Source organism: Rhyacophila brunnea, unplaced genomic scaffold, assembly GCF_057557595.1.
Source record: "Rhyacophila brunnea isolate RB1 unplaced genomic scaffold, BYU_Rbru_1.0 scaffold_3, whole genome shotgun sequence".
Classification (NCBI taxonomy): Eukaryota; Metazoa; Arthropoda; class Insecta; order Trichoptera; family Rhyacophilidae; genus Rhyacophila; species Rhyacophila brunnea.
In genome coordinates, this window is record NW_028232965.1 from 21,384,263 (window position 1) to 21,628,055 (window position 243,793).

Below are 243,793 nucleotides of genomic sequence, written 5' to 3' on the forward strand. Positions count from 1 at the left end.
TCAATACAATCTTCGGTGTTTAACGAGTTGGAGTAACTATCAGGAGTCATGTTTTCCAAATCGTCCGCCATGCTGGATATTGAGGTCGATTCGGTAAAACAAAATGTAAATTGTTAAAATACAATATAATACTCAAACTTGTTTTTTATTATCTCTCCCCTAAGTACCCATTCTTTCATAAGGTTAATATTGATATGATTATTTATATTGGTATAATTGGTGTTATCCAGTATATCGGGTATTTTCAAAATGTGTTTTCCGCTGTATTCCTTATAACCAAACTGTACCATTAATTTTGATTGATAATTGACGATTTATTGATTGTCTCCGAGGGAACCTAACTCGAGCGATTTTTGATTTCATGATCATTTCTTTTCTTCTTCTTTCGACCATGTCCGATCCTAATATGATCATAATATGGACCTCCACAGAGTGCAGGTTTGTATTGACAGATTTTGTTTTTACGAGAAATGGATGTCAGCCACTTGCTCAACCTATTAGGTCCATACTCTGACTCATACACAAATTGAAATTCAATATGTGTACTTGTCAGATCCAGGATTCGAACCTGGGACCCGACCGCGACTCGATAGGCCGCGCTGATCGTACCTATATATTATTATTTATTACCTACCTCAGCAAAGAATAAGTTATTTTATTGTGATTAGAAATGATTCATAGCTGTATGTTTTAATTGCTTAATAGTAGCTAATCTAATGCGATGTCACTTTCAGAGCTACGACAATGTCATAATCTGCACGTGTATAATAAATAGCTTTAAAGCATTCCCACGTACCTTCCATTTGGTCGTTCAAGAACTCGAAAATTTTATAGTACCACAGTTTGGGTACATATACTGCGTCTATTCCGTCTATGATGACACTGGGCGAGTTTACGAGCAGATTGTAAACTTGCAAACAAGTAGCTTGTAAAGTAGCTCAATGTCATTGAGGCTTTAAAGATCACGATCTCGATTTACGATTCCATACTATGGAAGATACATCCCTCTGCTGCGAAAGGAGCAGATACAGAAGCGCCACCTGAGTGTTGCTAGATGACTAGATAGTAGATACCTAGGTACATATGAATACAATATGCGAGAGTCGCAACAATAAATTTGAGTGAATTGTGAATATCAAAACACCCAGTAGTTCGAAAGGTTTGTAAAATAACGATTGTACATTTATAACCGAAATCAAGAGGAAGCGGAGCAGACTAAACACCACATCACTGTAAATGTATACGTCTTTATGGCGGCGACGTAGCTACCTCATCATAAGAGTGTGCAAAACATAAGAGTTCAATTATTAGACAATAGTTATTAATGAATGCTATATTTTATAAACTTATACGGTTCACAACAAACATACATTATTCATGAATACCATGGAACTACAAAAACTAGGAAAGAAATCTTATCAGAAATCGACACTGATTTTGAACAGAAAAAAATGGACAGAGTGTCGATTAAACCGGAAAAAATTGGAAGGAGGACCCCTGGATACCTAGTATCGACTTTGATTTTCGACATTTTTTTAGAAAGATTGTTCCCCTCAAAGAATGAAGGGGGAGCTTGCATGATTTCTTGACCCAGGGGCGGCTCTACCTTACGGGACCGAGGGGACGATCCCCCCATTATTCTGTAATCAATATTCAATTAAATATTCATGTTACACGTGCCTGCCACAATACATTGATTTTGTTAAGTATAAATTAATTATATACTTTATTTGTACCGTTTGCTCATCCTTGATTCTTGTTTCTTGGCGCAACCATGTTAATGCTACTACACTACAGTCTACCTACATAGCAGGTAGGTACAACGATACTGGCAGGGCACAGAACTTCTGAGTGCATAGTTCCCTGTGGCGGGGACTTGGGAAATGGACCCTTTCAAATCCAAGCAATGTTTATATTATGAGACGCTATATGCGATTGTCAGTTATGATTCTCAAAATTCTGTATCGCGTAACTGTGTAGAACATTAAGCACGTCATATGCACGTTTAGCCCTACATCTATTGGTGCTGGTTCGGGGATGCGATTCAAAATACTCAGTCCTGCATAAATGTGAATACCTAGGTAAGAGTTGCCGTAAGTACATATTATTATTATATTATCTTGTCGGTCGGGGCATGTCCTGTCACACACCGCTTTTGTTTGCCAGTCAGACAACAGTGATCAACGGTAATCTATCTATTAAATTATTATTTATTTATTGAAATATAAGTTTAGTTCATTGACATAGAATGCAACATTGACATGACAACAGCCTCTATAAAAAATAAATGACTTACGTACAAGTAATGTTATAATTCAAATTATTAATAAAAATATAATATACGTTTTGATTGATATTAATTAGGTATACTTATATGTATTAGATATTTCACGCCATCTGACCCCACTTACTAAAATATGCTAGAGCCGCCACTGGGTCCACCATTCTAGCTACGCCATTACTATGGAGCGGATTGATTAGTATTGCAGCTCCAATGCCATTGGGGGGGGGGGGGGGGGTGATAAATCGGACAGAAAGAAACAGATTCGACACAGAAGAGGTCATGATTATGACCACGCAGATATTTATAGGTGCATAATAATTGCATGCAAACAATGACACGTGAGCGCCGGAAAAATGCTCTTAGTGCAGAATTGACTTCTAAACATCAAAATAATAAAAAGTGACCTACCTAGTAGCTAGTGCTACCTATATCTTGAAGAAATATAGTTGGAAACTATTCGTTCGTAGTATTGAATATATTTTAAAGCAAATTTTAAGTATATTTATTTACTTAGTTCGTATTATTTTGTAATTAACATCAACTCAATTCATAATAAAACAGATGAAAAGTTGACTTCAATAATAATTTATTGGTTGATAGGTAATTTTCATGGAAAATGCGACCGTATTTATGGACATGCGTGTTGGTGTTGACATTGTGAAACACAATGGAAATATTCTTTTAACTAAAATATATATTAATAATTCCGTTAAAATTACTTTATATATATATAAATATACCAATACCATCTTGGATAAAATCAATATGTTCAATTAAAACAGCATTTGATTTGAATTTGACGGATAACAAAATAAATACTATTGAATGCAGGTTTACTTGAATTATGTAGAATGGCAACATTATTGTTAGTCTCTGTGAGAGGGCGGGGTTGGTACCGCAGAGCGCAGCACTTTCAAGCCGGGTATCGCGACGAGCTTGTCCGCGTCCTTCGTACGCGTAGTGTTTACGATTTTGTCTGTCGTGTGGAAGATGCTAATAAATACATGAAGTGATATAGTGCGTATTGATTAAATGTGACAATTTTGTGTTGTAAAACAATCCATGAAGTGTATGCAAAGTGTTGTTAAAATGTGTAATTCAATGTTTGGTGCAAAATTGATTTTTGCCACGTAGTGACGCGGAACGAGTAAATAATTCCTAATGTGGAGTTCACAGCAAGATGGTTAGAGAGACTCGGCACCTGTGGGTCGGAAATTTGCCCGATAATATTCGTGAAGAACGAATAAGAGAACATTTCAAACGGTAATGTTTGTAATATATGCGATTCATACGATCACTATCATTCCCGCTCAATTTTACATATTACTTGTTTTGTTCTTTAATATTGTATGTATTAAATGTGTTAACTTTTAATTTGGTGTATTTGTTTATTACTGGGGGTTCAAGCGCATTTATTTAAATTTCATGTAACTATCCTTCCTTTTGGTTGTCCTTATATTCGATATTGGACATTCTGATCCATCCAGTGAGTGGACTATGCACGCGTCTCGTTTCACAATATTATATTATAGTGGTACGTACGTACAGTATACGTCCGCACTCGCCATTTCAAATATACCATGGCTGCTGCATAGTATGTATTCAGTTTTATGTTACATCACGGCGTAGGTACGTTCGTGTCCACACGTACATGTAAAATAATAAATTATCTGTCTAGCTGTCTGCTCTTTACGTACTAAGTAACATTTTGTCCAATGCTATTTTCGGCCCTATAAGTAGAAGAGGATTTTTTTATTTGTGTAACTTTATAGGTACCTATTTAACATTTTTGTATACGTTATTGTGTCATGTAACTATTGTATTCTGAATGGATTATTATCTAGATTTGAGCTGACGTCTAGAAATATTAAAATAAAATTAGTTTATTCCGCACTTGGTACATGGCTTGGCTGCGTATATTGTTGAAATCGCGGCAGCGCTGTAAATTCTACAACGTTGCCGAAAGTGTTTTGCGTTCGTAGTTGTACTGTACAGTGTACACTGTTACAGCTTCAATTTGAAAGATGTTCGTTCGTTGGTTCGGAACAGACAGCCGAAACTAGCTTGCCGCTTGCGTATGATATTTTTCTGTATTAAATCAGACGCTCTGGTAAATTTTCAAATACTATTGCGCTCCTGTACGCACATAACAGAAATAATGTATACTACTTATTATATTGACAATCAGTAAATATTGTGTATAATAATAATTTAATGACAATATCTTGAAATAAACACATATTATTTAAAATATATAGGTAGGTAATATTAGTACAACTGGTGCTTCCAGACCAAGGTTTGCTTTAGGCAGGTTTAATTAAATTTTAAAAACTAATAAACACCATAATATGCAATTTTGTTTTCTTGGTTCAATGGAAACAAATGTGTACATATGTCTGACAAAGCTTAGCCGTGCAAAGTGTGCACTATTAATTATGTGTAAGCAGCCTACCTCCACTTTCGCCACCGGGATTTATTTAGTTTTCAGTTTATGCCACCACGTTTCTGCAAGGAGGCACACTTATTATTTTTCAACAATTTATTGATTTCGTTTGATATTCTGCAAAGTATTGGCGTTTCATATAAATTATATGTTATAATGGATCTAAGTACTATTCTATTTGAGTCGTTTTATGCGACCCGGGTTTCGCCTTTCGGCATCTTCAGGCACTACGTGCACTCACCACAAAAGTATTAAGTAGTAGTAAAAGTAAAAAAGTAGTACAAAACTTAAATCCATTAGAATTTAAATTCAAATTCCATCAAGTAGTACATTGGGTCGATAGTATTAATATTATGAATTATAGGTGTAGTAAAAGTCTCTCCCGCGTCGAGCATATTGTGATCACCACAGGAATGAACGTTAAATTAAGAGACCTTTACCAGGAATCTAGATAGTGGTCATTAACATTTGTAATCGAGAACATACGCAAGTGTACTCTACCAAACAATGACATTAATATGGACGATGCACCTAGAAAATAAAATGACACTCACTTTGTGTCGGGTCTGCCGGATGGCGAAATTCATATTTTAATATCGGTATCCTACGCTCAAATGAACATTCTGCTTGCAAGCGGTCTGGCGACACCGCTGGGTCTGCCCATACAAAATTTCTGACTGTCAGGTTTCGACTCCACCGTTATTATTATGTTACAAAATGCCAATGTGCCTAGTTAAAAATTGTAAAAAAAATCTACGAAACACTCCAAGAAAGATGGGATATCACTTTGCATGTGTTAGTATTATTTATTATTTATAAAATGCCATTTTAAGATATTGATGAATGTTTATTCAATGCAATTGAATGACAGGAACCATTGGACAGTCAGTCGCCTGTGATTCGCTGGGCACGCTTGCGTCTAATCTCCGAGAAGTCGTAAGTAACCGAGAATCTGTTTCTAACGCAATGAGTCATGACACTAATACGCCATTACAATAAAGGTTATATTACTATAAATTCTCGAAGCTTGTATCGCATAATGGAAACGGATACGTCAATGGTCACGTGACATCTACCTATAAATCTGTGAATGACTTTCATGGACAATTTCTCGTGCGCGCCGGGTATGAAGTGAGTCATCCATTTAATATGTCATTGGTACCAAAGGTTCGATAGTGCACGGCCGGATTTGCACAATGCCGTTGGTTTTAGGAGATCATGTCGTATTCGGTAGATCCGGGGCATGAGAACCAAGGGTTTTAACCTTAATGTATAGGTATATATGCTACCGAGTACCGACCAATCATTGTACATTGAGCAATTCATTTCACACGGAGGTGTAGGTCTGGTCAGGTACAAATGCTCCATCGTTTCTCTTTTTGGCCATTCCCTCGTGGCTGGGTATCGTGACCACCCTAAAATTCAATCTTCTGAGCGAAGAACACTCCTCTCTCGTTCCTGTGCGTCTCTCAGGGGAGAGCAAAAGCTGCCCCCGGTAAGCTCCTTCACTTGGTCGCTCCAGCGCGCCGACGTCCCCTCCTCTGCTTCGCCTTTCCTCGAGGCTACCTAAAGCCGTTCCTTTTTCTGATCTGAAGTTTCTGAAATTGACTGGGTCGTGTACTATAGTATATAGTGTAAGCATCTGTTGTACCCTGGTAATATTTTCTTATGAAACTGAAGGTGGTGAGTTATGACCCAAACACATTATTCCATCACGTGGATGTGACTTGTGATTGGGCCAGCGTTACCAACTTAGCATCTTGCCAGATCTAGTATTTTTAAATAGGCATCTAGCATGAAAATTTTCCGTCTTACGTATTGCGTTAAATCTAGCGTTCACTTGGTCGCTCCAGCGCGCCGACGTCCCCTCCTCTGCTTCGCCTTTCCTCGAGGCTACCTAAAGCCGTTCCTTTTTCTGATCTGAAGTTTCTGAATGATTGACTGGGTCGTGTACTATAGTATATAGTGTAAGCATCTGTTGTACCCTGGTAATATTTTCTTATGAAACTTAAGGTGGTGAGTTATGACCCAAACACATTATTCCATCACGTGGATGTGACTTGTGATTGGGCCAGCGTTACCAACTTAGCATCTTGCCAGATCTAGTATTTTTAAATAGGCATCTAGCATGAAAATTTTCCGTCTTACGTATTGCGTTAAATCTAGCGTTTTTCGGCACCGCAAACAGCTTTAAACATCTCACATTAAAGCTAGAAATCAACATACTGGTCTTTCGTACTCTACATCTGACTAAGAAAAAATACCAGGTGGCAGTGCCACCTCGCGACCCGAGAACTACAGGGTTCTAAGTGGACAACTGCAGCAAAAAAGTTATGGGCTGTTGAAGTTTTGAACGCTTGTATTTTGTTAATTGTGAATGTTTTCAATTATTTTTTTGATTGAATATATCAATGATGGTACTGCTATGGTGTACCTGTCAATAAAACTACGTTAAAACTAGTTTTTAATAGCTAATTTTACATGTCATAAATTCAGTTAGAACCATGTCCACCTGAAACTCAAACAAATCGCCTTTACTACAAGGTTCTAACTGAAATTTGTATGGAAATCCTAGTGATTCAGGATACATAGTTTCATTATTCATCTAAAAATAAATAAAATTCTTGAAAGTTATCGAATATAATATTTTTTTCCGGAGAAAATGTATGGAAATTGTTGGGAAAATGGGAAATTCGGAAAAACTTTAATATTTTTTCTATTTTGTGTTTATTACCATTTTAAAATGAAAAATATGTTGAAAATATAATATAAAATACAAAACTATTGTTGATGCAACAAGCCCAGTGTTGATGGTTCAATTTCAACTGGCCTGTTCTCTTAATTTTTATACACGATTGTTGTTACTAATGGCTGAGGGAATGTTGAGTAAAAAATCTTCTATTAAATAATTATTCGCCTCAGTTTTAGAATAAACTTCAAGCCAAGAAGAGGCATATCTTTCAGATCCATCATTACATCATAATATCATAATGATATTGTATAATTAATATACTCAATCTCTAGGGAATTATCAGGAATATGGATTGTATAATACAACATATCCATTTCTTCACCTCATCTACTGAGATTTGAGACATCTCAAACATTTATATCACTGTAAGTGGGTCTATTCTATACTAATCGACTGATAAAGTGATAAAGTGATAAATATTACAAAACTTAGGATAAGTTTATATCAAAGTATGTATAAAGTGTAACAATTGCAATATGTTGGTTATAATTGTTGCAATAAGTGCTACATTTTTACAGCAGCAAGAGAGGTGCTGTTAAACCTACCCTAAGTTTGATAATATTTATCACTTTATCACTTTAGCGGTCGATAAGTATAGAATAGACCCACAGGAAGACTTAAACCTGAAACATAAAGTCAATGAATGCAATACTATTAATATTTAGACATTATTATTAACAAAAGGTCGAAGAATAAAATGTACAATGTTCGTTCGACATTCAAATTATGAAAACAATTAATTATGTAAATTATAATTAACGGTTTGTGAATATGTAACTGTAACGGCGTTTGTAACAAAATTTAAAAAAATTAAGATAATATAATTGAAGCTTACTTACGTTTCATAATATTATAATTCATCTAGAAGTAAGTTCACAATTTACTGTTGATATCAAATATCACGAAACATTTTTTTGAGGTTATGTATCTCGAAGCTATAGTAGTTTATGTAAATACTCGTGGTTTATATAGTTAAAGACACTGCATGAAGTCGTAATAATAAATTTAAAATACAAAACAACAATATTTTACTCTTCATATTGAAATTAAAACCATTTTAACAGCTTTAAATGTTTCCACAACCGCGAAATGTCAAATCACATAGAACTTTGTAGAACGACGGATCTTTTTAGATTATGATAGAACTCTGTAGTATCCCAGATATTGTGTAAAGTGCACATAGAACTCGGTAGTATTGGGGTTTAATGAAAAAATATAAGAAATATCGACTTCATTGCGATGAATGTCATGTTTTAGAGGACATTGTACATATAGCACTGCAATGCCCCAAATATGAAGTTCACAGAGTACAGCTGCGAATTGCAGATATCTATGAGAATGTCGACGAATTGAAGGGTGTCCTGGCGGTGGGTAAGACGGAAGAGCTAGGCAAAATTGTAAAGTTATTTAACAGAATAGGAGTGAGGACCTGATCGACGGATCCCCTTCTAGAAGAGAAGAGGCGATATGACAGCGAGTCGCAGTCAAAGCCTCGGTAAAATCACAAAAAAAAAAAAAAAATCGACTTCATATTAATATATTATGTAGATAATGTGACTTGGAAGACTTCCTCATCATTACTTTAGTTTGGCCAAAAATCGACACTTGGAACCTTGTAGTTCTCGGGTCGCGACCTGTCAACATTATAGTTGATTCGCTCAATGCGTTCAGTGTGGCCAATGCGCAGGCTGATATGGAGTGTGTGTGTGTGTGTCAAGATAAATTATACCTATACATTTTAAAATAATTAAATACACTAAATGTTAAGTACATATAGTTTCTAGACTCTTTCAATTTTGAAAAAATCTAGCATTTTTTTCATCCTTTTCTTATCCTATCTGGCATATTTTTGTTGGCAACTCTGGTTCGGGCCGGGCCATTAGTTTCACTGCTAACCTTTTAATTACCACATTTAAATAACACGTTAATTATATATAATGGCCAACGACTCCAAACGCGCCAGTCGCGGTGTTAGCGTTAAGGTGATACATCAGTGAAACGGCAAATAATTTCAACTATAGGCGCGACAAAATTTTGGACTCGCTCGCATTCTGAGAGAGAATGTCGAGCTGGAAACACGTCACTTTGTTTCGTGATGGTGACGGACGTACTAATTCTTAAATCGTGTAAAAATGATTAAAAACGTTACCCATTTACTTTAAAAAGAAAACATGACAATGATTTTATTGTTATCAATAGAACAATAAACAGTTAGTAACATTAAATGGACGCAAGTTGGATTTATATGACAAATTATATTTCGTTTGGCATGCGTCATTTGCACCCGCGACCCGCAATCCGCGCATCGCCTAGCCACGATCTTTTTAGACTGTGCCTCAACTGAGGTATAGCCTTAAATGAGTTAGGGGTTTGGCAATATAGTAGTATTTGTTAGGTGTCATCCTTCTGATGTGTGAACAATATAAAATTGTCAACAATGACCGGAACTGCTTTTTATATTGTGAATTAATTTAATTTCTTAATAATATATACATTAATGAATACGATTAAAAATATTACCTACATATTAGTTAACGTACCATGAGGAATATTGTATAATGATAATAAGCAGGTACTTAGGTAATAATATACTCATGCCTTAGGAATATCAGAATGATGGCTTTACAACAAATTTCAGGTAGTTGGTGAATTTCTCTATTATCTACCTACGACCTACGTCATATTACTCACTCATAGATTATAAGGAAAAGGTCGTCCATTGCCCACTGAAGAAGGCGGTAAGACTTAAAGATGGCGGTGAGGTCGTCGGTAGGATACTATTGACTACGACTACCTGCACTTATGCAGGAAAACTTGTGTTATTTTTACATCAGGTGTTTGAACAGGTACATTAGTAATTCTAACCATTCTTTCCATTTATTACACCGATCTTTGCCAATTCTCAATGTTTTGCACTGCACGTTTACACAAGATACGTACAAACTCAGATTATTTATATTAGGTTATTTGGTTATCGCTACCTGAAAGCATATGAGGGATAAGTCAAAATAATACTAGTTTCGAGATAATACAAATCAAATCGTTAACTTTACTATATGTTTATTTTGTTGTTTTATTCGGTTTATATATTGATAATTAGTGAATTTTTTTTTGCATGTGGCGTAGAAGCCTCAATTTATCTTCTTGATTTTGATAATCCTATAGAACTATTGCCTCCCGATTACTAAGGGTGCATATGAGGGATAAGTCAAAATAATACTAGTTTCGAGATAATACAAATCAAATCGTTAACTTTACTATATGTTTATTTTGTTGTTTTATTCGGTTTATATATTGATAATTAGTGAATTTTTTTTTGCATGTGGCGTAGAAGCCTCAATTTATCTTCTTGATTTTGATAATCCTATAGAACTATTGCCTCCCGATTACTAAGGGTATCATACTGATATCGGCATATCGGTAATGCCGGATGAACCGAAAGTGATTGGGAAGAAAATAAGAAACGATAAAAAATATGCATACACCAAAGTATCCTAGATCAATATAAAAAACACATACTATGTTATGTAGGTATAATATAATATATGAAGGGTTTTCGATTCCATCTAGTTAGCTGTAATTGTCACAGGTAGCAGTTCACTATATAACGCATTATTCAAATTAATTATAAAACTTGTCACCTCTGGCAGGTTGTCGTATGATTTTCAATCATTTTTACAATGTTGCATGCACGTTTGACCTATTCAGCTGTAACCATTGCAGTCTTTTTTTCTTCCACAATTTTTTTAGCATCCTATGCACATTTTATAGTCTCCAAACACAATAATTATTACACAAACAAGGCTAATAACCACAGAATACAATTAAATACAGAATAGCTCTTGTATTTTTTTTTTTTTTTTAATATTAAATTATAGGTGACACATTTATAGATACTGTAGGTACTTAAAAAAACTAAATGTTCACACATTGATATCTTCTGGTATTAATTGTTTAAATACGTGATTCAGTAATTTATAGGATTCGTTTTAAAATAATAACCACCTACTTACTTACCATTAAGTTATTTACAAGTAGACCAATGTATGAATGTTATCATCAAAATTGAAATGTCTAAACTTCCGTACACTTGATCGTACTACCTGTTATGCAGATCTTACTTTGCGACGATATTATTCGATTGATCAGGGCCGTACATCCTACGCAGTCGAGCGAGTCTTCGAACTTTTTTATTGTGCTTATATTTGAATATTTTTCATTTTGTCAGTTGTATTGTAATGTGTACTTACTTCAAGATTATATGCATATGGTGACCGCATATTTTTGGAAAAAATAAAAGTCATCTACGAAAATGATGATAATAAAAACCCACTTAATTTATATTTATTATGTTCACCAATACAAAATGTTTAAACAAATACTTAGTACTTAAGTACTTGTCATTTTTCGTGTTTCTGTGTCGTGAGACTTAATGCTTGCATACTTAGGTATGTATAAACGACGTATTTAAATAATGCATACGGATCGTCTATTTTCAAAACCATAAGTCGACAATTCAATATCTTAGCCATAAATTAAGTTTTTGTGTGTCGTACGTCGTTGGTTGGTTTCAATGATCGTACATTTAAAATCTGAAACCGAAAAAGATTGTCACCCCATTGATTAGGACAGGGGGGGGGGGGCAAACTGCGGGCCGCATGTGGCCCGCCGGGTATTTTTTTGCGGCCCGATATCATTAATTGTACTTCTGATAACGAATAACTTTTTATATTTTTTTAAAAAAATATTGACGATAGATTAACATTTGTTTAGCAATAGTACGCGATCCATTTTCAATAGATATTGATAGTGTATCGACAGAGCTAGAACTTGAGATTATTGATCTGCAGTTTGACACTGATTTAAGAGAATTGCATCGTCGTGAAGAAATCTTCAAATTTTACAATGCCCTTAATTCAGACGAATTCGACCAACGTAAAGATTATGCAAGAGAAATGTTCATTATTTTTGGATCAACCTATATTAGTGAACAAACATTTTCGATCATGAACCTCAATAAAAATTCTTTACGATTAAATATCTCCGATGCCCATTTACAAGCAGTTTTGAGAATATCAATTACGAAATTAACACCTGAATTTAAAAAAATGTTGAAAAATGTACAACAGTTTCATTCTTCTCATTCATTTTTTTGTAATGTTTACTTTTCGTGATATTAAATAGTGTATATCTAAAAATGGTATTTTACTTGCGGCCCGCCGCTCATGTTGAATTCTTGAATTTGGCCCTCCAGCCAAAAAGTTTGCCCACCCCTGGATTAGGATATCATAATATACCTAAGTATTTGGCATAATATATGAAAATACTAGCGTTTTCCACGCTTTCGTATTTTATCTTGGTGTCCTTCCGTAGTGTGCCAGCTTCTGCTTCCGAATATTTCCTCATCTTTTTAGGGTATCTGACAAGGGCCGTCTTCGAGCAGTGGCGTCACTTTCATTTGGTGGATGCTTCCCTAGCGAGTGAACGGACTCGGGAGAACGGGTTGTTGGAAATAATGAGTGGAGCATATAGGGCAGTCTCGGTCGGCCGGTAGCGTAGGCGGTGGAACGTGTACACGCAGTGACGTCCCTAGACAAAATGCCGCCCCTGGGCACCGCCAAAATGTCGCCCCATTTTTTATACAGAATTTTGTATCATCAGTGCTCGTGTTGTTTCTCGTCAGCATGGACGTCGAAGCGCAACGGAAGTAAACTAGACATCGCGAATACGACAAAAATTACATTCCTGTTAAACCTTTTATGTTAATTAATAAGTTGGTTGGAAACAAATCCAACCAGTGAGCTGATTTTTTTAATGGAAAGATATTTTCGTTATTACTAAGTTTAAGTAACTATTTCTATACTAAATGATTCTCCTCGATTTGCCGCCCTTCGAGTAACTGCCGCCCCCAAGCGACGCTCAATCTGCCTACCCCCACGGGACGTCACTGTAGTACACGACACCAGAAGGTTTCACATAGAAAGTGGCTCAGGTTTTCGGCAGGCATTCGACGCCCTTATCGGATTTCAGACTTTTTCGAAGTTATATTTTTTATCGCACTACGAGTATGCAATTACATAGTCGCATAATATAATTTAAGCCAGGTTATCCAAACTGGTTTTTGATTTTCAGCGCATTTATGATCAAGGAGGGAGTGGCAGGCGCCTATTTACATTTACATAATTTTAAAGCGTCGAACAATTGTCCACATTTCGAATTCGAAGTCATAAGTAGGTAATTAAAATTATGACCAATGAAAAAAAATCGTAACCCAATTTTTTTCCAAAAACCACCCTTTTCATCATATTATGAAATGGATAAAAGAGTAAATAGGATTTTTCCCTTTTCATCATATGAAATGGATAAAGGAGTAAATAGGATTTTTTTATCAGAATTTCCAAGGTATTGAAAGACTGGGGGATGCAATTTTAGGGAGGTTTTAACAAGTATTTTCCATAAAATTAAGTAGATCGATGATGATATTTATTCCACATTTACATTTATGATTAAATTTACTTACGTAAGTACATAATTAATATATTATTCATTAATGCCAATACACAAATATACGGATTTGTTAATTATTTAATACGAAATTAAGATTTGCCTAATATAAAGAATATATTATATTTTTTCGCTATCAACTCACAAACTCTCAAATAAGGTCTGGTAGCACCTGCACTCTAGGCAGTGTTGCCATATTTTGCTATGCTGAGTATACTACAAAGGCGTAAAAATTATAGTATTTCTGAAAAATATATAGTACACGAACATTTTTCGTCTTAAATCCTTTAAAATTATAGTATTTTGGAATATTTGGTGTAAAATTATAGTATTTTACATTTTTCGCGAAATCAAAATTATAGCATTGTACTATAATTATAATACGGTTGACATCACTGACTCTAGGGCACATCTTATTGGGAATCTCTGATCTAACCGTGCACTAATTCATAAATCTCAGCCGTTGCTAGGCGTTTTTTTCGTCTGTAGACTTCTGACCTTTAACTTCCAATTTCGGAACTGTTCTTGTTTTCGTTTTTTATTGCAACAGATTACGTACCTTCGTTAATTGCACATTATATGCAAGATTATAAGTATTTTATTTCACAGTGGCCTTAATGAGCTTTCATGGCGCTCCAAGAATCAATGGCGTACAATATTTCTTACATCTTTAGCGATATGCAGTGGTTTTTATTACAGCTATCGCCGAACGTCAGAAATAAGTTGTCGCAAGTTTTTTAGCTCTCAGCATAATAATATCGAGGGTATACTGACAGAACGCATTATTTCAGTTTTTGCTGTTTTTCTGTTTTAAATGCCAAAATGTAAACAATTTTACGCTGTACGTCCTGGTAAAACGCACAAAGGCATAGGATATAATAGTGAGAAAATAGAAACATTATTAAATCATATTGCTATTTTTTTATTCTGATAGAAAGCATGATAATGACCTAATGCGTTCTGCGTATACAAAATACGGGACTTGTAACATGTCATATATTGTGTTTGTCATAAAGGTTAGTCTTTATAATGTAGAAAAAATGTTTTTAAATCATAAAAAAATCTACGTGGGAGAACGCTTTGAAAAAAAAATTAAAGTCCTTTTTGCGATTATCTCAGAACTTGTTTTAATGAGTTAATGCTTTCTGTCAGTATGCCCTCGATATGCTGTTATCAGAATATTATCATAAAAGATAAACCAATTGCATTCTCGCAAGACAGTAAAGTTGTTAAAACTGACTCAATAACTCCGCTTTGAATAATTACAATGTATGTATATATTCGGTATATCTGGCTATTACAATTTTCGAATATCCTGCGGCGATAGAGGACAGCCTGTCTTGTATTAATACATATAAAAGACCTTGCATTTTGTATTCCACATTAGTGACTTCTTGTCGGGATATTTTTTTTTACTGATCCATATAATGATAATAATTCTAATTTAATTGAGTTCTTTCAATTTGTTTCCAAAAATTGTTACCTTTTTAATACTATAGTTATCTCACTGGATTGAAAATCAATCACTCGAAGTGCAAATGCATCCAACTGAATGTAGTAACCGCGACATTGCTCGTCACTTCACGAACACGAAGATCTGTGTCGCTTTCTTTCCATAGATTATTCGTCATAATATTTATGGACGTCAAAAATATGATATGTACTGTGTTAATTAAAAGCCAGCAGCATAAATTTGTATATCAGCGTTTTTCTCTGGCATAATATGTTCATCTCTCCTGATCTTGTTGTTTTTATGATCGCTTCCGCTTCCCTGTATTTTATGACTGCATTGACGGCAGGGCGGTTTACTAACTGTGTTTTCCCATGAGGATTACGCATTTACTCTTTTTTCATAAATTGTAATGTGCGATTTTTCAACCACTAGACAATTTTACTTCGGCACATCATGTGTCCCGCGGTCCACCATGATGTAGTATAAATTATAATATAAAAGTGCAAACTAATGCCACCACAATAAATATTGTATCATGATACTCTTTAAAGCATCACTGAATAATTGGCTGCATAAATCTAGTGATTATAAATTTTGAATGAATTTGAAAATTTCGATATTCTTCAAATTTTATTGATGTTGATGGGGATACGGTAAACATGAAAACTAAAATAATCGGGCATACATCTTTTAACACAACTGCCTATTAAATTTAAAGTACCAACTAGCAATTACGTGGTAGAACTCTTATTTTATAATGGTTTTTACTGTCGTTCATTGGTCCTATGTCGATATGTCCACTATTTTATTGTAAGCGTGTACTGAATTGCCGCATAGTGTTCTTGTCGCGTCAGTTGTTCATTTTTACTGAAATGAGTCACAGTGCGCGTTGTCCTTGGCTTGTCGTGTTGGTATTGATTTACACCAGTCTCATTTTTTATATTATTTTTGCTATCATTGATTAGTTATCGTTTTTAATAAAACATCGTTGTAACTAGAAATAGGCGTTTTATTTTTTTTGCAGCAATCCGTATATTATGCTGCAAAATCAAACAGAGTTTATTATGAAGTTGAACGTCATACCAATTACATATGAATTTCGATATAAATAAACCTTTCCATTATATTATAATAATACTTGTTTGTCGGAATTTGTCTTTAACGATACCTTCAGCGATTTCAAACCTTTTGGGTGGGTGTAACCCTGGAAACATATTATAAAATCTCGGGGAAACCCAACCTAGCTGAATCATAATATTAAGTTGCAGTGAGGCAAGGTATAGGGACCACACAAAAGTTTATTACCAATTTATTAATACATATTTCTGCGTGGTTATCTTAAAACACATGGATATTTTTAAATTGTGATAGATACTTGTACAGCCATAAATATTGACAGCCGGTAGTACCGTTGGCGATAAATTTCCACTGATGGACATGCTTCATGCCTATCACACTTTGAATGTAGACTACAATAGTTTTCTTCCCAATCAAATAACTATTACGCTGCTGTCGTAATACTTCATTGCTCCAAATAGGTTACGGTTAACCTTTTTTCCTACTATACCACAGAAGTATCAAGTTATATTTTATAACGCATATAATGCATTGTGAATTCTCGCGGGCCCCTGGTTGGGAACGATTGATATATCAGTCAAAGATGGTATAAATTCAGTTTATTTAATTGTGTATAATGAGAATTACGTTTGGTAATCATATTCTAATGGAGTTCAACCACGTAAACTCCAGTTCAATTAATAAGTCATATTATAACCTGTCACATCGTATAACCGTTTTGTTCCCTTATCGCCAGTTTCTCTTGCGGCCTTCTGCGTTATACCCAACATGCACCATTCTACATCACTATTCTTCGTACGCATACCTACGTGATCTCACGACGCCCTATTGGCCTGCTATATCATGATATAATATAAAACCGGAAATAGGTATTCCATAGTATGTGAATCATTATTTTTTTTGTCTGGAGGGGTGTTGTAAGTAAGATGCACATTATAGCTGCTTACTTTTATACTCGTATTGAAATGCAATAATTACCACGATTTCATTATTAATTTATAATAATTAATTACGTCCATGAACAAAAATCAGTATTTTAATTTATTAAATGGTTTGTGAACACTCCCTGGAGTGTAGACAATAATTTTATATTATCACAAGTCAATTTTTATTTTACGATATAGTTTTTGCCCGGCTTGGCAACAGCGCGTTCAGCCTATCCGTCTGTCGGTATATTATTTATATAATGCAAATATACCTGCATAGATTTCTTCCGCGCCAGTGTTCGTGCTTCTGCGTAAGCTATCAATTCTTATAGCATAATAATATAGCTAGCTATTCATCGCTGCGCACCGTTTGCTCGCTCGGCAGGCAGCGGGCTCCCTGAACCGACCCACCAATACCAACTCCTTGCACAACACACAAGTGCATGTATGACCGGTCTCCCAAATATTTGTTATTTTATATTGGTACCTACGTACTATTATTTTATCGTGTAAACTTAATGTGTGGGTAGGTACGGGTACCTATTTTTGTACAAAAACCAACGTGGAACCCGCTTCATACGTGTGTGGGAATAAGTACATACTACTTTCATATTGTATAAAATGGCCTTCGTTATGAGAGTACAGTTCTTGACAAGAATCACGACAATTTATTGTCGTTCTCTTCATTTTATTAGCAAACTAAATAGGTACCTTATGGATCACCTATAATACAATACTAATAATTATTAGTGTTCAACGATTTTTAGGTCTACCAGACAAATTGTTGAATAGGTACCTCCTACTCAAGAACGTTGGCCACGGAGTGGTTTAATCGCTTGTGTCATCATTTTCGTGTTCCTTGATATCTAACTAACATGACTAAAATAAAGAAATACCCTTTCACATATTGGTTACTTTTACAGTTAAAGTTTACACTTATTTATTTTCTAGATACCAAGGGTCGTATGCGTGAGATTCCCAAATATTTTATAGGCTAAATACTGCTCATTTGTATGTATGAGTACAAATGTAATCCGTTGGTTAGCGACGTCACTATGTGACGTCATAATGTGTCATGGCGTCCATATAATGGCAAACTTATAGAATTTCATTCCCCGATCATTAATTTAATAATCATAAATGAATAATTATTATGAACTTTAAATAATTTATCAGTTATTTTATCACATTTATTTTATAATTCTACTGTACGAAAGGATCGATTATTCCCGCTAAACATTTCCATTTGGTGGCAATACATACAGTTATATTATGACTAACTTCACTTCAATCACTTCTATTATGAGATGTCAAAACGGAATAAGAATAAATGAATAAACAACACGACTAGGAACTGTTTTTAAAGTTCGCAAATGTTTTACAGTCTACAAAATGAACGAGGGCCTCAAGCAAACGTTTGTTGTAATGAATGCATTATTAAAATGACATTTGAAAGTGACATATAAAGCGGCCATTTTGAATGACGTGTGACGTCAGATTGCTTACGTCACAAACAGTGCTATACGATATATGGTAGAAAATCGGTTAAATAACTTATAAAGAATTTCTGAATCTCATACATAGGCCCTTATTAACATAAAATTTATAACGTACGTACCTATTTCACTTTCTCAACATAAGTCAAAACCTTGAGCTTTTATTGGATTCGGTACTTAGTTGTTTGAATAATTAATAATACGTTTTCCACGAAGCCCCTTTCAATAAAATTGTAAAAAAATCAAATCCAATTTATTTATGTGTATAAGTAGTGTGTAATATAATATGGTGAAATTCAAGCGCTAACAACATGGCATGAAAAAAATTAAAGGAATATTATTTAGTAAAAAAATGTATACATACAAAGATTATACACTAAGTACATGGAAGTATACCGAATGAACTAGGTAAGTAGAAGTAGACCCTAATTTAAGAATTTATAAATCTGAAGCGATCTGGTTGATCAAAGCTAATTGCCCTCACAGCTGGCATCAAAACAAGATGTTTACATTGTACGAATGTCACCTATGAAATAGGTACCTACCATATACTAAAAATAGATTTTATTATATTAATTAAGTAATACCTACCTATTGCAAAAGCGCTTGTTGCCGTAAGAACGTTTTAATGCTTTTTTTTTAAATTTAAACTTATATGATGGTTTTTGTTAATAATATAGAAACACTTTGGGCCCACGTTGGTCGCCATTTTTTATAGTACGTTAAACAATAGAAATACTTCCGGTTTTAGTATTTATTCAGAGTTCACGGAGGTTTTAATCAACAATCACAGAGAATACTTCAAACGGTACACGAAAACAGATTAGGTAACAAGATAATATGACTTGCTCGACGAAATAACCAGATGAACTTGCAAAAGGATTAGTTTAGTTCAGGTAGGTATCACATTTGACAACTAGAAACCACGCTTACCACTAGAAACGAATCTCGATAGCGTAAGGTGCTTAGTTTCAAAATAGAGGACCTATATGATCACAAGGGTCAGAGCTAATCAGACTACGCTGACTGGCTGTAATACTGTGAGAAATGTAAATTACTGAGTCAACATATATTTAAATCCTAATCCGTCTAAATAGTGCTTGCACCGTCCAGTCAATGGGCGGTGCTATCTATGTGTTTCTTTTCGAAGTCACGTCGCCACACATTTCGTTAAAAATCCAAATCCGTCTACACAGAGTTTGCGGCGTCCAAATAGTCCGTCGTTGTCTAAAATTGAGATCAACGCGAAAAAAAATGGTTTAATTCAACAATAATAACGTTCATATTGAACACCAGGGAACACTAAAAGAATGGGAAGAAGTTTTATTTTTTAAAAGTGTAGAGAAATATGAGATAAACCTAAAGAATAGATTTATGTTATTTTCAATAGTTACGTATGTATCATAAATATGCATTAAAGTTTAACACGTAAACGAAACGCGCATTCAATATTGGTAATATTTAAGGACACTACAGTTTTATAGCTCGACCGTCATAAAGTAATAAATCGTATCCGGCTTCAAAGCGTTTTTTCCATGGCGACCGGCTTTCTTCGGCATGTTTCTATCTTGTTCTGTGGGCATGATGGCAATCTATACCAGTACTTCTCAAATTAAGGGGCGCGGCCCCCCGGGGGGCCTTGGGGCTTCTCCTAGGGATCCGCGAAATATTTCAGTAGATGTGTGGAAAAACAAAAATCATTACGTGATCATTGGACGATACCTGATACAAATCAGTCAAAATCTGGAGGTCGAATTTTTACACGATCACAATACTTTATCCGATATGGATAAGATTTGTAGAACTTAGTAATGATCTTCGCTTCTTTCTTCATGGCAAAAAATCAGATCTTTCTTCCCACTTTAGTGATGAAAAATGGATGTGTTTTGCTTCATATTTGGCGGATTAGTAAATGAATTGAATCTTACTCTACAGCGAAAAGATATCAACATTTTAATTCTGAATATCAAATTTTAAACTTTCTAAAAAAACTCTCTTTGTGGTCAAAAAGTATTCAATATATCGTCGCTTAAGAAACAACACCGCGGAAGTCAATTAATTAAAATTTTCAGGGGAAACAAAAAGCGTCTCAAAAAATTGAAAATTGATACCTTTTAATTTTTTTTTTGTGTTTAGTTAAAAAAATGTTTCTTTTAACTAAACACAAAAAAAATAAGGTAAAAGGTATCAATTTTCAATTTTTTGAGACGTTTTTTGTTTCCCCTGAAAATTTTTATTAATTGACTTCCGCGGTGTTGTTTCTTAAGCGACGATATCAAGGATGCACTGACATGTTTTCATGTGAGTGTCTTACCACCAGTGAAAAAATATCACTCTCGACTTCAATTTAAAGTATTTTACTTGATCACATTGTCGAATCACGATGATTTTTCAACATATATTTCCTAAACTTAAATGAATACCAAAAGTACAATTGCATAAGAAAACCATTAGCTAAATCCTTAAAATATGACCATATTACGTAGGTAGCTCAAGAAGTATTGGTTGATATTAGATCAGATAATTCCCTTGAAGTCGAATTTAACGATAGAAGTCCTGAAGAATTTTTGATAAGGCATCCGTCAATCACAAAAGCATAGTCATAATTATTTTTGGGACAACATACCTGTGCGAAACAGCATTTTCATGATTACTAGTAAGTAATAAAAAATAAACACAGGTCGTATCTTTCAGCTGAGACTATAATAAATTTGAAGTTAATTTTCTTTTTAATTTTTGCTTGACAAGCAAGTAAATAAAATGTTCTATTATTTTTAATAAAAATGTACCTATAATAATAATTAATGTTAAATAAAGTACTGTTGGTCACTAAAGACTAAAAAAATTGGCCGACGAGCTGGAGTGCGTGGTGGGGGTCTCGAATTTCAGATTTAACCCGCTTCTTCTTCATTCTATCTTATTTTATTCGCATGGTTCCTATACCATTCACCCGATTGCGATGAAACTTTGGTGAGTTGTTGTGTGCTTACCTGCGAAGGTTTCTGAATTAAAAAAACCATCTTCTTCTTCATTCTACCGTCTCGTGTGGTTTCTATACCATTTATCCGATTGCGATGAAACTTTCGTCAGTTTTTGTGCGCACACCCGCGAATTTTATATGTCAACATTAAAATTTTAAGTGTGTTTTGTAGCTGTCATCGCGGCAACTCTTTCGGTAACGTTGTTGAAGAGTCGAATGATGTTATTTTGTCGTTTTTCTTCTTCACAGCAGGAGATAAAATGACTTATAAACTTCCTGCTGTCACTTTTCAAAACTTTTGCCATTATTAACACGTCTAAATGACTGATACCGCGCACTTATAAGAAATGTCAAATGCGTTCATGGTGAGGGGAATGAATACTGAAACGCGAGAGGAGGGGATCTAGTTCTCCAAGCCGCCGCCCATCACAGTTTTCGCACTGTATGGCAATAATTATTATGCCATATGGAATGAATATGATGGGATATTGCGCATGTAGCCATGCTCTTTCTAAAATATTGATGTCACCCAAGCGTGCCAAAATTTCACAAATATTAATTTTCGAATGTTTGAAGTGCCGAGAGGTTTTTCATGGGGAAAAAAATGGTTTTTAAGAATACTATTCAAAATGATGATAGATTCCAATCACAGAACATGGCACACAGCTGTATAACTTTTCTGAATTAGGTACGCCGTACATTTCAGTCCACCAATTTTGAAACTGTTTGCCAGAATTACTACTACCTACTAACTCCACCTTTTTGTTACTGTATTGCTTAGTTTGGTTCTTTTTTTTTGTTTGTTTGGCGACTTTTTCTGCAATTTTTTATACAATACGATCTGTCTATTATTATAGGTATTTTTTTCTCTTCAAAATAAAATATTCGCGTGCCATAGGCTCGCTACCACTGCAGTACAGTATATATTTGCGACGACGCTGATAAAATGAAAAATAAATAACATGTCTTTAAAAAACAAACTATGTATTGTATATTTTTTTTATTTTACCTCGCTGTCCTATGATAAACACGCATTTATACATCTATCTAGGAGCGGAATGCAGAAAAATTTGTCATAACTAAAATTTACTTAGCAGAAAACACCATGCAGAAACATTGTCCTTAGTTAAGATCATTTCTATTGAAAATAATATCATATTTAAAAATTCTCTTTCCCATAGTTTAGGTAAATTATTTTATAATTGTTAAACGATGACAAATGCATTTTATAAATGCAATAACTATAAATATGTCTTAATATTTAATTATAATACTCTTATGTTTCCGTTATTAGTCATTATACGTGATTCCACAGGCACCGCAAGATATTTTTTTAACATGGTAACACTAGCGTCACCTATCTATCACCTGGCATCTTGTATTTCTGCGGGCTGGCGTATAAAAGTAAAATAATATTCTGCAAGTACATGCCAAACGAATTAACACTATCAATATCCATATTGAGATACATTGTTAAATGAATTTGAGTGTATGGACTGTTTTATAGACATGCGAATTTATTTTGACTGCAGCTGTCAGTGGTAAATGGTGATACAGAAGGGGCGTGTTCATAACAAAAGTAGTATATGGTTAAGGATCCCTTAACTCTATACTCAGGATTGTCTATATATGGTTAAGTCATGCTTTTCGGCGACTTATCCTTAGGATCGAAATCTTTGATTGTGCATGCCGCCTAGGTATCTACCCTTTTCCTATGTGATGCTGTTTTATATAGCAATCTTACGCGATTTCTATGATCTGTAGCGCACATACCACGCTAAGACCAATTAATGAATACTTTACCTACTTACTACCTAGGTATCGTCAAATGGGGGGGGGGGGGGGGGTTACTTTGTCTATTTTTCAATATTTTTTTAGTTTATTTTAAAAATGTGTCAGTTTTTTTTGCTAGAAAACGTATTGAATTATATTTAATTCGATTGTTTAGATTAAGAATAACAATATTTATGGTTTTTGAATGTAAAATCATGGTAAATGGGTTCTTTTTTTTCAAAATAAAAATCAGGCATAGTAACCTCACGGTTGGGGTTTCTTTGCCTACACTTACTCCTTTAAGATTTAGCTCATATAGAATGGTACTTTGGTACAGTTAAACCTGGCCAAATGTTGATAGTAGTTGAAGTTGTATTTGGATAGTTATTGGATCATAGGAAAATCTTACCACCGGTTCACGTTGATTTTCATACATTTTTACTTTTCAAGGTTGTACATAACAATAAAAATTAAATCAATAAATTCAAATATAACCGAATTTGTATTGCATATAAAAAATAAGTAGCTACACAATGTTGATTAATATAGTTGTTATAACTAAAAGGTTATCGTAAAACATGAAATAATAAAACAAAAAGTAGATTCTTGCTGGTAAACTAAAAACCTTAAAATTTGAAAATAATTTTCAAAAATATTATATTACCCCGGCATACAACATCTCTTCCCATGATGGATGCCACTAGACGAGATAATATGAGATTTCTTGATTAGTAACTCAAACTTTAAAAAAAACGTAGACTAAATAATTAGATAGATAATTCGATAATATCTGACTCATTAATTTTCTGGAACATGAAGTCTATGGATTTCAGGCACATACATATTACACATCAAATGAAATATTTTTGCACAAACTTTGCATTCCATTGGGTACTTTTTGATAATTCTGCCACATTTGAGTTTGAGGATGTCCTCCACTTTGTGAATTTTTGTATCATTTTCGTTATTGGCAAAAGTTTGCTATGTTAAATCTTTATTTTGGACTGATTACACTGCGTCTGAGTCGATAGCTTTTCACATACCTATTTCATATTTTAATCCCCATAATAGGTATATTGCTCTCCACACTTGTAACACATGTTACATGTCTATGATTGAAAAAATTAATATCATGACAGGAAGTTCAACTGGAACATTGACGAATTAATCTATGTTACCTTTATTAGTTTTTCTTTCAATTTTAATAGATTCCTTCATTTGTACTGTTTTATTTTTTCCCCTTTCCTTTAATTTTTAATCTGAAACAACATTCAATAATCTAAATATTAAACATTACAATCGAACAGCTGTATGTAGTTGCTTTCAATGTGTAGTAAAATACCTATTAAAGTTATAAACAGGAAAAAATATTATACTTAATAATTAAATATCAATATACCTACCTAACTACTAATCTTTTTGACAACTATAGTGTACCTAGGCAATGTAACCACAACACATGATTAAATGTCATGATTGTACTACATTTGTCTTATGTACTATCAAAACCAACCAAATTGAACTAAATAAATGCTTAAATTATTCCCAAGATATCAATAAGAGACTCGATAGAATATTAGAAGTTTACCTTATAATAGTTTTTGAGAACAACGTATTAATACGTAAGTATTGAGAAATCACTCTCCACTCTGGAATATCGAAGTTCATTAAAATCATGGTAAAATGGTGTGAAGTGAGGAATGAAACAGTTTGTAATGCCTTATGGGTATTAATTCCTGCGAGCGTTAAAACCCTTTGTAATATCATCGTGAAACATTGATAATGCATTAAAATAAGTAGGTACCTACTCTGTGAGCAGTTTATAAAAATAAAATGGGCTAGGTAGGCAAAGACACCCATGGGAAGGCAGAGTAACCCCTTTACGCTACGTAATTTCCAGTCTGCCATTTCTTATGTGCACACATTTTATAAAGCTCTTAATTTTTAAGATTTTTGTGTCCTGCGCTATTATGCGTCATTTTCTTCGTAATGTACCCAATCCTTCTAAAATGATGTGTTCTGGAAATTAATTATAGAGCTTTTAATTTACAACTCAATGTAGGTAGCTTAGGTACGAATTGGAAATACAATTATTAGGTACTGTTCGGTTATACGGAATACAGCGGAAAACGCATTTTGAAAATACCCGATATACTGGATTATTCGTTAGTTTAGGTTAAGTTTGGTTAGGTTACAAATAATCCAGTTTATCAGCTATTTTCAAAATGTGTTTTCCGCTGTATTCCGTATAACCGAACAGTACCAATTATTATAGTGATTGTAATTTATTACACCTATTTATTTGACACAATAACTTTACACCAACTCAAAAATTATTCATCCACTGACTTGTAAACAGAAGTATATTTTGTTTGTCGATCTCATCATGGCTTATATTTGGCAACATTGTATATCGACACTCGGAGAGATCTCACCGACACGAATTCTACGTATATTTTGTGCAAGCATACGTATATCATAATATCACCCTCTTCATTTGTATTACATTCGCGTATGCACACACACAGGCTTGCATAGCTATTTACAGCTTGTATCAATATACGCGATCGCGGACAAAACGTGTTCCAGCAGTGTGTAGTTTCACCAACACCTATAAGAATCATCTACGTGAGTTGGGTGTAAATGTGTTGAGGTGTATTGGCCCCTACGAATACATGCGCACAGGTCACACGGTACGTTAGCCATTGGCTGTGTATATAGGTAGGTAGATAGGTATGCATGCTGGTATATCAATGCTTTAGCCGGCGTTAAGTTTGGCAACGTTGCGCGGTAGGATCGATGCTGGCAAGTGGTGTACGGCCGTGGCCGTATAGCCCGTATAAAGAGGAAATTGTGGCTTTGCGTTGTCACCGTTCTTCCTTCATTTTTATTTAAAAAGAAATGCTGTAATTATTTATCTTTTATAATAATCAATAATCGAATTGATAGGTACCTACTTATAATTATATCTGTATCGGCTATACCTAGTAACTATGTAAAAAACTAACCCGACAGCTAATCAAATCAAACCCTAAATTATTTGCGCTTATTAATTTATAGAACTGGATACCCATTTTGAAAACTATTTTTCCTCGATAGATTGGTTGTGGAGGCTGGAGTTATTTATTTAGGTATACATATTTTGTAATTCGTCCATAATCCCCGACGCCGTATTGGCTGCTATGTCGTTATGATAATAAATACTAGTGTGACATTATTTTGCTTTAGTATCTCTAACTAAATAATTATTGTACACGGATAATAATATTAAACTGCGGCGGCGAGTAAAAAGTATTAAATGTGTATAGTACCCAGGTACCTATATTGATTAAGCGTATCGTTGAAAACAGATTTTGTAACTCTGTATCTTGGAATACGGGCTGCATTGTTTTTTTGTATTACCTACCCGTCAAACCTGATCTGACTGCCTATCATTTCTCGGCAGTGCGGTCGATCTCCCAAGATTGTTGACTCGTGATCTGAAACTAGTTTGCGATATCTCCCGATCACGACAGGGATCGATCTGTATAAGTAAGTATAAAAAATATTCTGTCGGGTTAAGCCGCAAACCTAACAAATTAAATCACAGGTGAAGAAACAGGGAAGGCAATATTTTTGTTTGAAGTGCTGAGTAGACGTCATATTGAAAAGAACCGCGGTCAATATGGGACCCAATAGACTGGACACGCGGGCCTGAATATGTACGTGTAATTTATATTGTTATAAAACTCTATCAGATGGGCTTACTATCGGCATGGCCATGGGCATACTGGAATTTTTAAGGTTGAACCTTTAAAATTGTCACTTCGCTGGTGAGTAAAAAATAATTTGGGGAATTGCTCAGTCTGACCAGTGATCACACTGCTGCCATTGTTAAGGTAGACATTTCTACAGGCGGTATCGACTTCCAGAAGGTACATGACATTGTTTGTACATTGTACATCGATACTTTCCCTGTTACTATTTGCTACACGGATTGGGCTGAGTGCGCCGCGCCTACTACACTATCGCGCTCGGGTAGGCGAGAGTGTAATGCGGCATTATGATTTCCGATGCGTTTTGACGCCTGAATTTTAAGCAGGGGCCCTGCGTGTAGTAATGTTTATAAAGTCCTATTGTATCAATAAAAACACACAACTTATCGGGTCTCTGGTATAGGTTGTTGACTTATCTATATTAACAAACTGTAAATTTCATAACACCTGTCGTCAGTCACATTGTTGACATGATATCGTATGTCCAATGTAATCAGTTTCGTAGCTCTATATAAGTTCTTTGATCTCTATTTAAAACAAGCCATCGTTAATCTCTTCGGTTGTAAGTATGAAGTTAGTCTTAATTTTAGTTTAATGGTACGGAAAATAAACTTGAAGCTGATATTCCGAATATACCATTATTAGTATGTACTTAGGTACAATTTACATAATGGCGAGTGGATTATTTTAAATGAATACCGTCACCGTCATGTTTCATTGCGAATTTTTGAAACGGCATAATATTTTAAAGTACGCATTTCGTATGGTAGGGCGAAAATGCGATGTCTTCGAAACCCTTCGCCCGGCCAGTGATCGATCGCCACGACTGCCGTCATGCCTGTTTCCCGTTTACTTGCTTGTACTTCACTTGCCGCAATATTGGACACTGCCGTATATTTTGTAACGTAACGTTTTGTTTTACAAAATGTTACTACCTATAAACTGGTCTAGTTGGATTAAATATGCAGGTATGTTTTGCTAAAAAAATGAATATAGTATCGCTGTCCTACACTACCTACCTACCTACCTACACTCAGTGATCTGGCACATATTGACAAAATGTCTCACGTGTCATTTCGGTGTAAAGAACACGTAGGTACCTATATGACTGTAAACATCAAGTTTTATTTGTGATTGGGTGCCCTGTTTGTAAATTGACTCGTGGTAGTTGATATCTATCTAAAATGAAGCAAAGTTACGTAATTTTATAATATGACAGCGATGTGTTAAAATTAAATAAATTAGGTATACATGTAGGTCTTAGAACCACGTTGCATCACGTCTATTAAAAATGGTGGGTAAACGATTAATAGTTTATAATGTTTATATAATTAATAATTATATATTATCAATTATCATCGACGACGATACTGCAATAGGTTATTAGGGATTCCAATCCCGGGATCCCGAGCTATTTTCGATACCTATAAATCCCGGGATTGATTTTTTTTATCAATTTTTGTGGAAAATAAAATAAAAACGAAAATATAACAGAAAAAATACTTTTAATAACAAATAACTACATTAGAAATAAACTTAGTTTGAATGAAGTTTGATTTATACCCATGTGTAAGTTGCCGATTAATTTTATTTTTTCACCTAAATTAATAAAAATGAGAAAGATTGGAAAAAAACAATGCTTCGCACTATTACAAAGTAATTCCACCATGATCTCATACGTTTTACGGAAGTTTCATATTTGGCTGACTAATTAGATTTATGAAGCGGAAAGGGCATAAGTAAACCATGATTTGCTTAACTATTTTAAATCTCGCTAACCCATTCATTAAGTCTTTACTATCAGAAACAGCAATCTCATATTAAATTCACATTAATATTTATATTACAATATTATTTACTCCACTAAACTTATGTATTTCCAAGATTGACCGTATACAATACTCATAGCTTACGGGTCGCACAAAATTGTGTTTTTGCTAATTACTTTTCAAATGAAAATTAACACGTTAATTACAAAATTAATTAAAAGGGCCCGTAAGCATTGTGTTAACAATAAATGTCTTAAATAGTATGAATTATACTAGATTTATTTTTGACCGATTTTATCAATGTTATTTGTACTTAAATATATAAATTTTATATTAATATAAAAATTTTATATTTTCAAATAACATTGATAAAATCGATCAAAAATAAATCTAGTATAATTTATACAATTTAAGACATTTATTGTTAATATTGTATACGTTCAATCTTGGAAATACACAAGTTTAACGGAGTAAATAATATTGTAATTTAAATAATAATGTGAATTTAATGAGAATGCTTAATGAGATTTAATAATCATGGCGTACTTATGGCCTTTCCGCTTCATAAATCTAATTAGTCAGACAAATATGAAACTACCGTAAAACGTATGATATCATGGTAGAATTACTTTGTTAAAAGTGCGAAGCATTGCTTTTTCCAATCTTTCCATTTTTAATAATTTACGTGAAAAAATAAAATGAATCGGCAACCTTACACATGGGTATAAATCAAACTTCATTCAAACTCAGTTCATTTCTAATGTAGTTATTTTTTATTAAAAGTATTTTTTCTGTTATATTTTCGTTTTTATTTTATTTTCCATAAAAATTGATAAAAAAATCAATCCCGAAATCCCGGGATTATGTTTATCAATCCCGGGATTCATAGGTATCGAAAATAGCTCGGGATCCCGGGATTCGGGATCCCGGGATTGGAATCCCTACTCGGGATGGATTCCCTAATAATAGAACAAATGCACAGGTGCAAAGAAAACGTTGTAACTTATATTACATGCAAAGCATTCTCAAGATTTGAATGATTATGTATTGCTCTTTATATTCTAATGACCTACTATTTTATATAAATTGGAACATAATATATTTTTAATTTCTTACTAATTATCGTCATTTTTTAACATTCGTAAGTTAACATTAGCATACTAAATTGATAGACTTGAATGTAATTAAAGACGTATATCGTTTGAATAAATCAAAATATGGTTCTTTTGAAATATAGGTAAGTACTTATGTACATTCCTGTTTATATATTTTGTTTGTTTATCTTATCTCTCTTCTGAGGCTTTTTTCTGAGCCATGGTATTCAGAATATTAAAGTTTGCATCGAAATATCGAAGAAATAAACGCGAGAATCATCTGTTTTTATCGTATAATTAATAATATCCTAAGCCATTTCGTTTCTTGTTTCACATCGAAATATTCTGGAACTTCTTACTCTTGTGAAACAATAATAATTATTGATAGGTTTCTATAGGCTTAAGAACCTCTTGGATTGGTACGAGTGCAGCTCCACCGAACTGTTCCGGGTAGCAGACGACAGAGCTAAGATCGCCTTGATGGTGTCTGATCTCCGCTAGGGGATGGCACAATAATTTATTATTATATTATAGGTCTCATCACTCTTATCCCATATTCGTCAGTCATGCTTGGTAAATATACATTCATGTATTTTGGTTAATTATATGTTATAATGGCAAATTTCTGTTTTTTTAAAGCCTACAACGAGTATTTCACTATCAACGACGATATTATAATATAAATAGTTTCTACTAAAATGCTATACTATTAGTGAAGTATTGGTACTGTTCGGTTATACCGGAGGCAGCGGAAAACGCATTTTGAAAATAGCCGATAAACTGGATTATTTGTTAGATTAACCTAACCAAACCAAACCTAACCTAACCTAACCTAACCCAACCTAACCGAACCTAAACTAACCCAAACTAACAAATAATCCAGTTTATCGGCTATTTTCAAAATGCGTTTTCCGCTGCCTCCGGTATAACCGAACAGTACCGAAGTATTTTGCTGCATATATGAAAATGTATTTCTTGGCGAGGTAGGCACTGCGGCATCTTCCCATGAATATTTGAACTTAGAATAGTATGTACCTATTATGTAATTATGTGATTGCTGACACAGTAGAATTGACATTACGTCCATGAGTAGGTTGAGGTTTAACATTTAACACACTTTTATGATACTTTTAAGATGATTTTGAAACTTTATTACATTAATATGACAATTACTGATGGTATGGTGTTACCCATGTGAGAAAGCTTCGTGTTTTCAGTTCAATTTTGTAAATGTCACAAAGGTTTGGTACTTATAATGTTGAATTCTTTCACAATAATTTCAACATACGAAGCACCACTACTACACTGACTCAACTGAGACTCGTTTCACTGTTCGATGTTCGCCGCCGTGCTTTTTTTTGTTGGAATGTTAACAGGAAATTTCTTTGTTTTTGTAACTCACCATACCTTGACTGCACGGTTCCGTGATTCTTCTTTAGGATAATCGTAGATGAGTAGGTATGCTGAAAGTGTCCGGAAAATATATATTAGACAATCTGTAACTGTTTTTGAATTGTTCGAGAATAAATTTATTTAGTTTTTTGCCATTGATGGCATTACCCCAATTTAATAAATTACAAAAATGATAACCATGGGCTTAAAAACTTCTGATTGATTGTTTATTTGGAATTATTTGTAAGGGCACGCAGTTTAATTGGTTACAAGCACTCACTCCGAGAGTGTACTCGAATCGGAGGTGTTTTGAATCCCATTTTTCAAGGTTCGATTCCAGTCTGAATCGGACCACGTCTCCGAGGCCCCGTTCCGATTATTTAAAAACATCGGTAGGTTTACCTGGTTTGAGGTACATTATGGACATAATTTTAATTAACTCAAAAACTAGTTGCTATTGTATATTTCAAGATATCGTTCCTTGGTCAATACAGTATACCTACCACGTAATGGACACCACGTGTTGTAAAGGATTTTACGTATTTTCTTTCAAGAACGTATCTTAATACTTAAACAGTTCCTTGGAGTATTAATAAATTCGCTAGCGGACAGATTCATGCCACTCGTTATATAATTAAATTTAAATTATGTATTAAGTGGGCATTTTCACCAAAGTTTGTACATGTTTGAAATTTGGGTAATTTTATTTTTTCACTCAAATTAACCATTTTTATATAGCTAGCAGATTCCTTGTTCTATTGCTGAATTGGTGATAGCATTTTTTCAGCAAAATATTGATTAATACAATATTTATATCATTTTTATTATGAAATTGGGCATAATAAGTTTCCGTTCCGTGACTACGAAACTAAGCTTATAAAACATGAATGAGACACTTTTTATCACTTAAAAGAGCTCTATTAGATTAAAAAAACCATTCACTTAAAAATAAAACTACAAATAGTCAAAAAATATTATTGAATTGTAATTCTTGGGCACATTTCGTTCCACTCCGTTACCCTATGTCTATAATGGCAGAGCATTTTTCCTTTAACCAAAACCAATCAATGTTCGTTCTGCTATTTTTTTAAAGACAGTAATCACTTTTACTAAATTTTATTGGAAAAATACATGTGTTTCGTTATTTAATAATCAAATGAAAAATAGTTAACGTTCAACTTTTTTGGGGACATTTTCGGAATGGAACGAAATGGTAACGGAATGTAATTTGTAAAGCTAAAGTTACATGTTACCATAAAAACAAATTTTTGTTTTATGAAATTTATTTGAATTTTTTGATAGTCAAATATATATTCAACGTGCGTCACAATAACAAAACAAATCAAACTTACTAAAATAGACATATTTTATAATAAATTTCATAATACTAGTAAAATAAGGTAGGTAATAATTTTGACACACTATACATTACCATAACTTTTAGATGGCATTTATATTATTTGTAACTCAGATAAAAAATATTTTAAAGCAAATTAACAATATATGAAAAAAATTAAATCAGCAAGGGACTCGGACGCGAGTTCGTAGCGCGGCCCGGAGTATATAACTTTTACGAAAATAATTGCAGTCGAACTCGGTTATTACGATCTCGGGCATAGCGAGATCTCGGATGTAATAAGGAAACATTTGTTGACATTTGGTTTATGATTTTCGCCATACATTTAATTTATTCACTGTTATAACGAGCAACTTATCGGATAAACCGAGCTAAAATACTGTTAATGTGTCGATTCGATCGTTTTAAAACATTTCGACCCTAAGCAATAAAATCCGATTGGACAGGATGCCGCCGGGGTCGGATTACGTTTATGACACTAGTCAAGTGTCTAAGTACCTACCTTATTGGTGTTTCGCCGACAATAATAAAAAAGTATCCACGCATATGGTTGAAAAATCCAAGGTTTGTGAAGTCCGTAGGTACCTTCCAGCGTTCATTACAATAAACAACTTCTTTTGTAGTTTATGAATGCCATGCTCGTTTCGGGGATTTTTACGATGGTTTCCAAATTTTTTATTTTCGACTTTTTGTGTAATGTGACATGCTCATTTAAAATTACCTATTCTCTGATATAACGAGTAACGCTTATAACAAGCAAATTCAGTCGGTCCCATCTTCCTCGTAATAACCAAGTTCGACTGTATGTTGTCTTGAAATTTACTTGTATTCATCAACATAAAATGTAGCTATACAGGTTGATTGTAATCAAGACGTACTTTTCTGACATTTCGCGAATACCTACAGTTCCAGGTATTAAATCTAATAGGGTATACATTTCTGTTAAACGTGACAAAAAAATACTTTTTCATACATTTTTATAAATTTCTATGCCTAAAATGTATGGAGAAGTTTTAAAATTTTGGTGGCGTATAACAGAAAGAGTATGACAGAGCCCAGTGCCTGTCTCGCAATTATTTCATTCTGGTGTTTTTTCTTTTCCTTCTGTTGTTTTTTTTATCTCTCCATACTTTTATCTGCGCTAGTTTTGCGTATTCAGACATATCACATACTTTTTTAATCTTTATTATATAGTCAGGTTATTTTCTATATTTTTTAATGAAAAAATATTGTTTTTCATACGAACAGACAAAATAAAACTTTTTATAATCTATGAAGAACTAAACACACAACGTAAACCCAACTTTATGCATTCTGTTTCGTTACTTTTACATTCCACATATACGTTACCACCAATATAGTTTCGGAACGGAAGTAACGGATTCTGTTTCAGAAGTGGTTGAAGCCAAAATTTAGCTTAGTTTTATTGTTAAACCTGCGATATGTTTTATTATATCTGTAGTATGAAAGATAAGCTCCATATGTATAATATGTGAAATAGAAATATGTGATTTCTTACCTTACAAATCGTGGTAACAGTAGTGGAACTTCTTAAATGACCAACCCAGAAAGCAACCTGTTCCGATAGCGTTAAATTGTAAATGGCGATCAGTGTTATACAAAAGTGTTGCTACATTAAAAAAATACATATTTATAGTGGAAATTTTTCGTCTTCATGCTAAAATCGTGGTAACGGAATGTGGAATTCCACTTTTTTAAATATCCTGGGACACTTTAAACGTGATTTTTTTCAATATTGGTCCAAATTTACGGAAAAACTGTATATTTTCCAAAAATATATAATGTAAGCTGTTGAAGACACTACGAATTTAATTTTACACACTCAAAATTAATGACGAAATCAGACTTTGTTTATTTGAATTTATGAGTGGGACATGGTAAAAACACACTACCTTTCGATCTAAATAATCAATTAAAAATATATACAGGTCAGACAGTTGTATTTAACTGATTGAATAAAGTAAATTAATAAATTTGCATGTTAAAAATACATAACTTTCCAATATTCTATAATATTATAATAACTATGAAAAAATCAATCAAAGTCATGGGACATGCCAAAAACGCAATGTACAAACTTTGGCGAAAATGCCCAAGTACATTTTTATATTGACACCGTTCGAGTGATTTTTCAGAGAAAAATCATTAGTGTGCTTGTATATAATTATTGTTAATTATGAAATATAAATGGAAACAAACTACGAGTCACACGATTAGAGAAGTGAATATAATGCCGGGTCTACACTGGCAACATGTCGCCGGCAACGTCGTTAAATTTTACGATAAGTATGATAATTATCGTAAATTTAACGAGGTTGTCGCGCGACCTGTTGCCGGTGTGGACCCGGCATAATATTAATATTCAAGAAACGTAACCATTGAAAAGTTAGCAGCTTCCATAAAACGCGAGATTTTGTATTAACACATCGTACTATTTTTGATAGGTATACATTGGCATGACTGAGATTAAACTACCTAAGTATATATACCTATATTCTTTGTACCTATATATTTTTGAAAAACATAACTCACTTTATTTTAATATTTATTGGCAATCATTGGAAGTCACGGGCCAAGCTGTACTTATAGTTAAGAATATCGTAGTGACTTTCCTTGGGACTACGTTTTTTTTTCTATTTATATTATGGAATAATCTAAAAGCATTTTTAATCCTTGTCTATTGAGATTTTCCTACAAATTTTTAACGGTTTGTTATCGTTAGTAATAATATATTATATTAAAATTTAATATTATACTGAGCATCCTCCGCTACAAAATTGAGTGTCGCAATTTTTAATTAGTTTGTTTTTGCCTGTAAATAACCCGCAGGCCAGACAGACGTGCCCGCGTGTTGTTGTTCACAGTTATTCAGGTTGTGAACTCCGGGCCGCGGGCCACAGCGCATTGTTCAAGAAGGCTGATGTACCGTTAGGTAGTTGTCACCCAGATTTCCATGCGAGTGCGAACGCCAGCGACAGCGTCCGCAGAATCTTATGCCGATGCTGCATTATGCCTCCACCTCTCCGACACAGATGTAACTATCAGGGATTGCAAACCTAGATCCCATTTGATATCTTGATCCGAAATCTCTGAATTGGAAATGTTCGAATCATGGAAATACTGTTTATATTCGCTTTGTAAAAAAATTGCGGATGTTCGTCAAACAGCAAATTCATTTACTATGTCTTTATATGGGATCCTCGCATGTACATAAGTATAATATTATGTAGGTACCAAAAAGTCCGAGTTTGTCATAAGGTGCTTTTAAACGATCAGTTTAGCTGTTCAATCAGTCTCCATTTTAGTTGAGCTGTTAGTTAAACTGACCTGTAAGCGCAAAACTGAAGCGACCGACTGAAACCAAAACGGATACGAGACAGGATGGATTTTCCATCAGTTATCGTATCCGTTTTTAGAGTTGCCAGTTAAATTGACGTGTAAATTAATTGTCATGTTGCCGTATCTTTCATACTACTTTCTAATTTCGATTGAAACTTCAAAATATAAGTTATTATACCAACAATATATATTAGAAAGTTATTGTAAAAATGATATTCATTTTTAGTTAATAAAAAATATGTACATACTATATCGCTGTTTCCCAACTAAACTCAACTGAGACTCAATGGATAATTAAACTGATCGTCTAAATACACCGCCGTTTCAAAACTGAACGGACCAAAACGTAAACTTCAATTGCACTGACGTTTAGACCTTGTCCAGATAGCGCTTGTTTCGCCGCGCTTTACGCTCGAGTACCAAAAATGTGCTCTGCCCATATAGCGCGTTTCGTTTGGCAGTGTCATTTCTGAATCAGTCATTTTTGAATCGGCATAAAAAAACAAACGCGAGTGCAAGAAGAAAGCCCGGCAACTCGATAATTGTGATACACGGTTCCTTTCAGATTTTGTGATCCGCGATAACTTTACAAGCTAAAACAAGACTTAATTTATTTTGGAGTAGCCATAAAAAATTCTCGCTCTCGAGAGCGAGGAGGTAATTAATTTTGGAATGGCTAAACGTCGCGTTGTCAAGAGTCTCGCGTTCGCTTGCGCTTGTCACGCGAGAAATATCACTCTGCGAGTGCATGTGGACTCAATTAGGTCACTTGTATCTGGACAGTGGATACCAGAAAACCTGGGACTGGAATGAGGCTATAAAGAAAATGTACGAAAGTATGTGGATAGATTTTCACCATAGGGCATCATTAGAAAAGGGAAAATGGAGTAAGTCTAATGAGAATGTCGACAAATTGAAAGGTGCCCTGGCGGTGGGTAAGACGGAAGAGCTTGGCAAAATTGTAAAGTTCTTTAACAGAATAGGGGTGAGGACCTGATCGGCGGATTCCCTTCTGGAAGAGAAGAGGCGATATGACAGCGAGTCGCAGTCAAAGCCTCGGTAAAATCACAAAAAAAAGATTTTTACGAAAATAGTTATGAATTTGCATTATAGGCATTATTAATAAGCATTAGGTACGCGTTTATTTTCTCAGTATTGCAACTTTTTTATACGCTTTGTCCTCTTCCATACATCTCGAGATATAAATGTAGCCGTCTTGCAAACGTGCCTGTCAGAAGGAAAATCAGATATTAGCCCTGATTAATTGATAGTTACGGTGTCATATTATTTGTGTCTCTTCTTTCTGTGGTAAATCGGTTATCGAAAGTCAGCGATGATTTCGGATGTATCTTTCCCCCTCTTATTCTGATAGTGACCGATTTCTATAAGCTGGTGTCACGTCGTCGTGGTAGACAACTTAACTGTTTTGATATAATTTCGTATTTCTTCATTAATTAGGAACTATACTGCTTTAGCAAAATCATAATCAAGCGACCCCGCTCTGCCCTACTCATTGTGGTTTATTTGAATGTACATATTCAATTTGGTTGCGATCATCGCGCCCTACTCACTCACTGTGATTTATTTGAATGTACATATACAATTTGGTTGCGATCATCGCATAAGTAAAATCACACCATTACAATTTTCTTATAACCTCGTTTCATGGAAGTACTTACAGTGAGAAAATGCTTTTAATTTTTCTATGATCGGTCAAAATATCTGTGCCCTTCGCGATTTAACATTTTTGTATTGAGTCGTCAACGGAGAATTATTGCCGACCTCTTCTTTATATTAAACACGTATTGTATTTGGGTAACAACTACTGTAGGAAAATTGGTTTGGTCGTTCAAATATTCAAATATGATTAATTACCCCTGGTTCCATTGTTTTTGGCACCGTAAACGGAAAGGTTTCAGTGACATTCTCCACTGCTATCTGAAAAGTTACGGCGTTCCTCACGTTTTGCCCCTTATAAAGGTTATCGATTCTTCACGATTGTTATGTTGCGAGTCAGCACCAATGTTGTATAATCAAAGTTTATTATTATTATAGCTAGTCCGCTGTAGGTACTGCAATGTTCTGGTTATCCTTCGGTTAATTGAAAAGAGATTTTGTTATATAGGCTTTTAATAATTAATTATTGAATCTCCATAAACGTACGTATTCATCGCGATGGCGGAAATTCTTTTCATGGTACCTTTCATTGTAACACGCTGACGAGGCGACTCATTACACGAACCTTGTACTTTGATAGAAGCAGGCCTCAATAAATACCCTTAATTATTTTCCTTAGAAAATGCATCGATTCAATTTATTAACCCCTTCCCTCCGACAATAATTTGCCCAAGGTGTATTTTACCCATTGTAAAAATCATACCTTTTACTTGTAACAGTTTGTTTGTTACCTTGTCTTATATGTTCAATATTACAGTGTTGCCAAAGATACTCGTATCTATCGTGAATATGGGGCGTAGGCTCCTTTCACATTATACGGTTTTGACCGTACGGCAAAAAACCGAAAGGCGACATTTTTTTAGTGGCGTGAAGAACTTGTTGCCGATTCGGATTTTGACCGTTCGATTTTTTGCCGTACGGTCAAAACCGTATTGAGTGATTCCCGTCATTGTGTATATTTTTCTTTATTACGCGCTTACCTACTCTAATATTAATTGATTAATGTATTATTATTTCAAACATATGTGGTTGTCACTTTGAGCTTTCTTGTGCATAGGTTTAGTTAGACCAGTGAGGTAAACCTATTTATCATTAGGGCCAATTTATACACATTGTACTAAAAGTGTTCGCAGGATTATGGCGCCCCGTGTGATACGGAGTGGGGTATAAACCCATCATTCACGATGTCGTTGTCTCCGAACGTGTTATTTTTGAGGCGGAAAGAAAACAAAAAAATATGTTTATTTTTTGCGCACGTTGTAGCGAGGGCAACGTAGTCTACAATTTACACCGTGTATAGTGTATACTAGGGATTCCAATCCCGGGATCCCGAACTATTTTCGATACCTATGAATCCCGGGATTGGTAAACATAATCCCGAAACTTTCGGGATTGATTTTTTTTTAACAATTTTTTTTGGAAAATAAAATCGAAAATATAATATAAAAATACTTTTAATAACAAATAACTAAGTACTTACATTAGGCATAAACTGAGTATGAATGAAGTTTGATTTATTACCCATGTGTAAGTTACCAATTCATTTAATTTTTCACATAAATTAATAAAAATGAGAAAGATTGGAAATAACAATGCTTCGCACTTTTAACAAAGTAATTCCACCACGATCTCATACGTTTTACGGCAGTTTCATATTTGGCTAATTAGATTTATGAAGCGGAAAAGCCATACACCATGATTTGCTTTACTATTTTAAATCTCGCTAACCCATTCATTAAGTCTTTACTATCAGAAACAGCAATCTCATATAATATATGTAAATACTAAACACAGTATTGATTTTACGAAATTTTATAAATGAAAATCGAGATCGAAGATAGATTTGTAAATAGTTTAACATAAATTAAAAATTACATATAATATGTACGATGCAGGTAACAACATCCGTAAAGTAAATTTGAGAAATATAATAAATAAATCAAGAAACATTTAGTTAGACGTTTCAGCCATTTACACCTAAGCTGTCTTCTTTTATAGAAAATAAACCATTGCGCACTACCAGAAAATGCTATTCTGAAGATTATTTCGGGCATATTATTCAGAATAATGTTTTAATTACTTAAATCTTTAATGTTTTTCAACACAATATGTTATTTTTTATTTTAATTGAAATTGTATTTTATTTGTTATCTTTTCATAAATCAAACTGTTTTACTTTCACATTTTTTCACCTTTTTTTTAGTACAATATTATTTACTCCATTAAACCTATGTATTTCTAAGATTGAACGTACACAATATTAACATTAAAATATGTCTTAAATAGTATAAATTATACTAGATTTATTTTTGACCGATTTTATCAATGTTATTTGTATATTTAAAGATTTTATATTAACTATGGAAAAATGGCAATCCCGGGATCGAAATTTTGGCTCGGGATTGGATTCGCTAGTGCAGGTGTTCGCAAACTTTTTCTGCAATGGAACGCAAACCCGGAAATTTTAACGGAACACTTAGTTTATTTTGTAGGTTATTTATTAGCGCAGCTAACCATTCCGCCAATTTTGGCAACTGTCGTTTAACTGACAAGACTTGTCAGCCGGTCAGTTAAGAACAATATACCTACCCCATATTTTTCATGCGCACGGTGTGAGAAAAGATGGTCCTCCGTCTGTATCTAGATCATGGCCCCCACATCCCGAAGCGGGCCCCCAGGCTAGGATCTTTGGCGGGCCCCCTACTTATCGCTAAGGTTAAAGGCAATGTGATGATCAACAGTTGCATATTCTAAATGGTGTTCGAGGTAAAATTAAGGGTATTTTTAGCGATTTTTTTGTATTTTTAATACACCCATGTTGATATGCACAATTATGGACATGTCAAATATCGACAATAATCAAAAATTGTAAGTATGGCAAAACCACATACCATTAAATGAAGTGAAACAGCGCCGCTGGCGACATTTTTTTTTACTATTAGTGCATGTTTGTGATGTGTGTTTATCTTACTTGGCTGGTCGATCTCTCATGCCGGGCCCCCAGGCCAGAGCCATTACCTATCTAGATACTTGACGTCATAAACATCAGTGGAGATTGATCATCACTCGCCTTTCAATATGAAGTAGATTCTTTAATTATTTTAGTTAATCTTTTTATTTTTCAACGACCTCTCTTTTTCAATTTTGTGTTCCCAAATAAGGCGATTTTCCAACCCTTCAAAATAGGCATAGTTTTCATCGATAAGCTCGTCGTTAATGTCAAATCTTTTCTTTGGATCTGGAAATAGGAAATAGTCGCAGGGGGCTAAATCTGGACAGTATGATGGATGAGGAAACAAGTCATACTTAAATTTATGCGATTTTGCCATGCAAACGACGTATGTGTGCATCAGTTCATTGTCTTCGTGGAAGAGAACCTTTTTCCTCGATCGTTTCCCCTCCATTCCGTCGTTGAAACGGTCCAATAAATTGCAGTAATATTCCCCAGTAATGGTGGATGTGGATTATGTCATGTGCATCCCAAAACCACACACAACCTTTCCAACCGATTTAACGATCTTTCCACATAACTCCACTGTTTCCATTGATCCTTGATCTTTGGTGTGATAGTGATGGATGTATGTTTTGTCTACAGCTTTAAATCGACGCAGAGATTCAGTTGGATTCCTTTAATTTATCTCCAAAACATGCCTTTGAATTTGTGACAACGTGTGCGTTAATTGTCGATTGTGATCAATCGCAGCAGCCATCTTGCGGAGAGCTTTCTCATAATGATTATGAAAAATATTTTGAACCCGTTCAATTGGGACGGGCTCCAAAGTGGAAAATATTCAATTTATTTCCCAAACGACATCCGTAACTTCTTACCAGTAAATATCGAAGAAATTGTGTTTCAGTGACACCCACAGCTGTATGAACGCCGCCTTTCTATAACTGTCACTGCCGTACATACGCCGAATTAATCGAAGATCCATCGGGTTTTAGGGTGAACTTGTGATCGTTTACATAACGTAATATTTATAAAATATACATTATTTATAAAATATACATTATTTATAAAATATACATTATTTATAAAATATACATTTTTTATAATATAAATATAGGTATGCTTGTGTATATTATACACAAACGTACCAATAATGTACTCGCCATTTGTAACGAATCTTGTAATATTACCATTATTGGAAGAGTATTCAGTAATAATTAAATACGGAACTTGGTTTTTCATGATTTTCTGAGTTCTTCAACTGCCTTATTTCTCGTGCAAAACCGACGCTGGTAAATCGCACTAGTACTTGTGAATGCGCGCAGGGATATGGCCCTGCCTTAGCAAGGGCCCCAAATTCAAAAAAATAAAGTATTTTTTTTATCTATGAGGTGCTGCCGAGTTAGCCTGGTTAAATCCGCCTTGGGTGGAATGAGTCGTGTTTGTTTAGATGTAATATTTTTGAAAAACCAAATCCGCGTAATCTATGATTAAATAGGTATATGGCTCGCAATCCGCAATTATCCGGTCCTTAGGCAGGACATAATATTCGGGATTTCAAACAAAACTATTTTGTAACAATATTTTGTAGAATAAACTTCAACTTTAGCCTATAATAGTAGACGAGGCTTTAATAATGAAGTGACGGTATTATGATTATTATAAATATTAATAAATCTGGTTTTACCTCCACTACACCTACCCAGCCAGCGAGTAGAGTGATTGGACTACTTCGCCGTCACGCCGTGCAATGTGACTCGGAACAGTCCGAATTCAGAATTCGAGTTTCTCGAAATCGTCGTAGCCATTTTGCAGCTTGCAATTTTGCTCTTTGTAGAAAGTTCGGCACAACCAACTCCACTGTACGTAAATTTGCTAGGTAGGTAGGAATCTCGCATTGTCGCGATGATGTTGCATAGCACTAGAAGCGTTGATATTATTATAATTGAATACGACTTACGGTTGTTTTCAAAGTCAGTTACCTCCTTTTTTGATATTTTTCTTGATTCTGGTTTTCTATTATTATATTTCAATTCCATGGTATGTATGTTCATAAACTGTCAAATCCAGTTCCATTCGTTAAAATAGTATTAAGTACGCTGGAACAGAACGCACCGGAAAAAGAATCAGTTTGTCTTACCGGAAAACCCGTCATTTTCATATTTCTGTAAACCGAAAGAACTGCAATTTTCATATTTTTCTATCAACATATTTTTGCAAAAAATAATATATTCTATTTGCAATCCTAAATGTGCCTAAATTGTTTTTTTTGTGATTGTCTCAAAATGGCGGAATTTGGATGTGACCAACTTTGAAGCTAATAGCCTCATATATAGGAACCTATTATGTCTTTGTTGGTAGTAAAATGGCAGATTGTGTTCTTAAAAGGGCTAGGTAACAAAAAACTCTTTCAAGATAGGTACATATTGACACCCACGGTGGTCACGCGGCTTGAGCATTGGACTATCACGCCGTGGGTCTCAGGTTCGAATCCTGGGTCTGGCAAGTACGCATATTGTTTTTCAATTTGTGTGTGAGTCAGGGTATGGACCTAATAGGTTGAGCAAGTGGCTGACATCCATTTCTCGTAAAAAACAAAATCTGTTAATACAAACCTCTACTCTGTGGAGGCCCATATGATCCTATTAGGATCGGACATGGTCGAAAAAAAAAAACATATTTAATTATCGACATGGAAAATTAATTAATATTTTGTGCATTGTAGTAAAATAAGATAACATTTAAAACTACGAGCATATTAAATTTATGTAGTTTGGTTATTATGCAATGATTTTTTAGGTGTTAAATTTCAGTCGCAACGTTTTATTCACGATTTCTTCTATGGATGGACCTTGACGAATGCAACATGTATCTGTGTACTATCACATCGGTCCGATGTCTAGCCGAATCAGTATTGCCATCTTTTTATAAGCTGATTATGGTATGAAAGTATATAAAATCTATTTTTGACGAGAAAAACTAATGTACGTAGAACATTTATTTGTCGTTTTAAAACCTAATTATGGTATTTTTGCATATTTGTCATGAAATTATAGTACCGTACCTACCCCGTTACAGGTATTTTACATTTTTCGCAGAATCAAAATTATAGTACGCTTGTCAACACTGCGCCGAATATGCATAATTTTATTAGTGTTGCTAATTTAACGGTTTTCTCGTCAGATCTAACATTTTTGAATAGGAGTTTAGAAAATTCGTTTTTTGTCAAAATGTGCAATGGTACCGTACCTACATTTAAAGCAAACTTGGCATCTGGCGTATGGCGTTTAAATAATCTAACATTTTTATGACACAGCAAAAGCCAAGCAGCTGAAAAATTTTCATAATAAAGCTAAAATATTATATCAGATTTGCTTCACTAACATGCTTGTCTTTTCCATCCTATATATATTATATAAATATATTATTATAAATAAAATAAAACGTTACATACTAACCGATGATTAAATTTCGTTCTTTATATAATTTTACATTTTATGAACTATATTTTTTTCTAATTACCATCGAACACAACCTACGAGGTTTGTCTTGACACTGTGATGTATTGTTTTCCCAGTACACACTTAGGTACACCGTAAGAGTAAAGTTATGGATTTATAATTGGACGTGAATTTTTGAAGCAAGTATTAATAGACAAATTTGAAAAGTTTTTAATATCAATTGTCAGAATTTTAAATGAGTGGTAAGTATTTATTTCAAAGTATCGGTATAAGCCCGCCAGTTTTTGATGAATGTAAAATATTGGTACAGCAAGAAATAATATTCAAAAATCAGTTGTTAAATGACATGGGCCAATAGATAATACCGATATCCATTATTATTTTGATAGTGTAAAAGTAAAAACCATTCATTAGGAAGAATACTATCATACTAAATTTAACATAATACGGAAGTTGCTAAATTTTGTAGAAACGATTTTTTAATATTTCAAATCGATCTTTTTGCAATATTTGATTATCCCTTATGTGCGTAATAGGGTACATACCACATACCTGAATTATATGAGTATTATTCACAGAACAGATAATAAATAGAATACCGATAGGCTATATTCAATACGCCGCATGTTGATGCAGGCTTTTGAATGTGTGAGTGTCCTTCGAAAATGAAGCACGCATTATGCACGTGCAATAGTGTGTGTAATACGCCAACATTAAATGAGCGTAAATGCATAGACCGAGAGCAGTCTTCAGTATTCGACGTAAAACGTATTCTTGACACGTGTGTAAGTTTAACCCGGATTCTTCCTTACTCGAGTCGGTTACCCGCTATCGCCTTACCCGTTATGTATTTCAGTTCCCATTATTTCTGAGTATTATTATTAGATATAGGTTAGGTGCATTGATTACATTATTATAATAAATTATAACTATAACTCAACGATGATCCAAGTGAATTTTAGTCGCATCATTTGTGCATTGTAAAAAGTGAATATAATTATCAAATGTTTTTGCGCTGTTACATAATTTACGTGGTCGTCAAATCCCCATGTATAAAAATTCTAAATAATTATTACGATCAACGATCATAAATTATTCATAATTTGCACAATCAGTGTTACCAATTACACTATAATTAGGTAATTATGGTATTTATTGTTCTACACTTTTGAAGGATTCAACTCGTAAGATATCCTTGTACCGCACCCACTCTCTTGGGTCCGTTTCAGACGGGACACCGGTGTCGCGCTCGTATATAATATAGGAAGCCTTTGTATTCAAATAAAGGGGCCTTTGTATTATGTTTATGAACGCCCCAGAGCTAATTTCGCGTTATAAATTAGAACATAAAACTGGCTGCGGTAATAAAAACAAGTGTATCGGCGGCTTGATAATGTAGCGGCCGATGGTAAAGTTTACCGGACACGCGTTGACTCATTAGCTGTGGGGCGTTCATAAACATAATACAAAGGCCCTGTTATTCGAATACAAAAGCCTCCTAGGAGGCGACACCGGTGTCGCGCTCGATTTAGGAGGCCTTTGTATTCGAATAAAGGGCCCTTTGTATTATGTTTATGAACGCCCCAGCGCTATTGGGTCAACGCATAATTTCGCGTTATAAATTAGAACATAAAACTGGCTGCGGTAATAAAAACAAATGTAGCGGCCGACGGAAAAGTGTACCGAACACGCGTTGACGCATTATCTCTGGGGTGTTCATAAACATAATACAAAGGCCCCTTTATTCCAATACAGTGGCCGCCTCTATTCTATCGAGTGTGTCCCGTCTGAAACAGGCCTTATTTTCGGGAATTCTACATTTAGCTTATCGTATATTTTCCTAGGTGAAAAAAATATGGCAAGACTATTGTAGGTACAATATACTTTTGTATTTATCACATCTTTTAAAATGTTTTACAAGGCATACTATTTCCCTCGCGCTCCTAAAATTATAATGAATACCATAATTATAAACCTATTTAATTATTGCGGTGAGTTACACCAGTGCTCCGCAACCTTTTCTCACCCACGGCACACCAAAGGTCTTTCCAGAATTCCGCGGCACACCACACGTAAAACAATTTATACACAAAACATGGACCCCACATCCTGAAGGGGGACCCAGGCCAGGATCTTTGGCGGTCCCCCCTGCCTATCGCTAAGGTTAAAGACAGTGATATCCTAAAATAGCGTTTTTCAAATGGTGTTTGAGGTAAAATTGATGGTATTTATTGTATGTTTACCTATTTTTTGTATTTATTAATACATCCACTTGAATTTTGGTCATTTGTCGGGTTAAGAATAATTATTTGTCGAGTAAGTATTGACATAATAATAAGAAATTGTATCCTACAATCGCATGTTTTAAAATATTAATACCAGCGTAGTAAAATAGTTCAGCAGGCGACTTTTTTACTATTAGAACGAATTTGTAATTATAACTCACTTATCTGATTGACCTGCCACGCCGCCCTCCCAATGAGTCTGGCCCCCAGATTAGAGCCCTGTCAGCTCCCCCCTTGTGGGGGCCATGCACCAAAATTACAATAATTAATGTTGTTTATTTGATAAATAATTAAATATACAAACAACATAACACAAGACGAAATGTACATATATCCGTGTATTTCTATTATCAATATAATAACTAATTAATGTGATAATGATATCTGAGCTTGTTCCGATGAACGTAAAAGTTTTATATTACTTTGATTTGATGTTTGAAAGAGCAACCCGAAGTTCTCGGTCAAGACCCTTCAAACAAGACTGCTTATTATTTTTAATGGTAACTTGAGTTGAAAAACTTTGGTCATCTAGGTCCTAGATAATTTATGTCGTAGAAAATGGGAGCTGAACTGCGATAGCCTTGTCGTAAATCAGAGAATATTCTTTATTAAACGAAATCCAGAAAATAGCCAATAGAGAACATCGGCGAAGTTCAGTTTTAGCGTCCCGTCGTTTGTCAATTCAACCAATTTCTCTGGAATTTATAGGGAAAGCGCTCCTATAGAATTTTCGGCATTGGTTGTAAAAGGGTTTCGAATCCAGTCGTATTGATTGTATGAAAGTAATGATGATTTTTTTGCAGCAAAGTAAAATGTTTTTGAGACAGATTTGGTACATTTGTAGCAGTGGCGAAGACTCCAGCCTACCTTCTTAAGAAAAATAATTTTTATTTGCATATTGACATATTTATATAATCACAAATAATAATATATTCAATATGCCCAAAGACATCTATCGTATAAATGTCATAATTTTACGATCTTTTCCCATATTTCAATAAGCACCATCTATGGCATTTCTCGAAAGTTTAAACAAATAAAACACACCAATTCACCAATTCAACACCATTCAATATGAAGTTTTTTTCTCATAATTTCAAAATGTCTAGCGTCCCGCATACAAATCTACAAGTTGTTTCGTTAGCGCTTACGTCGCGAGAGCACATTTATTCAAAATAATTAATAAGGTAATTTAAAAAATAATTTCTATGGGATTCAATCACATAAATATGTATTGATTGTTGTTAAAAATATAAAATAATTTATCTCGTGATTTTTATTTATTTATTAGTTTACTCATTAGACAATTTATATATATGATATTGTACCTACCTAAGTCTGTGTTTTAAATATTGAAGTATTTTAAAATGTCCAGTTTTACGGGTTAAATTATAAATTGTTATGGACCACAATATATACACAACAACGGATATTTTCAAAGATGCTAGATAATATATTTTGAGTGTATGTTACGTTTATAAACGTTTAGGAAAATACATAAGTAATTCAAACCAATTGCTTATTTTTATAAACTAATTATAACAAACCAATTAAGCTTTTGAAATTTCATCGATTTAGCGTATCTATTCATCAGTAGTAATATTGGGTTCTTCTTATTTCCCGTAAATATATCTGACACGCATGGTTACTCCCACAGCCTACCTATTTCAAAAAGTCACCCTTCGCCACTGATTTGTAGAGATCCTTGTCTTAACTCCTTCTAATTTATCAGAGCACGTCAATTTTCATTCTGACATTGTGCTCAAATATATTACCAGCCATGTCCGTAAATTTGGCTATTCAGTGAGTGTTATAGGTATAATATACAAAAATATTTCGCACCCCCAGTAAAATACTGTAGTAAGTCAAAAATTGGCATTTTGCAGGAGAGCCATTTGAAGTTTCAAATATTCTTTGTAAATACAGGAAAAGTCTGAATGTAAAAATTATTACTCATTTTTATGGAAAAACATGATCTATTTTCAACTGTATTCATCATTTTTCTCTAAAACATATACAAAGGGAGATATTTGAATATTTCTGAGTTACGACTGTATTTTATTAGGATATTTGACAATTTCATGGTAAAATTTGAATCAACTCAATACTTTCTATGTAAATTTCCCTACCATCACTCTAATAATTTCAACTAATTTGTTGGGCACTGTAAAGGAAGGTTTTCAAAATATTAAGTTATGGTACAATCTTTAAAGATTTATTGAAAAAAAAAGAAAAATACAATTATTAGTTCAAAACAACAAAAAAATACTTAATTATTTAATTTAATGAAAAAATAATTTTTTTACGTACGATTTTTAATTTTTAAACATCACTTGGAAGAGAAGCAAAAAATCATAATAAAATTCACGATGTTTAGCGGTGCAGAGGAAAGCAAATCCTTCTTTTTAATTGTCGTTATTTTTGGCCACTCTTGATATGCTTTGGATATATTGAGACCATCCATTGGTAACGGTTTGCCTATTTGCTGTTGTCGAACATTCAATTTCCTACATTCTTCATGATAACTGGTTTTAAAAAAAATAATGTATGGATAGTCTCTGTCTACTTTTATAACTTTAATCTTCTGCCACAAAACTTTTTCTCCATTTTCATCCGTGTTGTAATTTTTACCGATTTCATCTGCTAGTTTTTTCATGTTGAGAAAATTATTTGTCGTCATGGGTTTAACTATGTATGGTTGTCCTGTTTTCTTACTTGTTTGTACAATGGTAATCATTTGGGTGGGCACAAATATTGGTCCACTTTTTAGAGCCCTGGTTTTCTGCTGCTCAATTGTAGAATGGACGATATCGCCTTCATTTTGTTTATGCCCGGTGACCAAAAACTTATGAGAGATCGTTGTATTTTTTTGTGAATTCCCGGTGGCATATAAATACATTGCAGCAATGTATTTATTTTTATCCTGCCCGGCACAATTGTCACTGTAAAAAATAAAATGCTCATTGTGGTGATATTTTTTACATGCATTGTAATCGAGTACACAGCTACCAATTTTATTGGATCCTCATGCAGGTTGACTCTCGTCCCACATGTATCAGTTTGCAATATTTTCAGTGATATTATAGACTGTACGATTGTACATTGCCAAACTTTCGTTTATAATAGAAAGTTGACACATTTCCGCAAGGAAGCGGTAAAACAGCCTGCAAATCATATACAGCTACATTAATGACGCTATTTTGGCCATTAGTTCGGGACTCTGCTACGTCTTTGATCTTTTCATCCCTTGCCTCTTTTTTCCAGGTTTATGTGTCTCATATTTTTCTTGAAGTTGTTTTTTTTCATCTGGTGGTGAAGAATTATTGTATAGGTCGCATTCAACGCACAAATCTTTTTTTAGGCTTAAAGAAGCCAATATTAAATTCGTCATTAAATATAGATGCGTATAATAGTGTTCTTTTCCAAATGGCATATTGCTGTCAGCTTGTTGTTTTTTGTATAACCGATACATTTCAGCAATTGTTAATTTACCATCTAAATACAATTTGGACGTCTGTGCACGCAAATAATGTTACTCGATCACTGGGAAAGACTTAATGTGAGCTCTTATATAATTTTTTTAAACATCACTAATTTTTTTGTGATTTTTGTGATCTCTTTGTTCTGGAATTGGCGTTCCGGAAAGAAGATCTCTTGTTTTCCATGCAGTGGAGCAGTACCTTTCACTCACCCCAAATGTGTTGATAAAGTATTTTTTGCATACTTCTTGTATTTTACTTCCATTTAATTGTTGATAACAAAAATTGTTGCCTCTGCTGCTTCCAGTTTTTTTTGTTTGAATACTTTGGAACAATAATATCCATGCAATTAGTGAGAAAATTACGCTGTATCTCAAGATTTTCCTGTAGTAACAGAGTTACAACAGTATTTTTTTGAAAAGTATTGTTTTAGTTTTTTAGAAAGCTTCTTGTAAAATACTGTCGTAACTTAGTTACAACACTATTTTATTATCTATTCAACAGTTTTCGGAAAGTAATGTACTGTATTAAGTGCTTTCTCTCCGACACTATTTGAGTTTGAGATACGATAGTATTTTATTAAAATGGCAAAAAAAATACGAATCCAACCACATCCATAACTCGAAAACGCCCATTTCAGACTTACGACAGTATTTTACTGGGGGTGCGATTTGCTTTTTTTTGGGAGCAATGCAACCGCGGCACACCTAGCATCGTCTCATGGCACACCGGTTGCGGAGCGGAGCACTGAGTTATATTATCCGAGATGTTGATATTGTTGTCTGTTGGTGAAACATGAACTTCCTTTTAGGGCAGATAATTTTACGTTATCTCAATCTTAGCTTGTTCTTTATTTATCCCGTTATAAGAATCTACATAAAATGTGGCAAGTACATGGCAGTAGTTAACAAATTGTAAAATATTATTTTACGAAATGAATAATAAATTTCATACCAATTTAAAAATCGTGACACTATTTTGAGGCCCTACTTGCAGATGTGTCTTGTTGTAAATTTGAGATCCCAAAATTTCCAAGTTCATTTCACGTTCTTTTAAGTACCTTACTTACCACTGAGTTATTGTGCGAAATGTCATCTTTTACTAGCTGCTGAGACCAACGAACTGATTGAAGAATAAATTTAATATAATACATATTGCGTCATGTTAATATTTTCATGTTGCCTCGCGCCTTTGGTTTTGAGCGGATACAAAAAAAGTGCCAACCGAGAAAACAACACAAAACCAGTCCTCATTTTTTATAAAGCCGGTTTTTTAAACTCAGCCATGTCGGTAGGTACACGTCAAGTCGCCTACGTTTCTTTGGATGTGTGCGAGTGCGATTAGTTGGATTTATAATTTGAAAAAAAATGAGGCAATATAATGTTGTTCTCTTGAGTACCTACATTCCTACTACCTATAATATTTTTCCTATCGGTGTCACGCTCTCTCTTGAACTTCATGTTCTTTTACTCATCGTCGTCGTGTCTTTTCTTGCTTCACGTTGTGTGCTGCTTTCAAGCGTAAATGAATATAATAATAATATTATATTGTCTCCTGCTTGCTTGCACGCATTTGTCTTTTACCTTCCACACCATTCACTCTTATGTGGGTAACTCGTTTCCTCGGCTGCGGGAATATTTTTTAAGTATTATCAAAGTGGCAATAGGTATCTCAGCATGATACTGTCGGTATCTTGCTTGCGCGCTCAGACCGAGTACAGCGTGTTCTATGCGTCTCTTTCAGTCCCGTTTGTTATTTCTCGCCTTCATTGTGACGCAAAAAGTGTCATCAGCGGATGTTTTGTTTCGTTCTTGCGTTTAAGGTGCGAGTTCTCCCATAATGGACGTACGTCGTTGCGTATTCGGATTCGGCCTGGGCAACTTTCGAGCGCAGTAAAACATGGCCGCTTCTGATTGTTGGTCGAAAGCCAAGTCTGCTGGGTGGTTCGGAGGAATAAGACCGAACGAATGACGGCAACCTCGCAAAACACTCGAAATCAGAAGTTCCTTCAGTCCGTATTCCGTATCTTGCGATAGATAGATGGATAGATATGCGGTGTATGCGATAGCTCAGTACCTCGGTATTTAGATTTCTTCCAAAGTTATAATTTGCGTGACTAAGGTAATTTATTTTGTTAAATTACCTGCGTACCTGATTCGTAATTTACTTAGTCTCCATTATTACATACATACATAAGTAGGTCCATATTATAAGTATGCATGTGCAAAACTTAAACAGACACTTTTCGATAATTTAGGTAGGTATAACTATTACTTTTCAATTTTAATGAATCACGTCAAATATTTTATTGATAGGTATCATACAATTTTAGTGAATTGTGTATTGTTTATATTTATTGTATTATGTGTTCGCAATTGATTTTTATTATCTATCTCGTTTTACTTACGTACTTATATATTTATCATAATGAAGTAATGTTGTCAGGATACTTTTATTTTTAAATGTATTCTTTCTAGGTTTTTCTATCCTATAATAATTACTTAGATTCGATCAAGCCTTTCAAGAAATTTTAATAGCAACCTCTTTGATATAGGTATAAAAAATAGCAGTGTTTCCAGGTAGGTAGGTTTTGTGTTTTTTTTGTAAAAATATATACTTAGGTGTAGGTAGATTAAAAAAATGGCGTGTTCCTTGGCCCGCACACGATCAGTGTTACTAAAGTCGTTCCAATAGTATGCCAGACGGAGGAAGAAACTCAGCTATCCAGCTAAAATTATGAAAATATTTTAAACTCGCATCCCCATTTTAAAACATATTATACCTATTGTGTAATATATAAACTTGATACAGTTTTACCAACTATTTCTAGCCTTTGGGATGAACACTTTTAACGTTACCTAATAATTTTGCCAGCTACGCAAACGGTAAATTGGTACCTAGGTACCTAACAGTAATAATATGATCTGTCGAATAACAACAACAAAACTTTATAGGTATCTACCATTACTTCTGTCGAATTCCGCCAATTTAGTTTTTAGTCATTTACCTTTTTAGGCATAATGTTGTCCTTTTGAGAGAGTTTTAAATTAAGTGAACGATTGGGCCGATTGCAATCATATTTTAGAAAAGCCAAAAGGAATCATGTGCATTAGTAATTTATTAGGCTTCCATATTTATTAAATCGATGTCTTCCATATTCTCCAGTCAGCCTATGAATGCATAAACGGGGTTCGGTTCAATTTGTTGGTCACCAACACTCGACATTAACCCGTACACCCCATGCATGTTTTTTTTTTTTTTTTTTTTAATGTTTAAGCTATCTTTGGATTTATACAGGGAATGGCCCACAAAATGGGGTTTATCGTGAATTCATGATGTATCAACACCTCCAAATTGAAAAGGCATCACTTCAGTTGGACGTTTTGCCTGTGTACCTAGTATTATTATTGTTCTGCGTAGTGAATTTGTTGCGGTGTTGCCAAACTTCGACAAATAAGTTTATCTTCTGTTTGTACTTCACGTGAATATTTTGACTGGAATCGCCTTTATCTGAGAGGTAGCCGTAGTGACAAAATACTGTTTTTTTTCAATGTGTACAGAAGAAATTATGTATTAATATTATGGGATACAATGAAACTCACTTCCACATAGTGTATTAATAATAAATTTAGATGTGTGGTTTGCATTTTTTTTTTAAATTCACCGTATACAATTTAATGAGAAGTGGCCGTCACTCGGCAGTCGACTGTCGGCTAGGGTGGGCAACCTTTTTCGAGGTGAGCGCGAACTCATTGAAAAACATGCATAATTGGCAAATGATTCCATGGCTTGATTTGTAAGGCAAACATTTATTTTATCAAGCACTGCGGTGTGACATCGATTACACGTAATAATAATTTATCTACTTAGCAGGCGCATACCAGTCTTCGGAGAGGAATATTTTTCTTTCGCGAAAATGTTTTTCCGATACACGTATTCAACATTATACCAAGCTGAAAACATTGATAACAAAACAAGTGAAGTTAGTAAAGCATATATTTGAATTTATTTACGGTATCATACAACTATGTATTAATTGTAAATCATTAGAAAGTGAAAGGTGTGAGTTTGAACTTGAACCCCACTTGGTCCAACTTCTCATTCTATGATTTTTTTGGTGATGTATTTCCATTACTTTTATATTATTATCATCAATATCTTAACTACTCTTGGTGCATTGCTGGATGTATTATATATTATGTATTATGTATTATATTACTAGCAGGTTATTTTTCATAATTTGTGTAAGCACGAGAAAGTATAAACAGACGAAGGGATAAATTATTATTTCAACAATTGTATACTTACCTATATATAATTCAATCTCACCGAACCATTCTAGGGACTAATCCCGCACAGGAACGTTCGATTGCGCGATTAGTGTTCTTGATAAAACAATTGCTGAAAACATTATAAATTTTGCCCACATTATATTGAGTATGTATTATTATTACCATACTTACTTCTGAAGGACTTAGGCACGTTTTTTATTATTTGTTAGGGAGAGGTTTACTGTTAAGTACATTATACATGTGTCAAAAGATGGTGATCCCGTAATCCCGAGAAAATTAATATCTGCCACAGAACAGATTAAGTAGTAGATAGAAATGTGAAACCCAGTCGCCATGGACCTACGATTTGAAGCAGAATTCGCTTTATTAATTTAGGTCATACCCACCAAAGGACACAATGCGCGTAGACTCTCCATACATTATTAAGACAAATTTTAATAATTTTATCCCTTATTTTATCACACTCAAGATCCGTATCCTCAATCCTGTCATACCATATCTGGCAGGGTAAGCCAGTTCCTATTAATTTTGTGGTCTTGCCTACCTATCATTCAAGGTTTTTTCCAAAGACCTTGAATCGTTTTCACACTTGTCTTATTATCAAAAGTAGCCATTTATTAAGCGAAGTTATAGTAAATTTTACATATAGACACATAAAAAAAAAACAATATTAAATAGAACAACTCTCATAAAATCTTGGAGTATTATCTTGTCAACGTAATTTTGACACACATTTATGTAATTACATGAACGACTTATATCACAATTTCTAAAGATTTAAACCTGTTTATATTTTGAAACACGAGGACAAATCCCGTAATCGAAAATGCGGGAACCTATGATTTCGGGATCAAAAGAATAGATCGGGGATCCGGCGATTGCAAATTTTCCTTCTTCTTATTTATGTTTATCTGTTTGAACCCTGCACCGATTACATTGATATAATGTCTCGCGACAATGTCAATTCATCTACCATGATATTCAGTAAACATGTACTTTATCTGTGGCTAGATGGTATTATTAGTAAATCATGTTGGCAAATTTCCTTTGTATTACGTGGAATAAGCATACAATTTCAAATTACATTCGTAACATACGTGTCTGAAAAGTGAAAAATGAATAATCCATTGTCTGGAATCTCTGGATAATGGCAATGCACGTCCTTTATTGTTAATGATTTCCATTAGCCCAGTGGCTCCCAAACGGTCCGCGAGGTAAACTTAAACACACACAAAAATAAATAATATTACACATTAAAACTTAAAAGATTGTACTCAGGTACATTTTTATCGCATCGTACTTTCTGCACAGTTTGTAATTGAAGTGTTGTAATCCAATAATTTCACTTTAAATCTGTAGAATACAACCCCATAATATTATACCTCACCTATACTATAAATACTAGGAAACGGCGCGCTATCGATTGTCATTGGTCACACTCAGGTTATGAATCTGTATTTAATGTTGAGAAACCCCTCCCCTATCAGTCCTCGGTGGCAGTCTTTCGTAATATAATAATAATAATTACGGTACAACATTCCATATGATATCTGAACACGAGAGTAGATATTTTTTCCAGAAAAGATTATTGACAATCTCAAGAATCTGTAAGAATCACATTTAGTGCGATGTAGTTCAGGTTCAGTTGTAAGTGAATACGATATACCTACATTATTATGTTTTGAGTCGTATAGTATCAAATAAAGGAAGTACTCTCATATGCCTACATCGGAATTGAACTAATGATGCCACACTATTCTTCTGATCATACTGTACGTCTATAAATACACACAAAAGCGTGAAATTCGTTAGTTTTGACATAAACTATGACGTAATTAGAGCAACGCCGAGCGAGAGAAAACGACGTACCTAATCGGTTTCATGTAACAGCAATCGAAAATAATATCAATAATTCAATTTTGTCCTATTTAATTCGTGCGCAGTAGAAGAAATCGTAATCTGCGCAATTTCAAGGTTAAGTTGTTTCACTATAAATAGCAGTGATGGCATAAACCGTGGTCCAAATTGTTGCGGCCCAAAATAACAAGTATTAACTTATTTAATCACCAATATGTAACTATTAATTTTAAAATAATAAGATGTAGGTATGTCTCGTCTAGTATATTATATTATAATATATTATTTCATTACTTTTCAACACATTTACCCACTGCGGCCCGTGAAAAATTAGAAAATGGATAAATGGCCTTCCAAATAGGTTGTGCACCACTGCATTATAGCAATAAAAATTTCATATCAGTCATAATAGGTTTGTGGTATAAAAACATATAATATGTTTGTGGTATAAAAACATGAAAGAATAATATGGGCCTTGATATCAAAGTTAAAACTGTTGACGTCTTTGGAAGGAAACGTTGAATTGTTATTGACAATCAATCTTTCGACCAATCACAGAACTGCCTTCAACAAATTTCGGCGGCTCTTGTGGTGCAGTGGCTAAGGCGCTGGCCTTCCACCCGAGAGTTCTGGGATCGATTCCCGGTCATGACAAAAACATTTATGTGTTTTTCTCAAAGCCTGGGTGTTTGTGATTGTTCAAAATTACTAACAAACCACCTTGTACGAAAAAGCAAGGACATGGTTATTAATAATTCTAAAAAAAAAAAAAACACTTGAATTTCTGATTTCTAAAAGTAGTAAAATATTTTATAATACATACCTATTATGAAATTCAAAAATTCAGCAAATGTTTTTCGCCATTTCTGGAAATGATGCATAATGGATAGTTCAACATGATTCTAAACGACCCATTTATTAGATCAGTGGGTCTATACTATACTTATCGACCGCTAAAGTGATAAATATTATCAAACTTAGGGTAGATTTGTATCGAAATATTAACACTTATTGTAACAATTACAATAAGTTGGTTGTAATTGTTACAATAAGTGCTAATAGTGTCATACAAACCTACCCTAAGTTTGATAATATCTATCACTTTATCGGTCGATAAGTATAGAATAGACCCACTGGTGTTGGGATGTGTTGAGTAAGAAAAAAAAACAAAGAGTATGTAAACAGATTACAGAACTGAAGTGAATTAAGTAAATTAACGTAAATTCACCCTTATTACTATGCGGGTATAGTTTTATTTATTTGTTTTCCTATCGAATTGTTATATGTTATCGAAAGTACATAAACATTTTTTAGATGATTCTGACACACTTAAGATTATGGTATTATTGTATTTTTCATACACTTTGTCAATCTATATTTATTTCGTGGGACATGGAGGATGACAAAACGTATAGTTGTTTTCCCCTTCGAAATAATAATATGTAACTTTCATTTAAAAACCGTGAGCCAAACGATTTTTGACATGTGTATGTGCAGAAAAACAAAACACTCTTTATTATTATTTCTTTTTAATAGGGTACATACGTAAGTTATCTCATAATAGGTGCTTATTGAATTTATAATATCACTAATGATTTATGTATATGTACATTTAGTAAGTGTATCGTACGTCCATTTAATATGGTTTTGTCCAAATCCCATTTTTATACTTAGCTGCAACCAACCTCACCTCAACAAGGTAACGATGTAACGAACAACAAACACCGCACAGTACGCCTTCTACTAATATACTAATACATCCACATTGTTCAACACCACTCCAATATACGTGTGGCACGTATACCACTAACCGTAGAGCTGGCAACGTCGCCTGACGATCGCTCACTTTTTTACTCTCGCAATGAATAAATGGAAATGATGTCTTTTTATTCTAAAACACTATTTTTATTACTCATTAAATTTTTGGTACTTTTTATAGGAATCTGAGATAATAATGTTTTACTTATAGTACCAACCTAGCAAAATAGCTCTACATCGTCTGAGTTTGGATATACCTACAAAAATATAGAATAGAGACTGATTCGAATTGATTTTTATCAAACCGGTGAGATATAGACAACGGTTACAAGGCGCGCGCACCTCTACCCGCATCCCACCGCACAATTCCACTGTTGTTATGTGACTAATTTACGTAGATTATTACTGCATTATTCGATAACGATCGATCCCTTTACCTGCACCTCACCTCACCAATCCAACTATACTATCCGACCACTTTATCCCTAGTGAGCTCTTATAAGTTTTATCTAGTCTACAATGTATTCCTCCTACCTAATTGATATGTGTGCATTAGTTTTTGGGTTATAACGGAATAAACAGATAAGATTAGAAAAAAACTACGATTTTGTGGTTATTTTGTACCCCAGTGGCGCAAAGTGGGTAACGAGAAAAGTGAAAATATTATATTTCATAAACATAAAATCACCTGTTAATCATATGTTAGGACTAAAAAAGACCAGCCACGGAACCTAATATGGCCCCGCGCCATGGTGCTCCATTGACTTACCGCCTTTATCCACAAAGGCCACAAACGGATTGCAAAACGCGCGAAAAAATAGAATAAGTACATATTATTATGTCGGTACGTAGGTACCTATAAACTAAACCAAACCCAACTAGGCAAAAGGCTTCTTGACAAACGCTTCCCTTTCGCCCATGCAATATGTGTGTGTGTGTGTGATTTCATCTAGATAGGTAGGATTTGTTTTAGATTTTGATTGCGTGATAAGGTGATAATCGAGATTTCAGTCTAAATAAAACCAGGGCCGCGAACCTTTATATTTTTTCGTTTCGTTTTTGGTTCAGCTCCAAGTGATTAATTTTTAAATATTTTTATTTGTAATTATTAAAAATTTATTTTCTACAATAATTTATGACATTATATGGTACTTGTATGTAGACTGGCGTCGCGCTCCTGGACCAATAGTTATGCTGCACCGCACGGCCGTAGCCATAATTTAAAAAAAATACTGTGCGTGTTTGAACATGTATATAGGTTCGGTTCCGGTTTTCGTTCCGACAAAAATAACGGTTTTTCGGTTTTCAGTCATATTCCGGTTCGAAGCTCTGAAATAAACTCACACACATATAAATAGGTTAATAGGTATATCATATTATTTTTTATACCACTCAAGTGTTAATATATTAATATTAAATTATTTCTTTACACGGTTATTTTTAGGTACAATTTTTTCATGGATTTAATAGAATTATATTTAAATAATATACCTACATATGCCAAAAAGAGCGAGAAGTATAGGTGTTTGTGAAGTTGTCAATGAATTAAAAAGACATGACGTCAATTTCAAAATAATTTTTGTGCGACTAATGGTGCAACCCAATATTAACTTACTTAACCGGCAATGGTATTAAATAATAGATTTTGATAATTTATTTTAAAATCATATTGAATATCAGATAAGTAATGTTTGGAGTTATATACCAATTTGAAGATAAATTAAATATTTTAGTTTGAGATATTGAATCTGGTAAATTTGAGTATTTCTCAGAACCAACATTTGTTGGATGAAACACATTAAAAAAAACCAATTGTGATTTCACCTATGAATTTTTAAATCTTCTCAGTTCTACCCTTAAGTAACAGTTTTCACAAAAGTGTAAGTATTTACATGATTTTAAATGCATTGAAAAATTACTGACTTTAGGATTTATCTGGATTTCTGGATAATGCTGAATTTCGACAATGGCCCCCGCGATTGGATGCATTTAGATGTGCAAATTTTCGATCTGAAATTTAATCTAATTTGATTTGGAGGGGAAAAAATGTAAATTGTTTAATAATAGAATGCCGTATTGAAAACACAACATTAGAAGCTTGGAAACGCATGCCAGATTTTGCGACTCTTTTCTGTATAAAATCAAGACTAGGGACAGGTTAACAGCGGAAGATTCGGTAGCATGTACAAGGTAGTCCCAGAAGTACCCGACCTGACGTATAGATGGCAGCTGTTGTTTGACAATAATGACTATGCTAGAAAGTACCAACCTAATAAAGAGTAAGTTCAAAGTTTGACGCAGTGTTGCCAATCGTACTATACTTATAGTATTTGTACTATAATTTTGGTCCGCATACTATGTACGATATAAAACAGGTATAGTACGCCCAAAATACTATAATTTTGAATATCGGAAAAAAATATGTATACAGTACTAAAATTTTGATATTTTCGTTCGATAGATTGGTGCAAAGTACTATGATTTCGCAATATAAGAAGATTTGGAGAACTTGGAAAAAATTGCTCGAAAAACGTAAAAAAATCCCTTGACTTTGGTTTAAAATGAAATTTCTTGAATTCTTCGCCAAGCATTTTTGGTCAGAAGAAGTACATAAATGAAAAAGAGTCTCGGAGTTTCTCAAATTCTCCGTTATTTTCTTTCTGAGAAACAAAAACCCTATACATTTTCAACAGATGACAACGCGTATTATACTTTTTCCCCAAATACTATGATTATGGAGGCTCTGTACTATAATTCCACTTTGAAAAGATGGCAACACTGGTTTGACGACGCTACGTTCTTCAGTATTTGTTTGACAGCCATCAATAGTGAACGCCCTCAGTGAATTTGTATACATGGAAAAATTGGTCATCGTTATGTGGTACATTATGTGATACTTTCATTTGAAAGACTTCAGTCCAACCAATATCAAAGCGGAACTAGATCCTACTCTGGGGGTGTCTGCTCCTTCGTTTACAACAATAAAATATTGGGTGACAGAGTTTAAACGAGGCCGTACGAGCTGCCAAGACGAACATCGCAGTGGTCGACCAAATGAGGCGACCACGCCAGAAATGGTGAAGAAAATCCACAAAATGGTATTGGATGCACGTCAAATGAAAGTGCGCGAGCCAGCAGATATGATAAGCATTTCAAAAAGTGCCGTACATCGCATATTGACTGAAAATTTGGACATGAAAAAGCTGTGCGCAAAGATGGGTGCCGCGATTAATCACAAGGGAACAAAAACAGCGTCGTGAGGATGTTTAAATCACGTGTTTGGCAAAGTTTCACAAGTAATAAAGCAGAGTTTTTGCGTCGATTCATAACCATGGATGAAACATGGGCCATCACTTCACACCTGAGACGAAGGAACAGTCAAAACAATGGACTAAAAGGGGAGAATCGGCTCCAAAGAAGGCGAAGACAGTTTCATTTGCAGGCAAGGTCATGGCGTCAGTTTTTTGGGATGCGCGTGGGGTAATTTTCATTGATTATCTGGCGTGTATTATGAGTGATGAAATCAAGAAAAGATGGCCGCATTTGGCAAAACAGAAAGTTTTCTTTCATCAAGACAATGCACCAGTTCACACATCCGTTATCGCGATGGCCAAAATCAATGGTTAAAGTTCGAATTGCTTCCTCACGCACCCTATTCGCCATATTTAGCCCCCTCGGATTATTTTCTGTTTCCAAACTTGAAAAAATGGCTCGGTGGTAAAATATTTGCCAACAATGAGTCTGCGGTTGATGGCTATTTTGAGTAGCTTGACGATTTCACTATAAACTGGGTATCGAAGCTATTGAACATCGCTGGGAAAAGTGTATCGAACTAAAAGGAGACTTAGTAGAGAAATAAAGATATTTTTTCCCATTTTTTTTGTGTTTTCTTTGTTGGGTCGGGTACTTCTGGGACTACCCTCGTAATTAGTCAATTAGTCAAATTAGTGTATAACTCTGCAATTAACAACATACCAGCCCGACATAAATCTTGCAAGTAATGTGAAGCTAAAGGATTCTAAGAAAAAATAGTTTTTTCTTTCCATATACATACATGTTTGGGCTTTAGATTTTAAAGTGGAGAATAAGAAATTGGAGATTATGCATATAGTCATAGTGCACGATTGCAAAGTATGAGATTAGATGTGAACGGAGAGTGACGTCTGACTGATGAACACTGCGAACTAGGGACGTCAAAAAATATTGATACTTTTTACCGATACTTCGTTTTACATTACATTTTTATCAATATACGTGTTCAGCTGTGGAAATGGGACAAAATTCTTCCTCCCTAACTTTAGAATCCAAAGTTCGAGCTTCATTTTGAAAGCCGTCAATTTTTAGTGACAATGAAGCACTGTGATATCTTTCCGTGCAGCTCCAGGTTGATAGAATTCACAGATTCAAATATATCTACCAAAAATGACAGGGAAATAAGAAAACGGACATCGGAGAATTTTGCGTGCGTGTCTCGTTTGGTATCTTTCAAAAAGTGCTGAATTTCTTTATGTAGTATGAAAACTCTCTTAAAAACTTTCCCTTTGGAAACCACCTCACGTGTGAGTGCAACAAGAGTGTTTGAAATTCGGAATCGCTTTCTTATAATATAAATAGTATAAATAATATGCGTTCGTTTTTCGCGGTTCTCCCGAAACCGCTTCGCGATCCCCTAGGGCCTAGGGGACCGCGGATCTTAGCTTGAGAACCGCTGTTATAGATGCTTAAAATGTACAATATGACTAACTGACAATTGAGAGTAAGGTTGTAAAGAAATATTTTGTCTACCCGAGTGTAAAAATAAGTAGTGGCCATACAAAAATATTTTTTACTGGGCGGAATTATACTAGGTAGGCGGAATAACCCCATTTGACGGTACCGATACTTTTTGACTAGGGGCGGCAGGTTATATGAAAGTATGGTGAAGCAGGCTAGTAGTATGGTGAGGCGGGCTGGTAATCAATTTGTGGCAAAATTTGAACGTTAACATTATATTATATGGGTACGGTATAATGACAAAAGTAAATCCTCTGTGATGCCCTGAATTTTTTTTTATCGCGTCGCTATTTCTTGTAAGTTGTCGGGGATATTGTTAGCCAGCTTCATTCAGCTGTATGAAAAAGCCGATTTCTTGCCCTCTTTAATTTAATACCTCTATGCTTTTTGATCAATACCTTCTTTCAGATTTAAATAAATACTTTCTTTCGATATGACGATGACGCCCCCTACTGCGAACTGAATATACAACGTATTTATATTTTATACGGTCCGGCGACAGATAGTACAGTCGTATTAAGTACTTTTAAATAAAATAAAATTATTTTAAAAATATTTGACACGTTTGTCTCACATTCGAACAGGATGACCAAAGTCCAGCTAGTAAATTCTTGGACATTGCTTACATGTTTACAATATTATCAGAAGTAACTTGATACGTATGTACATATTGTAACATGATCAATTTAGATTATGTACATAATATACTTACCGACTTCTGAGTCCTGTATAGACGTCGGCTCATCATAAATATTACATATGTACATTAAAAACGTAAGGGATATATTATTTTCATCTGATATAGTATGTTATAATTATAAATAAATGTTTCATTATCTATCAGGGCTAGTCAACCTTTTTATACCTACCGACCACTTTTGTACCTCTGGTAGTATAAAATTTTCTAACCGCCCACCAGTTCCACAGTAATGATGATTTATAAAATAAGGAAATAATTTTACTTTACGAAATTTATAAAGCATATAATAATAATTACTTTCCAAATACTTTATGTCAGACTTATAAACTTAATCGTTGAATTAAAATTGTTAAAATGAAGGCTACAGGCTACTAGACAACAATTTGTTTGCAAGAATAATGTTATTGAAACGAACTGATTCCATAATGCATGTTAATTAATCATTTTATTTATTATCGTACCTACTATTTTCTGCATATTTTAATCATTCAACAGTTTTAACTTTTTATTAAATATCTATACGCCTAAGGCCGCTTCATAAACAGGGATCTAGATCAGAGATCTCTAACTATAGGCCAATAGCAGTTCTTTCGGCTTCATGTAAATTATTTGAATCGATATTACATATACACATCAACCGTCAAATAGACTCTCGCCTCTCCGGCGGTCCACAGTAACAAATCTTATAGTGTATAATAATTTTATTTCAAATTCTATGGATAAGTCAATTCAAGTTGATTCTGTGTACACAGATATTTCCAAGGCATTTGATCGTGTTGATCACGATATTTTATTACAACATATAAGTACAATATGTTTTTTTGCTTCTTATTTAAAAAATCGCCGTCAATTTGTTGATTACCATGGGAATGAATCGCGGATTTTTAGAACAAACTCTGGTGTTCCTCAAGGTTCAAATCTTGGCCCAATTTTGTTTTTAATATTTTTTGATGATATTGTCAAAGTTATAACCAATTCTTCTTGTTTGCTATTCGCAGATGATCTTAAACTTTTTCGAACTATTGAAACCTTATTATGCTGTGCGATGATGCAGTCTGACCTAGATGCTATCTCGCAATGGACTATCTTGAATAAACTTTAATTCGCTACCTTCAAATGTAATATTATTTCATTCAGTCGTTCAAGGCACACCTTATTGTTCCCATACACATTGTCTGGTATAATATTGAGTAGGGTAACGGAGATAAAAGATTTGGGTGAATTGTATGATGCAAAGTTCACTTTCAATCAGCATATTCTTAACATCAGTACTAGATCTAGCAAAATGCTTGGTTTTGTTATGAGGGTTTCAAAATCATTCGTTGTGTTGTAACGTTGTGCTCAACATTGTGTTGAGTATTCTTGAATATGCCAGCATTATTTGGAGTCCTAATAGGTCCATCCACACAATTAAGTTGGATCGAGTCCACAATAGATTTCTTAGATTTCTCTACTTAAGAACATACGGATTCTTTCCTTATGATAATGACAATAAAATGAATTTCCCGACTCGTTTTCTTCTGGGTATGCTATCAATGCAATCCCTGTCTACCCGAAGAGTGATAGTTCTTTTAAAGCATTTCTTTTTACTTCTTCGTGGGTTCATTTACAATCCGTATATAGTGGCAAATATTAATTTTCATGTTCCCACCAATATCACTCATAGCTCCACGGTCTTCAAGATACTTCGTCGCAGGACAGATGTTATGTTTCATGATGCTGTGTATCGTGCAATTAGCTTATTTGATGGCACCATAAAGGTTGATTTGTTTTTTATTAACTATATAATGTTTGAGGACGTATTAAATAGGTTAAATTTATAATTGTATATATTATCATATTTCTTTAATATTTACACATGCTGTCTTTTCCACTTTCTTGTTATATTAGTTGTTATTTGTAATTAAGATATTTTTGTATACATATTTGTATTCATTATGCATTATGGCGCATTGGCTAATCGCTGTAATGCCGTAATACTCTTTATAAATAAATAAATAAAGTAATGATTATATACGGGAGGGAAGCAATCACATCTGTTTGCGGAGTTGCTTTACCACTGGTGTGGATTTTTAAATAAATAAATTTTATTATACGCGATAGTAGGGAGCATTTTTTTAACTTTAAAAAAAAAAATATATTGAGCTTTATTTTAGATATTACAAAATTTGTAAGATTTTTCTTACAATATCTTTCATTATAATGAAATGTTTAACGTTCAAACGTATGTACCCCGGATCCACAGACGGAGACATATTATAATAGGTATAATTGGATATTGTTAAAACCAAAGTTGAGTACCTACCGTGTGTACATTTGATTAAATGCATCATTATTCTTCATATTTCAGTTATAATATCATACTATACATACAGGTGTGATTGTTGCATAAGTTTCATACTTGAAAAAATAAGTAAGAGTTTTACCTATGAAATATACGTAAAATAGTACCAACGTAGAATGGTGACAGATTCATCTGGCGTTGCGGCTATCACTTTGGAACGGTGTTGGTGTCATTTTTCAAAGTACTTCTAGGTAAAAGGCTGCACATAAAATATCTAACAAATACATTTATTATTTAACATATATTCTGAAACAAGCTTCAATCGAGTCACGTGTGAGTGGAAACATGGATTTATTACTATGTATGACGTTACGATATAAAATTAATCATATTATTCCGGCGTCATCTATACACGTTGTACTTTCACCATTATTAGTGTCATCGTCCGTGGTAGTATCATTGTGTTGATAATTAGGTTATTAGTATTACTATTAAATTCGTCTGTCTTTAAAACATATTCTATAAATCCTTTTTCTATCCTTCCTACACTATCACAATTATTGCGTCATTGCTCAAGAGATCAATAAAATTGGTCACTGGCTAATTCCACTAATTTTTCTATAGAAACCTTTAAACATGTTGTGTTTCTCCTCGAAACCAATCTCTTCACCATATTGACATATCCATATAAATGGATTCAATTTTATTTTATATTTGCCATATAATCCTTTTTAAAATAAAAATGATTCACGTCGGTCCTGGGTTTAATAATGTATAGTGATCACGATTTTTTTTTCAAATAATAATATACTTGTAAGTAAGTACTATTCTTTTAAATATACTTTTTCCATCAGCAATTTCCGATTATGTTAGGTTTTTTCCCACCTGAATCCAAGATCTTTGATAATCTGTTTTAACGATGTAATACCACATTTGAATTCTGTATTTTTTTTAAACGTGATTTTTTGTTGTAATTTCTTTAAAGTTTTATGGAAATTACGAATGCAAATCATTCTGATTACTCATTTTTCAAAATCATCAATATTTTAATTTTTCATAGGACTAGAAAAAATCTCGGATGCCCGGAAGAATTGGCAAGTCGGTTCAATCAACCGCAAGCGACTCCCAATAGCTTCCCATACACGTACAGTTTGAGTAGCAGGTTGAACATGGCACAGACAATAACTGTTCAATAACTGTACGTTAGTGGGCACACCACAGATCAGTTTAACAACCCCATTTAAATCTGCCGAACTGTCAACAGATGTGCCCATATACGTACAGTTATTGTCTGTGGCAGAGCAAGTGTCAAAAACTATGGAGGTTAAGTTCGCGAGATAATACACAGGGGTAGTGTTAAATTAGTATTAAGTAGGGTATACTTGAACGATGATACACGAACAATTTTACTTTGAATTTATTATGATTATAATTGTTTTTATTAGAAACAAATTGACATAAAATACACACCAATGACGTTGGTAAAATAAATCATGATTTCGCTAGTGGATTGTGTATTTTATCGATTCACCGAAACAATATTATACACATTCGTGTAAATATAAAATATGAACTATAATCTTTTCTTTTGAATAAATTATTCCCTTTAATCGACATATGAGTCAGTATTTATCTATTTGGTCATATTTTTAGAATACGGTAATATTTATGTAGGTATTGATTTTATATACAATAAATTTAAACATGCCACAAAATTATATTTACATCAATCATCAGTACAATAATTAATTACTATGCTATTATTAAATTATATACTTAAATTTTATTTAGATTTACCGACATTGTCATTCACAATTAGGTATATTAATTTATGTTGTGAACGTCTTAAATTAATAATTTGTAATATTCACTACATACAATAAATAAAATTTGAATACTGAGTTATTATATTAGTCTACATTTTCACAATAACTTAATATTTATAATGCTCTCTAAAATTTTAACATTTATATTGTATGAAATAATATGTTTACATAAATAACTATAACTTTGTTTTACCCTCGTAAAAATAAATAAAATATAATATTTGCGATCTCCGCGTACATAATATTATTACATTATTAATAATAAATGAATTTGTATTTTTATAACAAGCAACACCAGCCGCAGTTGTATCGCGCGGTATATTCTACTTAACGTTACCTACATCTAACGTCATCCGAGAACTTTCGGCGAGTTGAAATTCCAACAATTTTACAAAAACACGGGAGTGGGGGTCGCTGGCAGTTTGAATCTGGCACACATCTGGCAGGTCGAAAACTGTCCGTCTATGGGCGCAGAAGATTATCTACCAAAGACTGTATGGCCGCCATTACGTATTAACTGGCATGTTCAACCTGTTACGAAAACTGTACGTCTGTGGCGGCCTAATGCTACCGACACGTTCAAAATACCAATTTTACCAGAGAGAGAGCGTTTTCATTAAAAAAAAACACTGATATTTATTGTATATAACTTCCTTTGCTTGGGCGTGATTTTTTTTGTCGTGTAAAAAAGACACGGTTATCAAAAGAATAGTTTTGTTTGCATTTGTGGGTTTAATTATTATAATATGGAGTTCGCGGATCGCTGTCCGATAAATTATTTCTGTACTTACTCCTGAATATGAACACTAATTATTTATATGTATCTGTTGAAGACTAATTCATATGGATATGCAAGTATGTAGGTACATACTATATTAAAATGCAGGTATAAATATTGAACGCTGTTTATCATGTATAATAAATTCAGATTTCATTGCTTTTTGAGACCTGTAAGATTAAACCATAATATTATGTAATCGCCATTTTGTTATTTAGTTTTAAAACATCAGGATAATTGTAGCAGCAGCACCTTCCATTTAAATTTTCCAGCACAAAAGTTAGGTGATTCTTAACCTTTTTGGTAATAGGAACTTTTGACATATTTTGTGCATTGTCATTGTCTGGGAACCGTCATCAATCAGCACGTATAACTGGGCGTCTTACGTGGGCAAAGTCGATGCGAACGCGATCGCGATGCGGTTTGAAACGATACGATCCAAAACAATGCGAAGCGGCATCGTTGTCCTACGTGTAGCTGAGTCACCAGCTGTCACCATCGCACATTTATATAATTTGTTTATTACCATGGCCTAGAAATATTTAGATGTATGTAAATAATTACCTCTGTTTATTATAAAATTGTTACCATGTCAAATATCAAACCGTTTGATCGCGTCGCTGAAACCCCGCACCGCTTCGCACCGCTCGCCGGGTATTATCTGCACGTAGACCACTACAGATGGCGTTGACTGTTTGATATTTTCGTGCCGCGCCGTGTCGCGTCGCATTCGCATTGACTTCGCCCACGTAAGACGCCGCGTTAGGTGCGAGTTGCGACAGCATGGCAGAAATACAATGACAAGAGTTTTCCCTTTACATCTGGCCAACGGGTTACCCACACTTAAAAATTGTGCTATATTTTGCATATGCGAAGGGTGGATGTAGGCTGTGGAGATCCGACATAGATAGTTCACACTAAACTTTGTCAGTTATACATGTCTCACTTAGTCATGTTTTCATTCAACAAAGAATACGAACTGCAGATGTTGGGTAGTTTTTAAAATACAATTAAACCTTCCCCAAAACAAACCATAATACTTGGATATAATAAAATATATCTAAAATTGTGTATCATTTATTGTCATAATTTGAGATATACCTATTAGTTGGAAGAATATTTTTTTCTGTTATATGTTAGATATTAAGGTTTGGTCGTGGTAGGATTCAATTCAATTAAAAAAAACTAACCAACACCATCTGCAATTTGGATTTGTGGTTCAATGAAAACAAAATGAGTAAAAGCTTAGCACCATGCACAATTTATTTTGGAATTCCACAGCCTACCTACCTGTATATGTATGTTGTCTGTCTTCCAGTTGGTCGATTGGGCATTCAGAACTGGTCTAGACGAGGGATATTTATTTGGCCTTCGATAAAGTTATGGGAAGTTAAAAAGTGAAAATCGCCTGATGCAAATGTATAAATTAAATTAGGAATCTTGCACAATCTATCTAGTGGATGCCATTCATGGGAAGTTCTTATTGGGACACTCCCAGCACAACTTTGAAGAATGTTTCTTGTTTATGATACCACGGTTATACGTCAGCTTCATTGTTTTTTTAATTGTACAATCCTATGTGGATTGGACCACCTCACGAAGAGGTTTCTTAATAACAGTTTTTTTTACGAGAAATGCATGCTAGTTACTTGCTCAACCTATTATATCTATACTCGGGGCTAAACACACATTGAAAACAACATGTGAAATTTTCCAGGCCTGGGATTTGAACTCGGGACCCACGACATTATAAGCCCGGCGCGTAACCGCTCGGCAATCGTGGGCGTCAATTAATTGTTTAAGACGTTTAAGTAATATGTCAGATGAAAACCTTGATTATTTAAATCTTTTAACTGTTTGATGGGAATTCTTGCACACCCGTTTTATTTCTAGCTTATGTTTTGCAATAGGATTCATTGAATTATCCACCCATGGACTTTTCAGTGTAGGTAGGGTACATGCACAAATACTGTTTTACATATGCGTATAAATCGAGTGTGTACATGTGCATTGCATATTACCTACATATATTTTCACAGACAAGCAATCGCCCTCGCACATTTTTGTTTGGGTGTGACGCGACATTGGACGGCGACCACACAATAATAATAATACAGTATTGTTAGGGTATAAAGTCAATTTGGATACCATTAATTATTTTGATTCATACGTGTTATGATTTCTTTCAATTAAGATGTCATAGCGGGAGGGTATTATTTAGTTATATAGGTACTTACTTGTATAATGTATAAGGGCATTTTCGCCAAAGTTTGTACATTGCGTTTTTGGCATGTCCCATGACTTTGATTGATTTTTTCATAGTTATTATATTATAAAATGTTGGAAAGTTATGTACTTTTAACATGCAAATTTATTAATTTACTCTATTCAATCAGTTAAATACAACTATCTGACCTGTATATATTTTTAATTGATTATTTAGATCGAAAGGTAGTGCGTTTTTACCATGTCCCACCCATAAATTCAAATAAACAAAGTCTAATTTCGTCATTAATTTTGAGTGTGTAAAATTAAATTCGTAGTGTTTTCAACAGCTTACATTATATATTTTTGGAAAATATATAGTTTTTTCGTAAATTTGTACCAATATTGAAAAAAAATCACGTTTAAAGTGTGTCCCAGGATATTTGAAAAAGTGGAACTCCACATTCCGTTACCACGATTTTAGCATGAAGGCGAAAAATTTTCACTATAAATATGTTTTTTTTTAATGTAGCAACATTTTTGTATAACACTGATCGCCATGTACACTTTAAATTGTTGGTGTGTGTCGGTATCGCTATCGGAACAGGTTGCTTTCTGGGTTGGTCATTTAAGAAGTTCCACTACTGTTACCACGATTTATAAGGTAAGAAAACACATATTTCTATTTCACATACTACACATATTGAGCTTATCTTTCATACTACAGATATAATAAAACATATCGCAGGTTTAACAATAAAACTAAGCTAAATTTTGGCTTCAAACACTTCTGAAACAGAATCCGTTACTTCCATTCCGAAACTATATTGGTGGTAACGTATATGTGGAATGTAAAAGTAACGAAATGGCATGCATAAAGTTGGGTTTACAGTGTGTGTTTAGTTCTTCATAGATTATAAAAATTTTATTTTGTCTGTTCGTATGAAAAACAAAAATATTTTCATTAAAAAATATAGAAAATAACCTGACTATAATATAATAATATAATAAAGATTAAAAAAGTATGTGATATATCTGAATACGCAAAAATAGCGCACATAAAAGTATGGAGATAAAAAAAAACAACAGAAGGAAAAGAAAAAACACCAGACTGAAATAATTGCGAGACAGGCACTGGCTCTGTCATACTCTTTCTGTTATACGCCACCAAAATTTTAAAACTTCTCCATACATTTTAGGCATAGAAATTTATAAAAATGTATGAAAAAGTATTTTTTTGTCACGTTTAACAGAAATGTGTACTCGATTAGATTTAATACCTAGAACTGTAGGTATTCACGAAATGTCAGAAAAGTACGTCTTGATTACAATCAACCTGTATAGCTACATTTTATGTTGATGAATACAATTAAATTTCAAGACAACATACAGTCGAACTTGGTTATTACGAGGAAGATGGGACCGACTGAATTTGCTTGTTATAAGCGTTACTCGTTATATCAGAGAATAGGTATTTTTAAATGAGCATGTCACATTACACAAAAAGTCGAAAATAAAAAATTTGGAAACCATCGTAAAAATCCCCGAAACGAGCATGGCATTCATAAACTACAAAAGTTGTTTATTGTAATTAACGCTGGTAGGTACCTACGGACTTCACAAACCTTGGATTTTTCAACCATATGCGTGGATACTTTTTTATTATTGTCGGTGAAACACCAATAAGGTAGGTACTTAGACACTTTACTAGTGTCATAAACGTAATCCGACCCCGGCGGCATCCTGTCCAATCGGATTTTATTGCTTAGGGTCGAAATGTTTTAAAACGGTCGACACATTAACAGTATTTTAGCTCGGTATATCCGATAAGTTGCTCGTTATAACAGTGAAAAAATTAAATGTATGGCGAAAATCATAAACCAATTGTCAACAAATGTTTCGTTATTACATCCGAGATCTCGCTATGTCCGAGATCGTAATAACCGAGTTTGACTATAATTATTTTCGTAAAAGTTATATACTCCGTGCCGCGCTAGGAACTCGCGTCTGAATCCCTTGCTGATTTTTTTTTCATATATTGTTAATTTGCTTAAAAATATTTTTTATCTGAGTTACAAATAATATAAATGCCAAATAAAGTTATGGTAATGTATAGTGTGTCAAAATTATTACCTACCTTATTTTACAAGTATTGTGAAATTTATTATAAAATATATCTATTTTAGTGATTAAGTTTGATTTGTTTTGTTATTTTGACGCACGTTGAATATTTATCTGTCTATCAAAAAATTCAAATAAATTTCATAAAACAAAAATTTGTTTTTATGGTAACATGTAACTTAAGCTTTACAAATTACACTCCGTTACCATTTCGTTCCATTCCGAAAATGTCCCCAAAAAAGTTGAACGTTAACTATTTTTCATTTGATTATTAAATAACGAAACTTATTTATTTTTCCAATAAAATTTAGTAAAAGTGATTATTGTCTTTAAAAAAATAGCAGAACGAACATTGATTGGTTTTTTCAAATACTAAAGGAAAAATGCTCTGCCATTATAGACATAGGGTAACGGAGGGGAACGAAATGTGCCCAAGAATTAAAATTCAATAATATTTTTTGACTATTTGTAGTTTTATTTTGAAGTGTATGGTTTTTTTAATCTAATAGAGCTCTTTTAAGTGATAAAAAGTGTTTCATTCATGTTTTAAAAGCTAAGTTTCGTAGTCACGGAACGGAAACTTATTATGCCCAATTTCATAATAAAAATGATATAAATATTGTATTAATCAATATTTTGCTGAAAAATTGCTATCACCAATTCAGTAATAGAACAAGGAATCTGCTAGCTATATAAAAATGGTTAATTTGAGTGAAAAAATAATATTACCCAAATTTCAAACATGTACAAACTTTGGCGAAAATGCCCATAATGTAAAAAAAATATTGTCGATACAAACGGACAAGCAGCGATTTGTTTGTGTTGCTAATACATAATATACATTTTGATCCTGCTGGGAATGTAACCCAGGCCTATACGTTATTTCAATGCTGTGTTTATTTTTTTAGCTTTTATTGTTTGATTTTGAGTGTCTTTAACTTATTTTGTACTTATTACGTGCGGTAATTTAACAAAAAAAAACAAAGTTTTGGCGGTAGGGTGTCACACTCAGAATCTTATGTGTATGTATTTATGTTATTCCTATACAAAATAGACACCATAATAAAAATAACTGCAATATCACATTTTAGAATCTATTTATTATACATAAGGGTTTTATTAATTATCTATTTTCACAATCCGGAATATCACCTCCCACCCCTTGACCACCATTCAGTATTATTTACTTAATTCTTTTTCTTCAACCATATCCGCCCCTTAGTTGGAGCATATGGACACCACGCTGCGTCTCCAATAAGGGCTGTCGCTCGCGAGTCTTGTGTCGTTCCAGACCAAACCAGCATTCCGTAGCTCCGCCGTATACATTCTATAGATAGTATTTAGCGGCCTTCCAGAACGAGTTACTTAATTAGTGCATACAATACTATCGTCAGATGGGTATGCTTTTGTGTAATTGCCAACATGTATTTTGAAAGTGAGTGGTTACAGTCATGATCATAATGCGTTTATGTCCTAAAAATGGCCGTGCGGACTGATTCACAAGCTTAGTCAAAAACTGTTACTGAAAAATGGAAGTCAATTTATAATCACAAAACATTACAAAAATGAGTTTATGTGTCGAGCACTATGCTTTTGTGTAATTGTAAATATGTATTTTGAAAGTGAGTGGTTATAGTCATGATCATAATGCGTTTATGTCCTAAAAATAGCCGTGCGGACTGATTCACAAGCTTAGTTAAAAACTGTTACTGAAAAATGGAAGTCAATTTATAATCACAAAACATTACAAAAATGAGTTTATGTGTCGAGCAACACACGAGCACAGATGAAACTGTTTGTTATGCTCTCCATTTTCACAATTTTCAACATAGTCGTCGTCAATTTATGTTGGTATGTCAACTGTGCACGTAATTCCGGTTATCACACCGAGGCTCGCTGCAAACGCTATAATATTGTCCTTGTCACATACTCATTTGTGTACGGAAAATACAGAATTTCGAGCGATTTACGCGGTTGGCCAGTGAACTCGAAAGTACAGTAATTCACCTCATCCACCTTGTTAGTTGTGCGTATTGAGCGTTCTACAAAAAAGCACTTGCTACGGCCTCTTTGGTATATTTAACAGCCGAAAGCAACGGTTGCCGGTTCGGGGTTAATCAGGTATTTGGCGTTGGCCGTGGGCGTTTTCTCGATTTTCGAATCGGCTATCACTGTTTTTGTTACTCGTCAGTTTTACCACAAAGAATGTTTAATAATACGGTTTGTAGTGATCCTTGAGAATTTTTAATAATAAATTCTAATTTCACCACCGATGATTTTTCTTTTTATTCAATTCACTCCTGAATAATGTGGCGACGATTTTGTATCGTCTTTTATAATATACCTCTTTACTTAGGTATATGTGTTTGGTATGCACTAAGTTGATTATGTTTTTTGGTTTAGCCATTTATTTATACACGTTTAATTATTAGTACCTACGCAATGTGTTTCCGGATTTTTGATTGGAAATATACTGCCTGATATACACTGATTACAGTGTTCATTTTCCTTTTTCTGAAAGTGAGTTTCCTGAGAAATGTATATGTGACTACGTCATATTATATGATAATATAATAAATTCATTATCGCATACAGTCATTTACCCACTACTTAGGAGACGATCGCATCCGAATTTGATGCATCAAATGGCAGTGATTTTACATTTTGTGCAATTATATTACTATGAACTATGATTGCTATATATTTCTAATATGTTATTTTTTATAAGTATATTTACATTTTAGAATACGTTAAGGTGATACATCAGTGAAACGGCAAATAATTTTCAACTATAGGCTAGGCGCCACGAAATTTTGGATTCGCTCCCATTCTGAGAGAGAACGTCGAGCTAGAAACACGTCATTTTGTTTCGTGATGGCGACGGGCGTTTTAATTCTTAAATCGTGTAAAGATGACTAAAAACGTTACCCATTTACTAAAAAGAAAACATGTCAATGAATATATTATTATTGTTACTGATAAAACAATAACAGAACATTAAATGGACACATGTTGGATTTATATGAGAAATTATATTTCGTTTGACATGCGTCATTTGCACCCGCGACCCGCAATCCGCGCATTGCCTAGCCACGATCTTTTTAGACCGTGCCTCAACTGAGGTATGGCCTTAAGTATTTAGATCTTAGAAGATACACATAAAAGGGGGTTATACATTTTTTTTACTTGCGCAAGATTTTATAAAAATAGAAAATGTTTCCATCATCATAAATGGCCTAACAACCCAGGGCAGGACCTACCCTCCTCCAAGAACTTCCTCATTTCCCCCTCAATCATGAGACGGTATCTTTCAGGTGTCTACGCCGGCTGCCCTAGCATCTTTGTTGACACAGTCCTCAAATGCCGTGCGATGACTTTGCGGTGGTTGCGTATGTTTTATTTTGTGATTCTTCAGTAGGATTATACCTAGGTGAATTTTATATTTTGTATGCATTGTGTGTCATGATTGGTTTATAACTAAAAACTGCTGTCAAACATGATGGAGTGAACCTAGACTTGACATTTTGTGATTTTTAGTTCTTTTTTATATCATATATTTTTCACGTGGAACCAGGAAATAAACAATAAACCATTGTATCGCTTGTATTCTATGCTATCACGCTGTGGGGTTCAGATAGATTTGCTGACCAGTGGTACATTATTCATTACGTTACTTGTCTAATTAATAATAATACATTTTGTTTATTCAGGTATGGCCGAGTCCAAAATGTCAAGCTGCTGGCGAAAGGTGCATCAGGTGTTGTCAGCGGGTGCGGTGATGCGGGCGGCGGGGGCGGCGGCGCAGTCGGCAGCGGCCTCTGCGCCGCCGTCGCCTTCATGGACATCAAATCGGCGGCGAAGGCTCACGGCGCCGAGCATACCCTTGACGAACGGCCGCTCACCACGGTTTACTATGAGCCAGCGGCCATTCCCTCCTCGGCTGGCAGCTCACCTGCCGGCTCTGGATATTCCGCCAGTTCGGGATCCGTGAATTCGACGCCGCGCTACCCTCAAGATAATAGACTCGGGTAAGAATGAGTTTCTTTGACTATGATGTGAACACATTTGTAGAAATAACATGTTGCTTGCCATTACCGCCCGTTCAATTTATTAATGTTTTGGGTTATCAAATATATTACATTCGAGTAATTTCTTTTCCTCTGTGCTTATTGATAATATTAAAAAAAAAAAAAAAAAGTCTTCAAAGTTACATCGTCCAAACACGTTAGGTGCATTACTTAGCACGACGTTACTGTATTCTAGTTAGCAAGGCGTGTTACCCTGTTTTACATTTGAAATATAAAATTTAACGTATAACCGTACCTGTAGGTACTTACATGTTTTTAGATGATTATTAGATGCAGTATTAGATTATTAATTATAAAAAAACATTATATTTTTGATCTTCTTTCAATATTGTGTTACTCAAGACCGCCTTGGTAAAAAAAATCACGGAGTGTATTGACATAAAGAGTCAAGCAGTGTCAATAGTGGATTGAGATTTAGGAGATTATTATGTGGAAATAACACACAACGGATAAGACCAAAATGGACATTCAGTAATGAATGCATTGAAGAGTTTACACAATATAAATTGGGGATGTTAGGACTGGTTCAGGAATAGCTTTACAGTTTACACAGATTTATAAATATCCTTAATAGTCATTTTTTACGATTTTTGTATACATCCGCAGATGGAAAAGTTTGAAACTTGATAAAAGCACATACCCAAAACAATATTAGTCTACTGTAGCAATTTTATTACGTGTGTTAAGTAAGGCACAATAATTAATCCTAAAACATTTCTTATTATTTTTCAATTGTATTTTAATTTTCAATATGTCTTAGTGTATTAAATATTAAACATCAAATGATGGGAAAACCAGTGAGTGTAGTGAAATAAACGATTAAAAAGATCAAATCGATAGTCGACCATTATCGATGTCACACAAACAGTGTAATACAAAGAGTTGTAAACTGAAATGTGTAAACAAAGCCTAATGTGCAATAGCACTAATTTAAAGTAAAGTGAAACAACGTTTTGAGCGCGATTCGTCTCGAAGAAAAATGGTGTGTTCGGTGTAATAAGTGATGTGAGTAACAGAAAGGCAAAAAAATGTCAAGTGAAACGCCGGGAAAATTTGATTAATAATAATGTGTCGTTAGTGCAGTTTGGGGAGTGGGGTGCGGGGGGAAAGTGTGGTATGTGCGAGGTGCACTCGGCGCGATGCACTCGCCCGCTTTCCAGTTCGCGTTCGCGTGTGTGCGCCGCGCCGCGATCGATGCAACTGCGGCCGCCACCCCGCGAAACCCCCCCCCCCCGTTCCCCGCATTCTCCGCCGACCTCTTACCTCTGGATGCAGTGTGTCTTGGATTGCAGTGCTCGTCGGATTATACACTGTCAGTGCTAAAAAGTGCAAAGTGGATTCGACGGGTACTATTCCGTTGAGCGTGTGTAAACGTCAAACCATAAAAGGTGATAATAAATGATCGTGCATTCTGTGGGTCAGTCCCAGCCCTGACCTCGCTCCAACATATGGTGCCGGGTTCTAATTGTGTGGGGATGAAATTGGCTGGGTAATCCCAGCGAGTCACCGCTAAACTAGTGCGTTTTCCCATCGTATAAAATTCAAGGTGATCTTGTGTATAGTGATTTACCTATTTTAAGACAAGGTAGGTGGCATGCTACATTTTCAGGTATTTTCTGTTAAATTACTGAAATTTGTCACCATGTTATGTTATATTTTTATGTTATTTTACCGATTTTATATTATAATATTGATTTGTATTTATTCTACATTTGCTTCTTCAACACGATACATGATTTTTACTCGAATAAGTCGTCAATTGGATACGTATCTATATGCCAAGAGCGTCAAGACACACTTTTACAAAAAGACTAGATACCTATTATATAATGACGTATTTCATGATGTCTCGTTGTAAATATGAATAAGTCCGAAGCATGTGCGAAATAATTAAATATAGGTATTCTACACACCTAATAGGAAATAATCTATCTAAAATCACTTATGTTCGCCAATTGCTGTTTGGTTATGGAATATGGTTAAGATGGGAAATTTTCAACTAAATGGCAGATCTAGATATATTGATATTTGAAAACTATTTGTAGTTAATTAGTTCATAGCCTGGGTCGCTAAAATGTTGTCTAAACTTCGTTTCACTTTACTTGCAAATCGTTGCAATTGACGTCATTACAGAAGTGGGGACTATTTTTGTGAAATTTGTTATGCATACGTCGAATGAAATGTAACAATCAACAAACGCTGCTCACCATTGGGGGCGTATTTTCCAAATCGGAATTCGTATACGTATGTGGAAGTAGCTGTATTTTGTAAATCGCAGAAGTTTGAAATTTGAAATAACATTACTGTTGACGCAATTGTAAAATATAACATTATGTACTTGTATGTTGTATGGTGAAGTACCTACTAAGGTAGTCAACGCTGTCTACTTTCTATTGATGAAAACGGCCTAGGAATTAATCTGTAAATATTTACAGATATGTTAGTGCATAGAGTGACTCTGTGTATCATTGCGAGTATCTTAAAACCATTGCGGTACCTATTTTGCTATTATGTAAGTGTGTAGTGTATTTCCACATTGAAATTCATATGGTGTCTGATCACATACAAATACACCTAATAATGTACATACATAATTATATATTATATCTATTATATACGGACGTACAGTGCAGAATGGCATCTTTGACATATTGTTGACAAACATTACTGATAGTAGTTGAATCTTGGTTCGTTCTTTTTTGTGCTCTCTTTAGATTAATTCAACGTATCGATAGTTTTTTTTTTTTAATTAAATTTTACTTAAAACATGGCTCAAAAATAAAAAAAACTTAACATTTTGACAAACAATTTTATTGAAAGATGGAACTTACATAATTTTCGTTATGATAATTGGTAGTCATCGATTCTTTAATAATAGTGTCTGAACTATTTTGTTAACGCCTTTATTCGCTTATGTATCGTAAACGATATACGACTTCTTATTTCATTTTGACATTCGCCATTTTCACTGATTGTTGATCAATGCCAACCCCCCTTATGTTCCTAGATCTCTCAATGTATGCATATGTTATTGTGGTCACCATTAGCGGCCTTAGGCCCGAAAAAGTGGTATGTCAATTTTGAATATGTTATTTTAATTTGCCTTTTCGTTGTATACTTTAAAGAAGTATTGCAAATTGGCTTTTTATATATTATAACCCTTCAAAAAAATGTCAATTTTCACATCGCCAACCCATTGTTAACCGAAATTGCACACAACACGTTATAATTTTTTGTAAATTAAGTCCACTTTTCTTTCTTTGCTTTTTGAAAAATCATCAATCACACTATTATAAAAATTGTCTAATTTCCCACGTATTTTTTTTCAATACTGACTATTGCAAGAGTGGTCAGTCTATCTTAGCCCATCGTATTGCGTAGAAAGGTTTTTATTCTTTTGAGAGTGGAAAAACATCTTTCACTTCCAACTGTTGTCATTGGTATGACGCAAATAAATTGGAGTACTTTGATCGACTCGGAAAATATTTTGTTGAAATTATTGCTGAGTAAAAAATGTAGAAGAGAAACTGCACTATTCGCGCCGTGCAAGTCATCTCGTTGATAAAACACCAATAATTAATTTTTTAACTTGGTTATGTTTATTTCTTCTAACTGTTTTACCAAATTTACTTGACTTGTGGGAAAATTATTTTAGGTAGTCAAGATGTTAGCCTCCGAATCCCTCGACTAGCTCTGATGATGGGAGTGGAGGTCATCTAATAATTGGAGAGCAGTGTGGATGCCTTCAGGAATGAAGTAGCACAAATGTCATATAGATAAATCACAATAGTCACTTGGGAACTCGTATATCGTTGGAATAGTCAAGTTTTGTTTTTGTAAAACATAAATTATTTTATGAATGAAGTTTAGACAATTATGTTATCGTTCAATAAAGTTACAAAAGAAACAAAATAGTTTTTACACAAATTAGAGTTCTGAAATAAAAAAGTAAATGTTAACGAAAGTTCACGAAATTACAATACAAAGCCCACCTGAGTGTTCTTCAAGTATTGCCAATTTTGAATGCTCGCGTCGTTTACGTGAGAAGCTTTGATGCATATTATGGTTCATACTATTTAAAATAAATTCTTCATTGATCAAGTTTATTCTATATTTCTGCCCGCTCGAGAATAAAACCTTGTTACAGTCTCACCCAGAAGGCAACGCGCTTACCATTATTTTTATGTTCCCTGGCATCCACCGGCCGGCGCTGTTTTACGGTGCGGTCGGGCGGGCGGTGGGTTCGGTTTTTATTTTTCTGGGTTGTATAAATCAGTACTTCTCAAACTGGGAGCGCGGCCCTGGAGCCGCTGCTAGGGAGCCGCGATCAGTATTTGAAAATGAATGTGATCACTGGACGATACCTGACCCGATATTTCGTGATTAGAATTTGACGATCCTGAGATTGGCAATTTTTTCGATAGTTAATATAAATTTTTTATATACACAAAAAACAATGATAAAATCGGTCAAAAATAAATCTAGTATAATTTATACTATTTAAGACATTTATTGTTAATATTGCGTACGTTCAATCTTGGAAATACATAGGTTTAATGGGGTAAATAATATTGTACTATAAAAAAAGTGAAGAAATGTGAAAGTAAAACAGTTTGATTTATGAAAAGATAACAAATAAAATACAATTTCAATTAAAATAAAAAATAACATATTGTGTTGAAAAACATTAAAGATTTAAGTATTTAAAACATTATTCTGAATAATATGCCCGAAATAATCTTCGGAATAGCATTTTCTGGTAGTGCGCAATGGTTTATTTTCTATAAAAGAAGACAGCTTAGGTGTAAATGGCTGAAACGTCTAACTAAATGTTTCTTGATTTATTTACTTTATTTCTCAAATTCACTTCACGGATGGTACCTGAATCATACATATTATGTGAAATTTTTAATTTGTGTTAAAACTATTTACAAATCTAAACGATTTTCATTTATAAAATTTCGTAGAATCAATATTGTGTTTAGTGTTCACATTCGTCGGTGTTTTGAAAAAAGGGCGAATTAACCAAAATGCAATTTTACAGGAGGATTTTTAACTTTTGACATTTATTTATTAATTACATATGGATGATTATAAATTTCTAACAAAAACATAATAAAGCTTAGAGGAAACACTGTCTTGATAATATAAAAAAGTGTACAAACTTGTATAAAAAGGTCAGAAAAATCATTTTAAATCATAGACTATAGATACATCTAGACGCCACCCGTTGCATTGCTAAATGAAGCTGCGTGCCATGCGTTTGGTTTGTGAGCGAGCGAACGCATTCGTCTACAAATGTTCGAGACCATAGGGCATAGACCATTTCGGTAGTGCTCGCACTAGACGCTCAGAATTAAAATATAATTTTCTATTTTTTTACGTTATATAGTATTTTTAAGCGGTCAAACTGCAACCATTAGGTAAAGATATCCATAATTTAAGTTATTTTAAAGAAACACTAGGTCACTGATATTAAAATATATAATAATACAAATAAATTATCACGAACATGTATCAACTTACCTATGAAACGTAATACCATCTTCTTGCTTATCAGTACGGCTACCATATTTTAATACAACACACAGAACCATCTTTCCTACTTAATTAACTAAAAATATTTACCACTGACTTTATGTTTAACACAAAAAATAGCAATTTATCAACACGAGCTACGACGCTACGTGAAGCGATTCACCGCGATTTGTCAGCGATACTTTTGGAAACTAACTAAAACATATGTAGACCTTTTATCTTACTCTAGCGCGTGTCGCAGAGATTATAACGGTGCCGAATACTTTCTCACTCGCACTCATGCATCGTTTTTGTTCAGGCCTTGTTTTAAATAGATATTCGCCCTTCATGTGTGATAAAAAATACGGAACAGTTGCACGTTCGCCCTTGAATGTGTGGGTTTATTAGGGAATAATTATAAGGAAAGTAAATTTATTATGTTTATCATATTTTATTTAAACTTTTAGAAGACAAAACAATATAATAGTGAAAGTTAAATTAAATCAAAACCATATTCTAGTGAAAATTAACAGTGTTTTTGTCCTTAAAAGGCATATTATACCTATTCAAAAAAGTTATGGAACACCAGGTTATTTTTTATTAAGTAAGGACAAATTAACTGGACTGGAGATACAAAATGAATAAAATTGTGTGACATATTGTTTACACGCTGCCTTTCGGGGTTTTCAATAGTTGTATATACTGTCTGAAATATATTGTCTCTGTTGATCTTGGTTGCCATCGTTTTCACCGAGTTTCCAAAATTCCCCAAAAATCTTGTCCTTTTCTTCCTCCAAAAATTTATCACTGCATTTATGCTGGGTACACACCGGCAACATGCCGCCGGTAACCTCATTAAATTTTACGATAAATATGATAATTATCGTAAAATTTAATGAAGTTGCCGGCGACATGTTGCCAGTGTGGACCCGGCATTATATGTACATTTTCTGCAGAAAAAATTAAATCGTTTACTATGTTGAACAATTTCTTTTCCAGCGGCCCTCAGCTGTTTTTTCTTTCCATAGCCAGATTTCCGGTATTTTTTCTTAATGTGTTTTTTCATATGCTTGCTTATTAATCAAATGATTTTTTAATTTACTTTTATAACGATATTTCTGCCCGCAATCATTACAAATAAATGCGGACACAAAGCTCCCTGTTTTCTCGTCCAAAATCAAATTGTTTTCATCACTTCGACGAAAGTGATCATTTGAGACAGCAATTGTTTCGTTGGATTGGATTTCTGAAGGTTTCTCAGGCAAAATCGCCAGCGAATTAGTGTGAAAAGCGGTAGCGTCACTCAATCTTTCTGCAGTAATTTACACCTAATTTGAACTGAACTAATTTAACCATCTGTTGTCCTCGAGACAATCTGAAATACGATAAAATAACGAGTAGCTATTACTTTTTTGTAATTTTAAGCGTGTCAGAAAGGTAATATAAATAATATCTACGTATCAAAACATGTCTACGAGCGGTAAAGTACAACACATTTTTGAAGTTATACTTCTTTTAGCGCGTTTGGGAAATCAGATCACAGTGTATTTTTGGCGTGTGACGTGTAACACATAATTTTTTTTTTCACACGAAAAAAACGCACTCGATTGGATTCGAACCACCGATTGTTCGGTTATCAGCCGAACGCACTACCTTTACGCCACAGTATGATACTGCAATACAATATTATAGTTTAGAATTGTTCCGTTACCTAGGCAGCGGATTTATTATTGTCGGCTATTTGCAATTCCTTACGTAAACAAACTATTTAAACGTCATGTGGCAGTTGTTACTTTAAAATAAAAACAACGAAAAATAATTATATAATTTAGTTAATGTAAGGTAAAATTTATAGAAATAAACCAACGGCGCTTCAATAAGCGGCCCGTTTTCTTACGTGTGTAATTTAACAAGATAACTAGTCGAAGAATCTAGGGCCTAGGCAATCGCAAGTTTTGTTTTTGTTTGTTACGCCATAGTATTACTTCTAACGCGCGTACATAAATAAGTACACACACCGATTTTTTTTTTAAAAGAATGAATATAATATTATTAAGTAGGTATGTTATGTATACATAAGCAAACAATATTAATATGTCAATGTAACATTACAATATTACATAACGAAACCATTTAACAACTGTACAACACGAAAAATTAAACAAGAGAACTTACATCTCGCTCATTTTGAGGTAAAGTATGTTGTATCACTCGATGAATACTTATTGAATACAAATGCTGTTAAATTAGTAGAAAAAGCAAACAACTATATTTCAAACTATTGTTTTAACAAATTGTCAACTTAAACATTCTTTTATCACTAATGGTTCGATGACATTGAGCTACTTTACAAGCTGCTTGTTGGCGAATTTACAATCTGCTTGTAAACTTGCCCAGTGTCATCATCGAACAAGCTAACAAGCAAGACAAGAAAAGTTGAAAGCCGGTCAACTTTACACGCTACACGCTGGCGTGTGGGCCTACTGCGTCTGCGCAGTAGAGCGATAGTAGCGACCTCCTGATATAAAAACGAACTACTCAATACGTCCTGTCAAAATAGTACAAAAAATGACGGTTTCAAATCCGTAGCTTGTTGGCTTCTGAGCAAGTGGAAAGTTTTGTATGTCATCATCACAATCGTACTAGCTGACTCGCCCGCATTTCAACTCGCCGACAAGCAGCTTGTAAAGTAGCTCAATGTCATCGAGTCATAAATTACACTGATGAAACTTCTAAAAACAATCCCGCCAATAAGCCTTCTCAATAGTAAAATGACACGAATGATAGTGACGTTGGGCGAACTTGACAATTTTGATTTAACAATGGTCACATTCAGTGGCGGCCGGTGGTTTCAAAAATTGGTTTCATTGGGGGTGCACTAAAAATTTTCTTACCTCATTTAAAAAGAATATCAATTCGGCGTTGTTTCTGTTTAGCAAACACCTCAATCACTTGTCATTAAAGTCTGGAAATGTTTGTAAAAGTTTTTTCTCGATGCTTAACACAGGTAGACAGTTAAGTATGTCCTGATTCATGGTATTTCTTAAAGACGATTTAATTCTTTAAAGGGTTGAAAAACACCTTTCACTTTCCACAGATGTCATCGGACCATCCTTTTTTTATTCTGATTCTTCGAAAGAAATCTTATTATTTTTGATAAAGTCTACGTTTACCGACATCATTTTAAAACACATACACTTCACTGATTAAACAATTATTATATTATGTATTATTATGAATCTTTTATTCAAAATTTATCATTTTAAATCACATACACTTCACTGAGTATACAATAATTATATGTATTATTAGGAATCTTTTATTCAAAATTTATTTTTATGAACAAAATTATCGAAATGACGTGACAAAACATTTAAAACCGACTATATATCGCAACGACAGAAATCATACCGAATTGTATTGGAGGTAAATAATATTTCAAGAAAATAATATTTAAAAAAAAATAAATAACCATCGATTGTTTTGAATAGGTAGGTACGTATTTTTCGACTCGACAACGCGCCAGTCCCTTACTCGCTTCGTCTACAAAATATAATAAAAATATGACATCATGTTACAATAATTCACTCACTTGGTAAAAGAACATGGTCTACTGTTTTTTTTGTATCGAATTTTGTGAACGCTGTGCTGCGTCCGAAGCGGCGATAAAATTTTGAGTAAATATGACTTGTTTATGTGTTTCGCGTGTCGGGTTGAACTGTTATTACACAATGTAATATGAATGGCAAACTAAGGGCATATTAGGGCACTCACACGAGCGCTCGATTTCGATGACTGTTCAGTGGGTACATGCTTTTGCTACAAATTTACTTGGATTAAATTGCGATAAACGAGTGATGACTTATGAATAGCATTGATGCACATTAAGTGATGTTTAGGAAAAAGGAGTGCAGCGCACATGCATGGTATTAGAGAAGCCGCCGCTGGTCACATTGATATATAGAAGGATATACAGGAAGGGCGAATATCGTATATTCGCCCGTTCTTCATAACACTTACCACTACTTTAGGACAGATTTTATTTTAAAAGGCCTAATATGTCACATTCGCCATTTATTCATAACACTAAGTGGATACTCGCCCTTACAATTATCGTTTTTAGGTACTTTCCCGTGGAGATATAAGTTCGCCGTTTTTACATAACAAAGCTAGTGAGGTACATTTTGTGTTTTCATGAAAATCTCAATTTCGCCAAAATGGTTGATTCGCTATTTTTACAAAACACCGACGATATTATCTGAGTTCCCTGGTAGTACAGTACAGTGTTGCCGAGTCAAAATTTAAAATTTCAGTAGGTTTTGTAAGTAAGCTTCACTAAGTGTTTGTTTCTTATTTGGTGCAGCCATTTCTGTGGGTAGATGAAGTTGTGTATTGTTGTATTAATTAGTTTGGGTTCTTTACGCACAAGTTGACACCAACACTGCTCCGATCAGATGAGGCATTCTCTCTCTTCAGTGGTCTCATGCATTGTAAATCGATCAAAATTAGAGGTTCGCGGTGCGGCTTTCCCCGCCGCCTGATGAGATTAATGCGATGATATTATATGTGACACATAAATTCTAAGGACCGACCTATGCAATCGTATATTTAAATTAAACTTAATGCGTATTCTTGAAGAGTATTTTCCTGCTATTTTCTACACAATACGATCTGTCATTTATCATTATTATAGGTAACTAAAGACCTGTGACGATGGCCGAGTGGCTTAATCGTCGGCTTAGAACGCCGTGGGCTCCAGGTTTCAATCCTGGATCTGGCAAATACATGTCATATTGTTTTTCAATTTGGGTTTGAGTCAGAGTATGGACCTAATGGGTTGAGCAAGTGGCTAAGATCTATTTCTCGTAACAAAAATCTGTTAATTCATTTAGTGCTAACCGCGACTGGCGCGTTTGGAGTCATTGGCTATTAGATATAATTAACGTGTTATTTAAATGTGGTAAATAAAAGGTCAGCAGTGATTGTTTTAAGTAATACAAATATCCATGATTTTAGGATCGGACATGGTAAAAAAAGAAGACTTACAATAATTTAGAAGTCATGTTATTCATATGTAAGTAAATACTAGACGACGACTATAACTACCCACACGAGTGAATATAGCCACGTAACGATTTTTTGGCCAATGCTAAAAAAATCAATGTAAGGTCGATTGTTACACGTGAATCAATGAAAATAATTATACTTTTTACTACATGATATGTAGTACATACACATACCTATTTAACATTAATATCGTACCCTATTTTAAATACGGATAAATCGTTAATTTGAAGCGTTTATTTTATTCTGATATGTAAGTATAGTGGCAGGGTTATTTATTAATTATTGCCATTATAAGTACGGCAGATTTCAGATTATTTTATTTGAATCGCGCCGCTATACTATTTTGACAATACTAATACTTGTATTCTTATAAAATTAAGTTTAAATAAATCGATATCTCTCCATGTGCTTTTCATATTTTATTCAAATCTGGAATACATAAAAACGTCGCACCATTCTTGGGTAGTTGTTATTGAACGACTAAAGAAAAACCGATGATGGTTTATTTGAGATGGATTGTACCATGCAAAAAGAGAATCAGGTGTAATTCCATTTTAAACAGGGGCGAATGTAACCACTTAAGGCCCGAGTTGCGACACCAATTAGGCCTCCCCATAGAAAAATAATATTCTGTTAAAACCACCTATCTAAACTAGGGGTGAAAACAGACATTTCATAATTTATTATTAATTTCGTAAATTTTCCTACATCTCTTCAACGCAATATCTTCTGGGTGGTCATACATTTTCGATATCTATTTTTTTTATTCACATCTAAACGTAAAATAGCTCTAACTCTAAAGCCTCAATTGCATTGAGCTTCTTTACGAGCTGTTTGTTGGCGAATTTATAATCTGCCTGTAAAGTCGCCCAGTGTAATCATCGAACATGTTAGCTTGTTCGATGATTACACTGGGCGTCTTTACAGGCAGATTATAAATTCGCCAATACACAGCTCGTAAAGAAGCTCAATGTAATTGAGGCTTAACGCAGATTCAATAGATGCAGATTTTTTCCCCTTATATCCAATTTCATAAATAATGTATCACAGAGCAAGGTACTCCATAGAGCAGGTGTTGCGAATTTTCCACAAGTGTTTCCAATTGTATGCAAAAAACTTGTTAAAATAGTGTCGTTTCAGATAAATTAGAATAAAACACAAATACAGTACACACTAAAATTAATTTGCACAATGTTTTTTTATGAACTTATCACAAAATTTTTATCATTTTATCTTTTATATTTAACACACTTGGGTAATGCTCAAAAATATTTTTGTACATTGTCTTTTCAAAGATAAGTGAATACGCGGTTTCTGATACACGAGAATCTATCATTGTTCAGTCGAACCGATTACAAAGGTATAATCGTTGTAAATAGTTGTTCACAGTAGTTATATTATCATGTTTACCCAAAGATGGTAGAAATAACACTGCCCATTTTTCCATGAAATAAACTTATCGGTAATGAGTTCACATTTTGCAATAGGTACTATAACTTTTTTATTCATTGTAATAATTGCTAATCGCATATCGAAAAAAAAATGTTGAAACGAATGCTGATAAAACGAGTCAATGTTACCAGATGAAGTAAATTTTAAATATTCAGTAGATTTGTTATAAATTACCCAAGTCAAAAGCCGACAAAACTTCTGCATACAAAATTTGAATTTTGCCATCGTTTTACTTAGCGTCATGCGTGTCATGTGTACGCCATCCCTGCTATAGAGCAGTGCTTCCTAAACTTAAATGTCACGGCTCCCAAGACAAAATAACAACTGAATTCTAAAATTTAGTATGTAGGTACAGGTACCTTCTGTTGAAAATATAAGATATCACTATACTAGTTGCCACTATTGTTCGAGTTGGGTTCGAGCGTTAAAGGCCGGCCACACGCTTATGCTTCACCACGGTGTTGCCTGCGCAAACCGGTTTGCGCAGGCAAACCCGTGCGAAATTTTAACTGCGAAGACCGAGTTTTACAAGCCGCGCTCAGTTCGTCGAAGGTTACGGAATTTTTTCATTAATACTTATTTGTTTTCGTTGAATTAAGAATCTCCTATATATTATTATCCTAAGAGATTTTGGAAAACGCACCAACGGCCCATTTAAGCGACATTTTATTGTTATTTTTACATCTTCACTTCAAAATGTGCGCTACCGATTGAATTGACCACATTTCAGAAATTTTCAATGATTTTACAGGTACGTGACGTTTATATCCGATATTTTCTCATATACCGCATACGATTCGCCATATTTCATTTAACGTACAGCAGAATGACGTCATCGTCGCTTAAGACCTTATAATCCTTTAATTGACAAACAGATTCGATTATTTTTATTCAAATATCGTAATGTAGGCATTGGCGCACTTTTTCCCGATGATAAAACAATAATCTTGGTCCAATTCACTACGTAAATTATCTTTCAACAGCAGCGTACGCCACTGTCCGCCATTTCATAGATAACGTGATATTCCAAATTTGATTTTTTAAAATACTTCTTTGTGGCTGTTCACTCAATCTTTTTTTTATTGAACCTAGGCTACTAATTTCCATAGATCAGAATATAGTCATATTAAACTAAGAAAGTTGCCATTGCAAACAATGAGAGAAATTAATACGAATTGTTATAGTCATCAAAATGTGTGATATTGTATAATATCTACCTATTTGTATCGTCCCTATCATCATCAATCTTGACCTATCCACTGCTGGATGAAGGCCTCCTCAGCCTTATTCTACTCCTTACTTACACATGAATTGTTATATTTATCAAAATCAGTGATATTATATTATTATCTACCTATCTATATATAATGCCATTATTATCACGAGCCTCAATAAATCCACTACTGGATGAAGGCCTCTCTACGTTGATTGTATTCTTGACAGTATTGAATTTCTATATTTATTAGAAATGCTAACGTTATTTATCTACATATTTATATCGTCACCATCATCATCAATCCTTTTTTTTTTCCCCGTTTTTCGTTTCCGCAACGTGATCCTACTACTATCGGATGAACGAATTTGTGATATTATACCTATTTCTATCATCCTTATCATTATCGACCTGAACCAATCCGCTGCTGGACAAAGACCTCCCTAGCCTGATTCTATTCCTTTCTGCCATTTGAATTGCTGTATTTATGAAAATCTGTGATATTATATTTATCTACATATTTATATAGTCATCATCATCAACCAGGATCAATCCACTGCTGGATGAAGGGTTTCACAACCTGATTCTACTACTAGCGGTTAAACAAATTTGTGATATTATACCTATTTCTATCATCCTCATCATCATCGACCAGAGCAATTCCACTGCTGGATAAAGGCCTCTCCCTAGCTTGATTATATTCCTTTCTGTCATTTGAATTGCTGTATTTATCAAAATCTGTGATATTATATTTATTTACATATTCATATAGTCATTATCATCAACCAGGATCAATCCACTGCTGGATGAAGGGTTCCACAACCTGATTCTACTACTAGCGGTTAAACAAATTTGTGATATTATACCTATTTCTATCATTCTCATCATCATCGACCTGAACCAATCCACTGCTGGATAAAGGCCTCCCTAGCCTGATTCTACTCCTTTCTGTCATTTGAATTGCTGTACTTATCAAAATCGGTGACATTATATTTACTACATATTCATATCGTCATCATCATCATCATCATCAACCAGGATCAATTCACTGCTGGATGAAGGATTCCGCAATCTGATTCTTGACAGTATTGAGTTTCTATATTCATTAAAAATGCTAATATTATTTATCTACATATTCATATCGTCATCATAATCATCATCATCATCAACCTGTATCAATCCCTAGCGAGACCTAGCGAGACAGACTGGCGAGAGCCAGCTGGCTCAGCTAGTACATATTATTGTTGGTACTTTGGTTGGATTGGTTGATAATAGTGAAAGTTAAATTAAATCAAAACCATATTCTAGTGAAAATTAACAGTGTTTTTGTCCTTAAAAGGCATATTATACCTATTCAAAAAAGTTATGGAACACCAGGTTATTTTTTATTAAGTAAGGACAAATTAACTGGACTGGAGATACAAAATGAATAAAATTGTGTGACATATTGTTTACACGCTGCCTTTCGGGGTTTTCAATAGTTGTATATACTGTCTGAAATATATTGTCTCTGTTGATCTTGGTTGCCATCGTTTTCACCGAGTTTCCAAAATTCCCCAAAAATCTTGTCCTTTTCTTCCTCCAAAAATTTATCACTGCATTTATGCTGGGTACACACCGGCAACATGCCGCCGGTAACCTCATTAAATTTTACGATAAATATGATAATTATCGTAAAATTTAATGAAGTTGCCGGCGACATGTTGCCAGTGTGGACCCGGCATTATATGTACATTTTCTGCAGAAAAAATTAAATCGTTTACTATGTTGAACAATTTCTTTTCCAGCGGCCCTCAGCTGTTTTTTCTTTCCATAGCCAGATTTCCGGTATTTTTTCTTAATGTGTTTTTTCATATGCTTGCTTATTAATCAAATGATTTTTTAATTTACTTTTATAACGATATTTCTGCCCGCAATCATTACAAATAAATGCGGACACAAAGCTCCCTGTTTTCTCGTCCAAAATCAAATTGTTTTCATCACTTCGACGAAAGTGATCATTTGAGACAGCAATTGTTTCGTTGGATTGGATTTCTGAAGGTTTCTCAGGCAAAATCGCCAGCGAATTAGTGTGAAAAGCGGTAGCGTCACTCAATCTTTCTGCAGTAATTTACACCTAATTTGAACTGAACTAATTTAACCATCTGTTGTCCTCGAGACAATCTGAAATACGATAAAATAACGAGTAGCTATTACTTTTTTGTAATTTTAAGCGTGTCAGAAAGGTAATATAAATAATATCTACGTATCAAAACATGTCTACGAGCGGTAAAGTACAACACATTTTTGAAGTTATACTTCTTTTAGCGCGTTTGGGAAATCAGATCACAGTGTATTTTTGGCGTGTGACGTGTAACACATAATTTTTTTTTTCACACGAAAAAAACGCACTCGATTGGATTCGAACCACCGATTGTTCGGTTATCAGCCGAACGCACTACCTTTACGCCACAGTATGATACTGCAATACAATATTATAGTTTAGAATTGTTCCGTTACCTAGGCAGCGGATTTATTATTGTCGGCTATTTGCAATTCCTTACGTAAACAAACTATTTAAACGTCATGTGGCAGTTGTTACTTTAAAATAAAAACAACGAAAAATAATTATATAATTTAGTTAATGTAAGGTAAAATTTATAGAAATAAACCAACGGCGCTTCAATAAGCGGCCCGTTTTCTTACGTGTGTAATTTAACAAGATAACTAGTCGAAGAATCTAGGGCCTAGGCAATCGCAAGTTTTGTTTTTGTTTGTTACGCCATAGTATTACTTCTAACGCGCGTACATAAATAAGTACACACACCGATTTTTTTTTTAAAAGAATGAATATAATATTATTAAGTAGGTATGTTATGTATACATAAGCAAACAATATTAATATGTCAATGTAACATTACAATATTACATAACGAAACCATTTAACAACTGTACAACACGAAAAATTAAACAAGAGAACTTACATCTCGCTCATTTTGAGGTAAAGTATGTTGTATCACTCGATGAATACTTATTGAATACAAATGCTGTTAAATTAGTAGAAAAAGCAAACAACTATATTTCAAACTATTGTTTTAACAAATTGTCAACTTAAACATTCTTTTATCACTAATGGTTCGATGACATTGAGCTACTTTACAAGCTGCTTGTTGGCGAATTTACAATCTGCTTGTAAACTTGCCCAGTGTCATCATCGAACAAGCTAACAAGCAAGACAAGAAAAGTTGAAAGCCGGTCAACTTTACACGCTACACGCTGGCGTGTGGGCCTACTGCGTCTGCGCAGTAGAGCGATAGTAGCGACCTCCTGATATAAAAACGAACTACTCAATACGTCCTGTCAAAATAGTACAAAAAATGACGGTTTCAAATCCGTAGCTTGTTGGCTTCTGAGCAAGTGGAAAGTTTTGTATGTCATCATCACAATCGTACTAGCTGACTCGCCCGCATTTCAACTCGCCGACAAGCAGCTTGTAAAGTAGCTCAATGTCATCGAGTCATAAATTACACTGATGAAACTTCTAAAAACAATCCCGCCAATAAGCCTTCTCAATAGTAAAATGACACGAATGATAGTGACGTTGGGCGAACTTGACAATTTTGATTTAACAATGGTCACATTCAGTGGCGGCCGGTGGTTTCAAAAATTGGTTTCATTGGGGGTGCACTAAAAATTTTCTTACCTCATTTAAAAAGAATATCAATTCGGCGTTGTTTCTGTTTAGCAAACACCTCAATCACTTGTCATTAAAGTCTGGAAATGTTTGTAAAAGTTTTTTCTCGATGCTTAACACAGGTAGACAGTTAAGTATGTCCTGATTCATGGTATTTCTTAAAGACGATTTAATTCTTTAAAGGGTTGAAAAACACCTTTCACTTTCCACAGATGTCATCGGACCATCCTTTTTTTATTCTGATTCTTCGAAAGAAATCTTATTATTTTTGATAAAGTCTACGTTTACCGACATCATTTTAAAACACATACACTTCACTGATTAAACAATTATTATATTATGTATTATTATGAATCTTTTATTCAAAATTTATCATTTTAAATCACATACACTTCACTGAGTATACAATAATTATATGTATTATTAGGAATCTTTTATTCAAAATTTATTTTTATGAACAAAATTATCGAAATGACGTGACAAAACATTTAAAACCGACTATATATCGCAACGACAGAAATCATACCGAATTGTATTGGAGGTAAATAATATTTCAAGAAAATAATATTTAAAAAAAAATAAATAACCATCGATTGTTTTGAATAGGTAGGTACGTATTTTTCGACTCGACAACGCGCCAGTCCCTTACTCGCTTCGTCTACAAAATATAATAAAAATATGACATCATGTTACAATAATTCACTCACTTGGTAAAAGAACATGGTCTACTGTTTTTTTTGTATCGAATTTTGTGAACGCTGTGCTGCGTCCGAAGCGGCGATAAAATTTTGAGTAAATATGACTTGTTTATGTGTTTCGCGTGTCGGGTTGAACTGTTATTACACAATGTAATATGAATGGCAAACTAAGGGCATATTAGGGCACTCACACGAGCGCTCGATTTCGATGACTGTTCAGTGGGTACATGCTTTTGCTACAAATTTACTTGGATTAAATTGCGATAAACGAGTGATGACTTATGAATAGCATTGATGCACATTAAGTGATGTTTAGGAAAAAGGAGTGCAGCGCACATGCATGGTATTAGAGAAGCCGCCGCTGGTCACATTGATATATAGAAGGATATACAGGAAGGGCGAATATCGTATATTCGCCCGTTCTTCATAACACTTACCACTACTTTAGGACAGATTTTATTTTAAAAGGCCTAATATGTCACATTCGCCATTTATTCATAACACTAAGTGGATACTCGCCCTTACAATTATCGTTTTTAGGTACTTTCCCGTGGAGATATAAGTTCGCCGTTTTTACATAACAAAGCTAGTGAGGTACATTTTGTGTTTTCATGAAAATCTCAATTTCGCCAAAATGGTTGATTCGCTATTTTTACAAAACACCGACGATATTATCTGAGTTCCCTGGTAGTACAGTACAGTGTTGCCGAGTCAAAATTTAAAATTTCAGTAGGTTTTGTAAGTAAGCTTCACTAAGTGTTTGTTTCTTATTTGGTGCAGCCATTTCTGTGGGTAGATGAAGTTGTGTATTGTTGTATTAATTAGTTTGGGTTCTTTACGCACAAGTTGACACCAACACTGCTCCGATCAGATGAGGCATTCTCTCTCTTCAGTGGTCTCATGCATTGTAAATCGATCAAAATTAGAGGTTCGCGGTGCGGCTTTCCCCGCCGCCTGATGAGATTAATGCGATGATATTATATGTGACACATAAATTCTAAGGACCGACCTATGCAATCGTATATTTAAATTAAACTTAATGCGTATTCTTGAAGAGTATTTTCCTGCTATTTTCTACACAATACGATCTGTCATTTATCATTATTATAGGTAACTAAAGACCTGTGACGATGGCCGAGTGGCTTAATCGTCGGCTTAGAACGCCGTGGGCTCCAGGTTTCAATCCTGGATCTGGCAAATACATGTCATATTGTTTTTCAATTTGGGTTTGAGTCAGAGTATGGACCTAATGGGTTGAGCAAGTGGCTAAGATCTATTTCTCGTAACAAAAATCTGTTAATTCATTTAGTGCTAACCGCGACTGGCGCGTTTGGAGTCATTGGCTATTAGATATAATTAACGTGTTATTTAAATGTGGTAAATAAAAGGTCAGCAGTGATTGTTTTAAGTAATACAAATATCCATGATTTTAGGATCGGACATGGTAAAAAAAGAAGACTTACAATAATTTAGAAGTCATGTTATTCATATGTAAGTAAATACTAGACGACGACTATAACTACCCACACGAGTGAATATAGCCACGTAACGATTTTTTGGCCAATGCTAAAAAAATCAATGTAAGGTCGATTGTTACACGTGAATCAATGAAAATAATTATACTTTTTACTACATGATATGTAGTACATACACATACCTATTTAACATTAATATCGTACCCTATTTTAAATACGGATAAATCGTTAATTTGAAGCGTTTATTTTATTCTGATATGTAAGTATAGTGGCAGGGTTATTTATTAATTATTGCCATTATAAGTACGGCAGATTTCAGATTATTTTATTTGAATCGCGCCGCTATACTATTTTGACAATACTAATACTTGTATTCTTATAAAATTAAGTTTAAATAAATCGATATCTCTCCATGTGCTTTTCATATTTTATTCAAATCTGGAATACATAAAAACGTCGCACCATTCTTGGGTAGTTGTTATTGAACGACTAAAGAAAAACCGATGATGGTTTATTTGAGATGGATTGTACCATGCAAAAAGAGAATCAGGTGTAATTCCATTTTAAACAGGGGCGAATGTAACCACTTAAGGCCCGAGTTGCGACACCAATTAGGCCTCCCCATAGAAAAATAATATTCTGTTAAAACCACCTATCTAAACTAGGGGTGAAAACAGACATTTCATAATTTATTATTAATTTCGTAAATTTTCCTACATCTCTTCAACGCAATATCTTCTGGGTGGTCATACATTTTCGATATCTATTTTTTTTATTCACATCTAAACGTAAAATAGCTCTAACTCTAAAGCCTCAATTGCATTGAGCTTCTTTACGAGCTGTTTGTTGGCGAATTTATAATCTGCCTGTAAAGTCGCCCAGTGTAATCATCGAACATGTTAGCTTGTTCGATGATTACACTGGGCGTCTTTACAGGCAGATTATAAATTCGCCAATACACAGCTCGTAAAGAAGCTCAATGTAATTGAGGCTTAACGCAGATTCAATAGATGCAGATTTTTTCCCCTTATATCCAATTTCATAAATAATGTATCACAGAGCAAGGTACTCCATAGAGCAGGTGTTGCGAATTTTCCACAAGTGTTTCCAATTGTATGCAAAAAACTTGTTAAAATAGTGTCGTTTCAGATAAATTAGAATAAAACACAAATACAGTACACACTAAAATTAATTTGCACAATGTTTTTTTATGAACTTATCACAAAATTTTTATCATTTTATCTTTTATATTTAACACACTTGGGTAATGCTCAAAAATATTTTTGTACATTGTCTTTTCAAAGATAAGTGAATACGCGGTTTCTGATACACGAGAATCTATCATTGTTCAGTCGAACCGATTACAAAGGTATAATCGTTGTAAATAGTTGTTCACAGTAGTTATATTATCATGTTTACCCAAAGATGGTAGAAATAACACTGCCCATTTTTCCATGAAATAAACTTATCGGTAATGAGTTCACATTTTGCAATAGGTACTATAACTTTTTTATTCATTGTAATAATTGCTAATCGCATATCGAAAAAAAAATGTTGAAACGAATGCTGATAAAACGAGTCAATGTTACCAGATGAAGTAAATTTTAAATATTCAGTAGATTTGTTATAAATTACCCAAGTCAAAAGCCGACAAAACTTCTGCATACAAAATTTGAATTTTGCCATCGTTTTACTTAGCGTCATGCGTGTCATGTGTACGCCATCCCTGCTATAGAGCAGTGCTTCCTAAACTTAAATGTCACGGCTCCCAAGACAAAATAACAACTGAATTCTAAAATTTAGTATGTAGGTACAGGTACCTTCTGTTGAAAATATAAGATATCACTATACTAGTTGCCACTATTGTTCGAGTTGGGTTCGAGCGTTAAAGGCCGGCCACACGCTTATGCTTCACCACGGTGTTGCCTGCGCAAACCGGTTTGCGCAGGCAAACCCGTGCGAAATTTTAACTGCGAAGACCGAGTTTTACAAGCCGCGCTCAGTTCGTCGAAGGTTACGGAATTTTTTCATTAATACTTATTTGTTTTCGTTGAATTAAGAATCTCCTATATATTATTATCCTAAGAGATTTTGGAAAACGCACCAACGGCCCATTTAAGCGACATTTTATTGTTATTTTTACATCTTCACTTCAAAATGTGCGCTACCGATTGAATTGACCACATTTCAGAAATTTTCAATGATTTTACAGGTACGTGACGTTTATATCCGATATTTTCTCATATACCGCATACGATTCGCCATATTTCATTTAACGTACAGCAGAATGACGTCATCGTCGCTTAAGACCTTATAATCCTTTAATTGACAAACAGATTCGATTATTTTTATTCAAATATCGTAATGTAGGCATTGGCGCACTTTTTCCCGATGATAAAACAATAATCTTGGTCCAATTCACTACGTAAATTATCTTTCAACAGCAGCGTACGCCACTGTCCGCCATTTCATAGATAACGTGATATTCCAAATTTGATTTTTTAAAATACTTCTTTGTGGCTGTTCACTCAATCTTTTTTTTATTGAACCTAGGCTACTAATTTCCATAGATCAGAATATAGTCATATTAAACTAAGAAAGTTGCCATTGCAAACAATGAGAGAAATTAATACGAATTGTTATAGTCATCAAAATGTGTGATATTGTATAATATCTACCTATTTGTATCGTCCCTATCATCATCAATCTTGACCTATCCACTGCTGGATGAAGGCCTCCTCAGCCTTATTCTACTCCTTACTTACACATGAATTGTTATATTTATCAAAATCAGTGATATTATATTATTATCTACCTATCTATATATAATGCCATTATTATCACGAGCCTCAATAAATCCACTACTGGATGAAGGCCTCTCTACGTTGATTGTATTCTTGACAGTATTGAATTTCTATATTTATTAGAAATGCTAACGTTATTTATCTACATATTTATATCGTCACCATCATCATCAATCCTTTTTTTTTTCCCCGTTTTTCGTTTCCGCAACGTGATCCTACTACTATCGGATGAACGAATTTGTGATATTATACCTATTTCTATCATCCTTATCATTATCGACCTGAACCAATCCGCTGCTGGACAAAGACCTCCCTAGCCTGATTCTATTCCTTTCTGCCATTTGAATTGCTGTATTTATGAAAATCTGTGATATTATATTTATCTACATATTTATATAGTCATCATCATCAACCAGGATCAATCCACTGCTGGATGAAGGGTTTCACAACCTGATTCTACTACTAGCGGTTAAACAAATTTGTGATATTATACCTATTTCTATCATCCTCATCATCATCGACCAGAGCAATTCCACTGCTGGATAAAGGCCTCTCCCTAGCTTGATTATATTCCTTTCTGTCATTTGAATTGCTGTATTTATCAAAATCTGTGATATTATATTTATTTACATATTCATATAGTCATTATCATCAACCAGGATCAATCCACTGCTGGATGAAGGGTTCCACAACCTGATTCTACTACTAGCGGTTAAACAAATTTGTGATATTATACCTATTTCTATCATTCTCATCATCATCGACCTGAACCAATCCACTGCTGGATAAAGGCCTCCCTAGCCTGATTCTACTCCTTTCTGTCATTTGAATTGCTGTACTTATCAAAATCGGTGACATTATATTTACTACATATTCATATCGTCATCATCATCATCATCATCAACCAGGATCAATTCACTGCTGGATGAAGGATTCCGCAATCTGATTCTTGACAGTATTGAGTTTCTATATTCATTAAAAATGCTAATATTATTTATCTACATATTCATATCGTCATCATAATCATCATCATCATCAACCTGTATCAATCCCTAGCGAGACCTAGCGAGACAGACTGGCGAGAGCCAGCTGGCTCAGCTAGTACATATTATTGTTGGTACGTTTTTTAAATTCATTAAGCTCTGCCTAAACAAATTTACAATGGATAAAAAAAATATTATATCTATAAAATATTCATATTTATGTATGATTTAATTGCATAATTTTAGATATTTTATAGATAGACTAGTATTTTTTGACTATTATCTATTATGGCCTGGTTTTCGCAGGGTTTAATTGAATTTTAAAAACCAACCAACACCATCTATAAATTGTAGTCTTATTTCAATGAAAACAAATACGTATGACTGATAAAGTTAAGTGTGCACCATTTATGTGCGGATCTTAACAGCGTACCTTCACCCTTCGCCACTAGTATATATTATATTTAAGCAAAAAAATGCTGATTTATATGCGAGTGTATGTTTCTTCTCAATAGCCATTGTTTGGTCCACTTGGATCTGGAGGATTTATTTGTCTGTTATTAACCAATAAACAATAGAAAAACGCTTGTGACAAAAACAAATCGTCACTTGACGACATTGCTGCGATTCCGAAAAACAGTGTTTTCACGGCGACGACTTCTGTCGTAACGTAATGAGGTTTGCGCAGTTTTACTTGTGCCGTGTGGCCATGCGAGAGTGTTCCGTTTTTTTGCACAGGCAAAACCGCGCTGGCAAGTCGCTGCCGTGTGGCCGGCGCATAAGACACTGACTTGACGAATATTATGCAGCTTGACCATTAATTTGGAAAATATATGAAAAATACAATTTTAATGTTATGACTGTTTTCTTGGGTGTGTATGGGTCAAAAATAAGTCCAGGAAAAATAGAAAAAAAATCTGCTATTTTCAGAAATACAATGTTTACCACGGTGAACCTACCTTATACCTACCTAATACCTACATGTAAATGTAAAACAAATGTGGGATATCAATATACATATACATGAAAAATCGTAGCGAATAAGTAGTTATCTATATTTATTACTAAGAATTACTTACAAAATAATATGCGAATGTATCATCTGTTATTTTGAATGAAAAGACCAAAAACAATTTATCGGTTTTTTTCCTGTCACAAAACAAAGATACAATACAGTATTAACTGGTATTTTTTTTGCAAAATTTACATCGTCCCATAATATCGTCTTAGGAGCGTACATAAGTGAAACGGCAAATAATATTCAACAGTATGTGGGACGTAATTTCGGCCGCGTTGCCAGTCGGAGAGCTATAGTCGACCTGTGAGCACGTCAATTTGTTTTGTAATTGGGTCGGAGGAATATATTCTTAAATCGTGTAAAGATGACTAAAAACGTTCCGCATAAACTTGAAAAAGAAAACATGTCAATGATTATACTATTATTATTTCGAATATAATAATAAACATAACATTAAAAGGACGCATGTTGAATTTTTATGACAAATTATATTTCGTTCGGCTCGCGTCATTTGCACAATCCGCGCATCGTCTAGTCACGATCTTTTTAGACCATGCCTCAGCTGAGGTATGTTATAGCCGTAAGTGGATGTGAAGTGCCCAAAACTGTCATACTTTATGGGGTTTGTAGACCCAGTTCATCTTGGAATCTGTATCTTACATTTTTCTGTTCTTTTGTCTATCTGTCTATCTACGTGCCTATCTTCGTCAAATTTTTATAAATTTCAAATCGGAAGACTTTCAATGGTCTTATTGATTTTAGTTATTTTTTTGGCACAGTTTTATGTACGTGAGCCATGAATTCATTATTGATGCAAATGTCTATCAACTGAGGAAATATACATATGAAACATTTTGTTTTAAATTGTGTTTTTATATAATATAGATATTAACATATCAGCGAGGTCTACTACCCCCGTATGTTTATTATATTCTTTGACTATCTGAGGGCAGTCAACTTCACTTTTTGCTTCACTTATTTGGAAAGCCTGTTTATTTTTTGTAGACGTTCAGCCCTAATGAAGGTTTGATAGGTTTATTGTCATTCCAACGTACAACCGCGAGTTTGTTCTCACCACAGACAACTTGTGCGTAACTACCTCTATCCATCTTTTCTTCATTACCTTTTCTGCATGGAGAATATTTTCAGCACCCCTTATCCGGTGGTTTGAATGGTACCGAGACTAAACATTCCATAATTTTCCCTTATTAGGTGAAACAAACAAAAAAAATGTAAGCAAAAAGAAACTAAATACCACATAGTTTGGTTAAATTAACATTATTACAAAAAAAACTGATAAAAATACGAAAATGTATCTACTTAAGTACTTTTTAAGATTTTTTTAAATTGAACATCCACCACGGTGAAAAAATTAAAATAGCGTTAATTTAATAGTAAACTGAAAAAAAAAATCACTATAATTTAAAACTCACTTTTAATCGAATTTATTAGAATGTGATGATTGCGGCGAATTCACATGCAAACACAGATGATTATATTTTTAAGAGATTCAGAATTTGTTCATTAAGAATCATTTTATATAAAAAAAATGTTCTATCACTCGGTATACACCATAATAATTAATTCTATAGGGAAACAACTCAAAATAGGTACCTTGTTCGAAGACAGTGGTGCACAAACTTTTTGAAAGAAGGGCCGGCCAATTTATCCATTTTATAATTTTTCACGGGCCGCAATGGGTAAAAGTGTTAATAATATTGATATATTATAGGTACTAGATGAGATAAATGTTTCATAATCGTACTGTATTTTTTCTGTTAAGACAAGCGATTTTACCACGTTTTTATTAGCTCGTATTCTTGTTTGTCCAAGATTTTTATTGGACGATTGAAGATTTTTAACTAACTTCCCGACTAGCTAGACATTTGAAACTTTTAGAATATATCAGAATACGATGAGAATGCATTCTTTTAATACTTTTAGCCATCTTTAAGCAGAATTGAATTCATTTTCGGGTTTTCGGAATTTTTTCGGAAAAAATTCTTAAAAAGTAAAACACTATTGGTAGCTAAGGGGTTCCTAGCAACAAAATTATTAATATATACGTGCGTTACTATGGAAATCAATATGAAATGTCAAATGACATTTCAGTATTCTATATTTATTCAGTATTTCTATCAAGTACAAAAAAGGTATTTATTAATACATAGAATTGTCAAGTTTATTTGATTCAACAGAAAATTAAAAAACGTGGTATATAAAAAGTTCTTTTTATCTTGTAATTATTTTAATATCGATATACAAACGTTGTGTACCGACAAAATTCCAGGAGATCCAACACTTAAATGCGCGTTTTGAAAACAATATTCTAAAAATAGACTGCACCTGCACCACAGACGGCGTGACTCATTGTAAAAAGATGAATTTCGGTCGCCCGTCTAATCTATACCCGTGAAAATATAATCATATTAAATAATAAAAAAAATAGCATTAAGTTTTCTATCAGTAACGATTCAAATCATATACCGTTGCTACTGCATAATTTGTTCACATATCGAACAGTTTTTAATCATATTCAATGAAAAATTTAGTGATGAAGTATTTTTGATTTTGGGCCGCAACAAATGCCATTTCGGGCCCCGTTTGTGCACCACTGTTCTAAGATAATCTAAGATAATGGCGTTTGAAAATTTTGCACAAATTTACATTTAGGTAAATCTGTTTATTTTTTATTTAGTTCAAATGAACTTTAGCAATGCACAATGATATTTTACAGTTAACAAATAATCAACCCAGACATTCCCGTTATTGATTGAATTAATTATTAATTCCAGCAAGGATTATTCGATTTTACGACTGACGAATTTTTTTTATTAATTATAAAGATAAGACCTTAAATAAATTATTTTAGACACATTTAAACACATTTTATAAATGTTAATTAGTAATTCTCATGTAAAATTTTAATATCTCATTTTTAATGGTTATGAACGTTTATATGGAAATGTGGCGGGTGTGGGTCACAGGTTACTTTAGTTATAAAAAGGGTCGCGACTCGAAAAAAGGCTGGGGACCCGTGAATTTTACGTGCATGAGCGTTTAGAGACGTTTTTGATACCTCCCATTTATAGAAGGTACTAAATATATGGAACCCTTCGCCTGACCCGGTTTCCCCTCGCGTCTATCGATTTTGTGCATTGTATCGCCCTCCCGGCTGCCCCCGTTAGCGAACCCCCTCCCGGCCCTTCTACATTCATTCTGTTCAGAGACAGCCACGTAGACTTACCATTCAGACGCGCAAGGGAGCGGCTAGATTCTAGAAGCTTTCATGTTTCATTTAAGTATTGCAAGACTACAGACTTAGCGCAGTAATTCCAGGTACCTAAATAATAATGGTTTAATTTACGATAAATTTTGGGGTCGTTATTTTATGTAAGTGAAAGGTTAATAATATCAGTCACAAGGAACCCACTCCAATTATAAAACTAATAGTTTTTTTTTTATAAAGGCGTTTCCATAATAACCGTGAACATAAGAATCGGGAATATTTAATCTATTATTACACTGGTGGTTACTTGTCAATTGTACGTATTATATTTCGTCGTCGCACAGTTCACCGTGAGCTGTCTTACCGGAAAGAGTTAGCAGTATAGCATAGAGATCAAAAAATGATGCGTTATTTATTTGGGATTGCAGACAGTAATGTTATAATTTTATTAGATTCGATAGGAACATTAATTTGATAGGTACGATTTGATACTTACGAGCAAATACCAGAATTTTATATAAATTACGATGTTTGTATTTTTAATTTACTTACCTACCTTTCGACTCCTTTGATAGATATACGATCATTCCTTTGGCCATGTTTTCTATGATTTTTGTGCATACATTCGGCTCTATTTCGCCGATGGAGCGCCAGATATTACATATATTTATATCAGGAATCGTTTCTGGGTTACTAGCGTAGGTTTTAATTTTAAGACAACACCAACGGTATTTCATCACACGATTTCGGAGGCCAGTTAAAGTGGCATTCTTGACCTTGTAATTCCTGACACTGCGCGGTTACCTCGTGTAATACACCCCTTACTCCAGATTCCAGAAGATGTAAATCTCTCATTATTAGTTTTAGTTTAACCAAAAAGAAAACGTTACTAACGGATGTTCGTGAGACACATTTATTTAAAAATTGCGATTATACCCAGCATAAAACTGATTTCTCCCCAATATCTTAGGAAACCCTTTTATTGCCAAACATGAATATGGAAGATGTCTCGGACGATACCAACGTACCGAAGAAACGTATTACTGCAAGCCATTGTTATCCTCTCTGGTTTTCTAAGCCCTTAATAAAAAATATAAATGAAAAGCTAAAGTATCACTAGAAATGGAAAAGGTACCCGTAACCCCCCAGACTTAGATACATTTGGCATTTTAAGAAAAAGGCATAAACGCATTGCTGAAAAAAAGTTACGATTAAGGTGATGCCTTTACTGAGCCTTTTTTAAAGTCACCTAGCGGAAAAATGCGAAGCTTGCAATTTGAGACATCGATAATTTACAATTTTAATAAAAAGGATTTCAAGTTATACACATTTATATTTTTATAAAAATCGATGTTTTTTAAAACGAATAAAAAAAATATTAAAACTATGAATTAGTCAAAAATTTCAATCACAAAAAATAGAAAACTTAATATCTACACTACATTTAATAATAAATATGAATATAAAATAATATGTAATTAATAACGTGGGGCCCTGCACCAAATTCACATTTTATAACATTTTTCTTAAATTGTAGGTTTATCCTTGACTTAAAATAAAAAATATTTTACTTTTTAATGTTTTCAGATACATATTTATTAATTAAATACAGTTGAAATTGTAAATTATCAAAAAATTTCTCAAATTGCAAGCTTCGTATTTTTCCGCGAGTTGCCTCTTTAAAAAAGGCCCAGTAAAGGCTTCATCTTAAGCCAAACTCAAAAGGTTTTTGGTCATTCACTAAAAAATCAAAACCAACGGATCAATATTCATGGTAAAATGCTCCTCGATGAAAAAATTGCTTCAGATGGCAATTATATGTGTGATTTATTCAATGACTTTTACATCTGTATTTATTCCCCCATCCTTACAAACTCCAGTTTTATATTATTCATTGATTAATTTATACTTATTCAATTTATATTGTCCAATTCGGACATTTTTATACTTAACAATTCCAATTTTTTAAATTAATTATAGTTGAATCAATATTTAAACAAATGTTCATAATACTGACGTCATGACGCGTCACTAACCAAGAAATTCAGCAACTGTCATTGTATTTTTGTGTATGCATGTAAATTGGCGTTTAGATTGAATGTACACAATCATTTTATGTTATATGCGTGTTCGCTCGTCTTATAAATTGTACAACTAGCTAAGTATACAAAATGTCACGTTTCTTTGATAAATTTATTCACAGAAGATAATTAAAGATATCATTGGAAATTTGTTAAAAAAAAGAGGATTTTTATAAATATTTAGCATCGTTTATTATAAAATATAAGCCTTTTAATTCGGTTTGTCATCGTGATGATGGATTTTTGTGTAATGTTTTGTGAGTGCATGTAGTCATCGTTAGGGATTCCAATCCCGGGATCCCGAGCTATTTTCGATACCTATGAATCCCGGGATTGATAAACATAATCCCGAAACTTTCGGGATTGATTTTTTTTATCAATTTTTATGGAAAATAAAATAAAAACGAAAATATAACAGAAAAAAATACTTTTAATAACAAATAACTATATTAGAAATAAACTGAGTTTGAATGAAGTTTGATTTATACCCATGTACAAGTTGCCGATTCATTTTATTTTTTCACATGAATTAATAAAAATGAGAAAGATTGGAAAATAATAAAGTAATTCCACCATGATCTCATACGTTTTACGGCAGTTTCATATTTGGCTGACTAATTAAATTTATGAAGCGGAAAGGCCATATGTACACCATGATTTGCTTTACTATTTTAAATCTCGCTAACCCATTCATTAAGTCTTTACTATCAGAAACAGCAATGTCATATTCAATTCACATTATTATTTATATTACAATATTATTTATTCTGTTAAATTTATGTATTTCCAAGATTGAACGTATACAATATTAACAATAAATGTCTTAAATAGTATAAATTATACTATATTTATTTTTGACCGATTTTATCAATGTTATTTGAAAATATAAAAAAAATTATATGAACAATGGAAAAAAATGCCAATCCCGGGACCAGTCCCAGGATCCCGGGATTGTCAAATTGTAATCCCGAAATCCCGGGATCAGAATTTTGGCTCGGGATTGGATTCCCTAGTCATCGTAATAAATTAAGTCTACCCTGATATATTTTTTGATAGTTTTGCCAGAATTAAAATCCCGTTACATTAATTGCCAACAGCTATTTATACAAATAAGTTTTTTTTAAATCGCGAAACCGTGCGTTTTAATTTTTACCATATTTTGTATGCATACACTATAATCCGCCGCTTTCACTAATTGGACACGTGTCTGGTTTTTGGGGTGGCGGATTACTGAGAGAGTACTGTAGTTTGGTTTCCGTGCAACGTTTTACAAATATTTTAATGCAATAATATGATCGATACGACATGGATTCAGAGGATTAAGTTTTACTCTGTATTATTTAAGTCAGTGCTCCGCTTTCTCATCCACGGCACACTAAAGGTCTTCCCAGAATTCCGCGACACACCACACGTAAAACAATTTATACACCAAAATATGGACCCCAGGCCAGAATCTTCTGCACCCCCCTACCTATCGCTAACGTTAAAGACAGTGTGATGGTGTTCGAGGTAAAATTAATCGTGTTGATTCTATGTTAAAGCGATTTTTTGTATTTATTAATACATCCACTTGAATTATGGTTAGTTGTCAGTTAACAATAATTATTTGTCGAGTGTTGACACAATAATAATAAATTTTATTCCATAAACGTATGTTTTAAAATAGCGCCGCAGGCGATTTTTTTTGCTATTAGAGTAAATTTGTATTTATCTCATTTATCTGCTTGACCTGCCACGCCGCCCCTCCTGAGCCTGGGCTCCCAGGCTACAGCCCCCACCTTGTGGGGTACATGCACCAAAATTACATTACATATTTATTTGAAAAATAATTAAATATAGATAACACACGATGTAGAACCAACCAAATGTACATATTCCCATGTATTTATATTATCATTAAAATAACTAATTAATATGATACCTGAGCTTGTTTCAATGAACGTAAAAGTTTTATATATTTTGACTTGATATTTGAAAGAGCAACTCGATGTTCTTGGTCAAGGCCCTTCAAGCAAGACTGTTTATTGATTCAAGAAAAACTTTGCTCACCTAGATATGTCGTAGAAAATGGGAGCTGAACTGCGATAGCCTTGTCAGAAATACGAGGATATTCTTTATTAACCAAAATCAAGAAAATAGCATAAGCGCTTCTATAGAATTTTCGGCATCGGTTGCAAAAGGGTTTCGAATCCAGTCGTATTTATTGATTGTATGAAATTAATGTTGAAATTGGTTTGAAACAAAGTTAAATGGTTTTGCGGCATTTTTTTCCAAATTTTAAGCCATTTGAAAGATACCAGCTTCCAAATTGCGACGTGTGGTGATGTCAAATATCGCCCCCCTATGATGTCTATAAAACGTTCAGGGGGCGGTATTTAGAACCCATATTCACAAGTCATTCAAAATTGCCCACACTTATTTAATTGTAATACATTATGCATAATTTAAATAAACATCATTATATAATTTATTTAATAATCCAACTTCCATTTACAACTTCCATTTAGCATTCCAAGTTTTTGTTAAAAAATGATATTATTTTTTTTTTGTTCCAAATATCGCCCCCGGAGGCTAACTTTTACAAAAGTAACAAAAATGCCATTTTTTATTATATCGATAAAATTAGATAATTAAATTAGTTAATAGGGGCGCATGCGTGGCGTGTGCACATGCGCGGAATCATACGCAGTGATGAAAAAATGATCCAAAGGTGAACAAGTTCAACTTCATTCACGTTTGATTCCGGATGATCACTTTCGACGATTCGTTGATGAATGTGCGTTTACACGGGTCACTGCGGATGATTCCTCCGCGATGATCGTCAAAAGTGAACCATGTAAACGGGACTTAAGTTCAATGGTTCAAAGATGAAAGAAAATACAGTACTTACATATCACGCGCATAGTTTCTTCATACCTAGACTTACCATAATTATGAAACTTTAAACCGTGACGGTAACGGAAGATAGGCCAAAGAAACAAATTTACCCACTAAAAATTATTTTATTATTAAAAGTATGTACAAAAGAAGAATTCTGCTGCAGCAGAAATTTAAATTTATTTATATAAATTGTACCAGTCATAGGTCTGTCGACTGTGTCTTGTCGCTGGAATGAACTTTTTTTTTTTTAAATTGTGTCATAAATTGAGTTACTCGAACTGTGTAGATATGAACATATTAATTATATATTTTCACAACAAGAGCTTCAATTTCGATTGGCAGACCATCCAAAGCAGATTGAAGTAGAAAAGTAGATTGTTGAAGTTATAGCAGATTGTGCATATTGACACCAAGTTCTTGAATCGGCTGTAAGCGCTATTTTGCCTTCTTCTATGTACGCCTCCAAAATTCGGGTTACAATAATAATTGTCACCACAAAATACAGCTATCGTTTTATCGATCTCATGGCGACGCAATATTGTAATTATGTTATGTCAATATTTCCGATGTCTCTCCGTGAACAGACTCAAAATCCAGTAGTTTTATGTGCACACTATCAAAGTATCTAACAGCAGGCGCAAGTTTTAGTTCTTCTCTATTTGAAATGTCGTTAGTAACACTTACAAAATGCGTCTTCTGTCTGCGGGTCAATTATGACAATTTATTATTGACAATTATTCATACGCGGAATAACAGCCGGGACAAAATGCCAAACCGGCCGGGACGCCGGGACCAATGTGTGAAACCGGGACAATCCCAGTCAAACCGGGACGTATTGTAAGCCTATTCATACCCATATTTTTGTTTAAAGCGTTTAAGGTATTATCCGTAATTCAATTTAGAGACTAGCCATGTCTAACTTTGAGTCTATGATCGCCAAAAATGATTATGGATTGGTCAATCATTTCTTCGATCGTTACCTTATTGTAAGCGGTCCACAAGTTCACCACCACAATTCATTCGATCACGCTTAAATAGAAAACCCTCATATAATTATAACCCAATATAAATGTTGTAATAATAATTAAATTCTGCACAATTGAAATTTAACTTTTTCGATTACACACGTAAAAACATTAAATTCGTATAATTATTCACCTCTTCTGAGCCACCTCAATTCAGTACCTACGTAAAAGAAAATCGTTGAATTTGACGTTTTCATCTTCGTCATCGTCGATAAGACAAGACAAAAAGTCTGTGTTGCTGATCGTAAGGGATGTATATTTTTTGTTATAGTTTACATTCCATTTTGGTACTTTCTAACGTGGGTCCAAAAACCATTACACCGTTTATTTGCCTCGCACTAGTGTGGACCCCGACGAGTGCTTATAATTTAATTTGGTGAGTCAACTGCGATTCGTAGTTTTACTTTTTTGTCGTTTTCCTGTAGGAAGAAAATACATAATCATTTCGTACACTACATACTCTCGACCGCGACTCTTCAAGTTGAAGTTACTGCAACAACTATAGCGGGTTTTTAGTGTAGTAATGTAGTTTATTAAAATAAATTTAATTTTACACGAGTGAAACCCAAAAACTTGCAGTTTTTTGAGACACTTGTTTTCTTAAGAAACATATTATGAATAAAACAATATAGGTATATCACGGTACTGTCAAATAATGTTTGTAAGTCTTAAAATCATATTGTGGAGTTATGGCCATTTCAAAGTTTGACATCTTCTTTAAAATCAGTCTTAGTCAAAAAAAAAATAATTATGGTGTTAACTGTCAATTCATGGCGGAAATGCATTGTATTGATAATTAAAATTAAATTATGTCTTCCAGAGATAGCAAACTGCATTGAAAAATAGCATTTATTACATTAAAACACTTTGTGTTTATAGTAGTTGCAAACTTGTGGCTTTACATTTTTTGAATCAGAATTTTATATTTTGACACTAAGTTTCATATCAGAATACCGTAATCGTAGTGGTTTCCAAACTTTATATTATTACGCTGTTAATATTGAAAAATCTTACTTTTTACCTGAAAACACTTCATTTATCAACTCAAAATACCTAAATTGCCGACTTACCAATTTTTGATAACCCCACAATGGAGTGGCGAAGAGTGCAGGGAGGCTGTTAAGATTCAACATAAATGGTACATATTAAGGTGGTACATGCTCAGCGTAGGTCAAAATGGAGCTATTGTTCTATTTTCAAAGCATGATCCTGGACATACCTTAAACATTGTAGATAATTTATTTATATAATTTTGAAGCCTTATTATCCTTTATATTTTATTTTAAACATTTGATGACTGCATAAAGTATTTTTATTACATAAAATAGTATTCTTTTAAACCTCTCGCTCTAATGTTTTAGAATATAGTCATATTTCAGTACATAAATGTGCAGTGGTGTTAAGATTTTTTACATTTATTAATTTTGAAACGCATTTATAAAACCATCAGTATAATTTATATCGACATTATTATAGTCAAATATTTACGATAAAAAATTATATTGATAATCTCTGTGATTCCAAATTTTACAAGAATTAGGCATTTTATTATTCAAAAAATGGGCAAGATTAACACATTTGAAGATAATTCTAATGATACTAATTATAAGCTATGTCTTTGACCATTCAAGTGTGATATAAATCCTACGAATAATGATTGCTTTATAATAATTATTGACCTAAGAATAAGGTATTTTTTTGAAATACGCCATTTCTATTGGCATTTCCCAGTGGCAAAGCTACAACATACGGCCGTAGCCATAAATTGACGAACTATAAATTAAGTAGGGAGTAAGATCGTAGTAATGCGCGTGTCACGTGCGGTTAGGTATCACAAATAAAATGGGGCCAACTTGAGCTAGTGCCAGGACTGGTGATACCATTTAGCACAGCTCATGCATTCGATCCAAACAGCGCCATTCCTGAGAGCAGCGTCCTGAGAGTAAAATACTCCTCAGTAATTGCAAATGGTGCTCGTTTTCCTATTTGACCTTTTTGTAGGGCCCTCCGTTTAAATTTTGAAACCTTTTGAAAACTCTCCTCTCAATGTACATGGACTAACCACACTTGATGTGCCGGGTGCTACATTTATAAGCCTTATAGAGCATCCAGTTATCATTCATCACTCTAGATACAGCCAGTTTCAACGTTGTAGCATCGTAGTTCCGGCCTTTACATCCTTTCACTTGACATTTTTTCTTCGCTACTCCTTCATTTATGTATGGAGCAACGTCATTTTTATAAGTTTATGGATGACAAATATAATGAAAATAGTATATTTAAAATATTGGCATTCGAGTCCTTATTCTATAACATGAAACAGAAATAAGAAAAGTGGTATAGTTTCAGAATTACAAGAAAAATAATAGAGTCAATGATTTAAAAATGCCTTTACCTATTTTTTACAGTTCCGGCCGGATATTCTATATGTTTGTTTCTTATATATTTTAGAAGTGGGAAAACTGGTCCATTTTGAAGACTAAGTATACTTACTACCAGTATAAAAAAATACTTGGTATCTAAACTTGTTCCAAAATACTTACTAGTATTTGAAATATCAGCTTTAATAGAATCGTTAAAAATACGTCGGCTTTTTGAAATGTCCCATTTTCGAGACAGGTACAGCTGGAACTGTGGCGCTAGTCACTCATGTTTCAGTAGTTATCCATTTATACAATCACGCATATAATTTGAATTCAGTTTATGTTAACAAATTACAATTATAACACTAAAAAATCGAGAAACTTGACGTGACGAAACCAGATAAACGCGTAGTCAGTTAGCGTTATCAGAACTCCGTTATTCCGGCTTGCGACTGACGCCAATTCGATGTAAATGTCTTACTCAACTGAAACTAAAATTAAAACCCGTCGCATACTAAACATACGCGAGTCGCGACGCCGAGGCGATGATTTCATACGTAGCAAGACTACGAACTAGCTACGGACGGCGAGATCTCATACCATGGGCTCTATGTTAGAACTTGCGAGTGCAAGCTTCCCGGTCGAGATGACGTCATATGACATCATTATGACGTACTACCGGAGTGATAATAGCATTCGAGAAAATAGCGAGTGGTCAGACAGCGGCGCTATTCATTGTCACCATACACATATAGGTGTATCATAATAAAATTTTCTATGGTTATTCTGTGCGCGGTCGGCATGCCTCGAGCGTGACGTCACAATTACGTCATCTCGTCTGGTGCCACACGAGACGAGAGTTAGGAAATCGCGGTGCATGCGTCGAACTCCTGGACTCGATAAAGTTTCATACTCAACTGAAACCAAAAACTCTTAAAACTAAAACCCTAAGGCGAACTCAAAAGTATCCTATAAAACGAACACGTGACCATTTCTGTCCTTCACTATACCAACTTTACAACAGAGGAGAAAGGGAGAACAATGACAGTTGAGTATAATATCACGGCTAGACATACGTGTATCATGATATCTCGCTCGCGCGCATTTAATATCAATAGCGCTGAATAGCGAGTCACGGCGCAGATATTATCGAATGCGTTCGAATTCGAACATCTAATACGTTTCAAGTTTCTTGAAACAAGTTTATTGGGCAACAAATACTTAGTATGGGTAGTTTCATCCGAAACTTAAGTACACAAACTTGTGACAGTATTTCCAACTCACCTCTAATATATTTGCTTATATGTTTGCGGTGGCGCCATGATGCGTACTGAATTGCTAGAGAAACAACGAAACGAATGAACCTAAAATCCATCACCAATAGCCACTGGATAATAGAGGGACATATTTTAAACAATCTATCACCGTATTACCAATATCACCGTATTACCTACCTTTACCCTACATATAGATTATAATATTACTTTGAATGTCCAGTAGCGTAGAAAGGAGTGGATGAGCGTAGTAGCTGCCCGGGCGCAGTCCGCACGAGGACGGGGACACAGAAATAGAGTTCCGTTGAATGTTCAAAAATTGACAATTTTCGTATATCAGAAACTTTGTGTTGATTCAGTCACTGGTCAACAAAACGTTTTTCAGGAGAATATTAGTAAATAGTAAAAATAAGGATTAGTCCAATGATACTCAAACTGAAGGGCGCAGATTGTTACGTGTTCGTAAATGTTTTTATGGAGGTGCGGAATCTTTCAGAACTTATCTAATATCGTCTATCTATTCTATAGAATCTACTAATATTTTTCATTGTCGCTCCGCACATTTTAATAACACAGATCAGATTTTTGTGCTTATTAAAATTGATATCAAGTGAAAAGGAGTTTAATGAGCGCGTAGCTAATAATGATGCGCACCGCTCCACTTAGAGGATTCCACCCTCGACGCTGTTATAGATTTCACCAACCATCATTGTAGTGTTTTCAGATCGTGGGAAATTTTAGGAGTAGAAAGCAGAAAAATAGTGGAACGAAATATACTCTTCCAATGACTATATTATGGGGAGAACGATTCTTATGATTACGATAAAAATAATGTATTAAAATCGCCTGCAGTGCAAATGAGCTCTATGTTTATTACACGTATTCGATTATTTATTTAGCAGTTTTGTCTGTTCACTATTTTTCATTTGATAAAGAGTGCTATGTTTTGCCGTAAATGTCCGGTGCCGTAAATGTATTATGAAGATAGAAGAAGAAACGATAATAAATATATTAAGCGTGAGTTATTCATCAGTATAATTTAAATTTCTTAACGGTATCCAAACGCAGGTTAACTTGTTGGTATTGTGATTTTGTTGGTATTGACAAAACACGTGTAATTTATAGCACACAGCTCAAAAGGGACATTTTTAGTTTGGAAAAAAAACAACTGGTGTCGCAAGCAACAAATTTCACCCGACAACGTGGTGCAGTATACCAAAATGTCGCACTTATTCATTCATTTCGGCTAACCGCGTGATGTCACTGTCCCGGCGTGGCATCACCGATGCATACGGTAGAAAGATGCAACATTGTGCCCAGTTTTAATTTATGACTATACCGCAGTCGAAACAATTTTCAATGTGCGACTGGGCTAATATTTATGGGTGGTATCATCATCAGCCTGAATCTATCCACTGCTGGATGAAGGCCTCTTCAAGCTGGTTCCACTTTTCTCGCTCCTGTGCATTGCGTTGCCAAGTACTTCCGCAGAAATTTATCATTTCATCGATCCAGCGTCCTCTAGGTCTACCGTGCGGACGTTTTGTACTTCTTGGATACCACTTGATGATTAGATTTGTCCAACGATTGTCTCTTCTTCGAGCTATGTGTCCAGCTCATCTCCATTTAAGGCTTTTAATAAACTCTATTACATCGCAAACCCTTGTCTGCTTCCTTATCCACTCATTCCTCTTTTTGTCCTTTCGCGTTATGCCCAGCATGCCCCTCTCCATACCATGTTGTGCTGCTATGTTTCTGGACCTCTCCTTTACTTAGGGTGAATGTTTCATACGCATATGTGATTACGGGATGCACACACTGGTTGAACACTTTGCGCTTTAGGCACAGTGGAAGGTCACGTTTGAAGACATTATTCAGGCGACCAAATGCACTCCAGCCTAGCTTTAAGTTGCCTGAATAAGTCTTCAAGGTAGAATGCTAATAGCTGTAAATAGTTTAGGTGAGATTTTATCACCTTGTCGGACTCCTTTGCTGATAGGAAATCTGCGCGATGGTTTATGGAGATTGGCATATGCTGTTGCGCTACTGTATACATTCTCATAGTCTATAAGACCCATGCATAGTGGCAGTTTGTATTCCTGGCAACCGCTCTATGATTTCTCTGACGACTTGGATATGGTCCATAGTGCTGTATCCTTCTATAAATCCGGCTTGTTCTCTCGGTTGGTTCTCGTTTAGTACATTTTGCAGACGGTTTGAGAAATTTTTTGTGAACGTCTTGTAGAGAATAGGGAGTAGACTTATTGGACGATAATTTGGTGGTCTTCTCTGTCACCTTTTTTGTGAAGAATGACAATGCTGGCATTTTTCCATGCCTCTGGGACATCCTCTTTGTGTATGCAGGCATTCATTTGCATCCTTTCCCGCTTTTTTGAGGATATCTGTCGTTAGACCGTCTTCCCCCGGGGCTTTCCCACTTTTCATGTAATTTTAAGCATAGGTTACTTCACAAGATGTGATTTCGGGAATATGGTCTTCGCATTTCCATTTCTCTGAAGATCTAAGTCTATAGTCGTATTGTCAGTGTCATCACTGTAGACGTCGCTGTAGAACTCTTCAACTCGGCTTAACAAGTATTCCCAATTTCTGATGATAGATCTAATCTATAGATAGATAGATAGATCTATCATCAGAAATATGGGTGGTATAGGTGAAAGTTAACTTAAGCGCGAAATATAAATTAATGGTGCATGTCGTCTACTATCACGTGACGTCACAGTTTGCTGCCGCTACAGGAAAAGCGTGTGTAATGTCATTTTTCTTGGTTTTTAAAATGTTATCAGACTGATGTTCCCATCCCGTAGCACATTTTGAACCTTTAAACTTAAACGAACATTGTCAGTTAGCAAAATCTGCCGAAATCACCAGAACTACAATGAGGTCACCTCACGTTGAACTGCACTGCATCGAGACATGCATGACTCAATGAGTTTTTATCATCTTCTACATGCCTACACTTTTCGACTGTTGTGTCAAAATCAGGTTTTTTTTTTGTTTTTACCGGTTGGCACACTGTTTTTTTCTATAAGAATGTTGTCTATTATCTATGGCCTGCAGGTTAGGTTCTGTTCAAAATATTATATATGGATGTCATGTCTCGAGAAATTTTTAGGCGGCTCTCATATCAATACTCGCCTCATTCGACGCGACAGTGTTCCGAGCTGCGCTAAACATTGTTGCACGTGACGAACGCGCACATCTACTAGCGTCACTATCGACACCGACGCCTCGAAACGTCAACATAATAAGTAGGCCGGCCAGCGCCATTACGCAAATATGTCATCGGACGCTGAAACAGCGATTAATATGTATTGGTACCGCAGAATTTTAAACAGAAGGCGAAAATATTGGATTCATCCGTCAATTATTAGGCATAATATCCATGCACAGTGGATCATTTATCGCAGCAAAACTCATCGAGCACCCAGTGACTGGCGTGCGCGCACTGACGACTAGATTTAAAAATGGCTGCATCGAGCGCTTTGCGCAGGCGCGGTCTTGCATGTTCTCGGCTCTCGCGACATCCGAAGAGTCGATAGTCGACCTGTCGCATTTGTTGTTCAGTTGCATTTGACCAATCTGCGAAGCTCCATTTGTCAGCATATGTTATGACGATAACGATGACGTCACATCGACGATTTCGACATGTGGTACATGAAGCGAATTCTGATGTGCGAGCCGACTAACGTACGCTCACGTGGAAACTGTTAAAATTAATTGAAATTAGCATTAATAATTCAAATTACTAATACATTATAGTTGGCTCCTTAGACTATAGATACATCTAGACGCCACGCCACCCGTTGCATTGCTAAATGAAGCCGCGTGCCTTGCGTTTGATTTGTGGGCGAGCGAAGGCATTCGTCTATAAATGATCGAGACCATAGACCATTTCGCTAGTGCTCGCCCAAAGTGCTCGCACTAGACGCTCAGAATTAAAATATAATTTTCTATTTTTTTACGTTATATAGTATTTTAAGCGGTCAAAATACAACCATTAGGTAAAGATATCCATAATTTAAGTTATTTTAAAGAAACACTAGGTCACTGATATTAAAATATATAATAATATACAAATAAATTATCACGAACATGTATCAACTTACCTATGAAACGTAATACCATCTTCTTGCTTATCAGTACGGCTACCACATTTTAAGACAACACACAGAACCATCTTTTCTACTTAATTAAGGGGGGACATGCTCGTCGTAGGTCAAAATTGTGTTTTTTTTTTGTATTTCCAAAACATGATCCTGGACATTCCTTAAACGTTGTAGATAATCTATTTATAGAATTTTATTTATAATTTTTTTAAAACATTAGAGCGAGAGGTTTAAAAGAATACTATTTTATGTAATAAAAATACTTTATGCAGTCATCAAATGTTTAAAATATATATAAAGGATAATAAGGCTTCAAAATTATATAAATAGATTATCTACAACGTTTAAGGAATGTCCAGGATCATGGTTTGAAAATATAAAAAAAACTCAATTTTGACCTACGACGAGCATGTCCCCCCTTAACTAAAAATATTTACCATTGACTTTATGTTTAACACAAAAAATATCAATTTTAGCAACTCGAGCTCGCAAGTTATCGACGCTATGTGAAGCGTTTCGCCCCGATTTGATGGCGATACTTTTGGAAACTAGCTCACAGATATGTAGACCTTTTATCTTACTCTAACGCGTGTCGCAGAGATTGTAAGGGTGCCGAATACTTTCTCACTCCCACTCATGCATCGTTTTTGTTCAGGCCTTGGTTGGCTCCTTAGACTATAGATACATTGGCTCTCTTCATCAGTGTCATTCTTCAGTGAATTTACAAAGACGGTGATCGTTCAAAATATTCTGCAAAATGACGAAACCATAGACAAAATTTGTCGCTGTGACAGTAGGCGACATGTAGGCGACATGCACCTCAATTTGATCACAACTTTAAAGTCTTCAACCAATTTGTGCTACCAGTGCTCACGTATGCGTGTGAAACATGGACTCTAATGTAAGAGTAATCAAAAATTTGCGAGTAGCGTAACGTGGTATGGAAATGTGCATGTTGGGTATATTGCGGAAAGACCACAAAAGAAACCAATGTATTCCGTATACACGTTGCCAGGTAACTATTTTACTAAATCGGGATTTTTTTACAAAAATCGGGATTTGGGAGCAGAAAGCGGGACAAACTAAAAATACGTACCTAAGTAGTTAAATATTTCTAATGTTTATTTCTATAACATCAATCATACATGACACAGCACAAAACAATATTTTTTGCCGACCTATTTGTACTTGTACTGAAAATTTTACTTCCTGAAGACCTTTTTCAATTCATCTGAGAAAATACCCGTTCGATATAGCAATTAGATGACGGTATGCTTAAAATAAATGAAATTAGCTGGAAAATATTTTTAGTCTTGGTTTCCGGGAATAACTTGAATGACTGAACTAAGCCATTTCTGTTCCTCTGGTCTGTGAGTCTTTCGGATTTTTTACAATCACACCAATTGATTTCAGCGAGTTAAATTCTTCATAAATCAGGCCTATTGCTACTTCTCCAGTTAAATTTAATATAGACTGCAGAAATGAAAAATGACATATAGTCCAGTCAATGAATATATTGTAGATGAATATACCACAATTTTTGACTTCAGGACTTTGTTAGGAGTAATATCTTTTAGAACTCACGTGTGTGTTGTGGAGTCCTTCATTCGGGTAGGTACTTCGATGTATTGGTGAGTGAGATACAATATTATAACGGGCACAAGTGTAGAATTGATAACACAGATGTTTATGTTATAATTCCGCGCAAAATTATGTTTTATTACACTAAAGCATAGACAAACATGGGTCTTATTACAATTACATTGAAAGAGGTCATAGATTAGGCACTACACTGACGTTATTTTTTTGGGCCGATTTAATTAGGTACCTTGTGGTATTTACTATGTATTAGGTTTCACGGATCACTTATTATTTATTTGGCTCTAGCGTGGTAGGGGTTATACTATTATTTATTAACACGGGAACACTACAAGGGATATACTGATTTGAAAAATCGAGACAGGTGGAGTTTACTTTTTTCTAGGCGGCCCCCTCCGCGAAGACAAAGGGGGCGCGGAAGACGTATCTCCTGGCTTCGCGGGGGAAATCGTACTACCGAATTCTTTTCAACATGTCTACCCCCTCGTAAGATACGGGGAGATTGGTAGACATTTCAACTTTTTAGAAATCTAACGGTAATATTTTGCTTGGGCCGAAGGGCAATAAATACCCTCGGGTTCAGGTAATTTCATTTGTTACCGTCGGTCTTCGAAATTCGCCCCTCGCAAGATCGTTTGCGAGATGTTATTTATTTTATAATATTTATCGGGGATGTTTGTTGTTTTTAAATTTGTGATGCGGTATTAGAGGCATTTTTATGCGGAAGGGTACATTTGGTGATAGTAGGTAAACGTACTAAAAGGGACAGTAGGAAACGTACTAAAACACATTTTTTTCATTTTTGAATTACTATTAGTCTATGTAAATACTTTCATTATATGATTCGTAATAATATACTTAACCCTTATAATGCTACGCAACGATATATCGTTGTTTTTGATATTGGCTACAACGATCGTCGTTTTGCATTTGATGCCTGAAATGTTAAGTTAATTTTGGAACATACTACTGCTTCAGCGGTATGAAACATTTTTGATATATTTAATTTTATTGTTGTGTAATATAACTTGATTTATATATGTTTTGTGACTGGGTAGGGTTAGAACTTATAACGATTGTATTTTTTTTCATCGCATCAGCATTATTATAATAAAAGCATTAATTACAAATTACAGTTTACAATATAAACAAATTTCGTTTTTTATTTGTTTACAGTTAAATTCTGGGTGGAATGACATTTTTTTATTTAATATTATACATTTGAAACAGCGGGAAAAGTATTTTAGAACAGTGTTTCCCTAAAAATACTAAAGATTATACTAACTTAATTAATACTAACTTACTTATTTCTAATTTACTAAAGTAAAATACACGGATCCTGACTCCCTGAAGGGACCGTGGATTTTCTATTAAATTAAAGTGGATTTATACTATATAAAAACAATTTCATTTATAAAAAAAATAATGAAATAAAAATCATTTGCAATATTTTAAATGTTCCGATAAGCAAACACCATGAAGACATTTTTCACAACTCAAGCATATTGTACGCGATATTTTAACGGGGCCACCATTTTTCCTACTGCAAACAATGCAAACTTTTTCTTTTCGGCCGGGTAATTTCCTAATACCACTATTTTGTATTATCCCTCGTGTGGGATTGTTTCCAATAGCTGTTAAAAATAAATACTCGATAGTTCGTTTCGCTCGCACACGTGGTCGTCAGTATGATAGAGCGAGAAAGAGAATTTCCATTAATTTTAAAGGCAGACGAAGTGGGGGATATCTAATAGCCTCATTATCTATTCAAAACGATAAACTAATTACAAAACGTGTTTTCATAATATTCCGATTTCGGAGAATCAATTAGAGTGGTAATGTGTCTAAAAATAATACAATACTTTAATTTATCCACAATTATTGGTAGCAATCTTCGACCGGATTTTGCACAACATCGTAGCAGCCAAAGGGTTAATAAAAGATATGACCATAAAAAAGTGTTGTGTGTCAATTGCAATTATTTCTATTACTATTAAAGTGTTGTTACTCATGATTATGGCAAGTTACAGGCAACGCAACAGGCTTTCAACTCACCCATTTCTAGAGGAACACCGAAGTTGAGCGTACATGAAAGTAGCAAACGTGTATATCAAATTGAAGGAAATTTAATGTTCTACAACTTTGTATCAGACATTTTTTTCTGAGAAACGATTGTGAGAGACACTAGAAGCAATTAATGTTCGACAAAAAGAGTGAGGTAAAAATGATTTTTTCGAAAATTATCGATTTTCAATAACGTATATCTCGGAAACCTTTGGGAATTCGACAAATATGTATAGAAACAATTTTATAGGAAATTTAAATAGCATTCATTTTTATTTGAAACATTTTTTTTCTACATGCACCGTTTCCGAGATATTAACGAAAAACCAAAAATTGGACCTTTCTCCCAGGGGCGGGGACTTTTAGTGTGTTTACCTACTAATTACTCGTAAGGGCGTTTGTCCATGGTCCGTCACGATATCGGTTCAGGGACGATTTGATCCGAGAACGGAATTACATAACGGAGAACGTTTGTCCACGGCGTCTGATGTCGGACGATCAGTAGCTATTCCGTCGTTGTAGAGAGCGCATCGGACGGATTGCAAATTTTCCCACCCATTGTGAGTTCTCAGGGAGGGCGAATAGCTAATGATATTGTAAATAATTTCGCAGATTGCTTTGAAAGTCCTCTAGGATCTTTATCTTGGGAAATGTCTAAAATTTAATAATACATGTGAGAATGATTTCCATTTTTGTACCAGTATTATATATTAGGTATGTATTATATATTTATATAAATTTATACAATGTCTTTCCTCCAAGAATTGTTACTTAAAACAATTTCAGTGATTTATTATGTAATCAAAAGGAAATAGTTGAAAAAAATCGAAATTAACCCACTCTCGTGATGTACCTAAATTATGCTAAATAATTAACCTACTATTAAAGAAGTCTATACATACGCACTTATTTCTCCTTTCTTTTTATCATCGAATTCCTCAAACTCTGGCACCAACAAAATACCTACAAATTTCCCGCCACGCAAATTTATTAAAATCTTGTCTTTTTACACATATTTTATCCCATAAATATATCTTAGTTTCCACAAGTTCTATATAGATAAAGATATCGTAATTAAACATTTCATAATTTCAACACAGGTATGTAGTAGATATTCGCTGTCGACGCGGGCGGATAAATAATGAATAATCACTATCCTGGATCCGTGGACAAGCACACACTTGTTTTGCATTACCGCTGCATCGGTCCGAGGAAATACGAATGGAGAATCAGATCCGATGTAGCTGTTCATTCGACATAGTACGATTCTCGGACGTCGGAATGACGTAATATGCATTACGAATCTCGGATGTTGTTCCGTGGACAAGCGTAGAACACCGCGATTTCCTAACTCTCGTCTCGTGTGGCACCAGACGAGATGACGTAATTGTGACGTCACGCTCGAGGCATGCCGACCGCGCACAGAATAACCATAGAAAATTTTATTATGATACACCTATATGTGTATGGTGACAATGAATAGCGCCGCTGTCTGACCACTCGCTATTTTCTCGAATGCTATTATCACTCCGGTAGTACGTCATAATGATGTCATATGACGTCATCTCGACCGGGAAGCTTGCACTCGCAAGTGGGGCTCTATGTTAGAACTTGCGAGTGCAAGCTTCCCGGTCGAGATGACGTCATATGACATCATTATGACGTACTACCGGAGTGATAATAGCATTCGAGAAAATAGCGAGTGGTCAGACAGCGGCGCTATTCATTGTCACCATACACATATAGGTGTATCATAATAAAATTTTCTATGGTTATTCTGTGCGCGGTCGGCATGCCTCGAGCGTGACGTCACAAGTACGTCATCTCGTCTGGTGCCACACGAGACGAGAGTTAGGAAATCGCGGTGCAGACCGCCACTTCAGATCATGAGACGGATCACGGTTGGTCGATATCGTAACGGACAGTCGTCAAACGCCGTAACAAAGTCCTGAAGTCAAAAATTGTGTCATGTTCCATGCACTCTACATCCATCTTTTGAAACTCATTGTTTTTCTTAAAGAAATCGGAATCACCCGGCCGTCGTAATATAGTATAGGTGTGGTTGGATCTTTTATCCCCAGAGTACACTTTTCCACACATTTTGAACTATAGGCAACAAAATTTTAGTATTGTGTTTCCACCGTATTATATTCCACGAGTCGCCCAGGGTTGTATTTAATTACTACATTTAAATAACACGTTAATTATATCTAAAGTACTCCAAACGTGCCAGTCGCGGTGTTAGGTTAGGTTTACTAAATGAATGGAATCTCAACCCCGCTTGACGTGTTAGCTCTAAAATTTGACTTTATACTTTGAATGGGTGGATTCCGCATAAACTTCACTTCGCTTTCATGACTCTTATTCTGCTCTTCCTTGATATTATTTTTACCACCGAATGGTGTACTATTTCGAGGAATTTCTTAGTAGGTTTACACGAAGAACCGTTTACCATGGTTTAATTTTGGATGTCAAAATCGCAGTGAGCCGATGCATTGATTTTTGAGACTCCTTTATTTGAAGTTATATGGATACTATCCGTCGCTTTATCCAACTGACTTTCTCTTAGGTATGCTTACATACTCTAGTTGAAGTGCTATAGATCTACCATCATAAATAGGCATTTCAGTGAGGGCGCTAGTATGACATTGAGAATTTTACCATAACTAACAAAAAAATGGTAATTTATAATTTTTTATTGGTAGTAGATTTCTGTACAAATATTATGCAATCCATAATTCGAGAAACATGTTGTAAAATTAAATGGCATTTATAACAAATTCGACCGGCTGCCAACTTACGATGGTAGATCTTTAGAAGATATCAATATTTGACCACGTATTTTTTTCGACTTATACGTGGTGTGAATGAGAACTCTGCCATTCTTGGTAGTATTGACTTGTGTGTCCCTGATAACTATCTTAGAAATCGGGAGCATCAGTTGTTTGTTCTCCCGAGGAGCAGAACTAACCTGCCATTGGTGATGCCAATTGGGAGGGCAATAACTCTGTTCAACCAAATCGCTTCGGATGTTGATATATTCCATCTACGCGAGGATGAGTATAGGTGGACGTTATTTTATAAATTCTTAAAATAGGGTCTGCTTAACTCATCCGGTGTACTTCCTTGTACCTATATATTTTTTTTTGTATTTACACATTTATACTGTAGAATAACTTAATACTGATCTATCTCTTTTGTTATGTACCTAATATTGTTTTAATAATATTTCGTTGTTTCTAAATGTCATGTTGTGAACGTCTTAAACTTATAATTTGTAATGTCCACAATATGTAAAATAAATGAATTGAATTGAATTGAATTATAATGTTTTCATATAAGTATTTGTTTAGTACATTTGACAAAAGTGGGTAAAACCTATAATAATACGTAGTACCTACATATTTCCACAAAATGTAATATGGTACCTACGCGTTATCTGCGGCAATGTTTTGGAATTCTTTCTACCTCGGCGTGCCCGCCCTCTTTGGGTATATTCTGAATATTTAAAAAAATTATATTCCTAATCAGATTCTATACATTTGTCCCACCTTTTTAAATTTGTAGTAATTTATGTATTATATTTTATTGTCATATTAACAGGGCTAAAATGAAAGTATTGTTACATGTTATCATTATGTTCGATCCTAAGACGATTAAATGGGCCTAGACAGAGTGGAGGTTGTATTAACAGGTTTTTGTTTTAACGAGAAAATGGATGATAGCCATTTGCTCAACCTGTTAGACCTTACATACCCCGATTTCAAATACACGCTGAAAAACAACACGTGAATTTTGCCAGCCCAGGAACCGAATCCGGGACACACGACACAAGTTAATACGTTACAGCTCGGCTATCGTGGGCGTGAAAATATATATTATATATAATATAGTACAAATACTATAATACGGTTGGCAACACTTATGTATCATCACCTGACAAAATCCCAATATTCACTGACTTATTTCACTGTATTGTCTTTCATAATGAGGCAGTGTTACCATCTTTTTTCAAATGATGAAAGAACATTTTACGAAAAGTTGGTAAAAATCAAAGATGTTCAAAAAACCCTTCTATGGAGGTAGGGCCAAACTGTATGAATTCAAGCAAAAAAGACTTATAGTCTCCTGATTAAGTTAGCTACAAGCCAATCTCGCAAGTTTTATCACAGGGCTGCTTTCAAACATAAGATAGAGTATCTTCTAGATAACCTTGCCATTGCACACATAACCTTGCCATTGCACCGTATTAGTAAAAGCCAGGCACTAGATTGGTTTACTCGCGTTTTATTTCAAAAAAATCTATTCCAAATGGCATTTCCATGTTCTGCAAGCCCTCAAGCCGTAGGATATTTTTAAAAGTCAGCATAATTTTAATGGAATAATTATTGCTCTTATTAAATTGAAGTTTTTATCCACTTTTAAAAGAAACCCGTATTAAAAGAAAATTATAATAAGTACTAATTAATAACTAAACCATCATTTAATCGAGTCTAATGTCATAAATTTTAATGTGAATGTACGGAAAAGTTTTTTTTTTATTATTTTCGATAGCAGCCTCAAAATTAAAAGTAATTTCAGGCCACTGATAGGTACATATCCCACATTAGAAACTGGCTTCAAAAATAATATCAAGAAGATAATATGGGGTTAGGATATGAGAGAAATAAAATGTAGCTGCAGTGACATCCGGAAAATGAAGGAAGGAATGCGAATCATCCAACCTTTTCGAGTAGATTGCTCAGTCGACCATTGTTTCGCCTGTGGCATTAACGATCTTTGTGTGTATGTTACGCCGAATGTGCGAAATTGACTATTACATGAAATCGGCAAAATTTTGCCTAAATCATGAAAAATGCAAGCCCGTTGCCTTATTCATGAATTAGACAAAATATCCGGCGAGTGCGTGGATTCGGCAGTAATTTTTCTGCCTAGTTCATGCATTGGACAAATTAGATAGTGGCGCTACGGTGGTGTTTTTTGCAACTAATCAAACTAACCAAATGTGTCAAATGTCTTTGATAATAATATAAAAATATACCAATCAATAACTACAATGACGTTCATATCCATTTACTATGCGCAAAAAAATCTAGAACTATAATAAATGATAACGGAAGAATTTTATTAAAAGGTATTTTCGCGATTTGATTCGTGCTTGGGTATCAATCGTGCAGTGGTCGATTGTATGTTTGTGATAGTTTGGTGACACTTGTTAGCTAACCTCAAAATGGACATTCAGTTGAATTCAGAATTACAAAACCTAACCTAACCTAATAATAATAATATTATACTAGCTGAGCCAGCTGGCTCTCGCCAGTCTGTCTCGCTAGGTCTTGCAGACGGCTTGGCGGTGTTGGATTTTAATATAATTGTGAAGTATGCATAGATGGCGCCATAGTTTTCTCTTCGGGATGGGTTTTTTATTCACGTCAGACAGTTTGACAATTCGCTGATATCAATAGAATGAGGTTGTGGAATCCTTCATCCAGCAGTGGATTGATCCTAGTTGATGATGATGATGTTGATAACGAGATGAGTATGTAGATAAATATAATATCACCAATTTTGATAAATACAGCAATTCAAATGACAGAAAGGAGTAGAATATGGGTAGGGAGGCCTTTATCCAGCAGTGGATTGGATCAGGTCGATGGTGATGATGACGATACTAATATGTAGATAAATATAATATCACCGATTTTGATGAATACAGCAATTCAAATGACAGAAAGGAATAGAATCAGGCTAGGGAACCCTTCATCCAGCAGTGGATTGATCCTAGTTGATGTTGATGATGATAACGATATGAATATGTAGATAAATATAATATCACCAATTTTGATAAATACAGCAATTCAAAAGACGGAAAGGAGTAAAATCAGGCTAGGGAGGCCTTTATCCAGCAGTGGATTGGTTCAGGTCGATGATGATAATTACAATATGAATATATAGATAAATATAATATCACCGATTTTGATAAATACAGCAATTAAAATGCAGAAAGGAATATAATCAGGCTAGGGAGGCCTTAATCCAGCAGTGGATTGGTTCAGGTCGATGTTGATAAGGATGATATAAATAGGTATAGTTGATATATTAATATTTTGTAGTTGTGATCATTGTCGTCACAACTACAAAATAAAAGAGAAAGTTTTTAAAATGGGATTTAGAATAGAGTATAGTTAAAAGCAAAGAGAGCATGAGACATAAGCAAGGGCCATGGATTACCTGCATCCTTTTCAAGCTGAACAATAATTACTTCCGTAACCTCGCAACTGACAACTGTAAAAATTAAATTAGAATACAAAAAGGAATTGCACGGCTGAAGGCGCGTGCAATCTATGGTTAAAGATGTAAATAATAATGTCCTGGGCGCCACACGATATTGAAACCGTGGAAGATAATAATTTTATAACAGTGTGGAATAAAGCGGAACAATAAATAAAAGATCAATTTATATACTTGACAGAAACTATATTATCGTCAAAGCAAGAAATTAGAATTACATTAAAAGGTTATTAAGGCCATGCATTAGTTGAGGCACGGTCTAAAAAGATCGTTGCTAGGCGATGTGCGGATTGCGGGTCGCGGGTGAAAATGACGCCTGTCAAACGAAATATTATTTCTCATATAAATCCAACATACGTCCATTTTATGTTCTGTTTATTATTCTATTAGTATCAATAATAATATATTCATTGACATGTTTGCTTTTTAAAGTAAATGGGTAAAGTTTTTAGTCATCTTTACACGATTTTAGAATTAATTGGCCCGTCGCCATCACGCAGCAAAGTGACGTGCGTCCGACTCCACGTTCTCTCAATGAATGCGAAGCAAGTACAAATTTTCGTCGCGCGTACAGTTGAACATTATTTGGCGTTTCACTGATGCGTCACCTTAAGCGGCTCGATATTGAAATTTGGAATTACTAAAAGAAATACGAGCAGCTAAGTTAGAAAAGAAACATTGTACGAGTAGTGAATCAAATAATAATAGTTTTCAAATACCAAAATGGAACGACAAGAAGCCTCCAGCACTGCGACCGCAATCGTGCTCCTTTATGTGACGTCCATTATAAATGTTGGGTAAAACCAAAGCGGAGCACGACTTTACTGGATGACAGACAATCAAAAAGCCCTGTTGCTTGTTTCACACCTCGCGACGTCCGTTGCGGCCGGAAGTTCTAACAGCGACATCTGTCCAAACGCGTATGCTCCATCGATGTGACCATAGATATTCGTCGGGGTTGCCAGAGGTATGAATGTTAGTTATGTTCATTTTGAACATAACATAGTATCACAAATTCGTTTAACTGCTAGTAGTAGAATCAGGTTGCGGAACCCTTCATCCAGCAGTGGATTGATCCTAGTTGATGATGATGAAGATAACGATATGAATATGTAGATAAATATAATATCACCGATTTTGATAAATACAGCAATTCAAATGACAGAAAGGAGTAGAATCAGGGTAGGGAGGCCTTTATCCAGCAGTGGATTGGTTCAGGTCGACGATGATGATGACGATATGAATATGAGGATAAATATAATATCACCGATTCTGATAAATACAGGAATTCAAATGACAGAAAGGAATAGAATCAGGCTAGGGAGGCCTTTATCCAGCAGTGGATTGGTTCAGGTCGATGTTGATAAGGATGATAGAAATAGGTATAGTATCACAAATTCTATTAACCGCTAGTAGTAGAATCAGGTTGCGGAACCCTTCATCCAGCAGTGGATTGATCCTAGTTGTTGATGATGATGATAACGATATGAATATGTAGATAAATATAATATCACCGATTTTGATAAATACAGCAATTCAAATGACAGAAAGGAGTAGAATCAGGGTAGGGAGGCCTTTATCCAGCAGTGGATTGGTTCAGGTCGACGATGATGATGACGATATGAATATGAGGATAAATATTATATCACCGATTTTGATAAATACAGCAATTCAAATGACAAAAAGGAATAGAATCAGGCTAGGGAGGCCTTTATCCAGCTGTGGATTGGTTCAGGTCGATGTTGATAACGATGATAGAAATAGGCATAATATCACAAATTTGTTTAACCGCTAGTAGTAGAATCTGGTTGCGGAACCCTTCATTCAGCAGTGGATTGATCCTGGTTGATGATGATTTAAATATTATGTATATTATAACACCAATTATTGTTGAATACATTTTAAATATTTTTGGGTTATATGAGCTAATTAAATTTATATAAGTTTCATTGGTTCAAAAATAATAATATAATAGCCATGCAAAAATTTAGAAAAAAAAACAGAAAGGAACATTACCAAATTTTGAAATATTGGTCTATGGTTGATCGTCAAAATGCGCGCGGATAGCCGGATAATAAAATGAACAGTTTTAATAGAAATTCGTATAAATGTTATTGTTTATTCGATTTTAATGTGTTCAGTTATTATAACAGGATATATTTTTAAGTGACGTTAGTTAACAAAGTGTCAGTGGAATTGTGAGAAGTCAAGAATGTAAAAGTGTATATAGATTATTATTATTATGACATCTTCCTACATCCTACCTAATAATATGAAATATCATTTCCTTTTGATTTTTGTTAAAAATGACGATTGTTTGTCATACTCGTTTATAAAGACGTTAAAAATATAATGATTATTAAGTAATTAACGTAAATACAAAAACAATTCAATAATCGGTCGATACAGATATTTTTAGGTTATAGGGGGTATAATTTTTGAGACACATTTTGAATAAATATGCGAATGAAATCTCTCGGGAACATTAATAAATAAAATAAAATATGTCTATCTGTCGATTCGATTAAGAATAGTTTGTCAAAAACGCATTTTAATTTAAAATTGGGGATGATAATAAACCAGTGTTGCAAGTAAGTAAATTTTTTCCCAATCGAGTGCCCGGTCAATAAAGTCGCATGTCGCTCGAAAATGTATTGGGAAGTATAAAAAAATCACCGAAATCGACTGGAAATTAATCCAGCGGGTGTCGACTGTGAAAGTATGATTTTAAACGATTCGAGAACGGATTATTTTTTTGAACCCATCGGACATGACAAATAAGGCATACAATCGCTCGCCAAAACCCGGGAAAGCTGTAGGATAATAATATATAGGAGATTATGTCCAATTATAACTAATAAAACCATCTGTATTAAATTTACTTTTTCTACTGTCATGTTGACAGTTTAAGAATTCTATACCCGGGCGGATTCACGTACTCGCATATAATTTACCTAATTCAGCCAAAATTTTGCCCATCTCATGTAATAGTGAATTTCGCACATTCGGCGTAACATGTATATAAATCAGAGTTAAAAAGTCTTGCGTCCATTTTAAATAGCGAAATAATGTATTCATTTAATAGGTAATGAGTTTACATATAATTTTTAATTAAAAATAATATGGGATGGCATTTAAGATCGATTCCAAAACTGGCATTTTTAGGATGCAGTAAATATATTTAATTTTAAGTAATTTTAAAGTAACCACTGGTTTAATCCATTTGTTTTTTATTAGTTATACATTATAAAATAGGTATTATTAATTAAATCACAGGAACTATAAGAAATAGGTACATACTTATATAATAAATAATAGTAAACAGAATAGTACTATTTCTCAGATCTTAATTATAAATATATAATAATTAGCTTTGAAGAAAGTAGGTTATACTACTACACCATACATAACAAGTACATTATAAATATTGTTTATGTTTATAAAATCAGACATATTAAATAATAACATCAATATTCAATCAACATTATTAAATATTAATTAATGACTATGGCATGAGCAGTCTCATATTATAATCATAACAATATTATTAAGTATATGCAAAAGAAACGATTTTGAATTAAATTACAATCATAATAATTGTAAAAGTCATTAGATAACCCATCAAAAGAACAGAGAAAGAAAACAAATTTAAAATGCATTAAAATCACAAATTAGTTTGTAATATTGATATATTATGTATTTGTCTTCTAGCATACATAATGGTTCTGAAGTGGATCTTGAAGGTTGAGGCTGTAAGAATGTTTAAATCTCAAGTGTGAAAAAAGGGATTAACATATACATATTACCTAAGGCTAGTGATGCCAACTTCGCGTTTTTATTGACAGATACAACACGTTTTTTATATACATATAGCCATGGCCCCCCACAATGGGGGGCTGAGAGGGCTCTAGCCTGGGTGCCCGGGCATAGGGAGGAGGGGCCGGCGTGGCAGGTCGACCAGTTAAGTGAAATAAACACATCACAAATTTTCTCCAATAGCCTGCGGCGCTATTCTACTTCAAGAATATTAACATTTACAAATATGTGTTAATGTGATGTTTTCAATGTGATATGATGATTGATATAATTAAATGATAATTCACGCGTAGAAACTTATTTTAAGTATTTTAGTGTGTTTCCAGACTAATAAAAATGTCTATTTGTCAAATATATTGAAGGGTCGCATGTTACTTGACTACCATAAAAAGGAGACGTGATCAGTTCTTCATAATAGAATGCCGACAACTCAATAATTAAAATGGATGTATTTAAAAACAATAAAAATCGCTAAAAATACAAGGAACGCCCTTAATTTTACCTTCAACCCTGGGGTTGCATAGGGGACTACCATGTAGGGAACATTACTGTATATCACACTGCCTTTAACCTTAGCGATATGTAGGGGGCCCCGCCAAATATCCTTGCCTGGGGGCCCGCTTTAGGATGTGGCGGCCATGCATATAGCTTGAAAAATTTGCATCTGGCGTATCGCGTTATATCTAGCATTTTTTGACACCGTAAACAGCTGAAAATTCTCATAATAAAGCTAACACCTTGGTTTTTTGCACCATCTTACAGATAAAATGTTACAAAGTGATTTCTGTGTAACTAAAAATATGTAATACATCTAATATAATTTAAAGTTTTATGACAATATATTACTTAGTTGTAAAATAATAAAATACGACTTTCTACTTTTAAAAATAATGTTAATACATATGACATAAATATTTTTTTAATGCTGGTTTCTAGGCACTTTTATATAATCTAGTATTTTCTTCTGTCATGTAGCTTATTTTCTTTCCGTGTCAGGCATATTTTATGTTTAGACCTGAAACCCAATAAAAATATGAGAAATAATACTTTGGGAACCGCTAACGCAAAGAAACTATTATTTATGTCGTATTTTGTTTGATCGATTTTAATATCATATATTATAACGGATGTACGTGTAACAGCCTGATTGCGAATACAAAAATGTAATATGAGTAATACTGTTCTAATTGAATTAATCAGAAATCCCGATATATTGCGAAATCTGCTGCTACATCTTTGTTAGAATAGTTAGTTGATAACTATAATTTCAGTGTTGATTCGGAGAGACAAAGCGCTGCATTGACATTCGGTTTTTCTGATTTCCGAAAAAGTTTTCTCATATGAAAAGGTAGTTAAAATGTGAATGATAATATATTGGATTTGTAACTAAAATGTTTGTATTTTATGTCAGGATATCAAAGTGGTATCAACAGACAACTCAGTTAGTTTCCCTTATTATTCCTCGACTATAGATACATTCTGCATCGGTTGACATCTTCCATGAACTTCTTCCAACAAGTACCAGTTGACTAAGTTTATAAGTATATATATTTTTTTGTTTTTAATCGTATGAATTTTTTTTTTATATTTTCTACCGGTAAAAATAAATTTGTTTAATATTAATACTATCGATCGAGGGTACTTGATTAAATTTAAATTCAAATTCTAATAGTTAAAGTTTTGTACTATTCCATTTCAACAGTTTTTTGCGATCCTGCTTTCGCCGTTCGGCATCTTCAGGCATTATGCGCATCCGCCAATGGTAAATGCACACTGACAACGAATACAATTGTCTATATAACTATTCGTTGTCAGTCTGCATAATATAGGTACTATTTAGGGAATCCAATCCCGAGCCAAAATTCTGATCCCGGGATTGGCATTTTTTTCCATTGTTAATATAAATTTTTTATATTTACAAATAACATTGATAAAATCGGTCAAAAATAAACCTAGTATAATTTACACTATTTAAGACATTTATTATTAATATTGTATACGTTAAATCTTGGAAATACAGTAAATAATATTTTAATATAAATAATAATGTGAATTTAATATGAGATTGCTGTTTCTGATAGTAATGAATGGGTTAGCGAGATTTAAAATAGTAAAGCAAATCATGGTGTACTTATGGCCTTTCCGCTTCATATATCTAATTAGTCAGCCAAATATGAAACTGCCGTAAAACGTATGATATCATGGTGGAATTACTTTGTTAATAGTACGAAGCATTGTTTTTTTTCAATCTTTCTCATTTTTATTAATTTATGTGAAAAAATATAATGAATCGGCAACTTACACATGGGTATAAATAAAACATTCAAACTCAGTTTATTTCTTATGTAGTTATTTGTTATTAGAAGTATTTTTTCTGTTATATTTTTGTTTTTATTTTATTTTCCATAAAAATTGATAAAAAAATCAATCCCGAAAGTTTCGGAATTCTGTTTATCAATCCCGGGATTCATAGGTATCGAAAATAGCTCGGGATCCTGGGATTGGAATCCCTAGTACTATTGGTGAGTGCGCATATTACCCGAAGATGCCGAAAGGCGAAACCAGGGAAACGAAAAAACGATTCAAATGGAACACGATTTCCTGATATGTCCGTATTGTAGGTACAGGGTACAGGCGGCTCTCGACTTTCGTACATTTCTTAAAATTTACATGCAGTACATGCAGTCTCTCTTCTCTCCACAAAGAAAAAGGGTGATTCAACTTGAACTTTTGATAAGTTTATGAAGAAAACACATGTTTGCTATTTGATATATAAATATTTTAAAGTACCTACACTTTTTGATGTTTTTTTTTTACATTGTTCTACTTTCGTACATTCAACATCCGTACACATTTCCAGCGCATCTATTCTATACACAAGACTGCTATCGGCGGCTATCGAGGGTAGTTATTTTTTAATTTGTTGTATTTGAAGTATTATAATTTTTACTCTAAATTAGTTGTAATTGTTACAATAAGTGATATGTTTTAACAGAAACCTCTCTTGTGGGTCTATTCTATACTTATCGAACACTAAATTGATAAATAGTATCAAACTTAGGGTAGGTTTGTATCAAAATATTAGCACTTATTGTAACAATTACACGAAGCCGGTTTTTATTGTTGCAATAAGTGCGATATTTTAACAGCACCTATCTTGCTGCTGTTAAAATATCGCACTTATTGCAACAATAAAAACCGGCTTCGTGTAATTGTTACAATAAGTGCTAATATTTTGATACAAACCTACCCTAAGTTTGATAATATTTTTCACTTTATCACTTTAGCGGTCGATAAGCATAGAATAGACCCATTGGCTGTGCTAACTTTTAGAGTGAGAAAGACAGGTTTGACTGTTTAGACGGCTAACTTATTGTAACAATAATAACACCTCAATACAAAAATATGATAAACTACCCTCGATAATCGCCGATAGCGCCGATAGTAGTCTTGTTGTGTATATAATAGATGCGCAGGGATCAATTATCTATGAAATATACGGCTGTCAATTTGTTCACTACGTCGTACCAGATCGCCCAGATCTGATCGAATTTTTGACAGTTGTTTTGAAGTCGTTTGAAGAATGATGCTAGCCAGTATTGGTTATATTTTATGAATTGTGGTGTATGTGTGGGTTACTTATGCTGCGTATCCACTATTATTAACGTTCCGTGAACAGCCGCTCAAAATGAGACGTGCGAACACGGCCGCTCCGCAGTGTTTCTCTGAATTAGTGGCAAGTGCTGCTTTCATAATATTATACATTCATTATTTGGTAGAATATTATAAAGGGCCTCCTCGTTTTTGGCGAGCTGATTTCTACAAAAACAAGGGTGAAGATGTTCTACTATTGGACCAAAAATCTCAAGAATCAAGTGGGCACTACAGAAATTTATGCGAAATTTTGAACATTTGCTCAGTTTGGTAGGACCACCGATCCAAAGAAAAGATACTAAATTCCGAAAGTTATATCGGCTCAAGATAAGCTGACTTTAATCTAAAGATTTTTAGCCACCGATGATAATTTTAATAGTATGCAATATTTTGTTTAAATTTTCGAAGCAAGCAATCAGCAAAGCTGTTCCTGAAGTTTGTAAGGTTATTTATTATCTGTGCATTGAAAGAGAATATATTTACATACAATATACAATATGTATTTATCATCTTGAGTATTCCACAATACCGGATTATTTCAATATAGTAAATAACAGTAATATTAAAAAAAAAATAGTATTTATTGTTTATCAATGAATATGAATCAACAACCATTATAATATTACAAGTGTAATTTAAATAAACAATTCTTAATACAACTAAAATCATAATTATCAATATGATTAAATATTATCCCAACCATAATTAATTAAAAATAGCACATTAAATATATAATACACTAATTAGTTTACAATAATAGTCTTTTCGAATCACATATACCTACCAAATATCCAACACGCAATAAAAATAGACAGCGACACGTAAAACACATGAATAAGTATATTTTTGCGAACTCTTTCACGGTATCCATTTACATAATTGAGGGGTTATAATGCATGAAAAATCGAACTTTTCAATAGAGCCATAAAACTATAACGAATAACACAAGCATAGTAATAATATGATTGAATTAATCAAAGATAGTACAATAAATTATTTTGAAATCATCGAACTGCTAATTGGGTGAATAGTATTTTAAATTCGTTTTTCTAATTATACCGATCCGATATAAAAGATCCGATAATCTTTTGCAAATACATACCGACTATTTCCTGGTGCTGGTGCCTGGTAAATAGTGCTTTCTGAAATAAAACTATGTGTATCGAAAATAAACTTATTTTCCTTGTTTATTTTTTAAATAATAAAAAAAACTATATTTAGGGAAACAAGTTGGTAAGAAATAAAATATGAAAATTCTAAGAAATGATATGAATCAATGCATCATTTGGAGCCTGCCTTGTTTTCTTTGTTGTATTAATAGGTTATTTATTTTATCACAAATCTAATTACTTTTTTTGCAATCATTTAGCAACAATTTGCAACATTTTGCAATCAATGCGTCTTTGTGAGTATTGTTTTCGCCCCAACTCTAGTTGCGTGACCTAGTGGGTAAATATCAAGTTTCATGGTCTGAGCTTCGTCATACTCATTTTCATCGGTGATTTCTTGACGATTTCCATTAATTATTTCATCGTAGAATTGTTTTGCTTCTTGGGTACTGTGAAAAATTTCATTTATTTGATAACGTCTGCTTGTTTTGCAGGCTTTACATGACTATTGACTACATACATATAATTTTTGATCTGTAATCTTAAAAACGGAAAAACTGTTTTTAGTAATGGTTTCAATGCGCACTTTTGTAGTAAAAAAATACCCTTTCCAAAGACTTAAACTTAACATTACAAAATTTATTTAATATATTATAATATTCACCGAGGGAAAGAATGCTAGACGGCTTTTCTCTAAATTTTTTTTCTGTTCTTCCAAACGTCCTATCTGCTGGCATGTGGCTCGGCCACGGACAGGAAAAATATGTTCTATGTTGTCAAACTTTCATTGCTCACTATTAATATTATTTAGTAAGAGTCCCATTATAAACTGCTTTTTGTTTCGAGCAGAACAGGAATGTGAGAACAATTTTAACGTCTTGTGCGTTTTTATGTAATTGTATCTATCCTCTAAAATGTAAAAAAAATCTGCAAGTCCTGAGCACACTTCGTTTGGTCTTCTTCCTGATTCAGTTTCCAGCCAGGAATAAACAATATTATTTTTCTTTCCTTCACTGTCTTCAGAGCAGATCACAAAGTTTAAAATGTGTAGCCAAATTTGATGACTGTAAAATAAATGTTACATTTAATTTCGGTTATGGCTGGTTTAGCATCATATCAAAACATACTTCCAGAGTCTCCACAAAGTAGCTCTCTCTGCCCGTCCACGCTCATCAATTTATCCGTTCATCCATCAAGTATATTCTCAAATTTTCAAAAAACACGATACAATCAAATGCTCACACCTGTAAAATTTTTGAGGCTATGTCAACCCTATACAAATAGTGCGTTTTGGAAAAAATAAATGTAACTCAAATTTCTATTGGAAATAGTACACATTGCCATAACATGGAAATAGTACGTTTTGCAGGAAAATGTAGATGATTTCTCAATGGAAATAGTACGTTTTGCACAAAAATGGGATTTTTAAGTTGAAAAATGATTTAGGCATTTTATCGTAAAACTAATAATACCAGTTGATTCCCTAGACTTGAATTGCCATATCTGCATACCTAACTCAATATCACTCAATTTGGAAATAGTACCTTTTGCATTATAGCCTCACAATTATTATCACTCGAAATTTACTTATATGAAATATTATAAATAATTTATATATACTTTGGCACTTCCTTGAAAGACAATGGTATTATATTTTTAATTATGTCTTAAAGTCACTACTTTGTAGTACGGCTATTATTTCTTTGGTGATTCCTTTTTCAAGTGAGCATAATATTATTATAGAGTGACTTCTTAATATTTAAAAAAAAATATAATGGTATTGGTTATTATTCCACTCAGAATTTACTTCGTATCATATTGTATGATTTTGAATACTTCTATAATATAGTATTGTAATACAACATTAGAATACTATAAAATTAAGTTTCAATAGTATTTAACGTTTTTATCCGTATTAAAAGAAAATTAAAATAAATAGTAAACCATTGTTCCATTTAAACATTCAGTCGAGTCCGAAGGTATACATTTTAATGTGAGTAATTAATATGACTTATTTAAATGTTCGGAAATAAGCATCCCTACCATGAAAAACCACCACACACCACTCATAATTACCTACCATATGTATGTAATTATACATACAATCCTCAGATTTGTCCATTGTTAAGGCGGCCACAGACGTACAGTTTTCGTAACAGGTTGAACAATCCAGTTAATACGTAATGGCGGCCATACAGTTATCTTTGGTAGATAATCTGCTGCGCCCATAGACGGACAGTTTTCGATCTGCCAGATGTGTGCCAGGTTCAAACTGCCAGCGACCCCCACTCCCGTGTTTTTGTAAAACTGTTGGAATTTCAACTCACCGAAAGTTCTCGGGTGACATTAGATGTTGGTAACGTAAAGTAGAATATACCGCGCGATACAACTGCGGCTGTGTTGCTTGTTATAAAATACAAATTCATTTATTATTAAAAATGTAATAATATTATTATGTACGCGGAGATCGCAAATATTTTATTTTATTTATTTTTACGAGAGTAAAACAAAGTTATATTTATTTATGTAAACATATCATTTTATACAATATAATATAAATGTTAAAATTTTAGAGAGCATTATTAATAAAGTTATTGTGAAAATATAGACTAATAACTCAGTACTCAAATTTTATTTATTGTATGTAGTGAATATTACAAATTATTAATTTAAGACGTTCACGTTCACGTAAAAGGGGTTTTACATAAAGTTGCTATTTAACATTGATTTTCGTGTAAATCAAATTTCCCAAAATAATTGTTATTTAACATTTTTTTATTAACATGAAACCGGTAGAAAAGAAATGGAATACATATAATAAATTGTATTGAATTGAAATTGAATTGAATTGAATTGAAAGAATAGTTATCTGGTGCACTGATAAAGTTAACTAAAAGTTAATTTAGCGATTTTCTCAACTAGGCTGAACTCAGATCCACGACTTCTCAAAGCTCTGGTTGTCCGTATATCCCAGTTATATTAGGGTTTCACCTGGAAATAATTCCCGTTAAGGAGAGATTTTGGTGTTATATATCTACCATCGTAAATTGGCATTTCAACGGGGGCGCTAGTCTCACATTGGTTATTTATAAAATTTTAGTAGTAATTTGTACCTATATTATTGAATACAAACGCTTATTTTTATAAGGTATTCAGTATTTCCGACCATGTCCGATCCTAATAGGATCACATGGGCCTCCACAGAGTAGAGGTTTTGTATTAATAGATTTTGTTTTTTTTTTTTACGATAAATGGATTTCAGCCACTTGCTCAACCTATTACGTCCATACCCTGACTCACACAAATTGAAAAACAATATGTGTACTTGCCAGACCCAAAATTCGAACCTGGGACCCATGGCGTTATAGTCTAACGCTTAAGAGGGGGCTCAAGAGAAAGAGATTGAAGTATAATCTAGTATAAAAAGGACCTCGGCGTCGTAAGGACGTCAATTTAAATCGATATTTTCGCAAAAATTCGGAGATTTTATTTAAAAAAAAAAACATTATTATTGTTATTGGTATTGTCGGCCGACTTAGAAATTATTATTTGATAAACACCTGCAAGTGTCCGCCGATCAGAAAACAGGGCTGTCAAAATAATACATGAATTTATATTTTTAAAATGTTAATTTCATCATGATTTTTAATCAAACCTGTGCAAGTACATACTGATAACTTGGGTGGATATCGTAGCAAACATATTATTGATATATCTACGGGTATTTTATTATTATTACCTAATTCAAATTGAGCATAGGTTGATACTCAAATACTATTATAGTATGTTTATGATTTCGAGAAAATAATACGATGGTATATACATTTGCATGTAGGTACATGTATAATATAGTGAAAAGGTCAGATACCTGTTTAATTTGCAAGATAACATCAAAATTTGTATATACTTACCTAAATGAAGAATGACATTCATCAGTGAGCACGGCTCAAAGCTTGGAAATGTGTTTTTTTCCATTTGAAAATATTTTAATTGTGTATTATTTTATTACAGATTCAAGGTCAACTTTACATAACTAATAGAACATACTGTTTTTTTTTCTATGAATAAAAAGACTGGAAGGAACATGTGAATCACGGCAATCAAGAAAGGCCGGCAAATATGGCCAACAATGCATGATACACAAACATAAAATACACAAAATTACCTATTTAAGTTTACCGCACACGAGCAGACCACGCGATATTTGTTTACGCAAAGTCGTCGCTTTCCAAAATGGCGAATTTGGTTGCCAGTTTTTATTGCGATGAATCAGTATGTTCCTTCCTGTCTTTTTTTATTCGTAGGTTTGTTTACTATGTACACCAAGAAATTTCCATTTATAAAATCGGAAATGAGTTTTGAAATATAATGCAACTAAAACTGGAAAGATTCTATCATGGGTGTTTACTTCTTGAATTAGTTGACCCCAGAAACAACCGGTCCATGCCACTACGTGAACCACAGTGGATATTAGATGCACAAAACTTAAATAAAATATATTATAAATAAAATTTAAAAAGTACAAAATAATTAATTGCGTCGACAGCCCTAGCGTCATTTTTTATTCGCCCGCCAGTCGGATGGGCGAGTAAAAAAATAATGTTAATAATTATTTTTAGGCACTCATGATATAAATTATTTCGCCCATTGGCTTTACATACTATAATGGTACTACCTACCACTTGTTTCACTAGTATAAAAGTGAAGTTCCGCAGGCAATAAAAAGTCACTTTTTATAATAGGCAGACACTAAATTCTACGTTTTTAAAAATATGCATTAGAATTAAACAATACCTATTATTTTTAATACGTAGGTCCTAAACATTACAAATAAACACTATTCATTAGTAATGTTTTTTGTATAGCACATGAAATAAAAATGTAGGTAGATAGATATGTATTTCAACATCCTTCGTATGTTTAGTTCTCGGACAATTTAAGGTTAAAAAGTTATTAATATATTATTAAATTTATATCGTGGCTAACACATAATCAAAAAAGTTATATATATCCATCATATCAGTTGCAATCTTACCACCAAAGAACTGATAAACATATTGAATTTAGTAACATTTATTAGAAAGTACTATTTTTTGGTCACCCCATAGCTTCACTTCACAAGCTTCACTTGGAGGGAGTTTATTGAGACAAACATTGGCGGCAACCATTTTATATTAACTAGTAGACCAGTTATTATGGACCACATGTAAAAAAAACATATTTTCAATTCTCAAGGCCGATTCTGTAGAACGTTCCCTTAAGGCCATGCATTAGTTGAGGCACGGTCTAAAAAGATCGTTGCTAGGCGATGTGCGGATTGCGGGTCGCGGGTGAAAATGACGCCTGTCAAACGAAATATTATTTCTCATATAAATCCAACATACGTCCATTTTATGTTCTGTTTATTATTCTATTAGTATCAATAATAATATATTCATTGACATGTTTGCTTTTTAAAGTAAATGGGTAAAGTTTTTAGTCATCTTTACACGATTTTAGAATTAATTGGCCCGTCGCCATCACGCAGCAAAGTGACGTGCGTCCGACTCCACGTTCTCTCAATGAATGCAAAGCAAGTACAAATTTTCGTCGCGCGTACAGTTGAACATTATTTGGCGTTTCACTGATGCGTCACCTTAAGCCGCGCGGCCTATGCCTAATTTTTAGTTTGACGGATTACTGATTGTAAAAAAAATATATTTATATTCAAAATAAAAGCATAGTTTGATATTTTTTTATATTATTTAACACTTTATTATAATATTTAGCAGCAATACTTAAAAAAAATAACTGGAAGAATATAAAAAATATATAAAAACCAAGAAATATGGAAATTCCATCTTCCCCCACTTTGTCGGGGGAAGATGCCACAAACTAAAATAAATTAAGACTTCGTACACAGGTTGCAAATATGCGGATTGGACATGCTTGTTGCATGTAGCCATTATTGGCATCTTACGCATGCAATCCAATCAACCGTAGGGCCTTCTTTATCAAAGTAATATCCCTTGCGTGCAGTGGCGAAGGGTGACTTTTGGAAACAGGTAGGCTGTGGAGAAAGCACACTGATGAATAGGTAGGTACACAAAAACCGATTAAATTTCAAAAGCTCACTGATGGTATAAAATTAAGCAATTGATTTGAATTATGTATTTTCTCAAATATAAACGCAAGATACGCTCAAAATATATTGAAAATATCTGTTGTTGTTAAACCGTAAACTAGACATTTTAAAATACTTCTATATTTAAAAGACAACATAGATACAATATCAGATTTCAACTTACATAATTGGCTGAATAAATTGTCTTAGTCTATGAATAAACTAACTGACAAATAAAAATCACGAGATAAATTATTACAACAATACATATTTATATGTGATTGAATCCCTAGAAATTATTTTTTTAAATTATCTTATAAATTATTTTGAATAAATTTGCACTTACGTAATATGTAAGCGTAAGCGCTCCTTAAATAGTTTCCCAATTTATATGGGCCGCCGCAGACGTCTTGAAATTATGAGAAACAAACTTCATATAAAAAAGTTTTCGATTCACGCGAACGTAATCCATACATATTGTAAAGCGAAACGAGATGTCGCTTATTTTTTTTAAACCTTTGAGACATGCCATAAATGGTGTTTATTGAAATAGTGGAAAGATCGTAAAATTATTATGACAATTATACGAGAGATGTCGTTGGGCATATTGAATATATTATTATGTGATTATATTATTTAATATGTCAATATAAATATTTTTCTTAAGAAGGTAGGCTTTAAATAATCGCCTTGTCTGGAGTCTTCGCCACTGGCAAATGGCGCAATAGTTTTCTTCATCACCCAATTCACTCTCACCAGAAAGGCTAATTACTCTACAATATAGAATTTTTATATTATTTTTTTCAATGACAGAAATACGTTTTAATGTTAATCCAATAATGATTAAAGATGAGGCTTTGCAAAATACTAAAAACTGAGATTGTGAATGACCAAAAATATTCGAAATGGCATCTTCCCCCATTTGTAGTAAGATGCCAAGGACAGAAATAAAATAACGCAGGTGTGCAAGATAACTTCAAATAGTAAAATGTGATGCCAAACATAGTGTATTATTCAATGAAACTGAACTTAACCATGAATAAAATCAAATCTTTATGCTGAGAATATTTGAGTAAATGTGTAAATAAAGTAACACCAACAAAATGGGTACTTCCTTCGTTTTATAAGCGTATTGTTTAAATTTAAATTTAAATTAAAGATGAGGCTTTGCAAAATACTAAAAACTGAGATTGTGAATGACCAAAAATATTCGAAATGGCATCTTCCCCCATTTGTAGTAAGATGCCAAGGACAGAAATAAAATAACGCAGGTGTGCAAGATAACTTCAAATAGTAAAATGTGATGCCAAACATAGTGTATTATTCAATGAAACTGAACTTAACCATGAATAAAATCAAATCTTTATGCTGAGAATATTTGAGTAAATGTGTAAATAAAGTAACACCAACAAAATGGGTACTTCCTTCGTTTTATAAGCGTATTGTTTAAATTTAAAATTTAGCAGGACCAACGCCTAGCATGTGTTCTCTGGTACTAATGACCGATCCTAAAAATGATTACTGCACCGACATGTAGCGATGGACGAATAAATTATTTGAGCTTTGGCGTCTTCCCCCATTAGGCATATACCCACGACCTTATAAGCACGAAAAAATACATAATAATATGTTGGAAAAATCAGAAAATTGGAAAATATAAAGTAGGTATTGTGTATAGTTTAGTCTTGGATACAAAAAATATATTAAAAAGCGAAAATAAATTTAATTAAGCCTAATTCTAAAAAAACAGTCAAATAATATCAACAGGATCTCATCAATGAACTTATGTAATGAAAAATAAAACTTTACAGAATACACGATAACCATAAACTACACTAAAAGACATACTAATATGTATACATGTCGATGTTTTCTTATTATGGAATTCGACCTTGGAAATGTCTGTTTAATTGATAATTTACTTTATATACCTGTTTGCATACATTATTTTATATTGCTATCCATCATTAATAATATTTTATACGAGTATCATGTCTCTTTGAATAAAACTAAAAAAGAAATGACTTGCATATTATGTAATAAAAAAGCAACTTGGAACCCAAAATAAATGGGAACTGACTTACCCTACTGGGTGTGGTATAACATGCAACGGATCTGAAGTGTGGAAAAATATAGGATAATCTTAAACACGTGTTAATGTTATTTTTAATAGTTAAGTCTATATGATAATAATATGCACTAAAGTTTGTTATGGAAATGTAACGTGCATCCAGTATTGAGTGCCGTCGGCTTGCTTTGTTGTATTTGGGTTTTACGGCTTGACCGTCATATACATACTGCTTCATAATATTGGTCCACGGCGATGGCGTTTACATTTCCATGTATTAATCTGTTCTCTGTTAAATAAACTTTGTGTCGTGTCGGCTGCCCGTTCCATTGCATTATTGGTAGGAATATTATCAATGCTTTTTGTAATTTTTCGTCATCGCAGAACTGTCATATTTTTGGAATTACATCTCTGGAATTCCCACGACTGTTTTAGAAGTACTTCCCATTATGCACATACGTCTTATTTCCTCTGTATTTTCAATAACAACAAAATATATATATTCTAAATTCGGCGCGCTGACGTTTCAAAAATATGTAAACAATTGACTAGGCTGGAATAAATTATTCCTGTGGGTCTATTCTATACTTTTCGATAAGTATGCACCCCACCCTTGTGGCGGTCATGCTCCAAAATTACATTGATTTGTGTTTTTTTTTTATTTGATAATAATTAAATATACATAACACACTAGGAAGAACTAAATGTACAATTATATCCATGTATGTATTTCTATTATCAATATAATAACTAATTAATGTGATATCTGAACTTGTTTCACTGAACGTAAAAGTTTTATTTATTTTGACTTCATATTTGAGAGAGTTGAGAGACTACTTATTATTTGTAAATATGACTTGAGTTGAAAAACATCAGTCACCTAGATATTATGTCGTAGAAAATGGCTGAACTGCGATAGCCTTGTTGGAAATCCGAGGATATTCTTTATTAACCGAAATCCAGAAAATAGCCAATGGAACATCGGTCAAGTTCAGTTTTAGCGTCCCGTCGTTTATCATTTATCAATTAAACAAATTCCTCTCGAATTTATAGGAAAATCGCTTTATAGATTTTCGGTATTGGTTGCAAAAGAGTTTCGAATCCAGTCGTATTGATTGTATGAAAGTATCGATGAAATTTCTTTTGCAGCAAAATTACATGTTTTTGAGACGGATCCAAAATGCATTGCTTGTTTTCAACGGTGGTCTGGTAGGTCCTTTGCTACATTTGTAGAGATACTTGTCTTAACTCCTGCCAAAGTTCGAGTTTATTTTTGAATCCTTATAATTCATCAGAGCACGTCAATATATTTTCATTCTGACCTTGCATTGTTTTATTAAGTTCATGCAGGTGCTCAAATATATTACCAGCCATGTACGCAAATTTGGCTATTATGTAAATATTGTACCTATAATATACACAATTATTTGTGTTTTTTTTGGAAGCAACGCACCGCGGCACACCTAGCATCGTCTCGCGGCACACCGGTTGCGGAGCACTGTCATAGGGCACTTACACTATAATATCGACCGTAAAAAGGAAAAAGGGCGTAATCCACACAAAACAAATTTTACAGGAGCAAAAACGTTTTTTCAATGATTTTCTGTCAAAATCAAAATAAAAAATATACACAGACTTGAAGTGCATAATGATTAATAATTTGGTGTAATATTTTCCCAATCTGACATTAATTACGTAAGTTATTAGAGAAAAACCGATAAAAATTATGGTAACATCCTTTTTCCTTACCAATTTCGAATGTCGTATTCATAAAATACAGTGGACTTACGCAGCAAATAGCCTTTTATCTCACTTATTTTAAATCAAATTCTTGGGAATGTATTTCTTTATAGTGTTTCACTAGGTGTTTATTTAATATTTTTTTCATTTCCCATGGTTTAATTATATTAAGGTTAAAATTAGAACAATCATCATTTATTATTTTCAGAAAAAAAGTATTTTATTAAATCATAAATAACACATAATCATTACATAATAGTAATAATAATAATAGTAAATATAGCAAATATTTTATTATATATAGATAGACATAAGTATATTGATTCAAGCTAATCTTAGTTATTTACAATAATTATAACAAATAACCAATATTTGCGGATGTATTTGGTTCTTGACAATCACTTGTCACTTTGATCAGTGGCTATTGACAACAAATTAAAACAAAACGCATTTTACTCGAGATTTATGTTATTACTATAAATAATTCGGTGCATAGTATTTGGTTCTTGACAATCACTTGTCACTTTGATCAGTGGCTATTGACAACAAATTAAAACAAAACGCATTTTACTCGAGATTTATGTTATTACTATAAATAATACGGTGCATAATTATAATTTTTGTCCATTACAATAATTTTAATCGTAAATATAAGCGTACTTTGGACCAAGTTCAGTTTAGAATTGTGTTTGACACGTCACATAACCTATAAACCGCACGGCGGTGTTTGTGATAAATATAGGAAATATTTTATTAATTTTATCATCTAATATGAACAAGAGATCATTAACCAATGATTAAGACACAATATAAGTTGTAACATAATGTTTTATAACAATTTACAGAGAATTAACGATGACGCTTCACTTGTGCGGCATAAACATTTCAAGGCGTAATTTTAAGGACTTACCATTTTTGTTTGTGTTGTTTATTCCATCCATGTTAACACCACAAATATTAAGAATATTTTAACTTCTTTCTATTGCCATTTTCACTCGATTAGTATACTTTAAATGAATTTTAATGAAGATAGTGTCGAAATAAGTGTTGACTGTCAAACGAGCGGGCGAGACTAGTAGGTGGCTTAATCTTCATCTATCGTTCTTACCTGACCCGGCCGGCCGTCAGCATTTAGTAAAACTGCCATTATTCTCATACATTTACGGATTAAGTTTCTTACCGCCCTTTTCCTTACCACAAAAGACTGCTTGAACGACTTATAATGTCATTGATGTGGTTTAAGCCCATTTTCCTGGACGTAAAGTTCACACGCCCTTCATTTCCAAAAACTAAAAGCTAAATTTTGATAATAATTCGTCATTTGCAACTTAAATCCTTTGGGCATACCATGTATTGAGTTGAATACTTTGCTAATAACAAATAAAACCCACTTTGCAAAAACTGAGGCTTACGCCCCTTTTCCTTTCCACAGTCGATATGCAAAGTCTCCCCTTTAGGGGAGTACTTTCCAGATAATGTATTATTTTCATCTAAAATGCTAGAGGAGAATGGAGCCGTTTCTACTCGTCTACTCGTGAATTGAAACTTTAGGACATTGAACCTTTTGTTTCTCGATAATTTTGTATTGGAAAGAAAATTATTCATTTTGGGAAAATACCTATATACACATTTCCTAATATTTATATGATCAGCAAGGATGCCGTTAATACAGAATGAATATAAAAACAACACTACTATTTAAAAAAAGAATATACATATTATGTAAGTAATATTGTAGGTTGTATTAACCTATTTAGTAGTAGGTTCCAAAGATCTTGCATAGGTATATTTATAGGCCTTCTGAGGTCTTCCTATAAAAAACGCTAAAGTTGTTTATAAAAGTCCATTCGCTAGATGAACCCATCGCAATCCAACAATTTTGTCTCAAACCGGTTTCAAAATGACCTTTTTTCGTGTTGAAAATGCTAGCTCCATCAACCAATGGATTTCTGTTCAACATCATGTCAGTATTGCTAACAGAACGATTTCGCGAAAAATGCCAAATAATCCAAAATACTCTACTTTTCAAAGATTCAAAACGAAAAAATTAAAGTGAAGTACTTGCTATAGTTTTTTCAAAATATTATAATTTTTACATCTGTATTAAAATCAGCATTATAAAAAAATGACAGCACTGCCCCCGTGAGTAAACGAAAACGAAATGAAAGAGATTTCAGCAGTTGACTATCATCGAGAAAATGGTCTCCTTTTTTATCACTTTCTTTATAATAATAATTTTTAAATTACAAATTGGAACATTATAATAATTATACACATATCAGTTGTTACTTCTTTCGAGTCCAGTAAGAGTGGCGATTTAATCTATGTTCATTAGAATTTGCAACGAAAACCATCAAAACCCGTCGGGGAGATCGAGCCTGACAACAATAAATAAAACAATGCAGGTTGTTCCCGCCGTCGACGAGAGTCGAATTTTTGACCTGAGAATGGTCTGGTCTGAGTGAAGATTGTTATTGAATTTGGAGTAGACATAACGTCAGTGTCATTGAAAGTATTGGTAAAGCGTCGATGACATTGAGCTACTTTACAAGCGGCTGGTCGGCGAGTTTAAAAGCGGGCGAGTCAGCTAGTGCGATTGTGATGATGACACACAAAACTTTCCACTCGCTCAGAAGCCAACAAGCTAGCGAGTTAAAACCGTCATTTTTGGTACTATTTGACAGGACGTATTGAGTAGTTCGTTTTTTTACCGGCCGGTTCACCACTATCGCTCTATTGCGCAAATGCAGATCGGCGAGTAACGAGTAAAGTAGCCCGGCTTTCAACTTTTCTCGGTAGATTGTTTACAATCTGCTTGTTAGCTAGTTCGATGATGACACTGGGCGAGTTTACAAGTAGATTGTAAATTCGTTGGCTTGTAGCTTGTAAAGTTGCTTAATGTCATCGACGGATAAGCAGGGTGCACATGAAATATCTAACTACAAATACATTTATTATTTTAAAATTATATTTATTCTAAAATTATCTTCAAATTAGTCTTGTGTGAGTGAAAGCATATTGAATATTATGACAAGTTACAATCTTCCGGTTTCGGCATATTCAAAGAGAATTCATTATTTTCTCTTGGCCACATGATCATATCTTTTTTTCAATTGTTTGACGTTGGAGCTGGGCTTAATAATGTATTGGTATTAAGCCTGTAACTATTACTGAGTTCGGTAGTAAGTTTGGAATCAACTTTTCTTACAACCACTTTCATAATTTTATTTGTGTAATTCAATAGTCCCCTTTTTTGAATTCGCCTTAAATTTTTTTAACCTTTACCTTGAAGCATGGTAATTGTGGCTAAGGCCAACTCAGACTATCAGAAGGTTGCTCGCCTGCCGGGCAAAAATTGGGGCCTAAAGCCTCGGGCCCTGAGAATCGCCTACGAGGCTATATTCATGGGCATCGCTGGCTATGCCTCCAGCGTGTGGCACACCAAAGCCTCGCTGACAATTGTGAAGAGGGCTCTGCTTAGCAGACAGAGGGCTGCTCTGATTCGCCTTACTAAGGCCTATAGGACCACATCTACGGATGCCCTGGCGGTCCTTGCGGGGATCGATCACTCTCCTTATGAGGAGGATCAATACAACTTTCGCCGGTGTCCCTCTGACACCGCCATCGAGAGTGGAGGGCGTGAGCCACAGAAAGACTATCTGAGCTGGTCTACAAGACCGCATATGCGGCATGGCAGGCGAGATGGGTGGCCTCCCTTAAGGGCCGCCAGACTTTTCTATACTTTCCAGATGTCTCGGTGAGACACATGACGAGGAGACTGATGCCGACCCACTGGACCAGTCAATTCATGACTGGCCATGGAAACTTTGCGGTCAAACTGCAGGGGTTTGGTTTGGCAAGACATGGGTCAGGTTGCTCATGTGGACACGACTAGCAGGACGCAGAGCACGTCCTGTGGGACTGTCCACTTATGGGCCCCGAACGAGCGGAGTTGTTTGCCCGGGTCCGACCCCATTCGGTCCCAATAGGACACGCGGCCTTTACTAAATTCGCCAAAGCGTACGGGGAGCGGGACACTCTCGACTCCCCTTGCAACTCTTCAAATTAAAGTCACTCTGCTAGTTGCCATATAAATTACCATCATGCATTCGCAATTCGGTGCAAGCACCAGTCCCGTGCGGCTCTGCTCGGGACAAAATGAGGGCTTAAATCCTTTGATCTGGCACACGTAAGGGTTATGTTTGGCGGCCGCGTATGACGTGCTGCATATACATAACGGGTGCGGAGGTGGGAGTTTTACACACCATACGACAGTCCAAATAATAGTTTTGTCTAAATAACTTCAAAACGATGTCTTGATAACACTGCGCCAAAGGTACTAAAGTTTGCCGTTTAACAATTTTAAAGCAATAATAAGTTGTAAATCCATTAGAATGTCAATATTAAGTTAATAATGAAATCAGAAATGCAGTTAATTGATGATGACAAACGAGCTCTTGATGTAATTATTGTAAGTGATAGCAATGTTGTCACATAGTTTATATTTTCAAACGATACTAACACACAAATATGTCGACTGCAATGCCAGAAGAATCCGACACCATTCTACAAGCGTAGAAGTAGTTGACGCGGTGCACAACACACAAAACTACTCGTTGTTAAAACTAGAATTAAAATATTGGAAGTGAAGTGGAAGATGAAGACGTGATCATGATGTAGACATCACACCATCATCATCATCGGCCTGAATCTATCCACTGCTGGATGAAGGCCTCTTCGAGCTGCTTACACTTCTCACGATCCTGTGCGTTGCGTTGCCACGTACTTCCGCAGAACTTTATCATTTCATCGATCCACCGGCCTCTGTCTACCTTGCGGACGTTTTGTACTTCTTGGATACCACTGGATGACTAAAGTTGTCCAACGATTGTCTCTTCTTCGAGCTATGTGTCCAGCCCATCTCCATTTGAGGCTTTTAATGGACTCGCTTCACATTGCAAACCCTTTTCTGCTTCCGTATCCACTAATTCCCTCTTTTTGTCTTTTCGCGTTATGTCCAGCATGCACCTCTCCATACCACGTTGTGCTATACTAAGTTTCTGAATCTCTCTTTTAGTTAGGGTCTATGTTTCACACGCATATGTGTTTACGGGAAGCACACACTGGTTGAACACTGCGCTTTAGGCACAGTGAAAAGTTACCTTTGAAGACATTATTCAGGCGTCCAAAAGCACTCCAGCCTAGCTTTACTCTGCGAATAATTTCATCAAATATACATCCATCTATACACTTGTCCCAGATAGATGTAGTTTTTCACCTGTTTGAGCTGAGTGCCATTGATGAGGATCTCTTTTTGGCCCGCAAAGCAGTTGAATATCGCCTCAACCGCCTTTGTCACATTTATTTTCAAGCCTTTGTTGCTTACTTCAGCGAGTTCTTGCATTTTGCTTTGGAGTTTTCGAGAAAATTACTATGTCATCAGCAAAGCGCATATGACTCAGGTATTCTCCATTTATGGGGATCGCTTTGTCATTCCAGTCAAGTTGCCTGAATAAGTCTTCAAGGTAGATGCTAATAGCTGTAAATAGTTTAGGTGAGATTGTATCACCTTGTCGGACTCCTTTGATGCGCCCGGGGGATTTCTGAGTGCATGAGTATTGAACATTTCTTTATGGAATCTAACGCCTTCTCATGGTCTATAAAACCGATGCATAGTGACAGTTTGTATTCCTGGCACCGCTCTATGATTTCTCTGACGACTTGGATAACCTCCATAGTGCTGTATCCTCCTCTAAATCCGGCGTGTTCTCTCGATTGATTCTAGTCTACCACATTTTTCAGACGGTTTGAGAGAATTTTTGTGAACGTCTTGTAGAGGATAGGGAGTAGACTTATTGTACGATAATTTTTTAGGTCTTTGTCACCTTTTTTGTGAAGGATGACAATGTTGGCATTTTTACATGCCTCTGGGAAATCCTCTTTGCTGAATATCTGAAAAATAAAAATACATCGCTCGCTGTCTTTTTTCTCCAACATTGGGGTTTTGTAAAACGTGGAAAATGGAAATATGGACAGGTTTTTGCTGATTAGGCGGCCACAGACGGACAGTTCTCGTAACAGGTTGAACATGGCACAGACAATAACTGTTCAATGACTGTACGTTAGTGGCCACACCACAGATCAGTTTAACTACCCCATTTAAATCTGTCGAACTGTCAACAGACGTGCCCATATACGTACAGTTATTGTCTGTGGCAGAGCAAGTGTCAAAAACTATGGAGGTTAAGTTCGCGGAGATATTACACAGGAGTATTGTTTCAATTAGTTTTAGGTAAGGTATACTTGAACGATGATACACGAATAATTTTACTTTGAATTTATTATGGTTATAATTGTTTTTATTAGAAACAAATTGATATAAAATACACACCTATGACGTTGGTAAAATAAATCATGATTTCGCTAGTGGATAATATAAAATATAATCTTTTCTTTTGAATAAATTATTCCCTTTAATGGACAGTATTAATTTAGTAAGAAAACGGTAATATTTATAAAGGTATTGATTTTATATACAATAAATTTAAACATGCCACAAAATTATATTTCCATCAATCATCAGTATAATAATGAATTACTATGATATTATTAAAATATATACTTAAATTTTATTTAGATTTAGCGACATTGTCATTCACAATTAGGTATATTAATTTATGTTGTGAACGTCTTCAATTAATAATTTGTAATATTCACTACATACAATAAATAAAATTTGAGTACTGAGTTATTAGTCTATATTTTCACAATAACTTAATATTTATAATGCTCTCTAAAATTTTAACATTTATATTATATTGTATAAAATAATATGTTTACATAAATAACTATAACTTTGTTTTACTCTCGTAAAAATAAATAAAATATAATATTTGCGATCTCCGCGTACATAATATTATTATATTTTTAATAATAAATGAATTTGTATTTTATAACAAGCAACACCAGCCGTAGTTGTATCGCGCGGTATATTCTACTTTACGTTACCGACATCTAATGTCACTCGAGAACTTTCGGCTAGTTGAAATTCCAACAGTTTTACAAAAACACGGGAGTGGGGGGTCGCTGGCAGTTTGAACATGCCACACATCTGACAGGTCGAAAAGTGTCCGTCTATGGGCGCAGCAGATTATCTACCAAAGATAACTTTATGGCCGCCATTACGTTTTAACTGGCATGTTCAACCTCTTACGAAAACTGTACGTATATGGCCGCCTATTCCAAAATGCATTGCATTTCAATAATTAAAATTGGTCTCCTATAAATTCAACATTTTGCTGAAACTGAATTATATAATAATTGAATTTTTACAAACAAATTAGACTATTTGATAATATTAGTTAGTCAATTTAGTGCGACGTCCATCGAATCGAATACCTCTTCGCTTTTCATCTCTGCTTCTTCGCTTTTCTGGATTTTTTTGATTTGGTATCAATGCATCCGGCGGTCAGAACTATAGTGCGAGATCTTTACGGTGATAGGCGGGGCGGCTTGGTGAACTACATCCCCTCCTCGCGTTTAATTACTTTTAATACTTCGAAATCGAAAACCATAGACAAGATACAACACGAGGAGGTATTGTACCTACTTGCATTTACAAATGCATAAGAGGGGGCTGAAGAGGGCGATGTTCAATTATAATTAAGTATAAAAAGGACCTCGGCGTCGTTAGCACGTTAATTTAAATCGATCTTTTCGCAAAAATCAATCGGAGATTTTATTTCAAGAAACATTATTATTATTATTGATATTGTCGGCCGCCGAACATTATTATTTGATAAATACCTGCACGTTGTCCGCCGATCAGAAACAGGGCTGTCAAAATAATATATGTATTATTTTTAAAATGTTAATTTCATCATAGTTTTTAATCAAACCTGTGCAAGTACATCCTGATAACTTGGGTGGATTTCGTAGCAAACATACTATTGATATATCTACGGGTATATTATTATTATAACCAAATTCAAATTGAACATAGGTTGATACTCAAATACTATTATAGTATGTTTATGATTTCGAGAAATTAATACGATGGTATATAATCCATATCAATTATTTGAAAACATTACATTCGCATGTACATATTATAGTGTAAAGAACTGTTTTTTTTCCCTTCTTCTAGATGCCTTTATGGATACCTCGCATTTACTATCGAGGTTTCTTAAGGACTTTGGCACGCAAACTACTCTACTTGATGCTAGTCAAATGAAAATTGTGCCGGCTGAGAGAATATGCCTTATTGAAAACTGTTCTTCTATCCGCATCGGGTATTGCTAATTTGAATTCGGCCAGGGCCTATGAAACCGCCTTGCAAAAACCCTGGAAAATTCTTAGTAGCGCAAGGCGGAGGTGATTCTGATGAATATTTTGTCGTATTCATTGGGAACTGAGGACTGCGATTTGTAGTCGAGTTTTTTCCCGTTGTAAAAGAAATGTCGCATAGGACTGATATTCTGAGCATATACTTATCCTATCTTATATGATTGCAGTCACTGGATCTGAAAGGCATGAATCATCATTACATGTCACCATTTATTATTTTTATTCTTTTTATTACATCAATACAGAAATTAAAAAGTGCATCTCTTCCGGCCTCGTTTGCCATGGTCCCCGGAAGGTCTCGAATGTCCGCATCTGCCATCTGTAATAAAAAGTTCAGGTTGTGCCGCTCCTTGCTAAAAATTTGACAATCTAGGAGTAAATGTAGGACCTCCTGGTCGCTTCCGTCATCTCATGGACACTTTCCATCAGATGTTATTTTAAACCGGTGCAGGTATGCTCGCATGACTCCGTGACCTGTAAGAATCTGAGTCATCTCAAAACACAACCCCATTTGCACCCTGACGTCTCGTGCTGCTAAAATTGAAGGTAAAAACTTTCGGGTCAACTCCCCTGTCGATGAGTTTATGTATCGTGAGTTCCATTCGTTTTTCACCATATGTGAAATTGTAATTTTCGCGTAGCTCAGAGGAAATTTGTCATAAGCTATCGTGGTCTTGGGTTCAGAGGCACCATGCTGAGCCAATTTGTCGGCTCTTTCATTTCCTTCTATCCCGGTGTGTCCCCTTATCCACTTGAAGTGCACCTCGGGGTGGCGCCGTCTCAGTATTGCGGACTCGCTGTGAATAGAAAATACAATCGGATTAGTAGACAAGGGATCTCCAATTGCTTGGATTGAGCTTTTGGAATCCGAATAAATACAAATACTATGGTTTTCGGTGAGCTTTCGTTGGATTGGATCTGAGCCTGCCCACTCCAGAGCGCATTGGATGGCATAGAGTTCGGCCTGCATTACCGTACAGTAGCTGGCAAGGCGGTACTTACGAGCCGCTATCTCGCCGCCATTAATGTATGCCACAAACCCTGCACCAGTACCGCCATCAATTTTGCTCCCATCCGTGAAAATCGGCATGTTATTGCATTCGTTGCTTTCCAACGTTGCAGGATAAGAAACCACTTCAGAAAATAGTCTAGCCGGGTGTGGCAGCCTTCTATAGTCCACCGGTTTTTCGTAAAGCCTGTCGTCAGGCAGAAAACCTGCGAGGCCCTCCTCGCCCTTCTTGGCTCTGTAAATGAGAGCGATTTGTTTTAAACGTAAATCTAGAGGCATAAGTCCTGCTAGGGCTTGCGTTGAATTGAGCGAAGCCGTGCGGTAAGCTCTGCATATTCGCTAGTGCTCGCTGAACCGTATTGAGTTTTTTTGCTATGTTTTTCCGTTTGGCAGCTTCATACCATATGCTGGCCGCATACGTGATCATAGGCTCAATAGCACAAGTGTAGAGAATTCGAAGAGCTTCAGAAGATACACCCCATGTGGGTTTGGCCATTCTTGCTAGTTTGAGCGAAGTCACCGCTGCTCTTTTGCAGATGCTGTCCGCGTGCTTTGACCAATTTAGTTTGTCATCGATTACTACCCCTAAAAGTTTAAAATCCCTAGAAAAGATAGAGGTTGCCCACTCATCACCGGCGAAGGCGGAGAGTCGCGCCTCCTAGTAAAAAATAAGGCTTTCGTTTTCTCCGCGGAGAAAGACAGTTTGACCTTCCTTCCCCAGGCCTCGACGCTCTCCAACACGCTGTTAGTCATGGTTTCTAGAGAACCAAGTTCTTTGGATTCCATAATCAGCAATACATCATCAGCAAGAGCCTGTGCGTGTACACCTTCAGGAAACGACATAGAAAGAAGATCGTCGAGAACTATGTTCCACAGTACAGGGCCGCAAGACGAACCTTGTATGCATCCCTTTGATGTCTCTTTGGTAGCAGATGCTCCAGCATATTCGACGAAACTGTTTACTTTGCAAGATAACATCAAAATGTGTATATATTTATCTAAATGACGAATGACATTCATGAGTAAGCACGGCTGAAGCTTGGAAATGTGTTTTTTCTATTTCAAAATCTTTTAATTGTGTATTATTTTCTTACAGATTCAAGGTCAACTTCATATAACTAATAGAAAATACTGTTTGTTTCTACGAATAAAAAAAGACAGGAAGGAAGATGTGTACAAATCACGGCAATCAGAAAGGCCGGCAATTATGGCCGACAATGCGTGATACACAAACATAAAATACACAAAATTACAAACACATTCGAAGTTTGCCGCACACGTACAGACCACGTGATATTTGTTTTCTCAAAATCGTCGCTTTTCAAAATGGCGAATTTGATTGCCAGATTTTACTGCGATGAATCAGTATTGCCGGCCACAGACGGACAGTTCTCGTAACAGGTTGAACATGCCAGTTAATAACTATACAGTTATCTTTGGTAGATAATCTGCGGCGCCCATAGACGGACACTTTTCGACCTTTCAGATATGTGCCATGTTCAAACTGCCAGCGACCCCCCACTCCCGTGTTTTTGTAAAACTGTTGGAATTTCAACTAGCCGAAAGTTCTCGTTTGACGTTAGATGTTGGTAACGTAAAGTAGGAGTAGCTGGCGCGATTTGGCGGCAAATTTTGACAGTTCTGTCATAGTTCGTTCGTAAGAAATATATTATTTTTGTTGCGTGTTAGTTCTTTTGCGAGATACTCATATTATATAATTACGAATATTGTGGTGTCAACTAGGTACCGCAAACAATATTTTCCACTACTTAAATGTAAATAAAAAAATAAAATGTAAACTTGATGTAAAATAAATCTAGACAAAAGAAATATGTACTTACGTAAATTTAGTATTAAGTTAATGTTATAATATGTACCAAATTAATAGATATTATTCAAATACAATAAGTAAATTGTTTTGGTGATTGAATAAAACATATTACACAAATTTAATGTATATAACCCTGATTTAAATAAAACAATACGTATGTATTTTATCTTAATTAAATTTTATTAAAACAACAATAAGTATACTATGAATAATTTATTCAAAATAAAAGAATCTGGACATATATTTACACAAACAATAAATTGTAATCATAATAAATCTAACAAAGTAAAAATATTCGTAGATCAATCGTTCGTTCAAGTATACCCTACTTAAAACTAATTTAACCCCTGTGTATGATCTCGGCGAACATAACCTCCATAGTTTTTGACACTTGATCTGCCACAGACAATAACTGTACGTATATGGGCACGTCTGTTGACAGTTCGACAGATTTAAATGGGGTAGTTAAACTGATCTGTGGTGTGTCCACTAACGTACAGTTATTGAACAGTTATTGTCTGTGCCATGTTCAAACTGCTACGAGAACTGTCCGTCTATGGGGGCCTTATGTTCCTTCTTGTCTTTTTTTATTCGTAGGTTTGTATTGTTGGTATTTTTTAATATTACCTATCGATTTTCAATTTATATTCGATTGTCATATTAAGTCACACCGTGTCGACATGAAAACAATCAAACAAGTGGGCGGGCGATATATCGTTGTTTTTGATAATGGCCAGAAATGCTAACAACGATCGTCGTTTTGCATTTGATGCCTGAAATTTTAAGTTAATTTTGGAGCATACCACTGCTCCAGCGGTATGAAACATTTTTGATATATTTAGTTTTACTGTTTTTGTAATATAATTTGATTTATATATGTTTTGTGACTGGGTAGGGTTAGAACTTATAACTATTGTATTTTTTTTCTTCGCATCAGCATTTTTATAATAAAAGCATTAATTCCAAATACAAATTTCAAAAACAAATAAAAAACGAATTTCGTTTTTTATTTGTTTACAGTCAAATTCTGGGTGGAATGACATTTTTTTATTTAATTTTATACATTTGAAACAGTGGGAAAATTATGTTAGAGCAGTCTTTCCCTAAACATACTAAAGATTATTCTAAATCAGAGTCATATAAAGAGTTGTCACTATCACCCATGAGTTGATTATTATCCACAAATTCACTATCAGAATCGGTAGAGCTGCTAATTCTTCGAGTTCCTCGAAAAGCTGCCATCATTTCGCTATCACTTTCGCTGTCCGTAGTCATTTTGCAGGAATTAAAATTATAATCCAAATGAGGAATTATTTTCTCAATAAGATGTTATGAGGAGTACGTGTTGTTAGCTAACGCAATCGAATGGAATGGAAAATAATATTTTGAAGTAACCGATTGTTTCCAATAGCTGTTAAAAATCAAAACTCGATATTTCGTTTCGTTCGCACACGTGATCGTCAGTATGATAGAGCGAGAAAGAGAAGTTCAATTAATTTTAACGGCAAATGAAGCGGGGGATATCTAATTGCCTCATTATGTATTCAAAACGATAAATTAAATACGAAACGTGTTTTCATAATATTCCGATTTCGCAGAATCAATTAGAGTGGTAAGGTGTCTAAAAATAATACAATACTTTAATTTATCGACAATTATTGATAGCAATCCTCGACCGGATTTTGCACAACATCGTAGCAGCAAAAGGGTTAAGAAAGTTTTGACGATTGCCATACATAATACGCATAACGTTGCACTGGTGCTGGCAACAGTGGAATATTATTATGGCCTAGTAGTTGTATTATACATATGATAAAAAGGTTTTAAAAAAATTATTATCTAACAAATCCAAACAAAAAACGCATAATTATTTTTAAAAATCCTTTTCATATTATTTTGAAGGTTTATTGAAAATATTCGTTGACAATTAAATTTATTCATTTAGTTGAGTTGTCGAAATGTGAGGTTATATTTTTTAAATATGGAATCATATTATAGTCATACGTTGTTACTCACCCACGGTGGCCGCGCGACTTAAGCGTTGTACTATAATGCCGTGGGTCCCAGGTTCGAATCCTGGGTCTGGCAAGTACACATATTGTTTTTCAATTTGTGTCTGTCAGGGTATGGACCTAATAGGTTGAGCAAGTGGCTGACATCCATTTCTCGTAAAAAAAATCTGTTAATACAAACCTCTACTCGGTGGAGGCCCATATGATCCTATTAGGATCGGACATGGTCGAAAAAAGACGTTGTTACTCATTGGTTCGCGTTTACTAACTGTTGGATGAAGATGACTCCATAATGATAATCGTTTCATCTGATTTATGCTTTCTCGTCATTAAAATATGTAGTTTTTTGTTATCTCTAACTACAACTCAAATTTTCCAATTATCAACTAAGGAACTTACTCTTCTCTTAATATAATCCAAAGTTTTCTTGGATGTATAATGTCCAATAATTGCATTGCGTAGTAACCTCACGTATAAAACCTAAATACCTCCTCTTAACGGCCCACATGCTCAGCGTACGTCAAAATGGAGCTTTTATGCTATTTTCAAAACTTGATCCTGGACATTCCTTAAACGTTGTAGATAATCTATTTACATAATTTTGAAGCCTTATTATCCTTTATATTTATTTCAAACATTTGATGACTGCATAAAGTATTTTTATTACATAAAATAGTATTCTTTTAAACCTCTCGCTCTAATGTTTTAGAATATAGTCATATTTCAGTACATACATGTGCAGTGGTGTTAGGATTTTTTACATTTATTAATTTTTAAACGCATTTATTAAACCATCAGTATAATTTATATCGACATTATTATAGTGAAATATTTACGATAAAAAATTATATTGATAATCTCTGTGATCCCAAATTTGACAAGAATTAGGCATTTTATTTTTCAAAAATGGGCAAGATTAACACATTTGAAGATAATTCTAAAGATACTGATTACTATGTCTTTGACCATTCAAATGTGATAAACATTCTACGAATAATGTTTGCGTTATAATAATTATTGACTTAAGAATAAGGTAGTATTTTTTTGAAAACGCCATTTCTATTGGCATTTCCCAGTGGCTAAGCTACAACATACGGCCGTAGCCATAAATTGACAAACAATAAATGAAGTAGGGTGTAAGATCATAATAACGCGCGTGTTTGAACATGTACCTAACCGATTTTTTAGGTACATGTTCAAACACGCGCGTTACTATGATATTATTCCCTACTTCATTTATCGTTTGTCAATTTATGGCTATATGTTTTATTAAATTAATCAATAATACAATGCAGTTCCACCATGAATTGACATTTAACACAATAAAAGAGACTTCCTTAACATCAAGGTTGTTATCAAAGATATGCAAATTACTTAATTTTTTTCCTAAAAACTCCTAAAAACCTTAGTATCATGGAATAAGCTCAGTTTACCGTATATCAACAAATCTAATATTGATATAAACAAATAAATAAATATTACCCCATGTGAAGTATAACAAAAGTCTGTTAAAATGGATAGAGGATAAACTCGCAGGGAAAGCACACTGACCTTCAAAAAAATATTTATACCCCATCCACCCTTTATTTTCGTATGCGATTTTACTCCAGATGGCGTGCGAAACGTATAATTGCGTTCATGGAGATTTTGTATAGGTAAAAGCATCTCGCCAAATCCGAGCACAGAATGCCCATCTACCATAAGTTTAGCGAACCGATTGCTAAATTTGGCAGAGTCGATATTTGACAGATTGCAACCGACAGCCCGCGTTTGTTGATAATTTGTCATAAGTACTTGTTTTCTTCCGTATTTCATTATGATTCAATGAATTATTTTGATTATTGTCAAATGGTATTATCTATTTTACAATTGATCCTATAATTGGTGCTTCATTTTATTCAATCATGACTGCTTTATTTATACTAAACTTTGCTTTTGTAGATGAAGCTTATCTACAATGCCGCAATTTTCGTAAAAGCGGCGACGCAAGAGTCTCGTTAGTAAATACACATCAGAGGCGGCAGATTCATGACAATTTAATAAATATAATATTATATTTTTAACAACTCAATTCACATGATTGTGCTGGAATCGATTTATGCATAATAATCATATGGTATACTATCACGATAACCATTTACTTTAATTGTTTACCTTCCACCCTAAGAGATTTCCTATAATTAAATATTATATTATATTTATTCAATAACGTTTATTCGGCATTCGGATTATCTGGCCATAATGTAATATTAAATCAAAAATAAAAGAAATATGAAAGTATGTAATAGCGAGATCAACATATAGGGACTATTAGGGAAATTCAGCGGAAAAATGAGAAAATTTATCGTTTATTTGACAGTTCAGACATCAAAAAGTGACCATAGAGAAAAATATTTTTCTGTTTTTATATAAGGAATGCTTGTTTCAAATAGACGTGCATGTACAAACACCATTATTTGAATGGAGCATTATGGAACACGAAGTGATTTCTGTATACAGTTTCGCACGCAGCTCCATGAACGCTCGACTAGTTAGTAAATGGTTGTAAACGGAAACAGCGTAAGGTTAGAGGTTAATAAATCATTCGGTTTGGCCTTTTTCGATGGACAGCCTATTAAGCTCTAAAATGCTATCGACGTTTATGAGGAAAGTTTGTTTTATTTAGAACAAAACAATGTTAAGATAATATTCAATCCAACATTTATCCAATTTATTTATACCGTCTGAAAAATAATTTTTGACTATTACAATGGCATCCTGATTTCACACTTTTTCCTTCACCGACCCAACCAAGTTTTAAAATTGTTGGAACAGGGAGAGGTAAGAAATCAGGCGATAATCAACTCAAAATGTTTTTGCCTTTTGGTCATTCGCTAAATCCAAAAGCAAAGGGTCCAATATTCCTTGTGAAATGCTACTTGACGAAAAATTTGCTTCAGATGACAAATCTATAATATGTAACTTATTCAATAACCATTTTAAATCTGTGTTTATTCCATCACCTTATAAACTCTATTTTGCATGATGCACTATGATTTTAATCTTAATAATTATTCATTCCGTCTACAGTAAAGTTATTACATACGTTAAGAAATTAGACATAAATAAAGGCGCAGGTTCTGAATATATTTCTCCTATTTTCATTGCTATATATGTGGAGAAAAATTTGCCATTCTATTTATTATCAATTATATTCAACATTTCTGTAAAAAGCGGGTGTTTCTCTAATATATGGAAGAAAACAATAACTCCAGTATTCAAGTGGTGGCAACGCAATTACCAAGTATAGGCCGATTTCTAAACTTCCTGTTTTTAGAAAATTACTAGAAAAGATCATCTCCGACCAAATTAATATATTCGCAGCTCTACGTAAATCTATGGGACGTTTCAGACGGGACACCGGTGTCGCGCTTGCATATAGTAAGGAGGCCTTTGTATTCGAATAAAGGGGCCCTTGTACCTATTATGTTTATGAACGCCCCAGAGCTAATGAGTCAACGCGTGTCCGGTACACCTTTCCTTCGGCCGCTACATTCTCAAGCCGCCGATGCACTTGTTTTTATTACCGCAGCCAGTTTTATGTTCTAATTTATAACGCGGAATTATGCGTTGACTCATTAGCTCTGGGGCGTTCATAAACATAATACAAAGGCCTCCTATATTATATACGAGCGCGACACCGGCGTCCCGTCTGAAACGGCTCTAATGCGCCGGCTACACGACAGCGACTTGCCTGCGCGGTTTTGCCTGTGCAAAAAAGACGGAACACTCTCGCATGGCCACACGGCACAAGTAAAACTGCGCACACCTCATTACGTTACAACAGAAGTCGTCGTCGTGAAAACACTGTTTTTTGGAATCGCAGCAATGTCGTGTCAAGTGACGATTTGTTTTTGTCACAAGCGTTTTTCTATTGTTTATTGGTTAATAAAAGAGAAATAAATCCTCCAGATCCAAGTGGACCAAACAATGGCTATTGAGAAGAAACATACACTCGCATATAAATCGGCATTTTTTGCTTAAATATAATATAATTACTAGTGGCAGCGACGTCCCGTGGGGGTAGGCAGATTGAGAGTCGCTTGGGGGCAGCAGTTACTCGAAGGGCGGCAAATCGAGGAGAATCAATAAATATATATATATAGGAATAGGTACCTATTTTGGAAATCACTCCTTGATAGCCAGCAATGACAAGTGCAGATTTGCGAATTATATTTGAATTATAAGTAGGTACCTACATACTTAAGGTGACGAATCAGTGAAACGCCAAATAATGTTCAACTGTACGCGCGACGAAAATTTGTACTTGCTTCGCATTCATTGAGAGAACGTGGAGTCGGACGCACGTCACTTTGCTGCGTGATGGCGACGGGCCAATTAATTCTAAAATCGTGTAAAGATGACTAAAAACTTTACCCATTTACGTTAAAAAGCAAACATGTCAATGAATATATTATTATTGATACTAATAGAATAATAAACAGAACATAAAATGGACGTATGTTGGATTTATATGAGAAATAATATTTCGTTTGACAGGCGTCATTTTCACCCGCGACCCGCAATCCGCACATCGCCTAGCAACGATCTTTTTAGACCGTGCCTCAACTAATGCATGGCCTTAAGTAGGCACCTAATTAATGTATCCAAATATTTTTGCCAGTCATTCGCAAGTTTTGAAAGTTGTCAGGTGTATTTTTAAATGTATCTGAAACCGTGGACTCACAATATCGTCTATTGAAGTAGAGATGGCATTTAAATTACATATTTTATGAACTATAAGAGTTGTCAATAAAATAATATAAAAATACATTGTTTTAAAATTAAAAATCATAAAATTTATTTATTTTCCTACAATGGATAGACTTAGTAGACAAACTATTAAAATAAATAATCGATATATTAATTTTCGAATATACAGCGGTGGATAATATTATTGCTATATTAATAAATCAAAATAATTAAAAAAAAAACTGAAAATCGTAAGATTTACATAAAAAATCGAAATAAAAAGAAATATGTATTTCATTGATTTTTCTCGGAAATTTATTAAGTATCTCTCTGAAGCCAATAAACCCCACCATGAATAACTAAATACCACGGCATTAGAAATATCCAACATTTAATGGAATAAGAACAGTGACGTCCCATGGAGGTAGGCAGCTAGAGCGTTGCTTGGGGGCGACAGTTACTTGAAGGGCGGTAAATCGAGGAGAATCATTTCGTATATACCTATAGAAATAGCTACCCAAACTTAGTAATAACGAAAATATCTTTCCATTAATAAATTCAGCTCACTAGCTGGAAACAAAATGTATTAATTAATGACTTGTATTTTTTTGTCGAGTTCGCGATGTCTAGTTTACTTCTGCTATCCTTCGACGACCATGTGAGAAGAAACGACACCGTGCACGGATGATGCAAAATACTGTAGGAAAAAATGGGGCGAGATTTTGGCGCTGCCCAGGGGCGGCATTTTGTCTAGGGACGTCACTGACTAGTGGCGAAGGGTGGAGGTACGCTGTTAAGATCCGTCATAAATGGTGCACAATAAACTTTGTCAGTCATACGTATTTGTTTTCATTGACATAAGCTACAATTTACAGATGGTGTTGGTTAGTTTTTAAAATTCAATTAAACCCTGAGAAACCAAGCCATAATAGATAATAGTCAAAAAATACTAGTCTATCTATCATCATCATCAGCCGGGGTCAATCCACTGCTGGATGAAGGCCTCCCCAAGCTTTCTCCAACTCTTCTCGGTCCTGTGTCGTTCGCTGCCACGTATTTCCGCCGAACTTTACCAGTTCGTCAATCCAGCGGCTTTTAGGGCGACCCTGTGGCCGTTTCGTACCCCTTGGGTACCATTGGATGACGGCATTTGTCCAGCGGCCGTCCTTTCGGCGAGCAATGTGCCCCGCCCATCTCCATTTCAGCTGTTTGGCTACGTCTATTACATCGCTTACTCTTGTCTGCTTCCTAACCCATTCGTTTCTCTTACGGTCCTTTCGCGTGATGCCCAACATGCACCTCTCCATGCCTCGCTGTGTGACTCTTAGCCTTTGGACATCTCTCGTGTTGAGCGTCCACGTCTTGCAGACATTTGTGAGCACGGGTAGCACACATTGGTTGAACACCCTACGCTTTAGACATAATGGTAGGTCACTCTTGAAGATACTATTCAGACGTCCGAAAGCACTCCATCCCAGCTTTGTTCTTCGAGCAATTTCATCGTGCATGCTTCCGTCTATGGACACCTGCTGTCCGAGATAGACGTAGCTGCTGACTTGCTCGAGTTGGGTGCCAGAAATACAGATAATCGCAGGGTCCGAAAAACAGTTCCTCATCACTTTTGTCTTTGAGACATTTATCTTTAGACCGACCGTTTGACTGACATCCGCGAGTTCTTGCATTCTACCTTGGAGGTCTTTCGGGTTTTGTGAGAGTATAACAATATCATCTGCAAAGCGCAGGTGACTGAGGTGCTCTCCATTAATTGGAACACCTTTTTCCTCCCAATCAAGTTTCCTAAATAAGTCCTCAAGAGTAGCGGTGAATAGTTTAGGTGAAATGGTATCACCTTGCCGGACACCTTTGTTAATGGGGAATTTACACGACCGTTTGTGGAGTTTCACGCATGCTGTGGCATCACTGTATATACTGTTCAATATGTTTATGTAGCGTCTGGAAATTCCTTGGTTGCTAAGGGCGTCTATAATTGAGAATTTTTTGATGGAATCAAACGCCTTCTCATAGTCTATAAAACCAAGATATAATGGCAGTTTGTATTCCTGGTAGCACTCTATGATTTCCCTGACGACCTGTATATGATCCATAGTACTGTAGCCTCTTCTGAATCCGGCTTGTTCTCTTGGTTGGTTCTCGTCTAGAACTGTTTCGAGACGGTTTGAGAATATTTTCGTGAAAACCTTATACAGAATTGGCAGTAGACTAATTGGTCGATAGTTTTTCAGATCTTCAGTGTCTCCTTTCTTATGGAGAATAATAATGGAGGCATTTTCCCATGACTCTAGGATGTTCTCTTCGTGCAGACAAGACGTGAACAGACGTGCGAGCACTTCGCTCACCGTCCTCCCGGCCCGTTTGAGAACATCGATAGTCAGCCCATCTTCTCCCGGGGCTTCATGCACATTATAGCATATTCCACCTCTGTGGTAGTAACCTCGGGAAGATGATCTCCATATTCTCCGTTCACCGGTCTATCTATTCTATCTTAGTCTATCTATAAAATATCTAAAATTATGCAATTAAATCATACATAAATATGAATATTTTATAGATATAATATTTTTTTTTATCTATTGTGATTTTTTTAGGCAGAGTTTAATGAATTTAAAAAAACGTACCAACAATAATATGTATAATATTAGGTATTCTTAATCCAACGAAAACAAATAAGCATGTATGAAAAAAAACCGTAACCGTCGACGAACTGAGCGCGGCTTGTAAAAGTCGGTTTGCGCAGTTAAAATTTCAAGCAAGTTGAATTTTACGGAGGCCGCAGTTTTTGGTTTGCGCGGTGTACAGTTTTGCTATCCACACGCACGGGTTTGCACAGGCAACACCGTAGTGAAGCATGAGCGTGTGGCCGGCCTTTAAGTCGGCTCGCACATCTGAATTCGCCTCATGCGCCGCATGTCGAAATCGTCGATGTGACGTCATCGTTATCGTCATAACACATGTTCTCAGATGGAGCTTCGCAGATTGGCCAAATGCAACTGAGCAACAAATGCGACATTTCGCACATCGGAACTCGTCTTGCCTAAAAACCTGTCGAATACGTCGAAACAACATAACACACGTTTGCCAAATGGAGCTTCGCAGATTGACCGAATGCAACTGTTTCGTCTGAAAAAAACATCTGGCTGTTGCATTCGACATGTTGCAACCTTTTCGGGGTCCGAGTCGGAGGGTCGAAGTCACAAAAAACAACTACGAATTGGTCATTCCTATACCGGCTCGCCGATCACCGCATTGAAATATCAATACGTTTCGAAGGCTACGCGCGACTGTCGCTAGATAGATATGCGAGTTGTGTCATGCAACCACAGAAAAGAAAAATAAATAGAACTCTGATCCAAGGTCCTGCAAACGCTGCAAATTGAAGCAGGATTTTAGAAGTGTGCGTTAATAGGGTGGACGGACAAAAAATGACCTTCACAGCGCACACAGAGCCGCATCATTGATGTCTACTTTTTATTAGAAATATATTTCATACGAAACAATATAATATTATAAATACATATTACTAATATTGGTGTTTTAACGCGTTTTTTAAATTAACATACTTTTCACACACAGTTATGAATATACTTTATAGAAATTGAAAAAAGGATATTAATTGTATTTTGTAGTAAGTATATTTCTATGTTTGTACATTGTACAGAATAATTATGAAAAATATAAAATATAATTATTAAAACCTCATCAAACTTATACGTGACATAATATATAAGATTAAGTAATAACAAGATAAGTACATAAATATTTACATACAAAGGTAATTCTAAATAGGCATAACATTAATCGCATTTATAATTATATATTAACAGAAAATATCATTATATAACATATAAATCAAATATCAAGTTTTTTGACTATTCTGTCGCATGTATAATGGAAGATCTCTGTAAACATGGCATCATCACTTCCCTTCCGAATAAATATGGGTAGGTACAAAAAGAAATTTTAAATAATTGCTTACTTGATGACAAAACGGTATCTAAATACACTAAATTAACGGTGAGCAATAATTAATAACTGAAACATTTAATCACTTGATTTTATTATTTTTATTTTATAATTAAAATGAATATTGACAGTAAATAAATGCACATTTACCTATGCATATTGCATATGCAACAATAAATCATTATGATAAACGAAAACAGTTATCTCTAATTGATTATTATAAATATTGTCTAATATTCCCTGTCTGAAATGCGGCCCTGTTATTCAAACAAAATACACGCATTATATGCATTACAGTGGTGTGCGTTGCACTCATCAATAACGTTTAACATTGTTTGTGCGTGAACGTCAAATGCCATGCAGAAAATAAATTTTAATGCATGTTACGATATTGACATAAATATTCAAAATAACAATAAAAATATGCTTACTTGTGAAATGTAGTTTCACTATTTGTTTTATTTTTCATATTTGTATCATTACCACAACTTTTTACTGAGCAGATTGCTATTTTCAATTTTAAATGAACATAAAACCGACAGTAGTTGTCAGGGCAACGCACAAGTTTAGAATAACGTTTTATTAACACGCGTTTAATGTTATCCTTACCCGAGATCGGTTGCCTGCGTAGCCTTGCCAGTTGGGTATTTCAGTTCCCATTATTTCTGAGTTCCCTGCATGCAACACTGGCCAGCCGGTCGCGGAAGTTTTGTTTTATGGCTGTCAGGCACACGAACCGCGTTGTGATGTGCGAGCCGGCTATCGACCGTCTGAAACGGCTCTAATGCGCCGGCTACACGGCAGCGACTTGCCTGCGCGGTTTTGCCTGTGCAAAAAAAAACGGAACACTCTCGCATTGCCACACGGCACAAGTAAAACTGCGCAAACCTCATTACGTTACGACAGAAGTCGTCGCCGTGAAAACACTGTTTTTCGGAATCGCAGCAATGTCGTCAAGTGACGATTTGTTTTTGTCACAAGCGTTTTTCTATTGCTTATTGGTTAATAAAAGAGAAATAAATCCTCCAGATCCAAGTGGACCAAACAATGGCTATTGAGAAGAAACATACACTCACATATAAAACAGCATTTTTGCTTAATATACTAGTGGTGAAGGGTGGAGGTACGCTGTTAAGATCCGCCATAAATGGTGCACACTAAACTTTCTCAGTCATACGTATTTGTTTTCATTGAAATAAGACTACAATTTACGATGATGTTGGTTAGTTTTTAAAATTCAATTAAACCCTGCGTAAACCAAGCCATGATAGATAATGGTCAAAAAATTCTAGTCTATAAAATATCTAAAATTATGCAATTAAATCATACATAATTATGAATATTTTATAGATAGAATAATATTTTTTATCTATTATAGGTTGGTTAGGTAGAGCTAAATGAATTAATAAAAATTAACCAGCAATATTATGAGTAATATGTATTCTTAACAAAAAATACTGATTTATTTATAAACATGGTCTATATAAACTTTTAATTACGGAGACAAGTTTCTTAGCATATTTATGTTATGGTATCACCATTCTTAAATAATTCCTCTAGTCAGCTGGATTGTCTCGTAAATCGTTGGTAAATTAAAATTTATATGCGAGTGTATGTTTCTTCTCAATACCCATTGTTTGGTCCACTTGGTAGGATTTATTTCTCTTTGCACAGGCAAAACCGAACAGGCACGTCATATCTGCGTAATGGCGCTGGCCAGCGTACTTTATTTTGACGTTTCGAGTCGCTAGTGACGCTAGCCGCCTATCATACCAAATCAACACGGTTTTTTCAGTAGACGCTCCGTAGAAATAAACTTGCTTGAGTTTACTGATTTCATACTTCTATTCGTTGCGCAGTAAAACCCAAGTAGACGCTATATTATATAGGACTTTTCTAAAGCATTCGATAAAACTAATCACTGCATTTTGCTTGAAAAACTGGGCCCTGGGGATTCACGGTGATTTATTTTGCTGGATTTCATCATACATATTATAAAATCGGTTGCATTTATTAAGTTTTATACAAATTCCATCTGGAGTACCGCAGGAGTCCCGCTTTGGTCCTATACTATTCATCTTATACATAATGGTGTCAGCACCTGTTTTCTTAACTTACATTTTTTTATTTACACAGAATACACTAAAATAATTTATGTTAAAAGGTCTCGTCAGTCGATGGTTGTAGTGAGTTACAATCTGATTTAGATAGACTATAAATACTGTCAACTGAATCACCTTTATTTAGTTGCCGAAGTGCTCGACTATATCGTTCTCTACTCTAGAATTATCAACCCGATCCATACTGCAGAATACAGACGAGTAATCGAACCCTTGAAACGCAGTTCAAAAATACGTGATCTGGGTGTCATAATGGATAATAAGAAGATTTATTAATAAAGTTACTAGGTTTTATTCTTTGGATTTCTAAACCATTCAGATCATCCAAAGTTCTAAAGGTACATTATTTTTCACATATTTGTTCAATAGTTGAGTTTGCTTCGTCGTGTAGAATCCACAGTACATTACATACAAAAACCGCCAAGAAGTACAACATAGACTTCGAAAGCATGTCAATTTTATAGCTAACTGTTATTGTTTATATAATAACAGAAGCGACACATAATATTCTATTTCGACCACTGCATCTTTCATGGTACCATCTTTGGAAAGTCGACGTTCTCTATCTCAGTGCTCCGCAACCTTTTTACACCCACGGCACACCAAAGGTCTTACAATTTATACACCAAAACATGGACCCCACATCCTGAAGGGGGACCCCAGGCCAGGATCTTTGGCGCCCTCCCCTACCTATAGCTAAGGTTAAAGACAGTGCGATACTCTAAAATAGCGTTTTTAAAATAGTGTCCGAGGTAAAATTAATGGTATTGATTGTATGTTTAGCGATTTTTTTGTATGGCTATATTATATTAATATAATTACGGTTAGTTGTCGGTTAGGAATAATTATTTGTCGAGTATTGACACAATAATAATAAATTATATTCTACAATCACATGTTTTAAAATATTAATACTAGCGTAGTAAAATAGCGCCGCAGGCGACTTTTTTTACTCGAAAATAGGAACTGAACTGCGATAGCATTGTCGGAAATCCGAGGATATTTTTTATTAACCGAAATCCAGGAAATAGCCAATGGAACATCGGCGAAGTCCCGTCCCGTCCCGTCGTTTATCAATTCAACAAATTCCTTTCGAATTTATAGGAAAAGCTCTTCTATAGAATTTTCGGCATTGGTTGCAAAAGGCTTTCGTATCCAGTTGCATTGATTGTATGAAAGTAATGAAATTTCTTTTGCAGCAAAGTTAAATGTTTTTGAGACGGATCCAAAATTAATGGCTTGTTTTCAATGATGGTCTGGTAGGTCCTTTGGTACATTTGTAGAGATCCTTGTCTCAACCGCCTTATGGCAATGCTCGAGTTTATTTTTGGATCCTTCTAATTTATCAGAGCACGTCAATATTATTTTCATTCTGACCTTGCATTGTTTTATTAAGTTCATGCAGGTGCTCAAATTAATATATTACTAGCCATGTACGCAAATTTGGCTATTGCACCGCGGCACACCAAGCATCGTCTCGCGGCACACCGGTTGCGGAGCACTGCTCTATCTGACCAGTATTTTGTTTTCAAAACTATTAATGGTTTTGTTGACTCGCCAAACCTACTCCAAAGGGTGAGTTTCCATTACCCATCAAGATTTACGCGAAATCAAGCTTTTTGTACCATGCAACTCCTTTATACGGCGCTCTAGTTTAAATAATATTTATTTATCCACCGTTGATCCTTTCAGTAATTCACCTGCTTCATTTAAACGCTCAAAATTTTGTATAATTGACACTAAAACTTTTAAATATTACATCTTTTTTTCTTTTCTTAGGTTACTCATAATATGTATAAATTTCAATAATTCTTATCACACAAGTAATATATATATATATATTATAAAAATATTACTTATGTTAATTATGTATTCAATATTCTTTTTTTCCCTTAAATTACTTTCAATTTAATGTACTTCTTACTTTTAATCTTGTTAAGTTTTGCTTTACTATATTATGTACTTATGTATTATAATTTATATATGGAAACTTTGCTGGTTGCAATATCTTTTCTCAAATTTCATTTTATACATACTTATAAGTATTAATGTAATTGTTTTCCTTTATCAACCGTTTTTTTTAAATTTAGTATGGAAAATTGAAATTTTCTCCACCATTTTGGAATTTCGGTGCTTCGCAGTGGAGTTTTCGCTTATGCGATCATCGCAGTGCTTTTGAATGCTCTGGAAGCAAATATGGCAATTTCTATTTTCAATAAATTTTGTGCAACCATGTCAACACAATTATTATTAATTTATTAAACAAAATATTCTAAAATACTATGCGCATAGTAAGGTAACGGGACTAATGGTTGTCACAATAAGAAAAAAGAAAAAAAACATAATTTTTTAAAATATATAACGCACATTAAAATTTAATGTGTCATGCAGCATTTTTTTCTCGCGTTGCAATATTGCGAATTGCAATAATTGTACCCAATAATACAATTCCAAAAACATGACTTCAAAAGTCCATGGTTGCATTCGAAAAATAGCATTATTATAAATATTTTTCTTAGTTTTATATTCATTTTTAAATTAATTTGTTTTTCATGCGATGAATGTGCTTTTTTATTGGCACGTATATAGTCTAGCACTAGTAGTCAATCCAAATTCATCATCGTTCATTGACAAATTGATTCTATCATGGGCCCCACATCCTGAAGCGGGCCCCCATGCCAGGACCTTTGGCGGGTCCACCTACCTATCGCTGAGGTTAAAGGCAGTATGGTGCTCTAATGTAGTGTTTCCTAAATTATACACGGGGGTTATCAGTTAAGTATATCAATCTAATACAAAATATCATATAGGTATCACACCAAATTGCAACGCACAACCACATATTTAAAATATTTAATAGTCCTGAAACAAAGCAGCGCCGATTTGGAATCGATCGATCGAAAAGGATTTTATGTTATACACATTTATATTTTATAAAAATCGATGTTTTTTAAAATGAATATAAAAATATTAAAACTATGAATTACTCAAAAATCTCGATCGCAAAAAATTCACATTTTATAACATTTTTCTTAAATTGTAGGTTTATCTTTAACTTAAAATAAAAAATATTTTTCTTTTTAATGTTTTCAGATACATATTTATTAATTAATACAGTTGAAATTGTAAATTATCAAAAAATGTCTCAAATTACAAGCGTCGTATTTTTCCGCGAGGTGCCTCGTTAAAAAAGGCTGAGTAAAGGCATCACCTTAGCGATTCATACGTCAGTAATCAGCATTTTCTGCAGCCTGTTTCACTGCCATAACATTTGACTATGCGAATTTATTTTTTAGCATTGAAGTTAGACGGGTTTTATTAGTTTCGTTTGCTATAAATGTGTCCTTTGAAAGTTGTGTAACTATTGCCTTAATATTGCTATTGCCCTAACGACAAACGAAATAGAGTAATTTCAATTTTTAAATATTCTTGTAACTCGCAAGATTTCTGAGCGATCCACATTCTCTAAAACAGTATAAACGGATTAATAGAAAATCTTGCGTTCTCTAGTTTTATACCAACGTTGACAGCTTGAAGTTAAGCCATAACCATAGATGTTATAAATATACAGATAGGCAACGAAGTGGGTTACTCATGCAACCGAATGAAGCATGTCGACGACAGCCGACAACTTACGAGAAAAAGCGACGCGATAAAAAAATGCAGAGCATCACAGAGGATTTACGTTGGCCCTTTGACCATAGTACCTTACGTAGTTACTACGTACTCATATAATATAATAATATTCAGCGAAGGAAGGCTTAAAATAACAACACTGTTAGGATTTTGGTATAATTATATTTGAAAGTTGGGAATTTATGAAAAGATAGGTAGGCTATTTAGGTACTTACTCTATATGTCTTTCAAAAGTAATACAAGTAATTATAATAATAGCAATAAAGTAATTAAAGTAAATACAATTATAAAAGGATAATATATGTCACATTATATTAATCAAAAATAAATTTTACATAAAGATATAGAAAACACATTATTAAATTCTTGCAAATATCTCATCACTGTAATTAATTCAGCCTTAATTAAGTTTAACTTACATATTTGTAATTAGTTCGGGTTTAATTAAGTTATACTACAATATAATATATATACTTACAATATATATAATATATAAACAACTTTCCAAAATTTCTGTTATGATAAATATTAAGAGAATTAATAAGAAATTTTTGAATTAATAACATCAACTAATCATTAAAAAATAAGAAACAAAAATCACATTATCACATATCACAAAACGTTTACCTAGGGATTGCAATACCGAATGAAAATATCAATACCGGTTTTTCGGTGTTTCTTATTGAATACCGGTATTCATTGAAACATAAAAAAGTACTTATCAGTAAAAATATAACTATCAAAATCTCTTTAAAACATTATTTTATACTAAAAACCTACTTACCTGCATTTTTTATGTTGACATTTATGTATTGATCATAAATATTGTAGAATTGGTGATTTATACAAATAATTTGAATAAATTGATAATTTTAACTAAAACTATCAAAAAGGCTAGTTCAGTAAGATGTGCAAATAAATGGGTTTGCAGGAAATGCCTCTTCAATTCAACGCGTGTACAGTCATCAATAATTTTATTATAGAATAATAAAATTGAACATTTATCACGGATGTTTTCTATTACGAAATAATATTTGCGACAATTTTACAAATAGGTATATTTGATGGATTTTTTTTATTATTATTTCTACTTTATTGGGTTCAGTCAATATATTTGCATTTTTGCAGCACATAACTTATACACTAAATTTAATAGGCAATACAGTACAAAGTAATGTAGAAATAACATTCAATCAATTTTCAAAAACTAATATTGTAAACAAAATAAATAAATATATATCACGTTATTCACAATCTTAAAAAATCTTGTGCACTGGTATTCCACGAAGAATTAATAGTGAATAATATCAAAGTATCAACGCATACAATGATAGAACAATGCTCAAATATACGATACAATCAAAATGTGTTTCTTATATTCAATTATAATATTAATAATCAATGCGTTCACTTAAATGCGGTCCTGAGCAATACAAACACGACAGCTGTGTAATGGTATGTAAACAGAGTAATTCGGAACGAATTGAAGTACGCGTTATGCAGCCGAGATTATTTTAGATTATTATTTTAACATGTATAAAATTAATTAAATATTCTCACTTGTGATACGTCACGGCTCCTAAGCGTTTATTCTTTTCATTGCTGTCGTTTTTACAATTTAACACACTACACACAACCATTTTTACTGAATATTACCTAGCTCAGGTGAACCTTCCACGTTGATTTACCAATGCAAACTGAACGTCAATGTGACGCACGTTGAAGTGCTACCATAACTTGATTACCAGCCTGCCTCACCATACTTTCATATAAGTTGCCGTCCCTAGGCCATAACGATTCCCTTTTTATTTGTTATTCTTTTTTCAGACCGGGTAAAGGGTTATCGAAGTTCTGGTACGACTTTTTTTTTTAAAAGAACACCTCGGTACTGCAGTTTTTTTCATTTTTTAAGTTTTCTTCCATAATATGTTCCAAAATGTATATTCTTTGATGTGGCAAAATATTGGAGCTGCGATTTTATTGGTCATAAAGTAAACTTAAAAGATATGTGCATCTAACGAAATGTAAAAAAAGTTGATATGGCAAAAAAATATATTTGCTTAAAATGCAAGATTTTTAAAGAAATAATGTCAGGTTTGTGTTGGGATGCCAATTCCGCTTATTTTGATATACCTACAATACTTCAAAATATCTTATAAACTAACTCTTGTCAGACGACTGATTTCAAAACTTTTTTTTGCTCTCCTGTAAAATTGTGTAAACAGCAGTTATAATCGTTTGCCATCACAGTACCGACCTACTTACGCCAATTTTCGATGACCTTTTCACACATTTCGGGCTTTATCTCGGTCACAAAGTTACGGATGTTGTCCTTAGCGGCCCACATGCGCCACGTATGTCAAATGGAGGTTTTATGGTATTTTCAGAGCATGAGTCTGGACATTCCTTAACCGTTGTAGATAATCCATTTAAATAATTTTGAAGCTATTATCCTTTATATTTATTTTAAACATTTAATGACTGCATAAAGTATTCTTTTAAGCCTCTCGATCTAATGTTTTAGAATATAGTAATATTTCAGTACATCTATGTGCAGTGGTGTTAAGATTTTTAAAATTTATTAATTTTTAAACGCATTTATAAAACCATTATTAAATTGTTGTTAACATTATATAGTGAAATATTTACGATAACAAATTATATTGATAATCTCTGTGATCCCAAAGTTGACAAGAATTAGGCATTTTATTTTTCAAAAATGGGCAAGATTAACACATTTGAAGATAATTCTAAAGATACTGATTATAAGCTATGTCTTTGACCATTCAAATGAGATGAAACATCCTACGAATAAAGATTGTTTTATAGTAATTATTGAAATATGCCATTTGTATTGCCATTTCATTCCATCAAAAGGAATGTACAAGCTTATGCTCTAAAAATACCATAAAATCTCCATTTTGACCTACGTGGCGCATGAGGGCCGTTATTCTTTTAAACCTCTCGATCTAATGTTTTAGAATATAATCATATTTCAGTACATCCATGTGCAGTGGTGTTAAGATTTTTTAGATTTATAAATTTTTAAACGCATTTATAAAACCATTAGTAAAATTGTTTACTATTGCTAAACTGAAGTAGGGTGTAAGACCATATTAACGAAACCGAACCGTTACCGAACCGAAAAAAAATCGTTTTTTCCGGTTATGTACATGTTCAAACACGCGCGATAACATGATCTTACGCCCTACTTCAGTTATCGCTTGTCTGGCTACGACCGTATCTTGTAGCTTGACGGCCCACGTGCTCCGCGTAGGTCAAAATGGAGCTTTTATGGTATTTTCAAAGCATGATCCTGGACATTCCTTAAACATTATAGATAATCTATTTATATAATTTTGAAGCCTTATCATTTATATTTATTTTAATCATTTGATGACTGCATAAAGTATTTTTATTACATAAAATAGTATTCTTTTAAACCTCTGGATCTAATGTTTTAGAATACCTATAGTCATATTTCACTACATCCATGTGCAGTGGTGTTAAGATATTTTACATTTATTAATTTTTAAACGCATTTATAAAGCCATTGGTATAATTTATGTTGACATTATTATAGTGAAATATTTACGAAAAAAAAATATATTGATAATCCCTGTGATCCCAAATTTGACAAGAATTTGGCATTTTATTATTCAAAAAATGGGCAAGATTAACACACTTGAATATAATTCTAAAGATACTAATTATAAGCATGTCTTTGACCATTCAAGTGTGATAAACATCCTACGAATAATTATTGTTTTATTATAATTGTTAAACTAAGAATAAGGTAGTATTTTTTTGAAATACGCCATTTCTTTTGGCATTTCCCAGTGGTTAAGCTACAACATACGGCCGTAGCCATAAATTGACAAACTATAACAGAAGTGGGGAGTAAAATCATGTTAACGCGCGTGTTTGAACATGTACTTCCCCAAAAAAAAATCTTTTTTTTTAAACGGTACTTGTTCAAACACGCGCATTAAAATGATAGCAAATACGTGTCCTTTCGAGTATTCCCACAGAAAGAAGTCGAACAATGTCAAATCTTGATGTTGATGGCCAAATTAAAGTTGCTAAGTCTTGAAATTTAACGGCCATCAATGTTTTCACGAAATAGAGCCAATATTTCACGGGCTGTTTGGCATATGGGGCCACCCTGTTTGGAACCACATGTCATACAGTTTACAGCTATAATAAACTAAATATACCAAAACTATAATGGCTTAGTTTAAGCAGGGTTTAATTGAATTTTAAAAAGTAACCAACACCATCTGTAAATTATAGTCTTATTTGAACGGAAACAAAACGTATGACTGACAAAGTTTAGTGTGCACTATTTATGGCGGTCCTTAACAGCCTACCTCCACCCTTCGCCACTGGCTTCCAGCCCAAACAGTAACTTTAGTAGCATGGAACGACCTTTATTTAATCACTTGTGGGTTTTCCTCGCCCCATATAAGGTTACCTCTTGTAAGTTGGGAAATGTGAAAAATCATCATCGGTTGCCGGATTTTGTGCGTAATGTTTTCAAGATTTTCTTTATTGTGACCCGAACATATAAAACATATCCAAAAATCAGAACAATCTGAGTGTTTGTAGAGTGATGCCCCCTTTTCACCCCTGCTACTTGACTGTTAAGCCATAAGATTTCTGCTCTGTGTCTGTGGGGTGGATATCTGGTATCTTTCGCTTGCGTCTTCATGCCGACGTTACTTCTCTTCGTACGTCAGGGGAAGTGATGCCAATGAGTGGGTAGATGTTATGTAATTACATGAATTGGCCGCAAGCATACTAATATAATGCAGCCTGTCTCATTGATTGCAACATTTATGTAATTAATATTGATACTATCGACCGAGGGGTACTTGGTGGAATTTGAATTAAAATTCTAATGAATTTAAATTTTCTTATATTCCATTTGAGTTTCTGGAATAATACAAAATTTAAATCCATTATAATTATGTAAGTAATTGTTTGATATGCATTTTTTGTTAAAAGTAAACTTAGTTTGAAGCGAACAGAGAATCACGATTAATTAATGAAAGTATTATAAATGTATGTATTTTTGTTTTTATAGGTCTAAGTTTATTTCTATATTAGATATAACACAAGCTTTGGGAATGTAACATTCCATATATTGAGCATACGTTACTTGTAAACACCTCAGATATACCTACTGGAAAAAATCACATTTGAAAAAAATACGACGCCTTACGGAATTTGAACCCGTATATCCACTGGTATCACGCCAATATGCTTTCACCAATTAAGCTACAGGCCTCCTACCCAATTACGATAATTTAAACTACATAGTAGGTCCTACACGAAATGCTTATCAAATTGCGTTATTATTGACCATAGGGTTTTGTGTTTTAAATCAAGGAATATTAATTGTCTTTACTAACTAATTACTAACCGATGACCGGCTCTCGACAAATATTTACATAGTTATAACGTTTACTTGAACTTGCTCACAATTTTTAATAAACCATTTCTTTTAGTCAACGAATAATTAACAAGATTTGATAATGTAATGTAACATTCCATATATTGAACATACACTTACCTTTTGTTTATCTCAGTATTGAATATGATTATTTAATTTAACAGGACATCGAAAGATAACCACTTTTATAACAAAGTACCTACCTACATGTTATTTATAATTTGCGTCGCAGTTGGATTAGTTGATTAATGTAATAAATATTATTCTTAATGGCCCACATGTGCCACATTGGTCGAAATATAGATTTTTTTTTGTATTTCCAGAGCATAAGCCTGGGCAATCCATAAATGTTGTAGACAATCTATTTATATAATTTTGAAGCCTTATTATTTCTATGTATTTATGTTAAATATTTTATGACTGCATAAAGTATTTTTATTACATAAACTAGTATTCTTTAAAACCTCTCGATCTTATGATTTAGCATATTATATACATATTTCAGTACATCCATGTGCCATGGTTTTAATTTTTTTTTAAATTGATAATTTTTTAACGCATTCATAAAACCATTTGTAAAATTGGTGTTAACATTATATGATGAAATATTTACGGTAAAAATTTATATTTATAATAACCCAAATCTGACATAGATCTAATAAGAAATATGCATTTTGCTATTCAGATTCAGACACGATTTACATGTTTTAAGATCATTCGAAAGATACTGAATATAAGCCATACAAATGTCATCAAATATCCTACGAATTATCATTGATTTGTATTTTTTTTAAATACGCCATGTCTTTCGCTGGATTTCTTCATCATATCCAACGGTTGATCCCATAGACTATAGATACATGTTGATCCGCTTCAAACAGATGTGAGACTTGTGCTCGTCTGAAATGTCATTTTCTTTTGTCAAAAAGTAACTTTAACACATTGGAATTGTATTCATATAAATGTTTATAAAGGCGAGTATTATAAATTCAACTAGAAAAATATCAATAAAACGATGGCATGTCTATATTATTCTAAATTAAAAAAAATATAACCTCACAATCCGACATCTAAATGAATGTCAACAAAATTCATCAATAAAATTAAACCTTCGTAATTTTTACGGACTTGTTTAAATATGAAAACAGTTTTAATCATTTTTTTTTTTAAATTATTACAATAATATGTTTTTAAATACGCGTAAGCAAACGATTATATTATGCTTTATTTTTTGTTTGCAATCGTTCAACAACAAATTTTTAATACCATTTTTTCATCGTCTTAATTTTTCAAAATAAAAACAATCTTACACCAATCGGCCATATTATAATAATATTCTACTGTTGCCAGTACCAGTGGACCGTTATGCGTATTGTGCATGGCGTAACATCCTAATTTTCTAAATATAATCAGTTTAATAGCGAAGATCGAAAAATCGATTTTACAATCTATATAATTATTTAAAATAATACTTTATTTTTTATATATATAATTAATTATCTTATTTATATTTTGTGCGTCGGGTACGGCCGTGGATACGTGTTCTGACCGCCTGCTACACTGACGCTAATTAAAAAAGTATCCGGAAAGCATAATAAGCAAGAAAGTATTCGATTTGATTGATGTTTCACTAAATTGACTAACATTATGGTCAAATATCTAAAAATGTAATTATTCTACCTTTAATTTTACATTACACAAATAGTAAGAAATTCGTACGGTGTTTTTGCGGTTTTGGCGGTTTTGGCGGTAAAAAAACAGCTGTGACTAGTCCGCCATTTTTTCAGTGTCGGGTCATAAAATATTATAGGTATAAGCACAGAACAGATAATTTTTAATATTTCTGAGTTCCCTGGGTATAAGGCTGTAGATTCCGTTAAGATATTGATATTATGGTCTGTTGAATTACTGATTTTAATGTAGCATTTTATATTGAATTAACATATTATAAATGCTGACAATTAATTAATTATTGATGTTTTATTTTTATACATTTTTTTAAAATTTGTGCATTTTATCAAATATATTTGATATTTAAAAATCGATTTTTAATTACATAATTATCAACAAAAAATAATTATGCGCGTTAAATGTTGATGGTTTTTTTCCAGACAATGCAATACGAGAGAGGGAGACAATATTTTTTTATATCATGTTAGCAAGTATAAGCGAGATGTAAAATAATATCGTTTTCATTTTAAAACGCAGTTCATAAATAATTTTCGTAGTTGCTACTTTGAAGGAGAACACAAAAAATCTTGTACACACTTGACCCCTTAAAATGGACGTAGATAGATACAATATACCTATGTATGTTGGAAAATCACCATGGGCATCGTTTGCGTTACTAACGAAACGATGTTTTATAGTTCTGTTCTGTCATCTTTCGCTGGCATAGAGTAAATAGTTAAATACGCAACCACAACGCCAGACCATCATAACTTAGGTAATTTGATTGTCGAATTTGTGTGCCATTCAATGCGAATGGAGTGAAGCTTTTTGTACTGCTGCCAATAAGTAGGTAGGTATGTGATGTGGCTCAACCCGAACAGAACCACTTCAGTGCAGAAATGAATATTGCAAGTGTAAAAGCTTTTTATGCTAATGCGTCGGCAGGGAAATAAATTAGAAGACTAAAACCTCCTGCACTAAATTACTTATTATTTTTGCAATTTAATACACGCCCAGAAAGCACCCGTTATTTACCCAGTTTATTATTTAATTAGCGCTTGTATGGTTGATTCTTCATTTCGTGACATGGAAGCACTAAAATCTTGCCATTCTCGTTGTAGCTTGCATGGATTTACGCCAATACCTACATGGCGAGTGGAGATGGGATAACCATAAAATATGGACTACCTCCTGGCTTTCAATAAGAAACATTTTTTCGCTACTCATGTCATTGGCAAGCATTGCCTTCCCGCTAATATTTAGTTTTATATAGCTGTTTTGGATGAATTCTTCTACACGGGCGTTTGTACATGGACGAGAAGCACCGCGAAATGTATGTGAATATACAATGCAAACTATATTCAGGTCGCAGCACGAAACTGTGAATTTAGATCTCGGTAGTTTTTGCTTATACTTCCAATGCCAGCGGTGAAGGGTGTAGGTAGGCTGTAAAGATCCGACATAAATAGTGCACACTAAACTTTTGTGTAGATAGTGTTTGTAAGTTTTAAAATTCAATTAAACCCTGCCTAATCCAAGCCATACTATGGGCGTAGTTAAGCAGAAGCCATCCAACCCACATTTTTGCAAAAATGAGACATTCGCATATTCAAGATAGTCTACACTGAAATTTCAATGTGCTGAAGACATCCTCAACCTCAACGAATATCACAAAAAATATTATGGTCATTTTTCTATCCCACAACTATGTAATTGTTCAAAAAAAAACGCGCTTAGACCATCGATGTGGGTTGAGTGCTTTCAGCTCTTTTTGACATTAAATTAATTACCATACAAATTCATTTGTAGAATAAATCCATGCGGGTTGAATGTGTTTACATTTGAATAAATGACACAAAATTTTGTTTTGCTGAAAAGTGGGTTGAATGTTTTCTACAATTCAAAAATGATACATTGAATGCCGCTTTGAAATTTTGCTGAACACATCCCAACCACACGAATGTGTACTGCAAAATTGATTAAGCTCGATTATTTTTTTGTTTGTGATCCAGGCGTGTGAAAAGTGAGGTTATGTTGTTATTTTCAATACGGCGCCGGTCTTGTCTGTATTTGTTTAATTGACTTATTTAACATGTATAGCAAAGGAAAGTACATTTTTGTAGTTTAGTGTATAATGATAAAACAAATGATAATAATGACAGCCACACCGTGACTGGCGCGTTTGGAGTCGTTGGCCATTATATATAATTAACGTGTTATTTAAATGTGGTAATTACAAGGTATTCAATAGCTGGGTGAAAAACCGGAGAATTGATTTTTATGCCTACCGATGACATTGAAAATCAGGTAAATATTTTTATTAATAAGTAAGTACATAATAACATAAATGCAGAATAGCCTTCCATTCAGAGAGGAGCTCAATTGCTTCCAAATAAAGAAAAAAAATAGGTACATAATTTGCACTTAAGAAGGTACGTGCGCCGCGTAGGTCAAAATGGAGCTTTTATGGTATTTTCAAAGCATGATCCTGGACATTCGCGTTAACATGATCTTACTCCCAACTTCAGTTATAGTTTGTCAATTTATGGCTACGGCCGTATGTTGTAGCTTAACCATTGAGAAATGCCAAAAGAAATGGCGTATTTCAAAAAATACTACTTTATTCTTAGTTTAATAATTATTATATAACAATCATTATTCGTCGGATGTTTATCACGCTTAAATGGTCAAAGACATGACTTATAATCAGTATCTTTAGAATTGTATTCAAATGTGTTAATCTTGCTCATTTTTTGAATAATAAAATGCTTAATTCTTGTCAAATTTGGGATCACAGAGATTGTCAATATAATTTTTTATCGTAAATATTTCACTATAATAATGTTAACATAAGTTTTTCTAATGGTTTTATAAATGCGTTTAAAAATTAATAAATGTAAAAAATCATAACACCCACTGCACATGGATGTACTGAAATATTACTATATTCTAAAACATTAGATCAAGAGGTTTAAAAGAATACTATTTTATGTAATAAAAATACTTGATGTAGTCATCAAATGTTTAAAATAAATATAAAGGATAGAAGGCTTCAAAATTATATAAATAGATTATCTACAGCGTTTAAGGAATGTCCAGGATCATGCTTTGAAAATACCATAAAAGCGCCATTTTTACCTACGCGGAGCACGTGGGCCGTTAACAATAAATATATATTTTAATTACTGTTATCTCTACTTATTTTTTTCAGAGCAGCATTACGTCTCAGTGTGTCGTTGATACAGCTGACGAAATAATTTAGACAACATAGAAAATCAGGCAAATTATGTTAATTATTTGTAATATTACATATCTAATTGCCAATAAACGTGCCATAATTTGTAGATACGAGTATCTTATCCGCAATGAATAATTCCAGAGTCTATATAAAAGCGACGTTGATGCAGGTTCCGATGATGATTATATGCCTAGCCGCGGTTTGCACGCCTGATGATGCTGACATAGGTTTGGATCAAATGAATTTCTTAACGACATCCGAAGACATCCAAACGAATCGAAATTGTTTTGTTACTGGCCGTTCTAAAAAGGGACGAAAGAAGAAATTTTTGTAAAGCCGTTCTGAAACAAGAACTAGTCGAAATCGTGACGAAGCAAGCATACGTCGATTATGAGGGTGTTTTGAAATCTGCTAAACAATTTAACAACTTCAAATGTAATTTCACACTCAGATGTGATCACATTCTCAGCGAAGAAGAAAGGAGTCGTGAATTCGAACATTTCTGGAATCAGGGTCCATATAATTTGCACACACTTTATATTGCCCGTCAGGTATCTGAGCAGCCCAAGAAACACCTTTTCGGATGAAACACGGAAAAAGGAAATTTACGAGAATACATTCGCTCGCGAATAAAAGAATTTGTCGAATGATGTACTGCAAGACGTTAAGTATTAGCCCGTATAGGATAACTACAGCACTGAGCAAAAACAAAACAAGTATCGTTCCATTATTAGATTAGAGGGGTCGAAAACAAGGTGGAATGAATAAAAGGATGTTCAAAAAGTTGTCCATAAAATTGAAAAACTACCAAAGTATGTCTCACATTAGTGCCGAAGCGAGACAAAATGCCAATTTTATTCCTCCAGATATGATAATATTATCAAAAATGTATGATGTGTACAAATCGGAAGAAATGCGACCGATAACTTTTGTAATTTACAAAAGTATTTTTACAAAAAATTCAATTTGCTTACAAAATCATTAAAAAATTATACTTGCCAGATTTGTGACGCATTTCAAGTAAAAATTAAGAATGACTGGAAAAATAACATAATGCTGCACGTACATGGTGAAAAAGCCCAAAATCTTATGCGAGAAGATTAAATTTAATGTTCGCAAAAATATTCCAGAAACTGAATGCATAACATACGACAGTGATTTCTAAACTTTATGTTACTACGCCTCTTTTAAAAAAATCTAATCTTGGCGCCTCCCCCCTCTATTTTATTATATATACAAACACCTTTTTAAATAGCCAAAAATGTACTACTTAATACATCAATGAAAAAAAAACTTAATTATAAAAATAACAATATTTTACTACTTTTATTCATTTTTAAATTACTTGTTTATCATGCGATGGATATGCTTGTTTATTAAAAGTGCTCCTTTTCTTTCTACTAACAAAACGGGGTCGATATTTGGATTTCATTGCAGCTAATGCAGAAAATCCCGTTTCGCATAAATATGATGTTACGAATGGTAGCAGTACTTTACTTACAACTTGCATTGCCTTTCTCGACAAAGTATTATATTATTCTTCACTTCGATTGAATCAAAATTGAACTAGGGTTTTTGTTTCTTTCAATAGTAGTCAATCCAAATTCATCATCGTTCATTGACAAATAGATTCTATCATGGGCCCCACATCCTGAAGCGGGCCCCCAGGCCAGGATCTTTGGCGGGCCCACCTACCTATCGCTGAGGTTAAGGGCAATGTGGTGCTCTAAAGTAGTGTTTCCTACATACACGGGAGTTATCATTTAAGTACATATAGCAATCATCATATAGGTATCACATCAAATTACAACGCACAACCACATATTTAATAATATATCCTATATTCTTGAAACAAAGTAGCGCCCGCTTTACTTTTCTAAAACTATTAGAGTAAATTTGTGTTGTCTGTTATACCTGGGCCTCAAGGCTCTTTATAAACTATGGATTTGCAAACTGCAAACCTGTGGCTACATTAATTGTGTAACTTTTCACGCCTCCCTTTGCAACACTCCGCGCCTCCCAGTTTGGAAATCGCTGGTATATACTATAATTTCGAAAATAGATTTGGATGTTTGTACCGTCGTGTCGGTTTTTTTTATACAAGTCCACACGTGCAGTCAGATTTCGACAAAATTTGGAAGGTAGACGGAGGCCGGTGAGCTGGAGTGCGTGGTGGGGGTCTCGAATTTCAGATTTAACCCGCTTCTTCTTCTTCATTCTATCTTCTTTTATTTGTATTGCTCCTATACCATTCATCCGATTGCGATGAAAATTTTGTGAGTTGTTGTGTGCATACCCTCGAAGGTTCTTGAATTAAAAAAACCATCTTCTTCTTCTTCATTCTATCTTCTTTTATTCGTATGATTTCAATGAAACTTTGGTGAGTTGTTGTGCGCACGCCCGCGAAGGTTTCTGAATTAGTACAAACATCTTCTTCTCCTTCATAATTCTATCTTCTTTTATTCGTATGGTTCCTATACCATTCATCCGATGGCAATGAAACTTATGTCAGTTGTTGTCATTGATGTAAAATACTGGATGAACCATATGCTTCTTAAAATGACCCCCGATTTTCTCTGACTCGGTCAGTGGTGAAACTTACTGTTTTAATATCAGCGGACTTAACTCACAATACGCTCAATTAATATTTATCTCGAAAGCCACCTGGCAATACTCACGAGTAAGCCTTATCTATCTTCCATCTTACTCGAACTTATTGTCAGCTCTGCGCGCCAACGACAACTTTCTCTATACCCCCTATGCATTTTTTTATTTCCTTGCAAGTTTTATGTACAGGAGCGAATTGACATTAACGAAAATAAAATATATTAATTTGTAAAAGACGTGCTGCAATTTTAAATGACGAATAAAAATGATGAGAGTGTGATGTGATAATACTTAAATGTGGCGCATTTTAAAATAAAATAGTAGTCTCAATTTACAATAACTACCAATATAATATGAAAGTAATAATTTGTTTTTCCATACGCTTTTGATATCGCGTAGGTATATTATTTATGTTACTCAGTAAACTTTAATGTTTTTCTTGTACTGTCATGTTTTCATATTCGTATATAATCAATTCAATAGTTAATCTAACGATATATAATTACCTATCATTAATATCATTACAATTTTTATACCGTTATAATTGTTATATAAAATATTAAAATCAACATGTAATTAATGGGACTTCAGAATTCCAGAGAAGCATTAAATGGACAGAAATACAGAGTTTAAATAAAATAATAAAAATATAATAATTTATATTAGACTTATTAAACTAGACATTTAAAAATGGTTTATTGATAAAAATATAACGTGAAAATGTAATATTGTTCGATTTTGTATGTTAATTAATATATCTCTATCTCTCATATTAGGTACAATATTAAGACAATTATATCAATGTGACTAATTATTGTATTCGTACTCCAGCACTGTGTTTTTCAAAATCCCTTGGAATCACTATTCCATGCACAGAAATTAAGTTTTACAGCTCTTGTAAATACGGCTGATATTCGGCAATCCATGATAACGGTCTTAACGCTAACCTATAAGGAAATATTATAAGGTGATATTTGTGGTACAGTTTTAAAATGGCATTTGTATGGAAACTACTCATCTAAGTAATATATCAATGGTTGTTGTGCCCACACCCGCCAAGGTTTCTGAATTAGTACAGCCACCTTCTTCTATTTGTATGCGTTCCTTTGCCATTCGTCCGATTGCGATGCAACTGTTGTCAGTTGTTGTGCGTACACCGGCGAAGGTTTCTAAATTAGTACAACCATCTTCTTCCTCTATTCGTATGCATTCCTATACCATTCATCCGATTGCAATGTAACTTTGGTGTGTTGTTGTGCGCACATCCGCAATGGTATAAATATTTTTAAAAAACATCGATTTTTATAAAAATATAAATGTGTATAACTTGAAATCATTTTCATTTATATTTTTAATGGTGTTTTTTAAAATATATACCTACCTACTTATTAAAACTTGTATTTTATTATTATAAAACTTTTATTTTATTATTATTGAAGAATATATTTGGATGTTTGTATGTACCTACCGTCCTGGCGTCGGTTTTTCTTTATACAAATCCACACGCGCAGTCTGATTTCTACAAAATTTGGAGGGTAGACGGAGACCGACGAGCCGGAGTGCGTGGTCGGGGTCTCGAATTTCAGATTTAACCCGTTGCACCCCGGGGACAGTTTTACGGTTTTTGCGGAAAAAGGTCGCCGCGTACAGGTCCTTAAAACGCGCAAGTTAATGTTGCAACCCCCATTTTTTTTTGAAAATGTCGCTAGAATGTGTACATTTGAAAAATGTTTGCGTTTATTTCAGCTCGATGGCATAGTTAGATGCAGATAATTGTGTTATTAGAATCGCTAATCGGTAGGGAGCCAACCGAGCCGGCGCGGCGCGGGCGACGCAGTGCTGCCAAATTTTCTAATGATTCTAATTCAAAAACCCTCAGCAAGACCCACCTTATGTGCAATTTTCAGCTTTGACAGATTGTGTATATAGATAATTTGATGATTGGCGTAAACATTTCCATCGGTTTTCCGTGTTTTTTAAATTCAATCCTTTGCACTTTTAAATTAAATTTAGAATTTTTAATTTTCAAATATTAAACCATTCCACTCCCGGGTAGCGGCGGGTGATACTGCTAGTTTATAATAAAATCGTGGTTTGTGTGGTTACTTTTATCTAGTATTCAACGTGCTGATATAGGACTATATTTTTGTCAGATAATAACGTATGTGTTTTGTTTATTGCAGGGTGTCAGGGGAGGAGCGGTGTGTGCGGTCTAGCGGGGGCGCGGCGGCTGGCGTGGGGGTGTTTGCACCCTCCGCCACGGACAGGGCGCGCCCCCGCGACCGCCTCTACAGGAACGGACCTACCTCCTACACAAACTCCATCATTGAGCGGTAGATAACTTACTTTTACATTTTTTTTGTAAATTTGTAAATTGAAGACTGGAAAAACTAATCGAGCTAAGGACCAAAAAGGTTTTTATTGGGTATTAAACGGTGGCCGCGCGGCATAAGCGTTGGACTATCATGACTTGGGTCCCAGGTTCGAATCCTGGGTCTGGCAAGTACACATATTGTTTTTCAATATGTGTGTGAGTCAGGGTATGGACCTAATAGGTTGAGCAAGTGGCTGACATCCATTTCTCGTAAAAACAAAATCTGTTAATACAAACCTCTACTCTGTGGAGGCCCATATGATCCTATTAGGATCGGACATGGTCGAAAAAAAAAAGAAAAAACTTTGTAACTTTTATTTATTTCTGAAAGATTTTTTTTAAATACCAAAAAAAACGTTTAGTAAAACTAAAATGATTCATCGAATTTTAATTATTATTTTTAAAAAAGAATAGTGAAAATAAAATTGATTTAAAATCGGTAATATCAGAAAGAGCTATGTGCCAGCGAAGTTGTTCACCTATAAGAGCTATGTGCCTTGTCCTACAAGATGGAGGTTCAAAAAACAACATGGTTGATCTGTTTTGAGAAACTAAATTTATTAACTGGAAACTACAATCCATTACAAAAATAATATTCATTAAACACTAAAATAGTACACCTCCAGTGGGAGAGTAAAACATAATATGAATTAAGCAAATTTATGTTATAATAATCAACAATATTACGCATAATGTAATACAACAATTAATTAAATACAAAAAAAACTACTTACTAGCAAACATTATGGGTGGTAAATATAATAGAATAGTACAATTAAATATTATGTGGGACCTACATGATTCCTAGCATTTCTATTGTATTAAAATAAAATGTTCAGCTCCTAGTAAAACTTTTACTCATTTTGTAATTTCCTAATAAAATTTTCTGTATTTTGGTTCCACGAAGGGAATAATTCTTTTTTCTTAGTATCTAGAAGGTGACCACATCTAGCAAGCCAATTAATTCTATTGATTTTCAGTTTGATACGGCATCCCACAGATCTTTCTTTTGTGTTGCTTCAACTTGAATGACCCTTTCCTGTCCCATCAATTCGGGTGAAGAAAACTGCACATTTTAATCTTCTTCCAGCATCACAATTCCGTAAAAAATTCTAAATATACAATCCTAAAATACTTTAAATCTTATTGGCGCGTTTACATATATTATTTTCTCAGTAACTCATTTTCTCAAAAAATGGCACTTAGTTCCATTAGCTTTTCCAGTCTTCACTTATTATACATTTTTAAACTGATTAATATTTATATAAAGAAAAGAGGTAATGCTAACTGTTTAGAGTGGGGATGACTGGGCATATGAAAATATCACTGTTTTATGAAAATATTTCCAAAGATCGATATAAAATTTTGTGCAAATGTTTTTAAAAGTCAATAGCTATTTCGGTAGTAAAACCATTATCAAGACTACTAATATTTAGATCGTCGTTTTTTTAGTTTTTACTACTTGACTGAACTAAATAGGTATACAGGCCATTGGACCCACTTTTTCCTGTCTTCTCGGAAACGTGGAAATGCCAAGCACGGTTAAAACGAATTGCTAGACAATTAACTCTTTATTTATTTAAAATCTGATAAATAGTATTCTAATGCAACTATTAGTGTCATTTAAATCTTACCAATCGTGTTACTTTTAAAAATAAATGACAAATAGTCAGTCCTGTTTTCGAAATCGGCCAAAATGACTCACGCCACAATGGCTGTAGAGTTTAATAATAGTTTTGGAGGTATTATTAACTATTTTTTTTTTATTTTTCATACATCTACTTTCATCATGGAGTTGTCGAGTATCAATACGCAATAATTAAAAATTACATCGTTCAATTATATAATTTAAAAATAACAAATGTTAACAGTCATGAAGTATAACAGTGCCGCAGGCGACTTTTTTAACTATTAAAGCAAATTTGTGATTTGTGTTTATCTTACTTATCCAATCAACCCGCCACGCCGGGCCCACCCAGAGTCCGTGCCCCCAGGCTAAAGCCCTGTCAGCCCCCCCTTGTGGGGGCTATGAAAACAATAATAGCCTGTTTTGAAAAATTGGAGTACTCTTCTGACAAACTCGCCCAGAAATCATTTAAAGGCTGATCTTCAAATCAGAGTTACTAATTAAATCAATAAGATTTTCACAGTCACTTGCGGTTAAACCTACTGGTTTAGCTGTCATGGAAAATGGATTCCGAACCCAGGAATTGTCCTTACTAGTTTTCAGAAAATATTGCAAAAGTGTGTAAAACCTTCCCAAATTGTCGCAGAACACCTATTCAGGTTCGACGGAACACTGGTGTTCCGTGGAACATAGTTTGGGAAACCCTGGTCTAGACCAAGCGGGTAGCACTGCCGATATTATTTGAGTAATGTTTTAGCATACTAGGCGCACATGTCCAGCATGTTCGCTGTTAGTCACTTCCAATCCGCCAGTCGCTGATGACATGCTCAACGGTTACCGCCACTATGCCTCCAATTTAATAAAAACTATGAGAAACTGTGAAAATATACCGCCGTGTATTGTGATAATATGTAGAAATAATTATATGAAGAAAAAAAAGAGACTATGGGACTAATTTATATTCTCCTCCTTGGGCCCCCCCCAATATTAAATCCTGAGTGCGCCATTGCGCTACAGTCATGGTCAATAATCTTGCAAGATTCTACACTAAAATATCTACAGCTTCTTGGAATCACTGATGTCCACGTCTCTGATCCGTAACTCAATACTACTATATTTCATAAATATATTCAATGTTACCTTTTTTTACCTCTTCATTCACTAATTATTTTAACAGGGGAACGCCTCACCGCTGGTACTCGGGCTACGGCGGATCCCCGATCGCGGCGAGCGGCGAGGGTGCAGTCCCCGCGGGCGGGGGCTATTCTACCGGGAGCGGAGTCGCGGGCGGGGGGATTCCGGGCACCCCCGTCGCTTCTGGCGGCGGGGCGGGGTCGGGGGCCGAGGGGGCCCCGCCCCCCTTGGGGCGACGGGGCCGCGCCCGCTCGGGATCGTCGTCAGCTGCCTCCGCTAGCACCAGCCGTTCCGCCAGCAGCAGCTCTGCCCCCCGTTCTCACTCGTCCTCCAGCTCCAGAGCGTCCAGCCCCAGCGGAGTCGGCACCGATCGACGGAGAAAACATCAGGTACACACTCAGCACAATTACTAAAGATTTCTTTCATCAACTCCAAAGTGATATGTAACCACTGCAGGCGCTGCTCGAGTTATGATGATAATATTATGGGTTTGACTATTGGTGGGCAATAGCATTTGTATTGATTTTGGGTAATTATGGTTCTTGAATTTATTTTATATCATAGTAGTGCAATGATACAAGTTTTGCCATTGAAACAACCTTTATACAGTGTGGAGTCTTTGTCAACTGTGGTAGATTTAGTAACAGTCGAAAGACTAGACTGTGATCAGTGGCGTGACGCATGGCGGTGCTTGTTTCAGTGGTCGACAGGTGGGGCAGGAAGCGGCGGTCGTCCGCTGGCCATCTGCGTGCGCAATCTGCCGCAGCGATCCTCCGACTCCTCGCTCAAGGACGGTCTCTTCCACGAGTACAAAAAGCACGGCAAAGTGTCCAGCGTCAAGGTCGTCGGGGTCAATCAAGACAGATATGCCGTGGTGAGAATACTTTCAATTCGGTGTGCTGCCATTTAATTGTTATTAAACATGCCATGCCGTAGACTCAAAAATGAGGGATTTTATTTTGCTTCAAATTGTTGTCTCAAAATACTGTTTTCATATGAGCTTTAGGCCCCCCAAGCTAGGATTTCCTAAGAAAGCGGTGTCGTTATGTAGCAGTGGTTGACCTCACTAAAACGTTTTCTATACAAACCAGATGGTGTTGGTTTCCTAGAGAGCGTTAGTTGTGAGCGTAACGTCAAATAGCAGTGCCGCCATTTGCATGACAGCCGTCATAGCGGAACAGACAGTCGTGGAGCGTTTTTTTCCCGTGTAGCGGTGACATTTTTAAAATAAAAAATGAGTGCAAACACTGCAAACATAATTTGGACCATCGAAAATGACAAAATATGGATTGATTTTGTAAGAAATAATGAAGCTTTATTTAATGTGAAGAGCAAAGACTATAGAAAAGTCCAGTTAAAACAAAATCTTTGGAATAATATCGGAAGTTCAGTCATCTCTTATATGATTCAGAATATAATCAAACAATACTGGTGTTAAGCGAAAGTATTGCCTGAATTTTTCTCGTTGCAGTGCAGACGGCGGCGCACTAAAATTTAAAATGTACCATCTGTAGCACGATTTCTCACTCACCTCCAAATGACAGTTCGTCTTCCCCGTCTTCCGATGACTCCTCATCTTCCAAATATGCTTTGTCTAGATTGTCCATTCTCCACCGCAATACTCTTACTGACCGTTGTACTTTTTGAAGTTATAATTCTTTTGGCACGTTTGGGAAAACAGATCAGAGTGTATGTGATGGAAGTTGTGCGCGCCGATGCAACACATAATTTATTATTATCATATTCATTTCAGTCTCAGGGATATATGCGCATGCGCATAGTGTCATTTAGTTAGTCGTTCAATACAACCAAGTAAACAGCACGTGTTGTAAACATTACCAATATTATGTTATAATAAATATATGTGTTTATAAACAAATTTCTGGAGACTAACATTTTACACTTTATATTCATAAAACTTTATTTATATTGGAGTGTATATTTATTTTTCACTGTAAAGATTGTGTATCAAGATTTGCGGCTATATTTATGTAAGTATTATTTATGAGTAAAATTATATATCAATAAATAAATAAATAAATTTTGTGAATGGTAAATAATTCAAAAAATATATTAAAATTTGATTTTTTATTAATTCATCATGGGCACTTCTGAATCGATTATAACAGCTCTATGGCAAAGATGAGTTTTGGTCCAATACAATAATTAAATTACAATTATGTGCTATATGAGAGACGTCATGTTACAGCCGCTACATAACAGCACCGCTTTCTTAGGAAACCCTAGCTTTACCCATCTGTGTTATAGTGGTGCCACTCGGCGATGCTGCAAAGTGTGCGGGTACTTTACCCGGTGTCATTTTAACAGCTCAACTTACTGGTGCCATCATTTCTGCTATTGTCAGTATATCGGAACTACCGGGTGACTGCTGAAACATTAATGTATGATAGCCATTTGGTGAATACAGATTATTGACGATCCATAATATTATTAATCAGATGGGTGCTGTTTTTTTAATATACCGTTTCATGATACTATATTTATTAGCTATTTTCTCTCGGCGCATCTATCCTATACACAAGGCTGCTATCGGCGGCTATTGAGGGTAGTATTTATGTATTTAGGTACCCATTATAATTGTTACAATAAGTTAGCAGTCGTCTAAACTGTCAACTCTATCTCGCTCTATAAGTTAACACAGCCAAGAGAGGTGCTGTTAAAACACTTTTTGACAGTTCAGACAGTTGGTTAACTTATTGTAACAATTAACCGCCTCAATACATTAATATAATAAACTACCCTCGATAGCCGCCGATAGTAGCCTTGTGTATAGAATAGATGTGCAGATTGTCAAAAACTATGTCCTCGTTGCTATACAATATATTGTCTCATGTTCAAAGTCATCTTATATTTGGGTATTTGCAGTTCTCTTATGTGATCACTTATATCGAACCGGGCGGGGTCCGTTTTATATTTGCATTTATTTTTGGTAGTTCCTAATCCATGAATAAGTTTTCTTCGCAGTCATAAAATAGTACAATTGACCCAATATAATATTGGCTTTTCGACTCTTGTTCAACTCTAATAACGCGGTCGACAGGTGCGCTTCAAGAAAGCATCAGACGCAGAGAAAGCCCTGGAGGTGTCGCAGGACAAGCTGTTCTTCGGGTGCAAGATCTCAGTGGGGCCGCACCAGGGGACGGACGTGGAGGACAACGAGTCGAGGCCCTACGAGACAGACCTCGACGAGTTCCATCCTAAGGCCACGAGGACCCTTTTCATTGGCAATCTGGAGAAGGACGTCACCCCCGCTCTCATACGGGAGAAGTTCAAGAGCTTCGGAAAGATAATTGAGATCGATATCAAGAAGCAAACCGGGAGCGCAGCGGGGTATGCCTTTTGCCAGTACGCTGATATCTCATCCGTGGTGAACGCCATCCGCAGCATGGACGGAGAGCACGTGGGTGCCAGCCGTGTCAAGCTTGGCTTCGGCAAGTCCATGGCCACCTCCTGCCTCTGGATCGACGGAGTCACCGACCACTCGGAAAAGCAGGTCTTCGCCCATTGTACCAGGATCGGGAACGTCATCCCTGTGAGTATTTGATTCCCTACTGTACAGTCTTAAATTCAATTTTATGAAGTCTGCCAACGTTTGAAGAGAAACTGCTTTGAAGAGTGACTTGGAAAAAGTGTTTTACCTTCAACTAGCCGTGACATGTTATCAAGTCAATGTCTCAATCAAGCACACAACTTTTATTTCTACCGCGTGTGCGTGTGTTCTACACATAACTTTTTTGTCTGTCTTCAGGTTTACTTTATTTCAACCTTGTATGCAATGAAACTGATTGCCCCACATTATAGAATAACCCGATGTTGCCTTGCGTCTTTTATTGAAATACGATTTTCTTTTGCAGACTCCAGTGAGTGACGGGTGTGGTCACGCTTTGGTGATGTTCGAACAGGTGTCTTCCGCCCAGCAAGCCGTAAAAGAACTCCGCGGTATGAGCATTCGCGGTCGGAAGCTACAAGTCGACTTTGCATCGAGAGAATGTCAGGTATGAGTATAAATGATTTTAAACTATTGTTCGTTTGGTCGATTTTATCAGTCGTGTGATATAATTTCAGCATCCTTCAGGTGCAAACCCCAGTGGAAGCGGTATGGCGTGCTGCTTTCATTGGGCTTTGCACCTTTGGATGGTGATAGTTTAGGATGTATTCTGATACTTACCAAGAACTATTTAGAAATACTAATGTTGCCATATCCTTAATTGACCGACTGGTTTTGTACTCTCAGGAGATGTTTCTGGAACAATCGAAGCAGGCGAGTTCTGGAACAGGCGTGGTCCCCCCTGAAGTGAGGACGGCCGAAAGATTTCAAGAGATTTCTTTGCGAGGATTTGAATCCACTACCAATAGGTACACCAGGTTTGTGATCACCCCCATCATTCTTCGCTCGCCGCTCCACTTTCTTTCTTACTAACTGACGGCCACGGCGGACATGTCATCTTTTCATTTTCATCTGGCAATATTGTGAACTCATGTTTTTAAAAATTTTAAGCTGCTAATCTTTTTAACTACGAAGAGGAATTGTAAATTTTAAGTGATTTAAAGTGTTTCTGTAACCCATGGATCTTTCTACGTATCACTAAAGGAGGATTTATAGCATGATTTCACTTTTATATATTTTTTTGATGCAGTTTTAAGAGTTGTAAAAACATGACATACAAGAAAAGCATTTCGAAAATTTGTCTTCTATGACTGACATTTATTTCATCACGGCTTCAATATTCATTTAATACATCGGCTGCGGTGGTCTTTGTTCTTTTCTGGTAACGCTTCTCTTTCATTGTTCGATTTGATTTTTGAATTACACAAAATAGCTGCATAAATTGATAATTTTTAACTAGAATTTCTTATAAATTCGTATTATGTTGAATGTTCAATTTATCCTATCGCTATTCAAAGCTGCTTAAAGATCAAGTTTGGGACAATGAAATGGAGACTTGCCGGCGCATTAGTGTCTTTTTTCTTTACTGCCGTCTATTTTATGTACATAAATAATACAAAAAAGCTTTTGCACAGTTTCAAAGTTGTTTAACATAATATTCATATAACGTATTATTAAAAATGTGTATCCATATTCATTGTTTTCGTGAATTTGTGTTCGGTATTACTAATAATGATTGTTATCCATCCTGTATCATTCATTATTTGTAGCCAAATAATGTGTGTGGAATACGCTTGTACCTCATTTAATCGAGTCAGAATGGGTGATCTCCACGCTTCCATTTTCAATTTCATGACAACCTCCTTTTCCAAAGCGGTGTCCACGGATGACGAGGAATACATCGGTACTCGTAAGAGTGAGCTTTCTGCCTCGTGTTCTCCTCCGCCTCTCTGTCCATCGGTTCGGAAGTTGAAACTGTATGACTGCCTTCGCCTCAGGCGATCTAGTCGTTTCTTTTCAGAAATGCAAACAAATAACCCGCTGGGGCCGATCTGACCGCAGTGGAATTGGAGTTATTAAGCGAGGTACACGTGTATGTTGCAACGATCCGATTGAAAGGGTATAAAGCACCATAACGACACTCCGTCATCACCGTGTAGCCGGGGGTTGTCGGCGATCGGGAGGGGTAAAAGTGGAAAGGGTGTCGACTGTTCCCTTGTAAAAAGCCATGGGCATGTCTGTGTCTGTGCCAGGTATGAGAGTGGTCCCCGTGCACGCGCTAACATCCCGACCTCGTACAGTCGCAGCGGGCGTGGCTCGCGCTTCCAAACACAGACTTCCGCCTCCGCCCAACACTTTGACTCCGTGTCCCAATTGTCAGACAGGAGGTTCAGGTAGGGCTCTCGCAACACATTTCAATCTTTCTTTCTTTTTCTTTCTCTTTCTTTCATTCTTTCTTTCTTCCCGTCTTTTCCGTCACCGCATCCCCGCGTCAGTCCGTCTAGCATTTATTGTTTTGATTGTGGTAGTAAGTTTTCTCGTGATCTGTGTTTTTCATGCTCCCGCCTCTGTTATCATCTTTTTTTATTGATGTTTTCATTTTTCAAATTTTAGTTATCGGGATGATCCGTTTCCATGGTGCTTCACCTGGAAAGATAGGTTCGCCCTGCTCATTTGGTGGTTTTCTTTTTGATTCTTTTTATTGAATATGTCACCGTGTTGATTTTTTGAGATCCCTTAGAAATTACAATGCCAACGATTTTAATCGATAAATAAATCAATGATTCTAGACACTTCTACATGTGTCTCGAGTCTAGACCGTACACATTTCTAGTCATATGCATTGCTAAAGCAAGCCGTTTGGTGACTGCAGTTCATTAAAATAGGTGTCTCCATTTTTTAATTCACTGCAATTCTATTAATTAAGATATTGTACTGTCGGTCTGTTGGTCTGTTAGCAATTTATTTGTAATAACCTGGTTATATACCATCAGGCTCACCTATATGGATGTTACCATGCCAGCTGGATTCGATCCCATGACAACCTCATCAAAATGATTACTTTCGCTATAACACGATAACTTAATCTGGCTCAGTGTTTCATTTCTGATAAAAAAAAAATGTTCCAATGGACCTGCTCCGCCAGAAGGGTAGTGTAGAATTTCGAAATTTCTGTTATGGAATTTGGTGGACTGGGGTTGTAAGTTTTGCTAAAATCTATTCACTCGCAAGTAGAGCTTGTGATCAAAATTTTTCATGTCAAAAAATAATGAGAACAGTCGATTTATTTCTCGACAAATTATCAATCAGAATCTTGAGAAATTGTTACCGGGGGAAGTATATGAAAAAAAAAAAATAGTTCGGAAGCAGCGTTGCCAACAATAAGTAATAAACCTTGTTCAACTTGTGTTTCCCGGAAATACGTAATTTTTTTCAGGGCAAACATCCAAGAGGCTTAATACTTTTAATCTGTACAGAATTTTTTTTTGAATGTATATTCACAAAAATTCAAAAAATAACAAAACATATCTTGAATTTTCAAGAATCAAATATTCTTGAATTGGAGCACAAAAATTCAAAAAATAACAAAACATATTATCTTGAATTTTCGAGAATCAAATATTCTTGAATTGGAGCACAAAAATTCAAAAATAACAATACATATTATCTTGAATTTTCAAGAATCAAATATTCTTGAATTAGAGAATTGAAAATAATCAACAAATCACATGCTCTTTTTGCAAATGTCGTTATGTTTTGCATGTACGCTTTAATATACTAAAATTATGCAATTTTTAGACGTTTATTGTTGACAGTTGTCCGTAACATTATTGTACAATATTTTGTTTTATTATTGTTTAGGCTTTTTTTTTATTAGTTTATGGATATTTCAGTACTTTTTAAAATTAATATTCGTAATATTATTTATATAGTACAGGGTACGCCAATGGGTTCTGACGGCTTTCTGTGCGCAACTGTATCAGAATGCGATAGGGGAGGGGTGAATTTAACTGCTGCAACGAACTTACACAGTACCCATGGGCTACTCGGTCAGTCTGGGGTTTCCATATTTGATATTAGCGGACCCTATCTATTTGAGGAAATAAACCATACGTTAACTGTGACTTTGGGACGTTATGTGGAAATGGCCCAAATTTTTTTTACTTCCTGAATCATCCCGATCAGTTGTAGAGAATGATGAACTACGGTTTCGACCAGATGATTGCGAGATCGCTTGATGTTACAGAGCAAATATTTTATTTATGGGGTTTTTTTGAAACAAACATGAACGGAGAATTTAAAAAATAACAAGAAATTATAGGGGTATATAATGAGGGCGTCATGAATGATTTTCTCTGATGTATGCAAGAATGTATCCGGCGCCATGCGGCGGTGGTCATTCATGTAATCATGATGTAATATTTAAAACATAGATTAATAATAAAAAATGGCTCTATACAGTATTTTTTTTTTGTTTGACCTAATAAGCTTATATTTTATTTCAAAATTTTTAGAACCTATTGGTGCACCCATTATTAGGCACTGTCAATCTGAACACATTGAAATAGACTGTCCTGTCCAGCAGATTGAAGCATGTCAATTATAATTTTATGAAGTGTCAAGTTATGTTTATGCATTTTTAACTAAATCTCACATGAAAATGACTAGTTACATTATTCATTTTTTTAAATGCATTAAACATACTAGACAAAAGCAGTTTTCATATTTTTTGAATTCAATAAATAATTACAAATTCATATAAGTTTGAAAATATACTTATTATTTCGTTTAAGAGGGGTAGTATCATAGTACAATATTCAAAGATCCTTAGTGATAGAATATGCGATTTTTTATGATTTACTGTAATTGTGTTTTAATTAATCATTACATGTCTTACATCAAAATGAAAAATAGAATTGTTTTAAATTCATAGATAAACTTGATGAAGAGTATAAATATACATAAGATTTAAGAATATTCTTATTCAATATATAATCTATATAATTTTGAACAACCTCTAGTACTAGTTAGTAGTAATTAAGTAGGTACATTACAACTATTGAAAATGATCTGTATATTAAACCACATTTGAATGAAATGTAAAGTGTCTTACAAATGCCTTCCTATTTCACATTTTTTAAATATTAATGGGTAGTTTATCTTTGAAATTAAAATGCTGATGAATTAAAACACAAAATGTAAATTATCAGTACATTGCATTAAATTGTATGCTTTATTGTAGCATAAAAATTCGTGAATCTATTATAAGTATAGAGAAGTTGCCATATCCAGAATATTATTATAATTTTTCTCCCGCCTCAGCCCGTCACCGTGCAAATGGGCTGATATCTTGACGCATTTCCTCGATTTTTTGTGCAGATATGAGGAATTCAGCGGCGGCTCAGGATCGGAAGCAGCTTACGAAGGGGTGCGCGAGGGGGGAGGAGGAACGGGAGCGGGCGGGCCCCCTTCCCTGCAGAGCGTGGTAGTGGTGTCAGGAGTGGGGGTGGGGGCAGGGGTGGCAGCTTTACCGCCTCCGCCCGTGCAGAGCAACATGCGCCATCTGCAGAAGGAGAGGGTGCACCTGTTGGAGCAGTTGGAAGAGTGCGCGAGCAGTGGTGACGAGCTCGTGAGCCCCAAGAAACGATTCAAGGTAATTTATTTCCATGTGTATTAACAATGTTTGAATATATAGATAATATACACAACAAGTTTTAGGAGGTGAATTCAGAACTGTTGAAAACTGAAAATATCAAAATATGTAGGTAGGTATATGATGTGAGGGCTGTGAACTTGAAAATAATACTTATAATAATATGTCCGTTATCTGCTACATATTATTATCTAATTTGGTTATTATAATTCATTACATCTTAGCGGGTAGTATGTACCTATGTTGTGGTATTGTAAAGTAAGTAGGTTTGTGTTATAAAATTTATGTAATATTCATAGTATAGAATGTGAACAATAACAAACCAACCACGAAAGTCTCGAGCGATACATGATAATGATATTATTACTTAAGATCAATCGCCTAGATCAATCCACTGCGGGATCAAGGCCTCTCTAAGCTGATAGTATTTTTCTAGGTCTTATGAATTGCATTATTGCTATATTGAACAATCGGCGTAGACACCTGGTCGTTGATAGTTATCAACACATAGAATTTTGGTTGCCCTGAATAAGATTTGAATTGTATTGTGCATAGTAAAAAAATCTATATATTTGTGATATTGCGGGATAGGTTCGATCATGTAATTTGTGTTTTTAACCACTGTCGTTTCAATTGGCAGAGCGAGCGATCTTCCCTTGGCAGAAGGCCATCTGGAGAGGCGGGTAGCGGACGACATCACCGCGACTTGTCTCCTTCGACTGGAGGTAAAAGAAGGCGTGGCAGCGAAGCATCCCGCCACCGCTGGAGGTCGCCAAGCCCTGCTTCTCGTCCCGGCACACCTCTGCATGACGAGAGGCCTGAGACCCCTTCCCCGGCCGAGCCTCGTCGCGCTGCACCTCCCCGGCGTCCTCTCCCCATGTGCCTGCCTCTGCCCAGGTTTGCCGCACAGGTGCTGCTTGCCAGGACGCCTGCTCCCTGTTCTCCTGGAGAGCCGCCTGGACCGCCACCACCTGCTTCTCCCCCCTCTCACCCTGCGCCTCGTGTCCCGTCACCTGCTTCCTCCCCCGATTCTTCACCCTCACCCGCCGAGCCATCGCTCGATGAAAGAATTAGAAGTCTCGATGAGAGATACGAGAGGTGGTCCGGATCGGGGGTTAGAGGCCCCCCTGCCCCTGATATTGCCGAACGTCCCCGCTTTCGGCGCCGCTTTTTGGACCTGGATATTGCCGAGTTGCAGCCTTCCGAAGTTATGCGCTCCGTGCTCGCTAAACGGTCTGTCTTCGATGAGGACCTCAAGAGACTCGAGAACGTTGGAGTTAACGACAGGCGAGAGGCGGTCTCTGGAACTGGTGTTCTTCTCAGTCCTTCTGGGGCCCGACTTATACCCTCACCCCTGGGTTCGCCGCAGGCCGCTGGTCGTTCACCGTTCGCCGGATCGCCTGGCCTCTGTGCACCAAAGGCGGCGCCCCCTCCGCCTCCGCCTTCGACGCCGATCGCTCCCGCCAAAGGCTTGCAATACCCCTTCCCTTCACATCCGCCCAGTGGGGTGCCTCCAGATGGAGCCCCGCCCCCTCCACCTGCACCACCTCCCCCTCCTCCGGCTCCAGCAGACATCCCCGAGGCCCGAGCCTCGCCGGGCGGGTCACCATCCGAGCGTCTCGGTGCTGATCATGCCGGGTGTGCTAACGTGCCTCGGAGCCGACTCGATCCCGGTGATGCCGAACCAGACCCGACGGCGAACTTGCCTGAAGGCGCGGACGATAAACTAAAGGGTGATAATGACATTTTAGATAGAAGAAAGAACGATCCTCCTGACGTCCCCCGAGTCCCGACGGACTCGGGAAATGACGTCTTCGCCGAGCGCGTTCTCAAATTAAAAACTTGTGAAAACTCTAGTAACAGTGATAAAAAATGTAATGAAAGTGATAAAAAATTAGATATTAAAATTTTCACCGACCCGAGAGATCGGGCGGGCTCAGTCCAAACCTTGGAGAGAAGGCTTTCAAGTAGCATATCTCCGACCCCCGACCTCGGTGATTTTAAGAATGAGCCTCATGGTGACCGAGACGGACTTTCTGATCGTGACATTTGTAAATCTGAAACGGATAGAAGAAAAAAAGATGATTGCGACTCAACGGTTACTTCAGAGGCTACAGATCTCGACCCTGACATTTCAGCCTCGGAGACTGCGGAGAAACCTAATAGCAATCGTACTGTATCGTTGGTCGGAAACAAAATCGCCAGGGTGCTATTGGATAATGTAAATATGGAAAATGAGAGAGCCGAAAGGGATTGCGCCGAAAGAGAGCAGACTGAGAGGTCAGAGCGAGAGAAAAGAGACAGAATCGAACAAGAGAGGTTGGACAAGGAAAAGTTAGACAAGGAGCGGATAGAGAAAGAGAAAGCGGACAGAGAGCGAGCAGAACGCGAGAGGATGGAGAGAGACAGGAGAGAAAGAGAGAGATTAGATCGAGAAAAACTAGATAGAGAAAAACGTGAGCGGGAGAGGTTAGAAAAAGAGCGGAGAGAAAAGGATCGTGTAGAAAGGGAAAAGATAGAAAAAGATAAACTTATTAGAGAGAGACAGGAGAAGGAGAAGCAAGAGAGAGATAAACAAGAAAGAGATAAACAGGAAAGAGATAAACAGGAAAGGGATAAACAGGAAAGAGAAAAACAGGAAAGAGAACGGCAGGAGAGAGACAGACAAGAGAGGGAGAAGCAGGAAAGGGATAGAGAGAGACAGGAAAAAGAAAGGTTGGAGAGGGAAAAGTCAGAAAAAGAAAAATTAGATAGGCTGAAAGTGGAAAGAGAAAAGGGGGAAAGAGAAAAATTGGAAAAAGACAAAATTGAAAAAGAAAAGATTTTGGAAAAGTCTGATCGTCTTGCAGATTGTAAGCCTGAAAAGTATGATCGTAGAAAAGAACGAAGTGAAAAAGAGACTAAGAAAAAGGAAGACAAGTCTTTTGACAAAGAATCGTCAGAATTGAATGATTCCGCCATCACCCCCAAAGATAAAAGAAGAGAGAAAGAAGACCAACCGGCTGACAGATCCGAATCTGGCAGACATCGCCACAGGGATGGTCACAAAAAAGATACTCACGTCGAAGGTAGAAAAGATGGAATCAATAAGGTCCACGATAGTGCGAAACCTAAAGATGTTACCAGAAAATCGTCTCGTGACGATTCGGCGAGAGAGATTACCCGTAAAGACTCTAGTGATTCGACTGCTTCTCGTAATTCGCATGATTCGAATAAATCCAAAGATCAAGATGCGTTTGATGCAAAAGAAGATTGTCGCCATTCTTTCTCAAAGTCCAACAAGCACGTCCACGAAAACCACAAAAGTCGTCATTGTGATAAAGATTTTTCTTCCAAGACTAATTCTAAAGACGATGTTGATACTCAGCGATCTGAACCATTAAAATTGAATTGTGCAGAAAAAGTTAAAGATAAAATATTTCTCGATAATGATAAATCTCATATACATGTTCAAAGTGTGCCTGCTGAAGTTCTACCTAAAACTAAACGATACAGTTCAGACATCGATAAGCAGCGGCATTATTCTCTAGATTCCCACAGCGAACATCGAAGTCACGAAGCCAAACGAAAAGAGAGATTGAATTCCAGTTGCAGTCTGCCGGCTAATGTAGGCATTAAACGTAGAATCAGCTCGCAAGACAGCACAGAGTCTTCTCACGATGAGATCAAAAAGCCGAAATTGCATTCTGAAAGCAAGAAACTCACAGAAAGAAGGGATTCCAAAGATTCTGTTAAATATTCAGATAGAACTAAATATCCCAAGTCTGCTAAAAATAATTTATCGAAACAGTTGGAAGAGAAGATTAAAGATGATAAAAAGAATGTTAGAGAATCGGATGAGAGGTGTAAGGCGAAAGACTCGAAGGACAGGGAAAAAGAGAAAGATTCAAAGGATAAAGATTACAAATCCAGAGACATAAAAGATAAATGTTTTAAAGAGAAGGATTCTAAAGACAAAGATAAACAAATTAAAGAAGTAGAATTGGCAGAGAGGGTTCCCAAAGATCAAGATCACAAAGAGAAGGATGTGAAAGATTTTAAAGAAAAATGTTGCCAAGGAAAGGAAGATATCAAAGAGCCCGAATTAAAAATAGTCAAGGAAGAAGAGATTGAAGAACTCACAAATGTGCAAACAGACAGTGATATGAAAATTGAAAATGATTTAGATAAAGTGTCAAATGATTTGCAAAATGTGAAATTTGTTGACAAACAAAAGTGTAAGAAAGTTAAAGAGCAGGAATTTGAAATCAAAGAGGAATCGACGACACCCGATTCTGAAAAAGAGAGGGACGTTTCTTTGCATAAAGCGTTCTTAGCGCGGCTCGAATTACGTTCTAGCGAAGAAGATGAGAAACAGCGTGCACTCAAGAAAGAGATGAAAGAGAAGAAGAGGCTTTACCAACTGCAGCAAATACAACAGCTGCAATTGCAACAGAGCACGATGCAACTCAACTCTCACCAGCAACCGCAACCGCAACAATTGCAACTGCAACTGCAGCAGCAGCAAGATGGGAAAAAACTAAAAGTAGACGACCGCAAAAAGGACATGAAGGAGAAGAGACTGTCTATTGAAAGAAAGAGTCGAGAAGAATGCACTGCTCCAAAAACCGAGAGCATAAGAAAAAAGCCGAGGAAAATGACGAACAGTACCGACACTTCTGACTCTGATGAACCCAAAAAACATTCAATATTTGATATCGTTGATGAAGGTCCAACGTATATCTCCATGTACGATAAAGTGAAAGCTCGATCATGTAAGAATATGCAGAAACAGGAAGAAGAAAAAAGGCAAGAGAAAATTAAAGCCAGATTCTCCCAGTTGAAACAGAGCCGTGCCAAGAGAGAAGAAAAGAAACGCTCCAACAGTTCAGACGACGATAGCGATGCTGACAAGGAGCACAAAAAGTTTTCCACTTGCAAGTCGGCAGGAGACAGTTCGTCGGAAGACGAGCTCCGCCGCAGACATCGCGATCTCACCACCACTGACTCTGACAACGACCGTGAAAAATTTAAGTTCATGCAGCATAAAATTCGGGACATCTGCGATGGGGACAGTACCGATGATGCGTCCGGCAAGTTGTTGTCGCGAAAAAATTCTCGGTCTCGGATAATTTCTGACACCTCCGAAGATGAAGCTATCAAGAGAAATGTCGATAAACTTATGAAAATATACCCCGGATCTGATTTGCACTGTGCTGACTTGGATGAGAAAAAACGACTGAAACCTTTCAAAAAAGAAATGCTTGATATTAAAATGGAGGCAGATGAATATGACGCGGAGCTGTTCATCGAGAAATGCATGTCACTGGACGATAAGAAACCTCTTCCTGATATAAAGACATTTTTGCAAACAGATATTCAAATTAAAGTCGAAAACAACTATATCGATATCAAGCCTACTGTCTGTGATATATCATCGGAAGGGGAAGGAATCGTGTCAGATTCTATTCACAAACCTAATTCTTATTTAGAAATTCGTCGAAAACACAAAAAGAAGCAAAAGCGCCAGAAAAGTTTTCCTTTGGACGACGAAGCGAAGAATGACTATCATGAAAAAATGCAAATCATTGACAATATGCGTAATTCAAAAAATAAAGCCGCTTTGGAGAAGAGGAAGCACGCAGTGAAGAAAGACAAAAAGCGCGAAAAGACGAAAACCGACTCTTGCGACTCACTCAAAGATGATAAATTTCAACCCAAGAAACCTAAGAGGCCCGTCGACAGGACGGACCAGAGGTCCGACACGACCAACAATATGACAAGGGGGGAAAAAATGCAAGATATTTTCGGACCTTTCTCTGATGAGTCAGATGTCGGAAACAAGGATTTCTCCTCTTCCCTCGATAATCAAAATTCGAGAGATAAAATCAATTCATTCTTTGCGTCGAAACCATCTCTGTCGGATTCGGACAGCGTGTGCAATGTAGATTTGAAAACAGATGTTATGATGAAAGACAATTTCAAGGAGGATCTAAAGAAACGGAAGGACAAGAAGCGAAAGGAACGAAAGACCGTAATCAAAGACGACGAGAACAGCTTGGACATTGATGCTGCTGGCAAAGCAATCGAAGCGAGCCTGTTCGCTGATTCCGTTCCCGAAATCAGAAGACCCCCAGACAGAGCGGACATCCAGTCCTCTGTGGTCAAATCCAACGACACCGACGTGTTCCGGTTCACTGATGGCGATGATAGCAGAGAGTCCTCTCTTAACGCAGCCGGGCACAGGCACGTTGATCAGGTCAGCAGAGAACTCAAAGAGAAGAAAAAGAAAAAGAAGAAAAATAGAGAAGACCGGCAGAGTCGAAAGGATCATCATCACCATCATCATCAGCACCACCATGAGAGAAATGATCGGAGTTTGGACGGTGAGTCCAAACGGCCTCCTGAAATCCATCGAGAAGACTTTGTCGTGGTCGCAGAGACCGAGAAAGTAGATGTCCCTCCCAAAGTGGAATGCGAGCCGACCCTTCCATCGCCAAGTCTCCCGAGGCTGATCGACAGTCCACCGCCGGATGAGCCCATGGCTGCCGGTCGCGTTTCTCCTATTCCAATGCCTGAGGGTGCGCTGTCGCCTCCAACTAGACCCGTCCCTGTGGCTAAACCCGCAGAGATCAGAAGGCTCTCTGAAAAATTCATTCCTGTTTTCGGTACCGACATCGATGAGAGTGTGAGTGAAAACGCAGTGAAGAGTATTTCAGATTTCGAGAGGGCCGCCGCAGACCACAAGGAGGCTGCTGGTGAAAAGATCGCGACGATCAATGTTGACAATGACAGTCAAAAGGGCGAAGAGAAAACTGAAGAGAAGCCTCGCGCTGTAATCTCTCAGGAGGAGACAGAGGATGCGGTGGCCGCTCTGCTGGGAGAGAGCTTTGGCGGGAGGACGGGAGGCTTCGATGACCGCTATGGGGATGGCGCCCAGAGCCCCGCCGCGCCGACACCCACTGTCTCACCCGAAGTCACTGACAATATTCCTGACGAGGAGGCAGAGGAGATGCGGCAAGCAGTGAGGAGCCTCAATGCTGGCCTGATGGAGATCAAACCAGATACTCCACTTTCGGAGAACGATCTGCAGATCGATACTGACACTGATGATGGAGAGGAATCTAGAGCCGATCAATCCAGTAAGCCATCAGAAAATAGAGATAATGCGATCTGCGGGCGACCACGGGTCAGTCAGTTCTATTGCTCCCAGTCTCCCGTTGGAGCTCTTGCATGTCCACCAGACAATATACCTGAGACTCTTGCTCCTCCTTTGACGACATTGAAACAGTCACCTGCGTGTAATAAATTAATAATCGACGAAAAGATGACTACGCTGGAAGATATCGCAGTGCCTTCTCAACCGGCGGATGCCGTTCGGATTTCAGTCCCTCAGCCCACGGTGATTTCTAAAACATGGACGTCGGCCTCCCCCAAACCCGAAGATGGGGTCGCCACCTCGAACATTGGTTCCATCCGGATTGGTGATGACCGACCAGTTCACGTCGCCGCTTCGATTCTCCATCTGAAACCTGTCAGTCAGCCGCCGGGAGTCCAGATTAGGCCCCTTCTTGCGAATGCAGGAAAGATGCAATTCAACCTTATTAATCAGATTCAGCGTCCCGTGAGCCTCCTCAATGTCCGGCCGCCCACAATAAAGATACCTGAGCAGCACCTCGTTTATCAGAGACCTCCAGGGATAGTTACATCACCGAGGACGTCTGGGGATGTCAGGTTGCATTCACCCAAGTCCCTCCAGCACCCAGATACCAGAGCATCCAACCTGATGATTCTCACGACAGGGACACCGCCTGGTCTCACGTCTCCGCCGGGCATCCACCGTTCACCCGGGCACATAACTGTGGTCAGGATGCAGCAGCCGCCTCTGAGCCCCATTCAAACATCTCATTTGTCGCCACTCCGTGGGCCCAACAGCCGTGCCGCACTGTCACCCGGTCACCCTGGAGCTGCGGCGCTTGCTCAGACTCTGCAGCTGAGTCGCCTGCCTGGTGCGCCATTGCTGGCGCCCATCTCCAAACCTCCGCTTGCCAACCTGCAGCAGCCTAGGAGTCCTCTCATCGTTAACCCTCCAAAATTGATCTCTACAGTTGACACGAGAACTACTCAAGAGTCCATCGTGCCTGTCTCCAAAATAATATTTTCACCATCGGGAATGGTCTCACACGGTCAGACATCGATGACCACCGGCAGGATCGTGTCTGTCGTGCCCGATCACAGTTTCCCTGGGGCAACCGCTGGAGGGAATGTTGGCGCCCTGAACAAGGTGGGATTGAACACGTCCACAGTGATATCTGAAAAATCTAATGAAATACTGCCTCACGTCAATGGACCCGATTCCCTTAAAAGGGTGGTGGCGAACCAGCAGAACTCTATTCGACCTTCTCTAATTCATGTCAACACTGCTGCTCGTGGTTCACCATCTGCGCACTGTTCGCCTACTCCTCCGTTGGAAGATGATTTTAACTCTAAGCAGATCCGTCCTGCTTCCAATGCACCTCATCAAAATATTTTACGATTTATCGGACCAACTGTTACGGCAGGATTGCCGCAGGCAGCGCCCAAGGGAGAGGAAAATTCAACAACTCCCGCGTTGACCCCTGTTAAAAGTTTAACAAACGATACTAGTAAATACGGTCATGTACCTATTTGCACTGTCCAAACTCAAATTGCTAGCACACCTGCCGCTTCGGTCGTAAAAATGTCAGTCCCCGTCGCGGCAGATGGTCTTCCGGCCCTTCATCTATCTAATTCTACTGGACCACCCGTCTGCGTTAATGCTACTGTTAAATTGTCCCAGGAGATGGATGCTTTGAAAGATCCACTGGAATCCTTGCAAAAGGAGAAGGATGAGGCTATCGACTCCATGGATAAGAAACCGGTCCTGCTCGAACGACTCGAGAAGCCAAAATGTGAAACCGACTTCGAAGAGCTGCTGAAGCAGACGGCGAGCGAAATTAAAATAGAGAAACCCTCCACATGCACATCCGACGATCTGCAGACTGACTCTGACCGAGAACTTGAACTGGACAGGGTGAAGGTTGCAGAAGAATCTACGACCATGAAAGCATTCGAAGGCGATCTTCTCAATATTCTTGACCACAAAGAAAACGTCGATACCAAGGAAGACAGCGATTATTGGTCATCGAAAGATATTAATTTGGAATCAGTGATAAAGAAAGTGGATGCACTGTGTTCGCCTGGTCGTGCATCCGATGATTGCGAGGAGGCTGACGCCCAACGGCCCGTTTCTGATATGCCAGCTTCTGATATCTCCGAAAAACCAACGAAAGACAACCCTGCACCTCCAGCTGGCATCGTCTTCAAACCTTTGAACGAGATCAGTGATCGGATGGCGGATAAGTTTAATGCTAAATTGAATGCTAAAAGAGGCGGACGTGCAAGGGGTCGCCGAATCCAAGACAAGACGATTGAAAGAGTACAGACAAGACAGGGAGCCAAACCTCCAAGGGGTGGAAGTGCGGCTTCGCCCAGAAGAGGCCGCGGAAAGGTTAAGGCGGATAAGAAATCAAGGTCAGCGACCGCTCCTGGGCTCAATCTTCCCGGTGATGTATATGATTTTCACGAAGATTCTGGAGATGAGGCTGATAATTCTCAAAATAAGAGCGAATCGAGACCTCGACTCATTCTCACCATCAAGAGTCCTGTCGCGACAGCCACTGCAGCTGGTCCTGCAACTGCCATTTCTGCCACACCCGCGCCGCAGAAAGATGCTCTACCACCAACGAAAGTTTTGCCCACCGCCTCTCCCACTCTTCCGCCAGCCAGAGACGACAAGCCAGAAGAGTTCCTGTCGCCACCTGCTAACACTCGCAAATCGAAAAGACTGCTCGAGAAAGATGTCACCAGAAATTCTGTTGACGATGTCATTGAAGACGTGATCAAGAACTCATCCACGCCGGGAAAGAGTGGGGCTATCGTCAAAGATCCGGGTCCCGTCAGAAGGTCCACACGGCAGAACATCATCAAGACCGCTACCCCCGACATTAGAAAATCATCACGTGTCACGACGCCGAAAAAGAGTAAAGATCGTCGTGAATCTGAGACCTCTGCCGACAGTGGTGATGAAAAGGCGACCAAAAAGGATTCTCCGGAGACAGCGGATCCTGAAGATCGACCGACAGGGACAACAGAGAAATCTGGGGAGTTAGCAATTGCCGATGTCCCTCCAACGTCCGGATGTTCGCCCACCTCCCGCCCGATTGCCGCCACTGTCAGACCACTCCAGAAAACACTTGGAGAAGTCGGGGCGAAGATAACGGTCGGGCAGGCGGATGCGCCGTCTCTCCTGGAGGATAAACTGGATTTCGTTGGTAAAGTTATACAAGTAGTCGCGGTTGCACAGGATAAGCTGACACCGCTCGCAGCCGTCAAGCGGGACATCCCAGCGGAATCCGTCAGCACGTTGCCTGCCACCACTCAGGCGCTTCCTTCGAAAGTCGTCATGGAAAATAAATTAAGCAAGGAGTCAACGGAAGAGCTGATGCTAGATCCAGCCACTGGAGAGATGGTGTACATGAGGCGAGGTGCTGATGGCACTCTGCTGCCGGTTCCTGGGGCTGCATCTGCAGACGGAGCCAAGATTCTCGTCGCCGGAGCATCACTCCAAATTGTCAGGTGAGAGCTTACTCTGTCTTTTTCACAATATATTGAGAGTATACTGTCAGAAAGCATTAAGTCATTAAAACAAGTTCTGAGATAATCGCAAAAAGAACTTAATTTTCAAAGCGTTCTCCCACGTAGATTTTTTTATGATTTAAAATCATTTTTTCTACATTATAAAGACTAACCTTTATGGCAACATACGACACAATATACGACATGTTACAAGTCCTGTATTTTGTATACGCAGAAAGTATTAGGTCAGTATCATGCTTTCTATCAGAATAAAAAAAAATAACAATATGATTTAATAATGTTTCTATTTTCTCACCATTATATCATATGCCTTTGTGCGTTTTACCAGGACGTAGAGCGTAAAATTGTATAGATTTTGGCATTTAAAACAGAAAAACAGCAAAAACTGAGTTAATGCGTTCTGTCAGTATACCCTCGATATGTTGTGGGTGTCTGCTGAAATAATTTTTTGGCCATGTTACTATAAATAGTATACATTCCCTGTATAGGCTTGGGTCACTAAATGGTAGGTAAAAGGTAAGTATATGGAAAAGAACAAAATTATTATTATCTCATGGATTCGAAAATATAGATTTTTATTAAGGCCATGCATTAGTTGAGGCACGGTCTAAAAAGATCGTTGCTAGGCGATGTGCGGATTGCGGGTCGCGGGTGAAAATGACGCCTGTCAAACGAAATATTATTTCTCATATAAATCCAACATACGTCCATTTTATGTTCTGTTTATTATTCTATTAGTATCAATAATAATATATTCATTGACATGTTTGCTTTTTAAAGTAAATGGGTAAAGTTTTTAGTCATCTTTACACGATTTTAGAATTAATTGGCCCGTCGCCATCACGCAGCAAAGTGACGTGCGTCCGACTCCACGTTCTCTCAATGAATGCGAAGCAAGTACAAATTTTCGTCGCGCGTACAGTTGAACATTATTTGGCGTTTCACTGATGCGTCACCTTAAAAGTAATATTTAATTATGTTTTGATACCCAGTGAAAGAATAATTCCCTATATCGGTGATTTCTTTATTTCACTACCCCCTATGTTCTAAGCAGTCAATTAAAAAGTTTCTTTTTAGAATCAGATTCGAGACCTTTTTTTTTAACTTTATTGACCTGCCATTTGAAAACTAAATCTGTGTTTTCTTTTTATTACATATCAACTGCTTAATCTGCAAAACAGCCAACTGCACTTTTGACCAACATTTGAGGTTTTGATGGCATATTGTTGCTCACGCAAAATTTCAGACTCCTAAATAAATGTGTTATCGTTCTACAAACGAAACAGCCAACTGCAGGTGCGCAATTTCCAATATCGTAAATGTAACAAATCCGCTTTTTATATAAATTTTCTTTATACAGTACTCTCTCAGTAATCCGTACCCCAAAAAAAGTGTCCAATTAGTGAAAGCGGCGGATTGTGCATACACAAAATATGGTAAAAATAAAAACAGGTATTTCGTAAAAATGTTTAATTTTTTTGAGATATATGTACTGGCAAATTACGGTTTTATTTATAATCAAAATCAAGTATTTACTGAATTATTGAAGCGCCGAGTGCCAAAGGAGCTCAAGCGCCCACTTCACGATTTTTGACATTTGAATGTAGGTTTTTTCTATAAATCGATATGTATCATGCCACAAAGTCTTATCGCTCAAATAATTATAGATATTTTGCAATAGAGATTTATTTTCTGTGGCTTAATTGTTTTGGTCGTTATGTCGGCACGCCACAGAAGCTTATCCGCAATTATTCTATGGAGAGCGCGAGACCAAAACAGCTGTCAGATTTGTCTAATTGAATATACATTCTCAACAGTGAAAAAAACTAAAAATGAGCTCAAGAAGGATTAGAAAAATAGTTTCGATGTGTGTTAAATAAACCTGTAAACGAGGAAAATCACGGTAAGTTTAACATGTTTCATTCGTTTCTCTTTCACATACGCTGTTGTTTAAAATATTTTAGGTTACGTTTGAAGTATGGTTATTAACGTCATTTTAGTAATTATTTCCACCAAACTTTTACTTCCATGAAGGAAAATAACTCTTATTTCTAATTTCATCTTGTTTTATATCTAATTACGATTGATATACACTAAAAAAAGTATCCAAAAAATCACCCGAATCCTTGACAAAAAATGATATAATGATTTTGTTAATTTGGCCAGTAGTAACAATTTTATTTGGTATTATTAATAATATTAGGTAGATAGACGGTTATTACAAAAAAAAACAATCCAAAAGCTTTGAAATCATTGCTGTAATGGCAAAAACGTGTTTTATTTATAAGGCAAATTTTATGCCAAACCAACTCATGTAACAATCAACAAATTTGACCATTTTTTCAGTGCTTATTTGGCATAATAAAATTTGTTTATACCATAATGTTTTTTTATTGCTATCCAAACCTAAACCCTTATATTATAAAAACATTTTTTTTAAATGATTAAATTAATGCCATTATTTGAGTTTGTAAATGTTAATGCCACAGAAGCTTATGCAACAAAAAAAAGTATCAAGTGCCACCTTTTATCATTTTCCTATATGCCAAAGGGGGTCAAACACCATTTTTTTTGGAATCCAATAGATATTTTTCATTAAATATTATTGCTAATAATACTTTGATTTTTTTAAATTTGCTTTGCTTAGAAAATAATTGTCCATTTCAACATTTAAGTTTAAAATAAAACAAATTAATTGAGAACTTGTCGGCCATTTTGTAGCACTTTTGTTAAATGGTGCTTGAGCTCCTTTGGCGCTCGGCACCTCTTATATATTTATAAACTAAGTTTATTAACTAAATATTAAACAGTCAATCACTTGACACAACCAGTTGTTCAGTGAGGCAGATATTCTTGAATGGCTTAGGATTCCTGGCTTTCCCTATGACCAAAAGCTTCATTTTCACGGCATAATAGTGATGCGGTCCTTAGGCACCTTTCCTCCCTGGTACATTATTTTCTTCGCGAGGAACGTACGTTTTACGAAGGAGAAGTTTCCAAAATAAACCCGTCTCATCTGCGTTGTATACTTGTACGCGGCGGACTAGTGAATTTGACAATCGAATACCGGCCAATGATAGAGCTTGATTCTGTGCTTTCAACTAGTAAAAATAACGGCGGATTATAGTAGTTGTCGGATAATCGAGCAGCGTATTACTGAGAGTGTACTGTGTTAGATAAAAGGGAAGCTGAAATAGTGTATTAATTCATCGTGCAGCTTATTTGTAAAAAAAATTCCAAATTTATTTTTGGAATTGTTAAATTCCGCTGGATAGTTAAATTATTATGTTTTTCTCCTTCCTGAACAATTTGCCCAAATGCCGGATTCCAGATTAAGCAGTCGATATGGGTATTTTTTATTATTTAAGAATCATCAAGAATACAAAAATCACAAAACATCGATTATCTCAGAACGGTGTTTTGTTAGTTAGTGATTTCTGCTTGCACACCCACGAATGTAGTTGAAGTTCTCTCTAATCTATCAAAGATTTTTGAATAATTCATAATTTCAACATATTTTTCATTTAATTTAAAAAACATTAATTTTTATAGAAAATATATGGAAGTGTATAACTTGAAATCTTTTTTATTTAGTTTTCTTTTTCAGTTTTCTGACCATAAGCATATTTTATTATTGTTTATTGTCTTTTAAATTATTCATCGTAGAATTTTAAATTATTATTTTTCTTTATATTGTTTTTCGATACATTAAAATATAATTAACTATTTCTTTTATTCAACGAATAATTCACAAGATTTAAGAATGTACCATTCTAATTATTTAACATATGTAATTTTGAAAAACACTTACTTTTTTCAAAATGATTTTTTTTATTGGTTATAATATATTTTCTCAGAAGTGTTTTTCAAAATTATGTATGTTCATTAAAATATAAATTGCGCTATTTCTATTCTGCAATAGGAGTTTGTAACGTTTACAAAATGGAACAGGCCTTTTGATGCATGCTTCTATTCTTGCCACAGGTCTGCCGCCGCCGAAACCAAGCCTAGCGAGCCTGCTCAGACTGCCACACCTCTCGACCACCCCAACGTCGCTGATGCTATTCGAAAAACGGAAGCAGAGTCCACCTCTGCCCGTCCTCGAGCCCCCACACTCGTTACGCCGGCGGTTCGTCCTGCATCTCCCATCAATGTCCTGCCGCCGCCGGTCATCCTACCTAAATCGATCGTCGCAGATGTGAAAAGTGCTAATGTTCTCCAACTGGCACCTCATCGTGTCCCGCTGAAGGGAGTTCCAGCGACAGGGGCGGGAGTGGGAATAGGAGTGCTTAATGTGACAGGAACCCTTTCTCCTCGGTCACAGCAGAACCCCGCCGTTAAGGCGCAGCCGCTGGCATTGCCGTCGCAACTCAAGCTCATGGCCGTCCAGCCACCTCCTCAGAAGCAGGTATGTTTTTCTGCATTTATAATATCTATTTGTGCTAATGTTTATATTATTTTAGGGAATGCAACAATATTAATCTAATATGTATTGTGTATTTATTTGTATATTATCTTAAAAATCAGAAATGAAATATAGTCGCACTCGGTTATTACGATCACGGATATAGTGAGATCTCGGATGTAACGAGGAAACATTCGTTGACATTTTAGTTTATGATTTTCTCCATACATTTATTCACTGTTTTAACAAGCAACTTATCGGATATACTGAGCTAAAATATAATCAAAAATTTTCTTAAAACTGTTAATGTGTTGATCGTTTAAAAACATTTCGACCCTAAGCAATAAAATTCGACCGGACAGGATGCCGCCGGGATCGCATTACGTTTATGACACTAGTTAATACCCCATCCACCCATTATTTTCGAATGGCTAAATTTGGCAAAGTTTATGTTCGACAGATTGCAACTGACAGAATTGTTGATATTGTCATAGGTACTTGTTTTCTTCCGTGTTTCATTATGATTCAGTGTATTATTCTGATTATTCCCGAGTGGAGAACTACAAGGTTCTAAGTGTTTGTCCTTAGAATACAGGCAGCTTAGAATACTACTTCATTGTTGGGTTTGTTTTTTCAAGGACCAACACTTAGAACCTTGTAGTATTAGGCTCGCGTATTGTCTAATGGTATTATTTATTTTACAATTGATCTATAATTGGTGCTTCATTTTATTCAATCACGACTGCTTTATTTATACTAAACTTTGCTTTCGTAGATGAAGCTAATCTACAATGCCGCAAATTTCGTAAAAGCGACGACGCTTTCGAATTCAAGAGTCTCGTTAGTAAATATACATCAGACGCAGATTCATGAAAATCTAATTAATATAATGTTATATTGTTAACAACTCAATTCACATGATTGTGCTGGAATCGATGTATACATAATAATTATATGGTATACTATCACGATAACCATTTACTTTTATTTGTTTACCTTCCACGTTAAGAGATTTCCTATAAATAAATATTGTAATGATTATATTTATTCAATAACGTTTATTCGGCATTCGGAATATACAAATTCGCAGGCATCTGCATGAACGCTCGACTAGTTTTATTATGGTAATAAACGGTTCCGGCGTAAGATGAGACCGTTATAAACGGTTCGTTTTGGCCTATTTCCATTGACGGCCTATAACTGTCTAAGTACCTACCTAATTGGTGTTTTAGCCGACAACATTGAAAAAGTATCCACGCATATGGTTGAAATAAGTAAGAAATCCAAGGTTTGTAAAGTCAGTAGGTACCTACCAGCGTTCATTACAATAAACAACTTATTTTGTAGTTTATGAATGCCATGCTTATTTCAGGGATTTTTACGATGGTTTTCAGATTTTTTATTTTCGACTTTTTTTTGACTTTTTGTGTTATATGACCGCTCATTTAAAAATACCTATTCTCTGATATTATGAATAAGTAACGAGCAAATTCAGTCGGTCCCTCGCAATAACCAAGTTCAACTGAATATCCCTCTAAATACTACGTATTGTACTGTAAAACTATCAACACAGGACCCAGTTCTCTTGGCCGGTCCATGAGCGCATGAGCGCATGAGCTTTGGAAATGATTTGAATTGAACGATTTCAGGTGATGATGCAGGCGGGCTGTGGAGGTCTAGGTCCCGGCGTGCTGGGCCCCAGTCTCCCGCGGGGGGCGCAGGGTCAACATGCCAGCCCCCCTCTGCTGAAACACGTAGCAGCTCTCGGTCCCCAGCCAGTCATCGCAGGTGAGATTTTTTATCACATGTCTTTTATTATTTTGACACAATAAGGTAATGATCTTTCAGGCTCACATCGATGTGTGATTAATACAATAACCTATCTATAAAAAGTCGATTTTTCAGGAGAGGCAAAATAATTTTTTTTTTGTTTTTTTTATGAAATTTTCAACTTCTTAAAGTATAATCATTTCTCTTCTAAATAAATTAAAAAACAAAATGTAATTTTGATGATCTATATTAAAATAATACTGTTTTAAAAATGTCGACCCACTTACGTTTTTGTGTTGCCTATAAATTTTCAATTGCAGTTTGTTATTTACCTAATACAAAAAGGTATCAACAAATTGGCAAGTTTTAATGAGTGGAAAAAATAAGTTTTTGTCAAGACTAGACTTTTTAGCAAAACTAGTATGGATAATAAAGTTTTTTTTATGCATCTGAATGATTTTTTCCCCTTTCAATACAGTGAAAAGTTTTTAGAGATTCATCATACCCGATGTTCATTATTTATAAAAAATGGTATATCACCTATGTTTTTGAGTTACCAAATATTGTCTTTTTATTTTTATGTAGTATTCTTGAGAAAAAAATTATGTAAAATGACTTCAAAATGAAAAAAAAAAACAGTTTGACAGTTGAAAAACAAGGCGATACGTTTGTGTGTTTCCAGAATGTCTAGAAAAAATTCCATAAACACAAAAATGTATCAGTTGATTGTTTTTGTGCTAATTTTTTTCGTTTGAAAAACCAGGATGGCGCATATTATGTTATTGTGTTATTAGAAAACACTATAGTTTCCTTTTAATAGTATATGTATCATCTTTGATAATTGTGTAGTAGAGTAGTGCAAAATTCATCATGGATACATACCAATACCTTTTTGAACACACGTGTGTGTTGTGGAGTTCTTCTTTCGGGAATTTTTGGTGTTTGGGGAGTGAGGGACATTATAACGGGCACAATTAGTATAACACAGAAGTTTATTTTATAATTCCACGCAGAACTATGTTTAATTGCTGTTAGGTATGGACAAGCACTGGTCTTATTACATTGGTTTCATTTAAAGGGATCTTATATTAGGCACGACACTGACGTTATTTTAGTTTTAGGTTGATCTCACGGTAGGTATTCACTTTTATTAAGGTAGGCTAACTTTCGTTCGATTAATTTTTAACACGAGAACATTATGGAAGTACAGTTTTATAATATCGAGACGAGTGGGGTTTACTTTTTACTAGGCGACTCCCTGCAAGGGCAGGGGAGCGCGGGAGACACATCTCCTATCTTCGCGGGCGACTCTGTACTGCAGAATTATTTTCAACATGTCTACCCCCTCGTAAGGTGCTGGGAGAGGGTAGAAATTTCAACTTTTTAGAAATCTAACGGTAATATTTTGCTTGGGCCGAAGGGCAATAAATATCCTCGGTTTCGGGTAATTTCATCTGTGACCGTCGGTCTTCGAAATTCGCCTCTCCCAAGATCGTTTGTGAATTGTTATTTTAGTTAAAATAATATTTAGTATTTACAGAGGTTGCGAACATTTGCAGGGCTGTTGTTTTTACGGGATGGTAAGCGTTGTTTTATGTAAGGTTCCTGATTGGGATCAGCAACGTCTCTTCGCGAGGGGTTGTATTTGGTATCAATACACACCACAATAAAATTCATCTGTTATGCTAATGCAGGGAGAAAAAAATTATACTATGTCCATATTCATTTTAATGGAAAGTGAATAAGCAAAACAGCTTATATTGGGGGACTGTCAACCGTAAGGAATCCATGAGACCACTGTATGGTGTGGCATTTGCGCAAGAACGCTCATTGCTCCATATTTCTTTGAGAACCAAGTGGTGTCGTGGAAACTGTCAATGGTGAACGTTACGAATGATTGAAAACTTTTCGGTGCCCAGTACATATGAATACGTGTATTAATTAAGGCGCTAAGTACCAAAAAGTAGTTTTGCTTGTGGCTACAAAATACTGATTTGTCAAATAAAATTGTATGAAGCAGACATTTTGAAAAATGTAGTTACACAGTATGAAGCAATCTCGGCAGCTTCTATAATTTTAAAACTTAAAATTATTTTGAATTTCCACAGTACATAGCTTTGAAATTTACATTTCCGGTCAGGGTGTAAGTACCATGCAAAGAATCTTATTTTAAGGTCTAAGTACTAGCTCAGGGACGCTGGTGGGATCTAAGTACACACTGATGACATTTTCAATAGAGATGGGTAAAATATTATAAATTAAAAAAAAGAAGGTTTTTCGATACTTTTGTTTTAATAATTCAATTATTTATTTACCTACTCCTAATACAATCATTCTGCGTTTTATTTCGGCGATGTGCATATGACCCTAGAGACTATAGAGCAGTGGTTTCCAAACTTTATGTTACTATGCCTCCCTTTTAAAAATAAACTAATCTTGGCGCCTCCCCCCCTTTATTTCATTAAATAATACAGACACCTTTTTAAATAGTCAACAATGTATTAACACAAAATGAAAAAAAATAAACAAGGTTTTACTAAGTACTTATATATTCATTTTTAAATTAATTTGTTTTTCATGCGATGAATGTGCTTGTTTATTAGCACATACAATTTCAATAGAAGTCAATCCAAATTTATCATGTTCATTGACAAATGGATTCTATCCTGAAGTGGGCCCCAAGGTCAGGATCTTTCAACTACATATTTAAAAGCCCCGAAATAAAACAGCGCCGCAGGCGACTTTTTTACAATTAATAAAATAATGTTAAAAGTGCATTATCAACTATTCTAGAACTCTGCAGTAAATAGGCCGGCCATAATAAAATACTTGTTATGTTATGTCGTTATGTGTGCAGTGATTCCCATTATCCTTTACCTGTAAACAATACCCAGCCTGTGTCCATATTATAAACAGATACTGGTGATAAAATTGATAAAATATCTATAATTATTTTGAATTTTGTTTTGTATTAAGTAGGTACATATGTGAGTCAGTCAATATCACACTTTGAAATGTTTTAATTTAAATAGTAGTACACATTTTTTTTATTTACAACTTAGCAATCATGAAATAATTAATATAAAATATGTTCTTAATTATAGGATGTATATTTCCCATTTAATTCAATAAGGCATAATTAATTATTATTATTATATTCTGTAAATTATTGAAGAAGTAGGTACAATGTGTTTTATATATATATATATATATAACTAGCTGAAGTACCCGGCTTCGCACAGGGTCGCTTCGTGGTTATATTTATCTTAGATATTTAAAAAATAATAAGAGGTAATTATTTTTTTAATATTAAAATATCTGTCTAATACAATATGGCAATATGAAAATAATTCTAATAGGAGTAAAGGTCAAACAAAAGAACACTAAATTAAAATCAAATCCAAAATATGAAAACGTTAATAATGTTATTAATATGTAGTAAAAAAAATCAAAATTGGATGGAACAAACATACAACAAACTTTGTATTTTATATAATACTAATTTAGAAACCTTCGCAGGTGTGCGCACAACAACTCTGACAAAAGTTTCATTGCAATCGGATGAATGGTATAGGAACGCATACGAATAGAAGAAGATAGAATAAAAGAAGAAGATGAAAATGGTTGTACTAATTCAGAAACCTTCGCGGGTGTTGGCACAATTACTGACAAAAATTTTATTGCAATTGGATGAATGGAATAGAAACGCATACGAATTAAAGAATATAGAATAGAAGGAGAAGAAGAAGATGGTTGCACTAATTCAGAAACCTTTGCGGGTGTTACCACAACAACTGACGAAGGTTTCATCGCAATCGGATGAATGGTATAGGGACCATACGAATAAAAGAATATAGAATAGAAGAAGAAGATGGTTGTACTAATTCAGAAACCTTTGCGGGTGTTATCACAACAACTAACGAAGGTTTCATCGCAATGGGATGAATGGTATAGGAACCATACGAATAAAAGAAGATATAATGAAGAAGAAGAAGAAGAAAAATATAGTTTTTCTAATATATAAACCTTTGCGGGTGTGCGTACAATAACTGACGAAAGTTTCGTCGCAATCAGATGAATGGTATAGGAACCATACGAATAAAAGAAAATAGAATTAAGAAGAAGAAGAAGATGATGATTTTTCTAATTCAGAAACCTTTGCGGGTGTGCATACAACCACTTAACAAAATGTCATCGCAATCAGATGAACGGCATGGCAGCGCATAAAATGCGAATAAACAAACAAACAAACAAACAAATATTGATTTTTATATATTAGATATACTTAATATTCTGAATTTCAAACCAAGAAGAAAAATGTATTTTAAAAAAAAAGTTGCTTAATATCGATATTATAACATTTATAACGATACGCATTGGACATCACTAGCGCTTTCTTGACAAATTAGCGGATTGTGTGAAACAATTATAAAAATGTAATTACCTCAGAATTTCGAGGTTTTTTGGCTGGAATCACTTTACTATTAATTGTGGAGTACCTTGGCCACTAGTTTTTAGTTTTTTTTTTTACATTTTGGACACTTCCTTCATCTTTTTGGCGACGTTTTTTAACAGAACTCGTGAGTGTCAACACACCGTTTTCAGCCATTTTATATGGAATGCCGTTGAACACTGCAGTGGTACTTACACCCTTACAAATAAAACACGCCAATGGACTTACATCGTCGCCAGATTTAAATATTTTATTGTATTTTTTTGACATGCTTAAGACACTATGTAGAACAGTTTTCTATAAAAATGTCAGTTTTGAAAATGTTGGTACTTAGCGCCTTAATTAATACACGTATTCATATTATGTGGAATGGACAATATGCGGTTTCAACGGGACCGTGCCACATCACACACCATGAGACAGACAATGGAGTTTTTCAGTGGTCGTTTAATTTCACATTTTTTCAATGCGTGCTGGTCACCAAGATTATCTGATTTAGCAGCTACAGATTTCTTTATATATATTTTTTATGTATCGACTGTGCTTAGGAAAAAGGGCGTAACCCTCGATTTTTCGAAAAGTGCTTTTATTAGATATTAGCAATGTATACAACTAAATACACGTTCTATAAAAATGAAGTAAGCCGCAAATGCCGAATTATTATCTAAATTCAGGTTTTAATTGAAATTAACTAATTTTTAATTTATGGAAAAAACATTTATCCTCAATTTTAATGATTTTTCTGTAATAATTATTATTAGATCGAAAATATATTAAACCAAATCATCAATGTCTGTGCCTATTTTTTAAAAAATATTAAACTGAAATCACTCAAAAAAACGTTTTTTGCCTCCTGTAAAATTTGTTCTGTGAGGGTTACGCCCTTTTTCCTGAACACGGTCGATATGGTAAAGTCACCAATTACCGTCCCCTGTTCTAATACCGCCCCCCCTTCTATCTCAGTCGTATGAGTCGCAATTCAGCATCGATAATTTTAACTTATGATTTATTATGACACGTGGGTTCATTCCCCTACGAACAACATATCGAGCAACAATAAAAATATTAAACAATTTGGCAATGATGAGTTTTTTTCTTAAATACACAAATCTATGTAGGTTAGTTTCCGTGCAACTTTTTACAAATATTTTAATGCAATAATAATATGATCGATACGTCATGGATTCAGAGGATTAAGTTTTATTCTGTATTTAAGCCATGTGAAAAATACCAGCTTCCAAATTGCGGCGTGTGGTGATGCCAAATATCGCCCCCCTTTGGTGTCTATGTAACGTCTCGGGGGCGGTATTTAGAACCCATATTCACAAGTCATCCAAATATATTGATCATTTATGAAAATAATATAAGTACTATATATATATATAAATCTATAGATGTATCGATTGAGGAAATTACCCAGTGGTCACTATTATCACTAGGTATATGTGTTTGATTGTGATGGGGAAAAAGAAAAATTGGTACTGGCTCAATATGATAACAGCAGTTGCAGCAGTAAAAAAGGAAGAGATGGGATACAAAATTGCCCACACTTATTTAATTGTAATACATTGTGTGTAATTTAAATAAACATTGAATAATTTATTTAATAATCCAACTTTCATTTAGCATTCCAAGTTTTTGTAAAAAAATTATATTATTTCTGTTTGGGTCCAAATATCACCCCCGGGGCGGATTTGGATAACTTTTACAAAATTAACAAAAATGCCATTTTTATTATATCGATAAAATTATTTTTGTTTTTGATTATATGCTATTTTCTATATGCTATTTAATATAAGTAAAATCAATTAAAACAAATTTAAACAATTAAAACAGTACACAAATAAACTTGTGAAATGGCCAAAACAAACAGGGGACGGTATTTGGCGACTTTATCTTATATAATATTATATATTGACTGTGGAAAGGCAAAAGAAGTTAATCCACACTAATCAAATTTTACAGGAGGCACAAAAAACGTTTTGATAATGATTTTGGGCCAAAGTCTAAATATAAAATAGACACAAACTTGAAGTGCATGATGATTAATAATTTGGTGTTTTTTTCCCCCAATCTATAATTAAATAATGAAGTTATTGAAGAAGAACTAATAAAAATGAGGGTTAAGTCATTTTACCTGACTAAAAATTAGGTAGGTATTAACATATTTGGAGTTAGACACATACATTTTACATGCGATTTATGTTATTACTATAATATATTAACATAAAACAGTGCATAATAATGATATTAGTCTATTACAATGATATTAATCGTAAATTAAAGCGAATTGAAAACAATTTCAATTGAGAAGTGTTTTTGACACATCACATAACCTATAAATCGCATGGCGGTGTTTTAAGTGAATTAGCAAATATTGTATTACTTTTCTCAGATATTATGAAATCATCAAATCAATTAATCGATAATCGACAATTAAAACACAATATAAGTTGTAACAGGCCGTTTCATACCGATATAGATAGAATTTACAATAGCTCTTCTCGTGTGTGATATAAAAACTTCAAGATGTAATTTTAAACACTAACAGTTCTTGTCGGGATCATTTGTTGCGTCCATATTAACACCACACATTTCAAGAATCATTTTGCTTCGTTCTGTTACCATTTTCACTCAATGCTTAAACTTTAAATGATTTTTTTATGAAAATACTGCCGAAATCCGTGTTAACTGTCAAACGACCGACCGAGAAATATATGTGGCTTAAGTCTTCCTTCTGGTTCATAACTTACCTGGTCGGCCGGCAGAGTTAAGTAAAACTACCATTTTTTTCATACATTTGCAACGTAAGATGCATAACGCCTTTTTCCTTTCCGTAAAAGATTACTTGAATGACTAATAATGTCATTGATGTGGAATAAATCCTTTTACCTGGACGCAAATTTCAAACGCCCTTCTTTTTTAAAAATTAAAAGCTAAAATTTGATAATAATTTGGCATTTTGCAGCTTACATCCTTTAGACAGAACGTGTATTTAGTTGTCTGCAATGCTAAAGGTTGTCATGAAAAAAACCATAAAACATGCCCAAATTTGGACAGCGGCCAGACGCCTACGTCTTGTCCAATATTTTTTTTAAATCGGTAGAAAAATAAAAAGTTCAATAAATATATTTATTAATTATTTCATAATTATAGATTTTACAAATGAAAGGATGACATTATTTTGTGCACCATATATAAATGCCTATACATGTATAAAAGATATTATACAGACACATATTATTTGAATTTAACAATGACTATCCTTTTTCAGGTGCCAACAGTTCCAGAGCGGGTCTTACTAGTGTACCTTCAGTCAGCCCTCAAGGACAGATCGCTTTGGTCAGTGAAGGATTATTATATTTGTTATTGCATTGCATAAATAGATTAGACAAAAAACAATTGACGAACTGAGAATTGAAGGAATACAAGTGCACCGGTGACCAAATGAAGTAAATTGACTTCAACGTTAAATACATGCGATTGTAAAACCTGCATTACAGTCGTCAACATTCTGTAAATGAGGTCTTATTCACCGATGATCGGTTGTTATTATTGTAAGAAAATATTGGTATTTCTTTGTTACTATGTATAATAAAATTTTATACACAGATCTCTATGGAATGGAATGCAACATTCTCTCTTTGAATGCTGAATGATATATCGTCATTTATAATATCAGCGATCGATTATTGTCGATGTCATAATGCTTGAAATGGTAAATTATTTCAGGAACTTCGAAATGGTTTCTTATTTTGTTTGTTTTGCACATTTAATTACTTTTTTTAACATGTCTTTATTAAAGAGTTGGATGGTATATTTATTGGAAATTAAGTTATTTATACACGGGAAAATCTAAGTAGGTACCTACGTCGTTATAAAACTTAATAATATATTCTATAAAACTATTGTCAATAAACCGATTAAATTGGTTATGCGCAGTTTGCCTATAGTGTTGGTAAACAATCTGAGGTTATCGGCAATTATCTAATCAATATTTGATTGGGTTGGAATTATACTCAAGGGAATTTATTTTCAACTTTATTAGGTTTCACTGACACCATTTGAACCTGTGTTGTAAAAAGTGCTATCTTTTAACAGCCCTTCTCTTGGCTGTGTTAACTTTTAGAGCGAGATAAGAGTACTTCAATTACTTCTTGAGAATAGAGATGCGGCTGTTTTGAAGAATGATTACATTATGGCCACTGCCTTAATTTATAAATCACCGCGAGCTGTCAAATATCAAGTGACTAGCAGTAAGGTAATATTTGTTTTACTACATGCTGCAATGACATGGCTAATAAAATTGTAGGTTATGTTATGTTTGACATTTCAATCAAAATTTCGAGTATTTCAAGTTCGGGTGGAAAAAAACATACGCCGGCACGAACATACTCAAATTTGACCGAATAGAGACATATTTCACACGCATGTCTACCAACTTAAATTTTCGGCAAATCTCGAATTTACCAATTATTGCAGATAGCCGGTTATAGCCGCTGATAACCGCCTTTAATTTGAACATAACGGAAACATGGTAAATTGATAACTGTTAAGAATAGCTGCGCGGTGTTATTAGTCTCTCACACACAATGGTTTATTGGATTATATATAATGGGATATTCCAATGTCTCACAACCAATAAAAAGGTAGGATGATTATAAAAAATATATTTTTTTTTATAAACAATAATAATTACAAATGGTACCATTTCTGACTGAGAAATTAAAAGCATCATACCATCCAGGGGTCACTAGCTAGTTACAGATGTAACTGCATAATTGAGCGGTATACTTGTGCAATTTTTTTAAGGAATAAAATCATTTCACAATTTTATTATTAACCTTTCTAACGCGGCAACTGACTTTAGTCAGCCTATACGCGCGAGTCATCCGCGCGTCAGCTGACTAAAGTCATTTCGATTTTCGTTTGCCTAGTACTGCTTTCCGCCAGGCGCGAATAATTCGAATATTGATTTAATTTATTCAAAAATCATCCTTCTCTTGACATCTGTCAATGGATAGCCTAAACTTTTGTTCTATCTAATTTAAATAAATATTTTTCGGGAGCGTGTCTTGAATAAAAATATATCAGTCATCGGGCCAATTCAAATTTGCCGCGTATATAGTGTCTTATCGCTTCTTAGTGCATGTGCGCCGAAGACATTTGACTGACGTGTTTGTAACGATACGAGTTTGCGATATAATAAGTTATATTGTTTTTTAGTGATTGAAAAACTATTTGGTGCGTAAACTGTTAAATAGAATATTCGAAAGTTACATTGATCAAAGTGAATTTACAAAATATTTTTACAAAAGGAATGCTTTTGGAGATTGCATTCATTCGCCTATCTGCCAGTATATTATCCGCGAGTTTATAGTTTCGGAAAATAATTTGAACCAGGTGTCATTTAAATATACCTAGAAGTCCGCGATTTAATATGTCTCTTTGTTTATCATTGATTAACATTTTTAAATACTATTTTCTGGTTATAGTATTAGGTGAAACAGACAAAAATTATTTATTTACCCTAGTTATCAGCCATTTATAAAGAAAAGACACGAACACTCAGACGCCCGTTCCCGCATAAATGCGGAAATTGTCGTATTACGCAAACACCAGGTCCCGCGCTACTGAATTTTTATACACTGCGCGGCAAATCATCGTCTGCTGGTGTGAGACAGACACTTGAGAATTATTTTTTTCGTAATACTATTCAAAAGGGTTTGATTCATGACTACTATTTTTTTTATGTAGAATTCTTCTTATATTTATAGTCGAAAATAACTCGAGTTACTTACTATCACGTCATTATAATAAAATAAGAGATTACCTATTCTAGTACCAGGTTATTGAAGTAATATAATAAAAAAAAAACAAATGAACTTGAAAATAAAATTGTGGTGACTATAAAGCATTTAGAAGTGCAAAAAGTGTTTGAAATTTAATATTTTACGAATTGTAATAGGTATTCGAAAAATAAACCATTTTGTTATATAAACTATGTGTCATTCGATTCCATTCAGTTCGGGGTCAATGGTAGGTACAAACCAGGCACTGGTGGTAAGTACATCACTCTCAAATAGCCAGTAGTTCTCAAGGATGATTTATTTATACTCGGCCTGCAGTGCTGCAATGTGTATGCGAGTTCAAACAAAAGTTACACAGTTTGAGATGTCCTGGATGCTATAAAAATGAGTTATTTATGACTGATATTTTTTCAACACACTCAACAAAAATGCTCATAAAAGTCATAAACCATATTATTATTCATTATGTGTATGACATATTTGTCGAAATGGTAGCCGGTAGACTATAAGAATACTGAACTGTTCTTACACTTGTTAATCTGTCATCGACGCATTAGTCCAGCACCATTTCGTAAGTGTCATGGCGCCGCTCAAGTAAGCTGGCATTTTTTCAATGAAGAAGTCTTGTTCGTGATTTCTTATCAGATTTAGGCGACTAATGTTTATTTTTAGAGTCACATAAAATATTAGGTTCTGTCATAATCATTTTTGAACTTGACTCCGATTTTTTACTACTCTATTTGTGTATGTTTGACTGACATTTATTACGATTTATTGATGCTTGAAATCACAACGCGCACTGTTGTACTAAGTCGGGATTCGTAACGCTTAGAAAGGGTTAATAAACAAGTAGGTAGGTGCATATAATTATAGTCATAATTTTGATGGATAGTAAATTTATCAGGATTTATTGGAGAAAATTGAAATGCAATTTTGCAAATGCTGCAATAAGGTAGTGAACATATCATGGTTGTGAAATATATTTAACTGTGTTTAAAATTGATATGGACGCAGCAGGCGGACGTGGGAGCGCCTCGAACGCCCCCTCCTGCCCACCAGCAGACATCTCCGGTGACTCCGGTACACCATTACATATCACTTCTTCTTTTTCAATGTTCTCACTGTGCATTCATTATTCGTGTTCTACAAAATCCCTCACATACTTGTGTTAACGGCCGCCTAATGAAGTTGTTTATTTAAAATAAAGAGTTACCATATTCTTAGTATGATATCAAATCACAATTTGCAATTTTACAGAAGAGCAATTTGAGAAAAGAAATTTATTGGTTTAGTCATTTTTTCACTGACCACCCTGCCAAAAAATAGTTGTACATTCATCAGGTAACTTGACACTTTTGAGATGCTGAAGATGACATTTAAAAATAGTCTAACCCCATAAATAAATAACTCATTTTCGCCCTCGACACGAAGGGGTTATGTATTTCATTTTGAAGTTTTCATAGAACATTGATGATAGTATCTGGAATGCTGGGGTTTTGCAAACCACTGTTAAGAAAATATGGCTCCGTTGTCATCATTTTCTCAGGTGTTCAAACCGAGTGAAGAAAGATATACCTTTTATGAGATGTTTTTTGTCTGAATTTATTTAGGCGTTAGAAATTTGCTCTCCCTATTTCATTCTTTTTGTATAAAATTAATTTGCGGGCATATTATTATTATAATGAAAAATTGTAGTGTCACAATTGTATTGGACCAATAATTTACATTTGCGATCTTATGGTTTACAGGGTGATGGTGCTTATCCGCACTTTGCTCATCAGCACTACCAGCATTACTACCGGACTCATCCTGACGCCAGAACTACCCCATCACCCTATGTTGCAAGGTCAATAAACATTCTCATATTGCTGTAGTGAACCTACTAATATCTGTACCTCAGAAGCAGACGGATGCAAGTGCCAAATACCCAAAACAATTTTTATTTTAAACGAATACTCCAATAATAGAAATAACTTCCAAGAAAATATACATAGAATGATCATTATTTTTTTTATTCTAATTCAATTAAAGTACTTCTGGAATATGTAAGAAAGGAATAAATATACTTAATACAATTTTATATCTAAAAAAAATAAAATAAAAAACGTAGTGTGGATTTGCATCCTTCTGCCTCTAAAGATATTTTGTTAATGTGGATTTGTATCTTATTTACCTAGCCAAAATAAAACAATTTATAAGTTTAAAAAATTTATAGGTATAAATATAACAAAGCAAAACACATTTTTTTAAAAAAAAATTATTATGTCATCATCATCATCACCAGCCTGAATCTATTCACTGCTGGATGAAGGCCTCGCTAATCTCCAAGCTGATTCCACTTCTCTCGTTCCTGTGCGTTGCGTTGCCAAGTTTTTCCGCAGAACTTTATCATTTCATCGATCCAGTGGCCTCTAGGTCTACCTTGCAGATGTTTTGTACCTCTTGGATACTACTGGATGACTAAATTTGTCCAACGATTGTCCTTTCTTCGAGCTATGTGGGAGGTCATTTTTGAAGAAATTATTCAGGCAGCCAAAATCACTCCAGCCTAGCTTTACTCTGCGAACAATTTCATCAAATATACATCCATCTATAGACACTTGTTGTGCCAGATAGATGTAGTTTTTCACCTGTTCGAGCTGAATGTTATTGATGAGGATCTCTTTTTGGCCCGCAAAGCAGTTGAACATGACTCTCTTCTTTGATACATTTATTTTCAAGCCTACTTTGTTGCTTACTCCAGCGAGTTCCTGCACTCTGCTTTGGAGGTCCTCTGAGTCTTGCAAACTACTATTTATTGTCATCGGCAAAGCGCAGATGACTCACGTTTTCTCTATTTATGGGGACCCGTGTCATTCCAGTCAAGTTGCTTAAATAAGTCTTCAAGTGTAGCTGTAAATAGCTTAGGTGAGATTGTATCACCTTGTCGGACTCCTTTGCTGATAGGAAATGCGCGATGGTTTATGGAGATGTTGTTGCGCTACTGTATATATTATTGAAAATATGTATAAAGCTCATTCTCCTGGCTGGTTCTCGTCTAGTACATATTTCAAACGGTTTGAGAGAATTTTATCTTAGTGGATTATTGGATTTGCATCCTTCTGCTTCTAAGGTAGGTATGGCATTTGCATCTTTATGATATGCATATCTTGGACTAGGACTTCCATCTCTCTGCCTCTAATAAATAAAGCCTTTAGCATGACGATTCTTAAAAAAACTCATTTTCCCCAAAAATGGAGTTGCATCTGTTTGCCTCTGAGGTACAGAATTATTATGAGTCGCTTTATTCTTTACAGGCTTCATTACACATTTTTCAGGTGAATGATCAAATAGCATAAAAAGGCACAGATCTTGAAGGCAAATTTTTTTTATGTAAAAATAAAATTGGGCAGAGACCTGTTATAGCATCTAGTGGATTATGTCTGCCTCCCATTCTTTCCATCCTGGGTTTCTTAACAGATATACAAACAATGTATATTTGCACACTGTGCTAATCGCTATTGCATAGATAGAATAATTCGACCATATTAAAAACGTTCTGGTATGCTATCAAATGTTATTCAAAATCTTCAATTATTTATCAGATATCAAATTATATGTAGTAGTTTGGGTAATGAGGTATGAATTTGGATTGTAGATCACCCGTGGGAGCAGAAGTATCTGAAGCGCCTAGTCCTCCCTTGGAGTTGCGAAGACCTCCGGCCGCTCGCCTCCCCGTACCCCACCCAGCCCACTCGCCCGCGCTCAGCGACAGAAGCACAGGTATGTACATCACACATACACACACATGCCACTATTTCGATGTACGCAGCGCATCCATAAATTATTACAAGATATTCAAATAAAATATCCATAAGACTAGAGACATTTATTTAGTAAAAAGTGTGGAAAATTATTATAAAAGAAGAAAATATTCATCATAGATTTTATACTTAATTTAATTGTAAAATGATGATACCTGACATGCGAATAGCTGTTTGAGACGTAAAACCCCTTCTAATGAAGAGAATAGCATGCCCAATCTCAAAAGTCACTCCCCGAATGTCATAGTAGTAATAAATTATTTGATTGTAATATTGTTTTGTTCGCTGACAGATTCACCACAAGTGGCGCAGGGAGCTCAGATATATCCAATGGGACGACCTTCATCCCGTCCTTACTCGGAAGCTTCCGGAGGTGATGTGGGTGCGGGACGCTATTATGATGCAGTTCCTTCGTCCTCTCCCTCCAGTCTCCACCTTGCTCGGTTGCAGCATTGCGCCCCTCCCTCCCTCCCGCATTCGCTCCCTCACCAATTGTCCCATCCCCACCCTCATGCGCATCCAGCTCACCCCGTGCATCCCACGCACCCTGCCCATCAAAACCCCCACCCCCACCCGCACTCTCATTTGCATCATCAGCGACTGCCATCTATCACTCAAGGACATGGGGTTAGTACATTTTATGGATGAGGTGTCATGTTAACTTTGCCACAAAATGTAAAGGCTTGTTCGGACCGGTAGAGTGATTTAGTCGAGTAGCGAGTGATTTGGTAAATAAACGTGTCTGAACAGACAAATTTAGTCGAGTAGTTTAGTAAAATCATCAGTCCAGTCGATCCATTTTATTCTAATATTTCGGTCGAGTAGCGACCCCCACCACATCTCACTAAATACTAAACAAGCCACGAAACAAGTCTGAACAGGCGAGTTCATTAGTCGCTGACTGCCGTAGAAATGGCACAACGTTGGAGCAAAGATATTACTCGAAATAATATAACTAATAGGCCGTCAATGGAAATAGGCCAAAACGAACCGTTTATGACGGTCTCATCTTACGCCGGAACCGTTTATTGCCGTAATAAAACTTGTCGAGTGTACATCCACTGGCCTGCGAATCTGTATATTCGGGTGCCGCCGTGTTCCATAATGCTCCATTAACCTATTCCTCGCGCGCGTCATGTAGAGATGCCGGTGATCGCCGTATATGTGAGCCGCGAGCGTCGCCTAGAGGTGACAGTAAGTTTCTACTGCTGTATTTTCGTTATTTGGTAAGCAACAGAGACGAAATTTGTTTTACGAACTTGCTTCATTATTATTCTACTGACATCTGTTGATTTTTGTCATCCAAACATTATGAAATAGTTCGTAATATAGCAAAGACTCGACCCATATCGACTTCCTTCAAAATACAAATAATCAGTTTTGTCGATTCAAATATCTCCGCTAGTTGGTTGCGCAATATGCGCAGGCGTGTGATGTCATTTCCGACTTCGGCTTTGTTTGGAATAGTGCGGTGATACTATTTCAACAGTGTGTGTCTGGTTTCGTACGGTTATCGATACCATTCAGTTTCGGCTTTTATAAAATTACTTTGAATACGCGATTCTGTGATTAAGTGTAATTATTTTAATCATAATATTGGAGATTTCATACATTTTACCCATTGAAATTAGTGGAAAATGTGTGTAAAAGTAGTATTTTAAATTTCAATAATATAATTTCGAGTTCACAGATTCTTCATATATATTTTTATATACATTTGTAATAGTGACAATAAGTTCGTGTAGGTACATTGTGTAGTGAAATATTTAAAGTTAATTTTTGTACATTGCGATCAAAATATCTGCGCGTGATAGTGTATCCGATGAGGAAGCCCAAGAATCCATTGAATACTTGGATTCCGATTATGAAATGGAAACTGATGATGAAGGAGAAACAGGGCTGGCAGAACCACACAATATTGACGACCCTTCTGATGTTGACCATAATGTGGGAGAGGCTTCCACTTCCACCTCTGGACATGAAGCACCAGAGGCTTCCACTTCCACCTCTGGACATGAAGCACCAGAGGCTCCACGTCAACCGTGGACCGCGGGACCATTTGTGCCAATTGTGTATGACTTTGACAGTTTTAACACTGGTGTTAATCCAAGTGTAGGCTTGAATGAGAATTCAAGTGAAATGGAGTTTTTCACACACTTTTTAAATGAAGATATAATGGGTAAAATAGTGAACTTTACCAACGGCTATCACGATCATCTGACCAACACACTAGTCCACACACCTAACGCCCGAATTCATAACTGGTATGATACTTCCATAAGCGAATTGTACATATTTTACGCTGTTACCCTATTGATGACGAGAAACCGCCGTCTTACAATAGAGGAACACTGGAGTACCGACCCTTTGTTAAATGCAAAAATTTTTAGCCAAACGATGGTCAGAGATCGTTATGAGCTAATTTTGCAAATGCTTCACTACTCTGACAGTGAAACCCCTGCCGGTGATAGACTTTACAAAATTAGAACACTTCTCGACCACTGCAGAAATTTGTTCAAAGACTCGATGTTGCCGAATGAAAACCTCTGTATAGATGAAAGTATTATAGTATTTAAAGGACGACTTATATTTAAGCAGTTTATACCTTCAAAAAGACATAGGTTTGGGATTAAGTTATTTGTTATTTGTGATGTTGAAACTGGATATATTTTAGATTTTATAATTTATTGTGGCGACGGAACTGAAATTACCGATAGTGAAAAGTTGGGTGTGTCTGGGGCTGTTGTGACCACATTGATGAGGGATTATTTTGGCAAAGGCCATACACTTTTTTGCGACAATTGGTACAGCAGCCCAGAATTATTTGAACATTTGTTTAAACAAAAAACAAATGCGTGCGGGACAGTTCGCAGCAATCGGAAGCAAATGCCGAAAATTCAAAAATTAAAAAAGGGTGAAATAAAATCTTTAAACCGACACCCTTTGCTTGTGTTGAAATGGCATGACAAAAGGGAGGTACACATGATAACTACCATGCACGACGACTCAATGGTGCCCACACATAAAACCAATAGAGCCACGGGACTACCCATTATAAAACCGAAGTGCGTTGTTGATTACAACAAAAACATGGGCTCTGTCGATAAAGTTGACATGATGTTGAGTAGTCTGTCGTGCATGCGAAAAACAATTAAGTGGTACAAAAAAGTTGGTTTCCACATCATTGATTTATTTTTATTAAATGCTAGTATTATTTACACAGTCATAACCGGTAAAAAAACTTCTTTGGCCGATTTTCAGATTAAAGTAATTCGTCAATTAATAGAAAAATATGGTAGTGCCTCAAAACCTTCAACATCATTAAATATACCTTCTTCCAGTATTAATCCAAAAAGAATGTTAAAAACCGAACTTTTAAAACATTTGCCACGTCAAGTTCCCCCAACTGAGAAAAAAGTCAAAGCATTTAGGCGGTGTCGGGTATGTTCCCAATCTACCATTAAAAATACAAAAAGAAAAATGACAAATATTATGTGTCGAGAATGTGATGTAGCTTTGTGCCCTCAGCCCTGTTTTTACGATTACCATGAAACTATTAAATTTTAAATTCTTGTCCGATAAAATTTTATGTTAAGTGTTTTGAAATAACCCCTCAATAATAAATAAAGTGATTTCGTAATATTTTTTATGTGCTCTGTAAAATATTAATGTGTTCTGTGTTTGAAGTGGGGTTCCCACGTATCGTATCGTGCCCTAATAAACTTGTCATCGGCGCAAGTGTCCATGCCACTTGAAGTACGACAGTGGCCGCCTGGTATGTACCTATGCATGGTTTTTTTACTATGGGACGTGTTTGTTCAAGCTATATCGCCCCATTTAAGTCGTATTTGTTTATTTTTAGATGTCGTAAAATTATTAGGAATGTATATTTATCTGTTCTACTGCTTCTCGGATTTTTAATGACAGTTTTTAACGAGTTATGATATGATTTATGATTCGTAAAAATCACGCCTCTGACAAATGATATACATTGGGGCGACCATTGGCGCGACGAAAAGGTTAAAATAACAGTGTTTGTACATGCACGTCTATTTGAAACAAGTATTCCTTATATAAAAACAGAAAAATATTTTTCTCTATGGTCACTTTTTGATGTCTATGGGCGCTAACTGTCAAATAAAAGATAAATTTTCGCATTTTGCCGCTAGATATCCCTAGTAGTCCCTATATGTTGAACTCGCTATTACATACTTCCATATTATTTCTTTTATTTTTCGATTAATATTACATTATGGCCGGATAATCCGAATGCCGAATAAACGTTATTGAATAAATATAATCATTACAATTAAACAAATAAAAGTAAATGGTTATCGTGATAGTATACCGACCTACCATATAATTATTATGCATAAATTGATTCCAGCACAATCATGTGAATTGAGTTGTTAAAAATATAATATTATATTTATTAGATTTTCATGAATCATTCATCAATTTCATGATGTGTATTAACTATGTGTACTGTTACTAACGAGAATCTTGAATTCGACGGCATTGTAGATTAATATTTCACTGAATCATAATGAAATATGGAAGAAAACAAGTACCTATGACAATTATCAACAAACGCGAGCTGTCAGTTGCAATCTGTCAAAAATCGACTCTTCCAAATTTAGCAATGGGTTCGCTAAACTTATGGTCGAGGGGCATTAGGTGTTCGGGTTCGGCGAGATGCTTATGTACAAAATCTCCATGAACGCAAAGCATACGTTTCGCATGCCATCTGGCGTAAAATCGCATTCGAAAATAATGGGTGGATGCGGTGTTATAATAATTATACTTCAATGCGACAAACATTAAGATAACCGTCGCGAATGTGTGTTGATAGATCTGTAGATAAATGGCAATATTTCACAGAAATCTTGTTATTGAGAATAGGTAAATTATCTTATAAGTTATATTCATTTATTATTCTGTTTATTTTGTATAGGTACTCAGTATGAAGGATATTATGTCATGTCGGTAGGTAATGTGGATAATTTGTTGATTAATACGTTGATAAATAATGGCAATATTTCACAGAAAACTTGTTGTTATTGAGAATAGGTAAAGAAATAGGTACACATTATCCTAGTGTTCATAAGAATAATTATAAGTTATATTCATTTATCATTCCATTTATTTTGTATAGTCAGTCAGGACAACGGAGCATAAAGTACCTATTTATTACCTAAACAAACTACAAAAATACATAGGTAAGCATACAAAAATTTATGAAACCACAATAATATAATAGGTATCCTATGTAAATTAGTAGGTATTCATCAATAGGCATTTGGACCATAAATCGATTCAATTACGTCAACGCCGTTTTTGTATCTTGACATTCGAATTCTTTTTGAAGTTACAATTTTATCTGACAGACGGCAGTACTCTCGTGTCGCGCGAAAGGTGTCCGTTTTGAAATATCCGTCGCTCTGTTATTTTGACACGTCACTCACTAATGCACTGTGTTCGCACACTTTTCAGTTACTAATTCACTAAATCACTCGCCACTCGACTAAATCACTCGGCCGGTCCGAACTGGCCTTAATACATAGTAAAGTAGCAAATTCAATTTTCATGTCATATCTTAAAATACATTTTTTTTTAGTAAATATGTATAAATACTAGCAGTTTTGACTAAAGTTTTCTTCCCCATAGGAATTCACCATGATTGTTCTATTATATGTTGCAGTTGCAATTGGGAGTGGACGGAGGCAGCGCGGGTGAAGAGAGGGGTCCGTCGCGAGGCAGTGCCCCGGCGCAGGGAGGCACTGCGCTAGCGCAGAGTGCCCCTGGACCACCTCACGCCTCACACGCCCCACCCGAAGCCGACTCCCTTATGATGCTACTCAGGGTCAGTGGCCTCTCACTGCCTTAATTCTTAATTTTTATTTATTACAGTTATGGGCCCGAGTTCGAATCCAGGGTCTGGCAAACAGGCAATCGAACCTGGAGCCCCCGGATGAAACGTCAGCACCTTACGTAGTACTGATCTACCAGGGCCGTCTATCTAGGATGGGGGTCGGCAACCTTTTCTGACTAGTGGACCACATTCAATTTTTAGTTTTAATAATAGGGCCTCGAGTGTCCAAAAGAAGATAGGGAGTGTAGAAATATATAGTATGTCAGTGTGGTCGTCTCCCATTTATGGGCTGCAGGAGCGAATTACTTTTCTATGTAAAAGTAATTTTCTAAAGGTAGTTTTTCTTGCATTCCATTTTTGGACTGGAAAATTCTATTTTGAGGGGATAAGCTAAAAAGAGCTTGACATTTGGGAGGAAATTAAAGGTCTCAATCATTTATTAAAATGCTAAAATGCGACCCTCAAAAAGTTTTTGGTACCCACTTAATTTAATTTGACCTCATGAAAAGAAAGGTTGCTTATAACTACTAAGATGCCCTCTAAAATCTAATAGAAATGTCATAACATACTCCTTGATTATATTATTTTTAAAATTAGTCTCATGAAGTATTGTATGATATACATGTGATACAATATACAGTCGAACTCGGTTATTACGATCTCGGACATAGCGAGATCTCAGATGTAATGAGGAAACATTCGTTGACATTTGGTTCCATACATTTATTCGTGTTATAACGAGCAACTTATCGGTATACTGAGCTAAAATACTGTTAATGTGTCGATCGCTTAAAAACATTTCGACTCTTAAGCAATAAAATCCGATCGGACAGAATGCCGCTGGGGACGGAATACGTTTATGACAATATTAAGTGTCTTAAGTACCTACCTAATATGTAGTTGTTTTCATTGACAATAATGAAAAAGTATCCACGCATAATATGGTTGAAAAATCCAAGGTTTGTGAAGTCCGTAGGTACCTACCAGCGTTTATTACAATAAACAACTTCTTTTGTAGTTTATGAAGGCCATGCTTTTTTCGGGGATTTTTACGATGGTTTACAGATTTTTTATTTTTGACATTCTCATTTAAAAATACCTATTCTCTGATATCACAAGTACCGCTTATAACAAGCAAATTCAGTCGGTCCCATCTTCCTCGTAATAACCAAGTTCGACTGTCCCTTGTAAACAATTGATAAGATCACTTTAAAATTCAACATTTTAATGAATCTTGATAATGAATGCATTGTAACATGTTCATTACACATTATTGTTCAATGCATTCAGCACTAGTATTTTGCGAATGTTGTCAAAGGTTTTTTTGTAGCAATTTTTCCTATGTGACATGTATGTATCTCACAGTACAAATGAAACCATACTTTGAATTCAATCACTCATTCATTATTATAATATACAGGTTTGTCAATTCACCCATATTATTGTGTGAAATCTATAATTTTGTTCTAATTTGTAATCGTTATTTGAATTTGAATAAGATGAGGTATGTCAGAATATTGCTACAGATGAAAGGAATATTATTCCGAATGCAGCATATAATAATGTCAGTTTTGGATTTACAGCGCTACCCCGTGATGTGGCAAGGGCTACTGGCACTGAAGAACGATGCGGCAGCTGTGCAAATGCACTTTGTACATGGCAACCCGGCCGTGGCCAGCCACACCCTTCCCAGCAACGGTGACGGCTCTACTCCCCCACTCAGAATCGCTCAGCGCATGCGCCTTGAACCCGTGCAGCTTGAGGCCGTCGCCAGGAAGATGCAGGTATATCACTAGTCACTCCGCCTCTCTTACTTTCAACTTATGGAAAGATAGGATAGTTGAGACCGTGCCTCATGATTGATTGTCTCTTTGATGCAAGCCGGATTCCTCAAGGAATAAAGTGTATGTCCACTCTGTCCCTGATAGCTGTCGGTATATTTGTGTCCAGGTTACAAAAATAAATACAACTCATAGAGGTTTATTTGCATCTTCAGATGGAGAACGAGCATTGCATGCTGCTGGCATTGCCATGCGGTCGAGATCATCTGGATGTGTTGCAGCAGTCCACTCAATTGAACGGAGGATTCATCACCTACCTCCGGAGGAAGCAGGCCGCCGGCATCGTCAACGTCGCTCCTCCTGGCCATCATCAGGTAAAACAACCGTTTCATGTTATCGATGCAATATCACCGTGCTGTACCAAATTTGATTATTCTTAATGTGTTTCATTGTTTCTTGATTATTAATCTCACTACTCAAGGATCAGCTTTAATGAATGTTTTATCTCCTCAGGCGCTGTACACCGTCCACATTTTTCCGTCATGCGACTTTGCTAATGAAAATTTGGAAAGGATCGCGCCTGATCTACTTCATCGAGTCGCCGATATCGCTCATCTTCTTATTGTAATCGCCACTGTTTAGTGCCCGGCGACAATTGTATCGAAAGTGTCAAACGATTATCTTTGTGATGGAACAGTTTTAGCCGGGTTCATTGGCGTGACTCCCTAACTTTCGCGAATAAAATATCTCATTTACAGTTGAACTGTGAAATCTTTACATGTGAATATAATTCGTATGGTCATACTTATAGTGCCTTTACAAGTGCATGGATTTACTGCCAGAAATACCGTGTAAATTAAACAATCGCGACAATAACTATTTACACACAATTATGCTGATTATCACAAATATTTCATTTTTCATCAGCGAGACGCATTTGTTGTTGCGTGAATGTTTTGTGTGCTGCGTGGTGTAATTATAAATAGTTCACCACCAGTCACGCAAGTTACAACTATTGTGTGAAAAGCTGCTGAACCTTTTGATCCATGCATATGCAGAGTTGCAACTTACATAACAATAAGTGTTTACATTTTTTTTCATTTTATTGTTAAGGTCACAAAAATAAATACTGCCAGCAGTAAATCCACGTATGTGTAAACGGGTTAATTATGTGAGATGCTAAAATAACCAACTGTTTCATATGATACAGGAAGTTGACATGCTATTAAATGATGAACCTGCGGTTAAAACTGATACGAAATAATCATGTCAGGTTAATTACCTGCATTTGCTGTATTCACTGTTTCATAATATTACTGTTGTCTGTTTTATAAAATCGTGTCCTGTTATATTTTGCATTATCAGATAATTATTCTTCGTTCTTATTGAACCGCAAACTACCAAAGAATATTTATTTTGATCGTTTTGATAGTTTCTCTAGTATTGTTTTCAATGTTAAAATTTCTTCTGTCTCGTAAGGTTCGAGATGTCAGAACGATGAATCACATTTGATTGTGCAAAATATCGACCCGGAGCAGTGGTATGTGACAATTCTGACTGAAAACATGATATGAGTCTTTTCCACCGTCGGTATATTCTGTGCCATAAGATGGCTCATCACGACCGCTCTCAAGGTTTCCAAAGGCTTCCATAAGAATTCTTATTATATAGATAATTTATATTGGCGTTATTATTTGGGATGCCGTCTTTGAAGTGTGGGTTATCTCAAGTAAAAGCAAGCAATAATATACGTGAAAGCTAGAATATTATAAAAAAATGTCCCCTTTGATGGATCTCTTCATAGTAGATTTATACCGACATAAAGTTTATTATGTAATTCATTATTTCTACTTTTACTATCTTGTTTTTCTCAAGCATAATTTCCAGTCTTTTTTATGGCAAAGTGCATTGAATATTTTTTCTGTTAAGATAATTTGTAAAATGTATTCAACCACAGATATAATATCAGATCATTTATATTGAGGGTCAAGTGTACTAAGTCAAAAGGGTGTTTGGGATGTTGTGGTAAAAATAAATAATTCGTGGAAGGGGTATGCTTCTTAAAAATATATGATAATGATAATGCTTATAAAAATCTTTTTTCAAATAATTGCTCTCCTGTGAAATTGCAAATTATTGTCACTAACCCTTTTGACTTAGCATAGTCGATATATATTTCCGTACCTCAGAGCCAGTGTTTTCATTGTATGCACAGAATGCAGAAAATGAGTCAAGTACAGTTTTTGTATCAAAAGTAACATCTTACACAACCAATAAATCACATTTTGAGTCTATTCATAACAGAAACTTGATACACATTCCTAAAACCAAACGGCCGAAAGTTGACAGACATCATGAGGCTGAAATTCAATTTTCCAAAAATGTTTTTTTTTTTTTTAAATAATATACGCTGCTACGCTGGCTCTTTTTTTCATTATGAATATGAAAATTCATTCTTTAGCCGAATTTTCATTTGTATCGAATTGCATTCAACACAAAGCACAAGTACACAAAAGCATTAATATTTTTTATTATTTATAAAGCATGTAATGATTATTTAAAATTTCATCAACTGAAAATATGTACTTTATTGTGTTTAGTGTCATGATTTTTTAAACTCATAAAAATTAAAATTACAATTCCATGTGCAATATCATATTGAGGGCGTATTTGATGTCCTTTCAATGTCCCCATTATGAATGACGCATATGAGTAGATGCTAAGAAGTGTTTAAACCTAGTTTGTGCTGTAAATTAAATAAATGCCTACAATTTTATTGTTTCGGCTTGCATTGAAATACTCTGAACGAACTTACCGGAAAGTTTTTAATTAGACTTTAGGATACCTGAATTAGAGTAGATATATTTGTCAAAATATGTAGGGGTATTTATTTCTAAAGAAAATTTGTGACAATCATAATAAACGGCTTTGTATAGTCGATTTCTCCTGAAATACCATTTAAAATTGTTATAAAATAATTTCTAATCCTTGAATAACTTTCGGCTTCGATAGAACTAAATCACAATGTTTTTTTATTTTTTAATATCGTGTTTTCAATGATTTTTGTGGATTTTACATGTTTTTTTTAAAATTACAAGTCTTATTTTCTATATTACAAACTATATATGTATGTATATTGTTCCGATACTTATTAATTCAAGGAGATCATTATCTCCTTGAACTCTTCATTGATATTATCGTGACTAAAAATTGTTTATAATTTTTATTTTGAGTTATGTATGTATGTATTTACTTTTTTTTTTGACAATTTACTACCGTCTGTCTCATTCATTATTATTTTATTAATTATACACGTATTTTTCTATTTTATTTATACCTGCCACAAAGTTTTATGTGAATATAGATTAGATTTAAGTTATAAAAGCCAAATAATCACCCCCAATATAAAAAAAAGTTATCAATCAATCAAATATCCAATGTAAACTTTTCGATGCTAATATACATTAAGCTCGATGAAAATTTAATCGCATTCAATCATACGCACGATTCCTTCAAAGAAAATTGTAGATATCGCACTCATACACGCGTTTCTTCACTTACCGGTTTATTTATGGGTTTGCCATTTTGTAGCCGGTGAAGTTTTCATTCAGCCCTTCTTATATTTGCTTGTTTTTTTAATTTGTTTTCGTTCGTTTTTGCATAGACTTTTTATTCGGGGGTAGGAATGGCGGGACATAATTTATTCGATCGACCACATAAACATTTCCCCTTTCTTCATTTCAAAGTGCAGGGTCATTAAACTACTTAAATTTACGGAAAATAAAAATGAAAGAAAAAATAAAAAAATAATTCTCTTTAAGTTAATTTATGAAAATAAACTGTGATTCAGATTTAAAGTAGTTACTTTTAGAAAGCATTAATTATAATACGATAGGATAAGGTTTAAGAAAAATTTAAATAATTGTTTATTAATTAATGAAATTAATATATTGATCGATTATATTAATGCGAGAGGCGAATCGAAAGCCGTCGCGCAGTCGGAACACTTTTACTAACCCTACGAATTAATGGGGGGACAGGGCGCGGCCGCGCACGCCCGTGGGCCGAGTCCACACTCGCGTGGGGTGCGGGCCGTCGCTCACTTTTAGTTGGTTCTCTCCCGTCTCCGAGCTAACA

General features: G+C 35.0%; 1 protein-coding gene across 2 annotated transcripts; it reads left to right on the plus strand.

Annotated features, from left to right (window-relative positions):
• Nucleotides 1–3,193: 3,193 nt before the first annotated feature.
• spen (spen family transcriptional repressor split ends) lies at nucleotides 3,194–243,433 on the plus strand. Of its 2 annotated transcripts, none has more exons than XM_085952285.1 (20): nucleotides 3,194–3,547; nucleotides 76,572–76,889; nucleotides 189,093–189,242; nucleotides 192,088–192,433; nucleotides 192,745–192,918; nucleotides 195,106–195,597; nucleotides 195,920–196,060; nucleotides 196,300–196,430; nucleotides 200,833–201,106; nucleotides 201,747–211,741; nucleotides 215,747–216,170; nucleotides 217,817–217,955; nucleotides 225,665–225,732; nucleotides 229,949–230,046; nucleotides 231,838–231,962; nucleotides 232,296–232,630; nucleotides 237,705–237,866; nucleotides 239,459–239,659; nucleotides 239,872–240,030; nucleotides 240,170–243,433. In XM_085952285.1, the coding sequence occupies exons 1-20, from the start codon at nucleotides 3,465–3,467 to the stop codon at nucleotides 240,296–240,298; spliced, it is 13,944 nt and encodes a 4,647-aa protein (XP_085808411.1). In that variant the 5' UTR covers nucleotides 3,194–3,464; the 3' UTR covers nucleotides 240,299–243,433. The 2 variants fall into 2 exon arrangements, with proteins under 2 accessions (XP_085808411.1, XP_085808412.1); XM_085952286.1 differs by having other exon boundaries at nucleotides 196,300–196,421.
• The last annotated feature ends 360 nt before the right edge of the window (nucleotides 243,434–243,793 follow it).

Bases quoted from the DNA above. Each gene is read 5' to 3' on its own strand.
- spen (XM_085952285.1), top strand. From the start codon at position 3,465: ATGGTTAGAGAGACTCGGCACCTGTGGGTCGGAAATTTGCCCGATAAT. The intron at 192,434-192,744 runs GTACACACTCAG...TGCTTGTTTCAG, and splicing joins ATCGACGGAGAAAACATCAG to TGGTCGACAGGTGGGGCAGG. The intron at 211,742-215,746 runs GTGAGAGCTTAC...TTCTTGCCACAG, and splicing joins GCATCACTCCAAATTGTCAG to GTCTGCCGCCGCCGAAACCA.